The sequence below is a fragment of the Pongo abelii genome, chromosome 1 (assembly GCF_028885655.2).
Source record: "Pongo abelii isolate AG06213 chromosome 1, NHGRI_mPonAbe1-v2.0_pri, whole genome shotgun sequence".
Taxonomy (NCBI): domain Eukaryota; kingdom Metazoa; phylum Chordata; class Mammalia; order Primates; family Hominidae; genus Pongo; species Pongo abelii.
This window is the reverse complement of record NC_071985.2, coordinates 206,426,466-206,702,090: the sequence shown is the minus strand read 5'-3', so window position 1 is coordinate 206,702,090 and position 275,625 is coordinate 206,426,466. Positions and strand designations below refer to the sequence as shown.

At 49.3% G+C, this 275,625-nt stretch overlaps 4 protein-coding genes, 2 long non-coding RNA genes and 3 pseudogenes across 18 annotated transcripts; 5 read left to right on the top strand and 4 right to left on the bottom strand.

Moving 5' to 3' along the window:
- Window positions 1-23,105: 23,105 nt before the first annotated feature.
- Window positions 23,106-23,864, bottom strand: LOC100454252 (oligosaccharyltransferase complex subunit OSTC). The gene is given in 3 exon segments (XM_009233274.4): window positions 23,106-23,582; window positions 23,584-23,650; window positions 23,652-23,864. Coding segments are annotated over 3 exon segments (450 nt in total). The 5' UTR covers window positions 23,747-23,864; the 3' UTR covers window positions 23,106-23,294.
- Window positions 23,865-31,227: 7,363 nt separating this feature from the next.
- TRNP1 (TMF1 regulated nuclear protein 1) lies at window positions 31,228-38,214 on the top strand. Of its 5 annotated transcripts, none has more exons than XM_063714123.1 (3): window positions 31,228-32,105; window positions 32,672-32,810; window positions 37,406-38,214. In XM_063714123.1, exon 1 carries the CDS (start codon window positions 31,280-31,282, stop codon window positions 31,961-31,963), a length of 684 nt encoding a protein of 227 aa, XP_063570193.1. In that variant the 5' UTR covers window positions 31,228-31,279; the 3' UTR covers window positions 31,964-32,105; window positions 32,672-32,810; window positions 37,406-38,214. The 5 variants fall into 5 exon arrangements, with proteins under 5 accessions (XP_063570193.1, XP_054395335.1, XP_054395329.1 ...); XM_054539360.2 differs by having other exon boundaries at window positions 31,228-32,123; XM_054539354.2 differs by lacking the exon at window positions 37,406-38,214 and adding an exon at window positions 32,974-34,929 and having other exon boundaries at window positions 31,228-32,123.
- A 4,358-nt stretch (window positions 38,215-42,572) lies between these two features.
- On the bottom strand, window positions 42,573-50,520 carry TENT5B (terminal nucleotidyltransferase 5B). Its single transcript, XM_024239667.3, has 2 exons — window positions 49,964-50,520; window positions 42,573-44,512 (listed from the first exon to the last, which is right to left on the bottom strand). Exons 1-2 carry the CDS (start codon window positions 50,225-50,227, stop codon window positions 43,499-43,501), a joined length of 1,278 nt encoding a protein of 425 aa, XP_024095435.2. The 5' UTR covers window positions 50,228-50,520; the 3' UTR covers window positions 42,573-43,498.
- A 34,607-nt stretch (window positions 50,521-85,127) lies between these two features.
- LOC129051846 (uncharacterized) lies at window positions 85,128-93,232 on the top strand. The gene is made up of 2 exons (XR_008516341.1): window positions 85,128-85,299; window positions 92,032-93,232. It is a non-coding gene; the product is annotated as an uncharacterized LOC129051846 (long non-coding RNA).
- Window positions 93,233-137,300: 44,068 nt separating this feature from the next.
- SLC9A1 (solute carrier family 9 member A1) lies at window positions 137,301-209,467 on the bottom strand. Of its 7 annotated transcripts, XM_009233224.4 has the most exons (14): window positions 198,212-198,286; window positions 197,740-197,790; window positions 196,375-196,753; window positions 154,512-154,972; window positions 150,222-150,472; window positions 148,334-148,551; window positions 144,359-144,561; window positions 141,715-141,804; window positions 141,167-141,237; window positions 140,879-141,052; window positions 140,511-140,625; window positions 140,220-140,321; window positions 139,694-139,766; window positions 137,301-139,136 (listed from the first exon to the last, which is right to left on the bottom strand). In XM_009233224.4, exons 3-14 carry the CDS (start codon window positions 196,724-196,726, stop codon window positions 138,799-138,801), a joined length of 2,448 nt encoding a protein of 815 aa, XP_009231499.2. In that variant the 5' UTR covers window positions 196,727-196,753; window positions 197,740-197,790; window positions 198,212-198,286; the 3' UTR covers window positions 137,301-138,798. The 7 variants fall into 7 exon arrangements, with proteins under 7 accessions (XP_009231499.2, XP_063570183.1, XP_054395278.1 ...); XM_063714113.1 differs by lacking the exon at window positions 198,212-198,286 and having other exon boundaries at window positions 154,512-155,131; window positions 197,740-197,759; XM_054539303.2 differs by lacking the exons at window positions 196,375-196,753; window positions 197,740-197,790; window positions 198,212-198,286 and adding exons at window positions 163,397-163,560; window positions 164,127-164,258.
- LOC129051844 (uncharacterized) lies at window positions 199,723-242,029 on the top strand. Of its 3 annotated transcripts, none has more exons than XR_008516334.1 (5): window positions 199,723-199,839; window positions 224,720-224,921; window positions 229,410-229,518; window positions 234,775-234,920; window positions 241,754-242,029. It is a non-coding gene; the product is annotated as an uncharacterized LOC129051844 (long non-coding RNA). The 3 variants fall into 3 exon arrangements; XR_008516336.1 differs by lacking the exon at window positions 199,723-199,839 and adding an exon at window positions 222,610-222,667; XR_008516340.1 differs by lacking the exon at window positions 224,720-224,921.
- LOC100448252 (large ribosomal subunit protein eL20-like) lies at window positions 218,903-219,458 on the top strand (annotated as a pseudogene).
- A 519-nt stretch (window positions 242,030-242,548) lies between the features above and the next one.
- Window positions 242,549-245,384, bottom strand: LOC100448980 (MICOS complex subunit MIC19-like; annotated as a pseudogene).
- Window positions 245,385-248,961: 3,577 nt separating this feature from the next.
- On the top strand, window positions 248,962-249,910 carry LOC100448624 (nucleophosmin-like; annotated as a pseudogene).
- Window positions 249,911-275,625: the final 25,715 nt, after the last annotated feature.

Here is a 275,625-nt window from a genome sequence, read left to right as displayed (position 1 = left end):
CATGGTAATATAATATTGAATTGAAAAAAGGCAAATCTCAGAAGACTACATATAGAATGACATCCTTTATATATGATTCAAAAATAACTAGAACTACTACATCTAAGCATAATATTTGGTTGAACCATATGAATTTACTGTTATTGGACTGTTTTGATCTAAAAGTAATGGCAAATTCATGTGCTTCAGCCTAATTTTTATGTGAAAAAAAACTAAGAAAAGAGCAAGGGGTTGGGTGCAATGGCCTGGGCCTGTAATCCCAGCTACCTGGGAGGCTGAAGCAAGAGAATCTCTTGAGCCAAGGAGTTCGAGACCAGCCTGGGCAGCTTAGCAAGACCCTATCTCAAAAAAGAAAAGAAAGAAAAGAGCAAGGGAATGAGAAACACAAAGTTCAGAATAATTAATACTTGGGGTCTAGGCATGGTGGCTCATGCCTATAATCCCAGCACTTTGGGAAGCCAAGGATTTGGGAGGTTTGGTTGAGCCCAGGACTTCAAGACCAGCCTGGGCAACATAGAAGGGCCTGTCTCTACTGAAGAAAAAAAAAAAAGGCTGGGCATGCATCTGTGATCCCAGCTACGTGGGAGGCTGTGGCAGGAGGATTGCTTGAGCCCAGGAAGTCAAAGCTGCAGTGAGCCATATTAACACCACTGCCCTGCCCTCCAGCCTGGAACACACACACACACACACACACACACACACACACACACACACACACACACACACACAATTACCTGGGGGAGGATGCAGGGATCCTCCTATTAAATCTACCTGTGGGAGAGAAACCCATAGGTAGATTTAATTTTTAGCAATGTTCTGGTTTTTGTGTTGAATAGTGGATTCAGGGGCTTTCATTTTATAATGAATGAATGAAAAAATAAAAGTTTATGCTCTAATGCTAAATAATTAGAGTTAGTGTCACTTGCAAAGTTCTCAAGATATGCAAACACATGAGAGCCTAGGGTCTTATTTATTTTATTTTATTTTATTTTTTTGAGATGGAGTCTCGCTTTGTCACCAGGCTGGAGTGCAGTGGCACGATCTCGGCTCACTGCAACCTCTGCCTCCCAGGTTCAAGCAGTTCTGCCTCAGCCTCCCAAGTAGCTGGGACTGCAGTTGTGCACCACCATGCCCAGCTAATTTTTGTATTTTTAGTAGACAGGGTTTCACCATGTTGGCCAGGATGGTCTCAATCTCTTGACCTCAATGATCGGCCTGCGTCGACCTCCCAAAGTGCTGGGATTACAGGCGTTAGCCACTGCGCCCAGCCTAGGTTCTTATTTAGTTTTTTGTTGTTGTTGTTGTTGCTGTTGTTTGAGACAGGGTCTCACTTTGTCACCCAGTCTGAAGTGCAGCGATGTGATCTTGGCTCACAGTAGCCTCTGCCTCTTGGGTTCAAGGAATCCTCCCACCTCAGCCTCCCGAGTAGCTGGGAGTATTAAGTATTATTTAGTTTTCTCCCCATTTATTTATTCATTCTTTTTTAAAAAAAAATTAAGGTATGATTTACCTATAGTAAAATTCACCCTTTTTAGTGTACAGTTCTGTGAGTTTTGAAAAATGCATACAGTGGCACAACCGCCACAGCAATCAAGATATAGATCAGTTCCATCACCCCCCAGAAATTCCCCTGAACCCCTCTGTGGTCAGTTCGTCCCCTTGACTCCAGCCCTTAACAACCACTGATCTTTCTTCTGTTTCCATAGTTTTGCTTTTTCCAGAACTTTAGTTGTAGAAGTGCAGAATTGCTCTACAAAATTCTAATTCTGTGGTACCTAAAATGCTGTAGATTAATAAGAATATGATGACTGAAGCAGCTCAGAGCTACTTTCCTTGCCTAGAAAGAATAAGGGAAGAAAGGAAGGAAGGAAGGAAGGAAATAAATAAATATGATCTCTGAACCTCTGGCTATGCTTTCTGGTGAGTGTTTTGTGAAGAGTTTTGCAATAGGCACAAGGTAGCTGTTATTCTAATTATAGCCACACTGGAAGCTCCCCTTTCTCTGCTCGTCTCCCTCCCTCACTCAAAGATACTGGGCCCTGTTCCCAAGGGTCCTTCCCATTGCCATGGTGCGTATTCAGAAACTCTGTCAAAAATCAATGACACTCTTGGGCCAGGCACAGTGGCTCATGCCTGTAATCCCAGCACTTTGGGAGGCTGAGGCAGGTGGATCACTTGAGATCAGAAGTTTGAGACCAGCCTGGCCAACATGGTGAAACCCCATCTCTACTGAAAATACAAAATTAGCCAGGCGTGGTAGTGGGCGCCTGTAATCCTAGCACTTTGGGAGGCCGAGGCTGGCAGATCACCTGAGATCAGGAGTTCGAGACCAGCCTGGCCAACATGGTGAAACCCTGTCTTTACTAAAAATACAAAAATTAGCCGGGCATGGTGGCAGGCGCCTGTAATCGCAGCTACTCAGGAGGTTGAGGCAGGAGAATCGCTTCAACCTGGGAGGCGGAGGTTGCAATGAGCCGAGAACACGCCATTGCATTCCAGCCTAGGTGACAAGAGCAAAACTCTGTCTCAAAAAAAAAAAAAAAAAAAAATCAATGACACTCTAGATACATACACAAAATAATCAGAACAGGGCTTCAAACAGATACTTGTATGCCAGTGTTCATTGCAGCATTATTCACAATAGCCAAAAGGTAGAAACAACCCAACAGATGAATGGATAAACAAAATGTGATATATACGTATAAGGGAATATTATTCAGTCATAAAAACAATGAAGTTCTGACACATGGAACAACAGGGATGAACCTTGAAGACATTATGCTAAGTGAAGTAAGCCAGACACAAAGGACAAATATCGTATGATTCTCACTTACATGAAATATCTAGAATAGTCAAATTAATAGAGACAGAAAGGTTAGCCGTTATCGGGGGCTGGAGGCAGAGGGGAATGGGGAGTTACTGCTTAATGGGTACAGAGGCTCTGTTTGGAGTGATAAAAAGTTTTGGAAATAGATAGTTGTGATGGTTGCACAACACTGTGAATGTAATTAATGCCACTGAATTTATACTCTAAAATAGCTTAAATGGCAGATTTTATGTAGACGTATTTTCCCACAATTAAAAACCAAACAATAATAAAAATAGTAATAATTTTGTTAATCAATTTAAGTAAATAAATTTTTATTAGTCAATTTAAGTAAATAAATAAATTTTTTTAAATAAATAAATAACAAAACAAGCCAGGTGTGGTGGCTCACACTGTAATCCCAACACTTTGAGAGGCCGAGGTGGTCGGATCACCTGAGGAGTTCGAGACCAGCCTGACTGACATGGTGAAACCCTGTCTCTGGTAAAAATACAAAAAAATTAGCCAGGGGTGGTGGCTCATGCCTATAATTCCAGCTACTCGGGAGGCTGAAGCAGGAGAATCGCTTGAACCCAGGCGGCGGAGGTTGCAGTGAGCTGAGATTGCGCCATTGCCCTCCAGCCTGGATGACAAGAGCGAAAATCTGTCTCAAAATAAATAAGTAAATAAAAATAAATAAATAAACAAAAAATAACAAAACAAACCCCCTCCCTACAAAACAAACAAACAAAAAAAACAAAAAAAGACACTCTTTGAAGCAAAACAGAGTACCTTATAGGTCCATCATTCAGCCAGCAAAGGAGAGAGAGGTCTACTGGGGTGAGTTTTCCAGGTCACAACCTGCCTCTCCTGTGCACTTTCCTTTACACTTTACAAAACAAACACATTTTTTATTTGATCCTTATTACAGCCCTATGAGGTCAGCATCATCATATTCATTTTTACAAGTGGGGAAACTGAGGCCATCAAGGTTAGACCATTTGCTCAAGGCCACACTTCTAATGAGTAGTAAAGCTGGGTGGGAACTCTGTCTTTCTGACTCTCTATACAGTGTTCCTCACTGTGCCCTCCTCCAAGCCCTTACAGCTGTGTCTGGGTTTCTTTCTTTTTTTTTGAGACAGAGTCTTGCTCTATCTCCCAGGCTAGAGTGGAGTGGCGTGATCTTGGCTCACTGCAACCTCTGCCTCCCAGGTTCAAGTGATTCTCCTGCCTCAACCTCCCTAGTAGCTGGGACTACAGGCATGTGTTGCCACGCCTGGCTAATTTTTTGTATTTTTAGTAGAGACGGGGTTTCACCATCTTGGCCAGGCTGGTCTCGATCTCCTGACCTCGTGATCCACCCGCCTCAGCCTTCCAAAGTGCTGGGATTACAGGTGTGAGCCACCGCACCCAGCATGTCTGGGTTTCTTTCTAAGCAGAGTGGACAACTGCCTCTGTCATCAGCCTCTTGAGCTCAGTTTTTCCTTTTGGCCTTGACCTGGGGCCATTGTCCCAATCCTCTGCTTTCCCCATGGTTGCTCCACTGTTCAATTTTTACTTTTCTGATCACCCTCCTCAGCCACCATTTAGGCTCCCAGGCTGGTGGTGACAGCTTGGTGGGAGAAGGGAGGTATCAAGGATGACGCTGGACTTCTGGCTATGTTACTGGATGAATGGAGATGACTGGGGAGGACAAGTTTGGGGTGTAAGAATGCAAACATAGTGTTAGACCTGTTGAATTTGAGGATCTGTAAGATAGCCCAGACATATTACCATTGTATCCATGGATGCCATTTCAGAGTGCTGTTTAGGAGCTGCAACATGTACAGCGCTGGGGCTGCGGAGGAGCCGTGGGTCAGGGGAATGTGGACAGTGGTGTGTGGAGCCGGCTTCAGTAGGCCTGCTTCCCTTCCTTCCCTGGGTATCTGCTGCTTGCCTCTGGTGTGCTTCTCCCATAAGGGCACTAGGGGACAGCACACAACAGTGGAAATTGCCAGAACTTCAGGGTCACAGGTTCTGACTTGGAATACTAGATGCTCAGAGCTGCGGTGTGAACTTAGCCTCTTTGGACCTCAGCATTCCCTTTTTTTTTTTTTTTTTTTTGAAACGGAGTCTCACTCTGTTGCCCAGGCTGGAGTGTGCAATGGTGCGATCTTGGCTCACTGCAACCTCTGCCTCCTGGGTTCAAGCGATTCTCCTGCCTCAGCCTCTGGAGTAGCTGGGATTGGAGGCACAGGCCACCACATGCAGCTAATTTTTGTATTTTTAGTAGAGACGGGGTTTCACCATGTAACTGGGCTGGTCTCGAATTCCTGACCTCAGGTGATCCGCCCACCTCGGCCTCCTAAAGTGCTGGGATTATAGGCATGAGCCACCACGCCTGGCCTGGACCTCAGCATTTCTCATCCAAAAATGGGCTTAACATGAGGTAAGATAACACAGTGGTTTAGAGTGTGAGTTCTGGAGCCACAGGATCTGAACACGTGCCCCAGCTCATACACGTACCTGCTGTGTGTTCCTTTGGCCAAGTTATTGAACTCCTCTGTGCCTCAGACACCCCATCTGTAAAGTGTGGGTGATAGCTTCATGTGGTGATTACAACGGAGACCAGCACATGGTAAGTGCTAAACAGATGTTAGCTATTTTATATTAACCCCTTTCCTCACCTCCACACCCCACCCTCTGGCTCCCTGCCCCGCCATTCTGGGGCTGGGATTCTCAAAGGCAAGACCACTGCCTCTGAGAATAAGCCGAGCAAATTACTGGTATTGACCACGACTGCCTACAACATGTTAGGTTTATTATGTGCCTTATTCCATTTAATCCCCATAATAAGGCCAGCAGGGTGGCTCACACCTGCAATCCCAGCACTTTGAGTGGCCAAGACAGGAGGAGCACTTGAGCTCAGGAGTTCAGACCAGGCTGGGAAACAGCAAGACCTTGTCTCTGCCAAAAAAAAAAAAGGAAAAAAAAAATTAGCCAGTATGGTGATGCACACCTGTGGTCCCAGCTACTCAGGAAGCTGAGGCAGGAGGATCACTTGAGCCTAGGAGGTCAAGGTTGCAGTGAGCAGTGATCATGCCATTGTACTCCAGCTTGGGTGACAGAGCAAGACCCTGTCCCCCGAGCGAAAAAAAAAAAAAAAATCCTCACAATAACTCAGTAAACGGATCTCAAACTCCCATTTTACAGCTAGAAAACAGAGGCTCAGAGATTTAAACCACTTGCCCAGGGTCACACAGCTAGTAAGTGGCAGAGCCTAGAGCTGAGCCCAAGTTCATTCTGGTTCAGCGCCTGAGCTCTTTGCAGTGGCTCTTCCGGGCCCCCCACAAACTGGGCCCTTGGAGGCCAGGTGTGGTGGCTCACACCTGTAATCCTAGCACTTTGGGAGGCTGAGGTGGGTGGATCACCTGAGGTCACGAGTTCGAGACCAGCCTAACCAACCTGGAGAAACTCCGTCTCTACTACAAATACAAAATTAGCTGGGCATGGTGGCTCATGCCTGTAATCCCAGCTACTTGGGAGGCTAAGGCAGGAGAATCGCTTGAACCTGGGAGGCAGAGGTTGCAGTGAGCTGAGATTGCACCATTGCACTCCAGCTTGGGCAACAAGAGCGAGACTCCGTCTCAAAAAAAAAAAAAAACAAAAAACTGTTACGCTGGTGGGGTGGGGGTGGCGGTAAGCGGGGTGAGGAGCAAGCGAACAGGGCTCTGTACTGTGTGAGAGCTGTGGAGAGAGGTGCAGGGGAAGCTCCCTGGAACTCCAGGCTGCACTGTTAGACGGGAGGCCCCAGGGATTCCTGGGGTTCTCTGGCTTGAGCCAGTGCTGCACCGCATTGGCTGGGCCTAGAGAGAGCTGCAGGCTGAGGAACCTTATCTTGTGCTAGGTTGAGGCAGGGTCTGCTGGTTGGTTCCAAGTCCCTAGTAAAAGTATTTTCCAGAGTCCTTGTGCCAAAAGAAGCTTCACCAAACCCCCTCAATTTGCCAATGAGAAAATGAGATGCGAGAGAGGAACAAGCTTAGTTGAGGTCACATAGTGAGTAAGCGGTGGGCCTTGGTGAATATGGACCTCTGCTTCCTCACCTGGCTCTGTGTGGTGTCAGGTTAAACCTGGGTTCAGATCCTGCCTTTACTGCTTGGTGCTTTGCGAGCCTGGACAAGTGACTCAGATTCTCTGGGCTTTAGTTTCTGCATCAGTGAAATGCATTTAATCATTCAGTCCTTTTCTTGGCTGCACCCTCATTCCCCACCATACTACTCCCTCACTGTTACACACACACACACACACACACACACACACACACACACAGAGGCAAGGCTACACATGGCCAAGCTGACGCTCCTGGTCACTCAGAGAGAGCACTGCAGCTCTGGCCACCGAACACCACCCCCACTTTCTGCCCACCCCAGCCAATGTCACTTCCAAGAGCCAATGCCTCTTAGAAGCCTTCCTAGAGAGCCCCCAGCTAGAAGGCTGTCCCTTATGCTAAGTCAAGGCCATCTGGGTCCCTGAGTGATCTTGACCTCCCCTGCTGCCTTTCCTGCCTTCAGACTGAAGCTCCCGGAGGGCAAGGTCTGTTCTGATTCATCCCTGAGTCCCCAGCACCTAGCCCAGGGCAGAGCCCAAAGGCTCCTGCTGGGAGTGTTTATGGAGGGGGTAAGTGAAGGAGGCCCCTCCAATTCTTCCTGTTTCTCAGGAGCCCATGATCACCAGCTTTGCCTCCCAAACCATCAATGTGGGAGAAAGTGCCCTGGAGAGAGGGTCAAACAGACCTGGGATGGAATCCTGGTCCAGCCTTTTCCTAACTGTGTGAACTTGGAAAATGACCTCACTTCTCTGAGCCTCAGTTTCCTCTTCTATAGATAGCATTCCTGAGGGGGAGACATTTAAGCTGAGAATGGAAAGACCTAGATGGAAAGACCGAGAGGAAGAGTGTTCCAGGCAGGGTGAACAGCTGGTGCAAAGGCCCTGAGGTTGGGATAAGCTCAGCATGTTAGAGGAACAGGAAGGAAGCCAGTGTTGTCTGAGTGCAGTGAGCAAGGGGGAGAGGGACTCTTTTTAATCTTTTTTTTTGAGATGGAGTCTTGTGTTGTCGCCCAGGCTGGAGTGCAGTGGTGCGATCTCGGCTCACTGCAACCTCTACCTCCTGGGTTCAAGTGATTCTCTCGCCTCAGCCTCCTGAGTAGCTGGAATTACAGGTGCGCACCACCATGCCTGGCTAATTTTTGTATTTTTAGTAGAGTAGGAGTTTCACCATGTTGGTCAGGCTGGTCTCGAACTCCTGACCTCATGATCTGCCCACCTTGGCCTCCCAAAGTGCTGGGATTACAGGCGTGAGCCACCACACCTGGCCAGGACTTCTTTTAATCTAAGGGATATGGGAACTGACTGGAGGGTGTTGAGCCAGGGAGTGGCCCTGGTTGCTGTATGGTGATTGCAGGAAGGCAATGCTCACGCGGGGAGTCCAGGTGAGAGATAATGGCACCTGAGGACATGGTGAGAAGTGGTCAGATCCATGAAATATTCCAGAGGCGGATCCCACAGGACTGGATGCAGAGGGTAAGGGAAGAGGGGACTTAGGGTATCCCTTGTTTCAGTCACTTATTGCTGAGAAACAAACTATCCCCAAAACTTAGTGGCATAAAACAACAATGATATGTTGTTTCTAAAAATTCTGTGGTTTGGCTGGGGCTCAGCAGGACAGTTCTGGTTCCGCCTGGCTGATGCATGTGGCTGGGAGCTTAGCTGGGACTGGATCGCCCAAAATGGCTTGTCTTGCTCCATGGCCTCTCATCATTCAGGAGTCTAGCCGACCGTGTTTTAGCGTGGCAGCTGGCTTCCAAGAGGACAAGCCCTAGTGTGCAAATGCTTATCAAGCCTCTGCTTGCTTCATGCTTCTTGGTGTCCCATTGCCAAAGCAAGTCCTACAGCCAAGCCCAGAGTCAACATGGGAGGGGACCATACAAGACCATGGTTCATTGGAGGCCACCAGTGTAACAGTTTAGCACCACCCCCTATGTTTGTGGTGGAAGGAAATGAATGAAGTTCAAGGGTAGAGGGGAGTGGGTGGGGTTTGCCAGAGGTCATGGGGTGATGGTGCAGGGTCCTGCCCAGGACCTCCCAAATTAGACACAGGAGGACACTGGTCTTGGGAGAGTCAGCACAGTGGAGACACAAAGTCCCTGGCAGGTATGATGAGGCAGGGTGGGGTGTGAGTGGGGATGGGGAGGGGGCGGTAATCAAGGTAGGGAACCCAAGAGGTCTCCCTGAGCCCCTACTCTGTGCCTAGCCCTGGGCCAAGCACTGAGAGAACAGGACTCAGCGAGTGACTTTGGGGAGCCCACAGTGTGTCAGGACACAGACTATGCCCAGAGATGCCAACACAACGTGAGAAGCGACAGTTTAATGCTGCAGTGGAAGGTTATCCAGGGCCCGTGGGTCCCAGGGGAGGGATTCCAGGACTGCTTCTCAATTTGAGGAGGCGCTAGAAAATAGTTGTTGGTCAGACAAGGTGGTGCAAGGTGAGATACCAGCCACCTTCCATCCCTGGCAGCAATAGGTAAAAGCAGACACACAAGAGAAGACCATCTGAAGATAGGATTCTTCCCATTTTATGGATAAGCAAACTGAGGCTCTGAGTGAAGAAGTAACTCAACCCAGACCTGTCTCCCCACATCCTGGGCTTCTTTCCATCCTGTCCAATTCTTGCCTAAATCACAGGGAAGGTGAGGGAAGGGAGGGCTCTCTGCAGAGCTGGTGTGGGACGGAGAGGAGCTGCTGTGGGAGTGCCCCTCCCTCTGTCCTAGGCTTGTGCTACCTCCCTTAAGGAAGTCTTTTCTCACTGTGGGCAGAAACCTGTGAGGAGACAGCAAGGGAGCTGGTGCCATGGAATGGGGATGGGCAGACCCAGACTTGTCCCCAAGGAGCCCCCAGTCTGAGGAGGGAACCCCAGCCTTGCCTTCAGGCCCTGCTCTGTGGAATCCAGGCCTCAGAGGCTCCCTGTCTGAGGGGGCAGGGAAACATTGGTCTGATCTCAGGAACCCCAAGTCTACAGGGATGAAGGGGAATTGTGTGAAGGTCAGAAACCATAGGTCAGGGCCAGGGAGAGCATGGAGTATCTCAGGTTGGGTCTGAGCAGGGTTCCCTACCAAGTGGGGAAGGAGAGTCATTGCCAGGTTTAGCCCTTGGGGCTCAGGTTGGGGAATAGGAGGGAGGCTGGGAGCTCAGAGCCAGGTCTAGCTCAGCCTTGGTCTGAGTGACCTTGAGTTTGACCTACTTTTCTAGGCTGGTCCTGCGGGTCTCCAGGACTCTGCCAAGCAGAGCTGCAGCACGGGAGCTCAACGACACATAAGCCATCCCAGAGGAATATGAATGGTAGAAAAAAGGAAAATATACACGAGCCAGCTGAACTCTGGCCTTCTGCAGAAGGGAAAGGCAGCCCTACATTTGACCACAGCCTGAGCCCTGCTGTTCCTTCCCTCCCCAGCATGTCTGGGGGCAGGGGTGGGGGTGGCTGCTATGTCCTCAGAAATGGAAGGAGGAGGATGGAAGGGATGGAGGGAGAAGAAGGGGAGGTCCTGGTATCTGGTGCGCTCACAGCAAAAAGCCTCTTTTCCTTGGAACTGGAGCCTGCTGTAGGGGGCTGGAAGCCAGCCTGAGAACCTGGGGTCTCAGAAGGGGAGGGGACTGGGGGCAGGGCAGGCAGAATCTGGGAAAGAGAGGGGATGGAGACAGAGACCTAGAGAGTCAGAAGAGAAAGAAGGGAGAAAACAGGCAGAAGCAGGTGTAGTGGGGATGAGTACTGGTGCACACATTTAGGTAGGCAAGAAACGGGCTATTTTTAAAAATGCATTTAGAGCCCTCATTCTACCTGGCTGTTGCGAAATCCAGTCTCCATCATTGTTGGGCTCTCTCAACCTGTGACAGCCCCTAGAGTTTGGCCAAGGCCCAGAAATATTACAGAACCAGATATGAACAAGACCCTTCAGCCAGGTCTGATGGCTCACGCCTGTAATCCCAGCATTTTGGGAGGCAGAGAGGGCAGATCACTTGAGGTTAGGAGTTCAAGACCAGCCTGGCCAATATGGTGAAACACCATCTCTACTAAAAATACAAAAGCCGGGTGTGGTGGCAGGTGCCTGTAATCCCTCAGCTCGGGAGGCTGAGGCAGGAGAATCGCTTGAACCCAGGAGGTGGAGGTTGCAGTGAGCTGAGATTGCACCATTACATTCCAGCCTGAGTGTCGCAGCGAGACTCCGTCTCAAAAAAAAAAAAAAAAACACAAAGATTAGCCGGGTGTGGTGGCATGCGCCTGTAGTCCCAGCTTCTCAGGAGGCTGAGACAGGAGAATTGCTTGAACCCAGGAGGTGGAGGTTGCAGTGAGCCAAGATCTCACACCACTGCACTCCAGCCTGGGTGACAGAGTGAGACTCTGTCTCAAAAAAAAAAACAAAACCAAAAACTAAAAACAAAAACAAAGCCCTTCAGTCTGGTTACCAGGCTGCTCTGGTCACCTGACCCGCATTACCCCATCAGGTCAGAGACTGTGCCATTTGATGCCAACTGTGCATGGAACATGGAATCCTTGCTGATCTGGGAGCCATGTGGGATCCCACCTTCTGAATGGCACTCATCCCCTTGAACTCAGACCCTGGATCCCTTCCCTGGAACTGGGGAACCTGAACTGCCATCCCTGCCTAAGAGGCTGGGGAAGGAGCTTCCCACTCTGGTCCCTGGGTCTGGAGACCTGTCCTTCAGCATCCTACAACCAAGCAGCTGGGACCAGCCTAGCAATCCCTCTTGGGCCTGGAAGCTTCAGGCCCAGCCAGAGAGCCTGCTAAGGTGGGGGTGGGAGGATCCCAGGATCCCCACCCCTGGGTGGTGGGGGGACAGCAGCCAGCCAGAGCTGGAGCTTCAATGTACATGAGCAGGAGGGACCTGATCCAGAACCCGACGGCTGAGAAACTATTCAGTGCATGTTTATGATGTGTCTGCAGTGGGTCCTGGGCTACAAGACACCATGTGACCTGACCCTTCCACACTTGTTTTTAAACTTTGTGATGTGAAATATCTCATACATTGAGAAGAATATATGTATGTGTGTATATGGTATATGTATACATGTATGTATACATACATATAAAATATACATGTTTGTACATATATCTAGATAAAAGTATATGTATCATTTAAATATTAAAAATGTAGTGAACATGCAGGCAGCCATCACTAATTTAATGAGATTTTCCAGTACATTTTTTTTTTTTTCTTTCCAAGACGGAGTCTCACTCTGTCGTTCAGGCTGGAGTGCAATGGCGCGATCTTGGCTCACTGCAACCTCCGCCTCCAGGGTTCAAGTGATTCTCCTGCCTCAGCCTCTCGAGAAGCTGGGACTACAGGCATGTACCACCACGCCTAGCTAATTTTTTGTATTTTTGGTAGAGATGGGGTTTCACCCTGTTAGCCTGGATGGTCTTGATCTCCTGACCTCGTGATCTGCCCGCCTCAGCTTCCCAAAGTGCTGGGATTACAGGCATGAGCCACTGAGCCAGTCACTTTTTTTTTTTTTTTGGAGACAGGGTCTCATTCTGTCACCCAGGCGGGAGTGCAGTGGCACCATCTTGGCTCACCGCGACCTCCACCTCCAGGGTTCAAACACTCCTCATGCCTCAGCCTCTTGAGTAGCTGGGACTACAGGTGTGTGCCACCATGCCCAGTTAATTTTTTGTATTTTTAGTAAAGACGGAGTTTCACCATGTTGGCCAGGCTGGTCTAGAACTCCTGACCTCAGGTGATCTGCCCACCTCAGCCTCCCAAAGTGCTGGGATTACAGGCATGAACCACCACGCCTGGCCCTATTATATTTTAAATCTCAGCAACAACTATAGTTAAGTCCCTTTCTTCAAGCCTAACATTGTTTATTTGTGCCACCTCCCTTTCTTTGTCTTGATCAATTTTGCCAGGAGTTGCTCAATATTGTTACTCTATCAGTTAGGAATTGGATTCACCTGGAATCTAATCCCAGGCCAGCAGCTCACTGTTCTATCATCCCTAGGGCCAGGCCCCTGCTTGTTCTTAAGGTCCTTGATGGCATTCACCAAATCTGAGTTTCTGACAGCAAGACGGAGAAAAGTAGAGAGAAAAGGACAAAGGTTGTGGCTACTTCTTCTCACTGGCCACTTAATATCAGCCCAAGGCTCAGCCCTTGGTCCTCTCCTCTCATCTCACGGTCATCTCATCCTGTTCAGTGCTAGCTATGTGATCATTGCAAATTCATATCTACAGCCCCATCGCCTCCCCTGAGCTCCACAGACAATTTCAACTGCCCACTTGAAATCTCTGCTTGAATATCTAAAAGGCATTTCAAACTCAACATGTCTAAAATTGCACTCCCTAGAAAAGAAATCCAACACAATGCTGGAGCCCCAAATGGCCCTTTTCTTCTGAATGCTTTCTGATTGCAATGTTGATTGCAACTTGGCTTCCCCTCCCCAAATAGAATACAACTCCCGGTACTGCATCATTCAATGGAACTCAACCTGTATTTTTTTTTTTTGTTTTTTTTTAGATGGAGTTTCGCTCTTGTTGCCCAGCTGGAGTGCAATGGCACGATCTTGGCTCATTGCAACCTCCACCTCCCGAGTTCAAGCGATTCTCCTGCCTCAGCCTCCCAAGTAGCTGGGATTACAGACATGCGCCACCACACCCGGCTAATTTTGTATTTTTAGTAGAGACGGGGTTTCTCCATGTTGGTCAGGCTGGTCTCGAACTCCTGGCCTCAGGTGATCTGCCTGCCTTGGCCTCCCAAAGTGCTGGGATTATAGGCGTAAGCCACTGCGCTCAGCCAGGTGCATTTAAAAAAGAAAGAAAGAAAGAGAGAGAGAGGGAGGGAGGGAGGGAGGGAGGGAAGGAAGGAAGGAAGAAAGAAAGAAAGAAAATAGAAGCCGGGCACGGTAGCTCACATCTGTAATCCCAGCACTTTGGGAGGCCAAGGTGGGCTGATCACCTGAGGTCAGCAGTTCAAGATCAGCCTGGCCAACATGGTGAAACCCCGTCTCTACTAAAAATACAAAAATTAGCCAGGCATGGTGGCATGCGCCTGTAGGCCCAGCTACTTGGGAAGCTGAGGCAGGAGAATCCCTGGAACCCGGGAGGCAGAGGTTGCAGTGAGCCAAGATGGCGCCACTGCACTCCAGCCTGGACAACAGAGTGAGACTCCATTTCAAAAAGAAAATAGAATGGCATAGAATAGATTGGCAAGGAAATATCAGTGTGCCCCACACATAATTGGGGTGAGTATGGCTGGCTTGTGAAACTTTTGTCTGTATATTGGGTCCTATTGTAAAATGCCAAATCATGAGCTGAAGTAAAAAAAATTTTTGACTGATCTAGGCCTCGGGGTTCAACAGGTGGCCTCAGGGTTCAACAGGTGCCCTTGGGACAAACGCCAGCTATAAGGCTCATTTACTGAAGACGAGTGGCCCTTTCTTATTATTTCTGTTAATTTTTTTCCCTTACTGCGTAGTCAGTCCATTGTGGAGGCCAAAGCAACTCCACCTTGGATGCTAATCTGTGATGTTGACTTCTGATTAACCCTGGTTCCAGGAAGGCTTCTAAGATTTCCAGTTCTTTATGTAAGCACAGGTACTTACCATAAATCCTGCCCTTAAGTCAAAACAACCTTGATGTTTTCATACTTCAGTTGTCCTATACATCTCTTCAGAATCATGTATACTCTTTCCCTGTGGTAGACAAGCCCTGGGTCAGGGGTAATGACACAGGGATCCACCATCACTGTCCCCCGAGAAACAGGCATAGCTTCTGTTTGTAAGTCCCTATTACACGTTTCTTTCTGAAAAACTGGATCTGTCAGCCTTTTTCTTTTTCTTTCTTTCCTTTCTTTTCTTTTCTTTTTTTTTTTTTTTTGAGACGGATTTTTGCTCTTGTTGCCCAGTCTGGAGTGCAATGGCGCAATCTCAGCTCACTGCAACCTCCGCCTCCCAGGTTCAAGCGATTCTCCTGCCTCAGTCTCCCTAGTAGCTGGGATTACAGGTGCCCACCACCACGCCCGGCTAATTTTTTGTATTTTTAGTAGAGATGGGGTTTCACTATGTTGGCCAGGCTGGTCTCAAACTCCTGACCTCAGTTGTTCCACCTGCCTCAGCCTCCCAAAGTGCTGCGCCACCATGCCCGGCTCAGCCTTTTTCTTCAGCCTCTTAGCTTCTTCAGACTTTGGGGATAGGTTTGCATAGGTCTGCCCAGGACAAGACTTCAGGACATCATCAGTGCCTTATAAAAGATAATTTTGGAACATATCCATATTTTTTTAAGTGCTATATATGAGGAAGTGTTTCTCTGCACCCCTCTTCTTCCATTTTGCTGGAAATGGAACTCTCTTCCCATGGCTCTAACCCTTCTCATTCCATCAGCACAGAGTGTTGTGTTCCTGCTTTAGGTGCTGACTGCATTCCACAAATGAGCCAAATTCTCTTCTGCAAAGTCTTTGCACTTTCTGTTCCTTCCCTCTGGGTTGCTCCTTCATGGCACTCCCTGGACTGGCTCTCTTGTATCCTTCAGAATTTATTAGCTCACTTAACTAAAAAGTCCAAGGGTAGAACTACCTTCAGGTACTCCTGGCATCAGGTGCTCAGGTGATTTTACCACTTATCTGGTTTCTCTTTGTTTCTGTGCTCTCCTGCCAGGCAGGCATGTCCTCAGGCAGGCACTTTTCTTGTGATGGCAGGATGGCTGCCTGTATCTCCATGTTTATAATCTATTTGGTCAAACATTCTCAAGTGGCCGGGTGTGGTGGCTCACGCCTGTAATCCCAGCACTTTGGGAGGCTGAGGTGGGTGGATCATGAGGTCAGGAGCTCAAGACCAGCCTGGCCAAGATGGTGAAACCCCGTCTCTACTAAAAATACAAAAATTATCCGGGCATAGTGGCGGGCGCCTGTAATCCTAGCTACTCAGGAGGATGAGGCAGGGAGTTGCTTGAACTCCATCTCAAAAAAAAAAAAAAAAATCTCAAATAAAGAGTTTCTCTTTCTCAACAGTTTCAGCAAACGTCCCAGTATTGAGTTTCATTGGCCAGGCCAGGGTCACAAGCCCATTCCTAAAGATGGGCCCATTCCTAAAGATGGGCCCATTCCGAAAGACAAAAAACATGCACTGAGGCTGGGTGCGGTGGCTTATGCCTGTAATCCCAGCACTTTGGGAGGCTGAGGCAGGCGGATCACCTGAGATCAGGAGTTCGAGACCAGTCTGACCAACATGGAGAAACCCTGTCTCTACTAAAAATACAAAATTAGTTGGGCGTGGTGGTACATGCCTGTAATCCCAGCTACTCGGGAGGCTGAGGCAGGAGACTCACTTGAACCTAGGAGGTGGAGGTTGAGGTGAGCTGAGATTGTGCACTCCAGCCTGGGCAACAAGAGCAAAACTCTGTCTAAAAACAAAAACAAAAACAAAAAAACCTGCACTGAGCATGTAGGAGAGATGGTTCCCCATAAAATATAAAGTCACCGTTACCAAAAGGACAAATGGATGCTTGGAAGGCAAAAGCCACAGCTGCCTACTCCATCATCCTTGACTTCCCTTTCTACTGCAGGTTTCCTTGGTTATTCCCTACACTTCACTGTTCACTTCCTTCATAGCACATATGACCTTATTTGTGTAGACTCTATGGCCTTCCTTTCTTGCCCTGGCTTGAGAGTGTGCAGAGGGCAGGGGAAGTCTTGATCACTGCTACATCCCCAGCACTTGGAGCAGTGTCTGCACACAGTAAGTGCTTAATAAAGGCTTGTGGCAGGAATGAACTTGCTGGAGAGCCAGGCTCTCATGCTTTCTTTTTCATTTCAACTTCTTTTATTATTATTATTATTTTTTTTTTGGAGAAGGGGGTCTTGCTCTGTCACCCTGCTAAAGTGCAGTGGCACCATCATAGCCCACTGCAGTCCCAACCTCCCAGGCTCAAGCAGTCCTCTTCCCTCAGCCTCCCTAGTAGCTGGGACTACAGGAGCGTGCCACACCCAGCTAATTAAAAAAAAAAATTTCTTTTAGCCAGGCACGGTGATTCATGCCTGTAACCCCAGCACTTTGGGAGGCCGAGGCAGTGGATCACCTGAGGTCAAGAGTTTGAGACCAGCCTGGCTAACATGGTGAAACCCTGTTTCTACTAAAAATACAAAAAATTAGCCCGGCGTGGTGGCATGCACCTGTAATCCCAGCTACTCGGGAGGCTGAGGCAGTATAATCACTTGAACTGGGGAGGCAAAAGTTGCAGTGAGCTGAGATCACGCCATTCTCCATCTCAAAAAAAAAAAAAAAAAAAAAATTTGTAGAGGCCGGGCACAGTGGCTCACGCCTGTAATCTCAGCACTTTGGGAGGCCAAGGCAGGCAGATTACTTGAGATCCGGAGTTCTAGACCAGCCTGGCCAACATGGTGAAACCCCGTCTCTACAAAAATACAAAAATTAGCCGGGCATGGCAGCGTGCACCTATAATCCCAGGTGCTCAGGAGGCTGAGGCGGAATCACTTGAACCCAGGAGGCAGAGGTTGCAGGGAGCCAAGATTTCGCCACTGCATCCCAGCCTGGGCAGCAAAGTGAGACTTTGTCTCAAAAAAAAAAAAAAAAAAAAATTCTCCTTTCGGCTCAGAGGAGGCCAAGGTGCAACTTTCTTTGGTCGTCCAGAATCCGGGTTCATCCGACACCAGCCGCCTTCCCAGTGCCGCCGAAGTTTGACCCCAACGAGATCAAAGTCATATACCTGAGGTGCACCAGGGGTGAAGTTGGTGCCACTTCTGTGCTGGCCCCCAAGTTCGGCCCCCAGGGTCTGTCTCCCAAAAAGGTTGGTGATGACATTGCCAAGGCAACGAACGGGTGACTGGAAGGGCCTGAGGATTACTGTGAAACTGACCAGTCAGAACAGACAGGCCCACATTGAGGTGATGCCTTCTGCCTCTGCCCTGATCATCAAAGCCCTCAAGGAACCACCAAGAGACAGAAAGAAACAGAAAAACATTAAACACAGTGGGAATATCATGTTTGATGAGATCTTCAACATTGCTCGACAGATGCAGCACCAATCTTTTTTTTGTTTTTTTGTTTTTTTTGAGATGGAGTCTCGCTCTGTCGCCCAGGCTGGAGTGCAGTGGCACAATCTCCCGCTCACTGCAAGCTCTGCCTCCTGGGTTCATGCCATTCTCCTGCCTCAGCCTCCTGAGTAGCTGGGACTACAGGCACCCGCCACCATGCCCGGCTATTTTTTATATTTTTAGAAGAGACGGGGTTTCACCGTGTTAGCCAGGATGGTCTCGATCTCCTGAACTCGTGATCCACCCGCCTCAGCCTCCCAAAGTGCTGGGATTACAGGCGTGAGCCACCGTGCCTGGCCCGCAGCACCAATCCTTAGCCAGAGAGTTCTCTGGAACCATTAAAGAGATCTCGGGGACTGCCCAGTCTGTGGGCTGTAATGTTGATGGCCGCCACCCTCATGACATCATAGATGACATAAACAGTGGTGCTGTGGAATGCCCAGCTAGTTAAGAAGCACAAAGGAAAATATTTTAATAAAGGATCATTTGACAACTGGTGAAAAAAAATTATTTTTGTAGAGATAGGGTCTCACTCTGTTGCCCAGGCTAGTCTGGAACTCCTGGGCTCAAGAAATCCTCCTGCCTTGGCCTCCCAAAGTATGGGGATTACAGGTGTGAGCCACTGCTCCCGGGCCCAAAAATTCTTGACCTTGATTTCTCAGCCAGATCTGCTGTTTCTTGGTTTTCCCCATTTCAGACAAGGGTACCCTAATCTACCCTGCTGTTTCATCCACAAAGCCAGAGGGCATTCTCTCATCCCCACACTAATCCATGTATAAGTCCTTTCGTTCACCTCCAAATAAAACTCAAACCCATCCCCCATCCCAGCCCTTGCCAGCACACCTGGCACCATCCCCTCTCAGCTGGGATTATGGCAGTAATCTGCTAACTGGTCTCCTTCATTCCCTTCTTGCTCCCTTTTAGTCCATTCATTTTACACAGCAAACAGCATGATCTTTTAAAAACAAATCAGATCATGTTGATCCCCCACTTAAACCATTTAAAGGCTTCCCCTGCAATTAGAGTAAAATCTGAAATCCTCACCCTGGCCTTCAGGCCCCAGCTATGTCTCTACCTTAGTCCTCCTCACTTTCCTGCTGGCTCACCAGGCACTGCACACACTGATTTTTCTGCCTCAGGGCCTTTGCACTTCCTATTTCTTCTGCTGGGAAATCTCACTCCCCAATTCCACATGCCTGGTTCCTGCTCATCTTTCAGGTCTCAGCTTAAATGTCACTAAAGGAGAACATTTAATACCTCCTTGACTCCCTTTTCTATCATGTCACTAGCTTATTCCTTGATCATGATTTCTAAGGAAGAACTCTGGAGGCACACTAGCAGGGTGTTGAATCCTATTTTGACTGCTCCTTGACCATGTGACCTTAGCTATTTGCCTCTCTGTCCTTCAGTTTGCTCATCTGCAAAATATAGTACCCTATAGGATCAGTACCTGGCACAGAGGAAGCACTAAGTAAATATTTTAATTAAAAAAAAATTTTAGGCCAGGCACGGTGGCTGACACCTGTAATCCCAGCACTTTGGGAGGTCGAGGCAGACGGATCACAAGGTCAGGAGATCGAGACCACGGTGAAACCCCGTCTGTACGAAAAATACAAAAAATTAGCTGGGCGCGGTGGCGGGCGCCTGTAGTCCCAGCTACTCGGGAGGCTGAGGCAGGAGAATGACGCGAACCCAGGAGGCAGAGCTTGCAGTGAGCTGAGATTGCGCCACTGCACTCCAGCCTGGGCGACAGAGTGAGACTCCGTCTCAAAATAAATAAATATATAAATAAATAAATAAATAAATAAATAAATAAATAAAATAAAAATAAAAATAAATTTTAGGCTAGGCATCATGGCTCATGCCTGTAAAAAAATTTTTTTTTAGAGACAGGGTCTCTGTCATCCAGGCTGGAGTGGAGTGGTGCAATCATAGCTCACTGCAGCCTCAAAATCCTGGGCTCAAGCGATCCTCCCATCTCAGCCACCTGAGTAACTGGGACTACAGGAACACGCCACCATGCCTGGCTAATGTTTTTATTTTAATTTTTGTAGACATGGGGTCTTGCTTTGTTGCAACTTGAACTCTTGGCTTCAAGCAATCCTCCTGCCTCAACTTCCCAAAGTGCTGAGATTATAGGCGTGAGCCACCATGCCCGGCCTTAAATATTTTTTAAATATTTATTTATTTATTTAGAGATAGGGTCTCACTCTGTCACCCAGGTTGGAGTACAGTGGTGCAATCATAGCTCACTGCAGCCTCAAACTCCTGGGCTCAAGCAATCCTGCCTCAGACTCCCGAGTAGCTAGGACTATAGGTGTGAGTCACTGTGCCCAGCCATAAATATTAGGAGATATTTTATTATTCCCTCATGGTACATTTCTTGGGATTTAACTATTTTGATTTCTGAGATGTAAGCTTTGTGGAAACAGGGATTGCGTTGCACCTCTTGTATTTACTGCTGTGCCTCTAGCACCTTGCACAGTGGCTGGTGCATAGTAGGTGCTTAATGACATTGAATGAATGCATGAAAACAGATGTGACCTCAGCCCTTATAGAACTGACGTTGCCCCTACTTGCCCTTCAAGATATGGCTATTTTAGAGGTGTGAAAACTGAGTCCCTAAAGGTGGGGTGATTTGGCTGGGCGCGGCGGCTCATGCCTGTAATTACTTTGGGAGGCCAAAGTGGGTGGATCAGTTGAGGTCCGGAGTTCGAGACCAGCCTGGCCAACAGGGTGAAACCCCGTCTCTACTAAAAAAAAAAAAAAAAAAATACAAAAATTAGCCGGGCATGGTGGCAGGCACCTGTAATCCTAGCTACTCAGGAGGCTGAGGCCGAGAATCACTTGAACCAGGGAGGTGGAGGTTGCAGTGAGCCGAGATCGCACCACTGCGCTCCAGCCTGGGCGACAGAGTGAGACTTTGTCTCAAATAAAAAAGAAAAAAAAAAAGGAGGGGTGATTTGAGTAATGCTTCAAGAGAGAAGGTATAATTTCTACTTATCAGAAACATGATACGTTTCTCTTCCTCGGGGCTGTCGACAGAAGTGGGAGCCATCTTCTCAGCAGCATGGCCACCCTCACACCCCTCAGGAAGCCCAAGATCGTCAAAAAGAGGACCAAGAAGTTCATGTGGCATCATGAACAGTCTGATGGATGGAGCAGACTGTTAAGTGAAAATTAAGTGTAACTGAATTTTCAGAAACCTAGCGTTATTGGCAGTAGGGTACAGAGAAGATTCAAGGGCCAAATCTTGATGCCCAGCATTGGGCATAGGCAGAACAAGAAAACCAGGCACATGCTGCCCTGTGGGTTCTGGAAGTTCCTGGTCCACAATGTCAAGGAGCTGGAAGTGCTGCTGATGTGCAGCAAATCTTACTGTGCTGAGACTGCTCGCAATGTTTCCTCCAAGAACCATAAAACCTGAGTGGAAAGAGCAGCATAACTAGCCCCCAGAGTCTCCAACCCCAATTCTAGGCTGCACAGCAAAGAAAACGAATAGACGGCTCACGTGCATGCATGCTTTATTCATGTTTAAATAAAACCACGAAAACTGCAAAAAAAAAAAGTGACACCAAAAATGTGATGAAGCATCAAAAGCACGTGGAATCTGCTACTGCCACTGTGAACACAAGTCATAGCCTTTTATTCTAGGAATAATAACTAGGGCAAAGCTTTCTTCACAAGAGAAATCAAACACAGAGAAATCTGGGCTCCCTGTATAGAGCAGCAGGAGAGACGGATTGTAGTGCTGTTGACTGAGATGACATTGACACTGCAGTTGTGCCTTCCTGAGGAAGACATCCAGTCCCCTATCCAAGTAATTGGCACCCACACCAACATTTTGTTCATGTCATATTTAGGAATCCAGAGGTCTCATTTCAAAAAGAAATTTTTTTGAAACAGGGTCTTACTGTGTTGCCCAGGCTGGAGACCAGTGGCACAATCTTGGCTCACTGCAGCCTCGACCTCCTGGGCTCAAGCGATCCTCCCACCTCAGCCTCCTGAGTAGCTGGGGCTACAGCCATGTGCAACCATGCCCAGCTAATTTTTAAATTTTTTTGTAGAGACGGGGTCTCCCTATGTTACCCAGGCTGGCCTCAAATTCCTGGGCTTAAGTGATTTTCCTGCCTCAGCCTCCCAAATTGCTGAGATTACAAGCATGAGCCACCGCACCTGGCTTCCAGAGGCCTCATTTTACAAATGCAGGAACAGAGACTCAGAGAGGTGAAGGACTTGCTCAGGTCCACACAGTGAATTAAGCCCAAGTCTTCTGGCTTCTAGGAAAGATTTCTTTATTCGTTTCTTTTCTTTTCTTTACTTTTTGAGATGGAGTCTTGCTCTGTCACCCAGGCTGAAATGCAGGGGCACAGTCTTGATCTCAGCTCACAACAACCTCTGCCTTCCGGGTTCAAGCGATTCTCCTGCCTCAGTCTCCCGAGTAGCTGGGATTACAGGTGCGCGCCACCATGCCCCGCTAATTTTTGTATTTTAGTAAAGATAGGGTTTCAGCATGTTGGTCAGGCTGGTCTCGATCTCCTGACCTTGTGATCTGCCCGCCTCGGCCTCCCAAAGTGCTGGTATTACAGATGTGAGCCACCGCCACCACGCCCGATGGAAAGATTTCTCTAAGCCCTAATTGATATAAAAGCTTTTTGTTTGTTTGTTTGTTTGTTTGAGACAGAGTCTCACTCTGTCGCCCAGGCTGGAGTGCAGTGGTGTGATCTCGGCTCACTGCAACCTCCACCTCCCGGGTTCAAGTGATTCTCCTGCCTCAGCCTCCCGAGTAGCTGGGATTACTGGTGTGCACCCTCGCACCCAGCTTTTTTTTTAATTAGAAAAAGTATTTATTTTTGCTCCTTTCATACATCTTATTGTTCAGGAAATAGTCTTACATACAATTCTGAAATAATCTACCATCACACACTCTAGTTAAAGGGAAGCACCATAGATAAAGCTGATCAGCTGTCCAGAGTTCTCAGCTTATGTAATCTTGCTTCTTGATTTTATGTTAATTTCTGAAAATCAGAAATGTCATCTCTAAAAAATGCTAAGGGGGTAGTAAAAAATAATCACTTTACTTGATATTATAGTTGAGATATAGAGTATATTTTCTTTAAGAAATGAAAAACTAAGAAGAAAATGCCACTCAACATCGTTGGTACAGCAATAGGTCAGCAGGAAAAAAAAATACTGTGATAAACTTGTCTCTTTAATACAAGAAGAAATTCTAATCCAATCTTCAATATGCTTCCTGTTTTTTCACTAGATATTTCTTCTACTGCTGCTCTTCATTCTTTTCCACATTTCATATTAGAGGATTGTTACAGCCTTTAAAACTTCATTGACAAGAAAAAATCCAGTATCCACTGATTTCTTCTCAAAGGCACTCTAACCCATCAGATAGCTCAGCAGTTTCATTCTCATGAATACTCTAGCCATGAAAAACCTCAATGGGACACAGACGAATCCAATGAATAGAAGAAGAAATCTATTGAGCTTTGGGATATTTGGTGCATTTGATTGGTCCAGGATTATGAAACCTAAACCTCCCATTGTAAACAGGAAGCTGGATGCAAGTCCTTCCAGAATATATTGTCCATTTACTCTAGAGGCAAAGAAAGCTACTGGCCTCTGATGCCCATGTTCATCAGTCATAGAGCCAACACTTGGAGGTTAGTTCAACAATAACATCATAAATGATTCCTCTGGTGATGAGGAAGTAAGACACCACCACCAGAGCATACAGTCACGGCTGACGGCATGTGCAGCCAGGGCAGCTTCTTCAGCTTCAGGTTAGGACATTTGAGCACTAAGAACAGGACATGGTACAAAATCTCCATGTTGGTTGCATCAAGGCAAAAGCTCTTTATTTTACTTATTTATTTATTTATTATTATTTTTGAGACGGCGTTTCACTCTGTCATCCAGGCTGGAGTGCTGTGGTGCAATCTCAGCCCACTGCAATCTCTGCCTCCCAGGTTCAAGAGATTCTCCTGCCTCAGCCTCCAAAGTAGCTGGGACTACAGGCGCACGCCACCATGCCTGGCTAATTTTTGTATTTTTAGTAGAGATGGGGTTTCACCACATTGACCAGGCTGATCTTGAGCTCCTGATCTCAGGTGATCCACCTGCCTCGGCCTCCCAAAGTGCTGGGATTACAGGCATGAGCCACCGTGCCTGACCCATATAAAAGCTCTTGATATAACAATGGAGAGAAAGGAGTGAGGAGGAGGAGAAGAATGAGGAAGCATTGAATCAGGTGTTCACTGGCAGGCAGGAACACTGGCAGGTGTGTAGGGCAACGAGAGACCTTGCGGGGAGGGCAGGGGAGTTTGTTAAGGAAAGGGAAGGTGGAGGCTGGGGCCTGACTGGGTTATTTTCGGAGCTGCTATCTTTGTCTGCATCTGCTAAATTATTAAACTGAGATCACTTCCTAGAGGGTGCCAGGCCAGGTTGCCAGGGAGAGGCTGAAAGGGAGAGGTTGGATCTCTGAGCAGAGGCCTCAAATATTCTAGGCTGGAATGGACATAGACACCTCAGGCCTTGACCCCTTCCCCACCCCATTCTCAGCTAATGGAGGGGATTGGGGATCCTGCTTGGAGCCACAGCCACAGTCACTGTCCCCTCCACAAGGCTGTCTCTTCTGGCTGTTGTCCTGGAGGTAATAGACACATACTGGGCCAGACTCTGGAACCTGGTCCCATCTCAGCTGCCTCTTCTCTTTCAGGGTCTCAAACTCAGGCCACAGGTTATGAGTCAGATAGATACGACCAGATATGACCATAGATATGTGAGATCTTGGGCATATCCTTGCATGTATCAATGTCCTTGTCTATGCCATAGATATTAGCCGTTCCACTTCTCAGATGAAAACCCTGAAATTCAGAGAACAAAGGTGCCTCTCTTAGGGTTGCATAGCTAGAAAAGGACTGAACTTCGATTCAAACATGAGTCTTTCTGATTTCAGGCTCCTTTCCTCTGTTCTTTCTTTTTTTAATTTTTTTGAGATGGAGTTTTGCTCTTGTTGCCCAGGCTGGAGTGCAATGATGTGATTTCGGCTCACTGCAACCTCTGCCTCCTGGGTTCAAGAAATTCTCCTGCCTCAGCCTCCCAAGTAGTTGAGATTACAGGCATGCGCCATCACACCTGGCTAATTTTTTATTTTTAGTACAGATGGTGTTTCACCATGTTGGTCAGGCTGGTTTTGACCTCCTGACCTCAAGTGATCCACCTGCCTCGGCCTCCCAAAGTGCTGGGATTACAGACGTGAGCCACCACGCCCAGCCTTTTTCTTTTCTTCTTCTTTTCTTTTCTTTTTTTTTTTTTTTTAAGAGACAGGGTCGGCTGGGTGAATACTAAGAATACAAAAATTAGCCAGGTGTGGTGGCGGGCACCTGTAATCCCAGCTACTCAGGAGGCTGAGGCAGGAGAATTGCTTGAACCTGGGAGGCAGAGGTTGCAGTGAGTTGAGATCGCACCATTGCACTCCAGCCTGGGTGACACAGTGAGACTCCATCTCAAAAAAAAAAAAGAGAGAGAGAGAGAGAGGGTCTTTCTGTGTCTCCCAGGCCAGAGTGCAGTGGTGCAGAGGCTGCTCACTGCAGCCTCAAACTCCTGGGCTCAAGGGGTCCTCCTGCCTCAGCCTGCCATGTAGCTACAGGCGTGCACCACCAAATCTGACTAATTTTTTAAATTTTTCATAGAGACAGAGAGTCTTGCTATGTTGCCCAGGCTGGTCTCAAACTCCTGGCCTGAAGCAATCCTCCCATCTTGGCCTCCCAAAGTACAGGATTATAGGCATGAGCCACTGTGCTCGGCCTATTCTTTTTTTTTTTTTTTTTTTTTTTGAGATGAGGTTTTGCTCTGTCACCCAGGCTGGAGTGCAGTGGCAAGAGACAGGTCACTGCAGCCTTGACTTCCTGGGCTCAAGCGATCCTCCCACCTCAACCTCCTGAATAGCTGGGACTACGGGCATGCACCACCATGCCCAGGTAATTTATTTTTATTTTTCATAGAGATGAGGTCTCATCATATTGCCCAGGCTGGTCTTGAACTCCTAGGTGCTCAAGTGATCCTCCTGCTTCAGTCTCCCTAAGTGCTGGGATTACAGGCATAAGCCACCTTGCCTGACAGCCTATTCTTTTTCAGTATTTTAGTATTTATCTGTCTTCCAGATTTTCTACAAAAGGAATGTACTTTATAACTTTTATAAAGATCAGAAAAACACAATAATCATTACAGTTATGGATGGATTTCTTCATTCCAGATGTTGTGTTTGCTGGGCTGGATGTGCACTAATAGGTGGTAGACTGTGGCTCCTGTCCACTCCGAGAGTGTGGTGCTCAGGCCAGTTAAGAAAGCTGACAAGAAGCTGGGCACGGTGGCTGACGCCTGTAATCCCAGCACTTTGGGAGGCCAAGGCGGGCGGATCGCTGGAGGTTGGGAGTTCAAGACCAGCCTGACCAACCTGGAGAAACCCTGTCTGTACTAAAAATACAAAATTAGCCGGGCGTGGTGGCTCATGCCTGTAATCCCAGCTACTCGGGAGGCTGAGGCAGGAGAATCACTTGAATCTGGGAGGCGGAGGTTGTAATGAGCTGAGATTGCACTACTGCACTCCAGCCTGGGCAACAAGAGCAAGACTCCGTCTCAGAAAAAATAAATAAATAAATAAATAAATAAATAAATAAATAAAATAAAATAAAAAAGAATAAATGAATGAATGGAGAAGGGGACTCTCCATTCTCAGCAAGCTCTACCCTTGTGTTATTTTTCTTTTCTTTCTTTCTTTATTTTTTTTGAGACGGAGTCTCTGTTGCCCAGACTGGAGTGCAGTGGCACAATCTCAGCTCATTGCAACCTCTCCCTCCTGGGTGCAAGCAATTCTCTGTCTCAGCCTCCCGAGTAGCTGGGATTACAGGCACCTGCCACCATGCCTGGGTAACTTTTTTGTATTTTTAGTAGAGACGTTGTTTCACCATCTTGGCCAGGCTGGTCTTGAACTCCTGACCTCGTGATCCAACTGCCTCTGCCTCCCAAAGTGCTGGGAATGCAGAAGTGAGCCACCGCACCCAGCCTACCCTCTACCCTCGTTTTCTTTCTTTCTTTCTTTTTCTTTCTTTCTTCCTCCCTCCCTCCCTCCCTCTCTCTCTCTTTCTCTTTCTCTCTTTCTCTCTTTCTTTCTTTCTCTTTTTTAATGGAGTCTTGATCTGTTGCCCAAACTGGAGTGCAGTGGTGTGATCTTGGTTCACTGCAATCTCCGCCTCCTGGGTTCAAGTGATCCTGCTTCAGCCTCCCAAGTAGCTGGAATTACAGGCATGCACCACTACGCCCGGTTAATTTTTCTATTTTTAGCAGAGATAGGGTTTCGCCATGTTGTTCAGGCTGGTCTCGAATTCCTGACCTCAGGTGATCAGCCTGCCTCGGCCTCCCAAAGTGCTAGGATTAGAGGTGTGAGCCATTGTGCCCGGCTGTGTTTTCTTTTCTTTTCTTTTCTTCCTTTCCTTTCCTTTCCTTTCCTTTTCTTTTCTTTTCCTTTCTCTCTCTCTCTTTCTTTCTTTCTTTTTTTTTTTTTTTTTTTTTTTTGACACAGTGTCTTGCTCCTGTTGCCCAGGCTGGAGTGCAATAGCGCAATCTCAGCTCACTGCAACCTCCACCTCCCAGGTTCAAGCGATTCTCCTGCCTCAGCCTCCTGAGTAGCTGGGATTACAGATGTGCACCACCACGCCCGGCTAATTTTTGTATTTGTATTTGTATTTATTTATTTATTTATTGAGACGGAGTCTCGCTCTGTCGCCAGGCTGGAGTGCAGTGCCATGATCTCAGCTCACTACAACCTCCGCCTCCCAGGTTCAAGTGATTCTCCTGCCTCAGCCTCCCGAGAAGTTGGGACTACAGGCTTGCCCCACCACGCCCAGCTAATTTTTTGTATTTTTAGTAGAGGCGGGGTTTCATCATGTTGGCCAGGATGGTCTCAATCTCTTGGCCTCATGATCCACCCACCTTGGCCTCCCAAAGTGCTGGGATTACAGGTGTGAGCCACCATGCCTGGCCATATTTTTGTATTTTTAGTAGAGATGGGGTTTCACCACATTGGCCAGGCTGGTCTTGAACTCCTGATCTCAGGTGATCCATCTGCCTCGGCCTCCCAAAGTGCTGGGATTACAGGTGTGAGCCACCATGCATGGCCTCAATTTTTCAATTCAGACAAATGTTTATTGAATGCCTTATGGGGCCAGGCACTCTGCTTGACTTCAGGGGATTCTAGTGATAAGCAAAACCAGTCAAGGGGGAGAGACTATTAATAATTAAACAATAAACAAATACATATATATGACTCATGGGAAATACCACAGAGGATAGCAACAGGGAGCATTGTCAGAGAACAGGGAGGTAAGGAGTGACCATGGAGTGGGTCATATCTGTGTTTGAATTCTTGCTTGGCCATTTACCTGCTGTGTGAACTCGGGCAAGCCTCTTCACTTCTCTGGACTTTGGTTTCTCATCAGGAAGAGAAGGCTATCAATCTCCCCTTCTTAGGGATGATATCATGAGACAGAGAACATTCATTTCTTTAATAAATATATACTGTGCATCTTCTCCCACTCAGATAAATTACTTGCCCAAGGTCACCCAGATGGGCAGTGTGTGTTGGTTTTGAACCCAGGTCTGACTGGTTCTCTGGATCTGGCCAGTGGTTGGGGGTGGGGATAAGTCCTAGTCTTCTTTCCCTGAATCAGTCCTTGAGGAGTTGGAAGCAGTGATCTGCCTCATGAAGGCAAAACACCTGTCCATCTCCCCACCACCATGGCAATGAGGGGTTTCTGCCCTGAGAAAGACCTATGATTGCATGACACAAAAGAGACTGTTCAAAGGGACACCATCATTCAGCAGGGCAAGCCTCCTTGCTGGGGGCAACCTGGTAGCTCCTGAGCCTCCCTCATCTTCACTGAGCCCCTCCAACTCTCTGAGTTCCCATGCCCCTCACTGAACCTCCCTTCCCCCATGGAGAGCCTCCGCCAGCACCTTTGCACACATTCAGCCCCTTCCCCCTACTGAGCCCCAGCACAGTCACTGAACAGCTCTTCTTCCCCTCTGACTGAGTCATCCTCCCAAGCCCTCCCCTTCCCCTCACTGAGTCTCCACCACCCCTGGTCACTGGGCACCCTGCTTCTGACCTCCTCCCTCCCGCAACCCCTCCACCCTTCCTCTTCACTGAGCCTGGCGCCTCTCACCCACCCGCCTTCCTCTACCAGCCGCTTCTGAGCTGCCTCTTTGGAGCCCAACTGTCTCGCCCACGAGTCCCCATCACTCAGTCTCACTCAGTCTAAGACACCTGAAAGCACTTAGAGAACATGTGTTCGTGGGGGGAGGATGAGGCTCTGTCATCATCCTGCACATCATGCAAGCATGCCATCTGCCTCCTCTTCAGGCTGCAGCAGTCACACTGGCGACACCTTCCGCAGGTCCTCCTGAGTCCAGGGTCTGCTGCAGTCCTTCCCAATCGGGTTCAGAGCTGGTTTCTGGACCCCTGGCCCTTGCCCCCACCCACCACAGAGACCTCCCATCTCTGATGCCACCTTCAAGTAGATGGAAACTGAGGCAGGCCCATGGTGTCTGGGCCAGTGTTTGGTATGGCAGGGTCATTTCTGTTGGGGGAAAAGTGGGCAGGGTTCAATTCTATCATTTTATCAGGGCCAGATGAGAAGCATCAGATAAAGTCCCACATGAGGAACGTCCCTCCACCAAGAGGACTAGACCCAGGTATCTGAGCTCCCAGAGAGGATGAATGGCTGAGCTGGTGCATTTCTGTCCAGATTCAAAAATCTGGATTCAGCCACCAGTAGGCAATAAGACATTGGGCAAAGCACTACTGCCCTTCAGGGTCTCAGTTTCCCCTTCTTTATTTTTTATTTTTATTTATTTTTTGAGACTGAGTCTTGCTCTGTCGTCCAGGCTGGAGTACAGTGGCACAATCTCTGCTCACTGCAACCTCTGTCTCCCGAATTCAAGTGATTCTCCTCCCTCAGCCTGCTGAGTAGCTGGAACTACAGTGGTGCGCACCATACCTGGCTAATTTTTTTGTATTTTCAGTAGAGACAGGGGTTTCACCATGTTGGCCTGGCTGGTCTAGAACTCCTGACCTTAGGTGATCCACCCATCTCGGCCTCGCAAAGTGCTGGGATTACAGGCGTGAGCCACCGCGCCCCGCCAGTCAGTTCCCCACCCCCGCACACCCCGCTTCCCGCCCCCGGCTTTTTTTTTTTTTTTTTTGAGACGGAGTCTTGCTCTGTCACCCAGGCTTGAGTGCAATGGCGCGATCTTGGCTCACTGCAGCCTCCGCCTCCCGGGTTCGAGCGATTCTCCTGCCTCAGCCTACCGAGTAGTTGGGATTACAAGCGCCCACCACGACGACCGGCTAATATTTTTGTATTTTTAGTAGAGATGGGGTTTCGCCATGTTGGTCAGGCTGATCTTGAACTCCTGGCCTCAGGTGATCCGCCCGCCTCGACCTCCCAAAGTGCTGGGATTACAGGCGTGAGCCACCGCGCCCGGCCAGTTTCCCCCTCTTTAAAATGTGTAGGAACACCCGCTTGGAGGAGTAAACACGAGCCGGGGCAGGGAAAGAACTTTGCATACCGTGGGGTCCGAGGCTCCTCTGAAATGCCACCAATGTTTGCAGGCTCAGCGGCAGCGCTGAGGTATTTGTTCTGCGAATAAAGGGCTCTACCTATCGTGGAATCAGCCCAGCCAGATCCCCGTCCCACCCGGACGACAGTCGCCCCTCTGCGTTAACCCTTCCACTGCCCTAGTGAGGTGGGAAAGGGGGTCCTGGAGAGCCCTGTGGCCCAGGAGAGACCGGGCAGAACTGATTCGGCCAAGGGCAGCATGAGGTGTGGGAGGAGCACGGCACAAGGAGTCAAGCCTCCTGAGTTCTAGCCCAGGCTCTCTTCGCACAGAAGCTTTAGGCAAGACCCTCCCCCGGATGGAGACCGGATTCCGTGATTTTCTAAACACCAGCTACCAGAGCTTATGACTCTGAGGGGCCAAACCAGGGAAGATGAGGCTCCCTTTGCACCCAAAATTTAGGGAGAGGCGAAAGGGGACCGGATGCCCTAGCGCGGCAGAATCCGGCGAAGGGCAGGACCTGAAGGGTTTGGGGAATGCCCTGAATGTGCAGACTGGGGGGGCGGATTCAGGGCGTGCCTGTCTCTGATTGGCTATGCCGCCCGTCGCTCCGCCCGTGTTCTATAAGATGCGCGGACGGCGGGCGTGGCTCTGGGGTGGGGGCTGTGGCCGTGTCTAGCTGTTCAGGTGCGTGGTGCTCATCCTCCCTGCGCACCTACAGCCGCAGACCGCCGGGGGGGCGGGGGATGCCGGGCTGCCGCATCAGCGCCTGCGGTCCGGGGGCCCAGGAGGGGACGGCAGAGCCGGGGTCGCCGCCGCCGCCCCGGGATCCCATGCCATCCTCTCAGCCCCCGCCCCCAACTCCGACCTTGACCCCTACCCCGTCCCCGGGTCAGTCCCCGCCGCTGTCGGACGCAGCCGGGGCTTCGGCAGGCGCGGCCGAGGGCCAGGAGCTGCAGCGCTGGCGCCAGGGCGCTAGCGGGGTCGCGGGGCTCGCCGGCCCCGGAGGGGGCTCTGGCGCGGCGGCGGGGGCGGGGGGCCGCGCGCTGGAGCTGGCCGAAGCACGGCGGCGGCTGCTGGAGGTGGAGGGCCGCCGGCGCCTGGTGTCGGAGCTGGAGAGCCGCGTGCTGCAGCTGCACCGCGTCTTCTTGGCGGCCGAGCTGCGCCTGGCGCACCGCGCGGAGAGCCTGAGCCGCCTGAGCGGCGGCGTGGCGCAGGCCGAGCTCTACCTGGCGGCTCACGGGTCGCGCCTCAAGAAGGGCCCACGCCGCGGCCGCCGCGGCCGACCCCCCGCGCTGCTGGCCTCGGCGCTGGGCCTGGGCGGCTGCGTGCCCTGGGGTGCCGGGCGACTGCGTCGCGGCCACGGCCCCGAGCCCGACTCGCCCTTCCGCCGCAGCCCGCCCCGCGGCCCCGCCTCCCCGCAGCGCTGACCTCCACGCCCGGACCCCTGGCCACCCCGACAGGCTTCGCCGAGGTGCCGACCGACCGACTGATCGCGGACGCCGGCTGGATGGACTACGGATCCGCAGGAAGAGACAGTGGGGGGCCAGGGGCCCAGTAGAGGAGGCTGAGGTGCGGTCTTAGCGGCTGGTGCGTTCGAGGGTTAGGGCGTGTGGGGGGCTGGTCCAGGGCCCGGGAACTCCCTTCCCTGGAGCTTCTGGCGTCAGTTGGGTCCTTAGTAAAGCTGCCACTTTCTGTTCCCGCCTCTCCCCGACCATCTGGGGAGTGAGAGGTGGTAGCACCAAGTCTCCATTATAAGAGTTGGACTCTTGAGGGGGCTCAGATCCCAGGAACGGGTTGGCGGCAAACTTTTACCATTTGGAACCTGCCGCACGGATGCAGAATCCCCCATCCTCACCCCCACTTGCGTGGCCTTTCCCGGGCCCCTCGGAGCTGTGAGCAGTCTTGCCCTTGAGGATGCTGCTTCCTGGCGCCGCCCAGCTCCGTGCCTTCGGGAGGACAGAATAATGAGGCCCCAGGATGGGGTGGGGACTGGCACAGGGCTGTACCACTGAATTCCCCCTCTAGGCCTGTTTCACCTCTGGGGAGACGGAATCCCAGAAAGGTTTAGGATTTGTTCTCTTCATACTTAGGCCCTTCTTCTTCTAGGAGACAGCTTTTCTTATGCCGTCATGCAGGTTCGCTAAAATTACGGCCTGACTCACATAACCAGGACAGGATGTCTGGCACCTGCTCACCCAGGGATCCTTACATAGCAGAACCTAGAGGCTTAACTCCCAACCTGTCACTAAGATGGCTCGGCCAGGGTGGAACCAGGTGATACCCTTTAACAGGCCCCAAGGGGGCAGGTATGGCATCAGCTTCCAGAAAGGGGGGCCTTAAAGAGCCAGATCTGAGGTGAGATCTGCTTCTCTTCCTGTCCAGATGCCCTTCAGCCTCCCATTCCTCTGTTCCTCTGTCCCCTTCTCTTCCTGTCCAGATGCCCTTCAGCCTCCCATTCCTCTGTTCCTCTGTCCCCACTGTGAATGACCTGGCTACCTCATTGCTGCTCACCAGCTGAGTTAATTTCACTCTCACTTATCAGTCTGCGAAGTGGATCTCAACCTCCCAGAGGGGCTGTGGTGATGTTAACCCAGGGCATAAGTCCTCCTTCTTCCTCACTAAATCATGGAAAGATAATTTATTTATTTTGTTGTTTGTTTCTTTTGAGACAGAGTTTTGCTTTTGTTGCCCAGGCTGGAGTGCAATGGTGCGATCTTGGCTCACCACAACCTCCGCCTCCCGGATTCAAGCGATTCTCCTGCCTCAGCCTCCCAAGTAGCTGGGATTATAGGCATGCGCCACTACGCCCGTCTCATTTTGTATTTTTAGTAGAGACCCGGTTTCTCCATGTTGGTCAGGCTGTTCTCGAACTCCCAACCTCCGGTGATCTGCCCGCCTCGACCTCCCAAAGTGTTGGGATTACAGGCGTGAGCCACTGCACCCGGCCGATAATGTATTATTTTAACTCACACCTGGAAACAGGCACTGCTTTTGCTGATAGAGCCATGAGCTAATTTAAAGTCCTACTTTTGCAGAGTGGAGAGGGTATTTCTCAAGGTCACATGCCAGTGAGGGAAGAACCAAGGTCCCTGGCCTGTGTGTGCACCTCCCACAGTACCCTGGGCAGGGGCTAGGGAGAGTTGTCCTCTAGATCCTGTCTGCTCTGTGACTTAGAACAACTCTGCCCCCTCTCTGGGCCTCTTTCCTCAATCCCTCCTTGAGTCAGGGCTTGGGAATGGGGTGAAGTGGGGAGAATGCTTCCTTCCACAGGAATCTGGGAGGGTCAGGTGCACTGCTCTCACAGGCTAAGGCTTGGGGCCCTTACAGGATCCTCCCTCATCAGCCCTTCTCCCTGGATACCAAACTTTTTGGCTGGTTTCTCGGCTAACAGCGAGGCTTTCCTGAACCCTTTCTTAGCTGGGGAAGGGAGGTTCAGGAGGGGGTCTCAGAGCCTCTGACAAAGGTAGGGAACCCCGGGGAAGTAATGAAGGGGGCAGTGCCATCCTCTGGTCTTTCCAGTCAGGGAACACCTTCCAAGGCCACTTGGGTCATTTGGGGTCTAGAGGCTTAGACAGGACAGGACATCTTGGAAGGAGCTCAGCTCAGGCCTTGGTTCCAGGCTGCAGCCAGGACGGTTTGTTTTCTGGGTTGCATGGGAGGGGGCACTTGGTCCGGAGAAGCTTTTAGCTAATGGTGTAAAGTGCTCGGTGCCATCACAGTTTTGGCTTTCTCCAGGATTTATTTGTAATCAGCTTGTCCCGATTTGGGGGTGGGGTGGGTGAGTAGAGAATTAGAGACGACACTGGCTAGTGTGTGTGTGTGAAGTAGAGGGTAGTAAATGGAGATTGGTCCTGGTGTCACAGGCAGCTCTGCCCCATCCCTCCACTTCCAGATGTCCCACTGCTCCTCATAAAGCTTCCTGGCCAGGGCACACACATGCAGACTTGAACCCCAGCTCCTAGTTAGTGCTATGTCCATTACCACATAGCCAACTAACAAAAGGCACTTTTCCACACCTGCCTGACCCTCCAGGGCCCCCTCTAGAAGCTCACCCGTCTGGCTTTATTCAGGCCGGGTGTGGTGGCTCATGCCTGTAATCCCAGCACTTTGGGAGGCCAATCACTTGAGGTCAGGAGTTCAAGGCCAGGCTGGCCAACATAGTGAAACCCCATCTCTGCTAAAAATAACAAAAATTAGCCGGGCATGGTGGCCGGGTGCCTGTAATCCCAGCTACTCGGGAGGCTGAGACAGGAGAATTGCTTGAACCCGGGAGGTGGAGGTTGCAGTGAGCCAAGATCATGCCACCGCACTCCAGCCTGGGCAACAGAGCAAGACTGTCTCAAAAAAAAAAAAAGCTTACCCATCTGGCTCCATTTTCTTCTTAATCAGCAAATATTGATAGGGGCTCAGAAAGCAGAGCCAAATCAGAGGAGGGTCTCTACTTTTAAGGGCTTATGTCTCCTGGCTGTTTTCCAGGCAGCCTTTCCTGGCTGTCACCATCCCAGGGGACCCCTTGAGGGCTGAGCAGTTTGTTGGAGGCCAGCTCTAGCCTCGGACAGAAAGCTGACCCACCCCTTTTCCCCACATGACTTTCAGAACACTTTCTTGGTGGCCCCCAGCTCTGGGGACAGGACTGAGTACAGGGATCTTGGGGGACCTGTGCATTGAGGACACTGACGGCCACCAATGAATTTATATCTCAGCAAAGGGAAATGAGGGGAACAGGAGCCTTTCTTCAGGCTGGTGCTTGGGGCTGGGAGACCAGTTCAAGGTTCTAATCTGGGACCTGCCCCTCAACTGGATAACCATGTGGGCAGTGCCACCAGAGGGCAGTGTGGGGCTGCTTTCTCGATACGAATGGGGTGTGGCCTGGAGGAGGTTCAGTCCTTTATTGTTCCTGCCCCCAATCCCTTTCCCCGGTAGTGCCCGGGCTTCCTAGACCTTGAGCTGCAGGGGTCTGGGAGAACGAGCAGGGTAGTCTCGGTCGGCGCAGCCCTAGAGCGGGAGTGTAGTTCTGGGGATAGCTTCCTGGGTGGAGTGGGACTAGAGGCCACAGCTGTGCCCATCACCGGCTCCCTAGGGGCGGGAACACTCTTTGAAAGGGGAGCAAAGCTGGGTGCGGTGGCTCACGCCTGTAATCCCAACACTGGGAGGCCGAGGCGGGCGGATCATGAGGTCAGGAGATCGAGACCATCCAGACTGACACGGTGAAACCCCGCCTCTACTAAAAAAAAAAAAAAAAAAAAGAGGAGCAAAGGAAGCTCCTTTGGCTGGGCTGAGCCTGGAACCCCAGGGAGAAGACCCATTAGGAAAGACTTCCAGGAAAGACAGGTAGCCCTTGTTGGGGTCACTATCCGGATAAAAGACCAGAGTCATTTTGTATTCACAGATATGTTACACTAACTGATCAGAACCCAGGGTCCCACTGCCAGTGGTGGCCAGTGTTGCCTCTTAGAGATTAGGCTGGAGCCACAGAACATGGCCGAGGTGGTCCAAGCCTGCAGCCGCTCCCCTGTCGGTGGGTTCTTCAAGAACCACTCGGGTGCTTAGGCTTCTCAGAGCTGAAGGAGAGGCCTGTTGTCATGAGAACAGTGCAGGAGGAGATATTTGGGAAAGCTTGGAGATCCCCAACCTACTTCTTCCCCCATTGGTCCTTGACTGCACCCTGGCCAGGGGCGATGGGGGAAGGGAACCCTTGGTTCTGGAATAATATCTTAACCACCTCCTCTATGCCAGGCCCCTGAGCACTTGACACCCATTAATCTGTTCTGGTCCTCCCAACCACTCTGCAAAGTAAGGGTTATTATTCCCATTTCCACAGGTGAAGAAACAGAGGGAGGGCGGGTGACTTGCCAAAAGACATAGGAGCTATAAGTGAGGGATCCCTTAAACATTAGGCTATATGGTGATTCATTTATTAGGCTAAAGAGAGGTCCGTTTAGGGGGATATCTGGGCTCCCACATTCAAGGCTTTGTATAGTGACCCTTGGTCCTTGGGTCTTGGAAGGGACATGAGATGCTGGAGGGGTGGCAGAAGGTGCACCTCCCAGAGTCTGGGCACACCCCAACCTGGCTGTGCCCTGAGGGTGAGTCAGGCTGAGTCAGCAACCTGGCTTCTGATGAGGGTGGGCCAAGGATGCTCAGGGCTCAAGCCTCCCAAGGGCTTGCCTTGGAGGGCTGCCTCCTCTCCCTGTAGATCTGGGCTGGCTAACAGGGTGAAATCCCATCTCTACTAAAAATACAAAAATTAGCCAGGCGTGGTGGCATGCGCCTGTAATCCCAGCTACTCGGAAGGCTGAGGCAGGAGAATCGCTTGAACCTGGGAGGCGGAGGTTGCGGTGAGCCGAGATCGCACCATTGCACTCCAGCCTGGGAGACAAGAGCAAAACTTCGTCTCAAAAAAAAAAAAAAAGAAAAAGAAAACTTGAATATTAAATGAGAAGTCATACTAAGTACCTGGCACATAGTGGAGATCCATAAATGATGGAACCAATTTGCCCAGCCCTGAAGAGGCCGCCAGGACAGAACCCCCAAGCAGCGTCGGCCTCTGCTTCTCTAGAGCATCACCATATCAGGAATCCCTGGAATGGGCCCTGGGGAACTCCATAAGGGGAGAAGTGGAGGCGGGGCAGGCTTTTCATCCCAGGAACATTCCATTCTAACTGCTCAGGCTAGGGGATCCCAGCCAAGGACAAAGGCCCAAGGGAACCTCTGCTTCCCCAGGAGCCCCATTCCATACTATTGCCTCCTGCATCTACTCTCCACAGTGCCCCCACCCCCTTCAGGCAGATTTCAAGTTGAAGGGCTTGGGTGGGGCTGGGTGGCTGTGGGAAAGAGGCCATTAAAGCTCTTGGAATTATTCTTTCCAGCTCCTTCCAACTCCTCAGAGCCTCCACTCTATGGATCTGGACCTCTGGATTCGGCTTTCTCCCTGGGCACTGCCTTCAGGAAGACGTTGAGAATTGAGCTTACACAATCCCAGCGCCCTCCTCACAGGAGCCTTTCACTTCACAGTGGCAAGGGGCTGGTTCTGGGGAACTGGCTGACGCTCTGAATTTCTTCATATACCCCACATTTGACTTTGGCTTACACTGTACAATTGGAGATGTTGCTACAGGCACCTGAGATGCAATCAGATTAACCGTAGCAAGCATTGCCAATGGGAAAGTCAAAATAATTTTTTTTTTTCCCTTTCCCCCTACCCCATCCCCGGCCAAGAATTTCTTTTAAAGATATCGTCATCATTCTTAAACAACATTCTTAACCCCCAGCTGGGGTCCCCATTTTAGTAGATGTCATTGCTTCAAGTCTAACGGCGCCGGGAGGCCTGTTTGAGGGAAAACATTAGTTTGAAAAATCCCTGTTCCCTTCATCCACTGCCCTTGTTCTCCACGTGGGAGTGTGCCTGTGGCCCCTCAGAAAGATAGTCTGCTGACTCCTAGGGGTTGGGGTGGGGGACATACCTTTTTCTCAGGAAGAGGTGATGGCAATGTAAAACATCTAAGCAAAGTTTTAAATGAAAAAAAGGAAACACATTTAAACATCCTGATAATGGAGGGAAAGGGGGCACATTTACACATAGCCCAGAACTTGTAGAATTCTGCAAAGTGAATGTATATTGAATTAGTCTCTTGCCTTATACATTCAGGAAGAATAAATTTCCATAATGTAAGGCAAATGCATGGGGTTCTGAGGTTTACTTTGCAAGTGTCCTTGCTGCCTTTCCTCTGTGTCTATTATGGCTCTTTAAGTTGACGGTTCCTGGAGCAGCTTCTATTTAATTTCGTTTGGCCGTCTGGCCCTGTTGACTTTGATTTGCAGACCAATTCTCCCTTGACCTGACTCACAGCCACCTGCTCTTACCCCCTTCTTCAGGAAGTCTTCCTCATAAAGGATGTGATGACGGAGCTCAGGGATGAGAATGCACGTGTGAGACTGTGACACCGAGGAGGGTTGTGCGAATTGGTGACATGGCAGCACAATGGCCTGTGGGGGTTGTGTGACTGTGTGACTGTGCTGGCGGCCATATGGACCTGTTTTGTCAGTCGGTGTCTAAGCAGGAGATGGCACACTCAAACTGGGAAGTGTTTTAAAAATAGGGTATTCTGGCCTGGCATGGTGGATCACACCTGTAATCCCAGCACTTTGGGAGGCTGAGGCAGGAGGGTTGCTTGAGCTCAGGAGTTCGAGACCAGCCTGGAAGATCCCTGCTCTATAAAAATGAAAAAATTAGCCAGGTGGGGTGGCACATGCCTGTGGTACCAGCTACTTAGGAGGCTGAGGTGGGAGGATTGCTTGAGCCCAGGAGGTCAAGGCTGCACTGGGCTGTGATCGTACCACTGTGCTCCACCTGGGCAACAGAGCAAGACCCTATCTCAAGAAATAAAACAAAAAGACTATTTCCAAAGGCGTGGGCTGGGCTTAAGAAACTAACAAGGGGCTGGGTTTGGTGGCTCACATTTGTAATCCCAGTACTTTGTGAGGCCGAGGCAGGTGGATCACCTGAGGTTAGGAGTTTGAGACCAGTGTAGCCAACATGGCGAAACCCCGTCCTACTAAAAATACAAAAATTAGCCAGGTGTTGTTGTGGGCACCTGTAGTCCAAGCTCCTTGGGAGGCTGAGGCATGAGAATGGCTTGAACCTGGGAGGCGGAGGTTGCAGTGAGCTGAGATCGCGTCACTGCATGCCAGCCTGGGTGAGTGCTGTCCCCCCTCCACCCAAAAAAAAAATGTAATGGGATGGTTCAGCTCTCTGGGGCCAGCAACAGTGAGAAGCCTTTGCAACTCCTGAGTCTGAGGATGAGGAGAGGTCACTGTGTGGAGTGGGGCCCCTGACAAGAACAGTGACCTTTGGTTGAGGGATGTGGCCAACCATGGCAACCTGGTAGAGAGGGAACAAAGAGAATAAACATCTACTCCTCCTTTAAGTCTCCTTAAGACGCTGGGATGTCTCATTGGCAACCCAACAGGAAGCTGGGGAACAAGAGAGCCATTGATGCAGTCCACAGATGCCAGCCCCCAGGGCACAGAGCAGAAGTGTGGCGAGTGAAAGCGGAAGGGCAGCATATCATGTAACTGAGGCTGTGCCTTGTTCCTCAAAGTCCACAGCAACGCTCCTTCCCCATCTGGAGCTCCCACCACCCTCGGGTCTGAAGGGGTGGGTGGACTGTTGCTTGGAGAGCACAGTGAGGTTGGAAGGTAGAGGACAGGGCTTTTACCTCTCAGCCTTTGCCTTGCTGGCTCTGAGTCCCAGTTCCTAATTCCTGCCTGTCCTGGTGTCTTAGGTAGCCGCAGGAACTGTCCACAGGAGGAACCATGTCAGCCACTGAGTCGGTGTTTTTCTCACACTCGGAAACACTGCACCACTCCCAAACAAAACCACAGGCATGCTGCTGCCATCATGAGCCCTGGACAGTCATCACAAGCCATAATTAGTGTCACATGTATATCGAGAAAACATACATCTTGGCCAGGTGTGGTGGCTCACGCCTGTAATCCCAGCACTTTGGGAGGCTGAGGTGGGCAGATCACGAGGTCAGGAGTTCGAGACCAGCCTGACCAACATGGTGAAACCCCGTCTCTACTAAAAATACAAAAATTAGCTGGGCGTGGTGGTGGGCGCCTGTAATCCCAGCTACTCAGAAGACTGAGGCAGGAGAATTGCTTGAACCCGGGAGGCGGAGGTTGCAGTGAGCTGAGATCGCCCCACTGCACTCCAGCCTGGTTGACAGAGCAAGACTCTGTCTCAAAAAAAAGAAAAAGAAAATGTACATCTTGCCACACTGCTACACTGTGCCATAGTCACATATAAAATGACAAATGTCACAGTAATGTCAAATTATGCCCTGTCACATATGTACAGGAGACAACTGTCACAATCATGTGAAATCACAGTGCAGGAGCAGGATGGAACAGAGGTTAACAGCAATGGTTCTGGATCCAGACAAACCTCTTTGACCTCTCTGGTCTCAGTTTCTGTGTCTGCCAAATGGAAATGCTTTCTTTCCCCTTGTGGAGTTGTTGCAAGGATGATACGGGAGATCATGATTGGGAAGACCTCAGCATAGTGTCTGCTGGAGTGAAGCCCACCAGGAATGGTGGCTGCTACTGTGAATACCTGTCTCACACACCCCCACTGCCTCACGCCCGTGCGTGTGTGCAGTAGCAGCACCTGGACGAGGCCAGCCAGACACCCTCAGGTGCATGTGCCACAGCGCATGCACATTCACAGGCAAGCTCTCTGCCCGGAATGCTCTTTCTCTAAACATCTTCATGCCCTCCTCCCACCACCTTTATGTCTTTGTTCAATCAAATATCAACTTTCAATGAGTTGCACCCTTTTTTTTTTTTTTTTGAGATGGAGTCTCGCTCTGTTGTCCAGGCTGGAGTACAGTGGTATGATCTCAGCTCACTGCAACCTCCACCACCCAGGTTCAAGCGATTCTCCTGCCTCAGCCTCCCGACCAGCTGGAATTACAGGCACATGCCACCATACCCAGCTAATTTTTGAATTTTTAGTAGAGATGGGGTTTCACCATGTTGGCCAGGTTGATCTCGAACTCCTGACCTCAGGTGATCTGCCCACCTCAGCCTCCCAAAGTGCTGGGATTACAGGCATGAGCCACTGCGCAAGGCTCCTGACTTATTTTTCAATTTTCAAAACCCAGCATTTCCAGTCCCTTACCCTGCTATATTTTTACATATCACTGATCATCTAAGACCATACGGTTCAGTTTATTTTCTGTCTACTCTGTTAGAATGTAGTCTTCACAAGGACAGGGATTTTGTCTTTTGTTTGCTGATGCATTCCCAGCATCCAGAACGGTGTCTGGCACATGGTGGCTGAATGCAGTGTATTCACACGTACCAAATGGGTTTCTCGCTTTTTCAGTCCTTAACTAAACAAGCACATCCAGGCGAACTCCACCCCCCAGCTCAAAAAGGTAAGTCTGTTGTGTTTACACTGTGAGCCTCTCATGCCAAGGCTGAAATAGCCAACTCAGGAGGTGGGACAACTCAGGAGGTTAGTCCTTGCCGTGACCATAGTTGGGTGGTCACAGCTGGGATGGGGGTGGGAGCTGGTTTTAGTCACCAAGCAAAGAAAGCCTTTCTGCTCACTTTCCAGCCATTTTGAGCCCAGCAGCACAAGGGACTCAGAGCAGGTGAGGTGGCTGGACTCACCCTGGTGACCTGGGGCCTCCTCTGCAGCATTGTTTTTTCCACCCTGGCCGGAACCATCAAAGTCACCACTTCAGAGGCCCCTAATGAGGCTGAATATGTTAAGGGCTTTGCAATCCCTGGATCAAAGAGGCTGGGCAAACAGCGGGCAGCGTCCAGGCCCATGACTGACTGGCTGATGCCCTGAGGGCGCAGCATGCTAGGAGCTTGCGGATGACACTCCTAGACAGCCTGGCATGGCCCCATGTGGGTTTGGGAAGGGGAGACCCTCCCCATCCAGGGGATCTGATTAGAGCGAGCCAGAGTACACCCATCAGTGCTCAGGGCAAGGGAAGGAGCTGGAGGACTGAGGGAGCCTCTCCCAAGTAGAGGCCCTACCTGGGCTCAGGCTTAGGGGGGACCCTAGAAGTTCCCCAGTCTCAGCCACCTTTACTGGAGGGGCCTCCAGTCCAGATTCACCCAGCCTGTTCTCTAGCTGCTCCCTTGGAAGAGACGGGGTAGACAGAGCTGGGAACAAGTACCCCTGAGCACCAGAGTCTGAGTCTAGGCCCAGAGCTATTTGGATTCCAGGTAGAAAACATAAAAATATTTACTCCTTAACAAGAGCCCTAGACCTGCTAAGGCAACGTGCAGGTGCAGGTCACACATGTAGACAGCAGCTCTCAATATACAGCTGGTCAGGCTGGGGCTGGGGTTGGGAGAAGGAGGGGCAGTCCCCCAGCCATAGCCCAGGCTTCGAACCCCACCCCCCCAAATGCTCCCTTCCACAATACAAGCCAGACTCCAACTGGGGGAGGCAGCTGCAACCCCCACAGCTACGGAAGGTCCTTCTTTCCCCAGAGAAAGCATGGCACTAAGTTTCAGTGTAGAGCATCTTTATTGGCAGGTGTTAAGAGTGCAAAATATCAACAAACCCAGGGGGATACGCAAGGGGGTGGGAGCATGGCTCCCCTACCCCATGTGAGAGCCCTGTAACCAAGCCAGTGGGCTGGGAACGTTGACTAGACTGTGGCAAATTCAGGCTCAGCACCCTCCAAAGAACAAGCTCCCAGGCAGGAGGGGCTCCTTGCAACACAAGGGGGAAAGGAGTGGCACCCTGGAAGGGGCCTGGGCTGCGACCCACCCTGGGCTGCTTGGCCCCTGTATACTGCCCACCTCAACCCCTCAAGAGGAAGGCTTCACAGCTTGGGGTATGTAGTTCAGAGAACCGGGCTAAACCCAGCTCTCCCCAAACCCAGGTATCTGCCTCAGGCCTCAGTTTCCCTCCTCCCAGTGATTACCCAAGTTGGACCATCAGGCCCTGTAATGGCCCAGCCTGATCCAAAGTGACAAGTCCCTGTAACATACCATTTATCAGTCAGTGTGTGGGCTGCAGGCCCTCCAAAGCTGCTGGGATCACCACAGGCTGGCCTTAGTCAAAAAGACCCTCTTAGACCATGGGAATCAATCCAAGGTGCTGGGCATTAAGGATACCACCCCAAACTTGCTTTGTCTCCCGAAGGCAATTGACTTCCAAAACAAATGGCTCCTGCACCCCACCATCATGCTGGTCCAAAAGTGTGATGCAATAACCAAAGAGTCCTCCTGCTGAGAGCCCCAGGCTGGCATTAAGCCCACAGGGGCCCTGTGCTCGGGAAAGTCTGGTCTGTTCAATCGAAGACCCAACCCTGCAGTGCTGGGCCTCCTGGCACATTCTGCGTCTCTGGTCATGTCCTCCACACACTCTTGGAGGCCCCACCCCACCCCGTGAGGCCCAGTCCCTTCCCTTCTGGCCAGGGTCTGAGTCAGTTACAAGGCAGCCAGGTGGGATAGGCACGAGCCAGGAGAGGCTGCACAGGGGTCACGTAGTAATTGACAGTGGCTGGCACAACCCCCTCAGTGCCTGGAGGGCGCCAGGCCAGGGCGGCAGTGGCAGCCGGGCCCTGCTCAGCCAGTGCCTGCAGCGCCAATGCGGCAATGAGGTCCAGCGTCTGGCGGCGCTCGTGGTTCATGAGGCACACGGTGCTCTCGTTGACCACCCGGTGCAGTGTCACCAGGCAGGCGTAACGGCGGGCTGCATCCGCCCCACCGAAGTGGGCCTCCAGATAGCGCTCCAGGGTGCGCCGCTGCTCCACCAGGTCTGGAAAGTCGATGAAGAAGCGGGAACACATGTAGCGCTGCAGGGCGCGCACATCGGTGCTGGGCCGGGGCCGGAAGCCCCGCACCAGGAGGTGGCAGTACTTGAGGAGGCCACCACCTCGGATCTCCTCGGGACTGCGCGTGGCGATGACACGGTGCCGCAGGTGCTCCAGGGCCTCGGTGAAGTCCCCGTACAGGCTTTCGCCTGTGACCGTTGGGTGGAAGGCCTCAGACATAGGAGTGGACGAGCACTGGCCAAAGAGCAACAGGGAGTCCAGGATGATCTGGAAGGAGTCTATGCTGAATTCAAACTGGCGTCTCACCGAGTCCACAAACTTGAGCTCCACGTTCTTGCCGCTCTTGTTGGACAGTGAGATGAGGCTCCAGCGGTCCGAGTCTGTGCACACTTTCACCAGCTTCTGCACATATGCCTCCTTGAGTGTCAGTGGTGTGATCTTAGCCCGGCTCACACCGGCCGGCAGGAAGTCTAGTAGGCAGGCCAGCACCACTGCCTTGGTCAGCTGGAAGGATGCCTCACTGTGCAGGTCCACCCGGAACACCAGGTCCAGATCCTTGTAGCCCAGGCCACTCTCAGGGTGCAGCACGTGGCTGGCAGCTGAACCATGCAGCCGCACACTGTGCACATGTAGGCCCTGCTCCTCCAGGCTGCTGCGGACCACCTGCAGGGGAGAGCAGGAAGGAGAGCTGTCAGAAGTGGACCCCAGGGGTCCACCAAGGACTTCCGTTTACTTATGACAGTAACTTCAACCACTATTGGCCCCTAACCAGCTGTTATGCCTTTGGAAAATCATTTAACTTTTTTTTTGGGGGGGGGGGAGGGGGGGAGTCATTTAACTCTTTAAATCTAATCTGAGAATGGCCCATCTGGAGGAATGACTCAGGAAGAATAGCAATGATAATAGCACACATCTGCATAGAATTTACTGAACAGCAGGTCACTTAATCCTCACAATAACCCCGTGAGGTGGATACTATTATTCACACTTTACAGATGCAAAAATGGAAGTATAGAGGGGCCAAGTAACTAGCTCAAAGGCAAACAGCTGGTGAATGCAGAGCTGGGAATAAAACTCTGAGACCAAGTCTTTTTTTTTTTTTTTTTTTTGAGACGGAGTCTCACTTTGCCACTCAGGTTGGAGTGCAGTTGCGTGATCTCGGCTCACTGCAACCTCCGTCCCCCGAGTTCAAGTGTTTCTCCTGCCTCAGCCTCCCGAGTAGTTGGGATTACAGGTGCCTGCCACTGTGCCCGGCTAATTTTTGTATTTTTAGTAGAGACAGGGTTTCACCATCTTGGCCAGGCTGGTCTTGAACTCCTGACCTGGTGATCCACCCGCCTCCGCCTCCCATAGTGCTGGGATTATAGACGTGAGCCACCGCGCTTGGTGGTCCAAGTCTTAACCATGCTATTCTACCTCTCAAACTGCTAGTAAAACAGTTCTGTACCAGGCACTGCGCGAACTGCTCAAACGTGTTGGGAATATGGTTAGCAGTTCACATTCATGACCACATTAACCCTCCCCATAATCCTACATTTGAGTATTATTTTGACTGATAGATGGAGGACCTCAGGTGCAGAGAGGTTAAGTCAAGGTCACAGAGCGGTCAGGCTGAGACCAGAACCCAGGTTAGTTGGATTCTCAAGTTCACGTATGTCCTTTTGACTACAATGCACTCATCCTACTTCATCCTTACAAGGACCCAGTGAAGCAAATATTATATACTTTTTTTGCTCTCGGATGAGGAAACTGAGGCTTACAGTGGTGAAACAGCTAAGGCTCAGTGAAAACTCTCAGCCTTCAGACAGTCCCCAGGCCTGATGGCACAGGACAGATAAACCTATAAGTGGTCCCTCTGCTGAAGTACCAGGTAGGGAGAAGAGTGAAGCTGGGGGGTTGGGGACATTCAGTTTTCTCAGTAATCCAAAGTTGTCCTGAAAGTGACCAGGCAGCATTCCTGTCCTGAGTGATTCTGCAACCCTGCCTTGCTGCCAAGTCAGCACTCAGCTCCATACCAGGCTGTTCTCCTTGCCTCCCAGGGAATTACTACAAAGAATGCACCTAAGTGCTGAGAAGGCAAGCTGTGGTGGGGCAATCCGAGGAGGGCGGCGCCCTCCAGGAAGACTTCCGGGAGGAGCACCTTTACCAGGGGAAGATATTGTCATGGCAATGGGAGGGTAAGCAACTGGCCATAAGGAACACGGAGAATGGGGCGTAAGCAGCTGGCCATCAGGAACACAGAGGGTGGCAGAAGGAGGCTAGGCACCTAATGAGTGCCGAGCATTGGACCTTGTTGCCAGAATCTACGGGGACAGGTCTCTCTCTTTTTTTTTTTTTTTTTTTTTGAGTCGGAGTCTGTCATCTAGGCTGGAGTGCCGTGGTGTGGTCTCAGCTCACTGCAACCTCCGCCTCCCAGGTTTAAGTGATTCTTCTGCCTCAGCCTCCCAAGTAGCTGGGATTACAGGCGCCCGTCACCACACTCAGCTAATTTTTGTATTTTTAGTAGAGACAGGGTTTCACCATGTTGGCCAGGCTGGTCTTGAACTCCTGACCTCAGGTGATCCACCTGCTGCAGTTTCCCAAAGTACTGGAATTACAGGCATGAGCGACCATGCCAGGCCGTCTTTTTTTTTAAACATGGATTTTTTTTCTGCCTTTCCAAACCCTTCTCTACCTTCCTTTCCTCCATCCTTCTTTTTTTTTTTTTTTTTTTTTTTGAGAGTCCTGATTTTGTGGCTGAGGGTGGAATGCAGTGAATGCAGTGGCATGATCTCAGCTCACTGCAACCTCAGCCTCCCAAGTAGGTGGGACTACAGGTGCGTGCGTGCCACCACACCCAGCAATTTTTTATTGTTTGCAGTGATGGAATCCTGCCAGATTGCCCAGGCTGGTCTCGAACTCCCGGACTCAAACTATTCCCCTGCCTCAGCCTCCCAAAGTGCTAGGATTACAGGCGTGAGACACTGTGCCCAGCCCAGGACAGGTCTCCTGGGAAACTGAAGCTCACAGGAGTGATGTCACTTGCACAAAATCACGTGGAGATGCCTTCAAACCCAGGTATGGCCGACTCCAAAGCCTATCCTGTTTCTACCACATTACAGTCCCAGGGTTCAGAAGGAGCAGACTAGTGTTCTAATCCACCTTCCCTTTCTAAATTTCAAAGCAAAGGCAACCCTCAAGCTACTGAAGCCCAGAGCCAGAGTAGTTGGGGAACAGGAAGGTGGGGGTTGGGAGATGCCTTGGCCAGACAAGGCCAGTTGCTGCAGTCCAGCCTGTGGGACTTCTAACCCACACCCTGTCAGCTGGCAGCTGTGCCTGCATGGGCCAAAGACCTTGGTCCAAGGACCCTACCAAACCTGCAGAGAAGACCAGCCCCTTCCTCAGATCCCATTAGGGCTGACTGAGCCTTACTCAGTGCCAGCTCCTGCTCCCAGGCTGGTGCCCACCCCAGGGCTTGGCATCCGGCCTAGTGAGTAGGTAGCAGTACTCTCGTTAAATCCCCTGCGTCAGGGCCATGGGGCCAGCTGTGTCAGCCAGCCAGTCACTGTTGTTTCCTTCCCAGGTGTGACTACAGCCAGTTTGGCAGACGGTCACCAGATACCACCACACCCAAGTACTGCAGGGCAGCTTGGTGCCTCCCGAATCAGACTTTCCAGCCATGGAGGGGGCAGTGGCTGCACCCTCCTTTCTCCCATGCCAAGGCCCTCCCCACAACCACTCTGCTCCAGGCTGCTGCTGAGACCTGCAGGGAGACTGACAGACGCCGTCAGCCAGCAGGCTTACAAAACTCACATGCTGTGCCGCCTGATGCAGGCCCTCTGGCTGCAGCTGGAGAGATCAGATTGTCTAGTTCAATCCTCTGGGCCCAGAGAAGGCAAAGGACTTGTCCAAGGTTACACAACCAATAAAAGGCCTCCCTGCCTGTAGCTCTGGGAAGCCTCCTTACAGTAGGGTGGGTCCCTTTAGCACAGGTACAAGCAAGAACAGAATCTCTAGCCACTCAGATTGCCACTACAGGCAAAGCCTTGTAAGGGGGTAGAGAGAGAAAGGTTCCAATTTTTGAGCCATAGGACAACTCAGCAGCAGTGAAAAGCCCCAAGGCAACAACTGCCACCACCCTCCCCGTCTCCCCTGCCCCCATCCCTGCACGCATCCCAACAGCTTTAGAAGCTGCCAGCTGTGGATTTCTTCCAAGAAACTTTCCTTCCTGTGGAGGCAGCTGTACAGGCCAGGTGAAGGCACCTGTCCCCTTTGGAGTCTAGAACCAGAGAGGGTGCTGGAGAGCAGCAGCCTAATCCATCCATCCCAGTTGAACAGATGGGGACACTAAGCCCAGCAAAGAGAATTGACAACAAACAGTCCAGGGCCTGAATCCAGAAGTCCAACTTCCCAGCCCAGCTCTGAAGTCTCTGCCGCCCTTCCTCACCGTCGCTGCCAGCTCCCTGTTCTGTGCTATCTCTGACCCAGGTCTAGAAGAACATGGCACCACCATTGCATTGTAAAGTTAGCTTCTATTGACCTGGAGTCTCCCCCATCTGGCTAGGAGCACTTGAAGGGATGGAGGCTGAGTCCTACTCACATCTGTGCCCTTGGTTTCCTAAACATGGCTTGGCACAGAGCAGACACCAAGAGGCAATCTGAGCCATACTGACAGGGCAAGGACTTCCCCTCCCTCCAGGGTACCCCTTGTTCTTGCAGAGGGGGGCTGCCACACTGGGCTCCACCTTCCCCTGCCTGCCATGCCTGGGGCCATAATCCTGGAGGTGCAGCAGCTGGGGCCCCAGGAATGACTTGACTGTCCTGGGGAGAAAAGCCTCGACTGGTTTCCTAATCACCCAGGTGACAGCAAGCAGCCGAGGAATGCCTCGGCGAACTCCACTGGGCCGCGTGTGAGTCAGCCAAGGAGAATCTGCCCCCACCCCCTCCAGTTCCTAGTTCCTTGGGAGGGTGGGGGAGGTAATCCCCCAGCAGGCAACCCTCCCCCTCTGTGGGAAGCCAAGGTAGTAGGAGGCAGGGGAAAGGCCTGCTTCATCCAAAGGAAGCCATCAGCTGGCAGGAATGCACAGGGGTCCTCGCTGGGTTTCTTGGTTTCTTTTATCAAAGGACCCTCCCTAACACCTAGAAGTTGACCTTGGGAGCTAGGGAAGGGGTGGGAAAACATTGAACCTACTGTAATCTGCTCCTGGGAAGACCCAAAATTCCCTAGGTTTGATTTTCACCTCATTAAGCAATCTTGGGTGGCAAACTGCCCCAGCTATAAAATGGGTACAATAATTACCACACTGTGGTATTTCAGAACATGACAGCGTCTGGGCTGTACAGATGAAGAAGCAGTCTTGGGGTCGTCGAGGTTCAGATAAAGGGAAGAGTTGGAGGAGGGAGGGGCTGTCAGAATTCTCTTCTCCCTTCCCTCAGGAGAGAGGGGACGTGGGGCCTGAGGCCCGGGTTGGCCTTCATTTCCAATCTTGGGAAGGAGAAGAAACACCTAAATTGGTCACTTAATGTTGCCCTTGGGGGTGGGGTATCAGGTCTGACCTTCGGCTTAATAAATATTGGGCCACAACCCCAGCTGAGAGAGAGGGAGTCCCTGACAAGTTTTCTTGGCTTTTCCACAGGGTGGAGGGGGAAGGGGGGGTTTCTCCAGCAAAGGGCCGTAGGAGCACAATGGCAGAGGCTGCTCCTAGAATCTCGAGAGAGGAAAGGAGGGTGAGGTCCAGGGATACCCAGATAGGGAAGGAAAAGCTATTTTGGACTCAAGCATGCACACTTACCCACCCAGGGCCACCTGGTGTCTTTTGTCCTTGCAGGCAGAGACAAATTCTTCCCCTAATGCCCTCGACATCCTCCTCCCCTCTCCCAGCCAGGCCCTGGGTGAGTGATCCGTGGGGAATCAGGGTTCTCCAGGAGTCGAGATGGAAAAGCCAGGTGGGGAAGGATTAGTAGATGCAGGGGGAGGTCTGGTCTACCATTCATAATGCTGTGCAATTGTTACCACCATGTCCCCGTTCCTCAGTTTCCCTAGCTGTCTAGAAAGTCAAACAGACTACAAATGCCTTTCAGCCACGAGAGCCTCAGAAGGGATTCCCCCACATCCCCCGCCTGGCGTCCTCTCACCTGCACGATCTGCCGGGGCTGCACGCTCAGCGTGGGGAAGTTGCCGCGCCCGTGAATGGGAATCGGCTCGCTCAGGAGAGCGTCCAGTCGCTTCACCTGTGGCCAGCTCAGCCCACTCAGGTGCCGTCCGGGGGAGGCCGATAAGGCCTCCGGGTCGGGGCCGCCGCCTGCCGGGGCTGCCGTGGCCACCGCCGTGGCCGCAGCCGTCCCCACCTGAGCAGCCGCCCGGTCCCTGCGCTCAGCTCCGCTCTCCGACGGCATCATCCGCCCGGCCCCCGGGCCCCGACGGCAGAAACCGTGGGGGTGGTTAAGGGGAGGAGGACAGGGAGAGCGGCTGGGCAGGGGCCAAGGCGGGGGGCACGGAGGCAAGGACGGGGCGGCAGCGACGGCGAGACAAAGCCAGGGAACACCTCGGACGGCGACAACTAACCAACCCTAGCGCCTGCAGTCGGAGGCCCAGCGGACTCTTATAGGCCGCGGGCGACGTGCCCATTGGTCCGGGCCGCTGCCACACAGCAAGAGCCGCCCCGCCTCTGAAAGCTCCTGACGGTGGTCTGTAGAGCTTTGCATGTGAGTCACTGTTCTCTAGGGAGATTCCGATTGGCTAGAGGGCACGCCCCTGCCCCGCCCTCCTTCTCAGGCTGAATTCCCTCCTTTGGTCCTTAAAGAACTTCTGTTCACTGTGATTGGCCCGGGCCTGGACTTAAAGGGACAGCGCCCACCCCGCCCCGCCAGGGTCAGGAGGGAGGGAAGTGACCTGCGGAGTTTGTAGCGGAGTCAGACCACTGAGAAATTCCAGGTTTCTGTTTTTTGTTTTTTAGCGCTGGAAGAAATTGAGAAGTCACCTAGCCTTGTCCTGCTATTTTCAGAAGCCCAAAGAGATTGCGCCACGTGATCAACTCTGCACAGCACTGTTCATGCTCTGGCAGTTTTCCAGAGCCTAGGAAAGGTATAATAATAAACTCTGGGCCGGGCGCGGTGGCTCACGCCTGTAATCCCAGCACTTTGGGAGGCCGAGGAGGGCGGATCACGAGGTCAGGAGATCGAGACCATCCTGGCTAACACAGTAAAACCCCGTCTCTACTAAAAATACAAAAAATTAGCCGGGTGTGTGGCGGGCGACTGTAGTCCCAGCTACTCGGGAGGCTGAGGCAGGAGAATGGTGTGACCTCGGGAGGCGGAGCTTGCAGTGAGGCAAGATTGCGCCACTGCACCCCAGCCTGGGCAACAGAGCGAGACTCCGTCTCAAAACAAAAAAAATTAATAATAATAATAAACTCTGTGCGTACCAAGGTAAAGGCCTTTTTTTTTTTTCCTCGAGACGGAGTCTTGCTTTGTCACCCAGGCTGGAGTGTAGTGGCGCGATCTCGGCTTACTGCAACCTCCGTCTCCCGGGTTCAAGCAATTCTCCTGCCTCAGCCTCCCGATTAGCTGGGATTACAGGCATGCGCCACCAAGCCCGGCTAATTTTTTTGTGTTTTTAGTAGACATGGGGGTTTCACCCTATTGGCCAGGCTGGTCTTGAACTCCTGACCTTGTGATCCACCCACCTCAACCCCCAAAGTGCTGGGATTACAGGCGTGAGCCACTGCGCCTGGCCCCTAAGGTAAAGGCTTTCTAAGACACTGTTGATTGGCCGTGCAAACCACAGCATGATGAGCGTTGATGTACAGCATAGCCAATTTAGGGAGGGAGAGATCTGCTCAGAGAGGCTTTGTGATTACCCGACTGTCACACAGCAAACTAGTCAGGCCCTGGTCCTGAACCAGGGCTATAGAATCTGTGGTGCATGGTTTTTCCACTGTACCTATGCAGACCCAGCACCTTTCTGGAGCTAGAGAATGAATGATGTGTTTACATGTTTTTCTGCAGGTCTAGACAAAACATAACGTAAAAAAATATGTTTTCATGTTTTGCTCTCACACTTTACAGGACCTAGGGATGAGGCTTATGATTGTCGTTACTTTTATTTTTTATTTTTATTTATTTATTTATTTTTTGAGACAGGGTCTCACTCTGTTGCCTGGACTGGAGTTGACTGCCATGATCACGGCTCACCACAGCCTCAACCACCCTGGCTCAAGCAATCCTCCCAGTCCCAGCCTCCTTAGTAGCTAGGACTACAGGCACACGCCACAGCACCCAGCTAATTTTTCTGTTTTTTTTTTTTTTTTTTTTTTTTTTCAGAGATAAGGGTCTGGCCATGTTGCCCAGGCTGGTCTTGAACTCCTGGGCTCAAGTGATCTGCCCACTTCAGCCTCCTGAAGTGCAGGGATTACAGGTGTCAACTACTGTGCCTGGTCTGTTGTTACTTTTATTTTTCCCCAACCTCACCTGTTGCTTTTAATTTTTTTTTTCTGATTTTAAACGTATGTGCTGTAGCAAAAATTCAGAAATTGAGTCTATCTGATTCATTGCTGCAATTTTTTTTCTTAAATATTGTTCTCCTGGCCAGGCATGGTGGCTCATGCCTGTAATCCCAGCACTTTGGGAGGCTGAGGCAGGCGGATCACCTGAGGTCAAGAGTTTGAGACCAGCCTGGCTAACATGGTGAAACCCCATTTCTACTAAAAATACAAAAAATTAGCTGGGCGTGGTGGTGGGCACCTGTAGCACCTGTATTCCCAGCTACTCAGGAGGCTGAGGCAGAAGAATCGCTTGAACCTGGGAGGTGGAGGTTGCAGTGAGCCGAGATCCGTGCCATTGCACTCCAGCCTAGGCAACAAGAGTGATACTCTCTCTCAAAAAAAAAAAAAAAAAAGTTCTCCTAACAATATATTAAATTAAATTTCATTCTCGTAATATTCTCCCATTCGCCTGTCAGGCAGGTTGGGAAGGAGTAATACACCAAATTTACAGGAGAAATCATGACCTAGAAACAGTAAACTACATCCCAATGCCATCAGGTTGACTCTGACAGACCTGGGACTAAAACCCAGGAGCCTGACTCTCACAACAGAGCAGCCACTTCCTCTTTCTGGAGGCCAGCCCAGGCAAGAGGCTGCCCATCTCGCTTCACTCCATCTTGTCTAGGATCAGGGGCTTCCTCTGGCCCTCAGGGAGGGGACCCACTACTTGTGCTACTGCTTGACCACGTGACCTTGGGGAAGTCCCTTTCATCATCCTCAAGGCAAGTGCTTGCTTTGTTTTACCTTTTCTTGAAAGCTAAGAAATGGAGGGGACCGGTGGTTCATGCCTGTAAGACCAGGGAGACCTCATCTCTATATAAAAACATAGGGAGACCTCATCTCTGTATAAAAATTTTAAAAAGGCCAGGTGTGGTTGTTCACTCCTGTAATATCACCACTTTGGGAGGCTGAAGCGGGCGGATCATGAGGTCAGGAGTTCAAGACCAGCCTGACCAACATGGTGAAACCCTGTCTGTACTAAAAATACAAAAAATTAGCCAGGTGTGGTGGCACGTGCCTGTAGTCCCAGCTACTTGGGAGGCTGAGGCAGGAGAATTGCTTGAACCCAGGAGGCAGAAGTTGCAGTAAGCCGAGATCGTGCCACTGAACTCCAGCCTGGGCGACAGAGCAAAACTCCATCTCAAAATAAATAAATAAATAAAAATTAATTAAAAGAAAAAAGATAGCAGCCGGAAGTGGTGGCTCATGCCTGTAATCCCAGCACTTTGGGAGGCTGAGGTGGGAAAGTCATCTGAGACCAGGAGTTTGAGACCAGTCTTCATAGCAAGACCTCATCTCTACAAAAATTAAAAGAAAGTAGCCTGGCATGGTGGCACGTGCCTGTGGTCCCAGCTAGTCGGGAGGCTGAAGTGGGAGAATCACTTGAGGTAGGGAGGTCAAGGCTGCAGTAAGCCATGTTTACACCACTGCACTCCAGCCTGGGTGACAAAAAGAGACCCTGCCTCAGAAAAGAAAAGAAATAGATAGAAATCGCCTTTGGCTGAGTCTAGAGTCTCCAAATCCTTGAACTACCAAGTCTCTCTGGAGCTACTGATGAAAGAGCTTGAGACTCAGCCACAGCACTGTCTCTTACCCCCACCTCCATACCCCAGCAGAGGAAGGAGGGGTGGGGAAAGGAAACTAACATTTACTGAACACCTACTATGCACTAGATTATTTTACATACATAAGCTCTAATTCCTAAAGATACACCGCAAGATGTGGGATCATTATCCCCAATTTACAGATGAAGACGCTGAGGTTTAGAGAGGTTAAGTGATATGCCCAAGGTTATACAGTCACTAATTGGCGGTTTGGAACTCAAATCCAGGTCTCCTGACCCCAGAGCCCTATTGTTCAACCGCTCCTCTAAGAAGACTCAGCACAGATCAGTCATGCTTGGCACAGTCCTGGCACCACCCACAAGATCTATACATTCATTCATTCATCAGCCAACATACATACTGAGCACCTATCTGTGTACCAGGTGCTGGGCTGGGCCCTGAGAAATAATAGGCAAGGTCCCTGCCCTTCTAGAACTTTTTTTTTTTGAGACAGAGCCTCACTGTGTTGCCAGGCTGGAGTGCAGTGGCACAATCTCAGCTCACTGCAACCTCCACCTCCCAGGTTCAAGTGATTCTCCTGCCTCAGCCTCCCAAGTACCTGAGATTACAGGCCCACACCTGGCTAATTTTTGTATTTTTAGTTAAGGGTTTCACCATGTTGTCCAGGCTGTTTTCGAACTCCTGATCTCAAGAGATCTGCCCACCTTGGCCTCCCAAAGTGCTGGGATTACAGGCATGAGATACCATGCCCGGCCCTTCTAGAACTTTTGTTCTTTCTCCCTTTTTTTGTTTTAGAGATTGGGTTTCACCATGTTGCCCCAGCTAGTCTAACTCCTGACCTCAAGTGATCCACCTGACACAGCCTCCCAAAGTGCTAGGATTACAGGTGTGATCCACCACTCCCAGCCCTAGAACTTTCTAATGTCAAAAGACAGCAGTCAAGTAAACAAATAAAGAAGACATTTCTGATAGTGCTATAAAGAAAATAAAACAGGCTCATGGGAGAGAGAACAACCATGCATGTGTGAGTGTGAGATAGAGATGCGGCAAGAGTGAGACCTAGAGATATCATGAGATGGTGTGGTTATGGAAGTCCTCCAATAAGGAGGTGACATTTCCATTGGATCTGTTGGATCCAAGTCTGCCCCATCTCCCTGTGCCTGGACAGCCAGGGCAACAGAGAAGGTACCAGGACACATATTCCTAGAACCCTGAAGGCCAAAACTAGGAGGGCCTTTGTCAATCTTTTTTTTTTTGAGACAGAGTCTCGCTCTGTCACCCAGGCTGGAGTGTAGTGGCACAGTCTCGGTTCACTGCAACCTCTACCTCCTGGTTTTAAGCAATTCTCCTGCCTCAGCCTCCTGAGTAGCTGGGATTACAGGTGCCCACCACCATGCCTGGCTAATTTTTTTTTTTGTATTTTTAGTAGAGTAGGGGTTTCACCATGTTGGCCAGGCTGGTCTTGAACTGCTGAGCTCAGGCAATCTGCCCGCCTCGGCCTCCCGAAGTGCTGGGATTACAGGCGTGAGCCACCGCGCCCAGCCCGTTAATCTTCTCACTTTATAGATGTGGAAACGGGTACAGAAAGCAGGAGGGATTTACCCCAGGGGGAGTAGCTATGCTGGAAACCAGGCAGGGGGCAGGGCCTTGCGGTGACTGGCTGGTGCTATGCCCATCCTAAACACTTGAATCAAGTTTTCTTTTCTTTTTTTTTTTTTTTTTGAGACCGAGTCTCACTGTGTTGCCCAGGCTGGAGTGCAGTGGTGCGTTCTCGGCTCACTACAACTCAGTCTCCCAGGTTCAAGCGATTTTCCTGCCTTAGCCTTCTGAGTAGCTGGGACTAAAGGCGCGTGCCACCATGCCCAGATAATTTTTGTATATTTTTTAGTAGAAACGGGGTTTCACCATATTGGCCAGGCTTGTCTCGAACTCCTGACCTCGTGATCCATCCGCCTTGGCCTCCCAAAGTGCTGGGATTACAGGCGTGAGCCACTGCGCCTGGCAGAATCAAGTTTTCTAAGGAAGGAAACTCTGAGATCTTTTTCCTCTCTCTTCCCTCCCTCTTTCCTTCCATCTGAGCTAGAAAGAATAATTAGCAAATTCATGCTTTGTGAATCACCTTTCTGTTGACACTTTCATTCCCAAAGCTGATTGTTTCAATGTTTGCCCAATGTGAACAAGACCTGAACAACACTGTGATGGGGCTGGAGATGATGGGGGATGTAGGAAGCTGAGAGAGAAGGGGTATATCCAGTAAGATTTTTCATTTTCACCAAGACCAGCTTTTAATTGTTCCAGTGAATGGAGGGGAACGTTGACTGCGGTACATTCTGAAGAGTCCAGTTGGCTTTCAGATATTATATATGAGCCTTCCCTCCTCCTCCTACATAATTTTTCCATCTTAATTATTATTCCACCTGATTTTATTATTTTATTCCTATTTATTTATTTGTTTTTCCGAGATGGAGTCTGGCTCTGTCGTCAGGCCAGAGTGCAGTGGTGTGATCTTTGCTCACTGCAACCTCCGCCTCCTGGGTTCAAGCAATTCTGCCACCTCAGCCTCCTGAGTAGCTGGGATTACAGGTGCCCGCCACCACGCCCAGCTAATTTTTGTATTTTTAGTAGAGACAGGGTTTTGCAATGTTGGCCAGGCTGGTCTCAAACTCCTCACCTCAGGTGATCTGTCCACCTCAGTCTCCCAAAGTGCTGGATTACAGGCGTGAGCCACTGGGCCTAGCCTATTCTTATTTTTTTAGAGACATGGTCTTGCTTCTCCTGTCACCCAGACTGGAATGCAGTGGCGTGATCATAGCTCAACTGCAGCCTCAAACATCTGGGCTCAAGTGATCCTTCCACCTCAGCCTCCTGAGTAGCTAAGACTATACCCAGCTAATTTTTAAAAATTTTTGCAGAGATGGGGTCTTACTATGTTACTCGGGGTGGTGTCTCCTCACCTCAAGTGATCCCCCTGTCTCTGCCTCTCAAAGCACTTCAATAATAGGCATGAGACCCCGCACCTGAACTCTGCCGCACCTGAACTCTGACTGAGTCCTTTTTTTTTTTTTTTTTTGAGATGGAGTCTCACTCTGTTGCCCAGGCTGGAGTGCAATGACATGATCTCGGCTCACTGCAACCTCCACCTCCTGGGTTCAAGCGATTCTCCTGCCTCAGCCTCCCAAGTAGCTGGGACTACAGGCATGCACTACCAACCTAGCTAATTTTTGTATTTTTAGTAGACAGGAGGTTTCATCATGTTGGCCAGGCTGGTCTCGAACTCCTGACCTCAAGTGATCTGCCCGCCTCGGCCTCCCAAAGTGCTGGTATTACAGGCGTGAGCCACCGTGCCTGGCCAACTGATTATTTTTGAGATGGGGTCTTGCTCTGTTGCCCAGGCTAAAATGCAGTAGCTTGATCATGGCTTACTGCAGCCTTGACCTTCCAGGCTCAAGTGATCCTCCCACCTTAGTCTTCACAGTAGCATGTACCACCATGCTGGGCTAATTTTTTTATTTGTAGAGATTGAGTTGCTCAGGCTGGTCTTGAACTCCTGGGCTCAAACAGTTCTCCTGCCTAGGCCTCCCAAGGTGCTGGGATTACAGGCTTGATCCACCATGCCAGGCCTCAATGGATTTTAAAAGGAAACTTGCTCTGTATGATAATTGAGTCTTAGTGATGTAATCACTTTCCCCATCTGGACCTGTTTCCTATTCTGTAAAATGGGAGTGAAATAGGAGCCAGGCTCTTCCATTCATATCTTCTATGATTTGGGAAGGGAGAAATGTTCCTGAGGAGAGTCTTGTTTCATACATTGGCCCCTCCTCAGCTTTGGGACCCCAGACAGAAGTAATCTGGGAAGTGCTGTGTAGCTATATTATCAGCCCAGGTTACTGAGTGCCCTCTGTGCCTGGAACTGCACTAGGTGTTTCCAGTCTCTCATTTAATTTTCTTTTTCTTTTTTTTTTTTTTTTTTTTGAGTTGGAGTCTCACACTGTCACCTGGGTTGGAATGCAATGGCACAGTCTCAGCTCACTACAACCTCCGCCTCCCGGGTTCAAGTGATTCTCCTGCCTTAGCCTCCCAAGTAGCTGGGATTATAGGAGCGTGCCACCACGCCTGGCTAGTTTTTTGTATTTTTAGTAGAGACAGAGTTTCACTATGTTGGCCAGGCTGGTCTTGAACTCCTGACCTTGTGATCCACCCAACTCAGCCTGCCAAAGTGCTGATTACAGGTGTAAGCCACTGAACCCGGCCTTCTGTTTTTTTGTTTTTTTGTTTTTTTTGAGACAGAGTCTTGCTCTGTCTCCCAGGCTGCAGTGCAATGGCATAACCTTGGCTCACTGCAACTTCTGCCTCCCAGGTTCAAGCGATTCTCCCACCTCAGCCTCCCGAGTAGCTGGGATTACAGGCGTGCACTACCATGCCCAGCTAATTTTTGTATTTTTTGGTAGAGACAGGGTTTCACCATGTTGTCCAGGCTGGTCTCGAACTCCTGACCTCAAGTGATCCGCCCGCGCCAGCCTCCCAAAAAGCTGGGATTACAGGCATGAGTCACCACACCTGGCCTCATTTAATTTTCAGAACATGATCTTATGAAAAGGAGCAAATTCTTACTTTGCAGAAGTGGAAACTGAAGCTCAGAGAGGCTAAAGTAATTTGTTCAGGGCTCCACAGTTGGAAAGAGGGACTTTATAGCCAGCTCTGACTGAATCCCAGGCCTATTCCCTATCCAGGGCTCGGCCTCTGAAGATGACACAGTGAGTTCAGCTACACACACTGAAGCGAGGATCACCCATCCCCTCCTTCTATGGTTTTTGTCCTCCACCCTACCTCAGGTCCTACCAAGGTAATGGACCTTGTCATTAACAATAATTGTACCCCTACCCCATGTAATTTGAATACCAAGTATCCTATCCTCCTAACACCACCTCCTATCTTTCCAGCTCACTCCTTGTATAGCTGGAGTCCAGTAGTTCTTTGACCTTCCAGAACCTCCAGTCCACTGATACTGTTTTTTGGTCACTGTTCCTTGCTTCCCTCATGTCTTGACTTTCCTCTTTTACCAGCTAGACTCCATGGAACATTGCTATAATTACATCCTAGCAACCCCTTATAATTACTTCCCTCAACCCCCTTGCCCGCTCTCATTAAACTGCATCCACCTGGCAAGGCCACACCCTGGTTAATTCCACACAGGTGACTGAGGCTAGTGAAAGACACAGCCCTGCAGACTGGTCTCCTTCGAACATCATGCTCATTATCCTCCAGGGGCCCTTAGCACTCGCTGGCGGGCAATCCCACCAGGTGACCGAGGGTTTTCACCCTCCCGCAGTCCTGTAGGACAAGGATATAACTTCTCCTCTGTCCTCTGTCCCTGACAGCTCCTCCCCCATCGTCTTCTCATCTGGTGTCCCTGCTTCATACTTCACTAAGAAAAACAGGCAATCAGAGTAAGAGGAATAGTATGGGGTGGTTAGAGGAGAATAAAAATTCCAGACAGCAGTTTCACATGACTAGAGGTGAGGGGCTGATAAGACTCTGAAAAACAGGATGTGGACCAAGCTGGCTGAGACTGACTGGACACAACATGGTGCTGGATTTGACATAGGTTTTTCCTCGGACCTCATTATGATAGATGCAGAAGGAAGATAAGGGGGAGGGTCCCCGGAGAATCTCCCACCAGCCTGCCCACTGGGAAGATGGGGTGGAGACTCAGGAAGTTCACACCATTTGCGAGGGGGAGGAGCGTGGCCTCTCCTGTTCCTGGGTGGGGACCTGGGATTCAATCTGTGAGGTGGGGGCCTGTAAGCAGGAACCCCTTTTGCTATGCTGAGTTTTTTTTTTCCTTTTTGCCCAGTAAATTCTGTTCCCCCTCATCCTTCAGTCTCTGCGTGCCTAACTCTTCCTGGTCCTGTGAGAAGAACCCATTTTTTCCTACAACAATTACATGCCCATTAACATACCAAAAATCACACACCCACCAGCACCACAACAGTTCTGAGAACACCCATATTTGGTGTAAAAATGAGTGGCACCACAGTTCCGAGAAATCTCCACCTTTCTCCAGGAGTTTTCATAATATTCCACCACTTGGTGAAAGAAACCCATAAAATGGCTGGGCGTAGTGGCTCATGCCTGTCATCTTAGCACTTTGGGAGGCCGAGGCGGGTGGATCGCCTGAGGTCAGGAGTTCGAGACCAGCCTGGCCAACATGGCGAAACCCCGTCTCTACTAAAAATACAAAAATTAGCTGGGCATGGTGGCGCATGCCTGTAATCCCAGCTACTAGGGAGGCTGAAGAAGAATTGCTTGAACCCGGAAGGTGGAGGTTGCAGTGAGCCAATATCACACCACTGCACCCCAGCCTGTGCGGTGGGAGTGAGACTCCATCTCAAAAAAAAAAAAAAAGAAACCCATAAAGGTAGCAGCCCCAGACCCTCTTGTGCGACTCTCTCTTGAGTCTGCCCACACTCCCGTTCAGTGTGTACTTTTTGCTTTGCAATAAATCTCGGTACTTTCACTACTTTCTGACTCATTCATTAATTCCTTCTCGCGATGGCATCAAGAACCTGGACACAGGCTGGGGTCGAGGTTCCGCCGGCTTTGGGGGACCTTCCCCAGCCCACCAGTATCAAGAAGACAATTTCCTTGGACTGAACACCTCTATCCATTCACCTGGGGCTGTGCCTCATTTTCAGCCTCCCCTCCTGGCCCTGGGAATGAACCCTGCTTGCTCCTTTCCAAGGCTACACCTTCATTTGTACACCACATCCCATCCTTCTCACCTGCCCAAGGCCTTTACACCAGCAAGTGTCCCTCTCTCCCTGACTAGATCATTCCAATCACCATTAAAATGTGATCTCTTGGGCCAGGAGTAGTGCCTCACACATGTATTCCTAGCACTTTGGGAGGCCTAGGCAGGAAGAATTGCTTGAGGCCAGGAGTTCAAGACCAGCCTAGGCAACATAGCAAGACCCCGTCTCTAAAATAAAATAATGAAAAACAATTAGCCGAGCGTGATGGCTCACACTTGTAGTCCTAGCTACTCGGGAGGCTGAGGCAGAAGGATTACTTGAGCGTGAAAGTTCAAGGCTGCCATGAGCTATGATTGCACCACTGTACTCTAGCCTGGGCGAGGTGAGACCCTGTCTCAAATAATAATAATAATACTAACTTCAGGCTGGGCACAGTGGCTCACGCCTATAATCCCAGCACTTTGGGAGGCGCAAGTGGGCGGATCACCTGAGGTCAGGAGTTTGAGACCAGCCTGGCCAACATGGTGAAACCCCATCTCTACTAAAAATACAAAACTTAGCCTGGCGTGGTGGGCGTGTCTGTAATCCCAGCTACTCAGGAGGCTGAGGCAAGACAATCACTTGAACCTGGGAGGCAGAGGTTGCAGTGAGCCAAGATCACGCCATTGCACTCCAGCCTGGGCGACAAGAGCAAGACTCCGTCTCAAAAATAATAATAATAAAATAATAATAATAATTTATTGCATCTAAAAAAAAGAAAACCCACAACAAAACCAAGAGCCTCTCTTGACCCCAAACCTCCCTCCTCTTCTACCCTACTTCTCTCTCTTTTTTTTTTTTTTTTTTAAGCCAGAGTCTCTCTCTGTCACCAGTCTAAAGTGCAGTGGCTCCATCTTGGCTCACTGCAAACTCCACCTCCCCCATTCAAGTGATTCTCCTGCCTCAGCCTCCCAAGTAGCTAGGATTACGGGCGCCCACCACTACACCTGGCTAATTTTTCTATTTTTAGTAGAGACAGGCTTTCACATGTTAGCCAGGCTGGTCTTGAACTCCTGACCTCAGGTGATCTGCCCACCTCAGCCTCCCAAAGTGTTGGGATTACAGGTGTGAGCCAACGTGCCCGGCCCCCATTTCTCTGTATAGCAAAACTCTTTGACAGCATCTACACTTGTTGCTGCTTTCGGGGCTCTCCTGTTCGCTCTTGCATACACTTCAGCCAGGCTTCTGTTGCCAGCACTCTACCCAAACTGCTTTTGTCAAAGTCACCAGTGACCTTCACATTGCCAAATCTAATTAATTATTTTTATTTTAATTTGAATTTATTTATTTATTGAGATGGAGTTTCACTCTTGTTGCTCAGGCTGGAGTGTAGTGGCGTGATCTTGGCTCATTGCAACCTTCACCTCCTGGGCTCAAGCGATTCTCCCGCCTCAGCCTCCCAAGTAGCTGGGATTACAGGCATATGCCAGCATGACCGGCTAATTTTGTATTTTTAGTAATGACAGGGTTTCACCATGTTGGCCAGGCTGGTCTTGAACTCCTGACCTCAGGTGATCCGCTCACCTTGGCCTCCCAAAGTGCTGGGATTACAAGCGTGAGCCACCACGCCCGGCCAATTATTTTTATAAAAGAACAACTTCACTGAGATATAATTCACGTAACATATAATTCATCCGTTTTTTAAAAAAACTATTTATTTATTTATTTATTTTGAGATGGAGTCTGGCTCTGTCACCCAGGCTGGAGTGCAATGGTGCGATCTTGGCTCACTGCAACCTCTGCCTCCTGGGTTCAAGCGGTTCTCCTGCCTCAGCCTCCCAAGTAGTTGGGATTACAGGCGTGCACCACGATGCCAGGCTAATTTTTGTATTTTTAGTAGAGATGGGGTTTTGCCATGTTGACCAGCTGGTCTCGAACTCCTGACCTCAAGGGATCCACCCGTCTCGGGCTCCCAAAGCGCTGGGATTACAGGCATGAGCCACCGCGCCTGGCCTATATGTTTTCATTTCTCTTCAGTATATACTCAGGAGTAGAAATGTTGGTCGTAAGGTAATTTTTTTGTTTAGTCATTTGAGGAATTGCCAGACTGTTTTCCAAAGCAGCTGCACCATTTTTCATTCTCACTAGCAGTGTTTGAGGACTCCAGTTTCTCCACATCCTCACCAACACTTATTGATTACTGTCCTTTTTGACTATAGCCATCCTGATGGGTGTGAAATGGTGTCTCATTGTGGTTTTGATTGCATTTTCCTGATGGCTAATGAGGTGAGCATCTTTTCATGTGTTTATCAGTCATTTGTATCTTTGGAGAAATGTCAATTCAGTTCCTTTGCCCATTTTTAAATTGTGCTATTTATTATCATTGAGTTGTAAGGGTTCTTTATTTATTCTAGATACAGTCCCTTATATGATTTGCAAAATTTTCTCCCATTTTAATTATTAATTATTAATCCTCATATTTTATTTAACCTCTAAATTGCCCAAGACACAGCTAATCATTCCTTCTTTGTAATACTTTCTTTCTTTCTTTCTTTTTTTTTGAGATGGATTCTCACTTTGTCACTCAGGGTGGAGTGCAGCGGTGTGATCTCTGCTCACTGCAACCTCTGCTTCCCAGGTTCAAGTGATTCTCTTGCCTCAGCCTCCGGAGTAGCTGGGATTATAGGTGCTCGCCACCACGCCCGGCTAATTGTTGTATTTTTAGTAGAGACGGGGTTTCACCATCTTGACCAGGCTGGTCTTGAACTCCTGACCTCAGGTGATCCGTCCATCTCGGCCTTCCAAAGTTCTGGGATTACAGTCGTGAGCCAACGTGCCTGGCCCCTTGTAACACTTTCTACCTTTGGCTTTTTTTTTTTTTTTTTGAGACAGAGTCTTGCCCTGTCACCTGGGCTGGAGTGCAGTGGCGTGATCTTTGCTCACTGCAACCTCCGTCTCTGAGAGTCAAGTGATTCTGGTGCCTCAGCCTCTGGCATAGCTGGGACTACAAGCGCAGGCCACCACGACCAGCTAATTTTTGTATTTTTTGGTAGAGATGTGGGTTTCTCCATGTTGGCCAGGCTGGTCTTGAACTCTTGGCCTCAAGTGATGCACCCGCCCCAGCCTCCCAAAGTGCTGGGATTACAGGTGTGAGCCACCATGTGCGGACTTTCCCTTGGCTTCAGAGACACCACAGTGTCCTAGTTTACTTTCTGTTTCACTGACTGCTGTGGTTTCCTCTGAATCCACTCAGCCTCTAAAGAATGAAATGCCCAGGACTTACTCCCTGGTCTTCTCTTTCCTGTCTACACTCATCCCCTTGGTGATCTCACCAGTCTCAAGCCTGAAATATCAACTCTGTGCTGGCAAATCCCAGATTGATTGATTGATTGATTGATTGATTGATTGATTGATTTTTTGAGACAACATCTTACTCACTCTGTCACCCAGGCTGGAGTACAGTGGTGTGATCTCGGCTCACTGCAACCTCTGTCTCCCGAAATCCCAAATTTATATATTCCAGTCTAGAGCTCTGTCTGGCATTCCAGGCTCATTTATTTAATTTTAGTCAACATCTCTACTTTCATGTTTGTAGTCATCTCAAATTTTGCACGTTCAATGTTGACTTCTCGAACTGAAGTCCTAGCAAATGGCAAATTCCAGCTCTTGGCCCCAAACTCTGAAGCCACTTTCCACTCCTTTTTCTCTCACGCTGCACTTTCTGATTTGTCAGCAAGCCCTGTCGGCTCTGCCTTCAGAACCCAGACAGGCCCTGACCACATCTCGGCCCCACCTCCAGCTTACTGCCATCTCTGCGGTCTAAGCCACGCCCCACTCTCCAGGATTTTTGGAGCCTTTCTGCTGTTGTGCTTGTCGCCTACAGTGTTTTCATCCCAGCAAGCCAGTGTGATCCTTTCTAAACACAAGTCAGATCATGTCATTTTAATGCCTCCTTCTCATTTGGAGTAAAAGCCGTAATCTCCTCCCACACCCCTTCCCTCATCGGGGGCAGCCACACTGGCCTCCCTGATGTTCCTCAACCATGCCAGGCACACTCCCACCTCGGGACCTTGTGACTGCTCTTCCATCTGCCTGGCACGGTCTCCTTTGATCCCCACACGGCTGCTCTCTTAACTCCTCCAGGTCGTTTTCTCCATGTTTCCTGTTCTCAGGGAGGCCTTCTCTGACTATCCAATTAGAATGGCACCCTGGCTCCCCACACCTGCTAGCCTCTTCTCTATTTCCAAAGCACCTAACACCATCTACCATGCTGCGTATTTACCTATTTATTGCCCCATTTCCCGCCCCTGGAACCAAAGCTCCAGGAGAGCAGGGATTTTGTTTTCTATGTAATCCAGCACCTGGAAACCTGTGTATGCTCAGTAAATATTCATGGGATGAGTGAAGGTGAGACAGGACGAACATGGGTCGCAGAAGAATGGAAAATTCCAGGCAGCAGTTTCACATGACTAGCAAAAGGAAGCTGTTGAAATAACTGCAGAAGCTAGGGGCTCATAAGACCCTGAAAAATCAGGGCATGGAGCAAGCTGGCTGAGACCAACTGGACACAGCATGGCGCTGGATTTGACCCAGGTTTCTCCATTATACGCTCATTAACATACTAAAAATCACACACCCACCAGCACCACTATAGTTCCCATATTTGGTGTAAAAATGGGTGGCACCACAGTTCCAAGAAATCTCCACCTTTTTACAGTAACTTTCATAAATATTCCACCCCTTGGTTAAAGAAACCTATAAAAATAGAAACCACAGCTGGGCACGGTGGCTCACGCCTTTAATCCCAACACTTTAGGAGGCCAAGGTGGGCGGATCACATGAGATCAGGAGTTTGAGACAAGCCTGGCCAACATGGTGAAACCCCGTTTCTACTAAAAATAAAAAATTAGCCAGGCGTGGTGGCAAGTGCCTGTAACCCAGCTACTCGGGAGGCTGAGGCAGGAGAATCACTTGAACCCGGGAGGCGGAGGTTGTAGTGAGCTGAGATCATACCATTGCGCTCCAGCCTGGGCAACAAGAGCAAAACTCTGCCTCAAAAAAAAAAAAAAGAAACCGCAAAGCCCCTTGTGTGACTTTCTTGAGTACACCCGCACTCCCCTCTCAAGTGTGTGTACTTTTAAAACATTTTTAAAAATATTTTTGAGACAGGGTCTCACTCTGCAGCCCAGGCTGGGAGTGCAGCGGCACAATCACAGCTCACTGCAGCCTCAACCTCCAGGGCTCAAGCCATCCTCCCATGTCAGCCCCCTGAGTAGCTGGGACTACGGCACTCGCCACCACACCCAGCTAATTTTTGTATTTTTTGTAGAGATGTTGCCCAGGCTGGTCTTGAACTCCTAGGCTCAAGCGATCCAGGATTATAGATATAAGCCACTGCGCCCAGTCAAAGCTCCAGTTCTTCTTCTTTTTTTTTTGAAACAGAGTTTCTCTCTTGTTGCCCAGGCTGGAGTGCAATTGTGTGATCTCGGCATACCGCAACTTCCGCCTCCAGGGTTCAAGCGATTCTCCTGCCTCAGCCTCCCAAGTAGCTGGGATTACAGGCATATGCCACCACGCCTGGCTAATTTTGTATTTTTAGTAGAGATGGGGTTTCTCCATGTTGGTCAGGCTGGTCTTGAACTCCCGACCTCAGGTGATCCACCCACCTTGGCCTCCCAAAGTGCTAGGATTACTGGCGTGAGCCACGGTGCCCGGCCAAAGCTCCAGTTCTTATCCCATCTTGGCCTCTTATTGGCTGGGTGACCTGGGTGCGAACCCCTCCCCTTCACTGAGCCCTCGGTGTCCTCCTCTATTCATTAGGTCATCACCATCTACCTCTCAGGGCTAGCATGAAAGACCCAGTGTGTGAGCAGTGTCTGGCATGTAGTCAGGGCTGGCTTGCCCTCCTCAGAAGCTGCCAATTTGCTAATTTGGTACAAGCTTTAGACAGGTGTGGATTTCAGTGGTGCGGGGATACAGGGGAGTGAAGGAAGGTGGAAGAGAGAGGGACACCAGAGAAAGCAGACGAGGCCCTGAGAGAGAATCTGCAGGGCCAGAGGCTGGAGTCTGAAGGCCAAGATAGGCACAGAAGCCTGAGCTGTCCCTGGCACAATGTGAGCAAGGCAGATGTTCCAATCTCCCTTCCTTCAGGTGTGGAGCCGCTCATGAAGCCCCTCCCTGTCTAGAAGCTGGTTCAGCCCATCTGATCCGACCCTGTAGGGAGGCAGGCAGAGATGAGTGGTGAGAAAACCCATTTCACAGGTGAAGAAACTGAGGCTCAGGAAGGTGGCGATTTGTGTCTCTGTCTCATCTCGCCTGCCAGGGTAGAAGCTCCTCAGATTCAAGCGCCATTTAGTTCCTGCTGTTTCCTCAGGGCCAATGCTGTTGATTGAAAACAGGAATGAGTGCTCCTCAGTGGGTTCCCAGCCCCAGTAGGCCTCACGCCCCCTTTTGTAACAAGTATCTTGCAATACCCCTTTCCTATAATGGAATACAATTCATAGATTATGTGGTCTATTTATACACTACTAATTTTTTTTTTTTGAGTTGGAGTTTCACTCTTATTCACTCTTATTGTCCAGGCTGGAGTGCAATGCTGTGATCTTGGCTCACTGCAACCCCCTCCTCCCAGGTTCAAGTGATTCTCCTGCCTCAGCCTCCCAAGTAGCTAGGATTGCAGGCATGTGCCACCACGCCTGGCTAATTTTTTTTGTTTTGTTTTTTTTAAGACAGAGTCTCACTCTGTCGCCCAGGCTGGAGTGCAGTGGCGTGATCTCGGCTCACTGCAAGCTCCGCCTCCTGGGTTCACGCCATTCTCCTGCCTCAGCCTCCGGAGTAGCTAGGACTACAGGCGCCCACCACCATGCCTGGCTAATTTTTTTTGTATTTTTAGTAGAGACGAGGTTTCACCGTGTTAGCCAGGATGGTCTTGATCTCCTGACCTTGTGATCCGTCTGCCTCGGCCTCCCAAAGTGCTGGGATTACAGGCGTGAGCCACCGCGCCTGGCCGACGCCTGGCTAATTTTGTATATTTAGTAGAGATGGGGTTTCACCATGTTGGGCAGGCTGGTTTCAAACTCCTGACCTCAAGTGATCTACCTGTCTCAGCCTCCCAAAGTGCTGGGATTACAGGTGTGAGCCACCATGCCTGGCCTTATACACTACTAATTTTGAAGAAAAAAAAAAATCAATGTCCTAAGTGAAAGTAAGAAAATAAAAGTAAAATAAGGCCAGGAGCGGTGGCTCATGCCTGTAATCCCAGCACTTTGGGAGGCCAAGGTGGACAGATCACGAGGTCAGGAGTTTGAGACCAGCCTGACCAACATGGTGAAACCCTGTTGCTACTAAAAATACAAAAATTAGCTGGGCATGGTGGCGCATGCCTGTAATCCCAGCTACGTGGGAGGCTGAGGCAGGAGAATTGCTTGAACCTGGGAGATGAAGGTTGCAGTGAGCCGAGATTGCACCACTGCACTCCAGCCTGGGTGACAGACTGAGACTGCGTCTCAAAAAAAAAAAAAAAAAAGAAAAGAAAAGAAAAATAATCTATAACGTCTCTCTCTTTTTTTATTTTTTATTTTATTTTATTTTTTTGAGACGGAGTCTCGCTCTTTCGCCCAGGCTGGAGTGCAGTGGCGCGATCTTGGCTCACTGCAACCTTCACCTCCAGGGCTCAAGCGATTCTCCTGCTTCAGCCTCCAGAGTAGCTGGGATTATAGGCACGCACCACCACGCCCAGCTAATTTTTGTATTTTTAGTAGAGAGGGGGTTTCACCATCTCGGCTACGCTGGTCTTAAACTCCTGACCTCAGGTGCGCTTCGGCCTCCCAAAGTGCTAGGATAACAGGCGTGAGCCACCGCGCCCAGCCTATTTATTTATTTATTTATTTAGAGACAGAGCCTCGCTCTGTTGCCCAGTCTAGAGTGTAGTGGCTCAATCAAGGGTTACTGCAACCTCTGCCTCCTGGGCTGAATCTAGTCTCCCATCTCAGCCTCACCAGTAGCTGAGACTACAGGTGCATGCCACCACACCTGTCTAATTTGTTTTTTTTGTAGAGGCTGGGTCTTGCAGTGTTGCCCAGGCTGGTCTTGAATTCCTGGGCTCAAGTGATCCGCCCTCCTCGGCCTCCCAAAGTGCTGGGATTACAAGCATGAGCCACAGTGCCTGGCCTTGTCTGTCTTTTTTTTTTTTTTTTTTGAGACGGAGTCTTGCTCTGTCACCAGGCTGGAGTGCAGTGGCGCGATCTCGGCTCACAGCAACCTCCGCCTCCCGGGTTCAAGCAATCCTCCCTGCCTCAGCCTCCCGAGTAGCTAGGACTACAGGCACGCGCCACCAAGCCCAGTTAATTTTTTTTTTTTTGGTATTTTTAGTAGAGACAGGGTTTCACCACGCTGGCCAGGGTGGTCTCCAACTCTTGACCTCGTGATCCGCCGGCCTCGGCCTCCCAAAGTGCTGGGATTACAGTCGTGAGCCACCGCGTCTTTTTAAACCTGTAAATACCCAGGCCTACTCTTGTAGAAAAAAGGCTTCTCAAATTTGAAAGTGCCCGGGAGCCACCTGGGGCACATTCCTTGGAATGTGCAGGTTCTGAGTCAGCAAGTCTGGGGCTAGACCTGAGAGCCTGAATTTCTAACCTGCTCCCAGGTGGTGCCCAGTTGTTGCTCCGCAGGCTGGCAAAAGATGACCTTGGCTGCAAATCTGAGGGGCTGCGAAGCTCAGGACGTCCAGTTCCCGAGGTGCCCTTCCGCCTAGAGCCGCCCCCTCCCCAGACCCCAGTGAGGGTCAGCCCTCTCCCAGGCCTGCCCCGACCGCTGCCCAGGGAAGCGCCTGCCCTGCCGCAGCCGCCCAGTCTGATTCCCGGCATCCACGTGGCAGGGCGCCCGCTGCAGCGACAGCAGTTCCCACGGGAGGAGTCGCACCGGGAATGGGCCGCGGGGGAGGGAGAGAGTGGGGGGGAGGGAGAGAGTGGGAGGGAGGGAGGCCCCGGGAATTGTCCTCTGAAGGGGCGGGGCATGGGCGTCCCCCGTCCTGCTAGCGCCATCTCCTTCCCTGTCCCTGCTTGAGTGAGTAAATCCCTAGTGCTTTGATTCGCGTGCCCCTCCTTCCGTCCCTCCCCACTTCCTCCTCGCTCGCTCCTTCCCTCTGCCTTCAGTCTGAGCTGGGCCCTTGCAGTGAGGAGCCCACGGTGACCCGGCTGTTCCCTGCCCGCCACCTCCCTCCAGGCGGGAGGCTTATGGAGGGCTATTGCTAGTCTGGGCAGGGCAGGGGCCGTGGTTCCTGGGGAGGACGGAGGAGGTCTCCCACCCTTGAGAACGAGGCCAGGCTAATCTGTTCTCCCGGCTCTGCTGGAAGGCAAAACATGAGCCCCTAACAACAACAACTGTCCTTCCTTCCCAGGAGGACTGCACTCTGCAGTTTACAGGACATTTTTCTTGACACTGTCATGTTTTATCCTCATAAACTCGGTGTTCTTGCCATTTGACAGATGGCAAAACTGAGGCCCAGAGAGGCCAAGTCACTAGGACAAGGTGCCAGAGCTCAGAGGACATTGCGGGACCTGAACCTGGTATGCCATACATGTTTTAGGAGAAGCTTTCTGGGTCTTCTGGGCCTGGATTATCCAGGAATACCATTCCAACCCTTGAACGTGGGGCTCTAAATTTCCATCAGGATCCTTTTTTTTTGAGACAGTCTCCCTTTGTTGCCCAGGCTGGAGTGCAGTGGCGTGATCTCGGCTCACGGCAACCTCTGCCTCCCAGGTTCTAAGAGATTCTCCTGCCTCAGCCTCTGGAGTAGCTGGGATAACAGGCGCACACCACCTCGCCCAGCTGCTTTTTTTTTTTTTTTTTTTTGAGAGAAGCCTCGCTTTTATCCCCCACGTTTGAGTGCAATGGCTCGATCTCAGCTAACTGCAACCTCCGCCTCCTAGGTTCAAACGATTCTCCTGCCTCTGTCTCCCAAGTAGCTGGGATTAAGTCGCCTGCCACCACACCCTGCTAATTTTTGTATATTTTAGTAGAGACGGGGTTTCACCATGTTGGCTAGGCTGGTCTCGAACTCCTGACCTCAGGTGATCTGCCGGCCTCGGCCTCCCAAAGTGCTGGGATTACAGGCATGAGCCACTGCGCCTGGCCTGCTTTTGTGTTTTTAATAGAGACGGGGTTTTGCCATGTTGGCCAGGCTGGTCTCGAACAACTGACCTCAAGTTATCCACCCGCCTCAGCCTCCCAAAGTGCTGGGATTACAGGCATGAGCCACCCCGCCTGGCCACCATCAGGATCCTTAACTTCGAATACCAGAGCTGGAAGGCTAAACCATTATACAGAGGGGGAAACTCAGGCCCACCGAGGGGAAGGGTCTTGCCCAAGCTCAGAAGCCAGATGAGGTTCTGACCCCCACTCCTTAGGGTCTCAGATGAAGTTTCTGAGCCTTTCACAGCTCCCTGTCTTTCTGCTTGAGCAACTGGGGCCTGTGTTTGGGTACAGTGGGAGGGAGGGGTTAGGGCAAGAATCCTCCAAGTCAAAGTACGCGCCCAGCAGGGAAGGGGAGATTTAGTGCCTCTGAAAATACACTTTGCCTTTAAGCTTTACTTCCTAAGACAGAGATGTGTCACTAAAGCAAGGAGATGATAGTGGGTTTTAACTTGATTTTGTTTTTCACTATTTTGCTTCCCAGGCAGGAGGCCCAAGCCCTGACAACAGAGGTGAGAGAGGCTGTGCCAGCCCTGCTCTGGGCATGTCTGGGCCTAAGGGCCAGGCTCTGCCTCCAGTCTAGGGCCAAGCTGGGGCCTGTAGCAGGATCAGATAGAGGTGAGAGCGTTTTCTGTGAGTGACCCCATCAAGTCCTAGCCCAGAACAGGTGGGGCTCTGTCTGGGCCTGGGTGGAGATCTTTGTCACTGGGCACAGGCTTAGTTTATGACCAAGATCAGGGCCCATCCTGGGATCAGGGAACAGGGAGAAGCAGCTCTTAGTTTCTCCCAGGACAGAACCAGCCCAGAATTCTTGCTCTAGGAGGGTGAGTCAGGCAGGTGTCTTGGAGCCCACAGGTCTTAGGCTCTTGGGCTGGAGCAGAGGCTCTGAGTGAAGGTGATGTCCCCGAGCTGAGGCCCAGGCTCTCTGGCTCACCACTGGGTGGGTTTTCAGGGCAGATGAACCCCCCATCTCTACCCACATTCCCCACCTTACAGCTCAGCCACCAGGACTCTGTGAACATGACTGGCCATCTCCTTCCACTGTTCCTACTTAAGGTCCTGGTGCTTACACAGGAAAGTGGTACCACAACCAGCTCTTTCTAGTGGCAGCTGGGCTTGTGGGGGTGGGGGGCGCAGCTTCTCTAACTGTCCTCAGGGCTCTGTCCAGAGGTATGGATTCTGGTAAACTGGCTAGCTGGAAAGAATAACCAAAAGCCCTCTACCATGGTCAATTTCAGGCTACCCACATGACGCCACTACACGTGAAGTTGTGAAGAGATGTGCAGAATTGGCTCCAGCACCCCCCTGTCCCTGTCCCAGGACGGTCCCGTTGCCTTCCACGGGGCCCAGAAAGGGGCTGGGGTCCTGCTGGCTTGCCAAGTTAGGGTACCCTCGAGGACTTCCTGTCCTGCCCTTGTGCCTGTTGGTGTGAGGTGACTGTGATTATGATTGTGGCTATAGCTGACATTGTGATTGTGATGATTGAAGCTTCAGTTACTGGTGTCTTTTCAGTGACGGGGAGAAGAGGCCAGTCAAGGAAATGCCTCTGTCACTCAAGGGACACTGCCAGGTACCCAGGAGTATGAGGGCCAATTAGGGCCCAGTGTCCTCAGGGCTGTGTTGTGCCTCTATGCAGGAAACTGGAAACTTCATGTGACCTAATGAACCCATGTCCTGCCACTCTCCCCTCCTCCACTGTGCAGTGGTGACCCGGCCTCATGCTGCATTGAGGAGACAGGAGCCCAGCTGTGGGACGCGCTCACCTTTCCATGGTGTAATCTGTATTCCTACCTGCACCGTACCCGTCTTCTTCTCCTTCCTGACTCACATCTGAGGTTGGGTCCCTCCTCTTATCAAAGGACAGTCTTTTTTTTTTTTTTTTTGAGACGGAGTCTTGCTCTCTCACTCAGGCTGGAGTGCAGTGATGCGATCTCAGCTCACTGCAACTTCTGCCTCCCAAGTTCGAGCAATTCTCCTGCCTCAGCCTCCTGAGTAGCTGGGATTACAGGTGTGCACCACTACGCCCAGCTAATCTTTTTATATTTTTAGTAAAGATGGTGTTTCACCATGTTGGCCAGGCTAGTCTCGAACTCCTGACCTCAAGTGATCCACCCGCCTCTGCCTCCCAAAGTGCTAGGATTACAGGCGTGAGCTACCACGCCAGGCCTAAAGGACAGTCCTTAGTGGCTTCCCATCGGCTGGAATAAAATGCTGATTCTTTACGGGATGATTTTAGCCTCATCTCCCCCTTCTACCCCCGGCTCCTTGTGTTCCAGCTTCGACTGGCCCCTTTTCTGTTCCAGCTTCGACTGGCCCCTTTTCTGTTCTACAAGCACAACAAGCTTATTCCTACCTCAGGGACTTGGAGCCCATAGTTGCCTCCCGGTCTCTGCATGTCTGGTTACTCATCCTCCCAGTCTTGGCCCAAAGAGCCCTTCCCTGACCTTTGCCTCTAAAGGGGGCTCCCCAGTTACTCTCCATCTTTTCACCTTTGTTGTGGTCGGCCCAGCACTGATGGGTCGCCTTGTTTACTACAGTGTGACTTGTTTCAGGGTCTTCCCCACTAGAGTGTAAGCTCCATGAGGGCAGCGCACTCATTCTCTGTGGTACCTGGAATCTGGCTAGTACCAGATAAATGCACATGGAATATATAAGTACATGTCTGTGTTTATTTCTCCTTTGTTGTCCCTGGGCCATTGCTAACATCTTGTTTGCAGGTCCAAGCCTGGTTTCTTCTCTCCACTGGGCTCTAAAGGGAATGCGCCAAGCTTCCCCCCGACATTTGGGCCAGAGTATGAAAGAGGGGCTAGTGCTCTGCTGGCGCCCCTGTGGTGGGGGCAGCAGAGGTTGCTGGGTGAGCTCAAGGGGCTTTGAGCCTCCTGGGGTTGAGAGGTCCGGGCGCCTGCAACTTTGATTTGCTTTTGGTACAGAGGGCAGCATTTCCTCCAGCTTCTGTGTGCATCCCAGCCCCTGGGCTTCCTCTCTGAGCAGGACTTTCATTGTTTTCTGTCTGCCCTGTGCCCATTTCCTCCTTCCTCCCTCACTCCTGAGGACGAACTCCTCCTCTTATCAAAGGACAGCCCTTCCTATCTTCCCATTACATTCAAAGCCCCTTTCTCTTTGGGGAGGAGCCCCCACTACATGAGTCTTGATGGACATCTGGGCCCTATCGCCCACTATAGAAGCTGGAGGGGACCACAGACCCCTCTTTCTACTCCCTGGCAGAGAGGACATGGTCACATAACCTGGGGCAGCCAAGGGGCGTAGCCCAGGGCTTGGAGTGAGTGATGCCAAGACAGGAGGGTAAGAATTCACTTAGAAAGGAGGCTTTTGCCAGCCTGGCCAATATGGTGAAACCCTGTCTCTACTGAAAATACAAAAAAAAAAATTAGCTGGTCGTGGTGGCACATGCCTGTAATCCCAGCTACTCGGGAGGCTGAGGCAGGATAATTGCTTGCACCCGGGAGGCTGAGGTTGCAGTGAGCTGAGATCGCACCACTGCACTCCAGCCTGGGTGACAGAGGGAGACTCTGTCTCAAAAAAAAAAAAAAGAAAAAAAGAAATGTGGTCTTTGGTAGCAGTTGCCAATGTGGTGTCTGATGGTGACAGTGATATCCAGGTGTCTTGCAGCAGGCTTGGCCTGTCCAGTGCTGTCACTTCCTTCGTTCCTGCTTTTATCTGAGCTTGGGAGGTAGTTTGAGAAGTTGCCGGTGCAGTTGTGGAGGGGTGGGGAAAGCAAGATCCCTTTGGAGAGGAGCTAACAGGGTTTCCTGCCCCAGAGCTCTGTTGCCACTCAGATGCCCAGAACCCGCCCCCCAAATTCCACTCTCTGAGAGTTCAGGGTTGAGCCCCCTCCCTCCTCCACCACATCTCCTGAGGCCCCTCCCACCAGGTATCCCAGCTGAAGAGGCTCTTCCCTGGGAACTGCTGCCTCAGCCCAGATTCAAGTCAGACAACAGGAAGGACTTCCTGACTGGGGGGGATGGGAGGCTCTGGACAAGGTCAGTGGGAGCATTTCTATCCCAAGACAAGAGACTGACTTCTGGAGGCCCTTTTCCAAATGACAGACAAAAAGAGCAGAGTCTTCTTCAGCCTGGCCAGGGCAGGGAGGGAAGGTTTTTAGAACAGGGCGAAGCACTTAGGGCCAAAGAGCACCAAGGTTAAGAGCTCAGACTTCCTTGTTACATCCCAGCTCTGTCACTAACTAGCTGTGTCATCTTGGGTAAGCTACTTAACTCTGCTTCAGTTTTTTTATCTGTAAAATGGGAGCAATAGTAGTACCTATCTCAGGAGGTTTAAATGAGTGAGTTGAAATTTGTAAAATGTCAGAGCAGTGCCTGGCACAAAGTGACCATTATATAAATTATTTATTTATTTATTTTTTGAGACAGAGTCTTGCTCTCTCTCCCAGTCTGGAGTGCAATGGCGCGATCTCGGCTCACTACAACCTCTGCATCCCGGGTTCAAGCGATTCTCCTGCCTCAGCCTCCCGAGTAGCTGGGATTACAGGCGTGCACCACCATGCCTGGCTAATTTTGTATTTTTAGTAGAGATAGGGTTTCTTCATGTTGGTCAGGGTGGTCTCCAACTCCCAATCGCAGGTGATCTGCCCACCTCGGCCTCCCAGAGCGCTGGGATTACAGGCGTGAGCCACGGTGCCCAGCCATAAATGTTTAATAAAATAAAGAAAAGATATTAGCAGCTTCCATTTGAGAGCCACCTGGGCGCTGGGCACTGTGCCAGATTCTTTATTTGCATTACCTCGAATCCCCACATTACTCGATAAGATAATTCTTCTTGCTCCTATCGTGCAGATGAGGAAACTGAGGCCCAGAGAGGGGAAGTCAGTTGTCTAAGTTGACCTAGACGGATTCTTCGAGTCCCCTACATTATCACACTCTTGCTTTTCTCCACCACAAAGGCAAAGCATTGATGAGGCAGGGGGATGGACAAAATGGGCCTCCCAGCCACACCACAGCCACAGAGCCCTCCGCTCACAAACCATCCCGGCCTCGTCAGAACCTGGGAAGGGTTCCTAGTTGTGCAGGGTAAGTAGTATGCTCAGAGCCGCAAACATCTCATTAAGCAATTACCGCAGGGAGCACCAAGGCAAGGAAGTGATCTCACTGCCATCTTGACACCACCCTGCCGCCAGGCTGGGAGTAATGGGGGTAATCATGGCAGCGGTGGCAGTGACATTGATGGTGACGCTGAGTGACGAAAAGGTGATGGCTCTATTAGATCTCGATGTTGGCGGAGGAAGTGAGGGGGCTGGTAACGACTCGAGGGTAGTTCAAGTGATTGCTAATGGCGGTGGCAGATCATAGTCTTGGTGGAGAGGTGACAGTGGTAGTGGCGATTTGTGGGGCAGACGCTGTGGCTTGGCTCTCTCAAGTCCATTGCCCCCTCCTAGCTGGGGCGGCTGGACAGCAAAGCACTGCCTGTCCCTTCCCTGCGGTGCCTGCGTAGGGGACAGGCTCCACCAAGAGACTCACTGCAGCAGGGTTTGGAAGGCAGAAGTGAGGCTCAATCCACTCTGTGCTTCAGTTTCCTCATTTACAAAATAGGAATAGGCCAGGCGCACTGGCTCTCGCCTGTAATCCCAGCACTTTGGGAGGCCGAGGCGGGCGGATCACCTGAGGTCAGGATTTCGAGACTAGTCTGGGCAACATGGTGAAACCCCATCTCTACTAAAAATACAAAAATTAGCTGGGCGTTGTGGTGGGCACCTGTAATCCCAGCTACTTGGGAGGCTGAGGCAGGAGAATTGCTTGAACCCGGGAGGCGGAGATTGCAGTGAGCCGATACCACACCATTGCACTCCAGCCTGGGTGACAAGAGTGAAACTGCGTCTCAAAAAAATAAAAATAAAAATAAATAAATAAATAAATAAATAAAAATAAAATAGAAATAATAATAGAACAGTGCCTGGCACATCATAGGCACTATGTAAGTGTTGGTCATTGTTGCTAAATTGTCATTTTATTAATTTTAAGTTATTTTGTGCCCCCTTTTGGCTGTTTCTGCCAGCCTGCAAGGTCGCAGGAACATGAGGTTTTTCTGCACTGGTGATCTGGTGTCAGGTCTCCAGCATTTAAGGCTCCAGCCTCGAGCTTGCTCAGAGATAGTTGCAGGGATGAAAGCAGGGGTAGCAGCTTCTTAAATCCAGCTTTCTGATCCCTGCATTGAAGCTTCAGGGGTAAGTTCCTGAATTCACAGCTCTGGCGTTGGCTTTCTCACTGGGTCGAGTATGGAAAGGTCTGGAATCATTCCTGGAGGCTTGGCTCATTGAGCCTCTCTGATGGTTGTGCAAGGACCTACTGCTCTGTATTAAATACCTTGCTGCTAAAAACACCAAGAGGGGGTTCTGTTTCCTGCATTGACCCTGCCCTCACCAGACCCTGCCACATTCTCTGCGTCCCCTCTTCTGGGTCCTCATCTCTGCTGCTTCTTCCTTGGCGTCATCATTGCCACCTCCATGCGTTCTGAAACTCTACCTGCCAGGCTCCCCCTCCCCGAGTCCTCTCCTCTCGGTCTCTTCCTCTTCCTCCTTCACGGTGGGGCTTCTCGGGGGGCTGGCCACCACAGCCTCACATGTCCCAAACTCATCGCATGGTCTTCTCTCCCCAGTTTGGCCTCTGTCTTAGCCTGGGGCCCAAACCACAAAGAAAGCTGGGAGCCTCCTTAGAACTTGAGCCTCTTTCCTCCCTCCACTCTATCTGGGCCTTCTGACATTCAGTGAGCGCCTACTGTGTACTGAGGCAAGCAGCACCCAGAGTTGAGGCTGACCCAGGGTGGGCTCCTGGATGTATGTAAACATCTGTGAAGTTCCGCAAATGGGAGGGATGGGGGAGAGCTCTGTAATAAGTCTAGATTTTTAACAGTCAACGGGGAGGTTCAAAGATGCGGCCGCCTTGCCTCAGTTTGGGTCACCTCTAAAGGGCCTTTCAGTCCCAGAATTCCCTGTGGAGGAGGCTGAGGCCTTGGCTATAACTTCTGCTTCTCACTCCCTTTTGGGGTGGTCCCTGAGAGCAGCCCCCCATAAGCTGCTGAGTGAGGATCTCCTCTGAGTCTGTTTCAGGGTCCCGGAGCCCAGAGGTGACTGCCTCTGAGACAACCAACCAACCATAGCAGAAGCTCTGGCTTGGCTCCCACTGGAGTTCCCCGAGGGTCAGACTTTCCTGCCTCCTCCTTCTTTCTCCATTTCTGCAGCCACCACCTGAGGCCAAGGTCATGGCACGTCTAAATCTCCACAGCTTCTTAAGTGGTTTCCCTCCCCTCTCTTGCCTCTTCTGACCCCTTCTGCACAGGGCAGCCAGAAGGATCCAAGCAGATCCAGCCAATCTCCAGCTTAAGCCCTTCAAGGCTACCCATTGCTTTGACGATAAATTGAGCTCCTGACCTCAGGGGTTACCTCCCAGCTCTGCACACCTCCTCTCAGCTGCCGCAGCTGCCTCAAGGCTGCCTCCCTGTTCCCCACACCTCCCTCTGCAGCAGGGCTCTTTGCCATTTCCCTCAGCTCCTTTCCAGCCTTCAGATTTCAGTCAAATGTCCCATCCTCAGGGACAAGGGCATGCCTGCTCCCCAGGGGCAGCCTGTTACTGGTTTATGGGGAGGCTCAAAGGCCTGGCCACCTTGCCTCAGTTTGGGTCCACTCTAAAGGGCCTTCCCAGTTTCTCAGGGAAACCACTTCTTTTTTTTTTTTGAGATGGAGTCTCACTCTGTTGCCCAGGCTGGAGTGTGGTGGTGTGATCTCGGCTCACTGCAACCTCCGCCTCCTGAGTTCAAGCGATTCTTCTGCCTCAGCCTCCCAAGTCACTAGAACTACAGGCATGCACCACCACACCCGGCTAACTTTCAGGGAAACCACTTCTGACCCCTACTTGCCACCACCACCAGGTGGGTGCAGCCCCCACTCCATCCTGCACTGACTTCCTGTGGTTTTTGTTCTCAGCCCTTACCCACACTTTGCAATTGTCTTCATTTGTTTTTAACAAATACTTATTGAGCACCTCTTATGTACCAGGCATGTTCTAGGCTCTGATGCAGCAGTGGACAAGAGAGACAAGAATCCCTGCCCTGGACGAGGAAATAGACGATAACTAACAAATACAAAATAGAATGTGAGTTCTGGCTAGGCGCGGTAGCTCATGCCTGTAATACCAGAACTTTGGGAGGCTGAGGCAGGCGGATCACCTGAGGTCAGGCGTTCAAGACCAGCCTGACCAACATGGAGAAACCTTGTCTCTACTAAAAATACAAAATCAGCCTGGCGTGGTGGTGCCTGCCTGTAATTCCAGCTATTCAGGAGGCTGAGGCAGGAGAATCGCTTGAACCCAGGAGGCGGAGGTTGCGGTGAGCCGAGATCGCGCCATTGCACTCCAGCCTGGCCAATAAGAGTGAAACTCCATCTCAAAAAAAAAAAAGAATGTGAGTTCTATTTTTCTAGGCCAGTGTTCTGGAAGAAAGTGAGGCAGGGCAAGGGGAGGCAGGAAGGAAGGTGCTTTCTTGAGATGGTGACATTTGAACAGAGGCCGTTGTGGAATGGGAGGGGAAGACATGGGGACGTCTAGTTGTGGAACATTCCGGGCAGAGGCCCAGAGGCAGGGATGTGCCCGTGAACTTGAGACACGGGGAGGCCAGTGTGTTGGGGGAAGGGAACGAGGGACAGTGGCCAGAGATGAGGTGGGAGAGGTGACAGGATGCCCCGTCATGTGGGGCCTCGTAAGTCACCAGGAGTTTGGGTTTTACTCTGAGCGGGGGTCCATGGAGGGTTCAGAGGGAGAGTGCACAGGAAGCTCACTGTGGCCAGGGTGGGGAACTGTCCAAAGAAGGACGCTGGGGCCGTGCTCATAGGACAGTGCGCTCATCCTGAAAGAGACGGAGGGCAGCATCGAGGTGAGAAGCATCTGTCCTTGGGATACAGAAGGCAGCACCCACAGCATGTGCCTGTGGGTTGGCTGAGATGGGAGAGAGAGACTGCAAGGATGACACCTGTGAAGGGAACCCCTGGCTTTTGTGTGATGACTTCATGACTCTCTGTCTTCCTTTCTGTTCAGGAGAACAGGGACATTGGTCTGGTGTGTTTGTTGGCATGGAGTTTAGCCTATTACCTGGTACAAAGTAGATGCTTTATGAATGTTTGTTGAATGACTGAACGAAAGACGTGGCATATGCAGATCAAAGGAGATAGATAGATAGATAGATAGATAGATAGATAGATAGATAGCACAGCCTCCAGCTTGCTCTGGCCACAAGGTGGGCATGCTGCCAAGCCTGCCTGGCATAGCCTCCCCTGAGAGCAACCCTCCTCCCACTCACAGTCTGGCCCCTTGGAGTCTAGAGGGGCCCAACTTGGAACAGCTATGCCCAAAGGGTAGGCACAGGTGCCCAGGCTGGTGCCTACTCTGTGCTTCAGACCCCTGGGGTCTGAGCCAATCCCCCCACCCCTCAGGAGACACAGAGGAGATGTGACAGGGACATAGGACTCCAGGCAGGCTCCTCCCTTCCCTGGCTGCTTTTGCAAGCCTCTCTCCAGGGCAGGGGAAACCCACTGAGCTCGCCTTCCCCTGGCTCAGCTGGAGAAACAGTCAGCTAACCGTGGCCTCGGGTCCTTCATCCCACCTTATCGGTGCCCGTGGGCAAGCGCTGGACCTCTACTGATCTTCAGGGGCTCTATCTGAGGCATTGGGGGTGAGAGTTAGCCTTGGACACTACTGTGAAGGTTTGCTGAGATTAAGTTGGGGCACCTTGTGATTCTCTCACCTGGGACTCCTATATTTTTCTCTCCTCACCCTTAACCCAATTTCTTTTCTTTTCTTTTCTTTTTTTTTTTTTGAGACAGAGTCTCCCTCTGTCGCCCAGGCTGGAGTGCAGTGGAGTGATCTCGGCTCACTGCAACCTCTGCCTCCCGGATTCACGCCATTCTCCTGTCTCAGCCTCCTGAGTAGCTGGGACTATAGGTGCCTGCCACCACGCCTGGCTAATTTTTTGTATTTTTAGTAGAGATGGGGTTTCACCGTGTTAGCCAGGATATTCTCGATCTCCCGACCTTGTGATCTGCCCGCTTCGGCCTCCCAAAGTGCTGGGATTACAGGCGTGAGCCACCGTGCCCGGCAATCCAATTTCTAACTACATATTTATTCGTGTGATTAACTACTGGATGTCTGTAAGCCGTCCGGGTGCAAGGACAGTACCTACCTCGTTCACCAGGATATACTGGAAGCCCAGCACCATGCCTGGCTTACATAAGAGGCACTCTGTAAAAGCTGAATGAATGAATGGAGGGATGAATGAATGAAAGCACTCTGTAAACTCTAAAGCGGGAGTGATGGGAAAAGACGGACGATAGTAATTGTAAAATAACTACTGTCTAGCAGGTAGAAGCAGCAACACAGCAGGAGTCTCCGCAGCCTGTGGCTGGGCAGGCTGTACCCTGAGTGGCTTCTTCCCAACCGCATCTCACCCTATACTCCAGGGTCACAAGCTTGGTAAGTCTGAAAATAACAACAGCTATTTCACCCATACTGCCTCATTGAACCTGCACGAGAGGATCTTGAGGTGATGCTGTCATTATTCCCACTGTAAAGATTTGGAAACTGGGGCTCAGGGAGCTTCAGTAATTTACCCAAGATAAATGAATGGTGGGGCTGGGATTCAAACACAGGTCTATCGAAGGTCATAGTCCACCCAAGGGTTCATGTTGACACTCTCCTGCCCCTCTGGTCACCTTTAAACCTTTCAATCTCTTCGTCCCCATCTTTTTTTTTTTTTTTTTTTTTGAGACGGAGTCTTGCTCTGTCACCCAGGCTAGAGTGCAGTGTTGTGATCTCAGCTCACTGCAACCTCCGCCTCTTGGGTTCAAACAATTCTTGTGCCTCAGCCTCCAGAGTAGATGTGACTACAGGTGCCCGCCACCACACCTGGCTAATTTGTATATTTTTAGTAGAGATGGGGTTTCACCATGTTGGCCAGGCTGGTCTCGAACTCTTGATCTCAAGTGATCTGCCCGCCTCAGCCTCCTAAAGTGCTGGGATTACAGGCATGAGCCACCATGCCAGGCCACCCGTCCCCATCTTGTCTTCTCCAGAGTCCCTGTGCTCTCCCCAGCAGCTTTGAGCAGGCATCTCTCAGAGCCTCATTTTACCTGTCTGTAAAATGGATGCACACATCTCTGACTGTTTTGTGAAGGTCCACGAGGATGGGAATGTTTTTTGTAAAACATGTAAACATGTTCTGTGTAAAAGGGCTGAGTGAGGTGGAGCCGAGGCAGTGAAGACGCTGCAGTGACCTGCCCAAGGTCACCCTGTGGTGGCAGGGGAACAGGTCTCTGCCCTCTGGCTGGGCACCATGGGCAAGTGGGTGTGAGGGTGAGTGGCTGTGTGAGTGTGACTGTGTGTGTAGACTACCCCAGGACCGACCTCTTGAAGGTCAAGAAAAGCCCCTGTTGCAGGCCGGGCATGGTGGCTCACGCCTGTAATCCCAACACTTTGGGAGGCCGAGGCGGGTGGATCATGTGAGGTCAGGAGTTCGAGACCAGCCTGGCCAACAGGGTGAAATCCCGTCTCTACTAAAAACACAAATATTAGCCCGGCGTGGTGGCGGGCACCTGTAATCCCAGCTACTCAGAAGCAGAGGCAGGAGAATTGCTTGAACCTCGGGAGGCAGAGGTTGCAGTGAGCCGAGTTTGCGCCATTGCACCCAAGCCTGGGAGACAAGATAGAAACTCCGAGTCAAAAAAAAAAAAAAAAAGGAAAAGCCCCTGCTGCTTCCAATTTTAAGGCTTCCAGTGTTATTAAATTGAAAAATAAAAAGCCCGCGGAAAACATCATGCATTTTAAAGGTTTATGTTTAACAAACGAACTTTTTAAAAACACACACACAGTGCAATGCCATGTAATTGTGCTATTCACAAGATAATTAGAGGATTTATAGAAAATATGAATTCATAGTGCACAGTGGGAGGTGTGGCTGGGTAATGAGATGCAAGTGCACAGTGGCCTGGCGAGCAGCTCCTGCGTTCCTGCCATTGTGTCCCTTTGTTACGACATGTTACATCCTCATTTGGGCATGCCAGTGGCCAAGAGACCTTCCTCCATCTGGCCTCTGCCTCGCGTTATCTCCCCACACTCGGCCCCCTCTCTGGCTTTTTTTTTTGAGACAGCGTCTTTTTTTGAGACACAGGGCAGGGACAAGTCTTTGGTTAATCTTCCATTAATTAATCCATGTATCAGTTCACTCACAGATGTTTATTGAGCTCCTATTTTGTATTCTGGAATCCATGTTTTGCTCTGGGGACATGGCAGTGAGGAAAACAGACAAGGTCCCTGCTCTCGGGAAGCCCACAGTCTTGGGTGGGAGACAGACACTTAAGTAAATCAGGCCATATAAACAGTGATAGGGGCTGTGAAGGGTATTAACAGGAACTGAGATAGAATTACAGGAGACCAGCTGGATGCAGTGGCTCACGCTTGTGAGCTGGGATTACAGGGGTCTGCCACCATGCCTGGCTAATTTTTGTATTTTTATTTTATTTATTTATTTATTTTTGAGACGGAGTCTTGCTTTGTCGCCCAGGCTAGAGTACAGTAGCGCTATCTCAGCTCACTGCAACCTCTGCCTCTCGGGTTCAGTTCAAGTGATTCTTCTGTCTCAGCCTCCCGAGCAGCTGGGAGTACAGGCACCCGCCACCATGCTCGGCTAATTTTTGTATTTTTAGTAGAGACAGGGTTTCATCGTGTTGGCCAGGCTGGTCTCAAACTCCGACCTCAAGTGATCCACCCGCCTTGGTCTCCCAAAGTGCTGGGATTACAGGTGTGAGCCACTGTGCCCAGTCCCAAACCATATTTGAATTAGAGCTGAAGGGCTCCAGGGCCAAATGGCTGTTGAGGGGCAGGACCAGCTGCCTCACTGTCACTCTCCTTTACAGAGAAAAGCTATTCTGGTCCAATTCCTAGCTGCGTGGCTTTGGGAAAACTCTTTCGTCTCTCTATGCCTCAGTTTCTTCATCTGTAAAATGGTTTTTTGTTTTTTTTTTGAGACAGAATCTTGCTCTTATCGCCAAGGCTGGAGTGCGATGGCGCAATCTTAGCTCACTGCAACCTCCGCCTCCCAGGTTCAAGTGATTCTCCTGCCTCGGCCTCCTGAGTAGCTGGATTACAGGTACCCGCCACCATGACTGGCTAATTTTTTGTATTTTCAGTAGAGATGGGGTTTCACCATGTTGACCAGGCTGGTCTTGAATTGCTGACTTCAGGTGATCTGCCTGCCTCGGCCTCCCAAAGTGCTGGGATTACAGGCGTGAGCCACCACACCTGGATTTTTTTTTTTGAGACGTAGTCTCGCTCTGTCACCCAGGCTGGAGTGCACTGGTATAATCTTGGCCCACCGCAACCTCGGCCGCCCGGTTCAAGCGATTCTCCTGCCTCAGCCTCCAGAGTAGCTGGGATTACAGGCATCCACCACCACGTTCGGCTAATTTTTGTATTTTTAGTAGAGACGGGATTTCACCATATTGGCCAGGCTGGTCTCGAACTACTGACCTCAGGTGATCCACCTGCCTGGGTCTCCCAAAGTGCTGGGATTACAGGTGTGAGCCACCGCGCCCAGCTGTAAAATGATAAGCATACCTTAAATATAGCTTCCTTTTAAGGTTATTCAAGAAATAAATGTGCTAAGGGCCTGTAAAGGGCTGAGCACAGAGGCTGGCATAGTCAGTGCTCAATAAATGGAAAGGAGAAGATGGAGATGAGGAGGATGGAGGGGCCAGAAAGTTGGAGAAGGGTTGGCCTGGTTTCCTCTATCCTTGGACGTTAGGGCTCCGCGCAGCCTTGGCAGTTCCAGGAATGGCCACGAGATGGCGCCTGAATCCCAGTTATGAGGGACTCAGCGGCGCTTCTTAGCAGAGGAAGCTGTTCGGTGGGGAAAAGGGGCCAGAGAAGCAGGTAGGTTCCTCAAGCTTGGATGGAGTGGGGCTTGGCACTAGATTTGCTTAAAGTCCAGCCACTTCAGCCTCTCCCTTCGGTTGTCTCCTAGGGATTCACCGTACGTACCCCTTTCCCTCCGGCACTGGAGCCCAAGTCTCCCGCTGAGCAGGCCCCTCTCCCTCCACGCCCAGGCTTCTTAAACCAACCCCTCCTCCCCTTGTCATTCATGAACCAGGTAGGAGGACTTAACGGAACATTTCCTGTGGGCCTTGCAGGGTGGGGAGCCAGAGGAAATGACCTGGTTCCTGTTCTTAGCATCCTGGGGGTGGGATGGGAGGTAGGAATAGAAACCAAAAGAGATAAATGGAAAACAGGCAGGATTGGCTTAAGACTTCTTCTCCATCTGTAGGCTGAACCCGTTATCCTCATTTTGCAGATGCAGAAACTGAGGCTCAGAAGCGTTCGGCCACGTGCATGCATTGCCTTTCCCATTGGTGCTCCATCGCCAGTAATAAGGTGAGTTATATCTAAATATATCCATAGACTCATTCAACAGCATCTACAAGAGAGCTGCAGTTTCAGCAAGGATTAGACCTGGCCCCTGCCCTTGGGAGCTGACAGTCTGGAGGGTGAGGCTGGGTCTGGGGACCCAGAGGATGCAGTTGTTGGTCCCACCTGAACTGGTTGGGGGAGGGAAGGGAGGAAATGTGTGAGAGACTTTGTAGATTTCTTATGCACAAAAGACCTGCTCCAGTATAACTTTCAAAGAGGCAAAATCATGACTCCCATACAAATTAAAATGAACATGTGTCAAATATTTTCTTTGACTTATTAATTGACATGGAATCAGCAAGATGTTAAAATAAGTTCAACTGACAATTTGACTCACGGGTATTTATATTCTCTACTGGACAAAATTCCTTTGCACGGTTATGAGCAGGAATCATTTGCTTTGTGATCTGTTTTCCTCAGATTGCCTCTATCCCTACAGAGCTATAAAGCCAATCAAAGACAATCAAAAGCACACAAGCACACACCCCTAAAGAGTCGGATCATCACTAGAGGGTCACAGCCAACACCTGGCACTCCTCTGAAAGGAACACACCCAGAAATCTCTTGCCTTTTCCCAGGCTTTGATATATTTTCTTGGCCGACTCCTGGAAGGATCAGGATGAATCAGGTAGCAGCCGTTGCTGAGCAGGCAGGCCATCTTAGAGCTTGGTCCTCCTCTTTGCAAAATCTTCCCCATTCAGGCGGTAACTTCTAGCTGCAGCCAGAGTCAGTAATCGCCAGCAGGTGGCGCTGAGGCAAATTCTCAGCCGCACGTGGGGAATTCTTTGACCCTTGAGGCCCTGCAGGAGTCAGGTTTCCTGACTTCAGGATTTCACAGGACCCTTTCTCCCCACCCCCTCCCCACCTTCTCCTTCTTCTCCTCCTTCTCCTTATCCTTCTTCTCCTCCTCCTTCCTTCTTTTTTTTTTGGTTGTTGTTGTTTAGTTTTTTGAGACATGGTCTCGCTATGTTGCCCAAGCCGGCCTTGAACTCCTGGGCTCAAGTGATGCACCCGCCTCGGCCTCCCAAAGTGCAGGGATCACAGGCGTGAGCCACCGCGCCGGGCCATTGCCCCTCTTTTGGTTCAAGTTTTCTCATGATCACAGGACCGCTTCCAAGTGAGCTCATCTCGAGCCATAAATTCAGCCATTCACTGAAAGTGCCCAGGCCCCAAGTCGTATTCCTGAGGCTCTCCAGGAATTCTTTGTGTCCAAGAAGCAGCCCTTGTCTCTGCTTGTCCGGCTTTGCTGCTCCCAGAAGGAGCAAGGCCTCACTCACCTTTGAGGATGAATTCTGCCATCTCAGGGCCCCATCCCACGCTGCCCCACCCCTGCCCTGCCTTTGGGTGTATCCACACCCCCCTGGAAACCTGGAAAAGTCACCTCAGCAGAGGTTGAATAAAAAGCTTTACTTCTTTGTCTCCTTTCAAGCTCTCATTCCCCACCCCGTTTTTTTTTTTTTTTGAGACAAAATCTTATTCCCTCAGCCAGGCTGGAGTGCAGGGGTGCGATCTCGGCTCACTGCAGCCTCTGCCTTCTGGATTCAAGTGATTCTCATGCCTCAGCCTCCCGAGTAGCTGGAATTACAGGTGCACACCACCACGTCCAGCTAATTTTTGTATTTTTAGTAGAGACGGGGTTTCACCATACTGGCCAGGCTGGTCTCAAACTTCTGACCTCTGGTGATACGCCTGCCTCAGCCTCCCAATGTGCTGGGATTACAGGTGTGAGCCACCGCTCCCGGCTTCATTCCCATTTTACAGGTGAGAAAGTGGCTACTGCTCCTCTGGGTCTGTCCTGGCCATGGGGGAAGGCTGTATCTCTTTGCTATACTCCGCTTTACTCAGGCCAGAGGATGGCTGAAGAGCTGCCCCCAGGCCTCACTGTTTCCCTGGCCTTCCCATAAACTCATATTCATGGAGGACTGCAGCATAAGAAGCACCTCCTATGCGCTTCCCAAGGGCCTGGAAAGTTCTCCAGAATGTAGTGGGAATAACTACAAGCACAGTCCCATCCCAACTCAGCAGGGAAGGAGTGCTGGGGTGAACACAGCTCCCTCCTCAGCTGAGACCTTGCCCTGGGGTAGGGGCAGCAGGCCAAGGGGAAGGAGGTGGGCAGGCAGGGTGTGCAGGCCATTGTGGTAGTGAGGTCTGCACCGGGGCCAGGGCACACATCTGTCCCACTGGGTGCTGGCTGGGCAGTGTTTCCCAGGCTCCTTGTGGGGCATCAGGGAGAAAACCTTCCTCTTCTAGGTTAGGGTCTCTGCCCTCCACCCCGTGACTGTGACAGCAGCAGGAAAGAGGTCACCATAGTGCTCCTGCATCTCAGGGATTCCCTGAAAGGAGAATCTGAGAGAAAAGAGTAGGAGTCCTTGGGAAGCGGATCCTGAGCAGAAAGGTGCCTGGCCACCTGGGGCCTTTAGGCAGTAAGATCTGCTGGGAATGAAGTGGATGGTGGGGTAAATTTGAAGGCAGGTAGGGGAGAAGCAGCACCAGACCCCCAGGGCCTGGACAGGCCAGCGGGCTTCCTGCAATTTGCATGACCTTGCATCTCCCTTCCTTTCCTGGGAAGCATGTGGTCTGATAGCTTCCAGGATGACAGCTTGTGCTGGGGCCTGGACTTCTCTGCTCTGACAGATTCAGACATCTGTCTTAGTTTGTTTTCTGTTGCTTACAACAGAATACTGAAACTGGGTAATTTCTAGGGGAAATGAATGTATTTTTAAAGTTCTGGAGGCTGGGAAGTCCAAGGTCGAGGGGCCACATCTGGTGGGAGCCTTCTTGCTGGTGGGAGCTCTCTGCAGAGTCCTGTGGGAGGGCATGACATCGCACGGTGAGGGGCTGAGCGGTGTCCCTCAGTGTCCCTTCCTCTTCTTATAAAGTTCCCAGTCCCACTCCTATAATCACCAATTAACTCATTAATCCATTAACCCACGAGATTAATCCATTCATGAGGGCAGAGCCTTCATGATCCAATCACCTCTTAGAGGTCCTTCCTCTCAATACGGCCACATTGGGGATTACATTTCAGCATAGGCTGGGTGCACTGGCTCATGCCTGCAGTCCCAGCACTTTGAGAGGCCAAGGTGGTCGGATTGCTTGAGCCCAGGCGTTCCAGACCAGTCTGGGCAACACGGTGAAACCCCATCTTGATAAAAAATTTAAAAATTGGCCAGGCATGGTGGTACGCACGTGTAGTCCTAGCTACTCCAGGGGCTGAGGTGGGAAGATTGCCTGAGCCCAGGGAGGTTGATGCTGCAGTGAGCCATGACCGTGCCACTGCACTCCAGCCTGTGCAACAGAGTGAGGCCCTGTCTCAAAAATATAAAAGAGCTGGGCGCGGTGGCTCACACCTGTAATCCCAGCACTTTGGGAGGCCGAGGCGGGCGGATCACGAGGTCAGGAGATTGAGACCATCCTGGCTAACACGGTGAAACCCCGTCTCTACTAAATATACAAAAAAAATTAGCCAGGCGTGGTGGCAGGCGCCTGTAGTCCCAGCTCCTCAGGAGGCTGAGGCAGGAGAATGGTGTGAACCCAGGAGGTGGAGCTTGCAGTGAGCCAAGATCACGCCACTGCACTCCAGCCTGGGCAACAGAGCGAGACTCCGTCTCAAAAAAAAAAAAACCAAAAAAAAAATATATATATACAGACACACACACACACACATATATACACACACATATATATACACACACACATATATATACAAACACATATATACACACACACACACATATATACACACACACACATATGTATAAAAGAAAAAAGTATTTCAACGTGAGTTTTGGCGGGGACAAATAGTCCAACCACAACAATATCCCAGAGTTATTATATCAGGATGGGTCCCTGGGGGTTTTGTAAAGGCAGTATTTCATTTCCTCAGATGTACTGTGAGAAACTGCTGGAATTTCTGGTTTGGGGAAGGCTGAGCCCCTCAGAGGTCTAGATGAGATTTTCTGGTTTCTTCCTTTGCTGGGAAAAACGGATCAGGATGGCCTCGTTTAGACTGTCAGACACTCTGGGATCCTTGGACCTCCCTCAGGAGAAGAAAAGTTGGACCTTCTACCACCAATAGGAAGGGCACGCAGAAATCCTGCTGATATGGCTCCGATGAGTGGAGGAACACCAGGGTTCTTGGTCCTCATGCTGGTTTAGATAAAACGACACAGACACATGTAGAGTTGTTTTAAGGAGTGGAGAGTTTAATAGGCAAGAAGGGAGAAGGCAGAAAGAAGCAGTTCCCCCATACAGAGACAGAGAGAGGAGGGCTCCAAAGCCGAGAGAGGGAACCCCAAGTGGGGTGCAAACCAGCCAGGTATATATACAGAGGCTGGAGGAGGCGGTGTCTGATTTGCATAGGGCTCAGGGTATTGGTTTGACCAGGCACGTCATTCACTTAGCCCACAAAAAAGCTGGCACTCCCACCCTAGCCTTTTAATATGCAAATGCAAGGTGCCAGGATGTTTTACACACGCGGGGATATGTGGGGGCAGCCGTGTTGCCAGGAACATGTGGGGCAAGGGCAAGAAGGCTGCAGGAATTGCCATGTTGGGTGGACCCAGTTTCTAATGGCCTGCATTTGCATATTAAAGGCTTTTCTGGAGATGCTTTAAAAAACAAAAACTTTCCAAGGACTCCTTTTCCTCTCTATCTGCCTAAAATAATTTCTTAATAACTCCTACAACACTAGTATTCTGAATATCAGAGGAACTGTGGATTTAATTTGGCTGTCATGCTGATGAAGCAGGGTGCACCTGAGAGGGCCAGGAATGTTAGTAGCTGTGTCCTGTGGCGTGGGCTCCCTCCCTCCGTTTCCAAAGGGGCGGATACAGGAGAAGGTGGAGGGCTCTGCACAGCTGCCTTTGGTGCCTGAAGTCCCACTGAGGCAAATCTGGGCCACACAGCCTCACTCCATTACCCCCTTTATGAGTGATTTCTGGAGATATTCCAAGCCCAGCACATTCTCATCCTCAGGTATTTTAGCGATCTATTCCTAGGGCACACATCATCCCCAAACTTAGCGGCTTAAAACAATATACATTTGGCCAGGCATGGTGGCTCACGCCTGTAATCCCACCACTTTGGGAGGCCAAGGCAGGCGGATCATCTGAGGTGGGGAGTTCGAGATCAGCCTGACCAACACGGAGAAACCCCATCTCTACTAAAAATACAAAAAATTAGCCGGGCGTGGTGGTGCGTGCCTGTAATTCCAACTATTCGGGAGGCTGAGGCAGGAGAAAATTATTTGAACCCAGGAGGCGGAGGTTGCAGTGAGCCGAGATCATGCCCTTGCACTCCAATCCAGCCTGGGCAGCAAGAGTAAAACTTTGTCTTAAAAACAAAACAAAAAACCAATATACATTTATATACATGTATCCTCTCACTGAGCTTCTGATGGTCAGGAATCCAGGAGCAGCTTAGCTGGGTGGTCCTGACTCAGGGTCTCTCTTGAAGTTGTGGTCAACATGTCAGCTGGGACTGGGCGTGGTGGCTCATGCCTGTAATCCCAGCACTTTGGGAGGCTGAGGCGGCAGATCATTTGAGATCAGGAGTTTGAGACCAGCCTGGACAACATGGTGAAACACCATCTCAACTAAAAAAAAAAATACAAAAATTAGCCAGGCATGGTGGCACGCACCTGTAATTCCAGCTACTTGGAAGGCTGAGGCAGGAGAATCATTTGAACCCAGGAGGTGGAGGCTGCAGTGAGCCAAGATCGCGCCATTACACTCCAGCCTGGGCGACAGAGTGAGACTCCATCTCAAAAAAAAAAAAAGATGTCAGCTGGGATGATCGACTCCTGAAGGCCTGACTGGGGCCAGAGGATCTGCTCCCAAGGCAGCTCACATAGTTGGCAAGTTGGTGCTGATCGATGACAGGCGGCCTTGGTTCCTCATGCGTGGGCTTCTCCCCAGGGCTGCTTGTACATCCTCACAACATGGTAGCTGCCCTCCCCCAGAGGAAGCGTTCCAATATGGCAGGGTTGAAGCCACCAATCTCTTTTATGGCCTAGCCTTGAAAATCACAGCTATCACTCCTGCTGTTCTCCCTTGGTCGCCCAGGCCAACCCTATTTAATGTGAGAGGAGACCACACGAGGTTGTAACTAGCAGAAGGTAGGGGTTGCTGGGGCCATCTTGGAGGCTGGCTACCTCACCAGCCTTTGGGTTAATCTTCAGGTAAATCTTCAAACTTTATACACAGTGGTTCCCATGCCTCCGAGAACTAAGAGAACCCATTTATGCCTGAGGTTGCAATTTTTTGAATTTTTGCAACGAGACCTTGGCGGTGCCCTTGAGCAGTAGGATACAAATCACTCCCACATGTTTAGTGTTCCAATAATGGAACACTAGGCATAAATGGGTTTAAGCATCTTCTATCCATGAGGGGCTCTGTGTCTGAAGAGGGATGAGGAAGATGCCCCGTGCAGGCCCCACTAACTTCCCAGTGGCTCACTTCCTGCTTTGCCCCTCACTCACTGGCACTTTCTGTGTCTCAGCAGCCTGTTCTGGCCATAGCAAAAAGGGGTCCTCCAGCTACTGCCACAGCTGTTCCAACAACAGCCTCAGCCTTTGGCATTTCATGGTTTCCTCAGGAAACTGACTAGATGAGCCCATTTCTTAGGGACAGCCCAGTTTGAGACCACAGGGACAACCTTAAACCCACTAACTCTGTCCCCATCTCACTCTACCAGCCTGCTACAGTGAAGGTTCTTTTGGAGGCCAGTGACAGAAGCCAACTCAGCCAAAAGTGGAATCCAAAGCCGGGCGCGGTGGCTCACGCTTGTAATCCTAGCACTTTGGGAGGCCGAGGCGGGCGTATTACCTGAGCTCAAGAGTTCAAGACCAGCCTGAGCAACACGGCGAAAACCTGTCTCTACTAAAATACAAATAATATGCCAGGCGTCGCGGCGTGCGCCTGTAGTCCCAGCTGCCTCACCTGTAGTCCCAGCTACTTGGGAGGCTGAGGTAGAAGTGCTTGAACCCGGGAGGCGGAGCTTGCAGTGAGCCGACATTGCGCCACTGCACTCCAGCCTGGGCGACAGAGCGAGACTCCACCTCCAAAAAAAAAAAAAAAAAAAGTGGAATCCAGTGGGAGGGTGCCAGAGTGTGTCACAGTACAAAGGGAAATTGAAGAGCCAAGACCCAGGAACGGCAGGGACCAGGGCAGTCCTGTGGATGCTAACAGCGGGGGTTCATGGCCTCTGTCTGTGGAGCACAGCCAGACAGTACCAGAGACTCCTCTCTGCTCCAATTTCCTGGCGGACAGAATCTAATTGGCTCAGCCGTGTCAGGTGCCCACCCCTGGTCCAATCAGCAATGGCGGGGAAGGGGTGGACTCCCAGCCATGATGGCGTAGGGGTGGGGCAGGTCCTAGGGCAGTTAATACAGCTGAGGGCCGAGAAACTCAGTAGGAGGATAGCTACTCAAGGAAGAGGTTTGTTCTGTGCAGAAAAAAAGGATCTGAGATATTGGCGAGATCCAAGAGCCCATGGCACCTCCCTCCCTTTTCTAGGATCTTCTTGAGATTCTGAGAACCACTCACTAATTTAAGAAACTTGGCTTTCGGCCGGCCGTAGTGGCTCACGCCTGTAATCCCAGCACTTTGGGAGGCCGAGGTGGGCGGATCACCTGAGGTCAGGAGTTCGAGATCAGTCTGGCCAACATGGTGAAACTCCGTCTCCACTAAAAATACAAAACTAGCCGGGTGTGGTGGCGCATGCCTGTAGTCCCAGCTACTCGGGAGGCTGAGGCAAGAGAATCGCTTGAACCTGGGAAGCAGAGGTTGCGGTGAGCCGAGACCACGCCATGCCTGGGCAACAAGAGCGAAACTCTGTCTCAAAAAACAAAAAGAAGAAAAAAAAAGAACCTTTCCTCTCACCTATTCTTCCACTGTGAATATCCTTCCCTGATTCTGGCACCCACTTATGGACTTCAAAGTCACTTAAAATGTGGTTCAAAGACCACTTGTTTTAGAATCACCTGGGAAGTATGTTAAAAATACAGCTTCCAGGCCCGGTGCCATGACTCACGCCTGCAATCCCAGCACTTTGGGAGGCCAAGGCAGGTGGATCGCTCGAGCTCAGAAGTTCGAGACCAGCCTGGGCAACATGGCAAAACCCCATCACTACAAAAAATACGAAAAAATTAGCCAGGCATGGTGGCAAGCACCTGTGATCCCAGCTAATTGCAGGGCTGAGGCAAGAGGATCACCTGAGCCCAGGAGGTCGAGGCTGCATGGTGACGCATGCCTGTAATCTGTAATCCCAGCTATTTGGGAGGCTGAGGCAAGAGAATCGCTTGAGCCCAGGAAGCAGAGGTTGCAGTGAGCCGAGATCACGCCACTGCACTCCAGCCTGGGCGACAGAGCCAGACTCCGTCTCAAAACAAACAAAAAAACAGGTTCTGGACATTGGGCCTAGGAATCTATATTTGAACCTGCTCTATAAGCGATCCAGGTGCACAGCAAAGGTTGAGAAGTGTTTCAGATGTAGCTTCATCCCAGCTCTCAAACTGCCACAGATTGCATAAAGTGCTGGTGCTCACGGAAGGCCCCACCTTGCCCTCCATCCTTTCCACCATGCCCTGACCATCTCCTTGATCTTGTCCCAGCACTGTCTATCAAGACCTCAAGTCCCTCTCCTAGCAGGAGCCTGGGACCCTGTGATAGGCAATTTTTGCTCTAACCCTACTCCTGATACCATCTTTTCTCTTTTTTTTTTTTCCTCTCCTTTCTTTTTCTTTCTGTTCTGATTCTCACCAACGTTCATTTTTAATTTTATCATTTAAAAATATTTTATAGTTATGTAAACAACCTCAAACTTTTTTCCAGAGCTAGGTGATGAATAACCAAATAGGGGAAGGAATTTCAATTACCCCTAATCCTATATTAGTCCCTGTGCAGATGGGCCTAATGAGTACTGCACCAGGATTTCTAATTAACCTTAATGAGCTTCTAAAATTCATGGGGCATGATAGAATGAGGTTGATTGTTAATCAAATGGCCCAATGAATCAAGCCTCCTGGTATCTACGCCCTTGGATAGGCCCCTCCCATGGTGACTCTGGGATTGGCCACGCGACTTGCTTTGGCTAGTGGGACATCAGTGACTATGACACAGAGGCCAGATAAGTGCTTGTGATTTGGGGCTTACTCTGTTAGCACTGTCCTGGAACTACCATGTGAGGAAACCTAGGCTACATGGTCATCCTTGAGGATGAAGGATCTCATGAAGAGTGAGGCTTAACCATCCCCACAGTCCCAGCTGAACCTAGCCCACAGCCATTCTTCCAGCTGAACATAGCTGCACAAGTAAGCCCTGGAAAAATCAGCAGAAGAATGCAGCCAACCCATATTTTCATGAGAAATAAAAAAAATTACTGTTTTAAGCCTAAGTCTTGGGTGGTTTGTTATGCAGCAACAGCAAACTGATACAATGGGTCACAGTAACACTCACAGGACAGTATTTCTGTGCTATTTCCACTTGATATTCTGGAGCTTCATGTAGATCTGTTGCAGTGAAGCAATAAAACAATACAGTTGCTTAAACAAGATTGTTTGTTTTCTTGTATGTAAGAGGTCAGGGTTAGGTGCTTCATGTCTGGTGGGGCAACTGTGCCCACCTTCAAAATGGCCCTTCTGGCTGGGCGTGGTGGCTCATGCCTGTAATCCTAGTACCTTGGGAGACAAAAGTGGGCATATCACTTGAGCTCAGGAATTTGAGACCAGTCTGGGCAACATAGTGAGACCCCGTCTCTATTAAAAATACAAAAAATAAGCTGGGCGGCTGGGCGCAGTGGCTCACACCTGTAATCCCAGCACTTTGGGAGGCTGAGGCGGGTGGATCACAAGGGCAGGAGTTCAAGACTAGCCTGGCCATGATGGTGAAACCCCGATTCTACTAAAAATACAAGAATTAGCCGGGTGTGGTGGTGGGGGCCTGTAATACCAGCTACTCTGGAGACTGAGGCAGAGAATTGCTTGAACCTGGGAGGCGGAGGTTGCAGTGAGCCGAGATAACACCACTGCACTCCAGCCTGGGCGACAGAGTGAGACTCCGTCTCAAAATAAAATAAAATAAAATAAAATAAGCTGGGTATGGTGGCCCACACCTCTAGTCCCAGCTACTCCGGAGGCTGAGGTAGGAGGATTGCTTGAGCCCAGGAGGTGGAGGTTGCAGTGAGCTGTGATCACACCATTGCACTCCAGCCTGGGTGACAGAGTGAGACCCTGTCTCAAAAAAAAAAAAAGAGAGAGAGAGAAGAGTGAGGTGGGAAAATACCCAATCGTTTGGCACATATCACTTCGATTCATATTTCTTTGCTAAAGCTTGGGCCCATGGCTTCACCTAGTTGCAGGGGAAACTGGGAAATATACTCTCTTTCTTCTTCTTATTTTATTTTATTTTTTTTGAGATGAAGTCTCACTCGCTCTGTCACCCAGACTGGAGTGCAATGGCGTGATCTCGGCTCACTGCAACCTCCGCCTCCTGTGTTTAAGCAATTCTCCTGCCTCACCCTCCCAAGTAGCTGGGATTACAGGCACTGGCCACCACACCCAGCCAATTTTTTGTATTTTTAGTAGAGATGGAGTTTCATCATGTTCGCCAGGCTAGTCTTGAACTCCTGACCTCAAGTGATCCACCCGCCTCCACCTCCCAAAATTCTGGGATTACAGGTGTGAGCCACTGGGCCCGGCCTGGGAAATGTACTTTCTAGCCAGGCAGCATGTGCCCAGCTAAAATATGGCCATTCTATTTATTAAAGAGAGAAGGAGAAACTACACATTTGAGGATGACTAGCAGTCAATGCTGTGTAATCTGCCTCCAGGGTTCTCAGCAGTGTTCTCAGTAAATATGAGTATCCCATGGATTAGGTGGTTTAATTTCTTATCATAAAACAATCATAAGTATCAAGTTTTTATCTATGAATTGGTTAGGGAGATTTAGGCTGCAAGTAACAGAATACTAAACTAAAAGTTGCCTAAAGAGTTGGGAGTTTCCTAGCTTAGGCAACATAAGAGGAGACATCTATCTTTACAAATAATTTTTTTTTTTTTGGAGACAGAGGCTTTCTCTGTTGCCCAGGCTGGAATGTAGTGATGCGATCTCGGCTCACTGCAACCTCCACCTCCCGGGTTCAAGTGATTCTTCTGCCTCAGCCTCCCAAGTAGCTGGGACTACAGGCACATACCACCACGCCTGGCTAGTTTTTGTATTTTTAGTAGAGATGGGGTTTCCTCATGTTGGCCAGGCTGGTCTTGAACTCCTGAACTCATGATCTGCCCGCCTCAGCCTCCCAAAATGCTGGGATTACAGGCGTGAGCCACCGTGCCCAGCCTTCTCCAAATAATTTTTTTAAAATGAGCCAGGTGTGGTGGTATGTACCTGTGGTCCCAGCTACTCAGGAGTGGGGCTGAGGCAAGAGGATCGTCTGAGCCTGGGAGGTCAAGGCTGCAGTGAGCCATGATCACACCACTGCAGTCCAGCCTCCAGCCTCTGCAATGGAGTGAGAGGATCTCAAAAAAAAAAAAAAAAAAAAAAAAAGAGTCAGGAGTTTTATCTTATCTTGGGGTAGACCATTTTTGAGTCAAGCCCTTCATGGTTGAAAGATGACTACCATGGCTCCAAGCATCATATCCACAGAGAACAACTAAATAACAGCTATTATATATTGAGTACTTATCATGTGCTAGAACTGTCTGGGCATTTTAGGTGTATTCACTCATTTGATTTTCACAGCACCCTGTGAAGAAAGTCCAATTATTTTCATTTTGCAGATGAGGAACACGAGGTACAGAAGGGTCAAGTAATCTGCTTAAGACAACACAGCCAATCAGAGGCAGAGCCATGCTTTTAGCCCAGATGGTTTGACCCTGGAGCCTGCACTTTTGTGTGGCTGCATTTGCCACGGGCAGCATCTCAGGAAGGGAGGCTTGGACAGGGGTCCTCCTAAAACATCTCTTTTTATTAGAGGAGGAAAATTCCTCCCAGAAGCCCCCAGCAGCCTCCCCCTCCTGTTTCATTGGCCAGAACAGGGTCCCATGGTTCTCCCCAACCCAATTACCAGCAGAGGGGAGTGGATCAAATGTAAATATCCCAATCACCATCCACCTGGGGGTAATTAGTACATTGTCCTCCCACTAGAACAAAACAAGCTTCTTTTAGCAAGGAAGCAGGGGGCAAATATCTGCCCCTAGGCAGAACCCATGGTTGGTAGCTGGAGTCTGCCAGCCCACTGGGATTGAAATAAGGTTGGCTCAGACCCCATCCCTTCCTTTCCACAAGGCTTCTGCAATTTCTCAGGCTTACAATTGTGTGCCTCTGATTTCCGGCTTCTGCTGAATTCTAGCAGCTGTTCCCTTTATTTCTGCCCTGGAATTGACTCAAATGTAGGATGCAGCCCGTTTCTTCTCCCAAGAAACCGTGGATACCAGACTGCTCTGTAAGCAGAATTTCACTGAAGATTTGTGGGTCCCTGGAAGAGTTATAGAGTGGCTCAGCACACGACTGAAAGTGGCACTGGGATGTCTCTGCTCTTATAAGCTGGTTTCTCAGGCATCCTCCAGCCCCGCCCGCGCAGGGCTGCTGCTCCCATCTGCTGGCGCCCATCTACCCGCCTCCCTCCTTCAGCCCCTGTGCGACAGACACCTCGATGCCCCAGGGGCTTCCAATTCTCACACAGGAGACCCTGCATTTCAGCTCTCCCTAGCCCCTCCTGCTCTTCCCAAACCAGGCTGCCAAGCCAAACCCAGTAAGGGCCTTTTAAGAACAAAAGGGCCTTTTAGTTAATGCAGCAGTATCTACTTTCCTTAGAAGGAAGCTTTGGTTATAAATAACAACCCTTCCCCTCTGGATTCCTCCAGGTGCACTGGAAATTCAAATTTCACAATAAGCCGCCTGCCAAGAGGGCCCTCCCCGTGTCGGGGCCTGTCTGAGCCCCTTAGTCCATGGGAAATTCACAGAGAAGGAAATGGTCACTTTTCCTGCACCTGAGAAGGTAAAAATCAAACTGCCTTAGAAAGATACTGTCCTCCTAAAAACTGGTGCCTCTGTATACCTCAAGGAGTCAGCAGGTTCTCTGCCTCCAAGGCTTAAAAGCCTCAGGGATTTATTTCTTTCTTTTTTTCTTTTTTTTTTCTTTTTGAGACAGAGTCTCGCTCTGTCACCCAGGCTGGAGTGCAGTGGCGCGGTCTCCGTTCACTGCAACCTCTGCCTGCCGGGTTCAAGTGATTCTCCTGCCTCAGCCACCTGTGAGCCACCGTGCCGGCCAGCCTCAGTGATTTCTTAGAAGTCTGTTGTATGCAATCTTGAGGGTGAAGAAGTGAGAGGGACCCACCCCATCCTACTTCTACAGAATCCTTGGCACCCCCACCAATGTTCCTAGACTCCATCTCAGGACCAAGGTAGTGTAGACCCGAAGCCCAGCCCTATCCTGGCTTCCATGCATCCCACAGCCTCTGGGGTAGAGGTGGTTAGAGGCACCAGCTCCAGACCCTGGCTGCCTTCTGTCTGCCCTCAGGGCCTGCTCAGATCAGGGCGCCCCCTCCCCCAGGCTGGGGCTTAGCCTCAGCATCCTCAGCAGGACTCCCCACAGGGGCATTTCCACAACTTTCCAGCCCTGGCCCCCTGTTCAAGGGTTTGGCCTCAGGCAGGACTAGAGCTGAGTTGCAGAGGAGGAGGAGGAGCGGCAAGTAGTTCAGGTTGCCGCAGGGGAGAGAGGAGGGAGGAGAAGAGGAGGAGGGGAGGGAGCGAAGGTCCTTAGAACCCAAGTGCGGGGCGGCCTCAGGAAGATGACTTCTGTTATTCTCCCTGTGTGCTGTGTCTTTAGGAAAATCCCCCTCACACGACAGCCCAACAGCCTCATACCCGCAGTTGCTCTGGGAGCAGGGGAAAACGTCCTGCAGTTCTTGCCCCTCATTTGGGTCAACTCCAGGGCAGAATTAAAGGCGACAGCTGCAAGGAATCAGCAGAAGCAGGACAGCAGCCATGAGCACATGAGCCCCCAGAGCTGGCAGAAACCTTGGAGGCTTTGTGTAGCCACAGTGATGGCCATGTCTGGGCTGGCACTCACCTTATGCCATTCTCTAGGGAGGAGCCCGCATTTGCAGACTGGGTTACATCTTTTCCCCTCTTCCACGCTGGGATTCTTTTTTTTTTTTTGAGACAGAGTCTCGCCCTGTCGCCTAGGCTGGAGTGCAGTGGCGCGATCTTGGCTCAGTGCAACCTCTGCCTCCCAGGTTCAAGCAATTCTCCTGCCTCAGCCTCCTGAGTAGCTGGGATTACAGGCTCCTACTCCCATGCCCGGCTAATTTTTGTATTTTTAGTAGAGATGGGGTTTTGCCATGTTGGCCAAGCTGGTCTCAAACTCCTGACCTCAGGTGATCCGCCTGCCTTGGCCTCCCACAGTGCGGGGATTACAAGTGTGAGCCACCATGCCCGGCCTGGAAATTGTTTTTTTTTTAACCCTCAGGTGATTCTGACTCTCCTGGAGCCTGAGAACCACCAGTCTACAGGAACAGAGCCCTGCTTTGGGTCAGGTGTGTATAACAATGGTATTCCCTTTCTTCTCTGCCTCTATTTGTTGTTGTTTTTTTTTTGTTTTTTTGGTTTTTTTTTTAAACGGAGTCTCACTGTCGCCCAGGCTGGAGTGCAGTGGCGCAATCTCGGCTCACTGCAATCTCTGCCTCCCGGGTTCACGCCATTCTCCTGCCTCAGCCTCCCGAGTAGCTGGTAAGGGAGAAGACCACCCCTCATATCGTCTTATGCCCAATTTCTGCCTCCAAAGAAGTAAAAACTAAAAGGCAGAAATGAAATCCACAGGCAGACAGCCCGGCGCTGCACCCTGGGCCTGGTAAAGATCGACCCCTGACCTAATCAGTTATGTTGTCTGTAGATTACAGACATTGTATAGAAATGCACTTTGAAAATCCCTGTCCTGTTTTGTTCCGATCTAATTACCAGTGCATGCAGCCCCCAGTCACGTACCCCCTGCTTGCTCAATCAATCATGACCCCCCACACGCACCCCCCTTAGAGTTGTGAGCCCTTAAAAGGGATAGGAATTGCTCACTCGGGGAGCTCGGCTTTCGAGACAGGAGTCTTGCCCATGCCCCTGGCCGATTAAACCCCTTCCTTCTTTAACTCGGTGTCTGAGGAGTTTTGTCTGTGGCTCATCCTGCTACACTGGGACTACAGGCGCTCGCCACCACGCTCGGCTAATTTTTTATATTTTTTAGTAGAGGCAGGTTTTCACTGTGTTAGCCAGGATGGCCTTGGCCTCTCAAAGTGCTGGGATTACAGGCGTGAGCCACCGCGCCCGGCCCCACTCTCTGCCTCTATTTGTTTAGGGGCAGGCATAGAATCCCATTCTAGTCAATGAGACAGAAGGGGGTTCTGGAAATGTCCCCCACCCCCTTATGAAACAAGGAGGACGTCTGAGGAGAAGCTTTGCCATGGCCTTTTGCCTTTGGATGCTGCCAGAGGGGTTAGAAGGCGGAGCTCCACAGTCAGGCAGCTGGGGTGTGTATCCTAGCGGGGAGAGCAAGAGACAGTGGGACATAATAACAGTAATAGCAGCAATGCTTCTTGAGGACTTTCCGCATGGCAGGCCCTATTCTAAGCACCTTGTGTAGCATATTTCACCCTCAAACAGTCCTGAGGTAGGTTCTGTTATTCCCATTTTATAAATGAGGAAACTGAAGCCCAGACAAGTTTAAATAACTTGTTCAAAGTCATACAGCTCATACATGGAGGCCAGCACGCAGACCAGGTGCGTGGGGTATGGGCATTGTGGGCTACTTTAGGGACCCTGGCCTTTTCCTCAGCACAGTGGGAAGCTGGTGAAAGGTTTTAAGCAGGAGTGGCCCGTCTGATTTACCTTTTTTTTTTAAAATTTATTTTTTTTGAGACAGGGTCTCACTCTGTTGCCCAGGCTGGAGCACACTGGTGAGATCTTGGCTCACTGCAGCCTCAAACTCCTGGGCTCAAGCGATCCTCCCACCTCAGCCTCCTGAGAAGCAAATGCCACAGTGGCTGGCTACTTTTTGTATTTTTTGTAGAGTTGGAGTTTCACCATGTTACCCAGGCTGGTTTTGAACTCCTGAGCTCAAGCAATCCGTCCACCTCTGCCTCCCAAAGTGCTGGGATTACAGGCATGAGCCACCACGTCTGGCCTGATTTACTTTTAAAAATCACTGAAATGCTTTGCTCATAAAATTCTCTGCTGGGGACAAGCCAGCCACACTTGCACAGCCTGTTCTTCAGCCTCTTTTCCTCCCTGAGACATCAGTCCCTTAGCAAACCCAGCGTCTTGGGTGACTGGGACCAGGGTGACTCAATGGCAGATGCTGATGGGTGAGATAGCCACAAAGATGATCTTTGGAGAGTGAGTTATAGGTGATTTGTTTTATTTAATTTTTAATTTTTTAATTTTTTTTTGAGATGGAGTCTCACTCTGTCGCCCAGGCTGGAGTGCGGTGGCATGATCTCAGCTCACTGCAACCTCCTCCTCCCGGTTCAAGCTACTCTCCTGCCTCAGCCTCCAGAGTAGCTGGGATTCCAGGCATGTGCCACCACACCCAGCTAATCTTTGTATTTTTAGTATAGACAGGGTTTCACCATATTGGCCAGGCTGGTCTCCAACTCCTGACCTCAAGTGATCCACCAACCTTGGCCTCCCAAAGTGTTGGGATTATAGGAGTGAGCCACCGCCTCTGGCCAGGTGATTTGTTTTAAATCTGAATTTTTACATTTTTTTATAATAAGTGACCATATATCACTTGCTATTTAAAAAAAAAATTTTTTTTGAGACGGAGTTTCACCCTTGTTGCCCAGGCTGGAGTGCAATGGCACGATCTTGGGCCACTGCAATATCCGCCTCCCAGGTTCAAGCAATTCTCCTGCCTCAGCCTCCGAGTAGCTGGGACTACAGGCACGCACCACCATGCCCAGATAATTTTTGTATTTTTAGTAGAGATGGGGTTTCACCACGTTGGCCAGGCTAGTCTCAAACTCCTGACCTCCGGTGATTCTCCTGCCTTGGCCTCCCAAAGTGCTGGGATTACAGGCGTGAGCCACCATGCCCAGCCAAAAGTCATTATTTATAAAAAGAAAGATGAGGGGCCAGCACCCCGCCCTCCCCAGGGTTGTTGACTCCTGCTGGTACTGGCTGTGGCTGAAATCATCATCATGGAGGCTAACCTTTGTAGGGCGGATAGTGCAGTGGCAGCATCGTAAGTGCTTTATAGGACCTGTATGAACTCATTTAATCCCCACTGGCTTGGCCAAGGCCACAGAGCTGAAGAGTGGCAGGCAAGCGTCCGGACTCTCAGCTATGTACCAGGCTGCTTTTCTGGAAATGGTTTCCAGTTCCCCTGTGGGTGAAAGGCCTGTCCTTCCCACACCTTCCACAGTGGAAGTGGCCTCCATTCTCTGCTGTGCAGAATTGCTGGTGGAGAAGTGGGTGTTGGGGAGCTGGGGGCAGGACACAGAAGATATTGGACAGAAATGTCCTGCAGTTGTTTGAAGCCTAAACGAAAACCCTTTCTTGGCCAGGTGTGGTGGCTCATGCCTATAATCCCAGCACTTTGGGAGGCTGAGGTGGGCCAATCACTTGAGGTCAGGAGTTCAAAACCAGCCTGGCTAACATGGTGAAACTCCATCTATTCTAAAAATACAAAAATTAGCCAAGTGTGGTGGTGGGTGCCTGTAATCCCAGCTACTCGGGAGGCTGAGGCAGGAGAATCACTTGAACCCAGGAGGCGGAGGTTGCAGTGAGCTGAGATCGCACCACTGCACTCCAGCTTGGGTGACAGAGCGAGACTCCGTCTCAAAAAAAAAACAAACTCATTCTTCTTGTGGTGTCAGCCCACAGAGCCGTCACCTTAGATAGGCTCTGCCCTTCTTGGGACCCTAGGCTCCTGGATCTGTCACAATATGAGTGGGGAGGGAGGGGTGGTCATTTGAGGGATGTAGACACCTGATAGTTATGGTTAAGAATTTGTAGGCCGGGTGCGGTGGCTCATGCCTGTAATCCTAGCACTCTGGGGGGCTGAGGCGGGCGGATCACGAGGTCAGGAGTTCAAGACCAGCCTGACCAACGTGGTAAAACCCCATCTCTACTAAAAATACAAAAATTAGCTGGGCATGGTGGCATGCACCTATAATCTCAGCTACTCAGGAGGCTGAGGCAGAAGAATCGCTTGAACCCGGGAGGCGGAGGTTGCAGTGAGCCGAGATTGCGCCAATGCACTCCAACCTGGGCCAAAAAAAAAAAAAAAAAAAAAGAATTTGCATATTCAAATTCCTGCTCTGACACTTACCGGCTATGAGACCTTTGGCAAGTACCTAAGCTTTGTGAGTCTCCATTTATTTTTATTTAGAGATGGGGTCTCGCTCTGTTGCCCAGGCTAGATTGCAGTTGCATGATCATAACTCACTGTAACTTCGAACTCCTGGACTCGAGTAATCCTCCCGCCTCAGCCTCCCAAGTAGCTAGGACTATAGGTTCATGCCACCATGCCCATGCCTGGCTAATTAAAAAAATTTTTTTTTTGTAGAGACAGAGTCTTACTATGTTGCCCAGGCTGGTCTCGAACTCCAGGCCTCAAGAGATCCTCCTGCCTCAGCTTCCCAAAGTGCTGGGATTACAGGCATGAGCCACAACATTCAGCCCGAGTCTTAGTTTCTTTATGGGTAAAATGAAGATCTTGGCGGTTGTCAGAGTCAAATGGCAGAATATATGTAAAGTCCTTAGCATGGTGCCTGGCACATGGTAAGCACTTATTAAATAATGGTTGTCATTATTAATTCAACAAGCGTTTACTGAACATCCTCGTGGTACCCGGCACTGTGTCAGAAGCAGACCCACTGGCAGTGCCAGAGCCCAGCAATTGCACCTCGAGGCTCCAAACACGCACAGACTTAAGAATTCAGCAGAAGCAAGAAGCCAGAGTTAGAAGTTCCCTGAGAACAAAAATCCCTGGAGTGTACAGAGGATGGAGGGAGGGCTTCGCATGACCCAGGGCATGGGATGGGGCTTGAGGAAAACTTGCCTCAGTCTCATGGGCACCCCTGCCGACACCCAGTTTATAGACATGGCAGAGTGTGCCCCTTCCTCCTGGCTGGCAGAGACCTGACTCTGTGAAGGTGTTGGGGCAACATCCCCAGGTGGAGGGGGTGAATTTTGTTTGGTCCTAATTAAATATGGCTTCCATTCCTTTTTTATTTTTGTTTGTTTGTTTTGAGACAGTCTCACTCTGTTGCCCGGGCTGCAGTGCAGTGGCATGATCTTGACTCACTGAAACCTCTGTCTCCCGGGTTCAAGCAATTCTCCCACCTCAGCCTCCCGAGTAGCTGGGATTACAGGTGCCCACTACCACGCCCGGCTAATTTTTGTATTTTTAGTAGAGATTGGGTTTCACCATGTTGACCAGGCTGGTCTCGAACTCTTGACCTCAAGTGATCTGCCCACCTTAGCCTCCCAAAGAGCTGAGATTACAGGTGTGAGCCACCGGGCCCCACCACATTCCCTTTCATTAGCAAAGAACTTGCTCAGAGTCATGCAGGTAGTAAGCAGGCAAAGCTCATCTTTCAATCTGTGTAGTTTGGGTTGGGGGGTGGGTTGTGTGTGTCCCTGTTCCAGAAGATAAGAAATAGTAGGACCAGGCTGGGCACGGTGGCTCATGCCTGTAATCTCAGCACTTTGGGAGGTCAAGGTGGGCAGACCACGAGGTCAAGAGTTCGAGACCAGCCTTACCAACAGGGCGAAACCCCGTCTCTACTGAAAATACAAAAAATTAGCTGGTTGTGGTGGCGCATGCCTATAATTCCAACTACTCAGGAGGCTGAGGCAGGAGAATTGCTTGAACCAGGGAGACGGAGGTTGCAGTGAGCTGAGATCGCGCCACTGTACTCCAGCCTGGGTGATAGAGCGAGACTCTATCTCAAAAAATAAAAAATAAAAATAGTAGGTCCAACCTCACAGAATTGTGGGAGGAATTAGGCTTAGAACAGTAACTGGCACTCAGGAAGTACACAACTGAGGTTAGCCGATTTTATGTTTCGCTTGCACCATCTTCTCCCTCTCTCTGTTTCTCTGTTTCTCTGTTTTTCTCTGTTTCAGCTTCCTTTTTTTTTTTTTTTTTTTTTTTTTTGAGACAGAGTCTTGCTCTGTCGCCCAGGCTGGAGTGCAGTGGCGCAATCTCGGCTCACTGCAAGCTCTGCCTCCCGGGTTCATGCCATTCTCCTTCCTCAGCCTCTGGAGTAGCTGGGACCACAGGCGCCCGCCACCACGCCCAGCCAATTTTTTCGTATTTTTAGTAGAGACGGGGTTTCACTGTGTTAGCTAGGATGGTCTTGATCTCCTGACCTCGTGATCCGTCTGCCTCGGCCTCCCAAAGTGCTGGCATTACAGGCATGAGCTACCGCGCCTGGCCTTTCTTTTTTTTTGAGACAGAGTTTCGCTCTTGCTGCCCAGGCTGGAGTACAATGGCACGATCTCGGCTCACTGCAACCTCTGCCTCCCGGGTTCAAGCGATTCTCCTGCCTCAGCCTTCCAAGTGGCTGGGATTACAGGCGTTAGCCACCATGCCTGGCTAATTTTTGTATTTTTAGTAGAGACGGGGTTTCACCCTGTTGGTCGAGCTGGTCTCGAACTCCTGACCTCAGGTGATCCACCTGCCTCGGCCTCCCAAAGTGCCGGGATTACAGATGTGAGCCACTGTGCCCGGCCTGTTTCAGCTTCTTTAGACACTCTTTGTGTGCCTTAAATCACTATTTACAAAAAATTAAATACATCTCTACATTTTCCCACCTCCCTTGCAGTAGCTCTAGCCAAAATAACTAAGTTCTGGCACGTATAAGTGGCATATGCAACTTTCAAGAATTGCCCTTAAACGGAGGCATTGTGTCTTTCTCCTCCCCTTTCTTCTTTCCTGCTGCATGAAATGTAGGCATGATGGCTCGAGCTGCAGCAGCTATTTTGGGCCATGAGACAAAAGACTAATGCAGAGAATTTGGGAGCAACAAGACAGAAAAAGTCTAGGTCCCTAATGATTGTGGCATCACTGTGCCAGTCTGGACTGTATTCCTAGAGAGAATAAAATTTAAATGAGAGAAACAAAATTCCATCACATTTAGGCTTCTGTTATTCAGGTATCCATCATTCGTAGCTGAAATGAATCCAGATTAATGCTGGAGTAGAACTTGGATTTAGACCCAGGCTTGCCTGACCCTGAGAAACTCCACCAGTGTTTCTTAAAGTGTTGATGGGTGACTACCTGAATCAGAATCATGGTGAGAAGCGTGTTTAAAACACAGATTATAGGCCAGGTGGAGTGGCTCACATCTATCATCCTAGCACTTCGGGAGGCTGAGGAGGGAGGCTCACTTGAGCCTGGCAGTTTGAGACCAGGCTGGGCAATATAGCAAGATCACATCTCTACAAAAGAATTTTTTTGTTTTTTTTTTTGAGACAGAGTCTGGCTGTCGCCCAGGCTGGAGTGCAGTGGCGCCATCTCAGCTCACTGCAACCTCCACCTCCCAGGTTCAAGTGATTCTCCTGCCTCAGCCTCCCAAGTAGCTATGATTACAGATGCACGCCACCACGCTTGGCTACTTTTTGTTGTTGTTGTTCGTTTGTTTTTTTTGAGACGGAGTCTTGCTCTGTCGTCCAGGCTGGAGTGCAGTGGCGTGATCTTGGCTCACTGCAACCTTCACCTCCCGGGTTCAAGCAGTTCTCTGCCTCAGCCTCCCAAGTAGCTGGGATTACAGACACCCACCACCACACCCAGCTAATTTTTGTATTTTTAGTAGTGATGAGGTTTCACCATCTCGGCCGGGCTGGTCTTGATCTCCTGGCCTTGTGATCTACCCACCTCAGCCTCCCAAAGTGCCGGGATTACAGGGGTAAACCACTGCGCCCGGCCTTTTTTTGTATTTTTAGTAGAGACGGGGTTTCACCATGTTGGCCAGTCTGGTCTCGAACTCCTGACCTCAAGTGATCTGCCTGCTTTGGCCTCCCAGAGTGCTGGGATTACAGGAGTAGCCACTATGTCCAGCCCCTACACAAATTTTTTAATTAGCTAGGCGTGGTGGCACACACCTCTCTATAGTCCCAGCTACTCAGGAGGCTGAGGCAGGAGGATCACTTGAGCCCAGGAGTTTGGGGTTGAAGTGAGTGCCACTGCATTCCAGCTTGGGTGACAGAAGTAGACCCTGTCTCTAAAAAAAATAAATAAAATAAAATATTTATTCTGGTATACCACTCAGCTCTGCTGAATTAGACTCTCTAGAGCTGGGACCTGGGCAGTTCTCCTTTAACCACATTCCCCATGCAGAGGACTTCGAGGCACACTCAAATTGGAGACCACGGGGCTTCATTCTGTGTCCTCACGTAACTCTTAAGAAAATCAGGAGTCCATTCCGATCCCTTGGGTGAACTGAATGCAGGTGGAGATCAGGGGACTTGGGGGAGGCAGTGAGGGTGGAGGGCAGGGGTCAAGCACCCAGGGCCTCAGGTCATCTGTGTCCATCCCCTGAGGCAGGCTCTGGGCAGCCCTCCCTGAGGAGGTAGCCCTGTCCCCAGGGCCCTGGATGGTGAGGATGACCCAGCCTTTGTACCCCTGCCCTCACACACAGCGCTCACTCCAAAGCTTGCTGGAATCATCTGAGGCTACCAGTGTCTACAGCACATCGAGCTGCCCTTATGGAGCCTGGGGCCAGCCCCAGGAAGCCAATCTCAGCTCAGAAGCCAGGATTTTAGTGCAAAGCTGTACCTCCTGTAAACCACGGTTCTCTTGAGAAACAGCTCATGCCTTTGGTAAGCTGCTGGGCCCTGGGGAGATGGAACACCTGACTTGTGGCACCTGGGGACCATGTGACCAGAGCCGAGCACTGTCTGACCTTGCCACAAAGTCTGGTGTGCCCAGCAGTTTCTGTCATCAAGGGGAGAAAGCACACATGGGTGAGGGCTGAGTGCAGGCTGAGCCCAGCTGAGCCTCTCAGCAGGCGGCTCCTTCCCGAGTCCCTTCTCCAGCTTCCCAAAGCCCCTGCCTCCGCCCATACCTTGGGCACAGGTCCCTAAGACCAACTGAACACTTGAGCCTGAGCCAGGAAGAGAGCCTGGGTGGATGCCAGCAGAAAGATTGGTAAAGACTGGATCTCCTGGGCAGAAGCGGTAACAGGCACGTGGCATCCAGTGTGAGGCTGGAGGCATCAGGGAGCGGAGGGATGCGAGCCCCTCTACGTTCTCCCTTCTCATGGCCGGGTGTGAGAATGACCTTGGGCAGTGGGGTGGGGCATGAATATTTTGAGCTTGTGCCAGCTGTGTGGTAGAGTGCGGGCCTGCATGGAGGCCTCCACCCCTCAGCTCCCATCTCCCTCCGTGGGAAGCTGAGTTCAGGCACTGCCCCTCCTGCAGGGACAGGGAGCCACTGGTCCCAGCTTGCTGGTTGCCAGGCAACCCAGGATGAGCCTTCGAGGTCATTCCTCAGACAACTCTAAGCTCTCTCCACAGCCTGGGAACAGATGGTTCCGCAGCAGCCAGCCCCAGCCTGAAATGAGTTGCGGAGGCACTGCTGCCTGTCTCCACCAGCAAGAGGGAGGAGAGGCCCTTCCCATGCCTGCAGTAGTCCAGGGTAGATGCAAGCAGAAAGACTGGTGAAGACTGGAGCTCCTGGGCAGAAGCACTGACAGGCACGTGGGGTCCTGTATGAAGAGCTGCACTTTGTGTGAAAGGAAAGGTGGCCCGAGGTCTTGCTCTACTTCAGCCGGGGCAGTGGCTGGTGGTCTTGCCGGGTGGGCCAGTCTTGGGAGGGGCTGATAGGGAAGTTGGTGAAACAAAGGCACTGGGTCAGCAACTATGTGGTAGGACTCTCAGAAACGGCCCAGATTACAAGAGAATGCTTGACCCGAGTGACTCTTTACCAAAGCCCTCCCCCTCAAAAGAGGCTTTTAACAGGTGACACCTGTGGGTGTCACCATCTTCCCTTTCTCTATTATTAGGACCTGGACAAAATTCAAGAAGATGTCCCAACCACATGTAGCCTTACCTTTGATACTTCAATTGCAATGAGACTTAAATTTTAGAATAAGAGATACAGGCTGGGCGCGGTGGCTCGCATCTGTAGTCCCAGCACTTTGGGAGGCTGAGGCGGGTGGATCACCTGAGGTCAGGAGTTCAAGACCAGCCTGGCTAACATGGCAAAACCCTGTCTCTACTAAAAATACAAAAATTAGCTGGGTGAAGTGGCACATTTCTGTAGTCCCAGCTACTTGGGAGGCTGAGGCAGGAGAATCGCTTGAACCTGGGAGGCGGAGGTTGCAGTGAGCTGAGATTGCGCCACTGCACTCCAGCCTGGGTGACGGAGCAAGACTCTGTCTCAAAAAAACAAAAATAATAGTAATAATAAAAAGAGATACCATTTACAGGGTTTTTCCTGGTCCATTATCCTGCTGTAATAATGCCAATCAACAGCTGATCATTATTCCCTGGGGACAGAACTGGTCACCACTAGTTTGTGACTCTACTTCATTTGAGATGGCATCCAGGGTGACATCCCAGACTTCCTTACCTTACTTGAAGCACGATGAGCCTTAATTTTCAAATAGAAATGTTGACCAGAAAGCCAGCTTTTTTTTTTTTTTCCAGGACAAAGATAAATTCCCTTAAGAATTTTGCAAACATCACGTTTTGTTTCCCCTTGTTGCAATATGTGTAATTTATCTCCTGGTGTAACTTGCTTAATAGTTACCGTTTGTTAATTCCATCTGCTTCCCAAGAGGAAGATATACTGTTACGTGGTGATGTCCTGGGTTCTGTGAGTCTCCCATAAGCCGCAGCTGGTCAAAAAACGAATCAATGGGGCCACGAACAAAATGGCCACGGAGGCAGGTATGGAGGCAGGTATGGGGGCAGGCACGAGGGCAGGCACGGAGGCAGGCAGGGAGGCAGGTACGGGGGCAGGCATGGGGGCAGGCATGGGGGTTTTGCCCAGCTTCTCCAGTGCGAGCTTCCCTCACCAAAGCCAACCTGGTTGCCATTGCCTCTGAGTGGCCACACCTGAGCCCTTGTGGCTCAGCCAGCCAGCTGGTGACTGCCTGATTACACAAACATTTTCTTTCATGGAAGATAGCAATTTGTCCTCCTTCGATGGATCCTCGTTGTCGAGCTGGACTTGCGTTTCCATCCGCCCTCTGCACCTCCAATCAGGGTCTCACTGAAGGCCACTGGTTGGATGTCCTACAGGGCATTGCCTCCAGCCGAGAAGCTCATGCTTCTGTGAAGGCTGCAGAGGTGTGAAACAGTGGGGTGGGCCAGGCACAGTGGCTCATGCCTGTAATCCCAGCACTTTGGGAGGCTGAGGCAGGTGGATCACCTGAGGTCCGAGGTTCAAGACCAGCCTGGCCAACATGGTGAAACCCCATCTCTACTAAAAATATAAAAATTAGCTGGGCATGGTGGCAGGTGCCTGTAATCCCAGCTACTCAGGAGGCTGAGGCAGAAAAATCACTTGAACCTGGGAGGTGGAGGCTGCAGTGAGCTGAGATCACGCCACTGCACTCCAGCCTGGGCAACAGTGAGACTCCGTCTCAAAAACCAAAAAACCAAAAAACCCAACAACAACAATAAAAAACAGTGGGCCGGTCCCTCTGGGGCTCATTGGACTTTCCTTATACCCATGACCCTTGGTTAGGTGGTCTCTGCATGGTGAACTGCCCTGGCAGCCAAGTCACACCAACTTGGAAGCCTGAAGATCTGCAGGAGGGGGCATATGCTCTGTGCCAGTAACAACATGTGATGTGGCAGGGTGTGGTGACTCCGTGAATGAAATCCCAGCACTTTGCGAGGCCAAGGCGGGAGGATTGCTTGAGCACAGGAGTTTAAGACCAGCCTGGGCAACATAGTGAGACCCTGTCTCTACAAAAAAAAAAAAAAAAAAAAATTAGCCAGGTGTAGCGGCACACACCTGTAGTCTCAGATACTTGGGCAGCTGAGGTGGGTGGATCACCCAAGCCTATAAGGTCGAGGCTGCAGTTAGCCGTGATCACACCACTGCACTCCAACCTGGGCAACAGGAAGACCTTGTCTCAAAAAAACGCATGATGCTATTTCTCCTGGAGTCAACATCCATGGGTCTGGGAGCCAGTGCAGGGAGTGGCACATCCTTGGTCCTCAGGGGAGGACTGGGTCCATCAGGAGGTTAAAAAATGATTCCTCTGAAGTGGAAGCTGAGACTGTCACCACCACTGAGAAAACAGATGATAAAATAAGAGTCATTATGGTGTTGACCCTGAGTCTCAAAGGGAAATGGAAGCTGCTGTTGAGCAGAGATAGGGAGGATCTGAAGAGCCCAGGGTGGGGTGGGATCATCTGAGATGCGTCCTGGTTCCCCCATGCCCAGTGGTGAAGTCCATGGAGAAATCTCACCCTAGATGGGCAAACATACAAGGGTTAAGGTTCTTCCTGAATAAAAGTTTGTGTCATGAATGAATCCTCTAACTGCAGTGCCCGTGCTGGCTAAATGCAAAAGGAACTTAAAATAGGTAGAGCTGGAGAGAAATACTGCCCTCGGGACCAACAGGATGGGAAGCCCCTCCGTGGGGCCTGTGGAGGGACTTGGGGGCTGGCCTGGAGCAGTCAGAGGGAGCCTGGCCAGACCTGTCCAGCCCCTCCTGGAGTCACCCATGACCCCAAGTCCTTCCAGCCTTTCTTTCCTCCTTCTCCAGCCCTAGGGGACTGGCTCTCTCTTTCTGTAGGAAAGGACAGGGCCACTGGCCCAGAGAATAGTTTGCTCTGGTTCCTTCTTTCCAGAGAACCCTACACCTTGAGGAGGAGGCCCCACCACCCCTTTCAGAAGTGGCACCCAGTGGTGTCAGAGACTGGGTCTGTAGTCTACTGCCTGGATTCCAGTTCCAGCTTCCAGCACAATCACTTACTAGGATTGTGTGTGTGCACATGGCTGTGCATGTGTGTGCCCAAGTGCAAGTTACTTAGCCTTTCTGTGGCCTTAGTTTCCTCCCCTATAAAGAAAAACACCTTCTTCTCTTCTTCTTCTTCTTCTTCTTCCTTCTTCCTTCTTCTTCCTTCTTCTTCCTTCTTCTTCCTCCTTCTTCCTTCTTCTTCCTTCTTCCTTCTTCTTCTTCTTCTTCTTCTTCTTCTTCTTCTTATTATTATTATTATTTGAGTCAGAGTCCCACTCTGTGACCTAGGCTGTGCAGTGGCATGATCTCGGCTCACTGCAACCTCTGCCTCCCAGTTCAGGTGATTCTCCTGCCTTAGCATCCGAGTAGCTGGGATTACAGGCACGCACCACCATGCCCGGCTAATTTTTATATTTTTAGTAGAGATGGGGTTTCACCATGTTGGTCAGGCTGGTCTTGAACTCCTGACCTCAGGTGGTCCGCCCACCTCGGCCTCCCAAAGTGCTAGCCTCCCGAGTAGCTGAGATTACAGGCGCCCGCCACCACACCCAGCTAATTTTTGTACTTTAGAAGAGATGGTGTTTCACCATGTTGGCCAGGCTGGTCTTGAACTCCTGATCTCAGGTGATCTGCCCACCTCGGCCTCCCAAAATACTGGGATTACAGGCATGAGCCACCGAGTCCGGCCAGCAACTGTTTCTTAGACTGGACACAGAAAGCAATAACCATTAAAAAATGATAAATTTGACTTCATCATAATTTCAAACTTCTATCATCAAAAGTCATCATTAGGCCGGCCACGGTGGCTCACGCCTGTAATCCCAGCACATTGGGAGGCCGAGGCAGGTGGATCACTTGAGGTCAGAAGTTCGAGACCAGCCTGGCTAACATGGCAAAACCCTGTCTCTACTAAAAATACAAAAATTAGCTGGGCGTGGTGGCGCACACCTTGTAATCCCAGCTACTTGGGAGGCTGAGGCAGGGGAATTGCTTGAACCCAGGAGGTGGAGGTTGCAGTTGCAGTGAGCTGAGATCATGCCACTGCATTCCAGCCTGGGTGAGAGTGAGACTCTGGCTCAAAAAAAAAAAAAATAGTCATCACTAAGAAAATGAATAGACAAGCCACTTTGGAAGAAAATATTCACAAAGCATGTATTTTGGCAAATGATTTGTTTCCAGAATATAAAGAACTTCTTTTTTTTTTTGACAATCTTGCTCTGTCACCCAGGCTGGAGTGCAGCGGCATGATCTCAGCTCACTGCAGCCTCTGCCTCCTGGGTTTAAGTGATTCTCATGGCTCAGCCTCTTAATTTGCTGGGATTACAGGTGTGGTCTGCAATGCCTGGCTAATATTTGTATTTTTATTAGGTTGGTGCAAAAGTAACTGTGGTTTTTGTCATTTGTAAGTAATGTAATAGTAGAGACAGGGTTTTGCCATGTTGGCCAGGCTGGTCTCGAACTCCTGGCCTCAAGTAATCTGCCCACCTCAGCCTCCCAAAGTGCTGGCATTACAGGCATGAGCCACCACGACTGGCCAGAATATAAATAATTTCTAAAACTCAACAATAAAAAGCCAAACACCCAATTTTAAAATGGGTGAAAGATTTGAACAGACACTTCGCAAAGAAAGATATGTACATAACCAATAAATATAAGACAAAATGTTCAATATCATTAGCCATCAAGGAAACGCAAATTAAAACCCCAATGAGATGCTACGGAATAAAATGACCCATCAGAATGGCTAAAAATGAAGACTGTCAACACCAAGTGTGTCCAAGACAAGCATCAACTGAAACTCATATATTGTTGGCAAGAGGAAAAGTTTTCCTTCCTTCTTTCCTTCCTTCCTCCTTCCTTCCCTCCTTTCCTTTTTTTCCCTCCTCTTTTCTTCCCTCCCTTTCCATCCCCTTCTTCCCCTCTCCTCCCCTTCTTTTTCTCTTCCCCTTCCCCTTCTTTCTTTCTCTTATAGAAATGGGGTCTTGATATGTTGCTAAGGCTGTACTTGTACTTCTGAGCTCAAGTGATTCTCCTGCCTCAGCCTCCCAATGGCAGTTTCTTATAAAACTAAATATTCGTGTACCCCCTGACCAGTAACTCTGTTTGCAGGTATTTACCTGCAATGAAATGAAATGAAAATATATATGTACAAAAAAATTCATACAAGGTTCGTAGCAGCTTTGTTACAGTCCAAAATTGGAAACAGCCCAAGTGTTCATCAAAATAATAATTTTGTTGTGCTCAAACAATAGAATACTGTTCATCAACAAAACAGAAGGGACTGCTATACAGACAGCAGTGTGGATGAGTCTCAAAAACATTGGGCTGAGTGAAGGAAGGCAGGGCCAGGCGCTGTGGATCACGCCTGTAATCCCAGCTACTTGGGAGACTGAGGCAGGGAGAATCGCTTGAACCTGGGAGGTGGAGGTTGCAGTGAGCCGAGATCGCGCCACTACACTCCAGCCTGGGTGACAGAGCAAGACTCCGTCTCAAAAAAAAAAAAAAGGCAGACATGAAACAGTACTTATTGCATGAAGTTCTAGAAGAGGCAAAACCTATCTTTGGAAAATAACTAAAAAAAATGTGTTGATTAATCAATAGAGGGATAGCTCTATGATAAAGCAAATAAAGCAAAATATTAACAACCATAGAATCTAGGTGGTGAGTATATGTGCATTTATTGTACAGTTATCTCCATTTTTATGTTTGAAAATTTTTATAATAAAATGTTGGAAAGTTTAGGTATAGAACATAGTAGGAGTGTAAATTAGTACAACATTCCTGGAAAAGAAATCAGCAGCATTTGTCATAGAGCTTTGCCTCATTAATTTCCCCGTTCTAAGGGAATAATTGGAAATGAAGACAAAGATTTATGTAAGATCAGAATTGTTACTTGAACACTTGGCAGAACTGAGCAGGCATGGGTGGAGTTTTCTTTACAGGAAGATATTTGACTACTGATTCAATTCCTTTACTCACAAGGTGGGCAGACTCCATGACCCCCAGTGATCCCTGCCTCTTGTTATCAACCCTTTATATAATCCCCTGCCCTTGAGTGTGGGTGGGATAAGTGATTTGTTTCTTTTTCTTTCTTTCTTTCTTTTTTTTTGAGACAGTTTCCCTCTTATTGCCCAGGCTGGAGTGCAGTGACTTGATCTCAGCTCACTGCAACCTCTGCCTCCTGGGTTCAAGCGATTCTCTTGCCTCAGCCTCCCAAGTAGCTGGGATTACAGGTGCCCACCACCACGCCCGGATAATTTTTTGTATTTTTAGTGGAGACAGGGTTTTGCCATGTTGGGCAGGCTGGTCTTGAGCTCCTGACCTCAGGTGATCTGCCCGCCTCAGCCTCCCAAAGTGCTGGGATTACAGGCATGAGCCACCTCACCCAGCAGGATAAGTGATTTGTTTCTAACCAATAGAATATGGCAAAGGTAATGCAATGTCACTTCCATGATTAGATTACATAAGATAGTAACTTTTGTCTTGCTAGCAGCCTCTCCCTATTGCCTTTTTTTTTTGTTGACAGAGCCTCTGTCGTTCAGGCTGGAGTGCAGTGGTGCGATCATGGTTCACTGCAGCCTCGACCTCCCGGGCTCAGGTGATCCTCCCACCTCAGCCTCCCAAGTTAGCTGGGACTACAGGCACAAGCCACCATGCCCAGCTAATTAAAAAAAAAATGTTGTGGCCGGGCGCAGTGGCTCACGCCTGTAATCCCAGCACTTTGGGAGGCTGAGACGGGCGGATCATGAGATCGGGAGATCGAGACCATCCTGGCTAACATGGTGAAACCCCGTCTCTACTAAAAATACAAAAAATTTAGCTGGGTTTGGTGGCGGGTGCCTGTAGTCCCAGCTACTCAGGAGGCTGAGGCAGGAAAATGGTGTGAACCCGGGAGGCAGAGCTTGCAGTGAGCCAAGGTCGCGCCACTGCACTCCAGCCTGGGTGACAGAGCGAGACTCCGCCTCAAAAAAAAAAAAAAAAAGTTGTAGAGATGGGGTCCCACTATGTTGCCCAGGCTTCTATTGCCTCTTTGATTGCATACTTTGATGAAGCAAGTGGCTGTATTGGAGAGGTCCATCCAGCAAGAAACAGAGGGTGTCCTCTGGCCAATAGTGAGCTAGGAACTGAGGCCCATGGTGCAACAACACTTTAATAACTGGATGCTGCCAACAACTGTGTGAACTTGGACATGGGTCTTTCCCCAGTTGAGTCTTCAGATGACACCCCAGTCCTGGCCAACTGCAACCCTGTGAGAGACTTTGACACAGAGCACCCAGCTAAGCCATGCCTGGACTCCTAACCCACAGAAACCATCAGGTAGTAAATGTGTAAATGTGTGCCTTTTTTTTGTTTTTGTTTTTTTGAGATGGAGTCTCACTCTGTCGCCCAGGCTGGAGTCGTAGTGGCGTGATCTTGGCTCACTGCAACCTCCTCCTCCTAGGTTCAAGCGATTCTCCTGCCTCAGCCTCCCAAGTAGCTACGACTACAGGCGCCCGCCACCATGCCTGGCTAATTTTTTGTATTTTTAGTAGAGATGGTGTTTCACCCTGTTAGTCAGAATGGTCTCGATCTCCTGACCTCATGATCCGCCCGCCTTGGTTTCCCAAAGTGCTGGGATTACAGGCATAAGCCACTGTGCCTGGCTGCAAATGTGTGTTTTTAAGCAGCTGAGTTTGTGGTAATTTGTTACACAGCAATAGCTAACTAGTGCAACTAGTTATAGAACTATTCAGGTATTTTATTTCTGTTTGATTCAGTTTTGGAGAGTAATAGTTTTCTAGAAATTTGTTCATTTTGCCTAATTTATTATTATTATTTTTTAAGATGGAGTTTCGCTCTGTTGCCCAGGCTGGAGTGCAGTGGTGCAATCTCAGCTCACTGCAACCTCTGCCTCCCTGGTTCAAGTGATTCTCCTGCCTCAGCCTCCCCAATAGGTGGGATTACAGGTGCCCACCACCATGCCTGGCTAATTTTTGTATTTTTAGTAGAGACAGGGTTTCACCATGTTGGCCAGGCTGGTCTCAAGCTCCTGACCTCAAGTGATCCACCCGCCTCAGCCTCCCAAAGTGCTGAGATTACAGGCATGAGCCACTGCATCTGGCCCATTTTGCCTAAATCTTTAAATATATTAGCATAAAGCTATTCATAATAACTTCTTTCTGTTTAAAAGCTTAACTATAAAATATAGCTCACAAACAGAAAGGTACATAAATTAGAAGTGCATAATATAATGTGTAATTATAAAATAAACATCTGTGTATTCACCACCCGACTCAAGAAATAGAAATAATTCCAGCACCACAGGAATCCCCACGTGCCCCTTCTCAATCACATCCCTCCTTTCCTCTTAAGGGTAATCATCCTTGTATTTTTATGATAATCTCTGTCTGCCAGTATAGTTTTATGGTTCTTTATAGTTTATCCATCCCTATACAATATAATTTAGATTTTTCTTTTCTTGAACTTTATGTAAATGGCATCTTTCCCCATAGATCTCTTGTGTTTGCTTCTTTTGCTCACCATTGGATTTACAACATCAATATATGTTATTGTGAAGTTCTAGTTTGTTTGTTTTCATTGCTGTTTAATATTCCATAGTATGATTATAAAAATTATCCACTTTACTGTATATATATATATTTTTTTGTGTGTGTGTGTGGAGACAGAGTCTCACTCTGTTGCCCGGGTTGGATGTGATCTTGGCTCATTGCAGCCTCAACCTGCAGGGCTCAAGTGATCCTCTTGACTTAGCCTCCCGAGTAGCCGGGACTACAGGCATGTGCCACTATGCCTGGCTAATTTTTATATTTTTTGTAGAAACAGGGGTCTTGCCATATTGCCCAGGCTGGTCTCGAACTCCTAGGCTCAAGCGATCTGCTCACCTTGCCCTCCCAAAGTGCTGGGACCACTTTATTATTGACAGGCATTTGAATTATTTCACTTTGAGTGTACATAAACAATTCTACTCTGAACATTTGTGGACATGTTTTCTGGTACATAGTGCATACACTTCATAGGGGATTTTTCCGGTCCTGTTTCTGAGTCTTAGGGCATGAGTATTTATACTTTACTGGAAAATGCCAAACTCTCCCGGGAGGTCGTTATACTGATATACGCCAGCAGCATATGAGAGACCGTGCTGCACCACGTCCTTGCCACTATTTGACATTGCCAGGCTTTTGAATTTTCCTAACTGGCACATGTATCATGGTATTTCATTACAGTTTTTGCATTCTCCTGATTATTTATGGAGTGAAGCACTTTTCCATATATTTATTAGCCATTTGAATTTTCTTTTTCTGACACATGTCTATTACATGTATTTATTTTTCTTTTTCTTTTTCTTTTTTTTTTTTTTGAGACAAGAGTTTCGCTCTTGTTGCCCAGGCTGGAGTGCAATGGCACAATCTCGGCTCACCACAACCTCCGCCTCCTGAGTTCAAGCAATTCTCCTGCCTTAGCCTCCCGAGTAGCTGAGATTACAGGCATGCGCCACCACGCCAGGCTAATTTTGTATTTTTAGTAGAGATGGGGTTTCTCCATGTTGGTCAGGCTGGCCTCGAACTCCCGACCTCAGGCGATCCGCCTGCCTTGGCCTCCCAAAGTGCTGGGATTACAGGCATGAGCCACAGCGCCCAGCCTTATTTTTCTTTTCTTTTTTTTTTTAAATTGAGACAGAATCTTGCTCTGTCGCTCAAGTTGGAGTGCAGTGGCATGATCTCGGCTCACTGCAGCCTTGACCTCCCAGACTCAAGCCATCCTCCCACCTCAGCCTCCTGAGTAGCTGGAACTATAGGCTCATGCCATCACACCTGGCTAATCTTTGTATATTTTGTAGAGATGGGGTCTCACCATTTTGCCCAGGCTGGTCTTGAACTCCCGGGTTCAAGTGATCTGTAGGCCTCAGCCTCCCACACTGCTGGGAATTACAGGTGTGCCAATTTGTCTATTTTTCTATTCGTGGATTTGTCTTTTTCTCTTTTTTTTTTGAAATGGAGTCTTGCTCTGTCACCAGGCTGGAGTGCAGTGGTGCGATCTCGGCTCACTGCAACCTCCGCCTCCCCGGTTCAAGTGATTCTCCTGCCTCAGCCTCCTGAGTAGCTAGGATTACAGGCTATGCGCCACCACGCCCAGCTAGTTTTTGTATTTTTAGTAGAGATGAAGTTTTACCATGTTGGCCAGGCTGGTCTCGATCTCCTGACCTCGTGATCTGCCTGCCTCAGCCTCCCAAAGTGCTGGGATTTATAGGCCTGAGCCACTGCGCCCAGTTGGATTTGTCTTTTTCTTATTGATTTGTAGGAGTACTTTATATATTCTGGATAGAACTTCTTTATTAGTTTTATGAGTTCAAGTATTATTCCATGTTATGTCTCATTTTTTCATTCTCTTTATGGGGTCTCTGAATTTTAACATACTTAAAAGTATCTGCCTTTTATGGTCTCTCATGGTACCTTATTCCCTTGTTTGCATGGTTAACAGTTCACTTTTCTTTTTTTGAGACGGAGTCTTGCTCTGTCTCCCAGGCTGGAGTGCAGTGGCTCGATCCTGGCTCACTGCAACCTCTGCCCCCCAGGTTCAAGCGATTCTCCTGCCTCAGCTTCCTGAGTAGCTGGGACTCCAGGCGCCTGCCACCACGCCCGGCTAGTTTTTGTATTTTTAGTAGAGATGGGGTTTCACCATCTTGGCCAGGCTGCTCTTGAACTCCTGACCCTGTGATCCACTAGCCTCAGCCTCCCAGAGTGCTAGGATTACAGGCATGAGCCACTGCACCCAGCTGACCCTGTCTCTCTCTTTTTTTTTTTTTTTTTTTTGAGACGGAGTTTTGCTCTTTTTGCCCAGGCTGGAGTGCAATGGCACGACCTGGGCTCACCGCAACCTCTGCCTCCCAGGTTCAAGTGATTCTCCTGCCTCAGCCTCCTGAGTAGCTGGGATTACAGGCATGTGCCACCATGCCCGGCTAATTTTGTATTTTTAGTAGAGACAGGGTTTCTCCATGTTGGTCAGGCTGGTCTTGAACTCCTGACTTCAGGTGATCCACCAGCCTTGGCCTCCCAAAGTGCTGTGATTACAGGCGTGAGCCACTGCGCCCAGCCTCGACCCTGTCTCTTAAAAGCCCAGTTTGCATTTTTAAAACACATAATTTATTGAAATCTTGAGGCTGAGGCTGATGGTGCATTCCTTCAGAGAACATTTGCATTTGCTTCTATCAGGTACTAGGGGCATTACAAGCCCGGGGTCATTTTAAACTGAATTCACAGTTTGAAGATGTGTAGAGCATGGGAGGTGATGTGAGTTTCATGTGCAATTCTGCATAAGGGATAGTGTCAGGATGCAACTTCTCATATATCTGATTGTCTTCTTCCTGCTCTTTGTGGCACCAGGGCATATTTCCTTGCAGTCCCCTGGGGGTGGGGGATTGGTTTCTTCTGGTTCACCCTTACTCTGAGAGTATGACACTCTGGGGTCTCATATCAGATTCTCCTTCTTGGTTAAGTTCTGGACTTTGTGAGACCACCCAACCTGAAGCCCCTGTGTACCTGGTTAGCAAATGATCTCAGGAAAAAACAGGCTTACCTCTCATTTCACGTACATTTGCCTGGTGATTTCATTATTAGCTGGTCATTGCTTTTCAGGAAGATGTTTTTAGGAAGATGTTTACCAGAAACTGTACTCCCTAAAGCTTATGTACTGAGATGTCAATTGGCAAACTAGTTATAATAGGTAAAATGTTATAATAGGCAAATGTGTTCAAAACAGGGGAATTATTAAATAAATTTACGAGAAAACATATTGCAATTATCATGCTCATTTGCTAAAATACCCTTTATGGCAAAGACTGCTTGGTGTCCACCAAAATCTAGTCTCTGTTTTGTATAAACAGTAGAGTTACTTAGCTGCCCACCTAGAGACTACAGTTCCCAGCCTCTCTGCAGCTGGGTGGGGCTATGTGATAAGTTATTAGCAATGAATGTGAGCAGAATTGATGTGTGTCACCTTCAAGTACAGGCTTTAGAATTTAGGTGCCTTCTCCTTCATGCTCATTTCCTTCCCATGGGTTAAACATGGACCATGGTTTGACCATGAAAATTAGGAGGACACCTTAGGGGATGTCAGAGGAGCAATGAGATGGAAGGAACCTGGCATTGAATGACTGCAGGGCACACAGTGGCCCCAACAACCTGGACCACTTATCTCAGGATCGTTACATGAGAAAAAAAACTAACTTAGGCGAAGCTGCTGTATTTGGGGACATCTTTGTGACAGCACCTTAGCCTCATCCCCAACTAACAGAGAGCCATTTAATAATGCTCCCATCCAGGGATATGTCCAGTACATTAATCCTAGTTCTCAACTTCCTCCAGTCTTAACCTCTCTTTGGGTCTCTTCTAGTGTCTATGGTTTATCATTATCACTATCTGTTTGCAAATACCTGGAACTCTGTAACCCCTCTTTGACTTCATCTTATTTGCCTGGCAAAACCCATCTGTCTTGGTGCCTGCACTCAAGTATCTGAAGATCACTGACAAATTGGTACAGCTGAGCTGAGCAGTGCCACTATTCTCAAACATCAAAGGGACTCGACACGGAAAACTCTACTGTTTTTCTAATACGAACAGTGTCTTTCTTCTCTTTCTCAAGGTAACTATTTCACTTCTTTTCCTCTTTCTTCAAATTTCCTATTTCCCTTTCTAGATTCATTCTCATTTGATTTGGTAACCTTGCCTGATAATTTATTGAGAGAATTAATGCCTTCAATCACACAGACACCTTTTTCATCTTTCCTCCACAAAATCTGCAAACCCATCTGCTTCTTCCTACCTTGGAGATGTTGTCCCTACTTCTCTCAAGGGTGTCTTTTTTTCTCTTTCTCTCTCTTCTTTCTTCTTCTCCTTCTTCTTCCCCTTCTTCTCTTTCTTCTCCTTCTTTTCCTCCTTCTCCTTTTTAAGACAGGGTCTCACTCTGTCACCAAGACTGGAGTGCAGTGGTGCAATCATGCCTCAATCTCCTGGGCCAAGCGATCCTCCCATCTCAGCCTCCTGCGTAGCTGGGGCCACAGGCATGGGCCACCGCCCACACCTGGCTATGTTTTTTTGTCTTTTATTTTTTGTAGAGACACAGTCTCTCTATGTTGCCCAGGCTTGTCTTGAACTCTTGGGCTCAAGAGATCCTCCTGCCTCAGCCTCCCAAAGTGCTGGGATTACAGATGTGAGCCACCGTGCCTGGCCTCAAGAATGTCTTGATTCTGAATCTCTACCTCTTTTACTTTATCAAAGTGTTTCCTTCTCTACTGGGTCATTTCCCACCAGTTTAAAAACATTTCTAATATCCACTCTCCACCCCCAACACACACACAAACAAAACAAAACTAATGGCTGTATTAGTTTTCTATTGCTGTGTAATACATTACCACAAATGTAGTGGCTTAAAAGAACACACATTTGCCAGGCGTGGTGGCTCACGCCTGTAATCCCAGCACTTTGGGAGGCTGAGGTGGGTTGATCACCTGAGGTCAGGAGTTTGAGACCCTGGTCAACACCCTGGTCAACATGGTGAAACCCTGTCTCTACTAAAAATACAAAAATTAGCCAGGTGTGGTGGCGCATGCCTGTAATCCCAGCTACTTAGGAGGCTGAGGCAGGAGAATCTCTTGAACCCAGGAGGTGGAAGTTGCAGTGAGCCGAGATTATGCCATTGCACTCCAGCCTGGGTGACAGACCGAGACTCCGTCAAAAAAAACAAAACAAACAAACAAAAAACACATTTATTGCATCACAGTTTCTGTGGGTCAGAAGCCCAGCATGTTTTGAGTCCTCTGCTTAGCATCTCACCAGGCTGAAATCAAGGAACTAGCCCAGACTGTGACCCCAGCTGGGGCTGAGGGTCATCTTCCAAGCTTATTGGTTGTTGCAGAATTCAGTTTCCTGCAATTGGAGGACTGAGGTTTCCACTTTCTTGCTGGCTGCCAACAGGGGGCCATTCGTAGCTCCTAGAGGCCACTAGTTGCTCACTGACATGTGACCCGCTTCACAAGAGGACAGTTTGCTCCTTCAAGGCCAGCAGTAAAGCATGCTGTAAAGGGCTCACCTGATTAGGTCAGGCCCACCAAGATGAGTTTCTTCTGATTAATTCAAAGTCAACTCATTAGGGGCCTTAATTATATTTGCAATATTCACCTTTGCTATATAATGTAACCTAATCACAGCAATATCACATACCACACACACATACCACACACATGCCCCACACACAGCACACACTACACCACACACACCATACACACCACACACCACACACCTCACACACACACACCACGCACACACCACACATATCACACACCCCCACGCACCACACCACACACAAACACACCACACACACACCACACACACACAACATACACATAAAACATAACTCACATACCACACACACCACATCCATACACCACACCACACACTACACACACCCCACACCCCACATACCACACACACAATATCACAGGTTCTGCCTGTATACCCTCAAGGGGAGGGGATTATACATGTCTTGTATAACAAAAGGCAGGAATCTTGGAGGCCATCTTAGAATTCTGCCAACCACAACACACACCATACGCGACACAACCCACACACCACACCACCACACACACCACACACACCACACACCCCACACACCACACCACACACACACCACACACACCCCACCCACCCCACACACCACATAAACCACACACACGCCACACACCCCACACCGCACACACACCACACACACCACAAACCACACAAACCACACACACCACATACACGCCACACCACACCACACACACACCACACACACCACATACACGCCACACCACACACACACGCCACACCACATGCACACGCCACACCACACGCACATGCCACACTACACACCTCCCCACACACATCACATCACACACACCACACACCACACACACACCCCCCCCACATGACACACACACACCACACACACCACACACATCACACTCCACACACCATACATCACACAACCCACACACCACACCACACACACACCACACACACCACACACCACACACACCCCAGACACCACACAAACCACACAACCCACACCACACACACCCCTGACACCACACAAACCACACAACCCACACCCCACACACCACACACACACCACACATACCACCATACACACCAAACACCACAGACACCACACATACACCACACAGACCCCACACACCCCACACACCACACACACCACATTCACGACACATACTACACACCCCACGCACCACAACCACCACACAGGCAACGCACAAACCTTACACACCACACACACACCACATGCCCCACACACAGCACACACACCACATACACAACACACACCCCACACACACACCACGCACACCATACATACCACACACCACACATATCACACACCCCCACGCACACCACACAGCACACACACCACACACACACAACATACACACCACACCACACACACCACACGCCCCACATGCCACACCACATACACATCATACACACCAAACACCACACACGCCGCACACACCACACACCATACAGCCCACACCACACACACAACACACGCAACACACACACACTATATACACCAACACCACGCACACATCACACACACACCACACACCCAACACATCACACACACCCCACATACCACACACGCCACACCACATACACCACACACCACACACACACATATAACCACATGCCACACACACACACACTCCCCCCACACATACCACACACACATCACAGACCATATACACCTCACAGACCACCCCCACACACCACAAAGATGACACACACCACACACCACATACCACACACCCCACACACCGCACCACACACACACCACACACATACCACATACCTCACATACCACACACACGCCACATCCATACACCACACCTCACACACTACACACACCCTACACACTACACACACCCCACACACCCCACATACCACACACACACCACACACTACACACATACACACCACACACACCCCATACACACCCTGCACACCACACATGTCACACACACAGAGACACCGCATATCCCACACACACCACACACCACACACACGCATCCACACACACTACACACACATCATACACAACACCCATAGACACTACACACCACACACACACCTCACACACCAAACACCACACACACAACCACACACCAAACACACACCACACACATACCTCACACCACCCCCCACCACATAACACACACACACACATAGCAGGTGCTCTGGACCTATCTGTCAAATTGCATGGAGCAGCTGAGCCTCAGTTTTCTTTAAGACAGAGTCTCACTCTTGTCACCCAGACTGGAGTGCAGTAGCACGACCTTGGCTCACTGCAACCTCCGCCTCCTGGGTTCAAGCAATTCTCCTGCCTCAGCCTCTTGAGTAGCTGGGATTACAGGCATGCGCCCAGCTAATTTTTGTATTTTTAGTAAAGACAGGTTTCACCATGTTGGCCAAGCTGGTCTTGAACTCCTGACCTCGAGTGATCTGCCTGCCTCGGCCTCCCAAAGTGCTGGGATTACAGGCGTGAGTCACTGCACCTGGCCCAGTTTTCTTATCTGTAAAATGGGTGTTGGGTCATATGTTCCTCCTGCCAGCCCAGGTGCCCTCTTCACCTTTCTCCATTCTGCGCTGGGCCTAGAGGCTGACCTCTCCCTAGGCTCCAGCTCTCACCAGATTCCAGGACCTTCCCTGCTCCCCGGCTGGCAAGAGCTTCCTGCTGCTGCAGACCCTTCAGGCTTCACCAGCCTTTCTTGGTTCCTTTAACTCTGCCCAGCACTTTGTAAGAATCTCTTCATCAAACCCACAATACCCCTTTGAATGTGCCATCTGTTTCCACCCAGGGCCCTGATTGCTGCAATAATTGGTACCAGAATAGCTCTGGGAGACAGATCCTTGGAAGGGATTCTGGGGTTGGGTTGCTCACGCTTCTTGATTAGTGCGTGAATAACCTCCTTGACGTGGGGTAATGGACAATGGTCATCTACAGCACGCAGTGGCATCACAGTTAGTTACTTTAAGACCAGTGGTGGCTTGATGTTGGGAGATCAAGTGGCTATGGCATTTAGTCAATATGACGACAATAATGACTAAGAAATAGTGACAAAGACTGTGGCGTGGGCTTCTGACTGTACATTTGACTGCCCTAAAAATACACACAAAGGAACAGACTGAAAGCCTTGAATTCCCGACTCAGTGCAAGGCTGGAGATTCCGAAAGGCCCTAGGGTGGCTCTGAAAGTATCTTTGATCTCTGCCAGCCACAGGGCAGATGGGGCTGAGAACCAAGCTCAGGCTCTGACTGTGAGGATCGCAGAGTTGCGGAGCCAATTAAATGCACAACCTCGCTCAGTCTCTTCTGCTAAGGGAAGGGCACTGGTTAAGAAGGAACAGATCCCAAGATGGGGACATTTGGATAGAACTTTGAACACCAGCGCCTCCTGAATCTTCCCTGTTGGTAAAGGCAGCACCCCTTGTCTTCAGTCTGAGAAAACTGGTATTTCCCAGCATAGAAATCTTTCAGTGACTTCACTTGAGGCGGTTGCCTCACCAGGGAAGATGCACCCCAGGATACACCCCCATCACCTCTCGTTTCCTCCAGGCCTATAATGCGAATTATATCCCCATAGAGCCCAGTCAAGAAAAGGACAAGGTGTATCCCAGGAGGAGATAGTTTATACATTAAAGGAGTTGCAGAACCTTGACAATTTGTATTGGCAGGAGTCTGGGTTGTATCCAAGGGTGGTAGATTAAAGAAGACAAAATATAAGATTAGGCCGGGCATGGTGGCTCATGCCTGTAATACCAGCACTTTGGGAGGCTGAGGCAGGTGGATTGCTTGAGCCCAGGAGTTCAAGACCAGACTGGGCAACATAGCAGGATCTTGTCTCTTAAAAAAAAAAAAAAAAAAAAAAAAGATTAGATCAGGCCAAATGACTCATACAGGTGTGCACCCAGCACTGGGGGTTGTGTTGGCTTGAGTACCTGGAGTGGGATTACCAGTCTGAGCTGGTGAATTGCAACCTGGCTCCAGTCGTGGCCTACAGAGAAGCTGAGATGCTGGCACTTCCCTGGCAAGCTGTGGAGGGAGGCAGAGGGAGAAGGGCACCCCTTCACCATAGTTCCCAAAAGCTCTATGTTAGTTCTCCTCTATAGGCTGGAGATAATGTAGGACATGCCAAATGCAATCTGGCTTCTTGCTTTCCTGACTCAATGGACTTCATGTCAAGGAAGTTTCTAGGAGACCCAGTGGTCTGGGGCATGGCATGTCAGGGTAGCTCCTCTAAAAAAGAGACAAGTTGCTGAGCCTTAGACTGCCCACTACAAAGAAAGAAGCAAAATCTTTGATGGGACTCTGGATTTTTGAGGCAACCTATACCACATTCAGACCCAGCTGTGGGGGAGGCCCGAGGGTGCCAATTAACCTTGGAGACCAGATTCTTTAGGATAAAGCCCAGGGAAGGAGCGACCCTCATGGATCAGCACCATGGCTAATCATGGTGTCCCAGGGGGTGATGGGGACTACATCTCAAAAAAAGCACCCCCCCGAAAAAAGTTAGGTGCAATGCTGGTTGCAGCTGTGGTCCCAAACATGAGATTTTTACTGGAACAAATCAGCACGGCCCCCAGCCTGGTGGCATTTGATCCCTAAATGCTTTCTTTTCTATTTCACTAAGTAAAGATAGTTGGAAATAGTGTGCCTTGGTGTAGCAGGGACAGCCGTACACCTTCACTCTGTTGCCTTGGGGCTTTGCCGGCTCTCACGATGTCAATCATAATCTAGTCCAAAGGGTCACTGATCGTCTTGACATAGTTCAGAACATTAGGCTGGCCCATTGCATTGATGACATCATGGTAACTGGCCCCAGTGAGCAGGCCATTGCAAGCACTCTAGTTTTAGTAAAATACTTTATGCCAACTGAAGGGGGTACACTCCACAAAAATTCAGTGACATGCCATGTCAGTGAAGTTTCTAGAAGATCCAGTGGTGGGGGGCATGGCATGTCAGGATATTTCCTATAAAAGGAGAGACAAGTTGCTGCACCTTATACTGCCCACTACAAATAAGGAGGCAAAATCTTTTATGGGACTCTGGATTTTTGAGCCAACATATATCACCTTCAGCTGTGCTGCTCTACCCATTTACTGCAAAACCCATAAGACTGTAAGTTTTGAGTGAGGCATAGAGCAAGGTAAGGCTCTGAAGCAGGTCCAGGCTGCAGAGCAAGCTCCATCACATGAGCTTATGACTTGGAAGTGACTGTAGCAGATGATGCTGTATGGAAAAGCTCCAACAGGAGAATCACAGTACAGTTACTGACCATTAGGTTTGGGATTAAGTCATGCTGTCTTCTACCAATAACTAGTCACCATTTAAAAAAACAGTTCCCAGCCGGGCACGGTGGCTCACGCCTGTAATCCCAGCACTTTGGGAGGCTGAGGTGGGCGGATCACGAGGTCAGGAGATCGAGACCATCTTGGTTAACACGATGAAACCCTGTCTCTACTAAAAATACAAAAAATTAGTCGGGCGTGGTGGTGGGCGCCTGTAGTCCCAGCTACCTGGGAGGCTGAGGCAGGAGAATGGCGTGAACCCGGGAGGCGGAGTTTGCAGTGAGCCAAGATAGTGCCACTGCACTCCAGCCTGGGCAACAGAGTGAGACTCTATCTCAAAACAAAACAAAACAAAAAACAGTTCCCGGCCAGGTGCAGTGGCTCACACCTGAAATCTCAGCACTTTGGGAGGTCAAGGTGGGTAGATTACCTGAGATCAGGAGTTCAAGACCAACCTGGCCAATGTGGTGAAACCCCGTCTCTACTAAAAATACAAAAATTAGCTGGACATGATGGCGGGTGCCTGTAGTCCCAGCTACTCGGGAGGTTGAGGTGGGAGAATCGCTTGAACCCAGGTGGCGGAGGTTGCAGTGAGCCAAGATCACGCCATTGCACTCCAGCCTGGGTGACAGAGCGAGACTCTGTCTCAAAAAAATAAAAAAACAGCTCCTGGTTCACAACCGGACATGGTGAAGGTGGAATGCCTGACTGTGGGACACCAAGTGACCCACGCCACCAGAAGTAGATGTGATCTGATCCACCTGATTGTAAGATTGGACGTGCATGGCAGTGTTCTATTCTTTTTCTTTTCTCTCCCTCTGTCAACCAGTTGCCAGCACTAGGAATGGCATTCTATTACTGAATAGTATATATAAGATCAGGTCTGAGCAAGTCCAGAAGGCACAAAGAAATTGCATGAGCGGGTGGTTCAAATTCCCGGGATACCTACCCTTATTGCTTCACTGTTTCTCTCTCTACCCACACTTGGTGAAGTTGCTATGACCAGTTAACACAGAGGAAAAAGCACAGACATGATTTCTAAATGAGTCTGCATGGTACCTCAGCACAACTACAAAGAGACAGCTACTGCATTATAGCCACACTCAGGGTGTCCCTGCAGGACAGCGATGAAGGTTCTGTCCCAGCAAGCAGAACCTCTGACTGTGTGGATTAGCCACTTGCACGGAAGGAAAGATGACCTGAGGGGCAGATCCACACTGACTCATGAGCAGTGGCTAACAAGTTAGGGGTTGGTTGGGGGCTTACAAATCACAAGACTGAGAGATTGGTGATGAGCAGGTGTAAGGGAAAGAAATATGGATGGGCTGCTTGAAATGGGCAGAGGTGGTGAAGCTGATTTTAACACACGCAAGTACCGTGAGAGGGCATCTATTGTGGAGAAGCCCTCAGTAGTCAGGTGGACAAGATGACCCATCCTGTAGATGGCAACTTCTATTCCCAGCTACCCTGGTTCCTGTTTAATGGGCCTGTATACATGCTGTGGTGGCAGGGATGGCTGGCTATGTGTGGTGTGGTAGGCAGAGTAACAGCACTCCAAAAATGTCCATGTTCTAATCCTCAGAACTAAATATGTTGCATGGTACATGGCAAAAGGTGATTTTTTTTTTTTTTTGAGACATAGTCTTGCTCTCACTCAGGCTGGAGTGCAGTGGTGCGATCTCAGCTCACTGCAACCTCCGCTTCCCGGGTTCAAGCGATTCTTCTGCCTCAGCCTCCCGAGTAGCTTGGTACTACAGAGACCCACCATCATGCCTGATTAGTTTTTGTATTTTTAGTAGAGATGGGGTTTCGCCATGTTGGCCAGGCTGGTTTCGAACTCCTGACCTCAAGAGATCCATCTGCCTCAGCCTCCCAAAGTGCTGGGATTATAGACGTGAGCCACTGTGCCCAGCTGCAAAGGGTGAATTAAGGCAGAAGATGGAATAAGGTTGCTAATCAGCTGACTTTAAAAATAGGGAGATTACAGCTGGGTGCGGTGGCTCACATCTGTAGTCCCAGCACTTTGGGAGGCCGAGGCAGGAGGATCGCTTGAACTCAGGGGTCCGAGACCAGCCTGGACAACATGGGAAGATCTCATCTCTACTACTTAAAAAAAAAAAAATTAGCTGGGTGTGGTGGTGTGCACCTGTAGTCCCAGCTACTTGGGAGGCTGAACCACGAGGATTGCTTGAGCCTGGGAGATGGAAGCTGCAGTGAGCTACGATTGTGCCACTGCACTCCAGCTTGGGCAACAGAGAGAGACCATCTTAAAAAAGGTGGGGGTGGAGATTACCCTGAATTATCTGGGTTGGCCTAATGTAATCACAATGTGGAAGAAGTCTTTTTTTTTTTTGATACAGAGTTTTGCTCTTGTTGGAGTGCAATGGCACGATCTCAGCTCACCGCAACCTCTGCCTCCCGGGTTCAAGCAATTCTCCTGTCTCAGCCTCCCAAGTAGCTGAGATTACACGCATGCACCATCACGCCCAGATAATTTTGTATTTTTAGTAGATACGGGGTTTCTCCGTGTTGGTCAGGCTGGTCTCAAACTCCCAACCTCAGGTGATCTGCCCTCCTCGGCCTCCCAAAGTGCTGGGATTACAAGCGTGAGCCACCACACCTGGCTGGAAGAAGTCTTTAAATCCGGAAGAGTCAGGCAGAGTGATGTGATGTGAGAAACACCCAACCACATGTTGCTGGCTTTCAAGATGGTAGGGGGCATCTAGAAACTGGCAAGGGCAAGACAAGATTCTCTTTAGAGCCTCCCGAAAGGAGAGCAGACTTGCTGACACCTTGATTTTAGTCCAGGGAAACGCATTTCAGCCTTCTTTTAGAGCTGTAAGAAAATAGTGTTTCAAACTACTAAGCTTGTGATAATTTGTTACAGCAGCCACAGAAAACTAATACACATAGACTCAACACACTTCCCTCACCAAATCTGACACGGCAATGGCGTTGTTGAGTGCCAAGCTGTCCAACAGCAAAGACCAAGCTGAGTTTCCTACATGGCACCACTTGCTGGGGGTCCCCAAGACCCTTGCAGGAATTCTGTGAGGTCAAATCTATTTTCATATTAATACTAAGACATTATTTGCCCTCTTCACTGTCATTGAGTGTAGAGTGGAATTTCCCATAGGCTACATGACAAGTACACAACAGATCAAATGCTGAAGATTTCAGAATGTTGCTATCTTCTATTAAGCCAGCTCTAGAGATCTGCCAAAATGCCAAATGCTATTCTAACAATTTTTGTTTTGAAAGTTATTTTTCATTAAAAATTTTATATTTATATTAACATGGAATGGGTTTATTAGTTTTAAATTGATTAATAAAGTTTTAATTTCTAATTCAGTAAAATTGATAGATATAACTCACATAAAAAAAAAAAAAACCCCTGGGATCCTCAAAGATCCCAAGTTTCTAAGAGTGTAACAGACTCCTGAGACCAAAAATGGTGAGACTCTCTTAAGGGGGCAAGCTAGTCACCCACTGGCAGATTGACTACACCAACCCCCTGTCATGAAGAGAGCAGTCTTTTATTCTTTTCTTTTCTTTTTTCTTCTTTCTTTCCTTTTTTTTTTTTTTTGGAGTCTCACTCTGTCGCCCAGGCTGGAGTGCAGTGGCGTGATCTCAGCTCACTGCCACCTCCTGCTCCCTGGTTCCAGCAATTCTCCTGCCTCAGCCTCCTGAGTAGCTGTGATTATAGGTGCCTTCCACCATGCCGGCTAATTTTTGTATTTTTGGTAGAAACAGGGTTTCACCATGTTGGCCAGGCTGGTCTCGAACTCCTGACTTCAAGTGATCTGCCCACCTCGACCTCCCAAAGTGCTGGGATTACAGGCATGAGACACTGCGCCCAGCCCAGAACACACTGGTCTTAAAACAGGCCCTGCAACCAGAAGAAGCTGACTGGGCAGAATAGAGTTACGGTGCCAGGTGGGAGACAACCCCCGCAGCTGAGCTGTTGATGGGTAGGAGGCAGCACACGCTTGAAATCAGTGGCTAATATATGGTCCTACCTCTTTGACAGCCGAAATACACAGGCCCAGGGACCAAGGGATGGATATGGGAGTAGCTTTTCTCACCGCTATTCCCAATTACCTACTGGAGGAGTTTTGGCTTCCTATCCCCTAAATTTTGTGTTCAGTGGGTGAGCTTAATGCTCAAAGGAGGAACGCTCCCTCCAGGGAATGTGGATATGACTCCTTTAGAACTGGAAGTAGAGAGGCTGGGCACAGTGGCTCATGCCTGTAATCCCAGCATTTCTGGAGGCCGAGGCGGGTGGGTCACTTGAGGTCAGGAGTTTAAGACCAGCCTAGCCAACATGGTGAAACTCCGTCCCTACTAACAATACAAAAATTAGTTGGGCATGGTGGTGCAGGCCTGTAATCTCAGCTACTCGGGAGGCTGGGGCACGAGAGTCACTTGAACCTGGGAGGCGGAGGTTGCAGTGAGCCAAGATTGTGCCACTGCACTCCAGCCTGGGTGACAGAGCGAGAGTCTTGTCTCAAAAAAAAAAAAAAAAAAAAAAAAAAAAAAAAGAATTGGAAGTAGAGTGTTCTCCCCTGGTCATTTTGAGGTCTGTATGTTGCTTAACTAAAAGGCAGAGAAGAAGGTCAACTGTTCTGTACCTGACAGGGTGATCAGCTAGGATTGCCAGAAAGAAAATAAGTGCCTGCTACACAATGTGGGGAGGGCAGAAGACAATGACAGAAAAGAGGGGATTCACCAGGTGCCTCAGTTCCCCCGGTCCCCCTTCCAGTATTGACAGTGAAGGGGAAATGTGACAATCCAACAAACGTAAGACCAGAAGAGGCTGCATGGCACAGGAGTAAAGGTTTAGGACACCCCACCTATAAAAACCCCAGTCAGCCACAGTGCTGGCACATGGTTAGAGGAAAGTGGGGGTGGAGGAAGGATGCTGTGATTGCTAACCTGGGCCTGGTGACCAGCTGCCAAAGTGGCGGCTGTAGCAATTTTCTGTTATTTGCATGCCCCATTGTCTTATTTAAAGAGCCCGGTTGCATGGTGGCTCACGCCTGTAATCCCAGCGCTTTGGGAGGCCGAGACGGGCGGATCATGAGGTCAGGAGATCGAGACCATCCTAACACGGCTAACACGGTGAAACCCCGTCTCTACTAAAAACACAAAAAGTTAGCTGGGCGTGGTGACGGGCACCTGTAGTCCCAGCTACTTGGGAGGCTGAGGCAGGAGAATGGCGTGAACCCGGAAGGTTGAGCTTGCAGTGAGCCGAGATTGCACCACTGCACTCCAGCCTGGGCAACAGAGCGAGACTCCGCTTCAAAAAAAAAAAAAAAAAAAAAAAAAAAAGCCCTGTTGCTCCAGGTGAGTATGACGGAAGGTTAATAAGACCAGGGTGAATCTGACAAGGTTGATGGTGTTGATGAGATTGTTCCTTCCATTAAAAAAAAAAGAAGATGAAATTCACATTACATAAAACTAACCATTTTAAAGCAAACACTTCAGTGGTATCTAGTACATTCACAATGTTGTACAATCATCACCACAACCTATTTCCCAAACTTTTTCATCATCCCAAACAGAAATTCTGCAACCATTAAGCAATAGGGAAATGAGTTTTTCACCCAAAGGACAAGAGTGGGTGCTGAGGGGTAAAAGGAATAGCTCTGCTTGGATCAACTGTTCCCCTTCCACATCCACACTCCCCATTCAATGAAGGGCCGACCTGCTCTGGCTGCCTTCTCTTCGGGCTTTCAGTTGGGACTGGCCAGTGGGAGTCACCATCAGGATGAAAGCTGTCCACCCCCAACCTCCCTGGCTCCCTCTCTGGCAGGGGCTGTTCTAAGCATGGCCACAGTTCTAGCTGGGCAGTCCCCTCGTCCCCTCCCATGATGAGAGCTTCCCTCCTCTTGCCCTTTCAGGTCTATGGGTTGTAATGGCTTCCTGTAGTGTGAGCCCTGCTGGGTCCCATCCCTGGTAGGTTCCCACAACCCCACCCACACCTCTAATTAATCCCTTAGTGGAAGGCTTTTAGTACCCCTTTGAATATACAGTCGGCCTCTGTACCCTCGGGTTCTGCAGCCTCAGATTCAACCTAGCACAAACTGAAAACATAAAAATGAGTAAACAAAAAATAACCATACAATAAAAATACAACTTTAAAACCAGTATAACAACTTTTTTTTTTTTTTTAGACAGGGTCTTGCTCTGTCGCCCAGGCTGGAGTGCAGTGGCATGAACATGGCTCACTGCAGCCTCGACCTCCTGGGCTCAAGCAATCCTCCCACCTCAGCCTCCCAAGTAGCAGAGACCAGTGCACCACCATGCCTAGCCAATTTTTGTCTTTTTTGTAGAGGTGGGGTTTCACCATGTTGCACAGGCTGGTCTTGAATTCCTAGGCTCAAGTGATCCGCCCATCTCCGCCTCCCAAAGTGCTGAGATGATAGGAGTGAGCAACCGTACCCAGCTGACAACTACTTACACAGCATTTACATTGTATTAGGTATTATAGGTAGTCTATAGATGATTTAAAGTATATGGGAACGAACATGAGTGTTGGTTATACACAAATGCATCCATCTCTTGGTATCCATGGGGGATTGGTTCCAGGACCCTCCCAGGTACCAAAATCCAAGGAAACTCAAGTCCCTTATATAAAATAATGTAGTATTTGCCTATAACCTACATACATTCTCCCATATACTTTTTTTTGTCGCCCAGGCTGGAGTGTAGTGGCACGATCTTGGCTCACTGGAAAGTCCACCTCCCGGATTCAAGTGATTCTCCTGCCTCAGCCTCCCTAGTAGCTGGGATCACAAGCATGCACCACCACACCCAGCTAATTTATTTTTAGTAGAGACGGGGTTTCACCATGTTGGTCAGGCTGGTCTCAAACTCCTGTCCTCAAATGATCCACCCGCCTCGGCCTCCCAAAGTGCTGGTATTACAGGCATGAACCATTGTGCCCAGCCATTCTCCCATATACGTTAAATCATCTCTAGATTACAATGTAAATACTATGTAAATAGTTGTTACACTTTATTATTTGAATTTTTTTCCCCAAATATTCTCAATTTGCAGTTGGTTGAATCCATGGATGCAGAATCTATGAAGGGCCAACAGCACTACACCATTTTACGTCAGGAACTTGAGCATGAAAGGATTTTGGTTTCCATGTGGGTCCTGGAACCAATCCCCGGAAAATATGGAGGGATGGCTGTAACATCCATTTCCTGCTAGGGAACCGATGGATACAGGAATAATCCTTTAATAATAACCCTGCAATCCTCTTGGCACTAACCACTTCAGATTTTGTGAGTCAAACCAGCTCCATACTCAGGTCCCAGACTGGGCAAAGAAGATGCTTTCCTGGACAGCCCAGGTTCGAAGGGTGCCAGGGGTGCACGCCAAGGCCCCACTGCCCTCTGGTGGTTGGATACAAGAAATGCACCTCAGGGCTCCAACCTCTGCTGAACCGAGCCCATTAGGGATTGAGCAATCCTTTCCCCAAATGCTTGAAAGCAGAAGTGTTTCAGATTTTGGAATATTTGCACATACATAATGAGATATCTTGGGGATAGAATCCAAGTCTAAACATGAAATTCATTTATGTTTCATATACAGTTTCTACCCATAGCCTGAAATTAATGTTATATTTTATTTTTTTTTTTGAGACAGAGTCTTGCTCTGTCGCCCAGGCTGGAGTGCAGTGGTTTGATCTCAGCTCACTGCAACCTCCACCTCCTGGGTTCAAGTGATTGTCCTGCCTCAACCTCCCGAGTAGCTGGGATTACATGCATACATCACCATGCCCAGCTAATTTTTGTATTTTTAATAGAGATGGGGTTTTGCTATGTTGGCCAGGCTGGTCTCGAACTCCTGACCTCAGGTGATCCGCCCAGCTTGGCCTCCCAAAGTGCTGGGATTACAGGCATGAACCACCGCGCCCGGCCCAATTTTATATATTTTAAATATTGCACATGCAGCAAAGTTTTGACTGCAACCTGTCTCATGAGGTCAGGTGTGCATTCTCCATTCGTGGCGTTGTGCTGGGTTTTCTGATTAGGAATGCTCAGTCTGTACACACCTGAGCTTATCTCATGCAGGGGTCACTGTCCCCACTTTACAGGTGAGAACTTGAGGGCTTCAGTGACTTCCCACTGCCCTTTTGGTCTTCTCACGGTTAAGAGCAAAATCTTAACCATGGAGCATGCGGCCCCATCCTTGCCTCCCCTGTCACTCTGACCCAGCCACCTGGCCTTTTCTCAGGTCCCAGTGTTCGTGGGCACAGCTCCCAGTTACGTTTGGGAACTTTCTGGGTCCTTTTCCACCCGGAAGCCTTGGCTCCTTCTTCAGTCCCCTCCTGGGATCTCACTCACTCAGGACTCAGGAGGGTCCTCCTCGCCGTCCCCTCCCTCCCCTCTGCCTCTTATTCACCTCTTGCACAAACACTGGGCACTGGTTAGTGCCGCTCTCCCCCGCAGGGCAGGGCACGTCCTGCTTAGCTCATTGTGGTATCTCAGTGCCTGGCATGTGGGAACAACCACCCCAGCAGCTGACAGCCATGAAGTGTTTCTGTGCCAGCCTTTGAACTAAATACTTCAGGCCCTCAGGCCACTCTCCCTCCTAAAGACCCTCGTCCCCAGGAAGCGGCCCTTGACTCTATTAAAAACTCACATTGATTTATTAGAATATGAAAAAGATTCAGTTTCTTCTGTACAGGCGGCAGAGTGGCAGCAGCTGCGGTGGCTTGGTACGTGGTTGTCGACGTCACCCTTGCATGGTGACTCCTGCCCAAACGGCACTTGCATGGAGAGGAGGATAGACAGATGGGCCGAGGACCCATGGCCCAGTCCCCTGCAAAAAGGGACACTCTTGACTATTGCACAATCCTGGGGGAGTGCCCCAGGGACAAGGGGAAGGAGTGTGTGTGGGCAAAGGTCTCTGGGGGCCCAGGATTCTGCCCAACCCACCAGCCCCGGGGGACAGGAGATCCTCAGGGGAGGCCTTCTCCCCCACTACCGCCTCCACAATGGGCTCCACAGCAGGCAGGGTGTGGTACACACAAGGGAAAGGTTCCAGGGGCCAAACCCAGGGCGGGGGAAGTAAGAGCAGGCCAGCAAGACTGGAGGTGAGGCCCAAGAGCTAGGCAGGTGCCAAGAGGCCAGCATCTGTGAGGCTGGAGAGACTCTTGACTAAGAGTGGGAGTTACTTCTGATGTCACAGTCTTCGAGCAACAGTTAAGAGCCCAGCAGGCAGAGAAACATGGGGGAGGGGGTTGGACAGACAGGCACAAATGAGGAAGGGTAATTCCTGGAGTGTGAGGAGGGAGTTAGAGGCAGAGCACTGTTCAGCCAGGGGTTTTCAAAATGTTTTAAAAACAGGAGTGTCCTCTGTGCAAACAATCATATATAGAAGTGTGAACAAACAAAACTTAAAAAGGCAGTACATTCTGGAGCCACGGCCAGTCCTTCCCCTAGCAGCATCCCCTGAGGGGCCCAGTGGTCCCCATGGGAGCACAGTTCGAAAAGCTCTGAGTCACGTCACTGTCACCGTAGAAACCACCCCTGCTCCAGGCAGAGACGCTCAGAGATGCCCTCAGCCCGCAGCTCTGAGTAAGGACAGGTTGGGTGGTGGCCAGGGTGACAGAGCTGGTAGGAGGAGTGTGAGACCTTGGTAGGTCAGCAGTCCCTCCCCCAGCCATGTGCCTGGTACCCCTGGTATGTCCCCTGATAAAGCAGGGCCTGCTCGAGGGAGGCCTCAGCTCCCTCCCTTCCTGGGTGGGACCACAGCTGAGCCAGAGACTCTTTGGTTAGAAACTAAGATTGGTCTGAATGAGGAGGAGGATGAGGCAGAGGGAGGAGCCTCCGAGGCCCTAGTCCAGGTCTGGGAGAAACCTGGATCTAGGGAGGGGCAGGGCCGGCCTCACCAGCCCCAGCAGTTCTGCCAAATGGATTGGGGAGGAAGCTCTGGTGGGGAGGATGCTTCCCAGGAGGTGGCAGGGGAGGAGCTGTGCTGGGGTGGGGGCTGTGGGCCCAGCTGCCATGCGGTAGGGGGAGGGGCAGGGCCAATCCGGGTCAGAAAGGGCAAGGGGAGCCCCCAGCAGCCCCTGCTCTGGTGGGAGAGTCTGTGAGGGGATGGGCGCTGCCTGCTGGCCCTGGCGCTACTGCCCCTTGGGGATGAACGGTTCTCCCTCCCCAGGCTCAGGGTGCGGGCCTGGGTCACTGAGGCAGCGCTGTATCCTCTGGGAGCTGGGGCTGTCACTGGGCGCAGGGGTGAAGACATCGTCGGTTCCTGGGGACGAAGTCTCCTTGCTCCGCATCATGATGCCCCCATCGTCGTCCTCGTCCTCCTCGGCCACCTTTGCAGGATCCCGGCTCAACCCCAAGACTTTGCCCTTCAGCTCCTCGTTCACCAAGTCCACAGACTCGGGTGACTGCGGGGAAGCCGGGTCGATGGTGATGACAGGCAGGTCCTCCTTCGGCTCATAGGCCAGTGGGTCTGGGGACCAAGAGCAAGGCACAAGCTGGGTTCCACTCTGGAGCCCGGCCCAGCACGTGCCACTCGGCCGCGTCAGCGCCTCCTGCAGGCCTTCTCATGAGCACAACCGTCCCGGTCCCGACAGGCCTCAGAAGCGGGCCTCTGCGACCCTCCACCCCACAGCCTCTCTTCCTCAGACTATGGTCCTCTCCTCTGACAGGGGCTCCCAGAGGTGTCCCTCTACAGGCCAAGACCTGGGGCTCCTCCCTGAGTCAGTCTGCCCTGGGGCCCTGCCCTCACGTTCCCCACACGTGTTGGGGGTCTCGATGGGGCAGATACCCTGCCTTCCTGCCAGGCACCGTGGCTCTCCCAGCTCCCCACACAGTCCTCACCCAGAACATCTCTCTCCCTAGGGATGGCCCCTGAGGTAGAAGCAGCTCATGGCTTGGGAGGGGCCCTGAGGTCAGCGAGGGCCAGGCCTGTCCTCCCAGTGGCTGAGGCCTGTTCCTGTGGAGCCCCATCCTCAGGAGGTGGCTGCTCAGAGCGCCCAGTCCTGAGGCCCCTCGCCAGGCCCTTACCTGAGCCGATGCGGGCCCGAGACATGGTGGGTGAGTCCAGCTTGTGGGCTGGCACCGTCAGGTAGTTGTTGATCTGACAGAGAGGACAGATGGGGTGAGCACAGGCAGCTGGGCAAAGGGAGCCCCTCAGGACAGAACCCGGCCAGTGCACACCCTACCTTCCGTGTATGCAGGGCGCTCGCTCCCCCTCCCTTGTGCCTGTGTGGGCACCCGTACTGGCCCTTCAGGAGCTCCTGAGGGCTCATCCCAGGCTCCTGTCACAGCCTCCCTGAACACACCTACACTGCCCAGCCTTAAATCCACCCATTCCTCTGTTCCCTGCCACTGCCCTAACCCAGGCCACGCCCCACAACCCCACGCCAATCCCTTGCTTAGAACTCTTAATGGCTCTCCATGCCCTTACACTGCCAACAAGTCCCTCGAAAGCCAAACCCTATTCCTAGAACGGGTACATTTCCTCAGAGACTGTGGCGGAGCTTGGGCGAGTGGGGTGGGATACAGATTCCCAGAGAAAGGCAGAGGCTACCTTCTGCTCCAGCTGCCGGGCCTTCTGCCTCCGGAGCAGCATCTGGTTCCAGGCTTCCTCGTAGGGGTCTGCCACCAGTGTGTGTCTGTTGTAGGACCGCAGCTGTGGGAGGGACAGCGTCAGGGCAGTGCAGGCCCCGGAAGGCTCTTGTCATGGAGGGGTGGGGGCAGTGCTGGAGGCCGGGCCAGTCCCGGGGTGGGTGCTGAGGGGCACGGGCAGGGCAGGGCTGCCGTGGAGAGGGGCTGAAGGGCTCCTGTACCCTGGGGGTCGGGCTGGGGAGCAGGCCCTCACCCGCTGCCTAGTCTTCTGCAAGTTGTTCCTCAGGATTTTGCGGATCTCCTCCTCCTTGTCCTTGGACAGTGCCGGCAGGATGCGCTCGGAAGGCAGGGACTTGGGGTGGATGTTCCTGGGGCAATAGGGCATAGGTTAGGTCCCCAAGATTCTTGGGATCCTGGTGCCTCCCAGGTTTGGCCAGAAGGAAGTCACCCTAGGGATGACCCAGGTGGGCACCAAAGCCTCAGGTCCTTGGTGCGAGCCCACAGTTCTCTTGTCCGCCCCAACAGGACAACAGAGGGCCCCACCCCCAGGTGGCCACCTCCAACTGGGCTTGAGGGGCCGGTGTGTGGGAGCAGAAGCTGCCTGGTTGCCCCGGCACTCACTGCATGGAGACGGTGGAGACGGCAGAGGGGATCTTGCCCATGCCCCCGCTCTCCACCAGCTCGATGGCCTGCTTCATCTCCATCTTATGGTAGAAGGCGATGAGCTGGGGCTCCTTGGAGCGCTCGCCGGCTATCAGACACTTCTTCACGTATTTCTTATTAAACCGGTTGAGCCTGGTAGGAGGAGGAGGGAGACGGATGGAGCCAGCTTCCAGGAGTGGGGAGATGCCCAGGCCCAGGAGACCCTTGCCTGCCCCTCCCTGCCTGCCCACCAGGCCTGCCACCTACTTGTCCTTCCAGTGGTGGTGACCGTAGTGGCCACAGATGTCCTCGATGCCTGTCAGAAGGTGGTCCAGGAACTGAAAGGGGCCCAGGGCTAGGTCAAGCCTCGCTGTGGGGCGCCTTCCCTACCAAGACCTCTGACTAGCCCCACTCCCTCCCATAGCTGCAGCCCTGCTGGGTCCAGCCCTGTGGTTCCATGAGCAGCCAGGAGGTGGCGCCCACACTCCACTCATCAAACCCAGCTGCCCTGACTGGGTATCTCGAAGCCTCGCCTGTGTCTGGCTGCGCCCCCTTCTCTAATCCCACCTGGGACCCATGCCTGGGATAGGTTTCAAATGGAGGCAGAGATGGCATGATGCCCCCTCCTCAGGCTCCCAGCTGCTCACACCACACCTTCCTATGGCTAGACCCTGGCGGCCTCCTGGGGCAGAGGGAGCCCCTGGGCACCGGCACAGGGAGAAGGGGCTGATGGGGGGCAGGGACTTGAGGCCCAGCTGCTCCCTATCTCCCTGTTCCTCCTTCTGCAACCGAGGGCCCAGACCGCACGCCAGTACCTGTGTGTGGATCTCTTCGTTGATGGAGCGCTTCGTTTCTTGCTTTTTCTTCACAGCCAACAAGTCTACCAGGGGCCGAATGGTCATGCCCTGGGGGGCAGGCAGGTGTCAGGCACTCCAGTTCTGCTACCCAGGCAGGGAGGCCGCAGAGCCTCCCTCCCTCACCCCAGGCCCCCAAGGCTAGGATGCCCTCTCTGCTCTGCTCTCTCCCAGGACCCAAGGGTGTGAGAACTCTCCCACCTCCCAGCACTTATCTAAAGACAGGTCCTTAAGGCCTGCTTCTTCCTGGAGACACGGTCAGAGGTTTGACCACCAAATGACCCCCACACTGGTCATCTGGCCTGGGCCAGGCAGCAGACAGCCTGGGTTCAGATGTGGACTGCACCACAGACTTGCTCTGCAACCCCATGGAAGTCAGGCCCCACACACAGGGAGAACTACCTCTGCACTGCCTCCCCACCAGGACTGTGAAGAGGACCCAGTAATAACAGCAGCGGCGGATGGAACTGCACACCTGCCATGTGACCAACACATGTGCTTGGAAGTGTTCTAGCATCAGCTCTCCAATACCCACAACACTAAGAGGGAGGTCCTTCCATTGTCTCTATTTAACAGATGCAGAAACTGAGGCTCAGAGAGGTTAAGCAGCTTTCTAAGATCCCAGAGAAGCAGTAAAGCCATGATTCAAACCCAGGCAGGCTGGCTCTGGAGGGAGGCCCCCTCCCCAATGCTGCCTTCAATGAAAATGGGCTTGGAAAATCATTAGCACATACAACTGCAAAATCCAGGTAAAAAAAAAATTTTGAAGATGGAAGCAGGTCAAGAGGACAAAAGTGGCAGCCTCCTCCTCTTCTTTTTCTTTTGAGATGGAGTCTTGCTCTGTCACCTAGGCTGGAGTGCAGTGGCGCGATTTCAGCTCACTGCAACCTCCACCTCCCGGATTCAAGTTATTCTCCTGCCTCAGCCTCCCGAGTAGCTGGGATTACAGGCGCCCGCCACCACGTCCAGCTAATTTTTGTATTTTTAGTAGAGACAGGGTTTCACCATGTTGGCCAGGCTGGTCTCGAACTCCTGACCTCAGGCGATCCACCTGCCTCAGCCTCCCAAAGTGCTGGGATTATAGGCATGAGCCACCGCACCCAGCCTCTCTCCTTTTTCTTAACTCGAGACAGAGTCTCACTCTGTCACACAGGCTGGAGGAGTGCAATGGCTCAATCACAGCTCACAGCTGCCTCAATCTCCTGGGCTCAAGCTATCCTCCCACCTCAGCTTCCCAAGTAGCTGGGACTACAGGTGTGTACCACCATACCCACTATTTTTTTTTTTTATTTTTTGTAGAGACAAGGTTTTGCCATGTTGCCTAGGCTGCTCTTGAACTCTTGAGCTCAAGGGATCCTCCTGCCTCGGCCTCCCAAAGTCCTGGGATCATAGGCATGAGCCACTGCACCAGGGTCCCCTCTCCCTTTAAAGGACAGAAAATAAGCCCAGCCCCAGGTTTCCCCTATTTTTTTTTCTCAAGAGAATGCAAAGATGTATCCCATCTAGGGCTTTTTGAGTATCAGTGCCCAGAAAAGACAGAAGGGATGGTAAAGAAATGGAGGCTCAGACAGAGTGTTTCTCATTTGCCCAAGGTCAGGCAAAGTCAGGTAAGGCAGAGCAATCTGCACATCACAGGCTAGGCTTCCTTGGGGACCTTAGGCAGGAGAGTGGCTCTCAGCTAAGCCTGAGCCGTTTAAATGCACAGAAATCACTGAGCAGCAGGCTGGAAGGATTCTTGGGAATCATCTTGCCTGTTCCCTCACTTTACAGATGGGGACTGAGACCCAGAGAAGGGTGGGGGTCTTTCTTAGGGTCAGAGGGACACCAATACAGAGCTAGGGCTGACTCCAGGCCTCCTGCTGCCTGGCTCATAGCCCTTTCCAGTTCCCCATGCTGTGATATTATTCCCATTTTACAGATGCAGAAACTGAGACCCTAAGACATGAAATCTCTTGCCTAAAGCCGTACAATGAGTTAGTAGCAAAGAGAGATCTTGGGCCTGTTGACTGTACCCACTTCTCTCTTTTTTTTTTTTTTTTTTTTTTTTGAGATGGAATTTCACTCTTGTTGCCCAGGCTGGAGTGCAATGGCGCGATCTCGGCTCACTGCAACCTCCACCTCCCGGGTTCAAGTGATTCTCCTGCCTCAGCCTCCCAAGTAGCTGGAATTAACAGGCATGCCTCACCATGCCCGCTAATTTTGTATTTTTAGTAGAGACGGGGTTTCACCATGTTGGTCAGGCTGGTCTCAAACTCCTGACCTCAGGTGATCCACCCCCTCAGCCCAAAGTGCTGGGATTACAGGCGTGAGTCACCGTGCCCGGCCAGTACCCACTTCTCTTAATGCTCTATGAGTTCCAAGTTAAGTTGGGCAGCATTCTGGTTCCTTTACATTCTGATCAGTCACTCTGCAATGACTCATCACAATTCTCACTTTACGATGGAAGAAACTGAGGCCCAGAAAGGGGGAGTGGCTTGCCCAAGGTCACACAGCAAGTTAGTGGTGGAGCTGGGACTAGAATCGCATTTCAAATCACACGCTTTCCTCTCTTTCCACGGGAACAGCGTGAGGGTCCCCAAGGGCCTGCCCTGCCCTGGCCCAGCACCTGCACAAAGACGGTGAAGAAGATGACGGTGATGATGGCAGTGAGGAACAGGTCACACATGGGGAAGTGCTTCTTGTCCAGGAGGTAGCCCAGAGAGAAGGCGATGGCCCCTCGCAGGCCCCCATAGGCGATGATGAACTGGTCCTTGGGGGTCAGCTTCACGATACGGAACTTGTTGATGAACCAGGTCAGGCCCAGCACCCCTGCAGGGGAGGGCAGGGGGTGATGAGGGTCAGGTCGGGCTGCCCCAGTCCCTCCTGGCTTCTGCATCAGTGATTTCTCTGTGCATCCAGGAAGTCTCCATTACTAAGCCCACCCCCGCTCACTCAGTTCCTGGGTCCCTCAGCCCAGAGTGCCCTGAACCCCTCAATCCAAGAGCTGGGTGGATCCTTAAGGGACTTCCCCAACCTGGATGTGCTTTAGAGACATCATGGAGGCCTCCAGTGGCTGGAGGGCTGGGGGCAGGAAGAGGGAGAAAAGATCAAACAAGATGGGTCACAGGTCAATACTTGTTAAATGTGATGGGTATGTGGGGGGTCATGATCCTATTCGCTCTACTTTTCTAAGTACTTGAAATTTTCCATAATAAAGCATAAAAAATGCAGAGGGCTGGGCCCAACCTCCACCCACAGAACCAGAATCCCTGGAGGATGAGGCTCAGGAACAAAGGGGATTTCAAAAGTACACCAAATAAATGTGAGGTCCTGCCAGGCTTGGGGACACGGACCTAACCCTCAGAGAGGAAGTGAGAGATCCAGGGAGGAGGCGACTGAGGCACTGGGGTGAGGCATGTGGGGCACATGTGAGTGGAACCCATGCACCTGGGGCCTGGTCCCCACGTGTGCCCCGGCCTGCTGCATAGGTTTGGAGGACTGCACGTGGCTCTGCACGCGATTCGGCACGTGCTCACGTCACCTGTCTTGAGGCAGTGCAGAGAGCACTCAGCTCAGAGTCACAGACCTGGGTTCTGTGGGCCTCAGGCCCCTCATCAGGACAGCCACAGGCTCAGAGTCTCAGGGCCCCCTCACTTTGACACAGCCTGACTCTGTCTCCAGAGACCACAGCCTTGCTGTGACACAGGCTTCTCCCTGCTGAAGGGCTCATCATAGAAAGGGGAAGTCCCTCCTGTCTAGCTGTGCTGGGCGCAGGCAGGAGCCAACCAGGAAGCCTCCACCACAAACTTCATCACACATATACCCCCAGCCCCTCCACACACACACACACACACACACACACACACACACACAACTCCTCCACACACACCCACACCCACACCCACACACATCCATACCCAGCCCCTCCACACACACACACCCCCACACCTACACACACCCACACCCCCACACCCAGCCCCTCCACACACACACCCACACACCCAACCCCTCCACACACACCCAACCCCTCCACACACACACCCAACCCCTCCACACACACACACCCACACCCACACACACACCCCACACACACCCAACCCCTCCACACACACACCCAGCCCCTCCACACACACACCCCCACACAAATAAGCCCCTCCACACACACACACCCAGCCCCTCCACACACACACACACACACCCAGCCCCTCCATACACACACACCCAGCCCCTCCACACACACACACCCACAAACAAGCCCCTCCACACACACACACACCCAGCCCCTCTACACACACACACCCCCAGCCCCTCCACACACACACACCCAGCCCCTCCACACACACACACACCCACACACACCCAGCCCCTCCACACACACACCCAGCCCCTCCACACACACCCCCAGCCCCTCCACACACACCCCCAGCCCCTCCACACACACACACCCCCAGCCCCTCCACACACACACAGCCCCTCCACACACACACCTACACACCCAGCCCCTCCACACACACACACCTACACACCCAGCCCCTCCACACCCACACACAGCCCCTCCACACACACACACCTACACACCCAGCCCCTCCTCACACACACAGCCCCTCCACACACACCCACCTCTAGCCCCTCCACACACACACACAGCTCCACACTACACACACCCCCAGCCCCTGCACACACACACACACCCAGCCCCTCCACACACCCACACACACCCAGCCCCTCCATACACACACACCCAGCCCCTCCACACACCCACACCCACAAACAAGCCCCTCCACACACACACCCAGCCCCTCCACACACACACACACCCAGCCCCTCTACACACACACACACCCAGCCCCTCCACACACACACACCCAGCCCCTCCACACACACACACACCCACACACACCCAGCCCCTCCACACACACACCCAGCCCCTCCACACACACCCCCAGCCCCTCCACACACACACCCACACACCCCAGCCCCTCCACACACACACACCCAGCCCCTCCACCCACACACTCCCAGCCCCTCCACACACACCCCCAGCCCCTCCACACACACACCTAGCCCCTCCACACGCACACACACACACCCAGCTCCTACACACACACACACTCAGCCCCTACACACACACACACCCCCAGCCCCTCCACACACACCCACACACACCCAGCCCCTCCACACACACACACCCACACACACACCCCCAGCCCCTCCACACACACACACCCAGCCCCTACACACACACACACACCCAGACCCTCCACACACACACACCCCCAGCCCCTCCACACACACACAGCCCCTCCACACACACACCTACACACCCAGCCCCTCCACACACACACACCTACACACCCAGCCCCTCCACACACACACACCTACACACCCAGCCCCTCCACACACACACACAGCCCCTCCACACACACACACCTACACACCCAGCCCCTCCTCACACACACAGCCCCTCCACACACACCCACCTCTAGCCCCTCCACACACACACACAGCTCCACACTACACACACCCCCAGCCCCTGCACACACACACACACCCAGCCCCTCCACACACACCCACACACACCCAGCCCCTCCCCACACACACCCACACACACCCCCAGCCCCTCCACACACACACACACACCCAGCCCCTACACACACACACACCCACACACACCCAGCCCCTCCACACACACACACCCAGCCCCTCCACACACACCCAGCCCCTCCACACACACCCACCCCCAGCCCCTCCACACGCACACAGCTCCACACTACACACACCCCCAGCCCCTCCACACACACACACACACCCAGCCCCTCCACACACACACACACACAGCTGCTCCACACTACACACACCCCCAGCCCCTACACACACACACACCCAGCCTCTACACACACATACACACACAGCTGCTCCACACTACACACACACCAAGCCCCTACACACACACACCCAGCCTCTACAAACACACACATCCAGCCCCATACACACACCCAGCCCCTCTACACACAAACACACCCAGCCCCTCCACACACACACACATCCAGCCCCAACCACACACACACACAGCCCCTCCACACACACACCCAGCCCCTCCAAACACACCCAGCCCCTTCACACACACTCAGCCCCTACACACATACACACACACAAAGCCCCTTCATATAACACTACACACACACCCAGCGCCTCCACACACATCCAACCCCTACACACACACCCAGCTCTTCCACATATACACCCAGCCCCTCCACACAACTATACACACACTGCACCACAGCCCAACCCCTCCACACAACACACACACATATACAAAGCTCTCCACACAATATACTACACACACCAATCCCTCTACACACTACACACACACCATACACACACATCCAGCCCCCCCACAATGCACTACACACACCACACACGCAATACACGTACACACACACACCCCACAGCCCAGCCCCTTCACATAATACTTACACACTGCACCACACGCACACACCACATAGCCTGGCCCTTCCACATAGTGCACTGCACACACCACACACACAGCACCACAGCCCACGCCCCCCCCCCCACACCCCACCCCAGCCCTGGCCCTCACCCAGCACGCGGGCGATGAGGCAGAAGAGCAGGGTGCTGATGACGAAGGTCCAGTTCCAGTGGTGGGAGCCGGCCACTGTGGAGACGCCGAGGAAGATGAAGATGAGGGTCTCGCTGACGCTGCTCCACATCTTCAGGAAGTATTTGATGGTGGTGTGGGACTTGTGGGAGATGTTGGCCTCCACATAGGGGCGCATCACCACTCCCGAGGCTATGAGCCTGGAGCAGCAAAGAGCGGGGTCAGGGCTCCGTGTCGAGCTGCACCTGCCCGAGCCCCTCCACTGCCAGGGGCAATGGGGCCACGACAAAGGTGCCCGTGTTCCAAGCTCCTCTATGGGCCAGGGGCCTGCTGCGTGCTTTACACCCTGCTGCCACTCATGCTCACATCAACCCTACAGACACGGTGTATTCCTCCATTTTTTTTTTTTTTTTTTTTTTTTTTTTTTGAGACGAGTCTCACTCTGCCGCCCAGGCTGGAGTGCAGTGGTGCGATCTTGGCTCACTGCAACCTCCGCCACCCGGGTTTAAGCAATTCTCTGCCTCAGCCTCCTGTGTGGCTGGGATTACAGGCACCCACCACCACGCCCGGCTAATTTTTTTGTATTTTTAGTAGAGACAGGGTTTCACCATCTTGGCCAGGCTGGTCTTGAACTCTTGACCTTGTGATCCACCCGCCTCGGCCTCCCAAAGTGCTGGGATTACAGGCGTGAGCCACCGTGCCCGGCCCTATTCCTCCGTTTTTAAAATGAGTGATCCTGGCTGGCACGGTGGCTCATGCCTGTAATCCCAGCACTTCGGGAGACCGACAGAGGCGGATCACTTGAGGCCAGGAGTTCGAGACCAGCTTGGCCAATGTAGTGAAACCCAGTTTCTTCTAAAAATACAAAAATTAGCCAGGTGTGGTGGTGGGCACCTGTAATCCCACCTAATTGAGAGGCTGAGGTGGGAGAATCTCGAACCCAGAGGCTGCAGTGAGCTGAGATCGTGCCACTGCATTCCAGCCTGGGTGACAAGAGTGGGATCCCATCTCAAATAAAAAAATGAGAGATCTGACTCTAAGAGAAATAGTTACCTGTCCCCTGTCACGCTGCCTGCAGGCAGCAAAGCCAAGACACACAAACCACACTGTGTCCGACTCCAAAGCCTGCACCTTTGCCCCAAGGCCACACTGCCTCTTGACCCAACAGGAGTCAACGACACAGGCCCATGGTCTCCTGGGTTCATTCCCCTCAAGGGTGGCATCTCCCATTACACAGGGGTCTCCACAGGGAGCTTTGTTCCAAGCAGCTGCTTGGAGCTCGGAGTCCTCCCAGCCCAGCGCTCACACCCGGGCTCTGCTCCTGGGAGCCAGGGGCCCTGAACCCCAGTTCTGCCTTGCCTCAGCACTGGAACACCTTCACCCCTCACTGCCTCTCCACATCCCATTCTCCCCATTTCCAGACCCGGCGGAGACCTCAGGACCGCAGGACTCAGGCCTGGTGAGCCTCCTACTGGGGCTGCTGAGGGGACTCCCTTTGAGGCAATGAGGTACCAGGGCTGTGGCTTTCCTCAACCTGAAGCTTAGTGGCTTCCAAGGCTCTGCTCTCCTATACCCTGGGCTTGCCTTCATGCAGGTCACTCTTGCTTCATCAGCTCATAGCCTGAAATGCCCTCTCCAGATTCCTGGACCCCAGGGGGCGCTGCAGAAGTGCGCCTCTTCTAGGAAGCCACTGATGCCCTTGGCCATTTAAATGGCTACCAAGCAGGTCTGGAGCCTGGAGTTCATGTCTCATCCCTGGAGCTCAAGGTTGGGCCCTGGGAGCTCCGTGACCCTATGAGCCTGGGGAATCCAAGCTGGCAGCCCTCACCCCAACCCCTCCAAGCCCACTGCCTGCTGCACGCAGACTCACGCCATGATGCCTGACAGGTGGAAGAGCTCGGCTGACAAGTAGGCCATGTAGCTGTAGAGGAAGACGAAGAGCGGCTCGATGACGCGGATGTGGGAGGTAAATCGGGAGGTGAAGGCTGCGATGACCCCGTAGACCACGCCCACAAACACCCCGCCCAGGGCCACCACGAAGAAGCTCAGGAAGCCAAGGAAGATGTCCACGATGCCCACGTGTTCGTAGTTGGCAAACTCCTCAAAGAGGTGATACAGGACCTGGGGAGGGTGTGCAGGCTGGTGGGTGGGAGGAGAGGGCCCTGGCCCCACGGCTCCCTGGGGTCCACCCAGGGCAATCCTATCCCCTCCGTTAACCATGGCCACAAGAAGAGGCCACCCGGTAGCAGAGAAACCCTAGTGCCAAGCAGGTGCTCAAAACCTCAGCCTGGGGCTGAGGGGCTTGCTCTGGGCCGGCCACGTGCCACACTGGTGAAGGGTGGGCCCTGGGAAGCTCTGTGAAGACCCTGAAGCCAAACTGCCTGGACTGGAATCCTGGCTCTGCCACTCCTGAGCTGTGTACAGGAAGCAAATTCATCTCCCTGTGTTTCAGTTTTCCTGTCTATAAGATGAGGATAATAATGCCAAATCTTAGGACTGCTGTGAGGACTAAATCAGTGAATCAAGTGCTCGGAGCCTTACCTGATGCAGTGTTAGCCACACCTGGTGCTATCGAGTCTGCCTCTCACTGCCTGACCTTGGGCACGTCATGCCCATCACTGGGTTTCAGTCCCTCCTTCAGCACAAAAAAGGGACGTTCACATAATGAACTAGAATGTGATTTCTTAACCTCTGGAGCTTTCTGAAAATACACATGTTCAGGCCATACTGGACTCGGACTCTCTGGGATAGGGCCAAGAAATCTCTATGTAACAAGCACCCCAGGGGTTGCAATGAACAGCCAAGTTCAGATGCTATGGAATTAGAGGCTAAGGCGTCCCTGTCTCCTGGACGGGGAAATAGACGGTCATTGCAACACTACCATCAGACGTTTAAGTGGCACTTCATACACTGTAAAGCCCTTTGATGGTCTTTATCTGAGTAGACACTCAACAACCATGCGAGGCAGGTGGGTCAAGGATGCTCCTTTGCTAAACCGAGGCTCACAGTGGTAAAACAATATGCCAGGGGGCCCCCCAGCCCAGAAGCAGAAGAACTGGGCCCAGAACTTGTTCCCTGACAGCCATGGCTGAGGCCTCCCCAGCAGGCTCAGCTTTGAGGATCTGCCCCTCCTATTGCTAGGTCCCTGAGCTGCCTGGCCTACTCAAGTCTGTCCTAGACAGCTCTGCCAGGAAGGAGCAGGGAGTTTCCAGGCCTAGGGGAAGGGAGGGAAGGACTTGAGGATCCATGACAGGGAATCCTCCAAAGCCCCCAGGACCTGGAGCAGGAGGAATGGACTGTGAGGAGTGACCTGTCTAGGGCACAGACCTGAGACCAGGCAGCTCAGGGTCAGCCTCTGGCTTTACTCTCTGGGAAATGGGGCACTCACACCCATGCCGAGAGCTCCAGAAAGACCTGACTTGGGCCAGGCAGCAAGGAGAGATGCAGAGCACTGGCCAGGCCTGGTGCTGCCCAGCCCCAGCCGTCTGGGGGATAGGACAGGGCTCCAGTGGCAGACAGCCTCTCAGCAGGTGCGTGCTCAGCCATGGGCTACCTAAACTCATTTCTGGCCTGAGGGGATTCATGGGTCCTCATGGTCTACCACATGGGCCCATGGAGTGGCCACAGAGGGGAAAGTCCTCCTTTCTGGCCTGGTGCTATCAGCCCTGGAACTATAGAGAAGCAGAGTAACACAGTGGTAAGCGCTTGGGCTTTGGACTCAGACTACGGATTTGAACCTCAGCTATATCATATATCAGGCTTATGTAACCTCTCCGTTCCTCAGTTTCCTCATCTCAAAAAACTGGAATATAACTGTGTCAACCTCATGGAGTTACGTATAGATTAAATGAGGCAATACAGGCCAGGCACAGTGGCTCATGCCTGTAATCTCAGCACTTTGGGAGGCCAAGGAGGGAGCATCGCTTGTGCCCGGGAGCTTGAGACCAGCCCAGGCAACATAATGAGACACCATATCTACAAAATAAATAAATAAACAAATTAGCTGGGTGTGATGGCCAGCACCTGCAGTCCCAGCTACTATGGAGGCTAAGAGGGGAGGATCATTTGAGGAGTTTGAGGGTGCAGTGAGCTATGATTGTGCCACTGCACTCCTGGGCGACACTGTCTGTGTGACAGGAGACTCTGTCTCTAAATAAATAAATAAAAATGAGGCAATACACATTCAGACAGGAAGCACCCAGTGAACACCAGCAATCACTAACACCGTTGCCACTGCCTTTGGGAGACACAACCGTGGGTCCACAAATGGCTGGGTCTGCTACCCGCTTGATGCAACCATGCCCCAAGCTCCACAGCAGTGCTCACCTGAACCCCAACACCCAGATCCCACTGGAGAGGGCTTTATCTTTGGCACCCACTGGCTTCACAGATATTAGTGAGTATGACTCACTAATGTAAGTAACCCTGTAAGAAGGCTGGGAGGATGACAGGCTGAGTACTGCAATCCCTATGTCACAGATGGGGAAACTGAGGCTCATGGGGTAACCCTGGGCAAGAGCTAGTGCTAGAGGAGGCCAGGACGGAGGCCTGCCTGCTCAGGTCAGGCTGCTATTCTACCCAGCCCCATGAGGAGGCGGGGGAGGAACAGGAAGCCGAGGCTGCCAGCAGCTGAACACCACAGTCTGTCTCTACTCTGAGGTGCTGCTTCCTGAAGGCTGGGGCTGCACAGGAGGGAGTCATGGCCTGGGAATGAATGCACATGTGCCCTTGAGCTTTCCTGTGTGTGCAGCTGCTGTGAGGGGGACAGCTCAGGAGGGGGTGGGAGTGTTCTCACAACACAACGTGAGCATGCACATGCACACATCTGTTTCCCAAGGAAACCAGCTGGGAGGAAGGGCATGTGCAGGTGTGTACGGTGCCACCATGTGCAGACCCTGGAGGAAAGCACTAATCCTCTGCCACTTTGCAGCTATCAAAGGTGAGGCCGGCTGGGCGCGGCGGCTCACACCTGTAATCCCAGCACTTTGGGCTGAGGTGGGCGGATCACCTGAGGTCAGGAGTTCGAGATTAGCCTGGCCAACATGGCGAAACCCAGTCTCTACTAAAAACACAAAATTTAGCTAGGCATGGTGACACACGCCTGTAATCCCAGCTACTTGGGAGGCTGAGGCAGGAGAATTGCTTGAACCTGGGAGGCGGAGGTTGCAGTGAGCTGAGATGGCGTCACTGCACTCCTGTCTGGGAGACAGAGCAAGACTCCATCTCAAAAAAAAAAAAAAGGTGAGGGCCACAGAGGTATAGCATTTGCTTAAGGTCACACAGCAAGCAAGTGGCCAACTTATTTTACTTATCACCTTCTAGATGTTTTGGAGACAAGGCCCCTTTCCATAATCTCTGCCCAAAAACTGTGCACAAACCCAATTCTAACTTAAGATATAGCCAACACGAGAGCTGAAAGGCCCCTCACAGATGATATGGTCTGTGAAGAGGGAACTGAGGCACAGAGAGTATAAATAATTTGCCCAAGATCACATCAAAATGCAAGTGAAGGGCCAGGCTTGTTGGCTCAGGTCTGTAATCTCAGCACTTTGGGAGGCCGAGGCAGGAGGATCGTTTGAGGCCAAGAGTTCGAGACCAGCCTGGGCAACATGGTCAAACCCCATCTCCACAAAAAATTTTAAAAATTAGCCAGGTGTGGTGGTGCATGCCTGTAGTCCTAGCCACTCGGAAGGCTGAGGCAGGAGGATCTCAGGCCCAGGTATTTGAGGCTGCAGTTAGTTATGACCGTACCATTTCACCAGCCTAGAAGACAGGGCAAGACCCTGTCTCTTAAAAAACAAAAAGCAAGTCAAATCAAGGAGGGAGCATATAACCTAGAAAAACCAAGAGCTTAGGCCCTGGAGTCAGACAGACCTGGTTCAATCACAAACTGGTTCATACTCCAACAGGTTATTTAACTTCTTTGGGCCTGTGTCTCCCCTGGAAAATGAGAATAATAAGCACCTCCTAAGGCAGCCATGAGGACTTAAATGAGATAATCCATGCTGAAGGGCTCAGCATGGTGCCTGGCACACAGGAAGCGGGAATGGGCCTCAGCTGTTTTTATTACTGTTATTAGTGGGCGGATGAGGGATTCACTGGTGGGCCTGGATTCGGGTTTGTATCGTTTGGACATGGGCATGGCCCCTGGCCTCCTCACCACAGTGACGGCGTCATTGAGCAAGGACTCCCCAAAAACAAGGATGTGCAGCAGCTCATTGATGTGAATTTCCTCAAAGACAGCCAGAACCGCCACAGGGTCCACGGCCGAGATGATGCTGCCGAAGAGCAGGTTGTCCAGGAGGCCGATGTTGTTGATCTGTTCACCGCCCACCAGGCACACGGCGTACATGAGTCCGCCCAGGAAGAAGGCGTTCCACAGCGTGCCCACCACGGCAAAGATCAGGATGGTGCCCAGGTTTTCTGTGAACTGCCGCAGTGGCAGGAAGTAGCCCGCGTCCAGGATGATGGGCGGCAGCAGGAAGAGGAAGAAGACGTCGGATTGCAGGAAGGGGGGTGTCTCGCCTACACCCTTGATCAGGCCCCCCACCAGCAGCCCCACCACGATCAGCAGGCAGCTCTCCGGGACGATGCTTGAGATAGTGGGGATCACATGGAAACCTGCGGAGGGCGAGAGAACGGGAGGCCATGGGCTTTCGGAGGAGCCAGGAGAATAGAAGGTTGGGGACGGGCCGGGGATGAGGAGCGCAGCTGGCGAGAGGTGCACAGGCTGGGTCTCAGAGGCTGCTCTGTTAACTCTCTGAGCCTCCACTTCCTCGCCTGTAAAATGGAAGGGACAATGCTAGCTTCACAGGTTTGCCATCATAAACCAAGTGACAGTGTTTTTAAAGCACTTTTTTCAAAGGATATATACATGCTATCTCTGTCGCTATCATAAAATGTTAGAAAGCAGCAGTCTATATGCCTCCAGAAGGCAGAAACTATAAATTCATTACTGACGTGCCAAGTACCTACGGGCATCACCTACACCTGAACCCAAGGCATCATTCCAGGCACAAGTTCAGGGAGGCAGATCTGAGCTCAACCTGAGGAATAACAATCTAACAATTCTGTCTGAGGGAAGATGGTAGTTCCCTATCACGGAGCTGTTTAAGCAGAAGGCAGACAACCAGCTGGTGGGGAGTGGCATAGGAGACAGAAGAAAGCACAGAAGAATCTAAGAATACCAGCGTGGGAAGGAACTTGGGGATAATAAGGCCTGGGGTCTGCAAACCTGCAAAACAGTAGGCTTTCCAACTGAGTCCAGGCAGCTGCTCGAGACACGGCTCAAGGATGTCAATGGCAACCAGCTTTGGCAGGTGAGATAAAATCTATTTGCTATCCCGCTTCTAGCTCAATGCCACCCACTTTAAAGATGGGGCAACTAAGGCTCAGAAAAGGGAAGGGACTTGCCCAAAGTCACACAGCAAATGGGGATCAGAACCAGAATAGAACACAGGTCTGATGCCCCAGTTCCCATCAAACTGCACAGTTCTGTAATTCAAGCTCTCCTATCCTTCCCTCTCATCAAGGCCTCCTCACACACCCCTCTGCCTGGGACCCACCAGCCATCTCCCCAGGCCATGTCCTGGCCAGCAGCAGGCCGCTCTGCTGTAGTCCACCCTGAGGCTCCAAACCCAGAGCTGAGAAGTAGCAAAAATCCCCGTGAGAGGGCCTCTCTCAATACCAGGTATGGCCAGAGAACCCTGAGCTCCTGTGAGTGGTTTACTTGTTTTGTTTTGGGGTGGGAAAGTAGGTGGAAAAAATCTGAGCATCCAGTTGTATGTTGGGTACTATGCTCCCAGGGTTGGCATAGCCAAGAGGGTATGACCCTTTGCTCAAGAGGAAAGCTCTCTCTGGCCTGGCATGGTGGCTCATGCCTGTATCCCAGCACTTTAGGAGGCTGAGGTGGGAGGATCACTTGAGGCCAATAATTTGACACCAGCTTGTACAACACAGGAGACCTCATCTCCACTTAAAAAAAATAGCTGGGCATGGTATGAGCCTGTAGTCTCAGCTAGTCAGGAGGGCCGAGGCAGGAAGATCACTTGAGCCCAGCCTCAAAAAAAAAAAAAAAGAAAGCAAAGCTCTCTCTCCTCCCCCTCCCTATCTTGCAAGCTCTGTGCAGACAGATCCCATAACTGCTTATCATTATACACCCAGGGCTAGGATGTAAGAGGTGCTCAACAAATATCGGCTAACTTGAAAATACACAGGGCTGGGACATCACCCAAGATTTCCGATAACCTGCATGCCTGGCCAGGCCTCTGCTCTCATTACTTACTCTTGAGATCCTTGGGACAGAGGAGGAACTTCCCTCTCCATGCCCAAAGCCCTTCCTACTCTCAGGTAGGAATCTGGGCAGTGCTAGTACAGTGACAAGTCAAAGTTCACACTGCTGGCTGGGCATGGTGGCTCACACCTGTAACCCCAGCACTTTGGGAGGCCGAGGTGGGTGGATCACCTGAGGTCAGGAATTCAAGACCAGCCTGACCAATATAGTGAAACCCTGTCTCTACTAAAAATATAAAAATTGGCCAGGCGTGGTGGTGGGCGCCTGTAGTCCCAGCTACTTGGGAGGCTGAGACAGGAGAATTGCTTGAACACGGGAGGTGGAAGTTGCAGTGAGCTGAGATCACGCCACTGAACTCCAGCTGAGATCACGCCACTGCACTCCAGCCTGGGCAACAGAGCAAAACTCCACCTCAAAAAAAAAAAGGAAAAAAAAAAGTTAACACACTGAACACTATCCAGGCCCAGAATCCTGGCACAGTGCCAAGCACCCTGAAGACACTTAAAACACATTGGGAAAAAAAGATGTCTCCATCCTAGGCCAAGAGGACCTCGGAGGCACCGTGTGCATTCTCCTGATTTCAAAATAGACACGACCAAAAATCACTATTTGTTCATCTACTTCCCACATCAATAAAAGGGAAAATAATTCCAAAATCACCCCTTTTGCTGAAAAGTCCCCCCAGTCTTTGTACTGTCCACCAGTCAACATCCAGTGTGTAGCTGGCTGGTCCACTGGGAAGGGCTAGTCATGTTGGACCCAAGTCTCTCTTGCTGTAGAGGATAAAGCCCACATTTTCAGCACTGCCTCTGTCATCTGCTCTTGCCTCATGTCCCATTCTCCCCACTGTCAACTCTTAGGTTTCAGCCTTGCCAAATTCCTTGCAATTGCCCCATATGAGCCACATCCTCTTTTGCCTGCCAGTCTTCACCTAGTCTAGTTCCTCTCTCTAGAAATCATTCCTCTACTTCTACCCTCACCATATGTGGCTGACACCATATCCTCTGCCTGCCTCCTCCTTCAGGAAGCATTCCCTGACCACCACCTGTCTGCCTAGGTTAGGGCAGGAATCTTCTGGTGCCTCCCTCTCTCATAACCTTCAATCCACAGTCATCTCCCAGGTTCCTCTCTCTCTTCCTGGCACCCACTGACATCAGTCAGACAACCCAGGCAGAAGCAGCTGAGACAAGACAATGGCACCACACCCCAAAGACCTGCAGTGTGCTGGAGGGGAGACAGGCACAGCGCAGGGGAGATAAGCAGGATGAAGATTTAGGGGAGCAGAGCTCCTACAGGCAGGGGCCAGAAAGCACCTTCCCAAAGCCAGAAGTCCAGCTCCAGCCAGCTGCATGCTGACACCCCTCCACAGCCTCCCTGCCCCTGTCCTGGAGTTAGCACCAAGAGTTGCCTTAAGAGAAGGCAGAGTCTAAAGAGATAGTCTAGGGTAGGCAGATGATGGCTTCCACCTCCACCTAAGGGCTCAGGCTCTAAAAATGCCTCCTACCTTCACTCTGTGCCATCAGCCCAATCCACAGAGCTTTCCTGGCCCCATAAATCGCCAGACAGTGCCTGGGAGACCCAGAGAAGAGTTGGTCACAGCTCCTGCCTGGGGAGGGGGCAGGCATGTGAAACAAGCCAAGAGCAGCAACATGAAGATGGCTCCTCAGGTCTGAGGGCGTCCCATGAGCCAGAAATGTGCTGGGAGCCTGGCACGCACCATCTCATTCAGTCCTCACCACAGCCCTTGGGACAGGTATTGCCTCCATTTTGCAGAAGACAAAGCTGAGGCTCAGCAAGGTTATGCCACTTCCCTAGTGTCTAAGGGAGGACTTCTATTCTAGCTTAGGTGTCTCAAACTGGTAGCAGAGAGCGCTAATTAATTCTTTACTCCAAGCTCGGTATTTTCTCTGAGCCAGACCATATTGGACACTGGGAACATTGAGGTGACTCAGACTCTGAACCTCCGTAAGCAGCTGATGGGGAGGGCCATGCTATTCCAGCCCTTGGAGCTTCTACGACCAGGTGAACAGAGAGCTGGCATTCCTATTGAACATAAGAAAAACGAGCTCTGAGAGGAGGCTGCATGCACTCAGCCAGGCCAACCAGGACTGGGTCCCGGCCTCCTGACTACAGCGCAGCGACCTCCTTCTCCTTCAGCCAGCTCCAGAGTACCTGGGAGCCATGTTCCTGGAGCTGGTTTCCCCGGCTTTCCTGTTTTGTCTCTGGCGCTCAGTGAGCTGAAGGAGCTCTAGGCCCTGATGGGCTCTCTGGGCCTGAGGGGAGGGCCAGGCCAGGCCAGGCTGAGGAGAAAGGTCTGAGATCCACTCTTGGCTCCCTGCCCGCGGGTAGGTGGCACATTACTGGAAAGCGCTTCTAGGGCTGGGGGAGGAAGGGATTCTGTCATCAAGAGGAGGCTCCTTCAGGAGCAACAGCTCAGGGAAGTGGGAAGCAGCCCCTGGACCTGCGCTGGCTTGTTCCTCTCCTAATGCCCTGACTCCACCAACTGCGCTCACTCTGCATCCCTGCAAAGTGCAGGATGCTTGCTGACACCTGGTGTGGTGAAAGGGGCATAGAAGGATGGCTGGGGCCCCTAGTACCCTGACAAAAGCCCTGCATGGAGGCAAGATCCCAGGATGCCAAGAGATGAGGCAAAACTTTCAGGGCCCAAACATGCAGTGGCAGTGATGTCACCAGGGTGAAATCAGGGGTGGGAAGAGGCAGTTAGAGTAAGAACCAGATACGTGAGAGCTGGAATGGATCTTGGAGAGCATCTAAATTCTCCATTATATAGTCAGGGAAATGGAGACAGAGACAGCCAGCGACCTGTCAATGATCACATGTCCAGTTCTACCCCAGCAGTCTGTGACACTCCAAGCCCCGTGGTCTGCACAAGCCACACAGCCTCCTTCAAGGACGTCCAGTCCTCCCAGAACAAGGAGGCATGAAAGTGTGGAATTCGGCATCTCCAAGCACAGCCACAGGCCAAACCCTCTGACACAGTTGAGAGTTGGCTCTCCTTTTAGAAGAGGTTGGGGGATAGGAGAAGTGTTTTTCATTCTATCTAGTGTAGGTGGTAGATGGAACGGACACACACACACACACACACACACACACACACTCTTGCTGAGCAGACACCTCACCAAACTTCCAATTGATGGAGGCTCCCAGCCCCCTGCGGCTGTTCTGCACCACAAGAATGTTTTATTTATATCTCCTCGGACGGTCCCCATCTGCTGAGACTGGCTCAGTGGAGCAGGCAAGGCTGTCCCACATCACCCTGCGTTGCCAGGGTGACCAGACATGCCTGATCCCCCTTCCCGCAACCCTCCTCTGGCCTGGGAAGTCAGAGGGGAGTGCTGGGAAGAGGGGTCTCTTTGGCCCATAGTGCCAGGTCACCAGGGACCCAGGGGCACACTGAGGGCTCTGTCGCCCTACTTCCAGGCCTGAGGACTGCTCCGGGGCTGCAACTCGGCCAGGTCCCAAGGGATTCCTAGTTGCACAACGATTCCATTTCTTTAACTCCCTCTTCAACTGCCCCAGCAACCAGTCTCAACTGCAGCAATGAAAGGTAATAGTTCCAATGAAAGCCCCGCACTCTACAGTTTACAGCAGCACACTCTTAACCCGTTTGCTCTTCACCACAGTTCTGGGAAGTCACAATTGCCATCGCCTTATTTTACAGATGAGGAAACTGAAGCACACAAAGGTTAAGCAACTTGATCAAAGTCACATGGCTGCTAACTGGGATTCAAACCCAGGTAGTCTGGCTCCAGAGTCTCTGTTTCTGGCCACTCACTGTATTATCCCTGGCTTTATTCTTACTTTGTTTCTAAGGGGCGTGTGAGCCTAGGACTAAAGAGGCCCAAAGCAGTTCCCAAAGGGCCAGAGATAGGTTTTTCTTTCCATGAGCTCTTCTCCAGGAAGTCTCCCACTGCTTCTACTCTAGTGGCCTGGTAAAGACTTCATTAAATCCTTCCTATCTTCTAAGGCTGCCCTCTCCAGGAAGCTCTCCTGAGTTAACTCAGCCAGGAGGGGTCAATCTTTTCTACCAAACTTGCAGGGCAAGAAGTGATAATTATTCAGACTGTTCAGCCCCTGCCTGGCTGATCTGCACTCAGCCCTGGTGTCCACTGGGCTGGAGGACCCATGGGTCCAGGAGGGCTCTGACTCTTTTTGAGTCTGTTTCTCCTCAAGGCTGATTCTTCCCACCATCAATGACAGCTATGAGGGCCAGGGAGAAAGAAAAGCCATGTTAGGACAGACTCAGCCACTGCCTCAGCAGGTTCACAGCCAGACCTGCAGAGGAGACAAAGACACGTGGCGCTGGCCACCCCACCCTATGTTCCCACTGTCAGAAAACTGAGTTCTAATCAGAGCCCAGCCACAACTTGCTGGGTGACTTTAGACAAGTTACTTTACATCCCTCCCCTCAAAGTTTCTCCATCTGTGTAAAAGCCTATTTCAGAGGGTTTCTGGAGTACAAGAGGAGATAAGGATCAAGAGCACCAAGCAATAATGGTACTCAATATTAGCCAAAGGTGGTGACTACTATTACTATTGTAATTTTCTTTAAAACCCAAGTATAATACAATTCACTCTGCATTATTGTGACCTGTTGGTGTGTATGTGTTCATCACTGGGCTGTAGGCTCCCTGAGGGTTGGAACTGTCTAGACTCATGTGGGTCTCCAGCTTCTAGCACAGAGTAGGCATCAACTATTTGTGAACTGAAACAAAACTGACCCCAGCACTTTGGGAGGCTGAAGAGAGAAGACTGCTTGTGGCCAGGAATTTAGACCAGTCTGGGCAATATAGTGAGACCCCATCTCTACAAAAATAAAAACAAAAATAATTAGCTGGATGTGGGGGTGTACGAGGCAGGAGGATTGCTTACGTCCAGGAGTTTGGGGCTGCAGTGAGCTATGACAGTGCCACTACTCTCCAGCCTGGGAGACAGTGAGACTTTATCTCTAATTTAAAAAGGAAAGAAAAATGAAGTAAACTTCACTTGTTAGATGTGAAGTATGGGAAAGAAGGAGGTGGGGATGGGTCTGGACTTTCAAGACTAAGTGGTGTTCCCAGAGCAGGGACCATGTGAATTGGGCTTTGAAGGATCAATAGAAGTTTGCCAGAAGAGAAGGGTTTGTATCCTTTAAAAAGTCTAGTATAGTACCTTGCACGTAGTAAATGGATATGTGGGTAACGAATGAAAGAAAAACAAGTAAAGAAGACAATAAATAGGAAGGCAGGCTGACTTCACCAAGCTTTTGTCAATATCCAAACAAGAAGGCTCTTGTGAAGATTAAATATGATTAAAGATATGGCATATATAAAAGACTTAGCACAATACCTGGTACATGTGTCTTTGAGTCTCATTTCCTCTCTGTAACTGGGATGATGATGATTAAAAGCAACTTTGAGATAATTTAATTAGAACTCCTGGCCAGGTGCGGTGGCTCACGCCTGTAATCTCAGCACTTTAGGAGGCCGAGGTGGGTGGATCACCTGAGGTCAGGAGTTTGAGACCAGCCTGGCCAACATGGCGAAACCCCTCCTCTATTAAAAATACAAAAATTAGCCAGGTGCCGTGGTGGGTGCCTGTAATCCCAGCCCCTGGAGAGGCTAAGGCAGGAGAATCACTTGAACCCGGGAGGCAGACACTGTAGTGAGCCGAAATCGCGCCACTGTACACCAGCCTAGGCAATGAGAGTGAGACTCCGTCTCAAAAAAGAAAAAAAAAAACCAAAAAACTCCCATCCCACAGCAGAAACCCAATGAATAATATTTTTTTTTTTTTTTTTTTTTGAGGTGGAGTCTCGCTCTGTCACCAGGCTGGAGTGCAGTGGTGCAATCTTGGCTCACTGCAACCTCCACCTCTTGGGTTCCAGCAATTCTCCTGCCTCAGCCTCCTGAGTAGCTAAACTACAGGCGTGCACCACCATGCCCAGCTAATTTTTGTATTTTTAGTAGAGATGGGGTTTCACCATGTTGGCCAGGACGGTCTCGATCTCTTGACCTTGTGATCCGCCCACCTTGGCCTCCCAAAGTGCTGGGATTACAGACATGAGCCACTGTGCCTGGCCAAATAATACTTTTTTTAAAAAATGTAGCAGCCAGCTGGGCGTGGCAGCTCACCTCTGTAATCCCATCACTTTGGGAGGCCGAGGTGGGTGGATCACCTGAGGTCAGGAGTTCTAGACCACAGTGACCAACATGGCAAAATCTCGTCTCTACGAAAAATACAAAAATTAGCCAGGTGTGGTGGAAGGCGCCTCTAATCACAGCTACTCAGGAGGCTGAGGCAGGAGAATCACTTGAACCTGTTAGGCAGAGGTTGCAGTGAGCCGAGATCACACCACTGCACTCCAGCCTGGGCAACAGAGCAAAATTCCATTTCAAAAAAAAAAAAAGATAAACTCTCCAGCACCCAGGAGACAAACACTGGACACTTGGAGAATCTGATGCAAGGCTCTGTGCAGGGGGCTTATACACACTCCCTCTCATTTCATCTCACATCCTGACCCCCAATTTGACAGATGAAGAAATCCAGGTTCAGAGAGGTAACTTGTCCAAGGCTACCTAGCTGGGAAGTGGCAGGGTCATCATTAGAACCCAGTTCTCTGAACTGCTAGTTCTTTGGGCCATGCTGCTTCAAAGAAAACAACTTGTCAGGATCACCAGGAAGAGAATTCAAGTCTGCAATAAATATGCCTCCCCCACAAAAACAGCCATAAATAAATCTGTTCCAAGTACCTGGGCAAGCATCCTTCCCCATACCCAGGGCAATCAGTCTCTCTCTGTGTCTTTCCCCATCATTCTTCCAAACAGCACTTTTATTTCTTGCTTGTTTCAATCCACATTTCAGGGGGTCCTACTATGTTGGAGAGACAGGGTCTCACCCTCTGGGAACATCAGGTCTGGATGGGAAAGCAGGTAAAAAGCTGTCAGAAAACACAAGCAGCATACACTGGGCTACCTGAGTCATGGAAAAGATAAGACCGTGCAAGGAGGCCAAAACCCCAGGTCCAGACCCCACTCTGCCCTTTAGTAACCATGAGCTTTGCGTAAATCACTATACCATGGAATAACCTCCATTTTCTTGTCTGTAAACAAGTGAGAACAGGGACTAGACACAGGAGCACCTTGTGCACTGAAACGACTGAGAAAAGAGAGGTCAGGCAGGCTGGGGGGCCTGGGCGGCCCCTGGAGTAATAAGCAGCGATTTAGCCAGCAGCAACTGCCTTAGAGACCTGGCAAGAGAGGCTGTTCCGGAGGCAGGCACGTTGTGATAGAGGATTACAGCCTCATTGACCCTGGCACTGGGTTACAAATCTCTCACAATGCATAGCCTCTCTCTCTCCTTCCTTTCTCCTCTCACCTGTCCCATCTACATCAACTCCTTGACTCCAGTAGCCAGAAGTCCCCAAATCCCACCTCTAAGCAAACAGCAGGAAACTCTTCCTCACCTGGAACTTCTACCCACCTTTCAAAACTCAGTGGAGGGCCGGGCGCAGTGGCTCACACCTGTAATCCCAGCACTTTGGGAGGCCGAGGTGGGTGGATCGCCTGAGGTCAGGAGTTCGAGATTAGCCTGGCCAACATGGTGAAAATCCATCTCTACTAAAAATACAAAAAATTAGCTGAGTGTGTGCCTGTAGTCCCAGCTACTCAGGAGGGTGAGGCATAAGAATTGCTTGAACCTGCAGGCGCAGGTTGCAGTGAGCCAAGATCGCGCCACTGCACTCCAGCCTGGGCGACAGAGTGAGACTCTGTTTCAAAAAAACAAAAACAAACAAACAAACAAAAAACCCCGGTGCTGGTGTCACCTCCTCTGGGAAGCCTTCCTGGAGCCACACCCCTGCCCTCTCCAGGCTGAGTCAGGTGCTCCTCCAAACTGAGGAGCTCTGTGTTCGGTGCCTCAGCCAGCCTGGCATCCCAGCACACAGCTCTGGGCCTCCAAAAACTGATGCTCAGAAAAAGCGGGTTAAGGGAATGATGAACACTTCCTGAAGGATGTAGGACTAAAGTTTGGTCTCAAAGGTGGGTGACTAAAGGGGGAAGAGTGTGAACAAATGAAAAGACAGGGAACCTCAAAAGCCTTCTGAGGATTCTGAAGCCTGCAGCCAGCCTGGAAATGAGAGTGAACAGTGCAGGAGATGCTGGCACACAGGCCTGACCTGGACAGACCAAGGAAGGAACTGAGTCAAGGAGCCTGAGCCGACACAGTAGGCCTCAGAGGGTCCTCTCACCTTCAGCCCGGCCCCATCCTAGCCTGCGGCCTGGTTCTGCCGCCACCAGCCTTCTCCCTGGGTCTCAAGGACCCATTTCTGTAATCCCTATACCACCCCAAGCTGGGGCAGCACCTCTTGGTATCCAGCCTGACCTTCCCAATCATCCAAGCTCTGCATAAACATTTGTTGAATAAATTTCACTCCAGCAGATTGCCCCTCCCCCTGCAGGAAAGGCGCCGCCGGATCAATAGTCCCCATGCAGTGAAGCGGAGGATGACTCACAGGGGAGAGGGGAGGGACAGGGACTGGGACCAGCAGTAAACAGCCTGTGTTGTGTTGACAAGAGGCAGAGCTCCAACAGGCCCAACAGTGCCTGGCAAGGGAGAGGTGCCAGGCAGTGGGGTGCTTACCTGGGGAGGGGGTTACCTGGGGAAGCGGTGGGGGGCTTTACTTGGGGCAGGGGTAGGACCTCAAGCTCCAAAGACTCTCATGGCTGGATTGGGTGTCTGGTAGGTGACCATGTGATACACACTGGTTTCTTTTGATTTTCTCAAAATGGAAATATATTATATTGCTTTGGTGATTTTAAATAAAACTTATGGTCATTAAAATTTTTTTCTAACAGTCATATAAGTGTTTAAGCATAAGGAAAATCATCTCACAGTGATTCTCCCCCTTCCCCTTTGCCAACTATACCAGTCTCCCCCACAACCGAATTTCTGTTAAGTTTGGTATATATTCTTGAAGACTTTTCTGTATCTATAGGTTATTTAAAATTATGTGTGAATGGTAAATCACACATGCTGTGCTTCAACTGCTTCTATGGGGCAGAGACTGCACTAAGTACTGAGGCATCTCATTTAATTCTCTCAACAACCCTAATGCAGTAGGTATAATTATTATCCGCTTTTATTTTTATTGGGCTTTTCTTTTCTTAGACAGAGTCTCGCTCTGTCACCCAGGCTGGAGTGTTGGAGTGCAATGGCACAATCTTGGCTCACTGCAACCTCCGCCTCCTGGGTTCAAGTGATTCTGCTGCCTGAGCCTCCCGAGTAGCTGGGATTACAGGTGCCCACCACCACACCTGGCTAATTTTTGTGTTTTTAGTAGAGATGGGGTTTCACTATGTTGGCCAGGCTGGTCTTGGACTCCTGACCTCAGCTGATCCACCTGCCTTGGCGTCCCAAAGTGCTGGGATTACAGGCGTGAGCCACCGCGCCCAGCCCTTTTATTGGGCTTTAAAAAAAAATTTTTTTTTTTTTTTTGAGATAGAGTCCCGCACAGTCACCCAGGCTGATCTTGGCTCACTGCAACCTCCGCCTCGCGGGTTCAAGCGATTCTCCTGCCTCAGCGTCCTGAGTAGCTGGGATTACAGGTGTGTGCCATGCCCGGCTAATTTTGTATTTCAAGCCACCATCTCCCTCCTTTCCTTTCTGAGTGTCCCGGATGTGTGGCTCCCCAGCTCAGGTGCTCCCTTCCCCACTCCATCTCTATCCCTGGCCTGTCTTTGCCTCTTGCCAGACTGCTGTCAGGACTTACAGATGGTATCAGGTGCTCCAGGCACCAGTTTGCCCCACACCTGGGGTGGGGCAGAGGTGGGGGAAGAAACAGAGGCTCAGTAAGAGAGCTTCCATTTCTAGAAACTTTAGAGCCATGGGAAAGCTAGATTTTTTCTTTCCTCTTTGCTGGGGGTACAGTAGAGCTTGCAAAATGCAAATCTGAGAGAAAAAAAATTTGAGTATACCAAATATCTGTTGTTCTTAGCATTGCTTCCAGTTGAAAGTCAGTTAGCTTAGAAGCTTACCAATGTGTTAAATTCATTATATGTAACTTCAACTTGCTCGAAATCTCATTCTACTTGGCTACAGAGGTGGAATACAGAGAGGTAGCAGTAGGAAAGCAACTGCTTTCCTACAAAAAGAAATTCTACAATTTCCAGGACAATTGCCCTGCAGAAAGCAAGTCATAGTGTCCTATTTTCAGCACTACAAGGAATGCGGGGGACCTCAAAGGAAGAACAAAACACAGGTGGCACTGGCTGGGTGGGGAAGAGAGACCAGCAGCCTCTGGGAGGCAACTGGGGCCCCTTCTATCCCTAGTAGCTTTATCAGCTTTATGGGGTCTATTGTGTGCTTCACAGACTCTGAGGGCAGTGATGAAGATGGGTGTTAGCCATCCTCCACTTGGGCATTTTAGTGACCTCTCAGAAGGGCCAGAAAAGGATCAGTGAGAGAAAATGACTCTCAGGGGACAGAGCCTGGAGTAGGGCAGAAAAGATGGGGGGCCTTCCCAGAGGTGGGGGCATGAGCATCCTTAGGCTGGTGTGTTACTGTGTGCATGGGGTGGACTGCAGAATGGCAAATGCACAGGAGCTGGGTGCTCCTGACAGGAAATTCTTATTTTCTCATCCCCAAACCTGCTCCTCAGGCCCCAAACTTTGGAGTTGTCCTAACTCCTTTCTTCCTCTCACTCCTGACATCCAATCCATCACCAAACCCTGCTGGTTCTGCCTTCTAGACATGAACAGACCCTGACACTTCTCACCACCTCCATTGCTAACACCCATCCAAGCCAGCATGATCACTTGCCTGGACCACTGCAGCATCATCCAATCAGTCTCCTGCATCCACCTTTCTTTTCTCTTCTCTTCTCTTTTCCTTCCTTCCTTTTCTTTCTTTCTTTTTTTTTTTTTTTGAGAAACAGTCTTGCTCTGTCATCTAGGCTGGAGTGCAGTGGCGCAATCTTGGCTCACTTCAACCTTCGCCTCCTGGGTTCAAGTGATTCTTGTGCCTCAGCCACCTGAGTAGCTGGGATTATGAGCACATGCTACCATATCTGGCCAATTTTTGTATTTTCAATAGAGACAGGGTTTCACCATGTTGGTCAGGCTGGTGTCGAACTCCTGGCCTCAAGTGATCTGCCCACCATGGCCTCCCAAAGTGCTGAGATTACAGGCGTGAGCCACTGTGCCCAGCCCACATATCCACTCTTGCCCCCCAGGCTCTTCCTACACCAGCCAAGAGTGAAGCTTTTTTTTTCTTTTTTGAGACGGAGTCTCACTCTATCTCCAGGCTGGAGTGCAGTGGCGCAATCTTGGCTCATTGCAACCTCTGCCTCCTGGGTTCAAGCGATTCTCCTGCCTCGGCCTCCTGAGTAGCTGGGACTATAGGCGTGCGCCACCACGTCCAGCTAATTTTTGTATTTTTAGTAGAGACGAAGTTTCACCATGTTGGCCAGGATGGTCTCGATCTCTTGACCTCGTGATCCGCCCACCTCAGCCTCCAAAAGTGCTGGGATTACAGTCATGAGCCACTGTGCCCAGCCAAGAGTGAAGCTTTTTAAGAGGTAAGACATACTACTGAAAGGCAGGGACTACACCCCCCTCCGCGTCTTTCCACCACACCTGAATCTCTACTCACTCTCCCCTAGCTCCACCGGCCTCCTTGCTTTTCCTTGAGCACAAACATGCCTCCACCTCAGGCCCTTTGCATTTGCTGTTCCCTGTGCCTGAGACACTCTTCCCCATGTAGGTGAATGACAGATTTCCCCCCTTCCTTCAGGTCCCTGCTCAGATGCCACCTCCCCAGAGAGGTCCTCCCAACCCTCTCTATCCGCTTACTCTTGCCACTTCCTGACGTCTAGATGTGCTTTCTGACCGTTCCCCACCCAGAACATAAGCCTCGTGAGGGCAGCCTCTGTCCCAATCACTGTTGTATCCCTGGCACCTTAGGCTGTACCTGGCACACGGGAGGTTCACAATCAATGTTTGCTGGATGGATGACTTTCTCTTACCTCAGTGACCTCACAAGGTTGTGAGGATTACATGAGACCGCAAACACAAAAGCACTGGGCGAACCACAAGATGTTGTCAGGGTGGGTCACCATCAGCTTGTCCCTTGGACAGCCACTCCTCCAAGGTGCTGCTCAGCAGTTTTTCCTAAATACCCCAGGGAGCAGAACCCAGTCACGCTCAGTTCTGTGGCCTGCAGAGCCTGGGACCACACAGCCCTCTATTAAGAGTCTGATGACACGGCACAGCTGGTTGGTCTGCAAGTTTCTACCTGCAAGCAAGGCTAGGGACTCTGTCCTATTCATCTTTGACTCTCTAGGCCTCAGCACGGAGCCTGACACATAGTAAGGATAAAGACTTGTTGAGCCAGCAGAACTGTTTGAGGGCAGAAGTCATGTCTGGTTTAACTTTTTTTTCTTCCCTTTTGTGTATATATTTTTGGGTTTAACTTAATCTCCAGTGTTTGGCACTAAGCACATGGACACTAAACTCCAGCTGAATTGGCCTTTTCCTTGAAGGAAGGGTGAGAGTTAGGCACCAAGAAGGCCTGGCAGGCAAATCAGCAGCATCTGGAAAGACAGGACAGGGAAACGAGTGTGGTGCAGGTAGAAGATTTATTTTTTTGGTGGGGAGGGGGCAGGGAAAACAGAGTCTGGCTGTGTTGCCCAGGCTGGAGTGCAGTGGTGCGAACACGGCTCACTGCAGCCTTGACTTCCTGGGCTCAAGTGATGCTCTCACCTCAGCCCCCCAAGTAACTGGGACTACAGGCGCATGCCACCATGCCTAGCTAGTTTTTGTATTTTTTGTAGAGATGTGGGTTTTGCCATGTTGCCCAGGCTGGTCTCAAACTCCTGAGCTCAAGAGATCTGCCTGCCTTGGCTTCCCAAAGTGCTGAGATTACAGGCGTGAGCCACTGAGCCCAGCCCAGGTAGAGGATTTCTATTGGAGCAAATGGCAGTGGACTGGAGTGGAAATCATTACTCAGATGCTGTAAAGCAGCCTTTTCTCTCGCCCTCACAACATGCCCTGGCAGTGGGCAACAGAGGAGAGAACAGACATTGAGAAAGGTCCAGACACAGGCCCAAGATCACATGGGTAGCAGTGGAGACAGGTCCCAAACCCAGAACTACTGACTCTCAATCCAGCACTCAGCCAAGGCCAGTTATGAAACGCCACAAATACCCTGCAGGGAGAGAATTCCCAATCACCCTGCTGAGCCAGGCAGAGCCACTGGAGGGCTCTGGCCCGGGGAACAACATGAAATTCTGCCACCTCAGGGAGGTGGTCAAGGGAGACAGCGCTGGCCACCAGGCTCAGCACCTGGCGTAGGGCAAAGTTGTCCAAATGCACAGCCATTTAGTCTCAGCTCCAGGGACAGCTGGCACTGCCTCCTGCACAATACCAGCAGGATGGGTGAGCTCCCCCCATCCTACCTCCAAATGCCTCAAAAGACCAGAAAACTACAATTCTGAGAAAAGAAAGGTCTGAGTCAAGCCCAGGCTGGGGATCAGGGGAACTGGGCTTCAGTCTAGACTCAGCCACTAACATTCTGTGGGCTTTGAACAAGCCCTTGCTTTTCTTTGGTCTCAGTTTTTCCATCCTTGGGGGCTTGTTGAGAGCCTCTCTACCTCTGACATCTGAGTGATGAATTCTGCAGCCTGGACAAAGTCGGGCTCTGTGATTCTCACCATCTCTATCCATGCCAGCAACTGTGGCATCTGGGTACAGAATAGCATTCGTGCCATAGCACACTTGCACGAGGCAGCAGCAGGCAGTGTAAAGAGCTCTGGTCCATCAGTGAGGGAGGTAGTTTCTGTCCCAATTCTAAATCTTAACTTCCCTGTGACCTAATAAGGCAAATCACGATACTGCCCTGAACCTCAGTTTCTTCCTTTCTAACATTGGGATAAAGAATGTCTATGGCACAGGGTTGCTGTAAGAGGAGAGAACAGAGACAAAAACACTCAGAAAAAAGCAAAAACAAAAATATATGCCCAGGCCAGGTGAGGTGGCTCACACCTGTAATCCCAGCAGTTGAGGAGGCCGAGGCGAGAGGATCACTTGAGCCAAGGAGTTTGAGACCAGCCTGGGTAATGTGGCAAAACCCATCTCTACAAAAAATTTAAAAATTAGCTGGGCATGGCTGGTGCATACCTGTAGTCCCAGCTACTAGGGAGGCTGAGGTGGGAGGATCACCTGAGCCCAGGAGGTTGAGGTTTCAGTGAGCCGAGATATCATGCCAACTGCACTCTAGCCTGGGCAACAGGGTGAGACCCTGTCTTAAAAAAAAAAAACAAAAAAAAGGCCAGGCATGGTGGCTCATGCCTATAATCCCAGCACTTCGAGATGCCAAGGTGGGCGGATCACCTGAGGTCAGGAGTTTCAGACCAGCCTGGCCAACATGGTGAAACCCCATCTCTACTAAAAATACAAAATTAGCCGGGCGTAGTGGTGCATGCCTGTAATCCCAGCTACTTGGGAGGCTGAGGCAGGAGAATCACTTGAACCCAGGAGGTAGAGGTTGCAGTGTGCCGAGATCCTCACGCCATTGCACTCCAGCCTGGACAAAAAGAGGGAAGCTCCATAAATAAACAAACAAACAAACAAATAAATGCATGCATGCACGCATGCATGCCAGACACTCCCGTGCAGATCTAGGTTCCCAGAAACCAGCAGAGGCAGGGTCCCAGAGGCAAGCTGGCAGCACTAGGGAGGCAAGAGCTTCTCCTGAACAGGCACCTGAAGGGGAAGCTGTCCAACCGCACAGCATTAAGGCTCCATGGGCAGCAGGCACTGCCTCCTGCACAATACCAGCAAGATGGGTGAGCTTTCCTGATACTGGATCCTCTATCTCAAGGGGATCCCCTGAGGGTCTCCCATACACTTCTGATAACAATCCAGCTGGCTAGGCTCTGTGTGTGGTGGGAGAGACAGGGCATGCTTGGAGGGCCTCTCCCTGCCTCCTCTCCCACCACACTGGTGATAGTTTGTCACTTCAGGCCTCTAGGAGCCACGAGATGTAGAGTGGATAGGAGAACTGAGCATGCTCAGAGGAGGCTGCCCTTTAGAGGACACTGCAGAGAAAAGATGAGGACACGGCCAGCTGCAGGGCTTGGTCCTGGTGCCAGGAAGGCCCAGGGCTCTAGGAACAGCAATGGGAGGTCAGGTCTCTCCTGTGGGAGAAGAGGGGCAGCAAGAAGTCAGAGATTAGAAGAGGGAGGGCCCTCTGAGACAATCCAGTGCAACCCCTCTATTTCACAGATGCAAAGGATGAAGCCCAGAGAGGGGATGGAACTTGGTTGAGGTTACACAGCAAAGTGGTAGCAGAGCTGAGACACACACCCAGGATGGTCCACTCCAAAACTGGTCCTTGCTTGGAACATGGTGCCAACCCCCCATTCCACTCCCACTTCTTTTTTTTAAAATACCTTCTATTGAGTGCCTCACTTTGATGCTCTGTATACTTCAACCACGATTCTCCTAGCAGCCCTCTGACACAGGGATCACCCCCCTCATTCTACAGCTGAGGAAACCGGGGCAGAGAGAAATGGTCTGACTCTAGAACCATGGCCCCAACCATGCTGCCTGCAGCTCTGACCCCCAGTTTTCTGGACCAAATGGTGGGTGTGGGGAGCAGGAGCCCTGGTTTATTGCCAGGTCTGTCACTCCTTTGCTGTGTGACCTTGGGCAGGTCACTCACCCATTCTAAACTTCTGGTCTTTCATTTTGTTTGTTTGTTTTTTGAGACGGAGTCTCATTCTGTCGCCCAGGCTGGAGTGCAGTGGCACGATCTTGGCTCACTGCAACCTCCGCCTCCCGGGTTCATGCGATTCTCCTGCCTCAGCCTCCCGAGTAGCTGGGATTACAGGCACACACCACCACATCTGGTTAATTTTTTGTGTATTTTTAGTAGAGACAGGGTTTCACTATGTTGGCCAGACTCGTCTCGAATGCTTGACCTCGTGATCCGCCTGCCTCGGCCTCCCAAAGTGCTGGGATTACAGGCGTGAGCCACTGCACCCGGCCTAAACTGCTGGTCTTTCTAAGACCCCTAGCAGTACCAGTGTGCCCTGGTTCTGTGTGTGCCTTGCAAGGAGAGAAGCAGGAGCTATTTGGCACACTAGTAATGGGGAATGGAGGTCCACTGGCAGCAGCTCCCCAGACTGGGTCTAGCCTGCAGGCCTCTGCTCAAAACCCACGTGCAATGCCTCAGGAGACACAGTACAGCCCTCCAGCACATGCCACTGGGGGAAGGGAGAATTACTACCAAGCCCTGTGCCTTCTCATTTAGCCTCAGCAATGCCATGAGGTAGACACTACTGTTTCAATTTTCCAGTAGAGAAATTGAGGCTCAGAGCTTAACGAACTAGCTCAAATGACACACAGCCAGGAAACAGCCAAACTGGTATTTGATCCCAGAAGCCAAGCTCGGCCCTCAAGCCGAGCCTGGTTAACTGCTTCCTGCTGGCACTCTGGTCCTCAGGGCACAGGTTCTAGAGCCCACTGGTGATAAGCTGAGCACAAAGGGCCAAGGGCTCCAGGCAGGCTGAGAGGTTGCCTGCCTGCCTACTTGTCTGCCAACCAGTTCACCCCATAGAAGTACGTGCCCCATGCCCAGGAAGGAGATAAGGAAGGCTTTGTCAGTGCCCACTTCCGCCTGGCCTGTGCTGGCTGCTGAGACTGGGCAGGGCCCATCGTGTGATCTTGCACATGGCACTGGCACGAGGTGTACATGCCTCCCTCCAGCAGGGCAGGGGAGATGCCTGGGGCAGCCAGAACTGGGGAAGCAGCCACCACTGGGCAGGACAAGGAGGGTCAAGAATTCAGGCAAGAGCCGTGGTTCTTTTTTCTTTTTTGCCACCCCACCCCTAGACCATGGTTCTAATCAGCCTTGTCAGGCAGCTTCCAGTTGAAATGGGGATGTTAATAATAATGATAGTGGCTGGGTGTGGTGGCTCACGCCTGTACTCTCAGCACTTTGGGAGGCTTAGGGGGAGTGGATCACTTGAGGTCAAGAGTTCAAGACCAGCCTGGCCAACATGGTGAAACCCCGTCTCTACTAAAAATACAAAAAAAAAAAAAAAAAAAAAAAAAAAAAAAAAAAAAGAGGCGGGGCACAGTGGCTGATGCCTGTAATCCCAGTACTTTGGGAGGCCAAGGTGGGTGGATCACAAGGTCAAGAGATCATGACCATCCTGGTCAACATGGTGAAACCCTGTCTCTACTCAAAATACAAAAATTAGCTGGGCGTGGTGGCACGCGCCTGTAGTCCCAGCTACTCAGAAGGCTGGGACAGGAGAATTGCTTGAACCCAGGAGGTGGAGTTGCAGTTATCTGAGATCGCAGAGATCGCACCACTGCACTCCAGCCTGGCAACAGAATGAGACTCTGTCTCAAAAAAAAAAAAAAAAATTATGCAGGCATGGTGGCACACCCCTATAATCCCATAATCTCAGCTACATGGGAGGCTGAGGCAGGAGAATTGCCTGAACCCAGGAGGCGGAGGTTGCAGTGAGCAGAGACGGCACCACTGCATTCTAGCCTGGGCAATAGAGGGAGACTCCATCTCAAGAAGGAGGAGAAGGAGAAGGGGAAGGGGAAGGGGAAGGAGAAGGAGAAGGAGGAGAAGGAGAAGAAGAAGAAAAAAAAATATATATATAAAATTATGGCTACACTTATTGAAGGCTTCTTAATCCTCACAACTATTCAAAGAGGTAGGTGCTATCACACCCATATCACAGATGAGGAAACTGAGGCTCAGAGAGGCTAGGTTACAGGGCCAAGCAGGACTCAAGCCCAGAAACTGACTCTAGAGCAGACAGGTGCTCATGCTCAACTACTTCCTCATACGAGCCACAGAGAAAATGATCTGGATGAGTATTTTCTCAATTCTCCAAAAGGAGGACATAACCACAGTTCTCCCAGAATGTTCAAAGGAGCAGGCTGGGGGCCTCAGTATGGTAATGGTGACTGTTGTCATCAACGGAGAGGAAAGAACACTGTCCCTGAGCGCCAGTCCCCATACTACCCTCTTTCAGGAAGTGACACTCTGGGTCTCGGGTTTGCTCAGCCATATAATGAGGGGAATGGACTATGTGACCTCAAATGACTCCTTTGCCCTGACTCCCTAGGATTCAAGGTCACCCAGTTCCACTACTTTCTTGTGTGTGTGATCCCAGGTAAGTTAGTTACTCTCTCTGGACCTCAGGGTCTTTATTTTTAAAATGAAGATGCCTCTCCCCTCCTCATAGGGTCAGGTGAGGACCACTCAAAATGATGAAGGCAGAGAGCCGAGCAAAGGACCAGACAAAGCAAGTACTGAAACATGAGGTGGGGGTGCCTCCTACAATTAGAGCAGGACTTTTTCTCATCACTGTTCACTGCCACTGGAATGAGTGTCACTCCATGACCTCACCCTGAAAGCAGATACCAGGGCTAGCAGTCCCTCCCCAACTCCCACCCTGGGCCAACAGGGCACTTCCGGACAGCCCCGCCTGGGTCCCTGATTATCATTGCCATGGTGCTTGCTTAATGAGCTGTGGCTCCAGGGAAGGGCGGACGCTGGAGCACCAGGGGCCATTTCCACTGCCTGGTACCTGGTACTGCACTGTGACATGGTAGCTAAACACCTGGGAGAGTGGGGCCCACCTGGCCCAGTACCATGGAAATCTTATCATGCCAAATGCTTCCTGGGAGGGAGCAGGGTGGGTGAGGCAAAGGCCTAGCCCAAGCCCGTCAGGGTTTCGTTTCCTGATTCTTTTTTTTTTTTGAGACGGAGTCTCACTCTGTTGCCCAGGCTGGAGTGCAGTGGTGCGATCTCAGCTCACTGCAACCGCTGTCTCCTGGGTTCAAGCGATTCTCGTGCCCCAGCCTCCCCAGCCTCCCCAGCAGCTGGGATTACAGGCATGCACCACCACGCCTGGCTAATTTTTGTATTTTTTAGTAGAGATGTGGTTTCGTCATGTTGGCCAGGCTGGTCTCAAACTCCTGGCCTCAAGTGACCCACCTGTGCTTGGCATCCCAAAGTGCTGTGATTACAGGCATGAGCCGTCACACCTGGTCCATTTCCTGATTCTTGACGTCAACCTAGGTTGTAATCTTGTAAGTATGGGGGCCCCCTCTTTATCTTCCTGAAGCTGAGGAGACCCAAACACTGAGCTAGAGAAGTGTAAGAGACTATTCAAAGCCAGGACTTCATCTGACTAAGAGGTGAGGGAGTGGGGTCCTGGCTTGACTTCTTGGGGATGGGAGTGAGCCTGGTGGGAGCAGGGAACCGAGGCCCAGGTTTAGAGGTAGTTAGGACGGGAAGGGTGCTGTGTGCCCTATTGGGTCAGCATCTCCTGCCCCATCCAAACAGCCACTCCATTGCCTTCTTAGACCAGAGAATGTTGGGCACACTTCACTGCCTGGAAGTCCCTCAGCTAGGGACGGGGAGAGAAGAACTGGAGTCCTGGTCATTTTTTTTTTTTTTTTTTTTTTTTTTTTGAGACGGAGTCTCAGTCTGTTGCCTAGGCTAGAGTGCAGTGGCGCGATCTTGGTGAGCTCACTGCAACCTCTGCTGCCCCGGTTCAAGCAATTCTCCTGCCACAGCCTCCCGAGTAGCTGGAATTACAGGTGCCTGCCACCACACCCTGCTAATTTTTGTATTTTTAGTAGAGACAGGGTTTCACCATCTTGGCCAGGCTGGTCTTGAACTCCTGACCTCGTGACCTACCCACCTCAGCCTCCCAAAGTGCTGGGATTACAGGCGTGAGCTACTGTGCCCGGCCTGAGCCCTGGACATTTTCTAAAGTGCCTTTCCACTGTAGCAGGAAGCCCTACAGTTAAGAAGTGAGTCGGTCAGAGCTGAGCTCTGGCCCAGAGAGAGTGAAAACCCTCCAGGGGAGTTCCCACTGCCCAGGAAGAAGAACAGTGCAGACTCCTGGGGTTCAGAAGCCCTTGGTTCAGTTTTGGCTGTATTACTTGCTGGCTCTGTGACCTTCCCTGGGCTACAGTTTCCTCACAGATAAGATGATGGGGCTGGGTTAACTTCTCCAAGATTTCCTCTAGCTCTGACAGCCCACGATTTTACATAATAACCAGCACACATCACTTTTCATTTTGCTTTGTTCTTTCATGTACATTATTTCATTTAAACCTCATGGTATCTCTCCGAGGGTCCTCCTACGTTAAAGATGAGAAAACCAAAGCTCAGGGCATTTAAGCCTGAGAACACACCCAGACAGGGAGCAACAGAGCCAAGATTTACACCCTGGGTTCTGGCCAGATCCTGGGTTCTACCTAGAATGAAATCTGCCTGGCCAGGGTGAATGGCCGCAAGTGACTGGTTTCAGGGTCCATCCCAGACTCTCCCCTCTTGAAGCTGTTCTCTTGATGCAGATAAAGAAACTCTTTCAAAAGATCTGATTTAATTTAAAAAGTTAAGCTGCAAAAGAGTACAGACAACATGATTTTGTTTGTTTCGAGAGCAAATTGCTCTGTCACCCAGGCTGGAGTGCAGTGGTGCAATCTCGGCTCACTGCAACCTCTGCCTCCCGGGTTCAAATGATTCTCCCACCTTGGCCTCCCGAGTAGCTGGGACTTCAGACACGCGCCACCATGCCCAGTTAATTTTTGTATTTTTAGTAGAGATGGGGTTTCACCATGTTGGCCAGGCTGGTCTCCAACTGCTGACCTCAGGTGATCTGCCTGCCTCGGGCTCCCAAAGTGCTGGGATTACAGGCATGAGCCACCATGCCAGACCAGCATGGTTGTTTTTATGCCAATTTTTTTTTTTTTTTTTTTTTTAAGGCAGGGTCTTGTTCTGTCAGGCTGGAGTGCAGTGGCACAATCATGGCTCACTGCAGCCTCGACCTCTTGAGCTCAAGCAATCCTCCCACTTCAGCCTCCCAAGTAGCTGGGACCACAGGCCTGTGCCACCATGCCCTGCTAATTTTTTATTTTATTTTTGTAGAGACAGGGTCTCCCTAGGTTGCCCAGGCTGGTCTGAAACTCCCAGGTTCAAATGATATTCCCACCTTGGTCTCCCAAAGTGCTGGGATTACAGGGGTGAGCCACTATGCACGGCTTAACATTTTTTATGAAAAAGCGGTTCACACCACTGTAGAGAAAAGCCCAGGATGAACTATTCAGAGTGCTCGGCCAGAGAAGCAAGGGAGTAAAAGGAGTATGACTTGCATTTTTCTTCTTTATATACTTAAGCAGTATTTGAATTTTTTTTATTTCTTCCTTTTTTTCTGAAAAAAAAAAAAATCTGGAGGGAAAATGTTCTGAGCACCTGCTCTCTGAGTCAAAATTCAGTATTAAACACTTTACTGTCACAGATTATTTCATTTAATTCTCACAAAACCCTATGGAGTACAAGAATGCTCAGAGCAGCTTTATTCACAATTGTCAAAAAAAGGGAACCAATCCAAAAGCCCATCAACAGGAGAGTGAGCCAACTGTGGTGTACTCATACGAGGCAACACCGAACAGCAATAAAATGAACAAACCTCTGGTACATGTGACAGTGAAGAGGAATCTCACAGATAGGCTGAGCAAAAGCAGCCAGACACACAAGAGTACCTATGATTCCATTCAGATGAAGTTCAAGAACAGGTAAGATCAACGGATGATGATCCAAGTCAGAATTGTGGTTACCCCAGAATTATCTGCAGAAAAATGACACAGGTCAGATAATCAGCCTACAGGCATATAGCAGGCAGGTAGTAGAGCTGGGATTCAGACAGGTTTGTTGGACTCTGCAGTCTCTATTGGCCCCTGACTGCCCAGAAGGATACCTTGAATCTCCACCTGCAGAGCCTTCCAGGCCCCTCTAGAGGCAGTCTCGCTCCTGGCTTCAGATGTGGGGAGCCCCTTGTCCTCAGCGCTAAGCACCATCCCTGTGGTTCAGTCACTAAGGGAAGCCTGGCTCTCCAGAAGCCTCAGCACATGGAGAGCTGCCGCTTAACTAGCAAGGGGACAGCAGCCAGGTCCACGACTCAAGCTCTGGGTCTGCTGGGAGCAGGGGGCAGGAGGAGGACTGCTCTGTGCCAAGGGAGGATGCCCAGTGCACACTCACCACTCCTAACTAGCCCTGGCCCACAATAAGGGAATTTCCAAGCAGAGCTGGGCCTGGGCTTGGCCCCGCCCACTGGGCCACACTGCCTCACACTTTCCCCAGCTCTTGTTGACCCAGAAAAGTCAGACCCTGCCAGTCACCCTAACCCCTCTCCTCAACCGAGGATGAGACCAGGAGTTTTGAGGGACTCAGCTCCCCCAGAAGCACCTGCATCCTCCTGCTCTAAATTCCCAGCCCTGCCCAGGCTTCCCTCCCTCCCCTCTGAAGGGAGCCACCACCTGCTGCTTGGCACGGATCCCCCTCTCCGGCTACATCCTCTCCACTCTCCCCTCAACTCCTACACAATCCCTGTCCCAAACAATTTCCTGCAGTTTCCCATCTGATCAGTTTCTTAGGAAGGATAATTATCCATGGAAGGAGGAGGCGGAAAATTCCCAGAGCCAAGAACACTGGGGAAAAAGCTTCATCTAGTTCCTTCTCCATCAGCCAGGAGAGCCCTCATCCTAAACACAGGCCAGTCATGGTCATGGCTCCTCCAGAACCTCTGCAGTTCCCCCATCTTCAGGAAAGAGCCCACACTCCTCTGCATTGAATCCAAGACCCTCTTGATCTGTTCTAACTTAGGTTTGGGCCTCGTTGCCATTCCATTGTAAGTGGTAGTGCCAGATGGAGCCCCATCTGCCCCCAGGGCCCACCTGCAACGTGCTGTGTCCCTGCGGCACTTCAGCCTGCCTTGTGTTTTAGCTGTTTACGTGTCTGTCTCCCACACACAAATGTCAGTGCCAGCGCTTCCAGGGTGGGAACCACCAACCACGCAACTGTGTCTGCTGCATGGTAGGTGCTCAGAGGCAGGCTGAAAAGAAAGTGGGACAGGCAGGAGGCCACCTCACCTCTGCAGAGGGAACGATGTGGGAAGAAGGACCACTTATAGCATCACAGGAGAGCCTGGAGTAGAGGTCGGGGAGCTGAGCTCAATGCAGCTCTGTGGCCCTTAAGCAAGTCACTTGAGCTCAATGCAGCTCTGTGGCCCTTAAGCAAGTCACTTCCGCCCTGGCCTGCTTCCTCTGTGAGCTGAGGGGGATGGGCCAGGCTCTGTCAACATGTCAGACATTTAGAAGCCCTTACTGCTAGGTGCTCGCTTCAGCATTCTCATTTAACCTCCACACCTTTGCACATGGGGACCACACAGCTGCAAGTGGGGGAGGGGGGTTTCAGTCCTGGTCTTCTGATTCCCTAACCCCTTATCTTTTCCTCCTGGACTTCTCCAGTCTCTAGGATCCCTCCCAGCGCTAAAGTCTGGTTCTGATTCTAGGTCTGCCCTTTCCTGACCTGACAACTCCCCAGGCCATGACCATAGGGTTCAGCAGGGAACAGGCATGTCCAACCCTGGTGTTTAGTAATGCCACGCCTCCCACATGACAGGTCTGGTGACTGTTTGCCTGCAGGCATTGAGGCTCAGCAAGGGAGGGGTGGCCGGCAGGAGTCCAGCAGAGCCTGGTGCCCACTCAGCCCCTCCCTCCCCAATGTGCCCCTGACTCCACGCCCACTCTGCTCCAGCGTCCTGCTCGCCTCTCCCTGCTAGCAGCTCTCCTAGGCTGGAGCTTCCATCCCACTGCTGGCTTGGCCAGTGGTGCCTGTAGGGAAGCTTTACTCTGTTGCCCTCATAGACCCAGCCTGAGCTGCTGGTAGGCAGGGCACTGAGTGGGGCCAGCCCAGGGCCTGAGCCGACTCTATTGCACTCCCAGGCTGCCCGCACATCCCTCCCCAGGTCAGACCATGTCATGCTACTCAAGAGCCTTTGATGGTGCCACACAGCACCATGAATCCTAGCCCCAGGCCCACGGGCCCGCCATGATCTGGCCCCTGCCCTCTTCTCCATTCTCACACCATGCTTCCCCTCTTCCTCTGCACTTCAGGTTCCTCAAACACACCCCCCTCAGGGGCCCTGGTCTTTGGAAGATGAGCTCTTCTTGTCCTTTGGGTCTCAGCTCAGACACCAGCTCCTTAGAGAACCCTTGCTGGCCATCCAGCAGCCCCACCTCTCCCTGCCTTCTTCAGGACACTTACCACTACCTGACACTGCTTTGTCCACATCCAATGCTCCACGCTGGCATGGGAGCCCCCTGACATCGGGAGCCTCTTCTGTCTTGTTCCTGGCTGTGTCCTCAGATCCAGAATAGTGTCTGACATGGGGGCAGAGGCAGCTGGTGGAGCGCGTGCTGTCCGTTAGACTGCACAGTCAGGGAGGCCTCTCTGAAGAGATGACGTTTGATCTAGGGCCTGAAGGACAGCGCCGGTGCGCGGCAGTCTATGGGCAGTGCTCCAGGCTGGGGATCGAGCAAATGCCACAGCTGTATGGAGGAACAGGCCTGGCAAGGCAGATGTGCGTTAGGGACACAGGAAGGCCGGTGCGACTGGAACAGGGAAAGGGTAGTGGGGCATGAAGTGGAGAAAGGGGTGGGCCACACTTTCCTTGCATTTTCTCCCAAGTTCATCAGGAAGCATTTGAAAGGTTTTCAGCAGGGGAAACACCATGCTCTGGTTTACAGGTCTCAAAGCTCCCTGTGGCTGCTCTGTGGAGAGCTGCCTGCAGGCAGACAGCAGTGGAGCCATAAGACCATTCAGGAGGCCCGGGAATCACCTGGGTTGGAGATGCTCGTAGTGGAGATGGAGTGAAGAGGCAAGCCTTTGACAGGTGTGGTTGTGTTTGCCACCAGTCTGAGGAGCCCTGGCCAAGTCTACACCCCTCTGGAGTTCCAGATGCTTCATCCAGCCCCGCCCACCTACTGTCTTATTTCTCACTGACTCCTCACCCAGACTTTTCCTGCAGCTGGCTGGGCTCCCCAACAGGTGCCTGCCCATACCCAGTACTCAGAGCCTGCAAAGAGCCTTGACCGGTGTCACGGCCCTTGCCTGATTGGTCACTTTCCCTCCCTCTTAGAAGGGTCTGGTGAAGGTGTCTGCACAAAGATCTCTGCTCCATGCTCATTCCAGCCACATTTCTCCCCTTCCTAAAGGTCTCCTGTTCTTTGAGGCAACAGCACAGCAATCCTCGAGCACTTAATTATTCCCTGTTTCACTTTCCTAAAGTAGCTGTAAGCTAAATAAAGCTAGATACCATGACTCGCACCCTTCGGGGCCGTCACATAGTGCAGAACACCAGCGATGCACTATGCGAAGCCCTGAGCACAAAGCCAGGCACTGGCAGGGTCTCAGTAAGTGGTAGGTAGCTCTGTCCTCACTGCCTATACCAGGGCGACAGCCATCACGGTGCTCAGTGCCCCACAGGTGCAGTTAGCTTCTCTACCCAGCAAAGCAGGTGAGTGAGGCGTGTTTGGGGGTGGGGCGGAAGGGTTGGAAACATCCCAATGAGTTTCAGAAGCAAAGGTCAATGGTTCTGCATGATCTGTGGCTCTGTATCATTCACATCTCTGTGCCCTTCTCCAGTTCTCCCCTCTATGTGAGCTAAGCACACTCATTTTTTTGAAACAGAGTTTCGCTGTCGCCCAGGCTAGAGTACAGTGAGGTAATCTCGGCTCACAGCAACCTCCACTTCCTGGGTTCTAGCCATTCTCCTGTCTCAACCTCCCAAGTAGCTGGGATTAGAGACTTGCGCCATCACACCTGGCTAATTTTTGTATTTTTAGTAGAGATGAGCTTTCAACATGTTGTCCAGGCTGGTCTAGAACTCCTCACCTCAAATGATCTGCCCATCTCAGCCTCCCAAAGTGCTGGGATTACAGGTGTGAGCCACCGCACCTGGCCAAAACATTCATTCTTAACCTTCAGGACCCAGCTCAAAGCTCTGGGAAGCCTTTCCTGACCCACCCACCTCCACTCCTCCCTCCCGCACACCCACAGCTCTGCAGGCTCCTGCTGCAGCACTTCACAGCACATCACAAGTGCCTGTTTACATGCCAGCCTCTCCCTTGAGGCTGAGATTATATTTATCCATCTTTCCATCTTCAGTACAGTATTTATCAGCATGAAGAATCTGTTTGCTGAACATGTGTCTCCCCACCTCCCAACTAAAGAACAAGCTCAGACAATTCAGCTCATGGTCTCATTTGCACCCCTAACCTCAGTACTCAGCTCACCCCAATGCCCTCCAGTCCATACACCTAAAACCATCCTCCAGTGCTTGACCCCACCCTCACCTCTTCCTTTAAGGCTCCAGGAATAGTAGCAACTCCCATTACTGAGCACTTACAATGTGCTCAGGGCTTTACAGACATCACCCCCCTTTAGACTGGGGAAACTGAGGCTCAGACAGGGTGATGTAGCTTAAAAAGGGCACACCTTCTCCCCTTAATACTGGCATCACTCACCTAGCACTCATCATAGCTGGGACTATTTTTAAAACCATCATCTGTTCTGCAAAATTGAGTGCTTTTATAGCTACACATCAAGTTGTCATACAAAATCACGCTTTGCTCATTAAATGTTTCAGGCGATCAGTCTTGCTACTCCAGCTAGGTGGGGTAACATAACATAAATGTTATGTAGGAGAAATGACACAGGACTTGGAAGGGGAAGTCCTGGAGTCCGGCTTCAGCTGTGCCACAGTCAGGCTATATGACACCAGGTGGGTCACCTCCACAGGCCAGGCACGGCAGCTCACGCCTGTAATCCCAGCACTTTGGGAGGACAAGGTGGGGGGATCACTTGAGGTCAGGAGTTCAAAACCAGCCTGGCCAACATGACGAAACCCCGTCTCTACTAAAAATACAAAATTTAGCCAGGTGTGGTGGCACAAGCCTGTAATCCCAGCTACTCGGGAGGTAGGAGAATCGTTTGAAGCAGGGAGGCAGAGGTTGCAGTGAGCCAAGATTGTGCCACTGTACTCCAGTCTGGGTGACAGAGAGAATCTCCATCTCAAAATAAAAAATTTAAAAAAAATTTTTTAAAACAGGGTAAGTGACTTGCCCATGGTCACGGTGCTACAAAGTAGTAGAGCTGAGATTTGAACCCAGGTCTGTCAAGCTGCAAAGCTTGTTTTCCTAACCACCATGCCTGTGGGCATGTTTCCAAAGGGAACTGCTCTGGGACATTCTTCTGCAATCCAGAGGTTCTGCCCCAAGTAGAAGCTTCTGGCTGTGCCCAGTGAGATTTCATTCGAGTATCTCATCTAAATCCTACATATACTTCAAGGCCTAGCTCAGTGATCACTTGCACAGCCTACTGGGATCTTCCCAGGTACGAAGTTCTCTCTCCCACCTCTAAACTCCCATAGAATTCCATCTGAACTTCAAATCACACCCCCTTTCTACTGTCTGACTGTTCTGCATCTGTACCGCATTTCTCAAACAAGTCGTTGAGCTTGGTAAAAGAAGCAGTTCTCATGCATCTCTGCACCTTCCACCAGCCAGGCAGGCAGTGCTCAGTCAGGGAAGCAGGTGGGGTAGGGTGCCTGCTCCCCCTCCCCCATCTTGCTGTAACCTGAGTCTTAGGCTTTGCCCAGTTAGGTGAGTTGGCCCCGCCTCATGCTGGCATAACGCCTACCTGGTACAGCATCCAGATTCCTGTGGTCCCGGCCACCGGGGAGATAAGATCTTATTCCCTGGCTTGATGGCAAAGATGCTATAAAAAGCACAGCACCCAAGCTCAACATTGGCTTGTGATGGACTACACGACCTGAGGGATTCAACGGGTGAAGGCAGAAGCCTCTGGGCTGTCTCAGAGGTCCCAAGACCTGTACTTGGCTCCCCTGTAAGGACCAGTGTAAGGACCAATGGTTTCTCTGCCAAGGACAGCTCCCTAATAGATACCCCAGGAGGAAGCTGCCCTTCTTTAGGCTTAAAGGGCCCACTGGAAGAACTGAGATTTGCCAATGCTACCAATATCCAAGCCAAAAACCACAGCCCCTCCTCTTGGTCCACTGTCCAGGTCTTACTGCCTAGGGACTCCTGAGTTAGTTAACAGGGCAGGGAAGAAGACTGCCTCTGCCATTAATTCACGTGTGGCCTGGGGCCAATCCTCTCTGGGCCTCAGCTGGAAAAACAGAGAACTTGATCAAAACATCTCCATTTCCCTTTGGGCCTGGGGGTTATAAGCTATGATAAGGATTTTTCCATCTCTAACATTCTAGAATTAGAATATTCTATACTTTCACTCCCAGAAGCAGAGTGAGAACAGAGAACAGGGACCTTCAGTCCAGGAAACAGCAGAGGCCAGTCACGGCTTCCTAGCTGCATCCTCAAAGCCTGTCCACCTTCAGAGGCTTTCTCTTGCGTCTGCTGCCTCAAAGGTGGCTGCTTCCCCACTAGCAGAGCCTCAGAGGTGTGCCTGGGCCCTAGCTGCTTTAGGGAAATGGGCAGGTGGCCTGAGTCACCTACTGTGTGTGAGCTGGGCTTACCATGGCAACCCAGCAGACCCAGAGGGCATAAAGAAGCCAGTACCTTCCCTGCTGCACAGTGTAGGCGGAGCATGTTGCATCTGCTTTGATTTCCAACCTAGAAAAGTTTTTCTCTACTTTAAGGACTCATTTCCCCTTCCCTTCTCTCAGGACACAGCTTACTCACTCTGGGGTCCTTCTCCTTGCCTGGAAGGTATGCTGCAGTCCCACAGGCAAATCCCACTCATCCCAGAATTAAGTACCATTTCCTCCAAGGATTCATCCCAGACCAGTTAGTCCTTTTCCCTTCTTCAAGTTCCCACCACACAAAAGGCAGAAGCTCTTAACCTTCAGAATCTGTGGCTTACACACTGACAATCAACTGTGTAAAAAAAAAAAAAAAAAAAAAAATCTGAGTCTATTATGGGCCTTCTCCCTTGATAAAATCACATATATACAACTGTCTGCAGACTATTTTGGGAGCTCCACAAACTTTATCATGGACTCAGAAACAATCTTAGAAACCTAGATCCTAGAACGACAGATCATCCAGTCCATCCTCTCACCTAAATCAGAATCCCTTAGCAACCCCTCCTGAATGATGTTCCTCTTCTGCCCCTGGCCCACCTCTCAAGGCCGCCTCCTACAAGAAGCTTCCCTCATCTCTCCTCTTCTCCTCTGATTCCCCCAAGCATCCAGCCTGAACCATACAATTTCCAACCTGTGCGTTCTCCCTTGTATGTTGTCTCACTTCCCCAGCAAGAAAGCTGACTCCCTGTGGGCTCATTTCTTCAACCTTGTAACCCTCAGCTGGACTTAGAGATGACCGTGATCTGTACTTGTACTGAATTCTGTGCTTTGAAGCCAGGGCTCAATGACAGCACTGGCCCACTCCCAAAGGATAGAGCTGTGGAATTCCCCATCTGAGGGCCTCACAGTCTGCTTGGGCCTCAACAGAACAGAGGCTTCCCTGGAATGACCGCCTTTCCCACAGGACAGCCCCAGAGAGCCCTTCAAGATGAAATTGACAGATAGGGAAACTAAGGCCCAGGAAGGCAAACATAGCTTAGCAAAGGTCAATATGCAGGAAAGAGGTGAGCTAGGACTAGGACCCAGGTCCCCACTTACCAGCCTAGAGCTCTTTTCCTTTATGCAATGGCTTTATGAAAACTAAATTTGCCTTGCATGCACACACACTCACATAATATATGCATGGAGAATTTCTAAAAAAGATGGACAAGACAGTTAACAGTGGTAACCTCTGGAATGTATGACAGTGGGGGGTGGTCAGAGAAGTAATGAGGGGGACTTTTCCCTTTCACCTCAATACCCTCTGTACTGTTGGGTTTTATTTTTGTTTTGTTTTTACCATTGACATGTTTTATTTATTCATATTATAAAAATAAATCTGCCATAGAAAGGAGATTCTGGCCCACCCCACCCATTCCCAACACACATTAAAGCAAAGAGAAGCCATAAGTAAACCTGTCCAGGTACAACTATAAATTAACAAGATTTCCTTCTTGTATGGTTTAAAGCCACTGGTCTCATTAATTCACAGTCACAGTGCAGTTTACGGCTTGAGGAATCTTCCCAGGAAAAGCTTAATTCAATTAGGGCTCTCGGCAGCTCCCCAAGGAAGCTCTGGTATCTTACTTTTACTTACCCAAATTAAGGGCAGACCAAACAGATCCAGATCTTCCCAGAGAGACCCCACCCGGCCCAGAGAGGATGCCCTTGCAGACCCTCCATTAGAGCCAAGCCGAGGGAGGTGGCCACGGCAGCACCACTTAAACACTGGCTGGCGCCTAAGGCATCATTCTGTGAGTGTCACTCCCAGCGAGCTCAGTTAAACTCCCTGGCTTGGCAGTCTGGTGCCAAGGAGCCTCTGCAACCTTTGCTCTCCCTCCTCTCTGAGCAGTCAAACTGGTTTCTTGTCTGCCCCAGAGCTTTGCAGGGATCCTATCTTTACACTGAAGTCAATCACGTATTCATTCATGTATTCCTTCTCCAAATATTTATGGAGCCCTTACTCTGTGCCAGGCACAGATAAGAAAGTGAACATGCCAGGCATGGTGGCTCACGCCTGTAATCTCAGCATTTTGGGAGGCCAAGGTGGGTGGATCACCTGAGGTCAGGAGTTCTAGATCAGACTGGCCAACATAGCAAAACCCCGTCTCTACTAAAAACACAAAAAATTAGCTGGGCGTGGTGATGTGAGCCTGTAATCCCAGCTACTCTGGAGGCTGAGGCAGGAGAATTGCTTGAACCTGCAGCTACTCTGGAGGCTGAGGCAGGAGAATTGCTTGAACCTAGGAGGCAGAAGTTGCAGTGAGCTGAGATCTCACCACTGCACTCTGGCACTCCAATCCGGGCGAAGAGCAAGACTCCATCTCAAAAAAAAGGAAAAAAAAAGAAAGTGAACAAACAAAGGCCCTGTCTTCAAGAGGCTTACATTCTTATAGAAATTGGTACTAAGTATAGCCTGCTTATATAATTCCTTTCCATCCTTCAAGACTCAGACTCATGTTCTACCTCCTTTGAGAGGCTTTCTCTAAACACCCCAGTCCTCAGGGACTGCTTGCTCCCTCTGCACTTTCCCTCTGCCAGGAGTCCGCCCAGCCCTGGCAGGCTGGAAGCTCCTAAAGAGCAGGGCCTGGGTTTACTCTTCTTTTGTTCCTTGAGGGCCATATGCTAAATACCTGCTAGCTGATTTCAGCTGACCTGCCTCTTCCACCCAGGATCTTAGCGAGCTGCTCTTGGTCCTGGCTGACTGATGCAAAGACACAGCCTCTTCCAGCTTCACTTGGCATACAGCAAATGCTATGCAAGTGTTAGCTATTTATTGGTTTAGTGAACTTGTGGGCTCTAACACACAGCTGTGATATCACTCCTCTGCCTTCTGTGGCCTGGTCTCAAACAGGCTCAGCACTGTGGAAAGGCCAGTCTGGGCTTAGGGGTAAGTACTTCCCAAGGGACAGGGAAGGGGGCCTGGGAAGGAACAGAGCTTTTCACCCTGAATCTCAGAACTGCTTAAGGACGTATCTTTTCACGAAAGAATTTGCTGCGGTAATTTGGGGGAACTCTGGATTCTTGGCAAGTAGTATAAAAACTCAGGGCTCAGGTCTGGCCTAATAGACCCCAAAACCGGCTCTGTATGTTAGATGAGCTTTAGGGGGAAGAAAATGAAGTCAGCATGATCCCAGGGAAGGCGGGCAGCCCACTAATCCAGGCCCAACCCAAAACTTAGTTCAGTTAAAATTAGATTAGGCCATAAGATTAAAATACCAACATATAATCACGGGCTGCTTTAAAGTATCAGTTGATGTTTATCAGCATCTAAAGAGACAGTTTGGCCCAGTGCAGTGTGTGCAGACAACCTTGGGGAGACATGTCTGACTCAGACATTTGCAGGGGGAGCGAGTGCTGCAAAATGAGGCCCACACAGGCGATGGATGACTCAGGAATAACCCAGGTCCTGGGTGTGCTGAGCGAGCCTTCTCTCCCTGCCTCAGGAGGTAAGGGGGCAGTTGGGAGAGGCGGTGAGGAGGAAAGGAGGCTGTGTATGGGCTGGCACTCCCAGAGAGAGCCTCAGGCCCCCAGCTCCAGTTCCCCATCACTCCTGTATTTTTCTGCATGCTGCCACCTCCGAGAAAGGTTATTTGCTTCACAGTGAGACTTGGAGTGGGTCAGCTTTTTCCCCAAACCCAAGAAGTGATCCACAGAAAGCAGCCAAGGCTCAAAATACTAAAGTCTTTAAATCTCCCCCAATTCAAAATGATTATGGGAAAAATTAAATTTCTAAACTGAAAAGGCCCTTGGAATCAGGGCACGAGGATGAAAAGAACACAGGCTCTGAAGTCAGACAAATCTGGGCTTAAACCCCAATGTTTTCTAGCTGTGCAAGTACCTTTCACAACCTCTAAACTAGATATGAATAAGTGGCAGCTTAGCCGGATGTGGTGGCCTGTGCCTGTGGTCCCAGCTACTCAGGAGGCTGAGGTGGGGGGATTGCCTGAGCCTGGGAGGCTGAAGCTGCAGTGAGCCATCTTTGCGCCACTGCACTCCAGCCTGGGAGACAGAGCGAAATCCTGTCTCAAAAATAAATAAAATAAGAAATTAATAAGTGGCAGCTAATATAATTAACAAAGTATTTAACAAATAATATCACCAATTACTGGCCGGGTGCAGTGGCTCATGCCTGTAATCCCAGCACTTTGGGGGGCCGGGACCGGCAGATCGCCTGAGGTCAGGAGTTCAAGATCAGCCTGGCCAACATGGTGAAAACCCATCTCTACTAAAAATACAAAAATTAGGCCGGGCGCGGTGGCTCATGCCTGTAATATCAGGACTTTGCGAGGCTGAGGCAGGCAGATCACCTGAGGTCAGGAGTTTGAGACCGGCCTGGCCAACGTGGTGAAACCCTGGCTCTACTAAAAAAAAAAAAATACAAAAAATTAGCCAGGCACGATGGTTGGTGCCTGTAATCCCAGCTACTCGGGAGGCTGAGGCAGGAGAATCACTTGAACCCAGGAGGCGGAGGTTGCAGTGAGCTGAGATTGTGCCTCTGCACTCCAGCCTGTGCAAAAGAGCGAGACTCTGTCTCAAAAAAAAAAAAAAAAAAAAAAAGAAAAGAAAAAAATACAAAAATTAGCTGGGGGTGGTGACGCATGCCTGTAGTCCCAGCTACTTAGGAGGCTGAGGCAGGAGAATCACTTGAACCCAGAGGCGGAGGTTGCTGTGAGCTGAGATCGCCTCACTGCACTCCAGCCTGGGCGACAGAGACTCCATCTCAAAAAAATAAATAAAAATAAAATAATAGGGAGTCAGGCGTGATGGCTCATGCCTGTAATCCCAGCTACTCAGGAGACTGAGGCAGGAGGGTCATTTGAGGCCAGGGATTCAAAACCAGCCTGGACAACAACATTGGAAGACCTCCATCCCCCATCTCTAAAAAAACAAAACAAAACAAAATGAAAAATTAAGTATCTATATTATCAATTAGAAAACAGGGGCTCAGGCCCGGAGCGGTGGCTCACGCCTGTAATCCCAGCACTTTGGGAGGCCAAGGTGGGCGGATCAGCTAAGGTCAGGAGTTCAAGACGAGCCTGACCAACACGGCAAAACCCCATCCCTACTAAAACTACAAAATTAGCCAGGTGTGGTGGCACGTGCCTGTAATCCCCACTACTCAGGAAGCTGAGGCAGGAGAATCACTTGAACCCGAGAGGCAGAGGTTGCAGTGAGCTGAGATTGCACTATTGCACTCCAGCCTGGGCAACAAGAGCAAAACTCTTGTATCAGAAAAAAAGAAAAAAGAAAACAGGGGCTCAGAGAGGTTATACCTTGCCTAAAGTCACACAGCTGGGCAACAGAGAGCTGAGACTAGATCTCAGGTATCTTGACCTTTCACCCCATCCTGCATGTTTTCCATTGTAATCATTTCTCTGCCTCTCCTTTTCTCTCCCAGAGGGCATGCAACATTTTGGGGGAGAGGACAAGTCTTCCATTTCAAAGATTTGCTGCTCCACAGATAAGGGCTATGAGAATGACAGTCCCCAGTGCGACTCTGGCCCTCATCCTCCTTCATGCAAATACAGGTATGTTCAAGTTGTAGAAAAGAACTTGGAGCTGAGCCAAAGCTGTCAAGGCTCCAGACCACCCAGACCCTTTAGCCCTTCCTTCCTACAGGAGGAACAGGTGTCCCTCCTGACAACAATCCAGGTTACCAATGTGGATGTGTCTGGTCATTGACTCTCCTCAAAGCCCCTTTAAATCTCTCATCCCCCTTGATCCAACAAGAACCCAGCATGTTGGCCTGGCAGGAGAGAGTTTGGCCTTGAGTGATTAGTCCCAGGCTTGTTAAGTGACCTCAGGCAGGTCACAACCGAAGGCTCGATTTCCTTAGATGTAAAATGAACACATCAATACCACATGCTATTCTAACCCACAGGACCACTGAGAAGATCTAAATTAAATATTGTACACGCAAGTGCTTTGGAAACAAATTTCAGTGCTAATGAGAAGTACTATTAAACTCCTCCTGCCTTGTAGAGCTAAACAAAGTTGTGCCACCTGCTCCCAATAGAGGCTGCCTCTCAGGGGACTCTGCTGGGCCCTGAGGGTAACCAAAAGCAGCCTGTCACCTTTCTGCTCAGAGGCGGGAGGTCGTAAGGTCAGCCACCCCTCGTGGCTAAAGGAGACCACCCTTTACCTGGCACTTCCCTGCCCAAGCAGGGAAGAAGCAAGCTCTGGTCTGATGGCTGAGAGGGCACCGGCAGAGAGAGAGCAGGCAGGGTCGCTAGCAGAGAACAAGGGATAGGCCCCACCTGAATGCAGGATTCAGGTGCATCCAAGAAGACTCACAAAAACAAAGGACAGGTGCACAGCTGGACACAGAACACCTACAGCTTTCTCAAGGCAGGGACAGGGCTCCCACCAACAACATGTGCCCAACTCCTAGAGGGAGTCCTACAATTCCTGAGTGCAGGTGCAGTGAGCTGGGCGCTTCTCAGTGCAGGGCTGTGTGCATCTGCTGCGGGAATGCCAGAGGCAGGAGATGCAGCTGCACCCCTCTAGGAGGCTATGCCAAGACTCAAACAGACAATAAATAGCAATTCGACATCACTGAAGATAACCTCTCTGAGCCATTTCCTCATCTGCAAAACAGAGACAGCTTTTATCTCATGTGATTTGAGTAGAGATTAAATAAGATTGCTTTTATAAAGTGCCTGACACTACTCTGTAGATACCAAGTGGCAACTATTATTAAAACACACACACCCGTTCAACACAGGAGATGTTACAGGGCAGGCAAGGCCTAATGCCAATGTTATGGATAAACAATAAGGGAAAAGGGTTTGGGAGAGAAAGAGAAAGTGACTGCTGTGGGCTGGGAAGACCTCCCAAAAGGGGAAGAATCTGCACAGCCCTGAAAGTTACTACAGTGAGCTGGGCACTCTACCAGGCATGCCCACGTTCAGCCTCTACGTTGGTCTTAAGGATGAGGCAAGTCAGGTTCAGAGAATGAGGTGCATGAACCTCAAGGTTCATGGTCACACAGGTACCGAGAGGCAGCGTCAGGAGCAGAACCCAGGGCTTCTCACTACGTCTTTCCTTTATACCAGGGCTGGACGCCATGGGGCTGGCTTGGAAGGAGAGGAAAGGCAAACTTCGTGGGTGCTCAGCTGAATGAAGTCTGGGCAATCTGACCAACTAAGCCCTCTAAGTGCCTTGGCATGCCTAGAGACACATGTCCTACCTGAAGCCTTCCTCCCAGTCCCCAGCTGACCGCCCTCCCACTGTTCTGCAGTCAGTCTGCTATTTTCCCAAAGAGAAAAAGGTCATCACTTCCTTTTTACAGAGTCCTATCTGGGCTTCTTGAGACAGTTTCAAGGTGACCTTTAAGCGATTTGTTCTTCTCTTCTTTTGAGAAGTGAGAGAGGCACCTTCTAGTGTCATTTTTATAGGAAACCAGTTGCTGGGTCTGATATCCATGCATGTGAAGTAGGCAGTGACCCCATCTCCCCTATTCACAGACTTAATCTACAGAGGAGATGGCAGGATTCGCCTTGCAAAGACCAAAACCAAAAAAAGCTATAAGATGTAAAGGGACAAAAGAAGCCTTTTGTGTCCCTGGTCAGGAGACAAGATGAATACCTGCTTTATGGGCTCCCCGGCCTCTGCCAGGCATTCTGGGTCAGGAACATGGGTAAACAATTGCAGGAGATGCCAGTGGTGAGCTGAGTTACAGTGAGGCTCTCCTCTGGAACAAGTACTAGCCTGGGAGTCAGGTGAACTTGGAACAAAGCAGAGTTCATGCAGGGTCCACAGCACAATGTGGGGTGGGGAATGCACCTAACTCCTAAGGCTTGGGGTCATTCCCACAGTTTTCCCAATAGCCTAAATCCTCTTCACACGACTGGCCCCTCCCCACCAAGGACAAGCAAGAATTCCTGACTGCTGGGGAGAGAAAAAAGTTCCAGAGAGGGAAGGTGACTTACCTAATGTCACCCACTGAGTCAGAGGTAGACTAGAACCCAGAAGCAACTATTCTAGAACTTCAGCTCCCACCCTGCTCCTCCCACCCCAGTCTCTGCAAGAGTCTACCTGAGGCTCTGCTCCATGGTTAGGGTAGGAAGGAGAACTGCAAAGCACTTTCTATTCTTATAGGAGGGGTAACCTGCAAGGGAAGCAGCTGCCATAGATGACAGAATGAGGGCTCCAACGGAACTCCTACCCACGCTGGGGTGTTGAGAGAATAGGCAAGACCCCACAATCAGCTCCCAGGCTCTTGGGTATCTGAGAGTGCAGAGGGAGCATGGCCTCAGCCCCCCACCCTTATCCCCACAAGGCAGCTGGTGCCATCTTCCCTCCCGCCACGACCAGCTCAAGTGAACAGTATAGGACACATGGAAACCCTGATACCTTAAGGAAGGACATCGGTGGCAGCCTAGGTTTGAGAGATTTGTAATCCTTCAGCTCAGAGGAAGGTTGTAGGAGGCTGAGGTAGGGATGCATTTGCTGTAGGTGGTTAAAATATTAACAGGGGCAGCTGTCACTCATTGAACACTTCCTGTGTATACAAACTCAGTTTTATGTGCATTAATTTATGTAATAATCACATTAATAGCACTATAACTGGATACTATTAGTTCCCATTTTTATTTTTATTTATTTATTTATTTATTTATTTATTTATTTATTTTGAGACGGAATTTCACTCTTGTTGCCCAGGCTGGAGTGCAATGGCGCAATCTTGGCTCACTGCAACCTCCGCCTCCTGGGTTCAAGCGATCCTCCTGCCTCGGCCTCCGGAGTAGCTGGGATTACAGGCAGCCGCCACCACACCTAGCTAATTTTTTGTATTTTTAGTAGAGACGGGGTTTCACCATGTTGGCCAGGCTGGTCTCAAAACTCCTGACTTCAGGCGATCCACCCTGCCTCAGCCTACCAGTGCTGGGATTACAGGCGTGAGCCACTACGCCCAGCTTAGTTCCCCTTTTATACATGAGGAAACTGAGGTTCAGAGATGCTGCTAAGTGGCAGAGTGGTAGCTGAATTCCACAGTGCAAAGGTGAAGCTGGGAAAAATGGGCTTTCATTTTTGAGGCCTGAACAGGGACTCTTCAGATCTTTAGACCACCTTTCTCTCCACTCATGGCCAGATGCTAGAACTCCTGTTTTCAGAGGCAGAAAAATGCCTTTCCAAGGCAGAAACAGACTTTTGGAAAGGAGACCACGTCCAGCCTCATCATTTTACAATGGGAAAACTGAGGTCCAAGGCTGAGTGACTTGCCAGAGTTTCCAGAGTCAGTGGAATGACAGAAATATCACGCCTGGAAGAGACCACGAAGATCAACTGATGGGTAGGGAGGTGTGACTGGTCCAAGGACAGAGGGAGGTGGGAAGAGAAGCCAGGTTTTCCTGACTTCTAGACTGATATTGTTGCCATGGCACCATCTCTGCTCTCCAGCTGCCCAGGGTCCCGGGCACAGCACTTGGGTGGTGACAAAGCAGGCCAGGCCAAGCTGACCTCATTAGCACTAGAGATACCAGGCCTGCAGGGACAAACTTCTGACTGCCTAGAGTGGGGTCTCTGCAGTCATGCTGTTGTCCCACCAGCAGCCACTGAGACTCAAAGTGTGTCTGCCAGCCCTGAATGCCCTAATATAATGCCAGGTGTGGTGGGCAGATGAGGGGATCGGGGACAGGAGGCAATTTATAGATTGCACTTGTGAGGTCTCCTCCTGGTCTCACACAGTCAAATGACATCACTGTCACTTCAGCTTCTTACAGCAAATCAGACGACATTTCATGACTCAATTAGTATGGTCAAATTGAGAGTCTTACCCATTTCACAGGTGAGGGAGACCTGCAGAAAAAGGCCTCAGCTATTCAAGGTCAGGCATTTATGTCGGAATCAGTACACATAGTTCCCCTTGTCCAGTCCTTGATTTCTCTCCAGGAAGCTAACTGCCATCAGGGTATAGGTGCTGATGGCTTAGTTCCATGTAAGGCTCTGCTACTGTGACCAGCTTGGCACAAGAGCCCTGCACCAGGAACCCAGCTCCTGGATCTATCAAATTAGAGGCACCACTTCCCTCCCGCAGCATGTCCCAGAGCCTGCCTCACACCAGCCCGGCAGCACCGCTCAGCTCCTGCACGTCCTTGGGAGAGCTGGAAGGTTTCCTGCCAAATCCCCAAACCCAAATCTCAGGCAGAGGGGACAGCAGAGTCCCAGGACCTCATGCCTTCCACAGCCAGCTGGGGGCAAGCTGAAAATGCAAAGGCAGCTGTCAAAGCCCCCCTGAACACCACTTCCAGGGACTTCTGGGCAATGTAGGCTCCAGTAAGCTCCCCCAATCACTCAGCAGAACACAAGTGCTCAGGCCTAGCAGGGAGACCAATACTCTGAGAGCGAATAACTTGTCTGTTTCCTTCTCCCCAAAAGAAGGTTTCAAAGTCTCTTCAGGCCTGAACATCCTTAGGCCCCCCCATGTACCTCACCTACTTGATTGAGCAGCAGGCCAGACAGCACCCTGAGACACAGCCAGGCAGCGACCTGGGGGTGAGCTGGGGTCAGGCCAAGGCCTCAACCTCCTCTACTCTCCCTCCACTTCCAAAACAGACTTCAGAAATTTCCAGGGCCCCTTGTCCCACAGATTCTATAAAGTATGGCATTCCTGGGCCGGAAATTGACTCAGGGGCTCCTAACTAGCCTGGACAAGCAAAGCTGACAGATAACATTCTGGAGATGAAGGAAAGGTGGGAATATGGGGATCCCCTGTGTTCCACCACACTTGTAAGTTTCCTGCGCCCAGGTCTCCACTATGCTTAAACTCCTCAAGCAGGCCAAGTAGAAATATACTCCATCCTGGAACAGGCTCCAGTGAAGTCTGTCATAAATTGCCCTGGTTGCTGTTGACAGAGCAGAATGTGCCACTGGCCAGAAGACACTCCTTTCTGTCTCACACACAGCGGGGTGCCTGGCTCCCCTGGGGGTCTGGCCCAGCCAGAGGAGACTTGCCAGTCGTGGAAGCCTTACTGAAGGGACCTAGGATCAGAAGCATCCCATTCTCTAATCCTGCTCTCTTCTGTGCACAGTGCTGGCTCCAATCTTGGGAAGCCTCAGATCACAGATCACAAGCCACAGAACTGGAGCCTGAGAAGGACCAAGGTGGCAGGATGGAGACTGCCTACCTTATGGGGGTAGTTCAGATCCTTACTCCTGGACAGCCTCAAATGGTGCGAGATGAGGCAAGAAGCTCACCAGTCTGGTGGCGGCCGCAGTATCGGAGCAAACGGGACTTACCTATCTTCATGAGGCAGGCCAGAAGGATCCAGAGGGAGATCTCGAAGGGGGTGCGCACGTGCGTGTAGTCGATGCCCAGGACTGGAAAGGCCTTGCGCGGCTTCATGCCATGATCAGTGACGGAATGATTAACAGGGCGGCTCTCTGGGGTGACCTCCGGTGGAGCGGTGGTGACATCCCCAATCGAGCGTTCTCGTGGTGGCTCTGAGCTTCGAATGGTGCTGGCAGTTGGGCTGAGCTGGAGGCCATGGCTCCTGAGAACAGGCAGCAGCCCCACCAAAGCGACCACCACGAGCAAGGAAGGGAAGATCCGAGGTGGAGAGAGGCCACAGATGCCAGACCGCAGAACCATGGTGCTGCTCCCAGAGCCGGCCTCGACCTTACCCAAGTGAGAGTAAAACCGGGCACATAGGTAGCAAGGGGTCAGCAAGTGGGAAGAGAGACTGGCGTAGTCTCTAGGAAAAGTTCATGTTTTAGAGAGGCATTTCCATGGAAGCAATTTTCTGGGGGTGGAGGGAGGCTGGGTTTGCAATCTGGAACTCCAAAGTGCGGAAAGGGGGCAAGGACCCAGGAAGGACCACGGAAGGAGACCAAAAGGTCTGGAACTCCGGGCCTGGGAAGGGGGAGGAGGGATGTGGGAAACTGAGCCCTAGGGATAGAGGAAGGGGCAGGATAGGCTGGACCCGTGCAAGGGAAAGGAAGAGGGAAGGCTGGGACCTTTGGCTGAGGAAAGTGACTGAGGAGCTGAGACTCTGGGCTGTGGGCTAAAGGAAGCGGTAGGGAGCCTGAGCTAAAGGAAGGGGACCGAAGGGGGTGAGACCCAGTCCAGGAAAAGGAGAGAGGGGGCTGGGAGCCCAGGCTGAGAAGGAGTGAAACCGGGAAGCGGCCGGGAGCTTCTCCACCCAGAGAGGGGCAGGGGTCCAGGCGCGCCGGGCTGAGATTCCGGGGAAATGGAAAGAGGCGGAAGGCAGGCGGCCTGGCGGGAAGGCGCCTCGGCGCGGGCTGGGGGCGGCTCGCGGTGGGCCAGCAGCAACACGCCCCTCCTTGCGGCCCCGGCGCGGCGCGGCGCTCCGCCCCGGCCCAGCTGCAGCTCCTTCTCGTCCAGCTCCAGAACTAACCCTAGCCCCGGCCCCGGCGGCAGCGAACTGAAGCCTAGCTGAGCCCGGCGCTGTCACTTATAGGCACCAGCGAGCAGCCGGTGCGGCGGGCTAGAGAGACCGTCGGCACCCGCCCAGCGCAGCGGCCCCTGTCGCCGAGGGAAGGAAGTATCGCGTAGGAAGAGGAAGGAGAGTCAGAGATGACAAAAAAAAAAGTCCTGAATATACGGAGAACCTCACTAACGCGAGTAAAATGCCGACTACTTACAAAGCGATTTCACGTCCACATCTGCAGTCTCATAAGGGCTTTCCAATAATCCTGTGAAGAATGTATTATTAGTTTATGTATTTAGTTACCGTGTGACCTTGAGCAAGTTACTTAACCTTTCTGTTTCACAACTTTCTCATCTGTTAAGTAGAGACAGTAATAGTGACTATGTCAGAGGGATGATGTAATGACTGAGACAATCCGTGTAAACTATTTGGAATGCACCCTGGCACATTATTACAATTCCACTTTTACAGATGAGGAAACAGGTGAAGAGAGTCCCCTGGCTACTATGTAAGTAGTTGTATTGCTTACTAGGGCTGCCGTAACAAAGTATCACAAACTGGGTGGCTGCAACAACAGAAATTGATTGTCTCACAGTTCTGGAGGCTGGAGGTCGGATCTAGGTGTTGGCAGGGTTGGTTTCAGCTGAGAGCTATGAGGGAGAATCTGTCCCATGCCTTTCTCCTACCTTCCAGTGGTTTGTTGGGACTATCTGGTATTCCATGGAGTTCTCCTGGTGTCTCTGTCTCTGCGTCCAGATTCCCCGCCCACACTTTTTTTTTTTTTTTTTTTTTTTTGAGATAGAATCTGGCTCTTGTTGCCCAGGCTGGAGTGCGGTAGCACCATCTCGGCTCACTGCAACCTCTGCCTCCTGGATTCAAGCGATTCTCCTGCCTCAGCCTCCACAGTAGCTGGGATTACTGGCACCCACCACCATGTCCAGCTGATTTTTGTATTTTTAGTAGAGATGGGGTTTCACCATGTTGGTCAGGCTGGTCTCGAACTCCTGACCTCAGGTGATCCACCCGCCATGGCATCCCAAAGTGCTGGGATTACAGGGGTGAGCCACAACCCCCAGCCAGATTTCCCGTTTTTATAAGGACACCAGTCATTGGATTAGAAATCCAACCTAATTACCTCATCTTAACCTGATCATCTTCAAAGACTCCATCCTAATTAGTCCATCTTCATAGGCACTGGGCATTAGGACTTCAACTTCTTTTGTGGGGACACAATTCAACCCACAACAGTGGCATGCTTTAAGTAGTGGAACTTAAATTTGAACCTATAGTTTGGTTGAAATTGGTGAGGTTCAAGGGATCATGGCTGTACAATGGAATCACTGGAAAGCTTTTTTAAAATACCATGTTTTGGCCGGGCGTGGTGGCTCACGCCTGTAATCCCAGCACTTTGGGAGGCTGAGGCAGGCGGATAACGAGGTCAGGAGTTCGAGACCAGCCTGACCAATCTGGTGAAACCCTGTCTCTTCTAAAAATAGAAAAATTAGCCGGGCATGGTGGCGTGTGCCTGTAATCCCAGCTACTCAGAAGGCTGAGGCAGGAGAATCGCTTGAACCCAGGGGGCGGAGGTTGCAGTGAGTCAAGATTGCACCACTGTACTCCAGCTTGGGCGACAGAGCGAGACTCTGTCTCAAAAAAAAATAAAAATAAATACCAATGTCTGATAAAATTAGCTGGGCTTGGTAGTCCTAGCCGCTTGGGAAGCTGAGGCAGGAATATCATTTGAACCTAGGAGTGTGAGACTACAGTGAACTATGATCACACCACAGCACTCTAGCCTGGGCAACAAAGGGAGACCCTGTCAATAATAGTAATCATCATCATCATCATCTTTTGTAAAATACCATTTCCGGGGTCCCACCGTTAGAGATTTAGATTCAATTACTTCAGGGTAGTGCCCAAGTATTTTTTTCAAAGGCTCTGATATACAACTAGGGTTGGGAGGTATAGAAATCACTGAAATGCTGTCCCTGTTTTGCAGAAGAGTACATTAAGGCCAAAACAGTCAAAGTGTCTAGCTCAAGGTCACATCACAAGTACTTGAGGTTCAATTTAGTTTAACAAATGTTTACTGGGCCTCTTGACAAGGCTTTGTGCTGGGCTCTGGCAACACAGAGATAAGCCAGAGGGAGGAAGGAGGTGGTAGGAATTGGGAGGCGGCATAAAGTGGACATAATGAGGGCTTCTAGAATGCTGGTAATGTTCTATTTACTGGGCGATAGCTACAAAGGTTACAGCGACGTAGTTGTTTCGTGATAACTCATTGAAGACTCAAGATGTGCGCACTTTTTTCTAGGTATGCTATCCTTCCACAGAAAAATATATTAAAATAATAATAAGCTAGCAGCAGTGGCTCATGCCTGTAATCCCCGCAACTCAGGAGCCTGAGATGGGAGTATCAGTTGAGGCCAGGAGTTTAAGACCAACCTAGGCAATGCAGGGAGACCCTGTCTCTAAAAAAAATAAGTAAAATAAAATAATAATATCCAGGTGCAGTGGCATGCACCTGTAGTCCCAGCTACTTGGGAGGCTGGGGCAGAAGAATCACTTGAACCCAGGAATTTGAGGCTGTAATGCACTATGATTGTGCTTGTGAAATAGCCACTGCACTCCAGCCTGGGAAACATAGTGAGACCCATCTCTAAAAATTAATTAGGCCAGGCACAGTGGTTCATGCCTGTAATTCCGGCACTGTGGGAGGCTGAGGCAGGCAGATCACTTGAGGTCAGGAGTTCAAGACCAGCCTGGCTAACATGGCAAAACCCTGTCTCTACCAAAAAATACAAAAATTGGCTGGGCGTGGTGGCGCACGCCTATAGTCCCAGCTACTTGGGAGGCTGAGGTGGCAGAATCCCCTGAACCCAGGAAACGGAGGTTGCAGTGAGCTGAGATTGTGCCACTGTACTCCACCCTGGGTGACAGAGGGAGACTCTGTCTCAAAATAAATAAATAAATATAAAAATTAATTAATTAATAAAGTGATACGATAGTAACTGAAGGTGGCAACATTAAACCGAGTTCTCTCTCTCTCTCTTTTTTTATAATCCCATGCCTAAACTGAGTTCTCTGTACCTCACATTCTCCAGGCACAAATTCCAGCCACCTGGGAAATGACAGAGAAGGGCAGGGGACTTGTGTCATCTGGGAGCAGATGGAAGGAGAACATCAGCTATAACGAAAGTAACCAAAGAGCGTTTAGAGCAAGGATCAGAATAATAACAATAATGCCTCACAATTGTTCAGCCCTTTAGAGTTCACAACAAAGTGCCCCAGGTTTATCAATAATCCAAATGCTAGGCTGGGTGCGGTGGCTCATGCCTGTAATCCCAGCACTTTGGGAGGCCGAGGCAGGTGGATCACCTGAGGTCAAGAGTTTGTGACCAGCCTGGCCAACACAGCGAAACCCTGTCTCTACTAAAAATGCAAAAATTAGCTGGGTGTGGTGGCACGTGCCTGTAGTCCCAGCTACTTGGGATGCTGAGGCACGAGAATCACTTGAACCCGGGAGGCAGAGGTTGCAGTGAGCCGAGATCACGACACTGCACTCCAGCCTGGGTGACAGAGTGAGACCCTGTCTCACAAAAAACAGTACCTATTATTATTCTTTTTTTTTTGAGACAGAGTTTCGCTCTTGTCGCCCAGGCTGGAGTGCAGTGGCGATCTTGGCTCACTTGCAATCTCCACCTCCCAGGTTCAAGTGATTCTCCTGCCTCAGCCTCCCAAGTACCTGGGATTACAAGCACCTGCCACCACACTCAGCTAATTTTTGTATTTTTAGTAGAGACAGGGTTTCACCACGTTGACCAGGCTGGTCAGGATCTCCTGACTTCAGGTAATCCACCTGCCTTGGCCTCCCAAAGTGCTAGGATTACAGGTGTGAGTCACCACACCTGGCCAAAGAGTAGCTATTATTCTCATTCCCATTTTACAGGTGAACAGACAAGGCCCAGAGACATAAAGCTATTTGCCCAAGGTCACACATCTATTAAGATGCAGATCCATGCCTGGCACAGTGGTTTACACCTGTAATCCCAGCACTTTGGGAGGCCGAGCCAGGCAGATCATTTGAAGTCAGAGGTTCAAGACCAGCCTGGGCAACATGGTGAAACCCCATCTCTACTGAAAATACAAAAATTAGCTGGGCGTGGTGGCGGGCACCTGTAATTCCAGCTACTCAGGAGGTTGAGGCAGGAGAATCGCTTGAACCTGGGAGGCAGAGGTTGCAGTGAGCCAATAAAATTAAATTAAAATTAAAAAAAAGAAGCAGATCCAGGACTTAAGTCAGGTTTCTAACACCTAAGTCCAGCACCTTTTTAAAACATCACAGGTTCAATGTAAAAAGAAGAAAAGAGGGAAAGGATGGGCTGGTGGAGTGACTTTCCACAGGTGCCCTGGGGCCAGAAGCCCAAGACCTACTGTTCTTTCCAGTCTTGAAGGCAACGTTCACTGGTGTGCTCCCCACTCTCTAACTCTCCCTCACTCAGGCCTCAGTGAGTCTTTGGGTGCCAGTCTGGGACGTGGTAGATCCCAGGACAACCAGGAAATGCCAGCCCTGAGATCCTCCACGGCCTAGAGAAGGTTATAACAACAGGACAATATCAGGAAACAGGCCTTGGGAGAAACCACATGAGAGAGCCGATGGCCAAGGCCCAGCCTGGGCAGGCAGTGTAGAATAATGAATAGTTAAATGCTGGGACTGCCGAACATGGGTAGCCACATTGTCTCCTTTCAGTGCTCCGGCACCACCGCTCACTAGTCATGAGACCCTGGGCAAATCAGTGCCTGTTCTGCAGCTTCTTCCTCCATAAGGGGGGACAACAATAGTGTCAACCTCATGGGGCTCTCATGAAGATATTAGCCAATGTATTACCACTGCCCCCAGCAAGTACCACATATATTTACCATCATTCTATTTATTTACATGCACTGAGGACCTCAAGAGTAAACTTTTGATGTTGGGAACCACATGAAGTTATGCCTTCAGTCACAGAGAAAATTGACAGGCTGGAAAACAGACCCTCACATCCGTGAGATGGGTCCCACCATCAGACCACCTGCAGCATGCTATGAATTTAATATTTGTAAATAAATCACATTGATGTGTATTGTATGTTAAAACCTTATCTTCTTCTTCTTCTTCTTTTTTTTTTTTTTTTTTTTTGAGATGGAGTCTGGCTCTGTTGCCCCGGCTGTAGTGCAGTGGCACAATCTCAGCTCACTGCAAGCTCTGCCTCCCAGGTTCACGCCATTCTCCTGCCTCAGCCTCCCGAGTAGCTGGGACTACAGGCGCCCGCCACCACGCCCGGCTAATTTTTTGTATTTTTAGTAGAGACGGGGTTTCACCGTGTTAGCCAGGATGGTCTCAATCTCCTGACCTCGTGATCCGCCCGCCTCGGCCTTAAAAGCCTTGTCTTCTTAAAAATAATCAGTCAAGGCCGGGCGCGGTGGCTCACACCTGTAATCCCAGCACTTTGGGAGACTGAGGTGGGCGGATCACGAGGTCAGGAAATCGAGACCATCCTGGCTAACACGGTGAAACCCCGTCTCTACCAAAAATACAAAAAATTAGCTGGGCGTGGTGGCAGGTGCCTGTAGTCCCAGCTACTCGGGAGGCTGAGGCAGGAGAATGGCGTGAACCCGGGAGGCGGAGCTTGCAGTGAGCAGAGATCGCCCCACTGCACTCCAGCCTGGGCGACAGAGCAAGACTCCGTCTCAAAAAAGAAAAAAAAAATAGTTAAAATACATAGCAATATTTGTAACCATGTTTGAGCAAGTCATTTTTTGTTTTTTGTTTTTTGTTTTTTTTTTAAGATGGAGTTTCACTCTTGTTGCCCAGGCTGCGGTGCAATGGCGCGATCTCAGCTCACTACAACCTCTGCCTCCTGGGTTCAAGCGATTCTGCTGCCTCAGCCTCCTGAGTAGCTCGGATTACAGGCGCGCCTGCCACCATGCCCGGCTAATTTTTTGTGTTTTTTGCAGAGACAGGGTTTCACCATGTTGGCCAGGCTGGTCTCGAACTCTTGACCTCAGGTGATCCACCTGCCTCGGCCTCCAAAAGTGCTGGGATTACAGGCATGAGCCACCACACCCAGCCAAGTCCTCATTTTTTAACCATTCCAGGCCCACACTGCTTTCGATTCAGAGAGGCCAGGTCTCTGCAGACCCTTCCCCTGCAGATCCAGGACAGCCTCAGGAAGCCTGGGCCCTGGGTGGCATCTCCCCCTGCTTAAGCCATGTCTGCTCCCCAATCCCCTCCTTGAATCCTTTCACTGAAAGTGCTTGGAGTTTTATGGCACATAATGCATGGCCCTAGGAAAGAATCTGCTCAGCCCCTATTAGCTGCGCATTATGAGCAAGTCACACCTTGTTTCTGTCTCTCGGTGTGTTCATGTATGTGAAAGGTGGGTGGAGTCACATTACTTGCTTTGTAAGGTTTATTGTAAGGATGAAAAGGCCAATGTATGTCAAGCATAGTTCCTGGTACACAGTCAGCACTCAGTGACTGGGTTCATTTCCTTCTTTTTTTTTTTTTTTTTTTGAGACAGAGTCTTGCTGTCACCTAGGCTAGAGTGCAATGGTGCAATCATAGCTCACTGCAACCTCAAACCCCTGGGCTCAACCAATCCTCCAGCCTCACCCTCCCGAGCAGCTTGGACTACAGGCAAATCCTCCAGCCTCACCCTCTCGAGCAGCTTGGACTACAGGCACATGCCACCACACCTGACTAATTTTTAAAAATATTTTTGGTAGGGATAGGGTCTTACTATATTGTCCAGACTGGTCTCAAACCCCTGGTCTTGATTGATTCTCTTGCCTTGGCCTCCCAAAGTGTTGGGATTACAGGGGTAAGCCATTGTACTCAGCCGCTCCTTCTTTTGTCATAACGTCACAGCCCAGCAAAGCCTTCTTCCAGTCTCCCCGGCACTCACTTCACCACTGCCTTCTTCTATTTCTCAAACGCTGGCAGACACACTTCTGCCCCAGGGTCTTTGCACTCGCTATTCCTTCTGCCTGGAACACTCTTTCCCAGATATCCACATGGCTAGTTACCTGACCTCCTTCAAGCCTTTCTGCGACTCTCGCTTCCTGACATGGCCTACTACTTTATAATCCCATGTAATAGTGACACTTCCCCTGCCTGGCCACCACCACTACCACCCAGCCCCTTCCCCTGCTCCTTTTTTCTTTTTTGTATAGCACGTTTCACTTTCTCACATACAGTATAATTCTCCTATTTGTTACTTTTAGTCTTTTTTTTTTTTTTTTTTTTTTTTGAGACAGAGTCTTTTTCTGTCACCCAGGCTGGAGTGCAATGGCATGATCTCGGCTCACTGCAACCTCCGCCTGTTGGGTTCAAGCAATTCTCCTGCTTCAGCCTCCTGAGTAGCTGGGATTACAGGCGCGTGCCACCACGCCCAGCTAATTTTGTTTTTTTTGAGACAGAGTTTTGCTCTTGTTGCCCAGGCTGGAGTGCAATGGCGCAATCTTGGCTCACTGCAACCTCCGCCTCCTGGGTTCAAGTGATTCTCCCACCTCAGCCTCCCTAGTAGCTGGGATTACAGGCACCCGCCACCATGCCCAGCTAATTTTTTTTTATTTTTAGTAGAGACGGGTTTCACCATGGCCAGGTTGGTCTCGAACTCCTGACCTCAGGCAATCCACCTGCCTCGGCCTCCCAAAGTGCTGGGATTACAGGCATGAGCCACTGCACCCGGCCTAATTTTTGTATTTTTAGTAGAGACAGGGTTTCACCATGTTGGTCAGGCTGGTCTCGAACTCCTGACCTCGTGATCTGCCTGCCTCTGCCTCCCAAAGTGCCAGGATTACAGGTGTGAGCCACCGCGCCTGGCCTATTACTTTTTTTTTTTTTTTTTTTTTTTTTTTTACTGCATTTTTCTCCCTTCAGGATGTGAGGTCAGCTAGGGCAGGGACCACATCTATCTCATCCATCACCGTTTCTCCACCATGTAGAACAATGCCCAGTGCATATTGGTACTCAATAAATATTTGCTGAGTGAATGAATCACAGAATGCATTATTTGCACATGAGAAAACCAAGACTCCCAGAGGAGAATTGCTTGTCTGAGGCCATAGAGCTGGGAAGAAGAGGAGCCAGGTTTGGATGCAGGTCTGCCTAACTCTGAAGTCCAGGCTTTTCCCAGTTTTCCAGGCTGATAGCTACCATGAAAAAGCACGTACATGCTGGGTAACTAGAAGAGAGTTCGGAGGTTGGTAAGGAGTTGGAATTTAGGATCCAGCAAATTGCCTTTAAGCTAAGTTCATAATTTTACAATAAACATTTCGTGAGTTCCTACTATGTGCAACTCCCTGTGCTTTCTGCTGGAGGAAAATCAATAATGGATTTGATAAACACCCATCGGCAACCTTGACACCCTAATGTTCACTGACTGGATGTCCCACAGGCACCTCCATCAACTCCACCCACCATCTTCCACTAAACTTGCCCCCATTCTACACTGTCAGAATCCTGTGTGTGTGTGTGTGTGTGTGTGTGTGTGTGTGTGTGTGTGTGTCTGTACTAGAAAAGTTAGGATTTAGCAGATCTGAGGGAACGGGTCCAGGATTGACTTTTTTTTTTTTTTTGAGACGGAGTTTTGCTCTTGTCTCCCAGCTGCAGTGGCGCAATCTCGGCTCACTGCAACTTCCGCCTCTTGGGTTCAAGGGATTCTCCTGTCTCAGCCTCCTGCGTAGCTGGGATTACAACAAGCACCGGCCACCACGCCCAGCTAATTTTTTTGTATTTTTAGTAGAGATGGGGTTTCACCATGTTGGTCAGGCTGGTCTTGAACTTCTGACCTCAGGTGATCCACCCATCTCGGCCTCCCAGAGTGCTGGGATTACAGGCATGAGCCACCACCCTCAGCCTACACAGCTTTCAGGAAGAGCTGTCTGAGCATGGTCATCCCCTGTTTAGACAGGCACATACCCCATCCCAGCATGGCACTCAAAGTCCTGCACACAATTTGGCCCGCAAACCTTTTTTTTCCCCTAATTATTTATAAGGAAATTTAAAAGTATAAAGGTAATATAGCAAACATCCAAATTCAGAATTATCAGCTGTAACAGTTTGTTATATTTACTTTCAATAATATATGTATATTTTGGCCAGACACAGTAGCTCACTCCAGTAATCCCAGCACCTTAGAAGGCTGAGGTGGGAGGATCACTTGAGGTCAGGAGTTCAAGACCAGTCTAGGCAACATAGGGAGAATCTGTGTCTACAAAATAATTTATGTATTTATTTATTTGTTGTTGTTGGTGGTGGTGGTGGTGTTTTGAGAAGGTCTCACTCTGTTGCCAGGCTAGAGTGTAGTGGTGTGATTATAGCTCACTGTAGCTTCAAACTCCTAGACTCCAGCCATCCTCCCACCTCAGCTTCCTGAGTAACTAAGACTACAGGTGCATGCCACCATGCCCAGCTAATTTTCTTATTTTTATTTTTAGTAGAGATGAGGTCTTGCTATGTTGCCCAGGCTGATCTTAAGCTCCTGCACTCAAGCAATCCTCCTGCCTCAGCCTCCCAAAGTGCTGAGATTACAGGCATGAGCTACTGTGCCTGGCAAAATAATTTCAAAATTAGCCAGGCATGGCGGTATGCACCTGTAGTCTCTACTACTTGGGAAGCTGAGGTGGGAGGATCACTTAGAGCCCAGAAGTTCAAGGTTACAGTGAGCTATGATCATGCCACTGCACTCCAGCTTAGGCAACATAGCAGGACTCTGTCTCCTAAAAAACTGGCCAGGTGCTGTGGCTCACGCCTGTAATCCCAGCACTTTGGGAGGCCGAGGCAGACAGATCACCTGAGGTCAGGAGTTCAAGACCAGCCTGGCCAACATGCTGAAACTCCATCTCTACTAAAAATACAAAAATTAGCTGGGCGTGGTGGTGCTTGCCTGTAGTCCCAGCTACTTGGGAGGCTGAGACATGAGAATTGCTTGAACCTGGGAGGTGGAGGTTGCAGTGAGCTGAGATCGTACCACTGCACTCCAGCCTGAGTGTCAGAGTGAGACTCCATCTCAAAAAAAAAAAAAAAAACGAAAAACAAACAAAAAACTCCCCTATGTGTGTGTGTGTGTGTACGTTTTTGATGTGTTTTACAGATATCTGTAAAATTTTTATCAAATTTTAAAGTCTTTTAAACTATCGGTGACACTTTTCTCCCTTCCTGCTGCCCCAGGCAATGTCTATCATAAGTATAATGTGTTATTTTAACACTTTAACACACATCTCTGCATCCCGCACCCACTCCCAGCGCTGCCAAATGCTTAAGAGAGTTGTCTACATTGCCTGCATTGTTTTTCTCTCCCATTGTCTCCAACTGATCCGTGGGCTTGCCCTCTCATATGCTGTCCCTAATCTGCTCTTGGCCAGGTGCAGTGGCTCATGCCGGTAATCCCAGCATTTTGGGACACTGAGGTGGGAGGATCGCTTGAGCCCAGGAGTTTGAGACCAGCCTAGGCAAATAGGGGACTCCTATCTCTAAAAAAAAAAAAAAAAAAAAAAAAGTATATATATACACACATATATATGTGTATATATATACGTGTATATATGTGTATATATATACGTGTATATATGTGTATACATATATACACATATATACACACGTGTGTATATACACACGTGTATATATGTGTGTATACATATATACACACGTATATATATGTGTATACGTATATACACACGTATATATATGTGTATACGTATATACACACGTATATATATGTGTATACGTATATACACACGTATATATATGTGTGTATACACACATATACACATATATACACATATATACACATATATATACACACATATATATGTATAAATAAAAATAAGTAAAATAGGCCAGGTGCAGTGGCTCGTGCCTGTAATCCCAGCACTTTGGAAGGCTAAGATGGGCGGATCACCTGAAGTCAGGAGTTCGAGACCAGCCTGGCCAACATGGTGAAACCCCGTCTCTACTAAAAATACAAAAATTAGCTGGACATGGTGGCAGGCACCTGTAATCCCAGCTACTCTGGAGGCTGAGGCATGAGAATCGCTTGAACCCGGGAGGCGGAGGTTGCAGTGAACCAAGATCGTGCCACTGCACTCCAGCCTGGGTGACAGAGCGAGACTCTGTCTCAATAAATAAATAAATACATACATAAATAAATAGCTGCCCTTGTCAATGTTGCCAGTGACCCTCCATGTTGTTCAATCACATGGTCATTTCTCGATCCTCATCTTTCTTTCCCCATCAGCAGACTTCAACATAGATAATCACTTGCCCCATCTGAAAACACTTTCTTCAGATAGCTTATGAGACCCTGCGACCTTCTGGCTTCCCTTCCACTTCATTGGCTGTTCCTTCTCAATTTCCCCTTGTTGACTCCTCCTCCTTCTCTCCTTTTTCCCCCTCTGCCACAACCTCTAAATACTGAGGGCCCCAGGGCTTTGTTCTTGCCTTTTCACTGCTCTATCTACATTCTTTTCTCTGATGACCTCATCTATTCTCATGATTTCAAGCCCCATCTCTATGAGGACAACTCATAGATTTCTATCTCTAGCCCAGTTCCCTACTGTAAACTCCAGACTCCTGCATCCAACTGAACATTCAACATTTTTACCTGGTCGTGCAACAGGCATCTCAAAATCAGCATGTCCAAAACTGAACTCCAGACCTTTCCACCCTCTCCCCAAACCTGCTTCTCCCACTGTCTTCCCCATCTAAGAGATAGCCTCTCCATCTTCCCACTTACTCTGGCCCAAAACTTGAGTCATCCTTGGCTCCTTTCTGTCATATCAATCCTCCACAAATAGTGTCAATTCAATCTTCAAAATATATCCAGAATCCATCCATTTCTGACCACCTCCATTGCCCACTCTGGTCCAAGCAGTGCCATTTTCCCCGCCCAGATTATTGTTTCAACAAAGCAGCCAGAAGGATCCCTTCAAAACCCTAAGTCAGATGGTGTCATCCCCTGTCAGACCCCCGCCTCGGGGTCCTTATTATGACCTACAAAGCCCCACCCAGTCTACTCCCACCTCTCTCTCTGGCCTCCTCTCCTTTATTCCTTCCTCTTCCCTCTTCTCTCCGCATTAGCCACCCTGGCTTCCTTGCTATTTATTCCTTAAATACTCCAGGTTTACCCCTATCAGAGCCTTTGAGCTTACCGCTTCCCCCAGATAGCTACATGGTTTCCTCCTTCACTTCCTTGCTATCTTTGCACAAATGTCTCTCAGTGAGGCATTCCCTGACCAGTCTATTTTTTTTTTTTTTTTTGAGACGGAGTCTCGCTCTGTCACCTAGGTTGGAGTGCAGTGGCTTGATCTTGGCTCACTGCAACCTCCACCTCCCGGGTTCAAGCGATTCTCCTGCCTCAGCCTCCCGAGTAGCCAGGATTATAGGCACGCGCCACCATGCCCGGCTAATTTTTGTATTTTTAGTAGAGACAGGGGTTTCACCATGTTGGCCAGGCTGGTCTCGAACTCCTGACCTCAGGTGATCCACCCACCTTGGCTTCCCAAAGTGGTGGGCTTACAGGCGTGAGCCACCATGCCTGGCTGTACTATATATTTCTATTGCCTGTGTTGACCCACTAGACTGTAAGCTCCTCAAGGGCAGAAATTTGAGGCAGTAGAGCATAATGATTAATAGGGCTAACTTGGATCCAAACTGTCTGGATTTGAATACTGTCTCTACCACTATCATTTATTTTCTTTTCTTTTCTTTCTTTTTTTTTTTTGAGACAGGGTCTCACTCTATTGCCCAGGCTGGGCAGTGGCACAATCATGGCTCAGTGCAGCCTTGACCTCCTGGGTTCAAGCAATCCTCCTGCCTCAGCCACCCAAGTTGCTGGTACTACAGGCCTGGATAATTTTGTATTTTTAGTGGAAACGGGGTTTCACCATGTTGGCCAGGCTGGTCTCAAACTCCTGACCTCAGGTGATCCACATGCCTCGGCCTTCCAAAGTGCTGGGATTACAGGCGTGAGCCACTACACCCAGCCTTAATGTTTTATTTTTTGTAGAGATGAGACCTTGTTATGTTGCCCAGGCTGGTCTAAAACTCCTGAGCTCAAGTAGTCTTCCTTCCTCGACCTCCCAAAGTGCTGAGATTACAGGCGTGAGCCACTGTCCCCAGCCTCTACCACGGTCTAGTCATGTGACCTTAGGCAAATTATTTAACTTCACTGCACCCCAGTGTCTTAATCTAAAAGATGGGGTGGGGGGTTGGGTGCAGTGGCTCATGTCTGTAATCCTAGCACTTTGGGAGGCTGAAGCTGGAGGATTGCTTGAGCTCAGAAGTTCGAGACCAGCCTGGGCAATATGGTGAAACCCCATATCTACCAAAAAAAAAAAAAAAAAAAAAAAAATTAGCCGGGTGTGGTGGTGTGCCCCTGTAGTCCCAGCTACTCGGGAGGCTGAGGCAGGAGAATTGCTTGAACCTGGGAGGCAGAGGTTGGGTTGCAGTCAGCCAAGATCGTGCCACTGCACTCCAGCCTGGGCAACAGAGCATGACTCTGTCTCTAAAAAAAAAGGATAATAGTAGAACCTATGTTGTAAGGATATTGTAAGGATTAAATGAGTTAATGAATGTAAACTGTTTGGAATTGTACCTACATAAGTGTTTGCTGCAATTATTATTATTTATGAATGGCTGGGCGCAGTGGCTCATGTCTGTAATCCCAGCATTTTGGGAGGCCAAAGCTGGCAGATCGCTTGGACTCAGGAGTTCAAGACCAGCCCGGGCAACATGGTGAAACCCCATCTCTACTAAAAACAGAAAAAATTAGCCAAGTGTGGTGGTGCACACCTGTGGTCCCAGCTACTCGGGAGGCTGGGGTGGAAGGATTGCCTGAGCCTGGGAGGTAGAGTTTACAGTGAGTCAAGATCGTGCTACTGCACTCCAGCCTAGGCAATAGAATGAGACTCTGTCTAAAAAAAAAAAAAGGAATGATTGGCCGGCTCCTGGTAAGTCCTATATAATTGTTAGCTATTGTTGTTCACTGCTATATCCCCAGACCTGAGAATAGCACTTAGAACATAATAAGACATTCAGGAAAAAATTTGTGAGATGAATTAAGACATGTGCATACATAAACAATGGTATTTTTGTGTGCCCTTAAAATGTATATCAATAGCATTATATCATACACATTCTTCTTCATCTTTACTTTTTCACATATTATATTTATAACATCAAGCCATGCTGATACATATAAATCTCATCGTGTCTTTTTAACTGTTTTAAATATTCCGTATATTAATATACCTCAATTTTTATATCTGTTCTTTTTTTTTTTTTTTTTTTTTTGAGAGAGGGTCTCCCTCTGGCACCCAGGCTGGAGTGAAGTGGCACAATCTCAGCTCAGTGCAACCTCTGCCTCCCAGGTTCAAGCAATTCTCGTGTTTCAGCCTCCCGAGTAGCTGGGATTGCAGATGTGTGCCACCACATCCGGCTAATTTTTGTATTTTTAGTAGAGATGGGGTTTTGCCATGTTGGCCAGGCTGGTCTCGAACTCCTGACCTCAGGTAATCCACCCACCTCGGCCTCTCAAAGTACTGGAATTACAGGTGTGAACCACCAAGCCCAGCCTCTGTTCCCCTGTTAATAGCCATTCAGGTTGTTCCAATTTTATGTTATTATGAACAATATTGTATCAAACATCCTTGTACATCTCTCTCTCTCTCTCTTTTTTTTTTTTTTTTTTTTTTGAGATGGAGTCTCGCTCTGTTGCCCATACTGGAGTGCAATGGCGTGATCTCGGCTCACTGCAACCTCCACCTCCCGGGTTCAAGCGATTCACTTGCCTCAGCCTCCCGAGTAGCTGGGATTACAGGCACTTACCACCAAGCCCAGCTAATTTTTGTATTTTTAGTAGAGATGGGGTTTTACCATGTTGACCAGGCTGGCCTTGAGCTCCTGACTTCAGTTGATTCACCCACCTCAGCCTCTCAAAGTGCTGGGATTGGAGGCATGAGCCACCACACTTGGCCCCAAATCTTTATTAAAGCACATATTGCACTCTGTTAATTGTCGTTTGTTTAATTGTGTGCCTGTTGCTCCCACTACTTTGTTATTACTTGAGAAGAGGGGCCCTATTCAGTTTGTCTTTAACCAAGCACTGAGCTTGATGCAGTCAGTGTTTACTGAACGAAAGAATGAGGGAACGAATGAATGAGGCTACCGTCTGTATCGGTGGTCCTTGGACTTTTTTCTCTTGTGCCCCCTAAAATAATTTTTTATATTTATTTTATCATTTCATTTATTTTTTGAGACAGGGTCTCGCTCTGTCACCCAGACTGAAGTGCAGTGGTACGATCTCAGCTCCCTATAGTCTCAACTTCCCAGGCTCAAGTGATCCTTCCACCTCAGTCTCCTGAACAGCTGAGGCTATAGGTGCATGCTACCACGCCTGGCTAATTTTTGCATTTTTTGCAGAGACAAGGTTTCACCATGTTGCCCAGGCTGGTGTCAAACTCCCGAGCTCAAGTGATCCACCCACCTAGGCCTCCCAAAGTGCTGGGATTACAGGCATGAGCCACTACGCCTGGCTTAAAATAATTTTTTAAAACTTTGCACCCCCTCTTTGTGAGGATTCTAACAGGAAACAAATGGCACAATCAAGACAATTCAGGGAGGTTATATATACAAAACGACTAATTTGGATGTGTGATCAGGGTATAGGGAAATCACAGGGGATCGGGCCGGAAGCTGGGACTGGTAGCAGCCAGGCTGTTACCACCCCAGGCCTGAAGAGGCAAAACATCTGTCTTAAAAGGAGCACTACTAACTTTCTGTCCAGGGACAGGACCAGCTTCATTGGGCCTCACAGGGCAGGAACCAGAGGGATACATCCTGGCCTCACTTCTTTCCCTGTCTCAGATTTCCTGCCAGGACTCCCTAGTGGCCAAACCAAAGTAGAACCCAAGACCAGCAGGCACAGGAGCCACTGATATCCTCTATCCAAGTCAGCCAACCAGGGGAGAGGCAGGGTGGAGGACACAGCCTGGATCTGCAGGGATACAACTCAACTCTTCACCTTAAACACAAATCATTGCCAAGGCTATACCTCCTAGCATATTGGAAATATTAATATTTTATTTATCTTTATTTATTTTATTTTATTTTAATTAATTAATTAATTAATTTTTTAAGATGGAGTCTCGCTCTGTTGCCCAGGCTGGAGTGCAGTGGCACGATCTTGGCTCACTGCAACCTATGCCTCCTGGGTTCAAGCGATTCTCCTCCCTCAGCCTCCCAAGTAGCTGGGATTACAGGCGCCTGCCACCACGTCCGGCTAATTTTTGTGTTTTTGGTAGAGATGGGGTTTCCCAATGTTGGCCAGGCTGGTCTCGAATTCCTGACCTCAGGTGATCCACCTGCCTCGGCCTCCCAAAGTGTTGGGATTATAGGCGTGAGCCACTGTGCCCAGCCAATATTAATATTTTAAATAAAACTGTTCTATCACTCGACTCAATGTAAGTACCATGGTGATTTGATTTCCACTATTACCCATTTAAAGAAATTACTGGGCCAGGTGCGGTGGCTCATGCCTCTAATCCCAGCAGTTTGGGAGGCCGAGGCAGGTGGATCACCTGAGGTCAGGAGTTCGAGACCAGCCTGGCCAATATGGCGAAATCCTGTCTCTTCTAAAAATACAAAAATTAGCCATGCCTGGTGGCAGGTGCTTGTAGTCCCAGCTACTCAGGAGGCTGAGGCAGGAGAATCACTTGAACCCGGGAGGCAAAGGTTGCAGTGAGCCAAGATTTTGCCACTGAACTCCTGCCTTGGCGACAGAGCAAGACTCTGTCTGGGGGGAAAACAAAGGAAAGAAAATACTGAACAAGCTCTACTTTAAAAAACAGAAAGCTACATCATTACTTTTCTTCTTGAATGTATGGTTATATTTTGCTTCCTCTTACAGAATGGTATTCTAGAGTAATATATTTTATGCTTGAAAGCTTGTTATTTGGCTGGGCACAGTGGCTCACGCCTGTAATCCCAGCACTTTGGGAAGCCAAAGTGAGTGGATTCCATGAGGTCAGGAGTTCAAGACCAGCCTGGCCAATATGGCAAAACCCTGTCTCTACTGAAAATACAAAAACTAGCCAGGCACCATGGTGCACACCTGTAATCCCAGGTACTTTGGAGGCTGAGGCAGGAGAATCGTTTGACCTAGGAGGCAGAGGTTGCAATGAGTCGAGATCGTGTGCCACTGTGCTCCAACCTGGGCAACAGAGCGAGAAAAAAGAAAGCTTGTTATTGATCACCTAATTTATATTTTCACAGAAATTGATATAGTGTTAAATTACAATTTACAAATTTGGGGGTCAGGCGGTGGTGGCTCACTTTGGGAGGCCAAGGTGGGAGGATCGCTTGACCTTGAGGCCAGGAGTTTGAGACTATAATGAGCTGTGACTGCATCACTGCACTCCAGCCTGGGTTTCAGCGAGACCCCATCTCTAAAAAATAAAAATAATAGGCCAGGTGCAGTGGCTCACGCCTATAATCCCAGGACTTTGGGAGGCCAAGGAGGATTGTTTGAGCTCAGGAGTTCGAGACCAGCCTGGGCAACATAGTGAGACCCTGTCTCTACAAAAAAATACAAAAGTTAACCAGGTATGGTGGTACATGCCTTTAGTCCCAGCTACTTGGGAGGCCAAGGTGTGAGGATTGCTTGAGCCTGGGAGGCAGAGGTTGCAGTGAGCTGAGGTCATACCACTGCACTCCAGCCTGGGTGACAGAGCCAGATGCTATCTTTAAAAAGTAAAATTATGGCCAGGTGCAGTGGCTCATGCCTGTAATCCCAGCACGTTGGGAGGCCAAGGTTGGTGGATCACCTGAGGTCAGGAGTTCGAGACCAGCCTGACCAACATGGAGAAACCCTGTCTCTACTAAAAAATACAAAATTAGCCGGGTGTGGTGGTGCAAACCTTTAGTCCCAGCTACTTGGGAGGCTGAGACAGGAGAATAGCTTGAACCTGGGAGATGGAGGTTGTTCAGCTTGTGCAGTGAGCCAAGATCACACCATTACACTCCAGCCTGGGCAACAAGAGCAAAATTCCGTCTCAAAAAAAAAAAAAGTAAAATTGTATTTATATATAAAATAAAAATAATAATAAATAATAAAATATTAGGTTGGTGCAAAAGTTATTGCGGTTTCAGACCATGAATTTTAAATCATTATAATTAGGCTCAAACACATCTTTATTAATCAAAATAGGAACCATTACAATCAACACATTTTTGCCAACGAGAAATAAGTTTGTTTATTCCTGTAGTGTAAAAACCTGTGCTTCAGGATTCTACGAACTCTTGGAAAGCATTTTCTGCATCCTGCTGGTTGTGGAAGCATTTCCCCTGCAAAAAGTTGTCAAGGTGCTTGAAGAAGTAGTGATCGGTTGGCGAGTGGTCAGGTGACTATGGCAGATGAGGCAAAACTTTGTAGCCTAATTCGTTCAACTTTTGAAGAGTTAGTTGTGCAATCTGCAGTTGGATGTTGTGGAGAAGAATTGGGCCCTTTCTATTGACCAATGCCGGCTGCAGGCATTGCAGTTTTTGGCACATCTCATCGATTTGCTGAGCATACTTCCCAGATGTAAGGGTTTCACCAGGATTCAGAAAGGTGGAGTGGATCAGACCGGCAACAGACAACCAAACAGTGACCAGATCATTTTTTTGGTGCAAGTTTGGTTTTGGGAAGTGCTTTGGAGCTTCTTCTCAGTCCAACCACTGAGCTGGTTGTTCCCACTTGTCTAAAATCCACTTTTTGTCCCATGTTACAATCCGATCAAGAAATGGTTGTTGCGTAGAATAAGAGAAAACAATATTTCAAAACGACAATTTTATTTAATTTTCGCTCATCTCATGAGGCACCCACTTATCTAGCTTTTTCACCTTTCCAATTTGCTTCAAATGCCAGATGACAGTAGAATGGTCGACGTTGATTTCCTTGGCAACTTCTTGTGTAGTTGCAAGATGATCAGTTTCGATGATTGCTCTCAGTTGGTCGTTGTCATCTTCCCATGGCCAGTCACTACACTCCTCATCTTCAAGGCTCTCGTCTCCTTTGCAAAACTTCTTGAACCACTACTGTACTGCATGTTTGTTAGTGGTTCCTGGGCCAAATGTGCTGTTGATGTTGGAAGTTGTCTTTTCTGTTTTACGACCCATTTGAGATTGCAGTGAGCCGAGATTGCGCCACTGTACTCCAGCCCGGGCAACAAGATCAAAACTCCATCTCAAAAAAAAAAAAAAAAAAAAGAAGTACTGGAGGCCAAACACAGAGACTCATGCCTATAATCCCAACACTTTGGGGAGGCCAAAGCAGGAGGATCACTTAAGCCCAGAATTTTGAAGTTGCAGTCAGCTATGATCACATCACTGCACTCCAGCCTGGGTAAAACCAGCCTGGGTGACACAGCAAGACCTGTCTCTCTCTTTTTTTTTTTTTTTTTTTTTGAGACGGAGTCTCACTCTGTTGCCCAGGCAGGAGTGCAGTGGCGCGATCTCAGCTCACTGCAAGCTCCACCTCCCGGGTTCACGACATTCTCCTGCCTCAGCCTCCCAAGTAGCTGGGACTACAGGCGCCCGCGACCATGCCCGGCTAATTTTTGTGTGTGTCTTTAGTAGAGACAGGGTTTCACTGTGTTAGCCAGGATGGGCTCGATCTCCTGACCTCGTGATCTGCCCACCTCGGCCTCCCAAAGTGCTGGGATTACAGGCATGAGCCACCGTGCCCGGCCCTTTTTTTTTTTCTTTTTTTTTGAGAAAAATAAAAAAGTCTCGCTCTGTCACCCACGCTGGAGGGCAGTTGTGCGATCTCGGCTCACTGCAACCTCTGCCTCCCGGGTTCAAGCAGTTCTCTGCCTCAGCCTCCCGAGTAGCTGGGATTACAGGCACCTGCCACCACACCCGGATAATTTTTGTATTTTTAGTAGAGATGGGCGTTTCACCATGTTGGCCAGGCTGGTCTTGAACTCCTGACCTCGTGATCCACCCGCCTCGGCCTCCCAAAGTGCTAGGATTACAGGTGTGAGCCACCGAGCCTGGCCAAGACCCTGTCTTTAAAAAGAAAAAAAAGAAAAAAGAATGGAGGGAATTTTGTTACAATAATGTCTGTCGCCCAGGCTGGAGTGTGGTGACACAATCTTGGCTCACTGAAACCTCCACCTCCCAGGTTCAAGCGATTCTCATTCCTCAACCTCCCGAGTAGCTGGGACTACAGGTGCCACCATGCCCAGCTAATTTTGTATTTTAGTAGAGACAGGGTTTCACCATGTTGACCAGGCTGGTCTCGAACTCCTGACCTCAAGTGATTCGTTCACCTCGGCCTCCCAAAGTGCTGGGATTACAGGTGGGAGTCACCATGCCTGGCTTTTTTTTTTTTTTTTTTTTTTTTTTTTGAGATGGAGTCTTCCTCTGTCACCCAGGCTAGAGTGTAGTGTCATGATCTCAGCTCACTGCAACCTCTCCCTCCTGGGTTCAAGCAATTCTCCCACCTCAGCCTCCTGAGTAGCTAGGATTACAGTTGTGTGGCACCATGTCTGGCTATGTTTTTCGTATTTTTAGTAGAGACTAGTTTTCACTATGTTGGCCAGGCTGGTCTCGAACTCCTGACCTCAAGTGATCCACCTGCTCGGCCTCCTAAAGTACTGGGATTATAGGCATGAGCCACCATGCCTGGCCATAGTAATGTCACTTAATTATTTGAATTCCTTCTGGGTTACAAGCCAAAAATCACGTAGTGACCTATCACCCAAAGTTATTTTTAATAACAACAGAATTAGAACCTCCTTTGCCTTTGTTGAAAGCAGAGATCTGGCAACTGCCAGGTATGCAAAGCTCCTTGTTATTTGGTCAATAGAGCCCTTCACCTTTGATTAGTGACTCTGGAGGTTTTCATTCCCTCTCCAGTCCCCAACCCCCAATGCTGTAGGGTAAAATTCCTTTGCAAAGTGTGAGGAGGGAGGTGGGAAAGAAGCAGCACCTGGATGTCAGTGCCAATTCTCCTGAAGATGGATCATAGGAAAGAAAACCAATGGAGGTTGGGGACCTGGATGTCAATTTCCTAGAACACAGGAAACTAATGCAAAAGGGAGACCTGGCCAGGCAGGGTGACTCACGCCTGTAATCCTAGGAATTTGGGAGGCCGAGGTAGGAGGATCCCTTGAGCCCAGGAGTTGGAGATCAGCCTGGGCAACATAGTGAGACCCCTGGGAGTAGGGGAGCTGAGGATCACTTGCACCTGGGAGGTTGAGGCTGCAGTGAGCTAGGATGGCACCACTGCACTCCAGCCTGGGCAATAAAGTGTGACCCTGACTTAAAAAAAAAGAGAAAGAGTCCTTTTGCGGGTGGCAACCAGCGCCGAGAGGACACCATGAAGGCCTTGGGCACACTATGACAGTACAAGGTGGTGGGTCACTGCCTGCCCACTCCCAAATGCCACACATGGGAGTGTGGCCCCTCTACTGCATGGGAATCTTTGCGCCTAATCATGTCGTCGCCTAGTCCCGCTTCTGGTACTTCATATCTCAGTTAAAGAAGATGAAGAAGTTTTCAGGGGAGATTGTCTACTGTGGGCTGGTGTTTGAGAAGTTCCCCCGGGGGTGAAGAACTTCGGCATCTGGCTGCACTATGACTCCTGGAGCGCCACCCACAACATGTACTGAGAATACCGGGACCTGAACACCGCAGGCGCTGTCACCCAGTGCTACCGAGACATGGGCGCCCGGCACCGCGCCTGGATCCAGATCACGAAGGTGGAGGAGATCGCAGCCAGCAAGTGCCCGCGGCCGGCCGCCAAGCAGTTCCACCACTCCAAGATCAAGTTCCCGCCACCCCACCGGGTGCTGCCCTGTCAGCACAAGCCACACTTCACCACCCGGAGACCCAACACCTTCTAGGTACAGGGCCCTTGCCCGGTGTGTGCCCCAAATAAACTCAGGAACGCCCCAGTATTAAAAGAAAAAAAGAAAGAAAGATTCTGGACGCGGTGGCTCACACCTGTAATTCCAGCACTTTGGAAGGCTGAGGTGGGCGGATCACCCGAAGTCAGGAGTTCCAGACCAGCCTGGCCAACATGGTGAAACCCCATCTCTACTAAAAATACAAAAATTAGTTGGGCGTGGTGGTGCATCCCTGTCTGTAATCCCAGCTACTCTGGAGGCTGAGGCATGAGAATTGCTTGAATCCGGGAGGCAAAGTTTGCAGTGAGCCGAGATCACGCCACTGCACTCCAACTTGGGCAACAGAGTGAGACTTTGTCTCCAAAAAGGAAAAAAAAAAGAGAGAGAGAGGCCCTGGGGATTCATTGTAGAAGGAAAATTGCAATGGGGGAAAAGGGTGCATTAGAGAAGGCACTCATCACCCCCTCCCATGCTGGCTTAGGGCTCCTCTAGCTGGGCACTTCTGTTTCTCACTCTGGGCTAAGAATTCTTGTTTTCCAGAGAATTCCCAGTGCCAGGGCATGGGAACTGCTCAGGAAATGGTTGATTCACTGGCTGCATGAATGAATGAATGAATGAACGAATAGCATTTGAAGGTCAGGTAGCACTTGACTATAGGAAACAGGAGAATGAGTATTCCTGAGAAAATTAAAAACATAATTTAAAATTAAGAAATGAAGGCTGGGCACAGTGGCTTATGCCTGTAATCCCAGCACTTTGGGAGGCTGAGGCAGGCGAATCACCTGAGGTCGGGAGTTCAAGACCAGCCTGACCAACACAGAGAAACCCGTCTCTACTAAAAATACAAAATTAGGCGGGCATGGTGGCGCATGCCTGTAATCCCAGCTACTCGGGAGGCTGAGGCAGGAGAATTGCTTGAACCTGGGAGGCGTAGGTTGCAATGAGCTGAGATCATGCCATTGCATTCCAGCCTGGGCAGCAAGAGCAAAACTCCATCTCAAAAAAAAAAAAATGTATCATAAAGATCACCTAATCCTGAAGCTAAGCTATGAGTGAGGCAGGAGAATAGGGTCTGGGGGCAGGGAACCTACGGACTTCCTAGAAATAAATCAAATGGAAACACTTCAGCTATGACAGGAAATATCTTCTTCATTTACATAGGGTGTACATCAAGTAAATAACTTTGTAACTTTATTTCATCCTCTTCATTTACATAGGGACTATACCAAATAACCAATGGAAACCTCTAGAGGGTATTTAAACCACAGAAAATTATGTAACGGGGCTCTTGAGCCCCTGTGTCCAGCCCCGCTCCCACCCTATGGAGTGTACTTTCATTTTCAGTAAATCTCTTATTTGGTTGCTTCATTCTTTCCTTGCTTTGTTTGTGTGTTTTGTCCAATTCTTTGTTCAAGATGCCAAGAACCTGGACACCCTCCACTGGTTACATGAGGATGCAAAGGCATAAGAATGATATAATGGGTGAGGTGTGGTGGCTCACACCTGTAATCCCAGCATTTTGGGAGGCGGAGGAGAGCTGATCACGAGGTCAGGAGTTTGAGACCAGCCTGGCCAACATAGTGAAACCTCATCTCTACTAAAAAAAACAAAAATTAGCTGGGCGTGGTGGCATACAGCTGTAATCCCAGCTACTCGGGAGGCTGAGGCAGGAGAATTGCTTGAACCCAAGAGGCAGAGGTTGCAGTGAGCCGAGATGGCACCACTGCACTCCAGCCTGGGTGACAGAGCGAGACTCCATCTCAAACAAACAAACCTGACAGAGAATTGAAGACATTTGGCTAATTAACATTTTCATAGTTAAAGCTCTTAGTCTTGATTAAAGTAAAATAAGGAGTATTGTAGGCTGGGTGCGGTGGTTCACGCCTGTAATCCCAGCACTTTGGGAGGCTGAGGCAGGTGGATCACAAGGTTAGGAGTTCAAGACTAGCCTGGCCAATAAGCTGAAACCCTGTCTCTAATAAAAATACGAAAATTAGCCAGGCATGGTGGCGGGCACCTGTAGTCCCAGCTACTTGGGAGGCTTAGGCAGGAGAATTGCTTGAACCCAGGAGGCGGAGGTTGCAGTGAGCTGAGAGAGCACCACTGTACTCCAGCCTGGGTGACAGAGTGAGACTCCATCTCAAAAAAAAAAAGAAGTATTGTAAAGAAACACATTGGCAGTTTGGCCATTCTTTTTTAAATGTAGTTAAGCATGAAGCCGGATTTGGTATGGAGCCAAATTTCACATACATGCTTGGATTGCTTCCAACTATGTTTACTGTTTTGCCTGGATAGTGCTGGCACTGGAGTACTTATTTTTCATGCGCCTAGAGTGAATTTCTTGATTGTACAAGACTTATGGTGATATTAGTGGACTTAAGGATATTCAATTGTGTATCAGGAATAAAATATTCATTATGGGTAACACTGTAGCCTCCAGGTTAGATTCAGTAGGAAAATTAAGAGTTGGTTGTTTATTTGCTTCTAATTGTCATTCATTTGCTGTTTATTGTCCTCTAGGCTTTGCTTGTGTATGCGTATATATAAAACCATGATTTTTTTTAAGTTTATAGTGGAAGGCTTTTATTTGGTTCTATCAATAATTATTTTGTTTCCTATGCATTTCTAGCAAGTCATCATTTGTTCCATTTATCTGGAATTCCTAGGCTACCTTTACCAGGGCTGCAGGAATTAATGCAGCACACCGACTTTTTAACCTTAAACTAACTTTTTGGAGTTTAGGCTTCCTGATACTTTAAGTGTGTTAAGTATACTTTCATAGATAGAATTTGAGTCATATTTCTCTCTCTGCCTAGTTTCTCCAAAATTTCTAAACTATTTGTGAATATTCTTAATTCATGGCAATGTGTTTGTTTGCATACAGTCGAGCAGGGTTGCTAGGGCTTCTCAGAGAGAGCCCAGAAACCTGACATGCCGGCAAAAGGGTAAGAATTTCTTACCTTACTTACTCTGGCCTCTCTCTGTCTGTGCAAACTGGTTTAATGAAGGGTAAAAGTCACTGTTTATCAACCCTGTAAAGTTTTGATTATTACAAAAAAGAATTCTGAGGCTGTTCTTAAGCTGTAGTGAATCTGGTGTGCTTTGTGTGTTTTTCTATATTGTTCTGTCATAAAGAGGGGTACCTTAGGATAAAATGCATGCCTAGGACCCCATAGGTTCGCTCTTCAAGATGGCCCAGCAAACTGGTCAGTCATGTCCTTGAGAGCTTGACCTTGTAACCACGTGGCCATGCTTTCTCTTTTCACAATGGCAGCCTGGGTTTAGGGTTCAATTCCTGACTTAGGGAATGAGTCCTTTATTTTCTGTCTGTCTGTGTATTTATATGTCTTCTATATATACCATAAAAGAGATTTAAATAATTACTTTAATAAGAGCTTAAATCAAATATTTTGTCTGAAAAGTAAAAGGTGTAACACCTTTTATTTAGTTTATGTGACTTAAGTAATCTTTGGGAAATAAAGAAAGTTTTTTATTTGTTTGTTTGTTTTGTGAGATGGAGTCTTGCTCTGTCACCCAGGCTAGAGTGTAGTGGCACAATCTGCAACCTCTGCTTCCCAGGTTCAAGCAATTTTCCTGCCTCAGCCTCCCAAGTAGCTGGGATAACAGGTGTGTGCCACCATGCCTGGCTAATTTTTTTTTTTTTTTTTTTTTTCAGCAGAGACTGGGTTTCACCATGTTGGCCAGGCCGGTCTCAAATTCCTGACCTCAGGTGATACACCTGCCTTGGCCTCCCAAAGTGCTGGGATTACAGGCATGAGCCACAGAGTCTGGCCAAAGAGAGTTTAAAGATTATTGGTAAAATAAAAATATCTTCAAATATGTGAACATTTGGTCTAAATTATGCAGGTCAGATATTAGGTTTGCTAAATGCTTTAAGGTCATAAACTGATTCTTTGATTTTTAAAGATTGTTTAATTTATTTTGGAACATTAGATTCTTTTTTTTTTTTTTTGAGACAGAATCTCCCTCTGTTGCCTATGATGGAGTGCAGTGGCATGATCTTTGCTCACCACAACCTCTGCCTCCCAGGTTCAAGTGATTCTCATGCCTCAGCCTCCCAAGTAGCTGGGATTACAGGCATGCGCCACCACGCCTGGCTAATTTTTTTGTATTTTTAGTAGAGACGGGGTTTCTCCATGTTGGTCAGGCTGATCTCGAACTCCCAACCTCAGGTAATTCACCCACTTTGGCCTCCCAAAGTGCTGGGATTACAGGCAGGTGTGAGCCACCATGCCCGGCCGGAACATTAGATTCTATATAAGGCCTGGGGACATGTGAAATTAGCCATGCCCCCTAGCTATGCAAAGAAGGTTATAAAGAAAAGAGTTTTTATATAAGAAAGGATCTTTTATCGTAAATTCTTGTCCTAAAGTAAAATAACTGGTTGTTTAAAAATAGGGATGTTGGCCAAGCACATGGCTCACGCCTGTAATCCCAGCACTTTGGGAGGCCGAGCTGGGTAGATCATGAGGTCAGGAGTTCAAGATCAGCCTGACCAACATGGTGAAACCCCATCTCTACTAAAAATACACACACCAAAAAAATAGCCGGGTGTGGGTGGAACACGCCTGTAATCCCAGCTACTCAGGAGGCTGAGGCAGGAGAATTGCTTGAACCTGGGAGGCAGGGTTGCAGTGAGCTGAGATCATGCCATTGCACTCCAGCCTGGGTGACAGAGCAAGACTCCATCTCAGAAAAAAAAGAAAAAGAAAAAAAGGGATGTTTAGGACAAGTCAGAAAGTCCAAGCATGTCATACATGGTCTGTGTAAGTCATGAAAGGATTTATTTATTTATCTATCTATCTATTTATTTATTTATTTATGTTTTGAGATGGAGTTTCACTCTTGTGGTCCAGGCTGGAGTGCAATGGCGTGATCTCAGCTCACTGCAATCTCCACCTCCTGGATTCAAGCGATTCTCCTGCCTCAGCCTCCCAAGTAGCTGGGATTACAGGTGCCCACCACCATGCCCAGCTAATTTTTGTAGTTTTAGTAGAGACAGGGTTTCACCATGTTGGCCAGGCTGGTCTTGAACTCCTGACCTCAGGTGATCTGCCTGCCTCGGCCTCCCAAAGTGCTGGGATTACAGGCGTGAGCCACTGCGCCCAGCTGTGAAAGAATTTATGAAAGAGAATTTATGCAAGAAATGTTGAACAACTTAAAAATGATTAGGCCTCGTAACTACTTCATAAGATGCCACCATGACTCTTTAACTGTACAACTTGCCTGCTTTACAGGTAGCTAAGGCCTGGGACACGTGGTGTTAGATGCTGGAAAGAGTCAAACCTCATCTGCACTTCTCTCTGGGTCCTAGGCTCCACACCTGATACATAATTAAAATCCCTAACTTACCAAGGTTTTCAACAAAAGCAAAAGTCACTAAGAGTTAACATTGTAACCTGTAATTGAGACTACTGAAGAAATGGTTTTACATGCAAGGTATGTAAGAAAAGTGAAATGTCTTTTTGTAAAAGATTATAAGCCAGCATGGTAATATGGATTTTTTTGCCTAAAGAGTTAAAGGATTGTTTTAAGTTAAGATAAAGCTAAAGGTTTGAACAAGTTGTGAAAGGTTTGTAAAAAAAATTAATCTTGTAAAAAATTCTGGGCCAAGTGCGATGGCTCACGCTTGTAATCCTAGCACTTTAGGAGGCTGAGGCAGGTGGATCACCTGAGGTCTAGAGTTCGAGACCACACTGGCCAACAGGGTAAAACCTCATCTCTACTAAAAATACAAAAATTAGCTGGGCATGGTGGCATGCACCTGTAGTCCCAGCTACTTGGGATGCTGTGGCAGGAGAATCACTTGAACCTGGGAGGCGGAGGTTGCAATGAGCTGAGATCACGCCACTGTGCTGCATCCTGGTGACAGAGCGAGACTAGGTCTCAAAAAAAAAAAAGAAAAAAAGTTTGAGACCAGCCTGGCCAACATGGTGAAACCTCATCTCCACTAAAAATACAAAAAATTAGCCAGGCATGGTGGTGGGCGCCTGTAGTCCCAGCTACTCGGAAGGCTGAGGCAGGAGAATGGTGTGAACCCAGGAGGCAGAGCTTGCAGTGAGCCAAGATCATGCCACTGCACTCCAGCCTGGGCGACAGAGTGAAAACTCCATCTCATAATAATAATGATAATGATAATAATAATAATGTTAAAGGTTTAAAACACTTAATATTATGAAATAGAATTCCAGGTTACCATAAGTCATTCATTTAGCCAAAATGATGACTAAAAAACTTTTGAAAGGCAAAAACCTTTACTCATTGATAGAGGGAAGATTTAGCTTTCCAAACAGTCTGTCTCTTGTCTTTCTCTTCTTTTTTTTTTTTTCAGTAGTTTATTCGAAAGGCAAACAAAAATCTTTCATTATCATTTAAAATTACATGGAAATCTTGTTCAAGAGAGAAAGCCAAATTTCACCCTTGCATTACTGTACTATTAATGTCAACCCCAAACCCAATTTTTAATAAAACCTTATAGACAAATCTTTCCAATCTTTTTTTTTGAGATGGAGTCTTTAACTTATTTAACTGCATTAACTCACCTTTAACTTATTTAATAGGCTTCCCAAAATCAAATTTCAGCTTCGAAATTGTCTTTTCTTTTCTTTTTCTTTTTTTTCTTTAAGAGGGAGTCTTACTCTGTTGCCCAGACTGGAGTGCAGTGGTGCTATCTCGGCTCACTGCAACATCAGTCTTCCAATGATTCTCCAGCCTCAGCCTCCCGAGTAGCTGGGACTACAGGTGCACACCACCATGCCAAGCTAATTTTTTGTATTTTTAGTAGAGACAGGGTTTCACCATGTTGGCCAGGCTGGTCTTGAACTCCTAACCTCAGGTGATTTGCCCATCTCGACTTTCCAAAGTGCTGGGATTACAAAATGTTCTTTTTGACCTCTAACTTTGAGATACTATAGAGAGCTCCTGAAGCATTCAAAAGAGAGGTAAACAGAATTATTTGATATGTTTAGTTACCTGGGAAGCACTGTCAAAATAAAAAAATGTTTAATCTTCTTCACATTATATTTTGGTAAATATTAATGTATGTTAGAAAATTGTATGGGATTTCTAAAATTCTAAATGTCTGAGTATATGCTATCAACCATAATTATGTTTATTATGTTGAGTTACTGTAGACTACAGAAATAAGCAAATTTCCTTGTATAAAACTGCTAACCCAAGTAGAACAAAAATTAATTGAATACCAAGAAGATACATTCCCAGATTTGCATGCTAAATCAGCTGATACTGAAATTGTTTAGATATACAATTTGAATAAACTCCATGGTCTAAGTCAAATTACCTGTGATAACCCATTAGTTATCAGTGCTATGCACCTAAATTGGAGAAACAACTGATATTCAAAAGGACATAAGTCCAATGTTAAGCATGGACTCATGGAGAACCAGGACAGCCACCTGTCCTTCCTGAGTCCTTAAAGCTTTTGTTATTAAAGGTTATGCATTCCATGACTCATCATGGAAAAGATAAAATGATCCAAATTAAATATATATTGGTGTGCTGACTTATACATTGCTAACGCAGTTTATAACCAATGTTTGGTTTGTCAAATTCATATTCTTGGGAAGACAATCAAAGCTTCAGTTCACCTGCCTTGGCCTCCCAAAGTGTTAGGATTACAGGCGTGAGCCACTGCACCTGGCCCCAAAGCTTCAGGTACATTTGGCTACCTGATGGGCCATTTAAACATTTCAATTGTCATCTTCAATGCCTGTTTTCTGGTTATATAATAGCTTTCCCATGCAAGAAGGCTGATGTTATAACAGTAGATTATTATGCTACAGTGTATTTTCACCAGGTAAAGAAAGCTTTTTATAGTTCACCGACAGGACAATCAACCCCTTCACAATCTAGAACACAAAGACTGGATCTTCTAAGAACATCAGAGAAAGACTCCCCTTGCCATCCACACTACAGCAAAACTTTGGGACCTTGAATTTTGGATTCATAATCTCACAACTCAGAAGGGTCCCTCCACATTCTTGGAACTGTACACCCATTGGAACCCTTAAGATAATGCTAACCAGGGAAGTTTCTCCCCAGAAGAAGATGGCATCCTTGATGTGAACAGCTTTTCCCAAGATCATGGATCAAGACTTCTCTACCAGCCGGGAGTGGTGGCTCATGCCTGTAATCCCAGCACTTTGGGAGGCCAAGGCAGGAGGATCACGAGGTCAGGAGTTTGAACCAGCCTGGCCAACATGGCGAAACCCTGTCTCTACTAAAAATACAAAAAATTAGCCGAGTGTGGTGGTGCATGCCTGTAATCCCAGCTATTTGGGAGGCTGAGGCAGAAGAATTGCTTCAACCCAGGAGGCGGAGGTTTCAGTGAGCCGAGATGATGCCATTGCACTCCAGCCTGGGCAAAAGGGCAAGACTCCGTCTCAAAAAATAAATAAATAAAAAAGACTTCTCTACCATCATGAGATTCAAGACTTCTCTACTATCATGAGACTCTTTGATTATTTTTTCCTAGCTTATGCCTCTGTGAACAATAGAAATGGAAAAGGGGTCTGTTGTGTGTACTCGTGGGGCATACTTTTATTTATGAAGGGTTTTGCAGCCAGTCTTATAAATGGATAAGCTTATACTTTGACAGATAAAAGATGAAGGCCCAATGTAGGTGAGAAACTTTAATGATACATACATTGCCTCGTAATCAGTCAGAAACAGAAAATTAGTTCACTCCTCTTCACCCACATAGTGGGTTAAAGAGAACATTGTCAGGAGGCCTTCACTCTTCTGAAAGGGCATTATTTGTTAGGTCCTTTTTCCATGGTTTGGAAATGCAATGATTAGACATATATCCCTCATGATAGGCTCTATAGCAGATTCTACTGCAAAGGCTATAGTTACATGATAGACTTTATTTATTTTATTTTATTTTTGAAACAGAGTATTACTCTGTCGCCAAGGCTGGAGTGCAGTGGCACAATCTCGGCTCACCACAACCTTCACTTCCTGGGTTCAAGCGATTCTCCCACCTCAGCCTCCAAAGTAGCAGGGATTACAGGGGCCCGCCACCATCCCCGGCTAATTTTTGTATTTTTAGTAGAGACAGGGTTTTGCCATGTTGGCCAGGCTGGTCTCAAACTCCTGACCTCAAGTGATATGCCTACCTTGGCCTCCCAAAGTGCTGGGATTACAGGTGTGAGCCACCACGCCCGGCCACACAATAGACTTTAAATTCTCTTGTGAAAGTTAAAATTGGCTAACAAATATCTGTACAGCTGCTGGCACTTGTGGCCTATGGAAAAATACATCAAATGAAGATTATAGAGATTCAGTGGTAGGGGATTAGCGAAGAGATTTCTTAGTTAGGTGAGTAGACTCTTCAGCTCATTCTTTGATCTATTTGATTTTAGGAGATTTGGTTTATGAGGACCCTGGGTAAGGAGAATACTTCAAACCCTTGGTGCGCTGTATTCTCTCGAAGGTTTGAAATGTTTGCATGCAGCTATCTCTAGAATGTCAAATGGTCTCTCTTCAACTGGAATGACAAGAGCTAAAAGAAATGTGTGACCATGAGGATACTGTAACCTATGAATGACGTGCTGAGACCAGAAACTCAAAATGATGGTAACCAACAGTAGCACTAAGGCCCTAAGTTTTGGTCACTCTCACCTAAGTGAGAACCTGACCAAAAAGGGGGAATTTTTAAAAACAAAATTATGAGAGGCCATTGTTTTGGATTGAGCTCATGCACTAGGCCCCAACAGATCAAACCAGACCAAAATGGAGTTGCTAATGCTAAGACTTTAAGGAAACACATAGATCCTAGAACAGACAACAGACCAGGTTTTGTTTTTCTCCTGCAGATCTCTATAACAAAGATTCCTGACAGCATAGCTATCCACCCCATGAAGTTACCATTAACTCTTTTAACCAAATTCATTTCCTCTCACCTAGAGACCATTAAGCTTCAGATGATCATGTGACAACTGTTCCAGCCAGTTCCAGGTGAAGACACCACCCCTGGCCTTCAAGGAGCTACCCTGCCTCCACTAGACAGAGCAGGGTGAGAGTTCTGTGGTCCCCAATAGGGGGGCACTATGCCCCAAGCCAGCATGAAGCAGTTACAGAAAAAATACCATCCGTCCCTCTGCCTCCTATAAAGATTTATGGGAATCACGTCTTTCAAGGGGGAAATGAGGCAGGAGAATAGGGCCTGGAGGCAGGGAACTTAAGGACTTCCTAGAACTAAATCAAATGGAAACACTTCAGCTATGACAGGAAATATCCTCTTGATTTACATGGGGTGTACACAGAATAAATGGCTTTTTTTCTTTCTTTTTTTTTTTTTTCTTTTGAGATGGAGTCTCACTTTGTTGCCCAGGCTGGAGTGCAGTGGTGCAATCTCAGCTTACTGCAACCTCCGCCTCCTTGGTTCAAGTGATTCTCCTGCCTTAGCCTCCCAATTGGCAGGGATTACAGCATGTGCCACCATGCCTGGCTAATTTTTTTTTTTTTTTTTTTTTTTTTGAGACAGAGTTTCGCTCTTGTTGCCCAGGCTGGAGTGCAATGGCACAATTTCAGCTCACTGCAACCACCACCTCCCGGGTTCAGGCGATTCTCCTGCCTCAGCCTGCCAAGTAGCTGGGATTACAGGCACCCACCACCATGCCTGGCTAATTTTTGTATTTTTAGTAGAGACAGAGGTTTCACCATGTTGGTCAGGCTGCTCAAACTCCTGACCTCGTGAACCTCCCGCCTCGGCCTCCCAAAGTGCTGGGATTACAGGCGTGAGCCACTGCACCCGGCCTTTTCTTTTCTTTCTTCTTTTTTTTTTTTTGAGATGGAGTTTCACTCTTGTTGCCCAGGCTGGAGTGCAATGGAGCGATCTCGGCTCACCGCAACCTCCGCCTCCAGGGTTCAAGCGATTCTCCTGCCTCAGCCACCCGAGTAGCTGGGATTACAGGCATGCACCACCACACCCAGCTAGTTTTTGTATTTTTTAGTACAGACCAGTTTTCTCCATGTTGGTCAGGCTGGTCTTGAACTCCTGACCTCAGGTGATCCGCCTGCCTTGGCCTCCCAAAGTGCTGGGATTACAGGCGTGAGCCACCACGCCCACTCTTAATTTTTGTATTTTTAGTAGAGATGGGGTTTCACCATGTTAGCCAGGCTGGTCTTGAACTCCTGACCTCAAGCGATCCACCCTCCTCAGCCTCCCACAGGATTACAGGCATGACCCACTGTGCCTGGCCAATAACTTTGTAACTTTACTTCATCCTCTTCATTTACATAGGGGGTACACCAAGTAACCAATGGAAACCTCTAGAGGGTATTTAAATCCCAGAAAATTCCATAACAGGGCTCTTGATCCCCTATGTCCAGGCCCGCTCCCACCCTGTGGAATGTACTTTCATTGCTTTTTTTTTCTTTTTCCTTTTTTTTTTGGGGGATGGAGTCTCACTCTGTCACCCAGGCTGGAGTGCAGTGGCATGCTATCGGCTCACTGCAACCTCCGCCTCCTGAGTTCAAACGATTCTCCTGCCTCAGCCTCCCAAGTAGCTGGGACTACAGGCGCCCGCCACCACACCCAGTTAATTTTTTGTATTTTTAGTAGAGACAGGCTTTCGCCATGTTGGTCAGGCTGGTCTCGAACTCCTGAGCTCAGGCAATCCACCTGCCTGGGCTCTTTTTTCTTTTCTTTTCTTTTCTTCTTTTCAAAGGGAGTCTCGCTCTGTCACCAGGCTGGAGTGCGATGGCTTGATCTTGGATCACTGCAACCTCTGACTCCTAGGTTCAAGTGATTCTCCTGCCTCAGCCTCCTGAGTAGCTGGGATTACAGGCGCACACCACCATGTCCAGCTAATTTTTGTATTTTTAGTAGAGACAGGGTTTCACCATGCTGGCCAGGCTGGTCTCTATCTCCTGACCTCGTGATCCACCTGCCTTGGCCCTCCAAAGTGCTGGGATTACAGGCGTGAGCCACCGCGCCCAGCAAATCTCTGCTTTTGTTGCTGCATTCTTTCCTTGCTTTGTTTGTGTGTTTGGTCCAATTCTTTGTTCAAGACACCAAGAACCTGGACACCCTCCACCGGTTACATAAGGATGCAAAGGCATAAGAATGATATAATGGGCTGGGTGTGGTGGTTCACACCTGTAATCCCAGCATTTTGGAAGGCGGAGGACAGCTGATCCCGAGGTCAGGAGTTCTAGACCAGCCTGGCCAACATAGTGAAATCTCATCTCTACTAAAAATACAAAAATTAGCTGGGCGTGGTGGCACGCAGTTGTAGTCCCAGCTACTCGGGAGGCTAAAGCAGGAGAATTGCTTGAACCTAGGAGGCAGAGGTTGCAGTGAGCCGAGATGGCACCACTGCACTCCAGCCTGGGAGACAGAGCGAGACTCCGTCTCGAAAAAAAAAAAAACCCACAAAACAAAACATACTTTTGTTTTTTTTTGAGACGGAATCTCGCTCTGTCGCCCAGGCTGGAGTGCAGTGGCGCCATCTTGGCTCCCTGCAAGCTCTGCATCCCGGATTCATGCCATTCTCCTGCCTCAGCCTCCCAAGTAGCTGGGACTACAGGCACCCACCACCACGCCTAGCTAATTTTTTTGTATTTTTAGTAGAGATGGGGTTTCACCGTGTTAGCCAGGATGGTCTTGAGCTCCTGACCTCATGACCTGCCCCCGTCAGCCTCCCAAAGTGCTGGGATTAGAGGCGTGAGCCACCGCACCCGGCCAACAAAACATACTTTTTAGTAATTAAAAGAAAATCACCTAATCCAAACTCCGCTACCACCACCTGCCACCCTACACCCAAATCTATTCAGTGCTCAAATATATCTAACACAAGCCATGTAGATAATTGAACACATTCTGGTAACTACCAAAAAAGTAAAAAGAAAGAGGTGAAATTAATTTTAATAATATGTTTTATTTAACTCAGCAAATCTGAAATATTATCTTTCAACATGATCTGATTATAAAAAATTGTTATGGAGTTTTTTTTGTATTAAATTGTCTTGCCAGGTGTGGTGGCTCACGCCTGTAATCCTAGTACTTTGGGAGGTCAAAGTGGGACAACTGTATGAGTCTGGGAGTTCGAGACCAGCCTGGGCAAGATGGCAAGACTCTGTCTCTATAAAAAATACAAAAATTAGTTGGGCATGGTGGCACATGCCTATAATCCCAGCTACTAAGGAGGCTGAGGTGGGAGGACTGCTTGAGCCCAGGAGGTCAAGGCTGCAGTGAGCCATGATCGAGCCACTGCACTCCAGCCTGGGTGACAGAGCAAGAACCTGTCTCAAAAATAGTCATCATCATAATAAATAATAAATTTAAAAAATCATCTCCATGTAGACAATTTCATGTGCTCATTAGCCACATTGGGCTGGTGAATGAAGCACAGACTTACAGGGATCCTATTCCATCCTCAGACCACTCTGATAGGAAGTTTTCCCCTAGATGGTAAAATAATGCTGACTTTGTTTCGTCTTTAGGCTTTTTCTGCAAAGTGCTGGGATTACAGGCATGAGCCACTGCGCCAGCCTCCTGATTTTTTTTTTTTTTTTTTTGTGAGACAGAGTCTTGCTCTGTTGCCCAGGCTGGAGTGCAGTGGTGCCATCTTGGCTCCCTGCAAGCTCCGCCTCCTGGGTTCAGGCCATTTTCCTGCCTCAGCCTCCCAAGTAGCTGGGACTACAGCACCTGCCACCACGCCCGGCTAATTTTTTTGTATTTTTAAATAGAGACGGGGTTTCACCATGTTAGCCAGGATGATCTCGATCTCCTGACCTCGTGATCCGCCTGCCTTGGCCTCCCAAAGTGCTGGGATTACAGGCGTGAGCCACCGCGCCTGGCCTTTTTTTTTTTTTTTTTTTAAAGACAGAATCAGCCGGGCTGTTAATCCCAGCTCCTCAGGAGGCTGAGGCAGGAGAATCGCTTGAACTCAGGAGGTGGAGGTTGCAGTGAGCCAAGACTGCAGCACCGCACTGCAGCCTGAGTGACAGAGCAAGACTCTGTCTCAAAAAAAAAAAAAGAGAGACAGAGTCTTGCTATGTCGCTCAGGCTGGTCTCAAACTTCTGGCCTCAAGGGATCCTCCCACCTCAGCCTCCCAGAGTGCTGAGATTTGAGATTACAGGGGTGAGCCGCTGCACCCAGCTCCCTTGACTATCTCTGCAACTTCTCTGTAAATCTAAAATGATTCCAAATAAAAAGTTTATTAAACATAGATATTATATATTGTGTGTATCATATTAGGAATCCTGGGGGAAAGGCAATAATAAAAAAAAGATTCTGACTTGGCTCTGGTTGAATAACAAAGAAAAAAAATGAAAAAGAAAAAAAAAAAAAAAAGAAAAGAGACCAAGCAGAGACCTCTGAGGCTGCATTTCAGGAAGCATGGGGAAGGGGTGGAGTAGAGTAGTAAGCCAAATGAAATTGTAGGTTGGATCAGGGTTAAGTTTTTGGGACTTTATCCTGTGGCATGGGGAGTCATTGAAGGCTATTGAGCAAGGGTGTGGCCTGATTACATAGTGATTCAGCCAAGGTCACACAGTCCAGCTTCCCTCGATCCTTTCCGCCCCCTACCCACTGCCCCTCCCTTCCACGTGCTCTTCCTTTTTTGCCTCCAGAGGCCTAGTTCTGGCATGACTCTAAGTCACTAGCATAAAGATGATCACCTCCATTGCCCACACCTGCCCTAGCCTTGTTCAGGTGTCTTTAAAGACTCAACATTTCTTTTTTTGTTTGTTTTGAGAAGCAGTCTCTGTCCCGCAAGCTGCAGTGGCGCAATCTCGGCTCACTGTAACCCTCGCCTCCCAGATTCAAATGTTTCTCATGCCTCAGCTTCCAGAGTAGCTGGGATTACAGATGCGTGCCACCACACCCAACTAGTAGAGACAGGGTTTCACTGTGTTGGCCAGGTCTCGAACTCCTGGCCTCCACCTGCCTTGGCCTCCCAAAGTGCTGAGATTACAGGTGTGAGCCACCACGCCTGACCCTCAACATTTATTTTTTATTCTCGCTCTGTTGCCCAGGCTGGAGTGCAGTGGCGCAATCATATACCTCACTGCAACTTCAAACTCCTGTGCTCCAGTGATCCTTCTGCCTCAGTCTCTTGAGTAGCTGAGACTACCGGTGAGGCTCAACATTTAGAATCTCAACATGCCACACCTGGTTAGGGCTGGCACCATTCCACCGACCCAGCACAGAGACCCCTTGGGCAGGGAGTTGCAGGGTGGAGCCTTATGCAAAATTCCACAAGTTCTATGTTGAGTCATTTCTTCCACCACACCCGCTCTGCTCACTCTCTCCTCCCCCAGTGAGATAAGTCCAGTACATCGGTGGAGGAAGGGGGCTCAGCAGCAGAAGAAGACGGGGCTTCAAGACTAAACCAGAATATTGCGCCACCAGGAGAATTGTCAATTCTCTCTTCAACAGGCCTTCTTGAAACCACACATATGCCCAGGTCAGAAGCTGGGGGGAAGGAAGTTGGATAGAAAAAGGAGTTGAAGGGGAATAAATGTATTTGTGTACTTTTTTCCTGCCAGCAATAGCAGCAATGAGAGTTCAAGGCTAGAATTAATTAGATTCTCACACCCCAATTAAGCCAGTTTTCTCCATCCTGGTTGTTAACAAAAGGCTAACATTATTAAACAATCTGTTCTGTGCCAGGCACTGTATGCATAACTTCATTTGTTCCTCATGGCAAATCTGTATTAGTATACCCATTTTATAAATGAGAAAACTGAGGCTTGGAGAAGGTAATGATGTGCCCAGGTTTATGCAACTAGTATGTGATAGAGCTGGCAAAGAGCAAAACCAATTCAAGTCTTCAGAAGACTGCATGGGTTTAAAAGTGCTCTGGGGGAATTTCATCTTTCAGGGGAGAAGGAAATGGTTTTATAGTAAAATCCTTATTCCTTTCAGGGTATTCAGCGCCCATTTCTGACCCCTGCCATGACTGGAGTGGTCACAGCATGGAGAGAATCTCTCACCTCAAAGCCACGCCCTTCTTTTTGCCCAGAAGGGTGCGTCCCCATATCTGCATGTGTCCCTCCTCACTTCATTCAGGTCTCTGCCTAAAAACCAGAGAAGCCTTTTCTGATCACACTATCCAAATGACAACCTCCATGTGTAGCCTCATAATCAGTCTAATTTGTCTTCATAGCACTTACCACGCCTTGACATATTTATAGACATTTCTTTGCTTATTGTCTGTCTCCACCCACTAGAATGTAAACTCCAGGAGGACAGGACCTGGTCTGTTTTGTTCACTGCTGTATTCTCAATGCCTGGGATGGTGCCTGACATATAGTAGGCCCCTAACAAATATGTGGGGTTTTGTTTGTTTGTTTGTTTTTTGTTTTTTGTTTTTTGTTTTTTTGAGACAGAGTATTGCTCTGTCACCCAGGTTGCAGTGCAGTGGCACGATCTCGGCTCACTGCAACCTCCAACTCCCAGGTTCAAGCGATTCTCCTGCTTTAGCCTCCTGAGTAGCTGGGATTACATGCCTTTGCCACCATGCCTCACTAATTTTTGTATTTTAAGTGGGGGCAGAGGTTTCACCATGTTGGCCAGGCTGGTCTTGAACTCATGGCCTCAAGTGATCCACCCATCTCAGCTTCCCAAAGTGCTGGGATTACAGGCATGAGCCCCCACCCCCAGTCACAAATATGTGTTGAATGAATACAAACGGAAAATTCAGCTTGCTTTCACTAAGAGTATTTGACACTTCCACTTCCATCAGCTGCTAAATTCGTCTTACCCCTCAAAGCCTTGCTCCTTTGTCCTCTCTTCAGGGACTTCTCCCTCATCTTCCCCAGCCCAGGGATTGATACAGCCACCCAACCAGCTGCTCCAGCCAGGAACTGGAAGATACCCTCACCTCCTCCTTCTTTCTCCCACCTCTGCCCCCCGACTCCCCATTACTTCCAGTGTTCAATTAATCACCAACTCCAGTCCACTCTGCCTCTTTTTAAAACTTTTTTGGGACAGGGTCTCACTCTGTTGCCCAGGCTGGTCTCGAACTTCTGGGCTCAAGTAGTCCTCCCACCTCTGCCTCCCAAATTCTGGGGTTATAGGCATGAGCCACCGTGCCTGGCCTCCATTCTGCCTCTTAATTATCTCCTAAATCTGCTCATATCTCCCAATCTTTGCTACACCCCCTCTACCAGGCAACCCTCCTATTTTCTCTGGGTTACTGCACCAACTTTCTCACCAGCCTCCTGCCTCCAGTTTGGCCCCTGCTAGTCAGTCTCCACATTGCAATCAGTGATTGGTCTAAAGCTCAAATTGCCTCGGTAAACAAAGCATTGAGTCCTTAGTGGCCTGAGATAAAGCCCAAGATCTTAATGTGGGTTGCAAAGCCCTGCCCCATCTGACCACAGCCTCATTCTTAGCCATACTCTGCTCCTGCCTGTTTGAACTATTTCCAGTTCCCCAAATGTGCTCCTGATAGTTATTTTGCCTGGGAGCTCAGGCCAACTCCTGCTCATCATTCAGGCCTCAGCTCAGATGTTGCTTTCTCCAGGAAAGCCTCCCTGACTTCTTCTGTCCAACTAGGCTGGGCTAGAGGTCCTTAGTATATCTTAGGGTATAGAATCAGGGCATTCTCCCTATCTGGAGGACTGCCAGTGGTCACTGGTCCAATTTCCACCCTTTTCCGTTTCTTGATTGGTGTCACTGCTTAAATAGCCTTCTCTGCTTCTCTGATGCCTCTCACCCTTCAAGACCTATCTTTCTAGACTCGTTATCTAGAAAACTCTCTGGGGAGTAAAAAGAAGGCAGACTCTAAGTGAGGATGCCCCAAGCTCAAGCCACCTCTGCCACTTCTTAGTGATACAACCTTGGGCATGTCACTGTAAAATGGAGATGATAACATTAATATCTACCTCACAGTTGTTATAAGTAAAATTATAAATGTTAAAGGACAATTGGCTGGGCGCAGTGGCTCACGCCTAGAATCCCATCACTTTGGGAGGCCAAGGCGAACGGATCACGGCGAAACCCTGTCTCTACTAAAAACACAAAAATTAGTAGGGCGTGGTGGCACGTGCCTGTAATTTCAGCTACTCAGGAGGCTGAGGCAGGAGAATTGCTTGAACCTGGGAGGCAGAGGTTGCAGTGAGCCAAGATCGTGCCATTGCACTGTAGCCTAGGCGACAGGAGCGAAACTCCATCTCAAAAAAAAAAAAAGAAAGAAAGATGTTAAAGGACAATGTAAACACTGCGATGTGTTATGGAGACGTGAGGATGATTATTCTCTGCTGGCACTGTGCTCCTGCAGCACTCACAGGCCGTGACCTGCCATTTGCATTTCATTATATCCTGCCTCCAGTGATCTGCTCTCTGCAACCAGTGTGGAAGCCAGCTAGGTTCTCTTCTCTAGCTCTTCCGCATCCCCTGGAGTTCAGAGATTAGTGGTGAGCAAATAGAAGGTGTATGTGATTATAACCAACTACCATTTATTTATCACCTACTATGCACTAATTACTTTACATATATTACAGTCAGGCACTGCATAATGATGTTTTACTCAACTACAGACCACATATACAGCAGTGGTTCCATAAGATTGGAATACCATGTTTTTATTGTACCTTTTTTATGTTTGGGTGTGTTTAGATACACAAATACCACTGTGTTACAATTGCCTACAGTGTTCGGTATGCTAACATGGTGTATAGGTTTGTAGCTTAGAAGCAATAGGCTATGCCATATAGCCTAGATGTGTAGGAGGCCATACTATCTAGGTTTGTGTAAGTAAACTCTATGATGTTTACACGATGAAATCGCCTAATAACACATTTCTCAGAATGTATCCTTGTTGTTAAGTAACGCATAGCTGTATTTCTTTTTCTTTTTCTTTTTTTTTTTTTTTTTGAGACGGAGTCTCACTCTGTCACCTGTCACCCAGGCTGGAGTGTAGTGGCGCGATCTTGGCTCACTGCAACCTCCACCTCCCAGGTTCAAGTGATTCTTCTGCCTCAGCCTCCCAAGTAGCTGGGACTACAGGCATGCGCCACCACGCCTGGCGAATTTTTGTATTTTTAGTAGAAATGGGGTTTCACCATATTAGCCAGGCTGGTCTCGAACTCCTGACCTCGTGATCCGCCTGCCTCGGCCTCCCAAAGTTCTGGGATTACAGGCTTGAGCCACCACACCTGGCCCGCATAGCTATATTTCTAATTCTCAGAACTACCTGGGAGAGAAGTAATTTTATCTCCACGATACAACCTAAGGCTTAGAAAAATTAAATAACTTGCCGGTCGCGGTGGCTCACACCTGTAATCCTAGCACTTTGAGAGGCCAGGGCGGGCGGATTGCCTGAGTTCAGGAGTTCGAGAACAGCCTGGGCAACATGGTGAAACCCCGTCTCTAATAAAATACAAAAAATTAGCTGGGCGTGGCAGCGTGCGCCTGTAGTCCCAGCTACTCGGGAGGCTGAGGCAGGAGAATTGCTTGAACCCGGGAGGCGGAGGTTGCAGTGAGCTGAGATCGTGCCACTGCACTCCAGCCTGGGTGACAGAGCGAGACTCCGTCTCAAAAAAAAAAAAAAAAAGAAAAAGAAAAATGAAATAACTTGTCCAAGGTCACAGAGCTGTTGAGGTTAGGGACCTTGGGAATCTTTCTGGCACTTCCCCCAGCTTGATGTTAACAGGCTCATGGCCTTCCTCCTGCCGTTTCCTCTCTTGGTCATAAGCTGAGCTGTGTCCAGAGAAAGAGAAAAAATAAATCAAACTTGGGGCCTGGCAAAGGAGGTGAGTGTCATGCCACAGACCAGACACAGGGCAGGAGGAGACTTTTATTTTATTTTATTTTATTTTTGAGACAGAGTTTCACTCTTGTTGCCCAGGCTGGAGTGCAGTGGTGAAATCTCAGCTCATTGCAACCTCTGCCTCCCAGGTTCAAGTGATTCTCCTGCCTTAGCTTCCCAAGTAGCTGGGATTACAGGTGCCTGCCACCATGCCCAGCTAATTTTTGTATTTTTAGTAGAGATGGGATTTCACCATGTTAGCCAGGCTGGTCTTGAACTCCTGACCTCAGGTGATCTGTCTGCCTCGCCCTCCCAAAGTGCTAGGATTACAGGCATGGGCCACTGCGCCCGGACAAGAGGAGACTTTTTTTTTTTTTTTTTGAGATGGAGCCTCACCCTGTCACCCAGGTTGGAGTGCAGTGGCACCGTGTCGGCTCACTGCAACCTCCATCTCCTGGGTTCAAGCAATTCTCCTGCCTCAGCCTACTGAGTAGCTGGGATTACAGGGGCCCACCACCATGCCTGGCTAATTTTTATATTTTTAGTAGAGATGGGGTTTCACCATGTTGGCCAGGTTGGTCTTGAACTCCTGACCTCAGGTGATCCTCCCGCCTCGGCCCCCCAAAATGCTGGGATTACAGGCGTGAGCCACCGCACCCAGCCAGGAGGAGACTTTTAAAATGAAAATTAAGATACAGCTCCACCAAAGCACTGTCACAAAGCCCTGGTTCTGTGAATGCAGGGTGTGACAGGTGGTCAGGAAAAGCCCTGCGACATCTTCTAGTTGTGTCAGCACTGAAGTGATGCCCACATCTTACACATGGAAAGTAGATCGGAGTGGGATCTGTTAGCCACATCACTCACAGTAAGGGAATGGTCTGCTATTACTCACAAGGGTTTCAATCCTCTATGACAAAGATTTTAATTCAGGAAGAGAAGATGCAGGGTTCATAGTGAGCCACGAGGTGGCACTGTGAGAGGAGGGCACACAAAGTACCAAATTAGAACCTCTGGATGTGAAGGATTAGAAGAGATTTTACAGCAGAGAAATGCAAAGTAAACGCCTCCTTTTACAGAAGAGATATGAGGTCCAGAGAAGTTATCCAAGTTGTAGAATTTTGTGGTTAAGTCAGTACCAGAGACCCAGGTCTGTCTGTTTCTAAGTCTGGTGCACTTAACCTGTAATGCTCACCAAATCACATCTACAGATTCCCACTCATTGCATGGTGTGATCTTACTCAAGTCACTGATGTATTTCTGGGTCTCAGTCTTCCTGACCATAGAGTGTAGGACTAGTCTAGATCTGGTTTTCTTTTTCTTTTTCTTTTTTTTTGAGATGGAGTTTTGCTCTTGTTGCCCAGGCTGGAGTGCAATGACGTGATCTCAGCTCACTGCAACCTCCGCCTCCAGGGTTCAAGTGATTTTTCTGCCTCAGCCTCCCGAGTAGTTGGGACTATGGGCGCGTGTCACCGCGCCCAGCTAATTTTTGTATTATTAATAGAGACGGGGGTTTCACCATATTGGCCATGCTGGTCTCGAACTGCTGACCTCAGGTGATGTGCCCGCCTCGGTTTCCCAAAGTGCTGGGATTACAGGCGTAAGCCACCGCGCCCAGCCTCGTTTTTATATTTTTCTTTTTTTGTTTGAGATGGAGTCTCACTCTGTCACCCAGGCTAGAGTGCAGTGGCATGATCTTCGTTCACTGCAACCTCTGCCTCCCAGACTCAAGTGATTCTCCGGCCTCAGCCTCTCGAATAGCTGAGATTACAGGCATGCACCACCATGCTCAGCTCATTTTTTTGTATTTTTAGTAGAGATGGGGTTTCACCATGTTGGCCAGGCTGGTCTCGAACTCCTGATCTCAAATGGCTCGCCCGCCTCAGCCTCCCAGAATGCTGGGATTACAGGTGTGAGCCACTGTGCCTGGGTTTTGTTTTGTTTTGGTTTGTTTTTTGTTTTTTAGGAGCAGAAGTTTAATAGGTAAGAGAAAGAGAAAGGAAAACAGCTCTCTTCTCTAGTGAAAGAGAGGGGACTTCTGAGAGGAAAAGGCTGGCCAGTGGTGGATGCACTGGATTTTATATGCAGGCTTGAGGAGGTGCTGTCTGCATACACAGAAAGGATAGGAGACATGGCAGTCATGGACAGAAAAGAAGGAGATTACGATAGAAAAGCTGGAGATCCTGTTGCTGACACCCCATCGGGTGGTCAGAGGCTGGGGTCAGTCTATAAGCCTTTGGATAACACCAGTGGGTAGCCTCAGCCAGAAATCCTCAGTTACTTCCAGGACCTCTTCCAGCCCCACATGACAGCTAAGTCCTCTGTGAAAGGAAGCTGGTTCAAACATGGCTAATATGCCCAGCAATCTGTGGGTACTGGGGGATTCTCCGTATTCTCAGCAAGCCTCACATCTAAGTCTTTAAGAACACAGCCATGCTAATCGCATTCTTAAATGGCTGAAGGATGCCTGTTAGTGATTTGATTTGGTTCTAAAATGGAGGCCTGACACGGTGTGGCTCACACCTGGTATCCCATCATTTTGGTAGGCTGAGGCGGACAGATCACCTGACATCAGAAGTTCAAGACCAGCCTGGCCAACATGACAAAACCCCATCTCTACTAACAATACAAAATTAGCTCAGCATGGTGGTGCAGGCCTGTAATCCCAGCTACTTGGGAGGCTGAGGCAGGAGAACCATTTGAACCTGGGAGGTGGAGGTTGCTGTGAGCTGAGATTATACCACTGCATTCCAGCCTGGGTCACAGAGGAAGATCCTGCCTCAAAATAAAATAAAATAAATAAAATAAAATCTGAGAGCCCCAAAATGAAAGGACAGACTTGGAGTATGCTCCTCTACTCACTGTTTTTTTTTTTTGTTTTTTTTTTTTGTTTGTTTTGTTTTTTTGCCAGTCTTTGTCAGAAAATATATTTATTATTGATAGTGAGTGAAGTAAAGATGTGAGTATTCACTATAGAGGTTATATCAGCCAAGGTTGCCTTCATATTGATAAAAATACCTTATCTCACTTGTAATCATAAACATTATTCTAGTAGAAGAGGTACATTTTCTCTTTTTGTCTTCTTGACTCTATAATCACCATAATAAGTTAAAATGAAATAGCTCTTATATAATCAAAGGAGAAAAGAAAGAGAAACAAAACCAACATGCCACAGCCTAGACAATTCCATCCAGCACTGCTGCCTCCAGATCTGTTTTCTGGCTCTCTCCACCCAGCACTGCTGCCCCCAGATCTATGTTTTCTGGCTCTCTCCTCGCCCACTCCAATTAATTTAGCCCCCCACCCCATCCTACTTTGTTAGGGTGGAGTTTCACCCAAATGATGGGGCTTGTTCAGAAGAGAAACATTTTATGGTCAGTGGAAGTTGAATAGAAAGTACCAAAAGGTGGAGAGGGCTGCCCTTCTCTTTTAATCATCATAAGAGGGTTTACTAATAGTGAAGAGTGTCCCTTAATGACTGATCCCTGATCAAGGCTTTGGCCCTTCAAATTGCTGCTGTTCAAAATGTGAAATGACTCTGCTGAATCCATTCTTGGTGTCTCTCTTTAGTGGTCTTCTCATTAGTGGTCTTCTCTTCAAACGGGTTGTTTTCTCACTAGGAAAAAAATGTTCCATCTCTGGAATTAACGTTGATGATGTTTTGCTCATTCTGAAGGTTTTTATCCTCCCTTCTCAAGCATGCTCTGTGTGGCATGATTGACACAGTGCATATACTGGGTGGCCAGAACGGAGCATTTGAGAGTCTGGTGGGTGTTCTCACGGTAACACTGAAGAATTTTGGCCTGCAGATCACACAGACTGGATGAGACTCATACCACTTGAACTTTGCTTCCACCTCTTCAGCAGCTTTCTGATATTGTTCAGTGGTGACTCTGTAGAACTCTGAGCTCCTCTCCTCCAGTCTAGCCAGCTGTTCTTTGTAGAATGCATCCTGCTTCTTTAGCACTCGGTCTTTCTCTTCCAGCTGCCTAGCCAGGTGCTTTGCCTTAGTGCATTCCTCCTGGCTAGATATCCTCTCCCAAAGGATGGCTCTGGTTAACTGCTCATTGGCAGCAGCCCTCTCTCGGTCCAGCTCTTTGGCTTGCTTTAGTCGTTTCTGATCTTCAGATTCTTTCTTGGCTTGCTCCAATGCCAGCTCCTCAGCTACTCTTCTTTTCAATTCTTCATCAGAAACTGAGGCACCATAAGCACCAGAATACCGCTGAGACTTCGAACCAGATAGAGGATTCCTTCATTCAATCAATCACATTTTCCGAAAGCCGGATGCCCTTCACCACGGTGATGTTCTCATTCTCGTCCGCCTCGAAGGTGACCCGGCGGGTGCTGGTAGTCCCACCCGTGGCCCCGGTTCCTGCCCCAGCGGAGACCAAGCGCGGAACCACGAGCACTTCGGGGCCCCCGCGCCCACACGCGCGTGGAAGGGCCTGGATTCTTTTCCCGCACAGCGGGAGCAAGGCCACGGCCCCTACTCACTGTTTCAATGAATGATGTACCTTGGTATCCTGGACAAGGTCCCCAATATTAAGCAACTATGTTGTCTGGGTAAGTACCTAGGGTTCATCATCTCATGCCAAGAAAATTTAGGACATGGACACACATGAGGAGTTTAGGAGCAGAGGTTTAATAGGCAAGAGAAAGAGAAAGAAAGGAAAACAGCTCTCTCTCTAGTGAGAGAGGGGGGACTTCTGAGAGGAAAAATCCCCCTCTTTTTTTTTTTTGAGACGGAGTCCTGCTCTGTCACTCAGGCTGGAGTGCATTGGCGCAATCTCAGCCTCCACCTCCCAGGTTCAAGCGATTCTCCTGCCTCAGCCTCCTGAGTAGCTGAGTAGCAGGCAGATTACTTGAGCTCAGGAGTTCAAGATCAGCCTGGGCAACAACATGGCAAAACTCTGTCTCTACCAAAAAAAAAGTAGAGATGAGATCTTGCTATGTTGCCCAGGCTGGTCATAAACTTGAACCAGGGAGGCAGAGGTTGCAGTGAGCCAAGATTGCACCACTGCACTCCAGCCTGGGTGACAGAGCAAGACTCTGTCTCAAAAAAAAAAAAAATTTCACTTTATCTCCAGTATTGGCTTACAAGTTATACCTATTTTTAAATTTTCAGTGGTTACCCTAGGACTTACAATGCATATATTTAACTTACCACAGTCTACTTTTTTTTTTTTTTTTTTTTGAGACAGAGTCTCGCTCTGTTGCCGAGGCTGAAGTGCAATGGTGTGATCTCAGCTCACTGCAACTTCCACCTCCCGGATTCAAGCGATTCTTCTGCCCCAGCCTCCTGAATAGCTGGGACTACAGGCATGTGCCACTAAGCCCAGCTAATTTTTGTATTTTTAGTGGATACAGGGTTTCACCATATTGGTCAGGTTGGCCTCAACTCCTGACTTCGTGATCTGCCCGCCTCGGACTCTCAAAGTGCTGGGATTACAGACATGAGCCGCCGCACCTGGCCCAGAATCTACTTTCAAATAATATTAAACCATTTCCCATATATTGCAAGAACCTCACAACAATATACTTCCAGTTCCTTCCTACCACCTTTGGTACTCTTCTTAATCTTTTTCTTTTTTTTCTTAAGATAGAGTCTCGCTAAATTACCCAGGCTGGTCTTGGACTCCTGGGCTCAAGCAATCCTCTCACCTTGGCATTCCAAAGTGCTGGGATTACAGGCGTGAGCCACTGCGCTTGGCCAATTATATTTTAAAGAGATTAAAAGTAAGAATAATGGGCCAGGCGTGGTGGCTCACACCTGTAATCCCAGCACTTTGGGAGGCCGAGGTGGGTGGATCATCTAAAGTTGGGAGTTTGAGACCAGCCTGACCAACGTGGTGAAACCCCATCTCTGCTAAAATTACAAAAATTAGCTGGGCGTGGTGGCGCATGCCTGTAATCCCAGCTACTCAGGAGGCTGAGGCAGGAGAATCGCTAGAACTCGGGAGGCGGAGGTTGCAGTTAGCCGAGATAGTGCCATTGCACTCCAGCCTGGGCAACAAGAGTGAAACTCCATCTCAAAATAAAAAAAAAAAAAGAATAATATTTTTCATCTTTACCTTGTATTTTTACCATTTTCAGTACTCTTCATTTCTTTGTGTAGATCCAGGTTCCATCTGGTATCATATACCTTCTGCATGAGGAATCTCCTTTACCTTTTCTCATTGTAGGTCTGCTGACAATGATTTTTCCCAGCTTTTGTTTGTTGCTTGGTCAACTTTCAGCCACCCCTGCACACTTGCACCCCAGCCGAGCTCCTTCCCCATGCTCCCACGTCTCCCCCTGTGGTAGACTGCCTTTGCTTGTTCCTTGGTACTGGGATCCTCAGGAAGTGGGATGGGTTTCTCTGTTGTCCTGACCCAGCCTTCGTCTTAGGCAGACTCAATACATCCAGGACTTAGGCTGGAGCCTTCTCAGCATTCCTGCCTCTCCTCCATGTATTTTTGGTTATCTGCAGTGTTAGCAGTTCTCAGCTTATTATTGCTGTAGGATCCTGGGCTCCAGATGGCTTCCAGCCCCCCTGAAAATGTAGAGGATTTTTGCTTCTACCCTTCTCCCAGGTGCAGTGGGTCACGGGGTGAGAGTGTTTCCTACCCACCCAACACCAAAGGCAAATGAGTTTTGCTTCTACTCCTTTCTAGAAGCAATAAATCTTTGGTGAGCTGTGGCATGAGAGGGTCTGCTTTCCATCCCGCAGACACCTTTGCCCCCTTGAAAAGCAGCTTGTGGGACTTCATGCTCATCCCTCAACTACAGCCTACCACCTGCACACCCGCGCCACTGAGGGGGCTCTCTCTGGTCTCCTGCCCTGCCTCCAGTCTTGTGAGGACCCACTGGAGGCCCATGAAAAAGAGCTTGGAGTGAGTGCAAACTCCCCTTGTGTCTAGGCCCCAGTCTGTACCAAACTGATATGCTGGCGCACACTTGGTGCTTAAACTTTTTTTTAAGCTTTAGCTGATTTTCTTTTACCCACTTGAATGGCAGCCACCACATTCCCCCATGCTCTGACAAAGGTAATGCAATTTGTGTGTTCCATCACATCTGTGAGAGGCTTGTATCTCTTTGAAATTCAATTGACTTGGTTGCCTTGCAAACTTAGCTCTCTGATGAGCTTAAGAAAAATTAGGACTTCATAAATTATCTGCCTTTTCCTCATTGTTAAGGGAGGAGCAATGTTCTTTGCCACTTTCTTCATTCCAGGTGAGAGTGGAAGCCTAAAATCTTCCTTGAAACTTACTTTTTATTAATGAACAACATATCTTGGATATCTTTCATGGCAATAACAAGGGATTTACATAGTGTTTCGGTACCACCTTGGCTGCAATGGAGTACCCTACATAGGAATATTCTCTTTTTTTTTTTGAGACAGAATCTCGCTCTGTCGCCCAGGCTGGAGTGCAGTGGCACAATCTCGGCTCACTGCAACCTCTGCCTCCCGGGTTCAAGAGATTCTCTTGCCTCAGCCTCCCAAGTAGCTGGGATTACAGGCACACGCCACCATGCCCAGCTAATATTTTGTATTTTTAGTAGAGATCAGGTTTCTCCATGTTGGTCAGGCTGGCCTTGAACTCCTGACCTCAGGTGATCCGCCCGCCTTGGCCTCCCAAAGTGCTGGGATTACAGACATGAGCCACCGTGCTTGGCATTTTTTGTTTGTTTGTTTTTTGTTTTTTGAGACAGGGTCTCCCTCTGTCACCCAGGCTGGAGTGAAGTGGTGTGGTCTTGGCTCACTGCAACCTCCGGCTCCTGGGTCAAACAATTCTCCTGCCTCAGCCTCCAGAGTAGCTGGGACTACAGGCGTGCGCCACCACGCCTGGCTAATCTTTGTATTTTTAGTAGAGACGGGGTTTCACCATGTTGGCCAGGCTGGTCTTGAACTCCTGACCTCAGGTGATCTGCCCACCTTGGCCTCCCAAAGTGCTGGGATTACAGGCGAGAGCCACCACTCCTGGCTAGGAATATTTTCAGAAATAATTCCCAAACCCTCAAGGATGGGTCCATCTCTTGCTGCATCCAAGCATTTGTGCCAGGCACTGTGGGGCAAAGTACTCGTCCATTCACCTGGTAAGTGTTTACTGAGAGCATCTCATGTACACATATCTACCAGGCTAGCTGCTGGAGATTCTATAGGCAGACCTGGTCCTGGCCTTCATGAGTATGGCTCAGAGTATGGCAAAGCAGATAGTGGGGAAAAACATCACAACAGATGTGGTGTTACAAAAGGGGAAGTAGAGGACACTGTGGGAGATTATGACTAGGGAACCAACCTAGCCCTGTTCAAGAAAGGCCTTCCTGGCCGGGCACGGTGGCTCATGTCTGTAATCCTAGCATTTTGGGAGGCCAAGATGGATGGATCACTTGAGGTCAGGAGTTTGAAACCAGCCTGGCCAAATGGTGAAACCCATCTCTACTGAAAATACAAAAAAAAAAAAAAAAAATTAACAGGGCATGGTGGTGGGTGCCTGTAATCCTAGCTACTCGGGAGACTGAGGTAGGAGAATCGCTTGAACCCGGGAGGCAGAGGTTGCGGTGAGCCAAGATCGCAACCCTGCACTCCAGCCTGGGTGACAGAGCGAGACTCCATCTAAAAAAAAAAAAAAAAAAAGAAAGGCCTTCCTAAAGAACAGGCATTTTAGCTGAGAGCTGCAGGATACTTAGGACTCAGCCAGACAAAGAGAGGAAGTATTCTAGTTATGATGGGTGCATACCAAATTTCTCCAATGCTTATTGGCATAAAACAGCCGTTTATTACAATCACGAGTTCTCTGGGTCAGGAATTCAGGCAAGACACCACAGGTAGCTTATCTCTGCGCCAGTGTCTGGGGACTAGCTGGAGCACTTAAAGGCTGAAACCTGGAATCATCTAAAGATGGTGGTTGATGTCTGCTGTTGGCTAGGGGCCTCAGCTCCTCTGCACATGGGCTTCTTTGAGTGATTGCTCCACGTGGGCCAGTTTGGGCTTCCTCAGCACAGGACTAGGTTCCAAGGGCAAACATCCCAAGAAAGAGACTCAGGCAGAAGTAATATCACCTTTTATGACCCAACTTCAGTAGTCACTCGGCATTCTGTCTCCTGTCTTCTAATTGTTGAGGCGGTCAACAAGAGTCCCATTCCATTTCAAGGGGAGGGGAAACAAAAACAGACTCCATCTCTTGATGAGGGAGCGGCAAGATTCTGGAAGAGCAGAAATATTGCCATGGCCGTTCTTGGAAAACACAATCTGCCACAGAGGGAAGAGTGTTTCAGTGTGAGAGAATGCTTGAGCAAAAATCTTCCAGTGAGAGAAGGCAGGGCACACCCTAAGACAGAAAAGGAGCCTGGTAAGGCTAGCCAAGAGGAGACTGGTAGAAAATGAGGCTTACGAGGTCAAAAACCAACATCCTCATTCTCGCCCTGAAGAAGTGTATCATCTTAACAGCTATGGTGCCTCCTTTCTATTTAATGCTTTATAAGCCACAGAGCAATGCCTCAGTTCTTTCCTCATTTGTTTCAAACAACAGTTCTATGAGGGATGTATGCTTAGCCCTATAAAGACGAAGAAACTAAGCATCAGTGACGTGAACTGGGAGGCAACACAGTGGGGCAGGACTACTCACAGCAATTTTAGGTGTCACATGGATAAACATCTTACATGTTAATAGTTAATGTCTCCTGTTATGATTCCATCTGGAGTGGCTGTTCTCTCGAGCAGCGTTCGTTTATCTCTGTCCGCCTTCTGTCCTACCTAAGTGTGTGCCGCCACCCGATAGAAGATTCGATGGACAGGGACATGAGCCCCCTGAGGCCCCAGAACTATCTTTTTGGTTGTGAACTAAAGGCTGACAAAGATGATCACTTTAAGGGGGATAATGATGAAAATGAGCACCAGTTATCTTTAAGAATGGTCAGTTTAGGGGCTGGTGCAAAGGATGAATTGTACATTGTTGAAGCAGAGGCAATGAATTACGAAGGCAGTCCAATTAAAGTAACACTGGCAACTTTGAAAATGTCTGCACAGCCAACGGTTTCCCTTGGGGGCTTTGAAATAACACCACCAGTGGTCTTAAGATTTAAGTGTGGTTCAGGGCTAGTGGATATTAGTGGACAGCACTTAGTAGCTGTGGAGGAAGATGCAGAGTCAGAAGATGAAGAGGAGGAGGATGTGAAACTCTTAAGTATATCTGGAAAGCGGTCTGCCCCTGGAGGTGGTAGCAAGTTTCCACAGAAAAAAGTAAAACTTGCTGTTGATGAAGATGATGATGATGATGAAGATGATGATGATGAAGATGATGATGATGATGATTTTGATGATGAGGAAGCTGAAGAAAAAGCGCGAGTGAAGAAATCTATATGAGATACTCCAGCCAAAAATGCACACAAGTCAAATCAGAATGGAAAAGACTCAAAACCACCATCAACACCAAGATCAAAAGGACAAGAATCCTTCAAAAAACAGGAAAAAACTCCTAAAACACCAAAAGGATCTAGTTCTATAGAAGACATTAAAGCAAAAATGCAAGCAAGTATAGAAAAATGTGGTTCTCTTCCCAAGGTGGAAGCCGAGTTCATCAATTATGTGAAGAATTGCTTCTGGATGACTGACCAAGAGGCTATTCAAGATCTCTGGCAGTGGAGGAAGTCTCTTTAAGAAAATAGTTTCAACAATTTGTTAAAAATTTTCCATCATATTTCATTTCTGCAACAGTTGATATCTGGCTGTCCTTTTTTCTTTTTTTTTACTTTTGTTTGTCAATTGCAAAATTTATTTTATACATACAATATTTCACTTAATTTGAATAAAATGTTTTTTTATTAAAGTTTTTTTTTTAATTTTATTATTATTATACTTTAAGTTTTAGGGTACATGTGCACAACGTGCAGGTTTGTTACATATGTATACATGTGCCATATTGGTGTGCTGCACCCATCACCTCATCATTTAGCATTAGGTATATCTCCTAATGCTATCCCTCCCCCCTCCCCCTACCCCACCACAGTCCCCAGTGTGTGATGTTCCCCTTCCTGCATCCATGTGTTCTCATTGTTCAATTGCCACCTATGAGTTAGAACATGTGGTGCTTGGTTTTTTGTCCCTGCAATAGTTTGCTGAGAATGATGGTTTCTAGCTTCATCCATGTCCCTACAAAGGACATGAACTCATCATTTTTTATGGCTGCATAGTATTCCATGGTGTATATGTGCCACAGTTTCTTAATCCAGTCGATCATTGTTGGACATTTGGGTTGGTTCCAAGTCTTTGCTATTGTGAATAGTGCCGCAATAAACATACGTGTGCATGTGACTTTATAGCAACATGCTGCTATAAAGTCACATGGCTGTCCTTTTAATAATGCAGAGTGAGAACTTTCCCTACCGTGTTTGATAAATGTTGTCCAGGTTCCATTGCCAAGAATGTGTTGTCCAAAATGCCTGTTTAGTTTTTAAAGATGGAACTCCACCCTTTGCTTGGTTTTAAGTATGTATGGAATGTTATGATAGGACATAGTAGTAGCGGTGGTCAGACATGGAAATTGTGGGAAGACAAAAATATACCTGTGAAATAAAACTCAATATTTTAATAAAGTGAAAAAAAATAGTTAATGTCAGGCCAGGTGCAGTGGCTCATGCGTGTAATCCCAGTGCTTTGGGAGGCTGTGATGGGTGGATCACCTGAGGTCAGGAGTTGGAGATCAGCCTGGCCAACATGGTGAAACCCCATCTCAACTAAAAATACAAAAATTAGCCGGGCGTGATGGTGGGTGCCTGTAATCCCAGCTACTTAGGAGGCTGAGACAGGAGAATCGCTTGAAACTGGGAGGCGGAGGTTGCAGTGAACCGATATCGAGCCACTGCACTCCAGCCTGGGCGACAGAGCGAGACTCTGTCTCAAAAAAAACAATAACTTGTACAACTTGCGACCTGCGTCCTGTGAGCTGCATACGGCCCACAATGGCTTTGAATGCGGCCCAACACAAATTCATAAATTTTCTTAAAATATTATGAGATTTTAGGCCAGGCACAGTAGCTCATGCCTGTAATCCCAGCACTTTGGGAGGCTGAGGCAGGCGGATCACGAGGTCAGGAGTTCGAGACCAGCCTGGCCAAGATGGTGAAACCCTGTCTCTACTAAACATACAAAAAATAGCCGAGTGCAGTAGCAGGCACCTGTAATCCCAGCTACTCGGGAGGCTGAGGCAGGAGAATCACTTGAACCCAGGGGGCAGAGATTGCAGTGAGCCGAGATCATGCCACTGCATTCCAGCTTGGGTGACAGAGTGAGACTCTGTCTTAAAAAAAAAAAAAAAAAAATTATGAGTTTTTTTTTTTTTTAAGCTCATCAGCTATCATTAGTGTATTTTAGTTAGTGTTTAGTTTAGTTAGTGTGGCCCAAGACAATTCTTCTTCCAGTGTGGCCCAGGAAGCCAAAAGATTGGATGCCCTGGTAGAAGGTCTGTGACTATGGTCATAATGATAAAGATGGAAGGTAAATGAGGAGCGTTTAAGAAATCCTGGCAAAGGATTCAGCACGTGGGATCTGGAACGAGAGCAAATCCTGGCTAGTTTCCAAAAGTAAACACCCCAACAAAGACCCAGGCAAGTTATTTAGCTTCCCTGTGCCTCAGTTTTCTCATCTTTAAAATGAAAATAGGCTGGGCGTGGTGGCTCATGCTTGTAATCCTAGCACTTCGGAAGGCCAAGGTAGGAGGATTGTTTGAGACCAGGGTTTTGAAACCAGCCCTGGCAACACAGCGAGACCCTTGTCTCTATACAAAATTTAAAAAATAAATTATGGCCAGGAGCACTGTCTCACGCTTATAATCTTTTGGGAGGCCAAGGCAAGAAGATCACTTGAGCTCAGGAGTTTGAGATCAGCCTGGGCAACATTGTGAGACTCCTGTCTCTAAAAAAAAGAAAAAGAAAGTTAAAAAAAAAAAAAAAAAAAAGCCAGGCGTCATAGCACACGCCTGTAGTCCTAAGCTACTCAGGAGGCTAAGCTGGAGCGATTGCTTGACCCCAAGAGATCCAGGTGGCAGAGCCATGATTACACCACTGCACTCCAGCCTGGGTGACAGAGGGAGAGAGAGACTCTGTATCAAATAAATAAATAAATAATAAATAAAATGAAAATAATTATATTACCTCCTTTCATAGGGTTGTCATGAAGACTAAATTAGTTGATATTTGTATAGTGCCTACAATAGTTCTTGGCACTTAGTAAGTTCTACATAAGTGTTTGTTAAATAACTAAATTAAATTAACTGACTTAAGCATAAAAGGGAATGTCCTGGCTCTTCTAACTGAAAAGTTCATGGGTATCTGTCTTCACGGTGGATCTGAGAGCTCAAAGTTTGTCATCAGCTCTCCCTCTCTCCTTTGTTCCCTCCTGCACCTCTCACCCTGCAACATCTCAGCCCTGCTCTGTGTTGATCTGTCCTCAGATGACCTTCCACCCAGCATTGGCAAGGTGGCTACTGTAGCTCTAGGGTTATATCCTCATAGCTACCAGCCCAGAGGAAAGAGATACCTCTTTGCCATTGTTGTAGGAAAGTTATATATGCAGCCTAGAATCCAAGAGGTGAAGCCAAGTTCCCAAACCTCGTGGACTGAATGTGTGGGAGGCATGGTTCCTTAAGGAAAATCCAGGTGTTCTTCAAAGAAGAAAAGAGATCAGATGCTGGATAGACAAACAAGCTAACAAAAATTTAAAGTCTGGGGCTGGGCATGGTGCTCAGCACTTTGGGAGGCTGAGGCAGGAGGATCGCTTGAGCCTAGGAGTTTAAAACCAGCCTGGGCAACATAGCAAGACCCCGTATCTATAAAAAACAAACAAAAAAAAAAAAAAAGAAAAAAAAAATTAAAGTTCACTATACTAAGTAACTTTGTAAATTATCTTAGCTCTCTGAGCCTCAGTTTCCTTGTATGTAAAGTGAAGACAATCCATGACAGTGCCCACGCAATAAAACTGTGGTAAGGATTAAATGAATTAAACATTTATTACTGAAGTTTAGCACCATACCAGGCAAACAGTAAGTACTCAAGAAATGTTAGTTATTATTCTGGAAGTTGCTCTCTGAGGTAGCGTGTGGGTCAGTGTCCTCTTTGTGAGATTTCATTTCGGCGTACCATGGCCAGGGCCAGAAAGTGCAGAAGGTTATGGTGCAGCCCATCAACCTCTCTTCAGATATTTACAAAACAGATCCCAGATTCAGGTGTGGCTCTATGAGCAAGTGAATATGCGGATAGAAGGCTGTATCATTGGTTTTGATGAATATATGAACCTTGTATTAGATGATGCAGAAGGGATTCATTCTAAAACAAAGTCAAGAAAACAACTGGCTTGATATTTCTTTCTTTTTTTTTAAAATTTTTTTTTGAGACAGAATTTCGCTCTTGTTGCCCAGGCTGGAGTGCAACGGTGCAATCTCAGCTCACCACAACCTCCGCCTCCTGGGTTCAAGCGATTCTCCTGCCTCAGCCTCCCGAGAAGCTGGGATTACCAGTGTGCGCCACCACACCCGGCTAATTTTGTATTTTTAGTGGAGACGGTGTTACTCCATGTTGGTCAGGCTGGCCTCGAACTCCCAATCTCAGGTGATCCACCCGCCTTAGCCTCCCAAAGTGCTGGGATTACAGGTGTGAGCCACCGTGCCCAGCCTAGACTTTCTATCAGCTTCTTCTAACAGCAGTCCCTCTTCTCTCTGTAGTATTTTACGGTATACAAAGAGACTTCACCTACATTTTTAAAATTTGATCCTCACAATAACCTCCTGGCTTTTTGCAAAGGTTACACAGTCGGAGAACTGGAAACTCAAGGAACCATGCATCCATCCACTTCCTCCACAAATATGAAGTGTACACCACATTCTGTCAGGAATGGCTCCTCCTCATGCTCCAGCTTCCTTCCATATTTCCACTCATCTATACCCTAGAGCAGGGTTTTTCAAGTTGCAGGTCATTGTTCATTAGCAGGTCATGAAATCAATTTAGTAAGCCGTTATCAGCAATTTAATTTTTTTTAATGAAATAGAAAACACCTGGTGCATCCCAAATAGTGCACCAGAATACCGTTTTGTGAGACTCTTATTCAATTACACATCTGCATATATACGTGGATACTGGGTCACAATGTAAAATGGATTTCTCTTTGTAAGGTATTGTTAAAGAGGTTGAAAGCTGTTGACTAGCAGAGCATCTGAAACCTTGTGGTCCCAAGATTCCTTTACAATCTTAAAAATTATGGAGAACCCTCCAAAAATGTCTGTTTTTTGTAGATTATGTCTATTGATATTTACCATACTGGAATTAAAACTGAAAAAATTTCACAGGAATACTCAAGCACAGATACCATTAGCCATGAGATTGATATAATCACATGTCTTGTAGCCTCTGGAAAACTCCATTGTACCCTCATGAGAGAACCACTGTGGAAAAGGCAAATAACTTTTTAGCACTATTATGGATATTGTTTTGACTTTGCAGACCCACTGAAAAGGTCTTGGAGGAATGGACTACAGGACATCTTTGTCTAAATGTTTCTGCCAAATTTCTTTTCTTTTTTTCTTTTTTTTTTTTTTGAGACGGAGTCTTGCTCTGTCACCCAGGCTGGAGTGCAGTGGTGCAATCTCAGCTCACTGCAAGCTCCACCTCCCGGGTACACGCCATTCTCCTGCCTCAGCCTCCCGAGTAGCTGGGACTACAGGTGTTCGCCACCATGCCCGGCTAACTTTTTTGTATTTTTAGTAGAGACGGGGTTTCACCATGTTAGCCAGGATGGTCTCGATCTCCTGACCTCGTGATCTGCCCACCTTGGCCTCCCAAAGTGCTGGGATTACAGGCTTGAGCTACCACGCCCGGCCCAAATTTCTGATTCACCCTTTCCAAAGCAAACTCATCATCTTCTTTTCCAAACCAACAGATTCTCACAGGGTCCACATTATGGTCATTAACACTTTGAACTTAAAATAAAAACGTAGACCATGTGTGGTGGCTCACGCCTGTAATCCCAGCACTTTAGGAGGCCGAGGCAGGTGGATCACCTGAGGTCAGGAGTTCGAGACCAGCCTGGCCAGCATGGTGAAACCCCGTCTCTACTAAAAATACAAAAAAAAAAAAAAAAAGTAGCCAGGTGTGGTGGTGTGCGCCTGTAATCCCAGCTACTTGGGAGGCTGAGGCAGGAGAACTGCTTGAACCCAGGAGGCGGAGGTTACAGTGAGCCAAGATCATGCCATTGCACTCTAGCCTGGGCGACAGAGCGAGACTATGTCTCAAACAAACAAACAAACAAACAAATGTAGAGATGAATCTCTAAATTTAACATTTTATTTGTGAAGAAAGAATTGTAATTTGGGGCATATATGCAGACAGGGTAGTCTTCAGTATGTCTGAAGAACAAAGAGAAGGTTGGAGATTTTATTTAAGAAGAGAAATGTATTGCTCTTTGAAAATTTTTGGCCAGGTGCAGTGGCTCACACTAGTAATTCCAGCACTTTGGGAGGCCGCAGTGGGAGGACTGCTTGAGCCCGGGAGTTCAAGATAAGACTGGGCAACAGAGTGAGACCCCATCTCTACAAAAAAATTTAAAAATTAGCTGCTGGTGGTGTGCACCTGTGGTCCCAACTACTCCAGAGGCTGAGGTGAGAGGATCACTTGAGCCCAGGAGGTCGAGGCTGCAGTGAGCTGTGATTGCACCACTGCACTCCAGTCTGGGTGACAGGGTGAGACCCTGTCTCCAACAAAGAGAAAGTTGGCTGGACATGGTGGCTCACACCAGTAATCTTAACACTTGGGGAGGCCGAGGCGTGCAGATCACCTGAGGTCAGGAGTTCGAGACCAGCCTAGCCAACATAGTGAAACCCTGCCTCTACTAAAAATACAAAAATTAGCCGGGCGTGGTGGTGGGCACCTGTAGTCCCAGCTACTCGGAATGCGGAAGCAGGAGAATTGCTTGAACCTGAGAGGCAGAGGTTGCAGTGAGCTGAGACTGCACCACTGCACTCCAGCCTGGGTGACAGGGCAAAGCTCCATTTCAAAAAAAAAAAAAAGAGAAAGTTCATTGGCACTAGCAAGGTTCTGGGGAGCTGGCAACCTTTGATTGCCACACTCACTTTGATTGGTGAGTGATGGCAGTGGGTAAAATTAGTTTTAGAGTCATTTCAGCAACTATTAGATAAAACTGGTTTCAGGTGACAATAGACACTTTCAGCAGCCAGGCTTTCAGAGAATTACATTTTTGGAACAAAATGTGTCCTGAGTGCTTTTCCCCTTAGCTCCTCAACTCTGTTTTAGTTGGGTATGACAAAAATGACCCAATTCATATAATCAACCTTCACAGACATTATCCTCCTGCAGTGACCCACGGTTCAAACTAAGGATTTTGTTTAAGTTCTGTCTCCTTCATCATCACAGTCAGTGCCACCAAATCTCAACCACCTCTCTTTTGCCTTCCAATGGACAAGGCGTGAGATTATTACTTGGGAGGTAGCCTAGCATAGTGATTAACACCATGGATCGGAGTTACACAGACTTTGCTGTAGAGCTTTGGACAAATTACCAATGCATGTGTAAAATTCAAAAGTAGGTATAGGCTGTAAAATGCATTTTAATCAGAGTACCATTATTTTGTTCAAATGCTTTTAATTATTGGAATGTACCATTTTTTATTTTTTATTTTTATTTATTTATTTATTTATTTATTTATTTATTTTTGAGACAGAGCCTTGCTCTGTTGCCCAGGCTGAAGTGCAGTGGCTCGATCTTGGCTCACAGCAACTTTCGCCTCCCAGGTTCAAGCAATTCTCCTGCCTCAGCCTCCCAAGTAGCTGGGATTACAGGCACATGCCACTACACCCAGCTAATTTTTGTATTTTTAGTAGAGACAGGCTTTGGCCATGTTGGCCAGGCTGGTCTCGAACTCCTGACCTCAAGTGATCTGCCCGCCTTGGCCTCCCAAAGTGTTGGGATTACAGGCGTGAGCTAGTGAGCCCGGCCTTGGAATGCACAATTTTTAAAATATGCAAATAAAAAGTTTAAAAACTTAGGAAAAAAAAGTACTAGGGAGGCTGAAGCAGTCAAATCACGAGATCAGGAGTTCAAGACCAGCCTGGCCAACATGGTGAAACCCTGTCTCCACTAAAAATACAAAAAAATTGGCTGAGTACGGTGGCTCACACCAGTAATCCCAGCACTTTGGGAAGTCGAGGCGGGCGGATCACATGAGGTCAGGAGTTTGAGATCAGCCTGGCTAACATGGCAAAATCCCATCTCTACTAAAAACACAAAAACAAATTAGCCAGGCATGGTGGAGGTGCCTGTAATCCCAGCTACTTGGGAGGCTGAGGCAGGAGAATTGCTTGAAACTGGGAGGCGGAGGTTGCAGTGAGCTGAGATCACGCCGCTGCGCTCCAGCCAGGGCAACAGAGCAAGAGTCCATCTCAAAACAAATAAAATAAATAAATAAATAAAAATACAAAAAGTTAGCTGGGCATAGTGGTGGGCGCCTGTAATCCCAGCTACTCAGGAGGCTGAGCCAGGAGAATCGCTTGAACCCAGGCGGCAGAGTTTGCAGTGAGCCGAGATCGTGCCACTACACTCCAGCCCGGGTGACAGAGTGAGACTCTGGCTCAAAAAAAAAAAAAAAAAGAAAGGAAAAAAAGAGTACTGAAAGGTATAGGAATGAAAAGTAAACCTCCTCTCCCCTTTCCTGGAGCCACTCTGTTTCTCACCTAGGAAGGTAGCCACTTCCTGAATGTCAGTTATGAGTTTCTTTTTTTCATTGCTGCTGCACAAATTAAAGTTCTCGGTGTTTCTAACTTCATGCCATGCTTTAAGTTTTCGACTATCAAACTTGAGGCTCATCTTAAACCCCTCCCTGACTCTCTCTCCCTAGGACAGAGTCTGTTGCTCCTTCCTGTGGACAAACTACATAAACCTCTACAAAACTTAGTGAATTTATTGCTTTGATCATAGATGTATTGATCTTTGCCACTATCTTATGAGTATCTAGGAAACCAGTGCCTTTTGTCTTTGTAAGTCTGATCTCTACCCAGTTCAGTGCTTGATGCAGTGTGGGTATTTACTGAATCTCTGATGACTGAGTGCATTTCCCCGATCAGGCATTTTCAGACTCCCCAGTGTGTGTGGAGATATAATCTCAACTCTTCATATGGGCTTTCCAATTATTTCCATTAGGCCTCACCTCCCCTACCCAAACTGATCTCCTGGGAAATTTGGCTGTAGCCAAGATAATCTCCTTATTAACACCTGTCTGCCAAACTCTGTTTTACCAGCAGACATTTGCTTATGCTGCTGACCATCAGTTGAAATTCTGGAATCAAATATTACATGATATCACACGCTATTTCCTAGGAATAAGAGATTTATCCAATTTTTTTTTTTTTCCGAGTCAGGGTCTCTTTCTGTTGTCCAGGCTGGAGTGCAGTGGCATGGTCACAACTGACTGCAGCCTCAGCCTCCTGGGTTCAATCGATCTGCCTGCTTCAGTCTCCTGAGTAGCCTTCACTACAGGCACGCACCACCATGCCCGGCTAATTTTTACATTTTTTGTAGAGACAGAATGCCATGTTGCCCAGACTGATCTCAAACTCCTGAGCTCAAGCAATCTGCCTGCCTCGGCCTCCTGAAGTGCTGGGATTACTGGCATGAGCCACCACACCCAGTTCCAATCTATATTTATTTATCCAATATATAAATGCTTAATATGTCTCACAAGAAGGTGTCCGGTTTGGGAAGTTGGAATCAATCCCATTGTAGCATTTTTTAAAATTGCAAAGAACACTGAAAGTACCCTAAATGTTTATGTTTATCAATACAGGAAAGGTTAAACAACATTTATGGGATCTTTACTCTGTGGTATACTACATGGCTGTTAAATGAGCTAGGTCTAGGAAGGTCAAGCTGGATAAATGAAATCATGTAGGAGGAAGCATGCCTGACTTCTTCCTACAGTGTTATGTTTGTGAGACCCTGCTAGACAGTTACATGTGGTGGTAGTTTTCTCCTTGTTGCCATATAGTAACCCCCTGTATGAATAACACTGCAATTTATATACACATTTATTTATCCACTCTACTATTGATGATCATTTGGGTTGTTTTCAACTTTTGGTTGTGATGGTTGCGTTGGCTGTTATAAATATTCTTGTGCATACCTTGGTATACATATGAACATATATTCACAATCCACTTAGAGTGTAGGATATGCATATGTGTGTTCAGCTTTATTTGATACTGTCAGATAGTTTTGAAAGTGATTGTACCCTTCTACACTCCTACAAACAGTGAATAAGAGTACCAGTTGCTTCACAACCTCAGCAAAACTTGGTAGTGTCAATATTTTACATTTTAGCCATTTTGGTAGGTGAGTAGTGAGCTCTCATTGTACTTTTAATTTGTATTTCTCTCATGACTTGAGATTGATAAACTTTTCATATGTTTAATAATCGTATGAATTTTCTGTCAGTGATGTTCCTGTTCAAGCAGCTTGCTCATTTTTTATCGAGTCATCTTTTTTCTTTCTTTTCTTTCTTTTTTTTTTTTTTTGAGACAGAGTCTCGCTCTCTCACCCAGGCTGGAGTGCAGTGGCGCAATCTCAGCTCACTGCAACCTCCACCTCCTGGTCGATTGTCCAGCCTCAGCCTCCTGAGTAGCTGGGATTACAGGAGTCCACCACTATGCCCAGCTAATTTTTGTATTTTTAGTAGAGACGGGGTTTCACCATGTTGGCCAGGCTGGTCTCAAACTCCTGACCTCAGGTGATCCACCTGCCCCAGCCTCCCAAAGTGCTGAGATTACAGGCATGAGCCACCAAGCCTGGCTAGAGTCATCTTTTTCCTTATTGATTTATAGTGATTCTTTATACAGTATATCCTGAATACATGTGTATTTACATGTGTTGTAAATATCTTCTCCCTCTTTGTGATTTGCCTTTTTATTTTAGCAATATGTAAGGTTGCCCATCCTTCCTCATCTTTGCCAGCATTAAAATGCAATGTAGGTCGGGTGTGGTGGCTCCTGCCTTAATCCCAGCACGTTGGGAGGCTGAGGTGGGTGGATCACCTGAGGTCAGGAGTTTGAGACCAGCCTGGCCAACATGGTGAAATCCCATCTCTACTAAACAAACAAACAAGAAAAAAACTACACAAAAATTAGCTGGGTGTGGTGGTGGGCACCTGTAATCAGCTACTCGGGAGGCTGAGGCAAGAGAATCGCTTGAACCCAGGAGGCAGAGGTTGCAGTGAGCCAAGATCACACCACTGTACTCCAGCCTGGGCAATAGAGGGAGACTCCATCTCAAAAAAATAAAAAAAAGAAAGAAAGAAAGAAATGCAGTCTAAAAAACATATTTTTGCCAACAAGCAAAAACCACTGTATATTTCCTTTTTTCTTTTCCTTTTTTTTTTTTTTGAGACAGAGTTTCACACATGTCTCCCAAGCTGGAGTGCAATGGCGCAATCTCGGCTCACTGCAACCTCTGCCTCCCGGGTTCAAGTGATTCTCCTGCCTCAGCCTCCTGAGTAGCTGGGATTACAGGCGCATGCCACCACACCCAGCTAATTTTTGTATTTTCAGTAAAGGTGGGGTTTCACCATGTTGGCTAGGCTGGTCTGGAACTCCTGACCTCAGGTGATCTGCCTGCCTCGGCCTCCCAAAGTGCTGGGATTACAGGCACGAGCCACCATGCCCAGCCCACTGTATATCTCTTAATTAATAGAATTATTTATTTATTTTTGTTTTTTGAGACAATTTCTGGCTCTACAGCCTAGGCCAGAGTGAGTGGCACAATCTTGGCTCACTGCCATCCCAGGCTCCAGCCATCCTCCCACCTCAGTCTCCTGAGTAGCTAGAACTGTAGGCATGCACCATCACAGCTGACTAATTTTTGTATTTTTTGTAGAGAGAGGGTTTTGCCATGTTGCCTAGGCTGGTCTGGAACTCGTGAGCTCAAGGAATCCACCTGCCTCGGCCCCCCAAAGGGCTGGGATTATAGGTGTGAGCCACATGAGAATTTATTTTTTAGAGTAGTTTTATTATTTACTTATTTATTTATTTATGTGCATGTGTGTTTCTTTTTTCTTTTTTTCTTTTCTTTTCTTTTTTGAGACCAACTCTCACTCTGTTGCCCAGGCTGGAGTGCAGTGGTGTGATCTCAGCTCACTGCAACCTCCACCTCCTGGGTTCAAGCAATTCTTGTGCCTCAGCCTCCTGAGTAGCTGGAACTACAGGTGTGAGCCACCACACCTGGCTAATATTTGTATTTTTAGTAGAGACAGGCTTTTGCCATGTTGGCCAGGCTAGTCTCGAACTCCTGACCTCCAGGGATCCGCCCGCCTCAGCCTCCCAAAGTGCTGGGATTACAGGTGTGAGCCACTGCGCCCGGCTGTGTTTTCTTTTTCTAGAGTAGTTTTAGATTTACAGGAAACTGGCCAGGTGCAGTGGCTCATGCCTGTAATCCCAGCACTTGGGGAGGCTGAAGCGGGCGGATCACCTGAGGTCAGGAGTTTGAGAGCCTGGCCAACATGGCAAAAGCCCATCTCTACTAAAAATACAAAACAAAAAAAAAATTAGCTGGGCATGGTGGCAGGTGCCTGTAATCCCAGCTACTCAGGAGGCTGAGGCAGGAGAATTGCTTGAACTCAGCAGGCGGAGGCTACAGTGAGCCGAGATCGTGCCATTGCACTCCAGCCTAGGTGACAGAGCGAGACTCGGTCTGAAAAAGAAAAAAGAAAGATTTATAGGAAACTGAGCAGATAGCAGAGTTCCCATATACCTCCTTTCCACTCCCTCCCTCACAGTTTCCCCTATTATAATTACATTAGTGTGATACATTTGTACCATACTAATTAAACCAACATGGATATATTATTATTAATCATAATTTGAATATATTATTATTATTAGCTAAAGTCCATAGTTTACATTAAGGTTCACTGTGTCACATAGCAATATGGGTTTTGAAAAAAATGCATAATGTCACATATCCACCATTATAGTATCACATAATATAGTTTCATTGCCCTAAAAATCCTCTTTTTATCCCTCCCCTTCTTTTCCCCTTGATCATCTGGCAGCCACTGATCTTTTTACTGTCTCTACAGTTTTGTTTTTTCCAGGAAGTCATGTATTTACAATCATACAATAGGAAGCCTTTACAGACTGGCTTCTTTCAGAAAGCAATATGCATTTAACTTTCCTCCATATCTTTTTGTGGCTTGATAGCTCATTTATCACTGAATAACATTCCGTCGTATGAATGTACCACAGTTTGTTTATCCATTCACTTTTTGAAAGACATCTTGGCTGCTTCCAGTTTGGGGCAATTATGAATAAAGCTAGATAAATGTTCATGTGCAGGTTTTTATGTGGATATAAGTCTTTTTGGTTCATTAGGGTATTTATTAAAGTAAATAAACTACTATTTACCCTAGTAAATACTCCTAGGTATTTACCTAGGAGTGCGATTGCAGGATGGTGGGGTAAGACTATTTTTGGCTTTGTAAGAAACTGGCAAACTGTCTTCCAAAGTGGCTGTACCATTGTGCATTTCCACCAGCAATGAATGAGAGTTCTTGTTGCTCCATAGCCTTGCCAGCATTTGTTATTGTTAGTTTTTTGGATTTTAGCCATTCCAATAGGTGTGTAGTGGTATCTCATTTTAAGTTACGATTCCCTAATGACATATGTGGTTTGGCATCTTTCCATATGCTTATTTGCCACTTGTATATTTTCTTTCATGAGATGTCTGTTTAGACCTTTTGCCCATTTTTTAATTGGGTTATTTTCTTATTGTTGAGGTTTTTTGGTGTTTTGTTTTGTTTTAGTTTTTTGAGACTGGGTCTTGCTTTGTCGCCCAGGGTGGAATGCAGTGGCATGATCATAGCTTACTGCAATCTTGTACTCCTGGCTCAAGTGATCCACCTCAGGCTTCCGGGTAATTGGTGTAGCTGGGACTACAGGCATGCGCCACCATGCCTGGCTAATTTTTTTTAATTTTTAATTTTTTTTTTTTTTTTTTTTTTTTTTGAGACAGAGTCTCGCTCTGTCGCCCAGGCTGGAGTGCAGTGGCGCGGTCTTGGCTCACTGCAAGCTCCGCCTCCCGGGTTCACGCCATTCTCCTGCCTCAGCCTCCCGAGTAGCTGGGACTATAGGCGTCCACCACCACGTCTGGCTAATTTTTTCTATTTTTTAGTAGAGAAGGGGTTTCACCGTGTTAGCCAGGATGGTCTCAATCTCCTGACCTCATGATCCGCCCGCCTTGGCCTCCCAAAGTGCTGGGATTACAGGCATGAGCCACCGCGCACAGCAAATTTTTAAATTTTTTTAGAGACATGATCTTGCTCTGTTGACCAGGCTGGTCTTGAACTCCTGGCCTTAAGCAATCCTCTGACCTTGGCCTCCCAGAATGCTGGGATTATAGGCATGAACCACCATGCCCGATCTTATTGTTGAGTTTTAAGAGTACTTTGTCTTTTGCAAATGTTTTTTCCCAGTTATGGTTTGTCTTTACATTCTCCTAACAACATCTTTTGTAGAGCAGGTTTTAAATTTTAATGAAGTCCAACATAGCAATTTATCCTTTCATGAATCTAAAAATTCATCATCAAACTCAAGGTCACCTACATTTTCTCCTATGTTATCTTGAAGAAGTTTATGATTTTGCGTTTGCATTCAGGTTTATGATCCACTTTGAGTTTATTTTTGTGAAAGTTTTTTTGTTTTGTTTTGGTTTTTTTTGAGGTAGGGTCTCGCTCTGTTTCCCAGGCTGGAATGCAGTGGTGCGATCTCGGCTCACTGTAACCTCTGCCTCCCGGGTTCAAGGGGTTATCCTGCCTCAGCCCCCTTAGTAGCTGGTACTACAGGCACACGCCATCACACCCAGCTATTTTTTGAATTTTCAGTAGAGACAGGGTTTTGTCATGTTGGCCAGCCTGGTCTCAAACTCCTGACCTCAAGTGCTCCGCCCGCCTTGGGCTCTCAAAGTGTTGAGATTACAGGCGTGAGCCACCATGCCTGGCTGGTTTTTGTCAAAGTTACAAAGTTAGTGTCTGGATGTCCTAGTCTCTTTGGGCTGCTGTAACATAGCCAGAAGTTTATTTTTTGCAGTTCTTGAGGCTGGGAAGTCCGAGATCAAGGCGCTAGCAGATTTGAAGTCTGGTGAAGGCCCACTTCCTGGTATATGTACCATCTTTTTGCTGTGTCCTCACATGACAGTAGGAAGCAAAGGAGCTCTCTGGGGTCTCTTTCATAAAAGCATTAATTCATGCGGGCTTTACTCTCGTGATCTAATCACCTCTCAAATGCCCCACCTCCTAATACCATCACTTTGGGGGTTAGGATTTCAACATACTAATTTTTGGGGAACACAAATGTTCAAATCATAGTGTTCAGTTCATTTTTTACATGTGGATGTCCAGTTGTTCTAGCATCATTTCTTTTTTTGTTTTGTTTTGTTTTGAGATGCAGTCTTGCTCTGTTGCCCAAGCTGGAGTGCAGTGGCGCGATCTCTGCTCACTGCAACTTCCGCCTCCTGAGTTCAAACGATTCTCCTGCCTCAGCCTCCCGAGTAGCTGGGACTACAGGCGCCTGCCACCGCAACTGGCTAATTTGTATTTTTAGTACAGATGGGGTTTCACCACATTGGTCAGGCTGGTCTCGAACTCCTGACCTTGTGATCTGCCCGTCTTGGCCTCCCAAAGTGCTGGGATTACAGGCGTGAGCCACCGTGCTCAGCCTCTAGCATCATTTCTTTTTCTTTTCTTTTCTTTTCTTTCTTTTTTTCTTTTTTTGTTTTTTTTTTTTTTTACTAGAGATGGGGTTTCACCATGTTGGTCAGGCTGGTCTCGAACTCCTGACCTCATGATCCACCCACCTCGGCCTCCCAAAGTGCTGGGATTACAGGCATGAGCCACCACGCCTGGCCCCATCATTTCTTAAGAAAACTACCCACAGCCAGGCATGGTGGCTCACGCCTGTAATCCCAGCACTTTGGGAATCTGAGGTGGGCAGATTGCTTGGGCCCAAGAGTTGGAGACCAACCTGGGCAACATGGCAAAACCCTATCTCTACCAAAAATTACAAAAATTAGCCAGGTGTCGTGGTGCACACCTGTAGTCCCAACTACTTGTGAGGCTAAGGTGGGAGGATCTCCTGAGCCTAGGAAGTTGAGGTTGCAGTGAGCTGTGATCATGCCGCTGCACTCCAGCCTGGGTGACAGAGTGAGACTCTGTCTCAAAAAAAAAAAAAAAAATTATCCTTTCTCCATTGAATTGCCTTTGTGTGGGTCTGTTTCTGAGTTCTGTATTCTGTTCCATTAATCTGTCTATTCTTTCACCCGTACCACACTCTCTTGATTATTGTAGCTTTTTTTTTCTTTTTTTGAGACAGTCTCATTCTGTCACCCAGGCTGGAGTATAGTGGCATGATCTCGGCTCATTGCAATCTCCGCCTCCTGGATTCAAGTGATTCTCCTGCCTCAGCCTCCCAAGTAGCTGGGATTACAGGTGTGTGCCACCACACCCAGCTAATTTTTGTATTTTTAGTAGAGACGAGGTTTCGCCATGTTGGCCAGGCTGATCTCCAACTCCTGATCTTAGGTGATCCACCCGCCTCGGCCTCCCAAAGTGATGGGATTATAGGCGTGAGCCACCACACCTGGCCAATTATTGTAGCTTTATAGTAATCTGGAAGTTGGGTGGTGTCAGTTTTAAAATTTGAAATTCATTATTTCAATGTGTTCTACAAGCATACTGTGAATTTCTATTTATAATTCTTGTCAAGTAGGTGGTGACATATGGTATACCCTATTTACAAGATATAAAAAGGCTAAATAACCTGCTCATCTAACAGGTAACAGTCTTCGTTTTTCAGTGCCTTGATGCACTAGCCTGCTCCCTGAGAGAGGAACCATGCTCTGTCTCTATTGTCAAGCAAGGTTAACAACTATTCCCCACAGCACATTAAAACACTGGAATTCTGTTGTTTTGGTTCATTTGTTTGTTTATTTTTGAGATGGTGTCTTGTTCTGTCATCCAGGCTGGAGTGCAGTGGTGCAACCTCAGCTCACTATAACCTCCACCTCCTGAGTTCAAGCAATTCTCCTGCTATCAGTCTCCCAAGTAGCTGGGACTATAGGTGCGTGCCACCACACCCAGCTAATTTTAAAATTTTTAGTAGAGATGAGGTTTCACCATGTTGGCCAGGCTGTTCTCGGACTCTTGACCTCAAGTGATCCCCCTTCCTCGGCCTCCCAAAGTGCTGGGATTACAGGCGTGAGCCACCACGTCTGGCCCCTGGAATTCTATTTGATATGTCCTTTCTGAGTTTGACTAGCAGAAGTTGTACCCCTGATTTGTTTTGTTTTGTTTTGTAGAGATGGGTTTTTGCTATGTTGCCGAGGCTAGTCTCGAACTCCTGGGCTCAAGCAATCCTCCTGCTTCAGCCTCCCAAAGTGTTGGGATTACAGGTGTGGGCCACTGTGCGTGGCCTATCCCCCCCTGATTTTGACTGACACAGCTGAGAGTCTGTCCATATGGAACTAGGTTTGAGCCGTGGATTTGAGTTCTGCCCAAAATTATCACCTTGAAATGTTCTGTGGCAGATATTCCTGGTTGGCTAGCTCAAATCCATGCCTCAATTTATTTTCCTTTGCCTTCTCTTGTCATATAGAGGCTAGGAATACTAAATAATTGCTTACCAGACTTTCCCAGGTCTACCTTGTAGATAGAGGTCGTTACAAGACGTAGCTCTGGCAAGTGAGATACAAATAGAAATCTGTTTGGGGTCTTCGAAAAAGCTTTTGCTTTTTTGATAAAAAGCAGCTAGTGCCTCTCCCTTTCTCTTGTTTGTTTTGCCTTGAACATAGTTGAGACGCTTGGTGCTACAGCAGCCATTTTGTAACTATAGTGAAAAACTAAAACTTAGGATTCTGGAACAGAAAAAAGATAGAAATAAATTATGTTGAATGGCTGAACTACTTACAATAATAACTTCGGGACTTGCTGTGTGAGAAAACTCAACCTCATATGTTTAAGCCACTGCTAGTTGGATTGCATGTTATTTGCAACTGAAAACAATCTTAACAGATCTAACTATTCTAGTGGGGCCATCATTGCATAGACATCTTTGGAATGACTCCTGGAAATGCCACAGGTTTTCCTGACATAGTCTCATGAATGTTTTCACTGGTGGCAATCTTTGCCTTTGTTGGCTGGATTGGAATGGAGACGTTTAGCTTAGGAAACAGAAGTCTTAGTGGGGACATGAGAGTTTCATTGCCTGAAGTTATTTTTATTTTTATTTTAGAAACAGGGTCTCACTTTGTCACCTGGGCTGGAGTGCAGTGGCACGATCATAGCTCACTGTAACCTTGAACTCCTGGGTTCAAGGCATCCTCCTACATAGCTAGGACTACAGGCACATGCCACCATGCCACCATGCCTGGTTAATATTTTAAAAAAGTATTTTCGGAGACAAGGTCTCTCTGTGTTGCCCAGGTTGGTCTCAAACTCCTGGCCTCAAACTATCTTTCTGTCTAGGCCTCCCAAGTAGCTGGGATTACAGGTGTGAGCCACCACACGCTGAAGGTTTTATTTTTGTTTGTTTGTTTGTTTGTTTGTTTGTTTGTTTTTGGAGAGACAGGCTCTCGCTGTATTGCCCAGGCTGGCCTCAGACTCCTGGGATCAAGCAATCCTCCTGCCTTAGCCTCCAAAACTGCTAGAATTACAGGCATGAGCCACTGCACCCAGCCCTTGAAGCTTTATTAAGGGCAAAAGGGATCATTATGACTACCACTCCTGCTAATCCCCCCAAATTGTCCCAGACCTTTACAGTTTACACAAAAATCACCTCATTTAATATACAAAACCTACGTTGCCACAGATAACAGAGTTGGGACAAATAAGTGGAAGTTAGAACTTTATCATTAAGAAGAACTGCTTAACGATCAGAATAATTCCAACAAGAAAACGTGCTGCTGACGGAGTGAAGAGACTCAACCTTTAATCCCAGCACTTTGGGAGGCTGAGTCAGAAGGATTGCTTGAGGCCAGGAATTCAAGACCATCCTGGGCAAAAAAGTGAGATCCTGTTTCTACAAAAAAATAAAATAAAATTTAGTAAATGAAAATTTTAAAAGGTTGAGCAGAGAAGTGAAGGTACAGAGAAGGGAAGCTGATTGGGGCCCACTCGAACCTAAGATTCAGACTCAAGTCTGGGGAGTAAGATTGGCTAATTTTTCTTTCTTTCTTTCTTTTTTTTTTTTTTTTGGAGACAGAGTCTTATACTGTCGCTCAGGCTGGAGTGCAGTGCACCATCTCTGCTCATGGCAACCTCTGCCTCCCAGGTCCAAGTGATTCTCCTGCCTCAGCCTCCTGAGTAGCTGGGATTACAGGCATGTGCCACCACGCCCAGCTAATTTTTTGTATTTTTAGTAGAGACAGGGTTTTACTATGTTGGCCAGGCTGGTCTTGAACTCCTGACCTCATGATCTGCCCACCTTGGCCTCCCAAAGTGCTGGAATTACAGGCGTGAGCCACTGCACCTGGCCTAGATTGGCTAATTCTTTCTTAGCTTAGCTAAGTAGAATTTTAGAGAAGGAACAGAGATGGGAGTAGGAGAGTGATTCTAAGTGGAAGGCACAGCTGGAACACAGGTACAGTATATGCACAAGAGAAGTTTGGAAACTCTCAATGGGTTGGACTAGAGTTTAGAGTTTGGGCTCTTGGTGATTTGTGACTTTAAGCAAGTTACCAAATTGCTCTAGGCCACAGTTTTCTCCTTGGTTAAACGAAGGAGCTAACTAAAATCAGTGGGTCTCTATCTTTTCTCATGGTGACTTAGATTGTACTCCCAAGACGCTTTGCAACCAGAAGTCCTAAATGAAATAAAAGGAGGTAATACTTCTTCGTTGTTACTGTGTTTTGTTTTTCTTTTTTTTTTTTTTTTTTGAGACACAGTCTTGCTCTGTCATCCAGGCTGGAGTGCAGTGGCACAGATACCGGCTCACTGCAGCCTCCGCCTCCCGGGTCCAGCAATTCTCCTGCCTCAGCCTCCTGGGTAGCTGGGATTACAGGTGCACGCCACTATGCCCCACTAATTTTTGTATTTTTAGTAGAGACAGGGGTTTCCCCACGTTGGCCAGGTTGATCTCAAACTCCCGGCCTCAAGTGATCCTCCTGCCTTGGCCTCCCAAAGTGCTGGGATTACAGATGTGAGCCACTGTACGCAGACTGTTGTTATTGTTTAAACAATGAAATTCTTGTATGAGGCTGGGCATGGTGGCTCGCATCTGTAATCCTAGCACTTTGGGAGGCTGACACAGGAGGACTGCTTGAGGTCAGGAGTTCAAGACCAGCCTGGGCAACATAGCAAGATCCCATCTCTAAAAAAATAATAATAATTAGCCAGGAGTGGTGGTGCATGCCTGTAGTCTCAGTTATTCAGGAAGCTGAGGTGGGTGGATTCTTGACTCTAGGAGACTGAGGCTGCAGGGAGCTATGAGTCTACCACTGCACTCTAGTCTAGGCCACAGAATGAGACAGTGTCTCAAAAAAAAAAAAAAAGATGACATTTTTGTATGATAATAATTATCACAGTATAGCGATTATAGACCTTTAACTTTTAGTCAGGCTTAGTGCCTGTCAAGATGGATTTTTTTCTTCATTTAATTAAAAAAAATTTGTGGCCGGGTGTGGTGGCTCATGCCTGCAATCCCAGAACTTTGGAAGGTCAAGGCGGGTGGATCAGCTGAGGTCAGGAGTTGGAGACCAGCCTGGCCAACATGGTGAAACCCTGTCTCTACTAAAAATACAAAAATTAGCCAGGCATGGTGGCTCGTGCCTGTAGTCCCAGCTACTTGGGAGGCTGAGGCAGGAGAATTGCTTGAACCTGGAAGGCAGAGGTTGCAGTGAGCTGAGATCACGCCACTGTACTCCAGCCTGGGCGACAAGAGTGAAACTCTGTCTCAAAAAAAAAAAAAAAAATTGGTAATATTTAATTAGAAACTACTTCAAATATTCAGAAATCTACAGATAATATAACCACGAAGATAAAAGTGATGTTTAACATTTTGTTTAATATTTAATATAAATACTATATTTAGTTCTAATCTTTTTTTTCTAATCTTTTTAAGAGATAAAATGATATAAATATAGCTAAAACCCCGTCCCCATCTCTTTTCTTCCTCTTTCTTAGAAGTGAGCATACTCTCTGGTTGACTCAGAATGTACTGCCTATGAGTTAGTTAGCCCTGCTCCACAAGCAGCAGTACTGTTTTGCGGGGTTTGGGGGGCTTTTGTGAGACAGGGTGTCACTCCAGTTGCCCTGGCTGGAGTGCAGTGGCATGATCTGGGCTCACTGCAGCCTCAACCTCCCGGGCTCAGGTGATTCTTCCACCTCAGGCTCCCTAGTAGGTGGGACTACAGGTGTGCCACCACGCCCAGTTAATTTTTTTTTTATTTTTATTTTTTAGTAGAGATGGGGTTTTGCCATGTTGCCCAGGCTGGTCTCAAACCCGTGGACTCAAGCCTCCACCCCACCTTGGCCTCCCAAAGTGCTAGGATTACAGGTGTGAGCTACCCAGCCTGGCCAGAAGTAGTACTGTTAAAAAAAAAAAGAAGTAAGCACTCTCCCAAAATTGCTGTCTTTCCCATTTAACTTTTTGTATTTTTCTACATATATGTTTATAAATATATGACATTTTTGTGTTAAATTTTACATAAATGCCATACTGAATGTGTTATCTTTAAACTTCCTTCACTCATTATGTTTTTAAGATTTATCTATCTCGATTACATGTAAATCATTAATTGGTTGTATGGTACTCCATTGTATGACTAACCCACAATTCATCCATTGATTCCCCTTACAGAAAGACAGGTTGTTTCAACATTTTTGCTATTATAATACAGTTGGAAGGAGTATTCTTGCCAATGTCTCCTCGTGCACACATGCAATAGTTCCCCTAAGGTATCAGAAGTAGAATTGCTGGGTTGTAAAATATAAGCATCTTTAATTGTAGGTTGAATATGTCCACTTTTGCCTAGGAATCCAATTAGGAGATGAAAATGATGGTATCAGTGACTGCCTCTGCAGAGCTGGTGATCAGTTGAGGCATCATCTCATGCTCTTAGGAGAGAAAAAACAGCAACATTCACTGCCATAGCTTTATTTGAATAATCCTTGTCTGTTTCCAAGAGCCAAATAAAAAAATTGGAAATGGTCACTTAATTAAGTATCTACCTAATACAATAATTGCTTCTAGAGTATCTTGGACACATGTGTATATAGCCTGTACTTGAATACTACCAGAAACAAAGAACTTACAACCTCTCAAAGCAGTCCAACTCTATTGGTTAGAAAATTATTTTAGGCCGGGCATGGTGGCTCACACCTGTAATTCCAGCACTTTGTGAGGCCGAGGCGGGCAGATCATGAGGTCAGGAGTTCGAGATCAGCCTGGCCAACATAGTGAAACCCTGTCTCTACTGAAAATAAAAAAATTAGCTTGGTGTGGTGGTGTGCACCTGTAATCCCAACTACTTGGGAGACTGAGGCAGGAGAATCACTTGAACCTGGGAGGCGGAGGTTGTGATGAGCCGAGATCTTGCCACTGCATTCCAGCCCAGGTGACAAAGTGAGACTCCGTCTGAAAAAAGAAAAAGAAAAACAGAATTATTTCATAATCTGAAAACATATGTGGCTGGGAAGTGTGTGTCTGATTTTGAATTTAACCATCTTCTTCTTCTTTTTTTTTTTTCCAGACAGGGTCTCGTTCTGTGTACCAGGCTGGAGTGCAGTGGTGCCATCTTGGCTCACTGCAACCTCTGCTTCCCAGGCTTAAGCAATCCTCCTATCTCAGTCTCCCAAGTAGCTGGGACTACAGGCACATGTCACCACAACTGGCTAATTTTTTTTTTTTTTTTTGTATTTTTAATAGAGACAGTGTTTGGCCATGTTGGCCAGGCTGGTCTCAAACTCCTGACCTTAAGTGATCCTCCCACCTCGGCCTTCCAAAGTGATAGAATTACAGCCATGAGCCACAGCCGGCCCAGCCACCATGCCCACCCTAATTTTTTTTTTTTTTTAGATGAAGTCTTGCTCTGTTGCCCAGGTTGGAATGCAGGGGCGTGATCTTGGCTCACCACAACCTCTGCCTCCAGGGTTCAAGCGATTCTCCTGCCTCATCCTCCCAAGTAGCTGGGATTACAGGCATGCACCACCATGCCCAGCTGATTTTTGTATTTTTAGTAGAGACAGGGTTTCACTATGTTGGCCAGGCTTGTCTCGAGCTCCTGATCTCGTGATCTGCCTGCTTCGGCCTCCCAAAGTGCTGGGATTACAGGCGTGAGCCACCGCGCCTGGCCAATGTTTATATTTTTTGTAGAGACAGGGTTTTGCTGTATTGCCCAGGCTGGTCTGGAACCAAAACGTTGGGATTACAGGCGTGAGCCTCCATGCCTGGCCAAGTCTCTGTTTCTATGTAAAACGGGAGTAGGAATCATACCTAACTCACAACGTGGTTGGGAGAAGCAAATGAGTTAGTGTGTGTTAATGTGTATATGTGTGTGTGTGTGTACACATATGTATATATAGATTTATATATAGGTCTCTGCCTATATGGAGAGAGAGGAAGTGAGAAAGAGAGAAACTCAAGCAAGTTTAAGAGTACGAGTGAGTATCTATTAGAAAATAATAAATAGTTACTGCAGTTGTTAATAGTCTTCTTCCTGGTGGGGCGAGGTGGCTCATGCCTGTAATCCCAGCATTTTGAGAGGCCAAGGCAGGTGGATCACCTGAGGTCAGAAGTTTGAAACCAGCCTGACCAATTATGGTGAAACCCCATCTCTACTAAAAATACAAAAATTAGCCCGGCGTCATGGTGTGCACCTGTAGTCCCAGCTACTCAGGAGGCTGAGACAGGAGAATCGCTTGAACCCAGGAAGTGGAGGTTGCAGTGAGCCGAGATTGCACCACTATACTCCAGCCTGGGCGACAGAGCAAGACTCCATCTCAAAAGAAATAGTCTTCTTCCTGTCATCAGTCTCCACCAACGAAAGTTCATTCTGACAACAAATATTTACTGAGTTTCTGCTATGTGCCATAGACTGTGCTAGGAGTCACAGAAACATCACCCACTCTTCTCTGTCGGTATATCTAAGATCCTCTGTGACCTTGCCAGCATTAAACAAGACTTTAAAATGGGGGTTCTCTGGCCGGGCGCAGTGGCTCACGTCTGTAGTGACAGCACTTTGGGAGGCAGAGGCGGGCGGATCACGAGGTCAGGAGATCGAGACTATTCTGACTAGTCCGGTGAAACCCCGTCTCTACTAAAAGAAATGACGAAGTGGTGGAGGGCGCCTGTAGTCCCAGCTACTCGGGAGGCTGAGGCAGGAGAATGGTGTGAACCCGGGAGGCGGAGCTTGCAGTGAGCGGAGATCGCACCACTGCACTCCGGCCTGGGCGACAGAGCGAGACTCCGTCTCAAAAAAAGAAAAAAAAAAAAAAGGAGGGGGGGGGTTCTCTGCCAAAAAGCAGGATGCTAAAATGATTTAAAAATGGGGGTTCTGAATTTGAATAGTCTAGGCTTTAATCCCAACTGTACCACTTCCTAGCTATGTGATTGTGGGAGTCTGTCTTTCTTTCTTTTCTTTTTTTCTTTTTTTCGAGATGGAGTCTCTCTCTGTTGCCCAGGCTGGAGTGCAGTGGCACAATCTCGGCTCACTGCAACCTTCGCCTCTAGGGTTCAAGTGATTCTTCTGCCTCAGCCTCCTGAGTAGCTGGGATTACAGGCATGCGCCACCACGCCCAGGTAATTTTTGTATTTTTAGTAGAGACAGGGTTTCACCGTGCTGGCCAGGTTGGTCTTGAACTCCCGACCTCAGGAGATCCACCCGCCCTTGGCCTCCCAAAGTGCTGGTATTACAGGCGTGAGCCACCGCGCCCGGCCGGGAGTGGTTTCTTTTTTTTTTTTACTTTTTTTTTTTTTTTTTTGAGACGGAGTCTCGCTCTGTCACCCAGGCTGGAGTGCAGTGACGCGATCTCGGCTCACTGCAAGCTCCGCCTCCCAGGTTCACGCCATTCTCCTGCCTCAGCCTCCAGAGAAGCTGGGTCTACAGGCGCCCGCCACCACGCCCGGCTAATTTTTTTGTATTTTTAGTAGAGAGGGGGTTTCACCGTGTTAGCCAGGGTGGTCTCTATCTCCTGACCTCGTGATCCCTCCTCCTCGGCCTCCCAAAGTGCTGGGATTACAGGCGTGAGCCACCGCGCCCAGCCTGGCAGTGTTTCTTAATCCACCAGTAAGCACTTATCTCCCATGGTAAGTATTCAATAAATGTTAGCTATTATTCAGTTTAATTAACCCAATGACCCTAACCAAGGTTGCAGCCTGAACCTGGGGAGCTACAGATAGACGATCTCAAAGCTTTCTTCTAGTCCCAAAGTCTATGATTTTTTTATATTCAGTGGAACAGCTGTGGTGGAGAGTTCAGGGGGAATGACCCACAACATTTTTAGGAGAAAGGCATAAAAGGCTTTGTGAGCGGTTTCACAAGGGTAGGTTCTTACTCCTCTAAATGGGGAGAAATCTCCCTTGGGGAGAAATCACCAGCAATTGGAATACTACCTTTGTCTCTGGGAGTATTCAGGTATTCACAGACAAATTCGTACTCATGATGTGAGCAGAATTGGAAAAAAAAAAAAAAGCGACACACGGAGTGATAAACACTGTAAGTGCCAAATACATATATTCAGTCCTTACTGAGAGCGGGTGCTGTCTGGTTTTCACAGGAAAGACAGGCTGTGTTCAAAGGCTCAGACTCTGGTGTCAGGCAGATCTGGGTCTAATTCCCAATTTGCCAACTTATCAGGACCCTGGGGGCAAGTTGCTTTTAGCCTTTCTGCTTCAGCTTCTTTCCTTTTCTGCAAAACACAGACAGCAATAGTACCTAGCTAAGGGACTGTACCCAATCCAGTGCGAATAAAAGTGAATTATTGTTAGTATCTGACAAATGGCACCCTATGGGTGACAAGTTTCCCTTGTCAGAAGGTGACAAGTCTTCCCTTTCTGACTTGAGGTTTCACGGGTGGGGCCTGGTCTCTGCCTTAAGAAGATAGGCTTAGTGCCACCCTTGTCACCTTGGGAACTTCCTTAAAAAGGGGAGGGTCTCTCCTCCATCAGACCCGGGACTCCACAAGGCTGGAACTGCGTCTCTTCCTCAGAGGTGGGAGCAGCAGTGACTCCGCTAGGGTCAAATGGACCTAGTCGCTCCCAACACCCCGAGGGCACCCAGAGTGTGTGTGGCTGACTCCTCTCCAGGCTACTCAGTGTAGGACCGATTCTCTTTCATTCTCTTCCTTAAGGCCCAGGAGACGTGAGTGAGGACTGTGCCACTTCAGCAGCCCCCAGAGCAGGAAGGA

Bases quoted from the DNA above. Each gene is read 5' to 3' on its own strand.
- SLC9A1 (XM_063714113.1), bottom strand. From the start codon at position 196,726: ATGGTTCTGCGGTCTGGCATCTGTGGCCTCTCTCCACCTCGGATCTTC. The intron at 144,562-148,333 runs GTGAGGGCCAGG...CCTCCCCTGCAG, and splicing joins CCTCATCGCCCGCGTGCTGG to GGGTGCTGGGCCTGACCTGG. The intron at 140,322-140,510 runs GTGAGGGCCTGC...TCCCTCCCACAG, and splicing joins TGCAGAAGACTAGGCAGCGG to CTGCGGTCCTACAACAGACA.
- TRNP1 (XM_024240141.3), top strand. From the start codon at position 31,280: ATGCCGGGCTGCCGCATCAGCGCCTGCGGTCCGGGGGCCCAGGAGGGG.
- TENT5B (XM_024239667.3), bottom strand. From the start codon at position 50,227: ATGATGCCGTCGGAGAGCGGAGCTGAGCGCAGGGACCGGGCGGCTGCT. The intron at 44,513-49,963 runs GTGAGAGGACGC...TCTCCCCTGCAG, and splicing joins AGCCCCGGCAGATCGTGCAG to GTGGTCCGCAGCAGCCTGGA.